Genomic DNA, 226608 nt, shown 5'->3' on the forward strand with positions numbered 1-226608 from the left:
TAATAAGTGGTCTACATAACAGGAAAAAGCTGAAAATAAGCTAGAACTTGAGAGCTCGTGGTAAGCCTCTATAGGACAACTGAGAGGAATGTACACAGGTGGATGGGAACATGCCCAGCTGGTAGGAGATGAGTCTGCTGTACAACGAGCATGTGTCACAAGTGCTGTTACATTCGTTGCTCTATGTAGATACAGTCAGTCAATCAATCAAAGTTTATTTATCAAATGCAGAACAATACACCGTGCAGCAGCAGTAGTTGCTGGCAATGAAATGTCTTTTCTACGAGTTCACGGGGGGGTGGGGGTTAAAAATCACAAAACTAAGGTTGCATAATAATAGATAATAATGCAATAGAAACTGAATAAAATTAACTCAGACAAAACTCAATATAAATAGAGCTGCTACAGTATGTGTCCAGGGTGTATGTAATATATTGTAACGCAACAGAGGCTCAGGCGGGCACCCTTGCCGCATTAGGTCGGCCCCCCACCGTCGGGGGCTCAAACCCGGGACTCCCGCGTCACTCAGCAGGGACCCAGCCCGGTGAGCCAAAGAGAGATCTCTCCACAGCCCAGTAGCTGTAGTCCTGCTATCACAGGGAAGGGCGGCGACGTCACCTGCTCTGGTAAGCCGGCTCTTACACAGTGCCTGTGGGCCATCAGCGTTACAATATTATGTCCAAGTAGTGCAGTGTGCAGAATACAGTGAAAACTGTGTGTCCATGTAGCCATTACAGGTGATCTGCTGAAGGAGCTGCAGGTTGGCTATTTAGCAGTCTTATTGCCTGGAGGTAGAAGCTGTTCCGTAATCTGTTGGTCTTTGACCGAATGCTTCGGTACCGTTTACCGGGTGGTAGGAAGGAAACCAGTTTGTGACTGGGATGACTGGGGTCCTTGAGAATGGACCTGGCCTTCTTAAGACATCTAGCGGAGTAGATCTCCTGGATGCTTGGTAGCTCACAGCCAGTAATGAGCTGCGCTGACCTTACCACCCTCTGCAGTACTTTGCGATCCCGAGCGGAGCAGCTCCTACACCAGGCAGCGATGCAACCAGTCAAGACAGTACTACACATGACAATATAGAGCCCTGCCTGGCCACCAGGTACAGAGCCCATAGCTTCTTGCTCTGTCATTGCCGAGAGCTGTGGTCAGGAACAGCTGCCATTATGCTGGAAGGTTTCTTAGACAGTAACTTTAAAAACTTCAATTACTGGGAAGAACAGAACTCGGCATCCTGAATTAGACCTCAGTCACTGCTGTATCAAGGCAATAGACTTTCTCTTACACCAGGATAGGACTTTGCAAAGAGTGTTTGCTGTATGAAAAAGGCCTAGAAAAAAAGGCAAAAGTGCTGTGCTCTATATACCGGAGCTCATAACGGTTTTCCCAGATTGAACTCCGGTGACTCTCTAGTTTGTGTTCTTGTCCGAAAATACAGTAACATCATTGGCTTTCCAGTTTTCATGACTGCCTCCTTAAATACAGACTGCATCCCAACAAGGTGAGATAAGCAACCCTCCCACAATGGCAGAATTGTCCATCTTCCCCCCTGTACCTACATGTCTGAGGTGTGAACAGCACCTTCGGTTACCAGCTAGGTCTGCCCCTGGTCTGTCTTGCGCTTGGTTGTGTGTCAGAGTCCCGTTTTAACCCCAAGCTGATTTTGATAGGCTTGCTCTCCCCGTCCTGGCTCTGAAGAGACACTTGTAGAGTTGGAGCCTTGTGTCTGGCTGACCAGGGAAGGGGCTGCTGGTTTTCTGATTGCCGCAGGTGGGCCTCGTGCCTGGTTTGCCTGCGCGCTGCTCTGTTCCCCTGACCGCACTGTTAGTGGTAGAGAATCACCTGCCTGACTGAACTGTCCTCCTGCCTAGTTCAGCACGTCTGGATTCACTGTCCCCTCCAGTGGCTTTTACGTCTTCTTGAAGGACTGTGTGTCATCCCACTCGCTGTGTTAGTTTCTGTTTCTCACTCATTTACTTGAATAAGAATGAAGCACCAAGCGCCTACTCAGTTCTTGGGTAGTACAGACGTGGTATTGAAACGAAGCACTTTGGGAACCTTGCTAATACCAGGCAGTATATAAAGTACTTGCCGGTAGCTCAATCACCCTGCAGCGCACTGCTGGCAGCCCGCTGGTGTGAGCCTGGCCAGTACCTGGATGCCACGCCATCTCGAGGGCTGGGCGGGGCCCAGGGCCCAGGGTGGGGGGGTTCTTGTGTGTAGTGGTGGCGGCAGGGAGCAGTGTTCAGGTGATGAAATAGCTCCCTAACTGGCCTGCGCAAACAGACGCACAGAACCGAACAGAACTGCCGATCACCGCTGTTGCTAATGCTATCGGTACCTTCAGGCGTCTCAATGCCACCACCCCCTGTCGTCGTCAAGATCTCGGCACCCGTGTCTGTTTCTTCTCTAACAACGAAACTTTCCTAAGACCCTTTAAGGGCCACATTGGTACCCCCCCTCTTCTGCTTCCTTTTTCTTTTCCCGCGCCTGCTGTAGTAGTTTGTAAATTAGTCCCTCTCTCTGCTTGTGCTCGGCATTTCCCCCAGCTGGTTTAGTTATGCCGCAATCACTTTTAGCTTGCAACTGATGCCCGATGATGTAGTGAGAGTGGGACAGGCCCCCACTTCTGAATAAAGCTCCTGCTCTCCCACTAACTTTAGATTTCATCCTGGGTAAAAATAAGAGTTTTGTGTGTCGCTTTATTAAAATGTTTAAACATGTATGTGTGAAGCAGGGCTGGGGAATGGGGGAGGGGCGGGGGTTTTTGGGCTGGCCTGCGCAGGCTCCCCCCCTTGAGACGGCCCTGCCTGGATGGGAGATCTGGGAAAAACGTAGGTTGCTGCTGGAAGAGATGTTAGTGGGCCAGTAGGGGGCGCTCACCCTGCGGTCTGTGTGGGTCCTAATGTCCCAGTATCATGATGGGGACACAAAACTGTAAAAAGACGCCGTCCTTCGGATGAGGCGTAAAACTGAGGTTCTGACTCTCTGTGGTCATTAAAAATCCCAGGGCTCTTCTCGAAAAGAGTAGGGGTGTGACCCCGGTGTCCTGGCCAAATTTCCCACTGGACTTTACCAATCATGGCCTCCTAATAATCCCCCTCTCTGAACTGGCTCCATCACTCTGCTCTCCTCCCACTGAGAGCTGGTGTGTGGGGGTACACACTGGTGGGGGTGGAGGGGATCCCCAATACCTGTAAAGTGGAGTGTCCAGAAAAGCGCTATATAAGTGTGAGGAATTATTATAATTATACTTTAGGTACTCTGCTTAAATGCATTAATTATACCCAGTTATTATACAAAGATCTTGCTAAGAGCAGATTTAAAATGCTTTCGTTTAGGATTCTCGTCCAACCAGGAAATTGTAAGAGACTGTCATTATAATTTGAGCTCACTAAAACGTGATGGTGTATCGCACTTTCGTGCCGCAGACAGCAGCAAGCTTTCCGTGCGGAGAGAGTGCAGGCACCGCTTGGCCGATCGACGCGTCGGCGGTGTCCTCATTGATCGGCCGTGTGCGCCTGCGTGAGATGTCAGCCCCCGCCGGCGGGGCTGGCTGCAGGTGCCAGGTGTCGCGTTGGCCCGCGTGAAAGCGAGAGGGGTAGCGAGGCAGAAGAGCAGAGCGCGCCGCACAATGGGGGCCGAGGCAGTGTTTGGATTGCCAGGATGACATCACCCATTAAAATTCCCTCGGCCATTGTGTGCGCAGCCCCGCCGCTGGGAAGACTGCTGGTTCTAGCAGTCCGCAAATTAGTTTTCTTTGCCGGCAACTAATTAGCCGCTAAACAGCCGCTGTCATGGAGAGTTAAAGGCTACACAAAATAAACAGCTGCCTCTTCTTGTAGCGTAATGGAAGCGTGCTGAAAGACAGACCCCTGGAAACGCGCTCCTGCCCAGAATGACATGTGTTACTCCCTCATGATAAGTTGGCATGGGTGCAGAAGCCCCATTTTCAGCAGGCCAGTCCATCAGGAGCAGAAATAGGGGGGAGGGGGGGTCTTTAAAATCAGATTTATAGTGATGGGCTCTAGGAAACGAATTGTACTATTGTGTTTTTCTTGGGAGCTTTTCCCACTTCACATAATAGCTTATGGTAAGGTGTTCTTAAATTTTCAAAACGCGAGCTTAGCTGTGAGACGAGGATCAACACACAGCAATCCTCCCCCCCCCCCCCCAACTCTGGAGGAAATGGAAAAGTCTAGGTTGTGCACAGGTCATATTCACCTAATCTTGGGAGGGCAGCGCAGTTGTGTTTTTCTGCTGTGAGGTTGTTAGTCAAAACACGCTGTTCTGCGGTCAATGTGATGATGGCATTTTGAGCAGGAATGTAAATTTGGACTTGTTTGTCTCCAAAGTGTAAATTTCATGGACTGATATTGCAATGCAGAGCAACATGTTTTGAAAATATTTTTTTTTATTATTATTATTACACAGAATCCTAACAAGATAAAGTGCACATGTGTGAAAACTCTTTGCTCCCCAGACAACGTTCAGTTGTCCAGGATTGGCACAGAAAGTCCAAACTCGAACTGCGATATAAGCCTCAGCACTGTGCAGGTGCCTTCTGAGTCAGGATCCTGCACCATACTCATAAGTGACCCGCTGTGTTTGTGTCTGCTCTGTTTTGTGCTTGGTCTTGTGTCGCATACAGATTATCTCCAGGCTCTTGTCAAGGATGGAAAATGTGCGTAATGGTGGCAGGGCTCAGCAGTGTGTAGGCCACTGGAGGCTTCATTCGTGACATCAGCCACTAACCAAAAAGATAGCGCAGTCCTTGTTACTGGACAAAGCATTGAGCACATCTCACCAGGTGCTGTTATTATAAACACTCAGAAAGTGTTTAGTTTTCTAAAAGTAGGAGGCACAAATGTTTGGACAAATCCACATCGCGATTTAAGACACTGTTCAGTTTCGTAGTTCATATGGATTATTTTTATACCGTTTCTTGCATTGTGAAGAAATGGTATAAATGTATAACCGGCTGCATTCAGAGAGCCTGAGCCAGGTATCAATCCATTGCTCAGCACCTCTCCTATTACTGTACACACATCCAGTTCCTCTGCTAGGTTACTGTATATACATATAGCAAGTGACAGCTGACCTCATAGGCTTGGAATGTCACATTACATCATAGCTTAACGAATATGCGCATGTGCTTCCTCCTGTAGTATCTTATCACCCTGCCTACAGCACTTCAGGAAGCTAACAATCCTCAATGGAGCGACAATGACCGTTTCTATGGCATTTTTGTTTCCTTGAAAGACACAGACTCTCCGGGGGAAAGTTGCGATTCTTGTGTCTCTCTTTTGTCATTGCACCAATCCGTCTGTTGCTCACTTTCGCTCATGGCTTTGCATTTGAAGTCACTGTACTTCAGCGCTGCTCCAGGGGTCAGCCGGGTCTGATTCTGCCCTCAGAGGTGTTTATGTGTGGAGTCTGCATGGTCTCCCCCTGGTTTGTAGGAGTTGTTGCAAGCGATTCTGGCTTTCTCCCACACCAACATGCTGGCCCAGTCTGGCTGACTGTAGTCATTTCTTCCTTTTTGCTGGTAATCCGGAGATGAACTGTCATCCTGTTCAGAGTGGCGGTTGGTCATGATCTCTCCGTTTCAGCTTCTGCATACCGCCACATCGCTCAGCAGGATAAGCAGCTTGATCAAATGGCTGGGCGAGAGCCACTAGCCACTGCCCAGCTAGCCACTGTGACCCCGGAACAGTTATTGAAGACTGAAGGGACCCAGCTGAGCCCGTGTTCTCTGTGCTGCCAAAACCCGTGAATGTGGAAACACCATTAGCAGAGACACTGTGCAGTGCAGGGTTAGAGCATCACTCAGCACAGAGTCCTTTGCAATCCTTTAACAGCGTGTATTACACAACAGGAAAACTGATTTTTGCAATTTGCGTTTCGGCTGCACGCGGAGTTCACACGTGATCTGTGTGCTGCTGTTTGAAATGACAATTGTATACAGAGGAGGTCCGTGGGTAAGACGTACCTTTAAATATATCCTCCGCACAAAAAGCTGAAAGCTAAAAAAAAAAAAACTCTCGTTTAATGTGCCTAACAACCGGGGCTTTGAAGAAGAGTTGAGTGATGTGGGTTGTGGCACTGTCTGCTTTGATGTGCTGACAGATAGCGCAGTGAAGGGGCTGATTTTTAAGCAGGCAATTACCTCATTAGTGCTCAGTGAACTGAGCGCTCTGGGACCTGCGGAGCAGTGAGGTCAGCGAGGGACAGACGGGGGCGATCGGCTGTTCCCATGGCTGGGCGGCACCTCTCACTGCAGCTCGAAGCCAGCTGAGGCTGAGGGGACTTGGGTGTTTTTGTTTGGGGGGGGGGGGGCATAGACAACCAAATCGTGTTGAGAGAGGACGCCTGTGTCTCTCTCTCCGGCAGCATTGAGCACGCTGCCTGACGTGTGCAGGTCTCAAACTGTGCTCCTGCCGTGAAGGCACTGCTGCTGATTCAGTGTCTTTCTCAGCCTGGGGGGGGAGGGGGGGGTGCCCATTCATTCCATCCTTCAGAGGAGCCACAAAACAAACAACCCCCTGGCCAGGGAGACCTGGAGCAGCACACGCTAAGCTGCTCAATGTTTAAGCCTGGGTTAAAGAGTATGAGAACTGACTGCGAGCACTCCAGAAATGTCTCTGTCAAAACATAAGAATGCATCTGTGACTCTATATTGTGATAGCAGGATTACCACCTTTTAGGCAGATCCTGCCTGTTGGTGCTGTGAGTGATATCGGTGGACCTGTAGGTGGCGCTCTTGGCTGTGGTCCAGAAATCCCACAGCACTGCTCGGATATGGCAACCAAGGACCACTGGGCTGTGAGCCGTGCCGTGTTTCACGAATACAAGCATGGGATCGCCCTAACTGTAAATAAACACTATTGACAGGAGACGGCTTTCTGGTTTATTTGAACTAAAAGCAGAAGTGACTTAGTATTACAGACATAACGAAATAACCGCTTCTAATACTGTATCTTATCTGTAAACTGAAACACAGTTCACATATGGAAGTGACAATTAACATTATCAGTTGCGCCGCTACATAAGATTACATTTACACACGTTCCTAGATAATAATATTAAGAAACTCGAACATCGCATATAATAAATATTATAGTGTAATAACCCTGAGGATTTTACAAAAATTAAATGTTATTTACAGCAAATAAGCTGTCACCAACCTGTAAATAAAAAATATTGGGAGGAGAGGGTGAGTTTTAGTGCTTTCGCTATCCTTGTTTATTGAAACTAAGAGTGCGCCCTGCTACCTGCTCCTCTCTCCACTTTCCTGACTGAAAGCTTTCAGTTTCCTGCCGCACTTGGGCAAATGAAAGAACTGGACACATTCGGCATTACCATACCATGAGTCAGACCTTAGCTATCTACCCCCTACACATGCTTCAGATATGATTAACTCAAGGTCCTGGCTCCTGGGTAATTAAAGATCCAATGGCATTGTTCCTGGGCGTAGGGGTGAAGTCATTCTTCTCCTCTCCTCTCGACTTGCAGAGTCCTATAATACCAAACTGATCACCCTCCCGCACGAGTCTCCCAATCAGTCATAGGAGACAGCACAATGGACTAGTTCAGAGTGAAAGGCAAAGCACACACCAGGGAGACACTACTTTACGCAAAGGGTTGTGAGAGTAGGGAGCAAGCTACCCAGCCATGCAATTGAGCCGATGACCTGGCTTCTTTATCAAAAGGGCAGGATGAGACCTTCGGGTCGATTAGCTGCTAACTACCAAGCAGACTGGATGGGCTGAATGGGCTCTTCTCTTCGGTGAACTTCAGGTACTCAGGCTCTCTGTGTTACGGTGGACATCCCTCCCCTAGGGGGCGCTCCATCTCACTCCCGTCAGTAGTCCCCTGTGATCGTTTGTCTGTGTTCCAGGTGAGCCTTGTTGTGTCTCCCCCTGTTTATTCTTAGCTCCTCCAGGGCTCAGGGCTCAGGGCTCAGCATTAGGGTCCGGAAGTCACGAGGCCCCCTAGCACCAGGATACCCTACGTCCGCCTCCTGAGGGCACAGGCCTCATCCCCGACTCCTCCTGTGTTCCCAGTCCGGGGTCTGGAGGATCTCCATGTTGCTTGTCTGTTCGTGTTTTCCCCTGTTCCCGGGGATTTAAGCGTCGTCACGTCTCGGGATGGATCTACGGTTAATGGACCCCTGGACTGTGCCCTGACCCCTCCTTCGGACCTGCTCGGATTTGGACGCCACTCCTGTTTCCTCCAGCGCTTCCCGCATCCCACAGGGTCGACTACAACACCCGACACTATGTGAGACGCAGGGTGAAGCTTAGCGCTCAAAGACACGCGGCCTGACCCCCTGTCATGAGACTGGGGCATCTCGGCTCTGGTCCCGCTCTCTGCTTCTCGTCTTCCAGTGCGCCAACGTGCTGTTCCTCCCCTTCGTCGTGTATTTCAAAACGGGCACTTCCGCCTGGCCTACAGAACTCTCCCCTGTCCAGGGTCGTGACGAGGACAGGGCGAGGGTGTTGGTGAGATACAAGGCGCTTTAGACAGGAGGGTACATGACTGGGGCAGCACAGCAGTTCACTGAAAGTAACCCGCTGCCCCCACTCCAGGCTTCTTGAAGGCAATCCTACTTATTGACAAGCTGCTAAATGAGTTTTGAAGAGAGAAGCCCCCTTCCCTACACTGTTGCTGGGCGGCCTTTTGATCAAGGCGGGATTCATGTTTGCCAACACCACACTGGCCGCAACAGAAGCCGCAGTTTTGCGCGTTAAACACTTCCTTTTCTCGTGGAAATAATGATACCGAGCTGCAGACAGGTTGCTCGATGGACAGTCGTGGCTTCCTCCCTCGTGGAAGAAGCCGATAGGGAATGCAGAGGTGAATATGTTCAACGTCGTGTTTTCATTACGATGCAAAACACTGAATAACGAGTACTGCTTCTTTTTCTTTTTTAAATACGGGGCTTCGACTGATAGCGGTTCAGATAGGTAAACGCGCGGTTTCGCCTTCAGGGGAAGAGTTTCTGCCGGTGAGGAGGGCGCGGCGCCCAGCTGGCGCCCGTTTGTCCCGGGTGGAAAGGGGCGAGAGCGGGCCCCGGAGAGAGGTTGTTGTTCTCTCTCGGAGCTCTTCTGCCCGGAAACAAGCCCCGCGTAGCGTGAGACGCCGGGGCTGGGGCTGGGGCTGGGCGGCCGAGCGATTGGTCGGGCCGCCGCTGATGACGGCGCCCAACTACAGGAGCCGGCGAGCGCGGCTGCTCGCAGCACGGAGGCGGGGGAAGTTGGTTTTGGCTCAGCGCGTTGACCTCAACCCTCATCGCCCACCACCTCCTGCACTGAGACCCTTGCGTTCGCGTGAATATCTCTCCCAGTTCCCCCCCCCTCCCCAATGCATCCTTAAACAGCGCGGGGCGTAGTGACAGCTTCGGTTTCTACAAGCAGTGCTGTGTTGTCACCATCGTCCAGTGAAATTATTCTGGAGATCTTGTATCTCCTGTTGTTTTATGCTGTATCCGTGGTGCTTAGACATCACCTGGGCGACGTTTGTAACTAACTTCCCCCTAAAGTTTTTTTTCATTTTTTCTTCATATTCTCTACTGATGGGGGGGGGGAGTCGATGAAGATATTTCAGACTGCGGTGGCTCTGTGTTCTGAGCGGAAAACCCCCTGCCGGCGTCATCGTTTGTTTTCACCGGTGACGCGACGGCGGTGGCAACGCGCAGCCGCAGTCGCGCCGCGCTCCTCATTCACGAGACGGGGGCTGTGAATTCAGGCTCGGCGCGCGAGACGCAGCCGTCTCCTGCGAACGGGCACGTTCGGACCGCGAGCTGTCTTGCCATTAAAGAGACGTTTTTATTCCGATGTGAATCGTTAACAGGGCACGTGTTTGATCAGACTGTCAACGCGTTGTCCCGGCGCAGCACGCTGGCGCGAAGACAAATATATCAGCTGACGCACAGTCGATACCAAACCACAAGCCGAACAGAGATGTACACATGCACGAACACACGACCGCAGTGTCGGACCTGGCAGCACTGTGAGATAGGAACAAGTAATAGGTTTATTCCCTGGTGAAAAGAGAAGAGAAAAAACACAACGTTTCGGCTGTGAAGCCTTCTTCAGGTGTGTAAAAAGGGCTCACACCTGAAGAAAGCTTTACAGTCGAAACGTTGTGTTTTCTCTCTTCTCTCTTCAGCAGGGAATAAACCTGTGACTTGTTCCTTTGCAGATTACGCGTGTTGACGCGGTTGTCCACCCGAAGCACTATGAGATAGCTGTTGACACGCCAGGAGTCACCCGGAGCACGGAAGCGGTGGCTCACACCTGAAGAAAGCTTTACAGTCGAAACGTTGTGTTTTCTCTCTTCTCTCTTCAGCAGGGAATAAACCTGTGACTTGTTCCTTTGCAGATTACGCGTGTTGACGCGGTTGTCCACCCGAAGCACTATGAGATAGCTGTTGACACGCCAGGAGTCACCCGGAGCACGGAAGCGGTAGAACGGTATTATAAACCCCAGCACCCCAGGTGCGGAATATAACTCCATCAGCTCCGAGTTGTGTTTGTGTTTCTGTACAGCCAAACCGGGTCCATGCGAGAACATTCGCTGTGAGACTGAAGGAAGAAGCTCCGGAAGAAACGCGTGCCATCGAACACTACACCGTGGAAATGCCGTGTAGTTGTGTAATATTAACCGTGGCAGCCCCTGATATCTCTGCGGGGTACACCTCCCGCACAACACGGATTCTTACAGACTTTCATAGAAAGCAGTTCTTACGGTTCAAGGGGTGGTGGCCTATACACACCTGTTGTGACTGGGTACGGTTACATGCGTGGCTTGTGTGTGCGGGGCGCGCTTTTCTAGCCTGGGTTTAAAGAGGACTCATTCCGAAAGCGTTGCTCGATTCACTAGTTCTCGGCTCGCACCGAGCCTCTCTGGGTGCGTGACGTGGAGTACTTCACATGATGTGTGTGATACAGGCTGGTGGCTCTCTATCGTCATGGGTTTGAACAGGCCATCTAATAAAACCTCTATCCGGGACAGCTTCATTCACCCAGTGGGTTAATGCAGTTGATATACGAACGCCGCCGCTGTCTCAGGTTATTTTCAGCCCTCGTTTCAGAAAGCGCATCGTGTGCTGTAGCTACGTGTTCGGTCTTTTTTTTTTTTTTGCTGTGTAAACTTTTCGGCTTTTCGGCTTTGCGTGGCGTTGCATCGACTGACCCGTGGACTACAGCGAGACTTTGCGGTTTGTGACGTCAACACCCGTGACAGTGACGCGAAGGATTTGTCCCCAAAAGAAGCTGGACCTAGCAATCACGATTTCTTTTTCTGTGATTAGATTTCACAGAACTTCACCAGATCGGTTTCCCTCCCCCTCTTTAAATTCGATTTGCTTAGAATAACTAAAAATTGCAGGTTCCTTTGAGTGCACTGAATGAAAGACATCAACCGCGCGAGTTTCGAAGCTGAGGTCATGGTAATAAAGAAAACAATGATGTCACCCGCAGTCTTAGTTTTTTGCATAACGAGGAATATTTAAAGCATCTCGAGTACGTTTGGAAAGTTTTTTTTCCTCCTAGGGCTTACGTCATTTCTGTCTAAAAATAGCTTTGAAGGGACGATGGTTACAGTTGCAACACGTTTACAGCCGGACGAGGGGGTTTCATAAGTGAACGTGAGACAATTCGTTAATGAGTGAAGACTCCGTCCGCCGGCGCGACAGCGTCTTCGGTCTGTGAGAGAGAGAGACCAAGACGAAACGGCACCGGTTCGGTTCCACGAGAAACTTCGCTGAGTTAGTGGCAGCGAGCGCGTGGGTCAGGTGCATTGTTTAATAATTGGAATCATCGTTTTTTTTTTAAAAAAAAAGATTTTAAGACCGACACACGCCGACTCACACCCGACGTTTCACGAGGGAAGATGAGTGCGCGGTGGTGAAGCAGTGTTCAAAATATCGGTGGGCTAACGCAAGGGCCAAAAAAAAAAAGTTCAGTCCCTTGTTTACAGAGAAGATAGGGTTATAAGTTAGTATAATATTAACATGGTAGAGGCGGGGGTGTTACAGGAACTATAAACTTTTTAAAATGACACATCTCCAGGGCCCGAAGGCGTTGTGCCTCCTGAACAGAGCTTTTCCTTGACCATCAATAAAACTCTTCCGAGCGTCACTCATGACGGGGGAGAATCACTAAGATAGCAGCCATCCATAAAACAGGATGTCAAAACCAAATGCGCATCTATAGACTAAAGACTCCTACTCCATATACATGCAAAGTTCGGAAAATGATAGCGAGACACTAAAATAGAGGATCACGTATATGGGAATAGGATTCTGGGAGATAGTAACTGTGGGTTTAGAGAAGGAGGATCTTGGAGCAATGACTGTCGCATACAGATTCAGATTTTCCGAAAGCTCTTGATGAAGTTCTCCCTAAAGGATGCATTATTCCATGACAGGCGTCAGAGATTCAGCGCAGCGCTCGTCTCTGGGTGAGATGCTGGTCAATGGACAGGAAACACAGAGAGCAGGTCAGAGGTGAATGCTGACGTGGAGGAAGGGGAATTCCATCGAGACGTCTGTGCTGGGACCCCTGCTCTTCCCATCAACGATCAAGAGTCCGGCTCAGTTAGTGAGCTGAGCTACATTCTCAGATTTTACCAGAGGTTATTTCAAAAGGAGGTTCAGAAAGCATTTAGACAGCATCCAAAATAGGGCAAACACCCGGGAGACGGCAGTATCTTCGATAAATGTAGCCAAAACATAAACACTCGATATAAAATGGCAAAACGGAGCTTAAAGAATCTACTTTGCTCCCCCAGTACTTAGCGTTGTCATCATCCTTAATGTTAATACTGTCGCTGTTGTTCTGGCACTGACTGGGTTTCAGCCGATGTCTTGATGACTTGGTCAGTAAAGATCCCCTGGTACTGTTTTGTAGGAGTTGTGGTGTCACACACGTGGTGCCCTGACTATGGGTCGTAATAATCTGACCTCCCTGAAGCTGCTCTTTAATTCAATCAGTGAAGTGATTCCTCTCTCCTCCCCCCGATCCTCTGTGCTGCGGGGCTGCGGGTGCAGAACAGCTGCCCTGTGTCACCCAGGTGGTGCTGCCCCCTGGTGGTGGGTGAAGTGGCTCCTCGTCAATGTGTGAAAGGTCTTTGGAACTCTTGGGATGGAAGACACTGTACAGATGTAAGGACTTGTTTGGAGTTTGGGCAGCAGCAGTATCACCCTGCAGGTCACGACTTATAACAACAGGTGTGAGCCTGGTCAGTACCTGGAGGGGAGACTCCTGGGAAAGCTAAGGTTGCTGCTGGAAGAAGTGTTAGTGGGGCCAGCAGGGGGCGCTCAGCCTGCAGTCTGTGGGGGTCCTAATGCCCCAGTATAGTGACGGGGACACTGTACTGTAAAAAGGTGCCGTCCTTTGGATGAGACATAAACTGAGGTCCTGACTCTCTGTGGTCAATAAAAATCCCAGGGCGTTTCTCGAAAAGAGTAGGGGTGTAACCCCGGTGTCCTGGCCAAATTTCCCCCTGGACTTCACCAGTCATGGCCTCCTAATAATCCCCATCTCTGAACTGGCTCCATCACTCTGCTCTCCTCCCACTGAGAGCTGGTGTGTGGGGAGAGGACTGGTGCCCTATAGCTGCTGTCGCATCACCCAGGTGGGGGTACTCACTGGCGGTGGTGGAAGGGAGTCCCTATTATCTGTAAAGCGCTTTGAGTGGAGTGTCCAGAAAAGCACCATATACAGTAAGTGTAAGGAATCATCATTATTAAGTTTGGTTAGAGCAGTGGCGACCTCTAGCGGTAGAAAAGTGAGGCACAGCTTCCAAGCCCCTTTCGAGCTGGCGGACCGGAGCGCTGATCTTCTAGTTATGTACAGTCAGGCCCTACGGGGAGGGGGGGCAGCAGGGCCACTTGGCTCGGGCCTCACTTCAGCCAAGGGTGCGTGGTCCCCCCACTTTAACCCTAAATATACAAAGTAGTCGAGCCAGAGCGCATTCTACTAATAAAAAAATACATGCTATTCTTTACATTAAAATATTTTTGACCCCTCTTCCCAAACAATGAAGGGGCCTAGCAGTGTGAAATGGCCCGGGCCTCACCTGAGCTCTCGAAGCTGCCGAACAGAACATGGGCCTCTTGAGGAGCTCGGATCTCGGAGGTATCTCGTTTACACTCGCGCAGGCCAAAATATTAGGAGCCCCCACCGCCTAGTGGAGAGGCCTTTAACAGGACGTCGTGTTTCGTTATGTTTCACGATAGTTCAGGAACATCTCTTCATTGGACTAACCGGATCGCCCTCAGTTGAGGTGGCGATGAGGGACAGGGGTCGCGGAATTGAACTCCGGGACTCCGGGTGATAGTCTGTCACAACTGAGCCTCACTCTCATAGCAGACGACTCGTCAAATGAAACGAGTGGGGTTTTTTTTTCTGCTAATTTGGATCTTCAGTTTTCCGTTTTTCTGATTGTATCAATCACAGCGATGGGGCTCATGATAGCTGCGGAAGAGTCACGGAGTCCTTTCGCGTGTGGTTGCTTCCTTACAATCCCAGTCTTTCCCGTTATTGCTAGTTTGCTTGTTTATCATACGAAGAAGAAAATTCACAATAGTTAATGACGTAAACATTGCAGAGACTGCAGTGTAACACCACAGCAACAATATCAATAACAAATGAATCCACTGAACAATCATCTATAAATATTATTAGGACTCACAACATAATTAATCACGTAAATTCGTTGATACGTCGTGGGTGGCAGGCGGTTCCCTCTAATGTTTAATGGTCTGTGTGCGCACAAATCTCAAGTTGTGCAACTTTTTCCCTCCCCGTGACAAAAACTTGTGCGCACTAAATCGAGTGTAAGCAATATTGTAAACCTGAAATGATTTTTTTTTGTTAATAAAGTCATTCTCACAGAAGCATAGAGATCCGAGAGACCGAGACAGCGATTCAGCGAGCCCAGCCCAGACCGAGTGCCGAGCGAGCATGAGCAGTGAGGTCCGAGACGGCGAGAGCACAGATATCGATGATCGAGTACCAGTAATAAAGCACACAGCCACAGTTGGGCCCTCTCGCAGCCAGTCTCGTGGTGAATTTAGCATTTTTCAATTGAAGACCGTGTTTGTTTTATTATCATCATCCTAGTTTGTTTTTTTGGGGGGGGGTATTTAATTTTTCGTGCGCAGTTCAATTTCCTATTTGCGCATATTTCATAACTTGTGTGCTTGGAGGGAACATCGCGGGCTATTTATTGCATCACGTCGTATTCGCTGACACTGTACGTTTGGTCAAAAGGCGAGTCTCTGGCTTTAAGGGCTCTCGGACCGCCTCTCGCCGCTGAGTGCGCCTCGCTATTTGGCAGGCGGCTCGAGCCGGGCGTGCAGGAAGCGCCTCTTTCCATCTCACTATTTGGCAGGAAGCTGGAGCCGGGTATGCAGGAAGCGGGGGATGAACACACGGATTAAGTGAAGGCTAGCACGGACACACTGTGCAGCGTACAGCTTCGAGGAACGTAAACAGGCCTCCGATCAAAGTCAAGGGACCGAAAACAACCTGCAGGTAACTGCAGGAACAGGTATGCAGTATATATACACCACACCGATAGCTCACGGGGTTTTATTATTATTTTTTAGTCTAATGTGAGCGTTTAATGACATGGTTCTTTTCTGTATAAATAACTGGACACATGTTGCTTTTGCAATTGGTGAATTTGGTGCCACAGCTTTTGCTGAACTTGGGCCGGTTATGCTTCTGTAAAAGACTCCTGGACAGAACACAGTTTAACACAGCTCGAGTCCGGTTGAATAAGAGCGGAGGTTTCCTTGTCTGAGGCAATTACGTCCGAACGCTGATGGTACCTACGCGGGTAACGCGATTTAACCTGTAAATACGATTAATAGGTGCTTGTAAAGGAGATTAGGTCGCGCGTAACCACAAAACTGGGCTCAACCTCACGCTGACGCCTTTTAGAATTCGTTTACCTTGAACGGAAAACTACGGACGTTTGAGTAGAGGGTTGTCGATTTAGTTTTTTTGCAAATCAAATTCCCTGTGTTGCACGTGGGGAATTTATATTCCTATCGCTGGGATAGTTTCGTTTCCTCGTATTTGTTTTCCTCGGAACCAAACATGCACCTTGCTTTCCCCACACGCCGCGTTTGCAGTTGTGTGCTTCAGGGCGACCCTGCCCCCGGGGGGGGTCCGTGGACGTGAATGTACCGTGGGCTGAATCCACAGCTGATACCGCCCCGTCCGCCCACAAGGCGTTAACATGTTTCAGTTCAGAACCGATTAATCGTGCACTGAGTGCCGAAACACTGGAAGGAAATCTTCTAACGGTACGTAGGCACAGTTTACAGAGTTGACAAACGGGAAATGGGCTTAACTGTGTCTTTCTGGATCAGTGCTGTACAAAGGAGAATAATGTGTAAGTGTGGCCAGAGAGGCTTGGTGCTTTCCTGGGTTTAACTTTTCAAATTATTAGAAATTAGTCAGAAATAACGACCGCGTATTGACCTGCGAGGCACGATCAGGCAACAGTCCTGGAATCTTTCACTTGACCTGAAACTGGCTAACCTAAACAAAAGGTCTCTCTTGTTTCTGGGTACTAAGCCTGTATTTCTATTTTATTTTAGGACAGTGTAACTACACTTGCTCTCCTCTTCCAGCAGCCTGAGGGCACAGAGTGACCGGCATTTCCTGTCCTCTCCCAGTGGGCCAGCGCAGGACGGGCAGTCATGGTGAGTCTCTTGAGTTCGGATCGAAATCAAAACCTGCCTGCTGCTCACAAAGGCCGGAATTCTTCTCCGACCCGGAGCTCGGTGTGACGGAGGGGTGTGTGTGAGTTTCTTTCTCGTCTTCTCCACTGTCATAACCTGACGCAAGCGTTCGGGTGTACAACCCTGCGTCTGCCACCTGGCGGTGTGGGTGGCAGGGTGGGCACAGAGCCGGAGAGCCGCAGACAGTTACAGCTCCTCACTGAGCCTGGAGTGGAGGGTGGGAGAAGAGGGACGGCCACATTATAAGATCAGATCACTTTATTGGGCATATACAATTTCCTGTATTAGGAATTTGTCCACCTTGCTCTCCATGAGACACACAGGGAGTGAAGCTGGGGGTCAGAGCGCAGGGTCGGCCATTTATAAGGCCCCCCTGGAGCAGCTGGGGTTAAGGGCCTCGCTCAGGGAGGAGGTAGGAGAGTAAGATTCCTCTGCCGGCTGCGGGATACGAACCGGCAACACTCCAGCCACAGGCGCAGATCCTCAGCCACAGAGCCACCGCACGGCCCCAGTGACATTTCAATGTGGCTGTTGTGGTAACTCCCACCTCCTGATGGCCGTCAGGGACTTTCACACTGGCTGGGGCGGAACCCAGTCGAACCTGATGATTCCTGGCTTTATTGAAGGATCCAACCCCAAAAACTGAGCAAAAGGTTTCTTTGACTGGCCGTGAGACAGACAGCCCTGCATGAAAATCTTTGTACTTGACCTGGTGTTAAACAGTACCTGGACGGAATGCAAACTACTGACAGACAGTAGTGGGCTTGTGTCTGCAGATGCATGTCGTTTCTAACAGCCCCTGTACCGTGTTGAACATAGCAGGCTGCTCTCCACTGACAAGAGCTCTAAGAGGAGTCCCTCCAGTGGTGAAGTTGCTTTAGTTAATTCCTAAAATCCAGGGATTCACTGGGCCACATTAAGCTGCTTTAGTTAGCCCTTAAAATCCAGGGGTCGCTGGCTAATCTTACTGGGACTCGGATTCTTCAAGCGGGGGCACCTGTTTTGCCCGGATGCCCCAGTGTCCGCTGAGCTCTCACGCCCCATGTCTGTCTGCGGCGGTGCCCCCAGGAGTTTGAGAGGCAGGTGGTCTGGGGCCCTCCTTTTCTGTCGGACACCTGCCTGTTGCCTCCATGTCTCCGTGGCGCCCGGCTGGAGGCGGCGGAGGAGCTCGAGACCCGGGGAGGAGGAGGAGGAGGGGGGCGGGGTGGATGTCGAGAAGGCAGGCGCCAGCCGGTTTTAAGGTGCTGAGGCGGTCTCTGGTTGCTCTTCCTCGCCCAAGTCTGCAGCGCTGGATCTGAAGACGAAGGAAGAGAAGGACGCGGAGCTGGACCGGCGCATCGAGGCCCTGCGGAAGAAGAATGAGGCCCTCGTCAGGCGGTACCAGGTAAGGCCCAGGCCAGCAGCCCCTTTTACTTTCAGGCTGGCGAACGTTGTGTCTTCCGTTTGCACTAGATGGGGGGGATTAACCAGCTCTTCGGCACCGAGTGGGTCATGATGCACCGCGTCTGCGTGGGTGATTGGTATCCCGGATTGCCAGGACTTTTCCCCGTGATCTTCCCCCTCGCCTCAGCCGGTCTCCTCCCCGCCCGCAGGAAATTGAGGAGGACAAGAAGAGGGCGGAGCAGGAAGGCATCGCTGTGACGACCTCCTTGCGCAAGCCCCGCCCCCCGGAGGCGGAGCCGGAGCACAGGCGGGCGGAGAAGGAGAGCCTCACCGTCACTGTGGACCTGTCCAAGGCGCCCGGGGTGAGCGAGCGCACTGACCTGCCGGCTCGCCTGAGCGCTCGAGCACAGTTGCAGACCGACCCCCTTAAACCAAACCTCCATAAACACTTATAAGAGTTGTACTGTGGCACAATGATGCATTGCCTGCCAGTAGCAGCAATAATGAATTCCTTACACTTATATAGCGCTTTTCTGGACCCTCCACTCAAAGCACTTCACAGGTAATGGGGATACCCTCCACCCCCACCAGTGTGTACCCACACCTGGATGATGTGACGGCAGCCTTAGTGCGCCAGTACTCTCACCACACACCAGCTCTCAGTGGGGAGGAGAGCAGAGTGATGAAGCCAGTTCAAGATGGGGATGATTAGGAGGCCATGACTGGTGAAGGCCAGGGGGAAATTTAGCCAGAACCTGCTCTTTTCAAGAAACACCCCAGGATTTTTAATGACCACAGAGTCAGGACCTCACTTTTATGTCTCATCTTAAGGACGGCGCCTTTTTACAGTATAGTGTCCCTGTCATGACACTGGGGCATTAGGACACACAGACTGCAGGGTGAGCGCCCTCTATTGGTCCCACAGACACCTCTTCCAGCAGCAGCCCCAGCTTTCCCAAGAGTCTCCCCTCCAGGTACTGGCCAGGCTCACACCTGCTGAGCTCCACAGGGCTGCCAGGCTGTAAATGCACTGTCGCAAATTGTACAAGCACGTCGGAACCCTTTGAGCACTGCAGCTACAGCACTAAACGCGCACGTGTAAGTGGCAGTGTGCTGGTGTGTCTGCGCTGGCTGAACGCTCCGTCTTCTCCCAGCAGGAGAAGCGCGTCATCAGCGACAGGAAGCCCGTGTCTCCCCGCGGCCGGGGACAGGACGGGGAGTTCGCCGCGGACCCCCCCCGCAGCCCCCCGGGGCAGAGCCCCCCCAGGAGGGCCGGGTCCGGCCGGCTGAGCCGCGGGCCCCGGGGTGGCAGCGGTGGCGGCGGCGGCGTCTACTACGAGCGGAGAGAGCCGCGGCGCGAGAAGGGGGAGCCCCGGCAGGACCGCGAGGCGGGGGAGGGCGCCGGGAGGCCGGAGCACACGCCCCGGGGGCGAAGGGGCCGAGGCGGCGGGCCGGTTGGCCCCGGCCCGGACAGGAAGACCAAGGTCAGTCAGTCCGTCGCGCCTTCCGGACCCCTGGGAAGCAGGTTTCGCTCCGCACGGCAGATTCCAGCCCGTCGGGACTCGTGACGGAACCCTGCTGTTGGCTTCAGCCACGTGTTGGTGCAGCTTGTTCCATGCTCCCACCACCCTCTGCGTAAAGACCTGCTTTTTCTTCTCTGTCATAAAGGCCCTTTCATGTCTTTTCCGCTTGTGTCCTTGGGTTTGTGCATCGCCGTTGGTTCTGGGATGCCTTTAAAAAGAGCCACAAGAGATTCGCGCTCTATTATAATACTCTGCGCACAAATCGTCTAGGCCTGGAAAATAGATCTTACAGTATGCTGACCATTTAAGAGTTCTTTTTTTTTTTTTCCTCACTTCAAAAAGTTAACGCCATGATCTGCCGAATCTCTCCAAGTCGCCAGTGTGACGGAGGTGGTAGGAGGCGAAGTGTCTGTGTGTCTGGGCTCACGCAGCCCCGGACAAACGTAAGAGAAGCTTCGCTGACGCTCGATCCCTTTGTCCCTTTGTGTGCCAGGAGTGGGAGGAGAAGAGGAGACAGAACATAGAGAAGATGAATGAGGAAATGGAGAAGATTGCCGAGTACGAAAGGGGTCAGAGGGTAAAGGCATTGCATCTTGTTTTGTTTCTTTCCTGAAAGTTGATGTTTTCGTGGTCTGGCTCGGTGCCAGCTGGCCCACAGCATCTTCACAAGCTGTAGAGCACAGGCTCCTGCCTGCCCCTCCGCTGTGGACGTGTGCACGGGTCCCACTGGAGCCGGGAGCGCCCTGGACGAGGTGTGTGTGTGTGTGTGTGTGTGTGTGTGTGTGGGGTGGGGGGGGGGGGAAGAGATTGGACAGGCCAAGGAAAAGGGTGGGGTGAGGAAAACGTGAGGATTGAAAGGTGAGCAAGGCAAGAATTGGAAGATGTCTGAGCCAAATGTGCGCTAGCTCCCAGAAAACTTGTTTAGTGCTCATTATAGGAGAAGAAATCTGGCTCTGGCCTGGGGTCATTATTCCTGTCCTGGCTGGAGTGGATTCCAACAGGCGCCGGTTGTTGTACATGACGTCTGAGGAATAGTCAGAAGTAGGAGCTACTTGGCAATGGTCACTCCAACTCCCACTCGTGGTCCTAACACAGGGTGACCAGAGCTCTACTCGGACTAGAAAACCCTCTGAAACACTGATGTCATTCTGGGCTCTGTGGGAAGTACACCCTGCGTGTGTCTCCTGCAGTGTCCTCTGGAACCGTCACTGTTAAATCATCCTGGACCTTGACGGCACGGCGTTTTAACTCCTTGCATCCCTACACAGGAGAAGATTTAAGGGCAACCCCTGACCTGAAGCGCTATGTGTTCCCTTTCTAAATATTTTTTATAACCTGTAACACGTCGAACGAACAGTGTTCAGAAGTCGGCAGTCGCCGATCTGGGCTGGCGATGGCCGGAGTGTTTAACAGAGCGCTCGGATGCCTTTCGTGTTTGGTTCGCTCGCAGATCGGCACCAATGGCTTGTCCGAAGTGTGTCGGAAGCACAGCTGCAGGAGAGCTGGGGGGCTCAGGATGACCCTCACCGTGCGCACCTCGTGTTTTCTGTCGCAGGGGGAAGGCCAGGGGGAGAAGAACCCCATCCGCAATTTCCTGGACGACCCCAGGCGCTGCGGGCCGGTCCCGGATGCGGACCGGGACCGGAAAGAAGGGAGCCGGCGCCACGTCCGAAACTGGGGGGGGCTGGACTTTGACAACGTCAGGACAAGCCCGGAGTGGGATAAGGAGTGGACGGTGAGCACCCGTGGGACAGGAATTTTGGACGGGTGCTGGGTTTGTAGGTTTTGGGTCCATTGCAGTGGCCAGTTCATTTGAGGGGGGGAGGCCTGCTGGTCTTTGTTCCAGCCGAGTTTCACAGTCAGACCCTTCACTGACTTCAAAATAATCAGATTAATTTAAACAGTTCTTTCCAGCTGTGAAACGGGGAGCTTAAACCGTGAAATAAAATCCCAAACGTTTGAGTAGAAACAAAATGCACATATTCCAGTGATGGCAGTTCTCGGATGAAGCGAGGCTCCTGGTCTCTGATGAAGACCAGCAGGTGTTGGGGTCACCGGGATTAAGATGGGGAACCGCTGCTTAAAAGCGACTGGGCTGGCCGGTCCTGGAGAGCCGGGGTCCTAAAGCCTGTGTCTCTCCATCTCCACCATGAATTGACAAAGACATCTGGCCCTTGCAGGTTATTTTCTGTCCGGTTTGGAAGTTTTGAGTTCCGTGAGGTTGGGAGCTTTTTGTGCCAAAAAAGAGCTCTTCCTCCTTTTTAAAATCCGATGGAGGGGTGACCTGTTCAGCCTTCTGCACTGTGACCCCACAGGACTCAGGATGGCCAGCCCGTTGAAGTGATTGTCGTCTCGGTCCAGTTGCAGTTGTGGGGTAGTTACTTACAGCGCTCTGAAAACACCGGCTTTCTACTGGGGCAACACTGGTTTTAGGCCTGAGGCACAGTTCTTCCAGGGTTTTGTCTTGCTGGGGGAAAAAGCCCCTGAAAGGCCCCTCTCTGTCCTCTCTCTCCCCCCCCAGAGCCGGCGCCCGGGCCCCAAGGGCTCGGTGGACATGACCCTGTCCATGACGGGCCGGGAGAGGGCCGAGTACCTGCGCTGGAAGAAGGAGCGCGAGCAGATCGACCAGGAGCGCCTGGCCCGGCACCGCAACGCCACGGGCCAGTGGAGGCGGGAGTGGGACGCGCAGAAGGCCGACGCCATGTGAGGGCACCCCGGCCACGCGCCACATTTGTCATTTCTGGGTGCATCATGCACTTGGTTTGTGTAGGGACCCGCGTAAATTAAACCAGAGCGGTCAGTCTGAGCCACGGCAGACCCAGAGCTCATCCCAGTTACCACAGCATTAAGCAGATTGAGAGCATGTGAGTCTTCCCCCCTCATCTCCGAATGGGACACTGGTCCATCGCAGGGATTGCTTCTTCTCTTCCCACTTATCCAGCTGGGTGGACTGGGGCTGCTGGGGTTAAGGACCTCAACAGTCCAACGGCAGTGTCTGCAGCAGGAACTCGAACCCAGGACCTGTCAGGCAGGAGTCTAATAGCTTACCCACTACTCTGCCCCCTACAGTCTCATTGTACACTGTTCTCAGCAGGAAGACCTTGCTCTTGGTTAGTGATGGCATGCACTTGTGTTTACTGGCACGGACTCTGCTCTGTCTAATGGAGTATAGGTGCTGTCCTAGTCGTGTAGGAAGAAATGTCATAAACCAGGTCAGATAGCTGGATCATACAGACTGGCTTAATAAAATGCAGTGGCTCTGTATATATGACTATCACACACTCAATCTGACAGTCTTAGGTAGGGATTCCTGTCGGTTGTCTAGGAACAGCTGGCTTTCAGCATTCTCTGCAGACCTCTCCGTGGGTCACGTGTAATAAGGAACCCCTCATTTCAGCACCACATTAAGTGCTGAAATCGATTATAACGAAGCATCCTGTGAGTTATGAGATAAAGCAGAGCTGACTGTCAGAGATTCTCCATCAGGGCTGTGCAGGAGTCCCATTCGCTCGCGAAGACAGTGTCTTTAGATGAGAGAACAGTGATGCAGTGGGATGTCAGCAGCACCGTGCTTGACGACAGGTCTGCTTGCAGGTTCAAAGAGGACGCAGCGGTGACCGGTGTGCCCACGGCCGATCAGGGCGGCAGGAAAGGTGAGGCTGTCCGTCTCTGCCTGGCCTTTTCAGACATGCTGATAATGACAAGCTCCAGTAACGTTGTCTCCCACTTGAGGAAATCTCGTGTGAAAGTTTCAGATTCCTTTTTTTTTTAAATTGGAGACTGCAACCAGATTTTTTGGAGCTAATAATTAGAAAATTAAATTTTAGAGGAGTCGTTTCACTCAGGAAAATTCGGTATGAGAAGTAAAAAAAAAAAAAAAAAAGGCCTGTGAGCTGTCTGCTCGGACAGTATGCGCGGTTCCCGGCCTGCTTTGTAGTTAAGCATTGTGACGCTTATTTTTTCCAGCAGCTGGGGGGCGCTGTTGCAGAGCTCAGGGATGGGCCAGGGCCTCAGGTCAGGGTCTTGGCATGGGAGTGTGCTTGTGGGTTGAATCCTCCTCTGCAGTGGTTGGTCTGTTAACTAGGGTTCTCCAGCTCCAGTCCACAAGGAGCGCAGTCCATTATAGTTTATGGTTCTCTCCTAAACCTCACCAGCGACAGTCCTGGGGAAAAGTTAAACTGGTCCAGTTAGTCACTGAGGCTAAGTAGGTAATTAAGAGCCTGGAAAGAATGTGACCTTGAAGATCCTGCAGCTCTTGAGGTCTGGTGGAGATCTCTGGCGAGTCTGGCTACAGGTTTTTGCACATTTCTCTCTTGCATTTGTTATGAGGAATGGAAGCTCAAACCTCTGTCTCTTGCTCTGTGATGCTGTTACTAGGCTTTGCGGTGTGCTGTTTTAACTCCCTTTCTCTGAAAACTAATTTATTCGCAACTTCTGATAATCTAGTTACAATACAATGCTTGCTACACTTATTTCAAAGAGCTAAAAACCTGCTTCTTCAGTGGTCTAACCTGCACATGCCTTTGTAGTTGGTGCTGAGGATCCTAGTGCATTTCGTAAAATACCTGCGTGCAAAATAAAAGGAATTTCCATCTTGTGGCCAGATCTCGGAAATGGCGAATAGGCTTTAGCTGGTGTGTATTTGAAGAACATACGAAAGGCAACAAATGGAAAAACGTCCATTAAAGAACATCTAATTTGTATTTAATTGATCCAAATATCTCGTCCAGTAGCTTTTTGAAAGAAACGAGGTCATCGGTTTTAACAACATAACTGGGCAGTTTCTACCACACTCCCTCAACCCTTTGGGAATCGAAGTGCCTCCTATTCTCAGTTTTAAATGCACTTCCACATAGTTTTTCAGTTTGTGTCCTTTGCTTTCGTTCTTTACTCTTTCTTCTTAAATCCACTGCATTGAGGATCCTGAATTCTTGTATCAGGACTAATAAAGGTTCAGCTCCTCCAGCCTGTCAGTGTTGGACCGTCCTTTAAGACTTGGATTGTATTGGTTGCTCTTCCCTGGACTGATTACAGGGCAGCAGCATATTTTCTCTAAATGTCAAGATGTAAGTAGTATCAATAAAAACTGGCTCCCAAAAATGCACCCACACTAAGCATAAAGCCTTGGGTTTGAAATAAGACCAAGTCTGAGCAGCCTCGGGGTTTGTGAACTGTAGCTTTTGAGCCAACACCAGCTTGCCTCCTTTAGAGTACAGGAACCTCCATCCTGCAAAACCTGAAGTGGATTGCAGTGCTATGCAGTCCCCTGCTTCAGCCATGAGATCTGTAGTGGGTCTGGCGAGTCTCTTGGCGCCAAGGACCTAGGGTCTGTTCAGTGCAGCTGCTGGGGGGCTTGTGCGCTGGGAGGGAGGTGATCACAGAGCCTGGCCACACACCCCGCAAGGGGAGGCCCCGTGCCCCCTGCGGTGCCCTGACCGCCTGCTGCGTTTCTCTGCCCCCCTAGACGACGCGAAGAGGCCGCCCAAGGCCCCCCTGTTAGGGGACTTCCTGAGCCAGGCCAGGTCGAAGGAGCCCGGAAGAAGCAGAGGCCGAGGCAAGGGCAGGGCGCAGGGCAAGAGCTACAGGTACGGAGGGGCATGGGTGAGCGCGAGAGACCGGTCCGGGACATGTCCATTAAAGGGACACGGCACTGCTATTTTCATATTTCGGGGTGAGAAAGAATCGGCGTTGAGGAGTGCATTTGAAACTGCAATAACAGTAACGTGCACAGTAACTTCTAAAGCCTCCAGTTGGCAGCACAAGATAGACTAAACTTCCAGGTATGCAGCATGCCATGTAGTGCGATTCAGAACGAGGCATCAAAACTTCCGGTGATGTGAAGTGGCCCTTTGACGTTGTAAAACAAGCAGGCTTTTGAATACATCTCTGTGAACCCAATAGAAATATTGCTTTCGATTTTGAGATAGTTTTGCCCACAGATACTGCTTGTTAACTCTGCCTGCAGATCACGATAGGACATTTCTGCAGTGAAATGTCTGCTGCACAACCTGTACTTATTCCTTCGTGCATCACATTACATTTATTGTGGTGACTAGTGAGCAGGAGGGGTCACGCAATTTGTATTTGTGGGAGCTCAAACTTGAGTTGAGGCGACATGGCGACCTGCAGCACTTTCACAAAGTTCATGGTTTGGTGCTGAATTCGAAGTTTGTCATTTTTGTTCCTTAACGTCAATGAATTTATTTGGTACCAAGGATAAATAACACGTCTGAGAAATTGGGGCTCTGCAGTTCCCCTTTAAGCAGTGCCTTGCCCCAGTCCTGTGCCGTTCTAGGGTGTGTGCGTGTGCCCGCGCGCGCTCCCTCACTAACTGATAACTGGGCCAACACCAAAAGTGTTTTCTGGCCAACAGTATGCATGACGATCGCTGGGAGGACGACAAACCTGAGAAAGAAGAGAAGAAAGAGGAAACTGCCCCCAAGAAAAAGGTAAGGCTTTCCCCCTCCTGTACTGGAGGGAGGGTTACTGAGGGGAGGGGGGGTTGCCTTTTACTTTTAAAGCATTGATTCAGAGAGCCTAGAGGCTCCAGTACCTGTTCCACCTGCACTGATGTTTTAGGACCTCTGGGTGTGACGTTTCAGCTTTGAAAGGCCAGAGGATGTGACCCTCATTAGCCTTGACCAGCGGAGACGAAGGATGCCTGGTGGGAGTATTTAATGTGCTGTACGGTTACTGACGTAGTCAGCTCGGGTTTGCATCTGGACAAGCAACTAGGGAGAGGCTGGATGAGATCCTAACTACTAGACAGGTGACATGGTCTCCTCTTGCCTGTAACTGTTTCTGCTGTCACAAGAGTTCTCTTCTCTTTCATTCTTCCCATGTGGGTCTTCCAGCCTGAGCCCAAGGATCCAAACGTCAGCACCAAGAGTGCACCAGAGGTCACAGGTCAGGAGGAGGATGAGGAAGGATGGGAGGACACCAGTGACGGGGCGGAAGAGATTGTGGGAGAGGTGTCCGAGGAAGAAGAGGAGGAGGAGGATGTAGAGGAGGTGGAGCAGGAAGAGAAGTCTTCTCCTGCAGCCTCAATCCCGGCCAAGCCCCTTGAGACCCCACACCTCTCCTCCCCATCGGGGAGCCCGAGGGGACGGCAGCACGCGCTCCTGCCCAAAGTGCACATCCCCGAGCCCCAGGATCCCCAGTCCTTCCAGTCCCCCGAAGCCAAGCCTCTGAGCCCCTTCTCCCCGCTGGAGGGCCACGAGCCCGTGCGGGACTGGGGCGAGGAGATGGAGATGCAGTCGCCGCGCAGCAGCCTGGGCGAGAGCCCCCTCAAGCCGGACGCCACCCCCGAGGGGAGCCCTGGCCCCCAGAACCCAGCGGGGCCTCCCGACGACACCCCTGTCCCAACCACAGCAGAGGCAGAGGACCCAGAACCCAGCGCCCAGACGGAGCAGGACAGCGGCAGGCCGGAGCCACAGGATGTCCCAGCAACCACAGGTGACTGACGGGACACGGTCCTTTCTTCTGTCGCCACGCAGGGCAACGCCAGGCCTGCTTGTACGTGCAGAGCTTGCAGGGGCCTGTCTAATGGGAGCAATACATGCTTACACAGAGCAGGTGTCAACAGCTGAAGCAGTTCAGGTCACACATTTGATCTTATTTTTAACTGTGTAATGATGAAGCTTCTTCATAACAGATCGTCGTGCAGCAGGAAGTGATGTGTTGCAGGTTCTCACCACCTCATAGTTGTGCCGTAGCTCCTGAAGTGGATGATTTCAGTCATTAGCGAAAGTAATGCAGTTTTTTTTAATAGCAGGAATCTTTTGTGCATCTCCTCCTAGACACTGTAATTGATGGACTGTTGATCAGAAAACTGGATGTTCCAGAATCTTGCACCGATACTCTAGGACTTTGCTGCTTTATCGAGTTGCTGCTTAATGGCAGAGACACATGACCCTTTAGGACCGGCGGGTCTTTATTACACAGATGAGCTGACTTAAATCAGTTTCACAGTGTCCTTGAGCCCTGCAGGACCTGCTGCCCCGTTGTGTCGCTCAAGAGGCGTGTGTGTGTGTGTGTGTGTGTGTGTGTGTGTGAGACGCGGCCGCCAGGTCCTCACTCTCCACTCTGCTCTGTCCCTCTGTAGACGGACAGACGAGGGTTCAGGAGTCTCCCGGCTCTCCGGGGGGCCAAGGGGAGCAGGGAGCAGAGCACCCCAAGACGACCAAGGAAGCAGGTGACCTCCCTGTGTCAGAGCCCCCCAGCTGTCCTCCAAGCTCCCAAGGTATGGGTGCACTTGGACCTGGGTGCTCATGGGGGGGATAAATGCAGATCAGTGATATTTTCAGTGTATGCAGTATATTTTTATGTCTGTTCAGTGGTTACATTTCCTTTTCATTTGTGGTAGGGATAGAATCATTCTTGCTGCCTTGCTGGTGCACACGATGGGGGAAAAGCTCTTTTCCCTAATGTTGTGTTGTTGACGTCCAGCGAATAGCAAAAGCTTTGGGATCAGCCAGCCCCAGATCCTAGCAGTGCCTCGCCATCAGAAGACTAAAATCAAGCACATCCCTCCTGAAATGAGATTTTTGGGTATTTCCACCTTATCTTGGGGAGACGTAGTGACCTAAGATTGTTTTTATTTTTTAATCAAGCCCAAACCCTCTATGAACAGGAGTCCTGTGACCTTCCTGTTGTTGACACCTCCTCTCCTCTCTCCCAGCTGACCCCGGCGCTGTGTTGCCGGACTCCGATCAGACCTCGGACCCGACCTCCAGCGCGGGTCCTGGTTCGGCAGAGGAGCCAGGGCAGCCAGCCTCAGGTGCGGTCCAAATCACCGGGTTCGAGAGCGTGGCTTTCCGTAAAAACTCGCTCACCGCGGCTGAGCTCTGACGGCGAAGGTTTCCCCTGCATGTCCGTGTGGCGCCGCGTTGACTCGGGGGGAGGACAGGGGCTCTCGCACGTTTTTACGACTCTGCTTGTGGATGAGCTGACCAAGCCTACCTGTTGACTCACAGACTTCTGTCCTCGTAACGCCTGCTCACGCTCTCTCTCTGTTTTGTCTGCAAACCCGTATTTCCTGGTGATCCAGACTGTTTGGAAAACCTGATTTCCCAACCGCGCTGCGGGCGGCCTCTGGGAGTGGAGAACCGAGAGCTTCCTCTCCCGAGCTCGGATTCTGCTTCGGACTTTGGATACGATACTAACCCCACCAGACCCGTTCCTGATTCTCAGTCCTGGTCGTTATAAATGCTTTTTGTTTTCTTGTTTAATTTTCTTAATCAACACACCATTATCCTGTTTCCCTCTTGGCACTTCATGTTTGCTTTCTGGTTTCTGCTAATGGATCTGCTTTTCCAGAGCTCTGTGTTGTGCTTTGGGCTGTGTCTTTTATGCGTCTTTTTCTGTTCCAACACCCGGCTTTCCTGGAAAGTGCTGAATAAGACAACCGCAGCTCGAGAAATGTTAACAAACATTAAGAGAAGAGGTGGAAAGTTGTTCACATCAAATTAGCCTCATCAGAGCTACACCGAGGGGCAAACACGGATCTTTGTATTTCAGGAGGCATAGGTCCAGTGAGTTTTCAGGTGCCTGCAGGCTGCCAGTCAGTAAGTTCTAGCTGACACTCAGATGTCAGTAAGGTGTGGTGCTCTTCCAGTTGTTCTGAGTGTCCCATCCACCCCCTTTGGGGTAATACTTAAAAGAAAGGCAGGTCTCTGGTAGAGGGGTGTGTCAGTGGAGCTTGTCTATAGATCCTTTATCATCCTGTGCGGGTACAGGAGTCACTACTGGAAGGCCAAGTAAAAAAAAGTTGTTTACAAGTTGGGTGGTTATATAGCGGATTAATGCAAATTTATTCCATCCATAGTCGGGGAAAGCCCTAATCTTGTCTGTTTTTGGTTTGCTTTTTTGGTTGCTGACAAAAGTAAGTTGAATAAGATATACATTTTCAGTGAGGGTGGCTGGTCCTTCAGGCCGAGGTTAAAGGTCACACTGAACAAGCTTGGAGGGCTGGGCTGCATTTCTTCTGAATGTTGATAGATCTTCTGTCGATCAGCTAAATGGCAAGTTGGGTTGAGGCTGTGGTGTGAAATAGTGTAGGAGTGCCCTTTAGAAAACATTATTGTTATTTTTAGGTTATTTTTCTTCCCTCGTTTCAGTTATTCCTGGTTCTCAGTCCTGGTCCGAATATGTCTAAGCACTCCGTTACTGCCCCTTCCCTCTTTTTGTGTGGGCTTTCCCATCTTTTGAGAGAAATTGTTCCAATAATACAATATTTTATGGAGAAGCTCTCGAGTGAAACAATGTATATCTAGTATCAGCATTGCGCCATCACGTTACACGAAGGTAGTTGATGCACTTGAAGAATCATAAAAGACTGATGGATGAGAACTCCTAAACGGCCATTCCCACTTTGCTGTGGTCATTTCGTACAAGAGCTTCCCTTAATTGTTATATCGATCGGGTTGAGTTAATTAAGGAACTGGCACCAGAATCCTGCAATGCAGTGTCCTTGAAAGACCGCAGAGTGAGCATCACTAATGGATCAGCCGGAAGAACTTCGTAGTGGAAAATACAGCACTAATTTGTTTTTTTTTTAATCCGGTACAGTTGTTTTGCAATCTCCAGCGATCTGATGGTGGTGTATGTGAAGCCGCCAGGGGCTCTCTGGTCTTTTTATCTGCTGCTTTATAGTACAGTCATCAGAGCCTGCAGTCTGGTCTGTTTTTTTTCCTAGAAGTCTGGAATCGGCCCTGATGCAGAGCTGCTTCTGCCGTTAGACTTCAAAACGCTTTTAACTACAGGGACTCCTGCTGTGAAGGCGCACTCATGCTCGATTGCCTTGAAATGACAAAATGCACTGTCGCAAAGAGATGGAATTATGATGGAGGATAAAACCATTCAGACTTGCCTTTGACTCTCTGCCTCTTTGTTTGTGTGACTTAGAAGAAAATGAAATGACAGCCCAGCAAGATGGACAGATCCCTGTAGTTTGTGACCTACTTTTGGACCTGTGTTCATGTTCCCAGCTAGGCTAATGCTCATCATTGGCTGTTAAACTCCATTATCGAATTAGAAGTGGCACTGAAATCGAGTATAAGAAGAGTTGTGGAATGCTGTATTGTGTGATTATTGCTGTAGTTAAGTTACTCCACAGTGACTTCTTCCCCCCCAGCAGATACAGTTAATCAGTGGTGGCTCGTTAGCTGAGGCACGCCCTAATTAAGGGGGTTTCTTTTAGTCTCCACTTTCGTTTGACCACTTCAGGTGATGACCTAATGTATTGTCCAGATGACATCCTTTTTGCTCCTTCGTTTTCAGTACAAGAAAGAGGTGTGACCTTTAGTTTTTAGTCTTTATTAGTTTGCGGACCCATTCAGAGTCTCGTTGCTGCCTGTCCCAGGCAGGGGGCTGCCGCACAGTGGTTTCCTGTTCTCGAGCTCGGGGACGGTCAGAAGAAATGACCAGTGGAAAGGGAAAAGGAGCCACCTTACGTGAGAGGCCTGCTTTCCAGACATAATGCCCTGCAGGTTCCCAGCACATCACAAGCGCTGCTGTTATTTGCAGTGCTGCCATACGTCCCATGATGCACATCAGCGTCTGCATCAGGCCCCACATGATGTATGTGGCTAATATGCATTGGCTAAAAGCTATTGGGTTTATAATAGTATGCAGGAATTGGCGTCAGAGTTATGTATTTTGCCTCCATTATGAAGAAACTTTGAAATTGCACTGTGGGTTCTGGCGTCCAGCACAGTCGTTCTCCTTTAAGTGCCCTGTATTTGTTGAGATGCTTTTATGCGTTGCTGTCCCATTAATTCCAATATCCGTGTAACTGAAGCCCTAATAAACAGCGGTTTCAGAGTACTGCTGCTTAATCATCCGATTGCTGCCATCTATTAATGTCTTCTTAATGCCCTACAAAGTAAGGCGGTCTGAAAACCTTCCAGTCAGCATGGTAGCACACCAGTCACGTTTGTTCACTTATTATTAAACTCCCGTTTTCTGTGTACAGTAGGCAAATGGGCTTTTTTTGTTTTACAGGAACCTTGTTTACCCCCCCCACTTACTGAAAGCAACAGGAGGCCTGTAAGAAGCTGAACGCTGTTGTGTGCATCAACACTGTTCATGTGCAAAATTGATGTTTTGGACACCTAGGCTGATGGCAGGAAAGCCCTGCAGGTCCAGGGTTTGGAGGTGCTCATTTCAGTGTGACTGGCTTTTTAGGGTTAATCTGTCATTCTTCAGTGTTGGCAACAAAGGTAGAGGTTATGGAAAGAAAGGAATTGTGGGGTCCCTGAAAAGTGAAAGCAAACAGGAGTTTGCAAACAAGTTAAGGCACTTCAGATTCTGTTGCTCATTTTCTCGCACGTGGTTTCATGTTTCTGGAATTCAGTTCAAACCCTTTCTTCAAGAATCCCCTGGAGGCAGATCCCACAGCCCCCCTCTTTGTAAAGATGCCTGTCCTGTGTTCTGTCCTGAATGCTTCCCCTTTGTGCTGTTGCTGATCTTGACAAATGTCCTCGCTTTGCTCAGGACCTTTCAGGATGTCAGTGCCCGAGTCAAGTTCGATTCTGTTTCGGGAGGAAAAAGATTCAGTTCCCTTAGTCTGTCTTGAGTGTGACACTGCCTTCAGGCCAGGGATGAGGCTGCTTTCTCTCCTTTGTTGTGCCTCAAGGGCTGCAGTAACTACTTTTCTCATCAAGTAGCACCCATTCCGACAGTAGTTCAGGTGGGGAGCTGCGTCAGCATGCGTGGGCTGCAAAGGATCAAGTAAGAGGTTTATTCCATGCTGAAAAGAGGAGAAGGAAAACGCAACGTTTCGGCTGTGGAGCAGCTTCTTCCTCACACCTGAAGAAGGATCCACGGCCGAAACATTGTGTTTTCTTTCTTCTCTTTTCAGCCTGGAATAAACAGTGCTGCCAGCGAGGTCTCGCTGTCTCTGCCGTGTTCCGTGTCGGTGCCCTGGCTTGCTCTGAACATGGAATTGTTTTTAAAAAAAAAACCCAGACAAAAATGTGTTCCAGCGTTTTGCCAGCCTTTCGACCTCCACGCCCCTGTGCGGAGGTGTTGAGCGGAGAGGTGATCGTGTGTTTTCTGTTCGCAGGCTGAGAGAGGCTCCCCTCGCCTCGCTGGAGCTCTCGGAAGGCGAGAGAGAGAGAGAGACGGAGCTTTGTCTGTGACGGATCGCCCGGGCTGCTCTGGCGGTCCTGGGCTGTGCATGCTGCAGCAGCTGGCTGGGCATCTGCATTTAAGTTTTCATTTAAAAAAAAGAAAAAGACCACCTAACGGGGCTCTTGAAAATCACTGAAGTGACCTGCCGAATTGTATTCGTGTTCCCACAAAAACCCGGCCCCTTCTCAGGCGGAGGATGGAGACCAGAAAGCATTTTTTTTTAAAATAGAAATAAAAAACTTATTTATGGTTTGCAGAACAAACGTGGTAGTTCCACTGTGATCAGAGAGATGTTTAAATGCTTACACACAATCATGGAGGATACACATGAGCCCATTGGTTCACTTTTGTGTACCTTTTGATTCCTGAATGTTTTATTTCCTAATTTGAGTTTGTTTGCATGACTTTTCTCTCTAAAAGCATTGCTGGTGTAAGCAGTACTATGTCATTTATTACAGAATTGCTGAGAGTCATTGTTTTGGCCTCCGTTTGTCACAGTTTTAATGGAGAAGTTGCTGCGTATTTTCTTTTGATGTTTTTTTTTCCAGGAAATGTGTTGCTATGCAGCTCCGTTTTAGAAAGATGAACACCCTGTCTCGATGCAGATGACACCATTAACATTTTTTTTTTTTTGGGAGGCAATATTAAAATTTCCAAAGCAAAGAAAAAAGCTTGAGGAATGTTCCATCATTGGCATAAAAAGAGTGCGTGGAGCAGTCTACATACATTCGAAATTGTCACCAATTTTATTCGCAATACTTCACCTTATCGATATGTAACACAAATACAGCCAAATGGTCATTGAACATTGTTATGGAGGGTTATAAAAACACTTTTATATACATGTGTCTAGACAAGAAAGATTAATATCTTTCTTTACTAGCTGTAGGTGATCACTGCGGGTGTGGGATGGATGTCACAGGTAAGCCTGGAGAGGCTTAAATCTCTTTCTATGCACGTCTGGTTTATACAGCGTTTGTAGGCTGCCTGGGGCGGGAGAAGGCAGTTCTTGTTCAACTCGTGCTTCTCCCTTGCCCAGAGAAGTGTGCTTGATATGTGCATGCTCCGTCACAAAGCCCTTCCTGGGCAGGAAGGTTTCATGTGCACGAGTTAAACTTGGGGATTGCAAGTAGCCTGCTAGATTTTCTTTTGCATGCCAAATACTTCTACAACACTTCCACTCTTTTTTTTGAAGAACAGGCCCCCAAACATGATTGCTTTAAGTATCAATGAATGATATAACTGCATATCACTTTGTAAATAAAAAAACATACACAGTTTGTGAGAGGAGGCATCCGTGCTGGTACAGTGCAAAGAGCTCTGCGTTATTCGAATGAGCAGTTCTGACATTGAGACCTTATAGTTGTATACAGCACTGAGCACAAAACTGCATCCACATGTAGAACTGTCTGATAGCTGTGCTCTACATTATGCATGGTCTGACATAAATGCTCCTACATCATACATAATGTTTGGGAAAACAGGGCAGCTCCTCTTTTTTTGTTTAAGCTTGTTTTAAGCGAGGGTCTCTAGTTGGAAACTATAACAAATTGGGATGCATCCTCTGCAGATGGCTAAAATATAAGCACACTTCTCAGAACCACTGTTCAGAAGTCTTATGATTTTTACCTGGGGGAGGTTTTCACTGGAGTTTTTAAGGCTTTTTTAAAAAATACATTTTTAGATTACATTCCAGTTTTAAAGTCTTGGAAACTGCTTCTTTCACAAATGGTGATCTAGATAGAGGGCTTTCTACTTGTGTTGTTTTTTAAATTTCTGAAAAGATCTGCACCAGCTCTGAGACTTTTACTTTGTAGAACAATTTTAAAATACCTTTGAGCTTCCAGGGCTTTCTAGGTTTCTAGTTGACTGGGTTCCAGTCACCAATATGAAACCAATTTTTAACACTTTCAGCTCTGAATTTTTGCACTTGTTGGGAATGTATACTTTTTTCCCCCAATTATTTTGAACCTTTCTAGACCAGTATCTGCAGTATTAGTCATCAATGTGATCCCCTCGGCACGACCGATTCATACTGAGTGTGACTGGAGGCCTGGGTAAGATCATCAGATTGGCAGGAGAAAAGATGGTGTGTTTATTTCTCTTTGTCACCAGCCTGTGCTTGGTTAAATGCACCACAGCAGGTGTGCGGCGCTTTTTTTTAAGCACTGAGTTTACGGTCAAGGTGTTGCTCGTGAGTAATGTCATCTATTCCTTGTTCAGCTGTTGAATTTTTAGCTCCTGTCAGAATTCTGCATGCTTTTTTCCGGCAGCCCCCCAGACAGAGGCAGTCCCAGTTCTGTAAGAAGGGGTGAAAGTGAAATCCATACGACTGATTAGTGAGACCTGATCCATGATGCCTTAGTCCATATGTGGCCACTGGTGAACACTTGTGACATTACATTTTCCAACACGTCTGTTTTCACCCTTTTAATGAAGCAGTGCCCCTTTAATGCAAGTATGTAGACAGACATACCAAGGATTTATACAGAATATGAATATATTCTATATGCTGGATGAATGAGATCCTGCTTCATTAAAGTATGTTTTTCATAGTTCTAAGCTCTAGGGCACAACATCAGCCACCATTTCTGTTCTGGGGGGAGCCGGATGCAGAATTTCGGTAGGAATCTTTCGAGATGTTCTCAGCCCAGCGAGGCCAGTGTCACCAACACGTGATTTCATTGTTTCCTGACGCCAGGCATGAGCTCAGAGTCATTTGCAGTTCCGAGTAGCTCGAGATGGAATTCAACGTCTGTTCTCCATGGGTGAGACCTGTTAATCACACTTCCACTGGTTCCTATCCTCTCAGCTCAGTCACACTCGCCTGTTCTTGATTTTCGCAGGCCCCCTCCTCAGTGGTGGAGAAGTGAGGGAGTCTGGCTGAGCTGACTGCAGATTATTCCTAGAGGTGTGACTGGCAGGTGTCACTTTCATCAATGGGGGGGTGGGGAATGTCATCTTATTTGAACAGTCGTAGCACATAATTATGATGTGACACTGGAGCAATAGCCAAATGTCACCAGCTTCTTGTTTGTACCTGTGTTGTGTATCAGTCTCATACACCGGTCGAACTGTTGTGCATTGTGAGTCTGATCTGTTTCCCCACTAGTGCTTGGCAATCATGTTAAAGTTCATTTCCTCCTTCCAAAAGCACCCTGTGTGAAAAATCTTAAATGCAGAATGACAGTCCTGCTGTGAATGATTTCTCCTGATGGGCACTGAAAACAGAATGATCTGGGTTTACAGAGTCATGTAAAATAAAATAAAAATGATTGGACTGATTTCTTTTTTTTTTCTTATTTATTTGAATGCCTCCTGTGTCTGCATACGTGTAGCATGCAAACCTCATTCTGTGTTTTAAATGTCCAATTTAAGGCTCAGGATCTTTCAGTGTGCAGTGTCTTGGTACAGGGGGAGCCTGCAACACTGTTCTGTGACCTGCATGTGATCTCCCCTGAATCGTTGAGCACTGAAAGGATACATGCCCTTAGGCAAAGACCTGAAAATCGGCCTCAATGAGCGGGCCGAGAAAGTGGAACTCGTGTAACGTAGCCCGTTAGGCATTTTTAAGATGCTGATCAGCCAGTGCTGCACGTCTCTGGAGTTTCTTGCTCCGCTGCGTATTTGGCAAAGAAAGCTGTTCGGCAGGGAGCCCTGTCGGCGTTGTGCCCAGCTGGATTCGGAGCAGCCAGTCGTTTCTTTCACAGTTCGGCTCGCCTACAGGGGCGAACGAGGAAGCGCAGGTGGACTCGGACCCTGCCCCCCTTCGAGCCACCCACCCACCCACTCCCTCTCGTTGCACGTAATGGGCATCGTGGAGATTTGGCGCCGTGTCGCTCGGGCCATGAGGGATGTGGTCCTGGCTCGAGCAACAGAAACCTAGACCTCACCCTGCACTCAGTGAGCCACTGTGGAGGCCCCTGGCTCTATATTTAATGCCAGGCCTTCATGGCTGTACACTGAGGCACACGGGCGCCTGTGGGGCAGAGTACTACTGTGAGTGCCACCTGCTGGAATTCTGTGTGCACTATAGCTGATGGGGGGTGTTGCCTGGGCAATCCTGGGCATTTTGGCAATCATGCATGCTGCATGTTGGCCTTTTGAGTGAGCTGTTAGTGTTTGATTCCTGGGCTTGGCCTGCCTGCCCCTAAACCACCCCGGGGGCAGCTCTGTTAGTATAGTAGCGGGTTACCCTGTGTGCAGCCTCAAAAAATTAAAAACGAGCAGTAAGTGGATTTACTGATGGCTCCCTGATTCAGGTCCGGCCAATTCCCCCGTCTCTTCGTTTTATTCCACCCGGGCAGCTTTTAATTAAAGAGCACAAACTGAAGGGGTAATTCACTTATGCTATTTTTAATTAACGGCTCCAAAACTGAAAACATTTTACCCAAGCAGTGACTTGAAGAATTCATATCTTGGGAAGTGGAACAGTGGCAGAGCTAATGATTCATCTAGTAATTATTTCGGTTGAGGGTCCGATGGGGCCACTGACGTTGCAGGGCCAGTGGCTCTACTGGCCAGGCGTGTGCAGCCCTGGGGGAAGTTAAATGTAAGATAAAGTGTTGAACCTGGGAGACCCTGTAGCTCTTGAGCAAATAGTTCAAACCCCGCCGTGGTATCACAGGGGTCTGACCCGTTAGAAGCTGCCAATGAGAGGAACAGTATCTGCTGGCGGCAGGCGATGTACAGCGCACAGACGAGCACCTTGGCCTGGGCCGGCCTCCTGGTGTTCGCGAGTGTGAGCGCTTCTTGCGGTGGAGCGCACAGCGGGACAAATTCAAGGCGGGGAGCGGCCCGACGGGTTTGGAGCGGAAGCCGTGCCCGGAGTGGGTGCAGCCAGTCATTTGCGCTGGAGCCTGGAATTCAAAACCGGAAACTGGCAGCAGTGTCCTCAGCAGTGGGGGGGGGGGGAATTTAGACTAGGGGGGGAAACTAGGATTTAGACTTCTAGTGCCGCTGATATTGGCGCAAATCGTGCTGGTGAATGTGCAGGAGTGTATTGGATCCGGTTGTTACGCGTTATTAAACAAAAGGATCTCTTTTTCCTGGTTAAACTCCAGCGGGACAGCGCTGAATCGCTCGTTCGTCTGCCTTGCCGCAGTGACGAGGAGGGAGGGCAGCTGGTGGCTCCTGGTCCCTGGTCGTCTCTCGGCTCGGGCGGGTACCCGAGAGGACCTAGCACACGCACACGGGGGGTTGAGTGCATCGCCGCCTGCTCGGCCAACCCAAGAAGACGGCGGTGGTCTGAGGGCAACAAAAATATTTTGTTTCCCTTCATTTCATTCTCTCTGGAGTTGGAACAGGCCCGAGGCCGGGTGCAGGTTTGTTCCCAGGCCAGACCAGTCCCAGTAGCAGGAGAAGGAAAGGGAGGGAGTCGCTGTTCTTCAGGGTGGGCCAGGAAGAGACTAAACACTCTCCTGTTTTTTAATTTTGTCCCATGACTCAGTTATTGAAACTTCGTTTGAGATATGTCATGCCTTTCCCCTGGGAATAGTTTCCTGTTTTTTTCAGGAAAACAGGAAACTTTTGTGGAGGACCCAAAAGCTGCCAAAAATCACAAATCTCGGAATTGCCCTGATGCCAAAACTCTGTTTAAGACCAACTTAGGTCATACTTAAGGCGGACCTTACGGGGGAGACTCACGCACTACCCCTGGTCCCGTGACTGGGTACGACTATTGACAGGAGAGAAAAATAGGCACATTTGGGTTCAGTATTTTGTTTTTTAACATCTTCCAATGTATGAGGTATGTATAAAATAGTTAAAGGCAAAGGAAACGTCATCACAAAACTGTACCTGCTCCGGACAGTTTTGTGACCAATATTGTTAGTCTGACCCTCAATTCAGTATTTTCACTCGGTACATTCGACCTATGCGACGTTTCTAGAAGCACCACTGCTTAATAGAACAAGACAGCTTGACCTGAGTGCTAAAACGTTTAATACAGCCACACTCTTTCTTCAGACACGGAACCAATTACATCGCAATTGAGCTCTTGCTTTGTGTAAATGGGAAAGGAGGGGGGTGGGAGTGCCGTGAATTCAATGTTTTCCTTTTATAATATTATGAAATCATATTTGGAAAATGCTCCATGGCTCTTTAATCGACTGTACTAAGAAATTATTCTCATTCTGAAAAAAACAGAGGTACTTATTTCTACATATAATCTAAAAAAAAAAAAACACAGTTTTTAAGACACCCCTCAACCGAAATGGACTGTTCCTGGTCGCTAACGCTCGCGCTCAAGTCGTTTTCACACTCGACGAGGAAAAACGTTTTTTTTTCCCCCATCAACTGATATAACTAAACCGTGAAATACTTTTAAAAGGCATAAAAAAGCCTTTTCTTTTACATGGAACAAAAAAATGGGGCTACGGGGTGGAAAGTGACCAGCGGTGTCTTCGACGACAGAGGGAGCTCCCCTCTGTGAGCTCTCTGAGGGTGTGTGGGGCGAGGATGACAAGTTTAAGGTTTTGTGTCCAATTTTGTAACTTTAACTGTTAATCTGGGCTAAATGTTTCGCATTTCGACGACGTCCGGAGAACAATAATCCTATCTTCGACGAGTCTCTCCCCGTTTTAAACCTCGGGGTGAGGCCGCGCCATTTCTGTACGGGTGTGCACTGTGGACGATTTAGCTGTCCAAGAAACCGAACGAATACATTTGTAAGATAGGTAACAGAAATACTATCCATTGTGTTTAACCTGTGGTAAACTGGTGAAATCCCCAGCCCGACATGATGCTGTGCACAGGTGCTAATCGGAGAAGGAATCGCTTTACGGATACAGTATCTTGGTAGCTTTCTTAGTCTTAACGGAAACACACCAATGATGGAGCAGTTTAAAATCGTGAGTGTTTTGGGGGTGTTTTTTTTTCAGAAAAAGTGTTTAAAGACACTTTATACGGGGTGATTTGTTAGGTTTTCCAAATGCAACTTGCACCTGGTTGACACGAAGCCTCGATGAATAGTCTTAAGAAGATGCGGATCCTAAAAACCTATTTTATTCAGAAAAGTCTGTTTGAGAGCGTTTTTATCTTGTGTATTCGTTTTGTTGCCGTGGTCTTGGCGCGATATAACGTACATTTAATTACGTCATGCACGAAAAGCAGGACGTCTGGGTGACGGGTTAATCGAAATCTTTCTGGAGCTTTTCCTTATAGTTCCGTTCTGCCTGTACACGTAACTACACTGATTCATAAGGAGAAGAAAACGCTGCATTGAAGGATTTGTAATTAACGGCCTGTGTGGGACTGCGGAAGGCATTGCCTCAACCTTTACAGAGCGGTGTGGTAGCTGCCATATCGAACATATATTAGATGTTGTACTAAATGCAACTATCAATGCCTCCATCAGTCTTCTAACTGTTTCATCCAGTTGAGCTGCAGCCTTTCTTCGGCAGGCAAGGGGCGCCAGGCGGGATACAGCCTGGTCAGGACACCAGTCCATCACAGGGCACAAGCACACACGCAGACACACCGAGGGGCAAATCTCCCACAAGCCAATCGACCTGCCGGCACGTCTTTTGACTGTGGGGAATAAACCCACGTAAACATGAGGAAAACATACAAACTCCACACAGACAGCACCCCACACAGGTTGGGAATTGAGCCCAGGGCCCCATCGCTGTGAGGCAACAATGCCGACCTCTGCTCCACCATGCTGCTCAATCTATTTTCACGTTTATGCGACACTCTGTGCTGTGCATTCCAGGCTGAGTGCCAGATGTCACTGAGTAAATGTTTGTCAGTGTCATTTTAGACGAATTGATCTTTCCTACCATGACGGTGGTACATGCCAGCACCTTTGCTGCACAGGCACCTCACTAGTTAGTGGATAAGGGGAGATGAAGTGATTTAGCATGTCCTATGCCAGACCTTTCGAAACTCAGAAATAAAACTAGAAAGGCACCAATATGTTGAGCACCTTCTTTTTTTAGAATTTCCTAGCAATTGTATTTGGCTCAAAAAGGCTGAATAAACTTCCAGATCTGTTGCTCTCCCCTTAGTCACAGTTTAGGGCCAGACCTGATTTAATCCAGCAGCTGTGTGAGATGAGCAGAATGATCAGTTGATGGGGAGATACTCGTGTGATGACCTGGCCAAGAGTGGCTGCAGTAACGTCACTGGTAATGATTGACAGTAGACTGACTGCGCAGCACACTGATCTGGTGCTGGGACCTCGTCTCTGAAGGGCTCATCCTGACATAACAGGATAACGCACGTCCTCTTTATGCTGGAGAAACGAGTTAAATGTGACTTTTATGCTTTGGATGCCCTACTCCTATTTTGCCTTGGAAGGCCTTTGTGAATTTCTTTCAGTTGTAAGTGATACATTTGTCCAGATGCGCAGTCCTGAGGTTTCCCGGTCGGCATTCTGTTACAACCTTCCGGCGGTTGAAGAGGAGTTAATGTGGGTGAGTGACAGCTGGGGCCCTGTGGAGGGGGCGGTGCTCCGTTCACCAGTAGCCAATCCCCGCTGGCCGGGGGCGTGGCTCGGCAGCCAGCAGGAGCTCTTTATAAACAAGAGCATGTTTCCGATCAGACCCCGTGTCCTCCAGCCTTGTCCTAACCTGAGTTCTTGCGGCGGAATGTCAGCAGCAGCAGCAGGGACATCACAGGCTACCCGTGCAGAAAATGATCCAAGGGCAGAGGCGGACCGAGCCAAAATGCACGGATGTACGCGTGACCAAGATCGCTGGATTTATAAAATAGTTGCCGCGGTTCAGCAGTAGAGCTACAATAAAATCAAACTGTACCATCACCATAACTCTCAAGAACACGAGCAGGTCGACCATGAGGGGTGCAAGTAACGACAGAAAGGAGCACGTCGGCGCGGAGAAGAGGCCGAGCTATCCCGGGGACCAGCGGGTGAAGGTGGCCAATACGGCCACTAAGAAATGGGTGAAGGTGGCCATGGCGATTACCTATTTCCTCAGCGTGTCGCTGGCGTCCTTCGTCCTGGTCATTTACTACGGGGTGTTCTGGAGCCCGAAGGCAGGAAACTCCGCCAGCAACAGCACCACCAACAGCACAGGACCCAACACCACGACGACATGCTCGCCAAGGTTATGAGGAGGGTGCGCGGAGGGGGGTCTACAAGGACAACAGGCTAGCGACTCATTCACTCGGGAACTGATTTAAAGAACCTCCCGCTGCTGGGACCATCTCGTCCCGAAGTCTCCTCCATAGTTATTCTCTCTCTCTTTTTTTTTAGCGAAGCTGTGCATGACCCAGTGCTTGAAACGCGATTGAAATCGAATCTCCTTCAACTGTGTGAGATGTTGTTTTCCCCCCCAAATGCAAAACGCGTGAACGCGACCCGCGCGGGCCCGTGACGCGGGCAGGACGTGTCTCGTGCCGCAGGGGGACCTACGCGCGAGTTTCCGACTGGAAAGGGATCCGACTGAAGGAGACTCGGAGGAAAACGGATCCTCCATCCGAACAGGCGATCACAACATTTCCCAGCGTTGGCAGCGGCACGAATTTTGACTTCTAGTGCCGCTGATATTGGCGCAAATCGTGCTGGTGAATGTGCAGGAGTGTATTGGATCCGGTTGTTACGCGTTATTAAACACTGTTAGGGCGGGCTGCACGCTTGGCAGTTGCTTTGACGACAGTCATTTTGATCATTTGGCCCTAACAATTGTCCAAAACGCTTGTGTTAACATTTTCGATATACTGTAGCAGGGTGGGCTACAGTGATCTTCCATCCGCTGCGCGCTGCCTGTTGTGTTAATAACGTCCCCATCTTTTTCATCCTAATTGAGTCTGTAAAGGAGGTCTTGGGGAAAAAACCCATCTGCGCATCTCTTGTCGCAGCTCCCGAGATGCGCCACCTTGTAGGATTTCAGCAGCAGCCAGGGTGGGAGGTTGAGGTGGAACACAACTGTCGGCTCGGTATTAGAAGGATGCAGGGTTAGGAATAGTTACTGCAAACTTTAAAAAAAATATACTGTTTCCCCGTTGGCCTTCAATGACATGTCAATCGTGTCCCAGATCAAAGACAAAGTCCTCGCCCAGGGGAAAGGAGTGTCCTCCGGAGCTCCGTGTGGAATAGATGACTTAAGACGGTCCGTTTTAAAATCATTGAAAAATGCCATGACCTGCTAATGCCGATGTTTAAATTGAATTACTGCATAATTCTATTTGGATCTTTACATAATGTCTTAATGCTGACTTATTAGTCCCACTTATTGGTTTTCAAAAAGTCATACACGTTGTTGTAACATAGCCAGCGGAAGAACCAGTCTACAGGCGCGCCTGTGTATGTAATGATGATTAGCACTGTGAGTTATTCTGTCTTGGATTAAATTACCCAATTGTCCATTCGGGCACTGGCAGAAAGTACTTTTTTTTTGCCTTTGGAAGTCACTGTAAGTCAGGCCTGTGTCACATGCACGTTTCTCTTAAGACTTCTGTGTCCTGTGCCTTCACGGTGAAACTCGTCAGCTTCTAAATTAATGCCGGTGACCGCAAATCTAAAAATAACTCGTGGAAAACCATGAAGACTTATTTCATGTGAGAAAGAGGGGATAATAGATAGATAAAGGGATTCTTTAGGCACGTATGTTGGACTATTATTATTTTTTTAGAAGTAGTAGTATTTCTGTGTGGCAGATTTCTGTATCTCTATTAATAGCAGCAGCGAGTGTCACCTGACGCAGCTGGTGACAGCCCGATCTTAATAGCTAAGGGCACTGAAGGTGAAAGTCATTCCGCAGTAACAGCTCCATCCATCTCTAGATGATTCTCAGGCTGGCGGCTCGCTCTCCTGGCTGAGCACCGTTAATGACATCACATGGCGCTAACGAAGGGCTTGAACTGAGAGCCACGCTGCTCGGTAATAGATCACCGCCTGCAGGGCTGATGCTGTGTTTGAGGGCTCCAGCCAAAAGGGCCCGTTTATCTTCAGGGCAAGGTCTCTGGACAGTGTAATTCGTGTATAGACTTGAGCGAAGTGGACAGGATCAGGGAAAGCCTGTGTCTGTCTTTCCTCGATGCCTAGATGCCAGTAGCAGTCTGCAGTGCAGTATTTTGGATGTAGCCCATGTGGCGATTTCATCTTCCCATATAGTTTGTAACCTTAAGGGTTAAGTCAGCCTATGGCTCAACAAACGATTTGAATATCATTCTGCTGGGCTGAAGCAGAAATCAGTTCTAAATACTGGGGCATGGTATAAGTATATTATACCATGGTATTATCTGTTGTAATATATAACATTTTATAAATGGTATTTTCTGTTCATCCTGTTAACAGAGTGATGGGGTTCTGTATATAGCATTTTACTTGTTTTAAATAGCAGGGTGAATGCCAATATTTAAAGCAATTCTAATATAACTAGTTTCCAGATGTTAATATCTTTTTAAATTTGGCTGAAAAAAATGATCCCAATAATATAATAATAATTAAACTTTATTGTATATAGCGCCTTTAAAAAAGGCTTGTCAAAGCACCTTACAGAATGACAACAACAATAAATAAGAAGAATACACAAGATAAAACACAATTACAGTACACAGAGGAGACTGTGGATGGTGGTACTAAGTATAGTAGGAGCAGAGGGGTGAAGAATGGAACCAGTTCAGTAAAGGCTCTTCTGAAGAAGAGGGTTTTGAGTCTGGATTTGAAGGAGTTTAGAGAAGGTGACTCTCTGATGTCCTTGGGGAGAGAGTTACTGAGCTTGGGGGCATAACAGGAGAAGGCCCTGTCACTCATAGAATGTAGATGGGTTTGGGGGACAGAAAAGAGGGCAGAATTAGAAGAGCGAAGGTTGCGAGATGGGGAGTAGGGCGATGATAGCTCAGACAGGTACTGAGGTGCCAAGCCATGCAGAGCCTTATAGGTGAGCATGAGGATTTTAAAATCCACATGGAATTTGACAGGAAGCCAGTGCAAGGACTCCAGGATAGGAGTATTGTGAACACTTGCACTAGACCTGGTCAGTATTCTGGCTGCCGAATTTTGGACGTACTGCAGTTTGTTCAATGTAGATTTGGATACCCCAGCGAGTAGAGCATTACAGTAGTCAATTCAAGAGAACACAAATGTGTTCATCAAGTTTTCAGCAACAGTTGGTGATAACATAGGGCGTAGTCTAGCGATATTTCTGAGGTGAAAAAAATATGTTTTGACACTATGTAGCACATAGTGGGTCGAATCTTAAGCCAGAATCTAATATCACTCCAAGGTTTTTCAATTGAGACTGAAGCTCAATAATATATATATATACACGGCTCACTAACTGAGTTATCCCAGCTGCCCCCGAGTAATCCTGGTCAGTGCCAGTGACTGCTGTATGTCTGCAGACCTCATAGGTGCCTTCACATTGGGATGAATCAGTGATCAATGTCTGAAAGACATTGCTGGTAAAAAAAAAAGAGGACACTTCCATAAATACTATTCATGTCCCTAAAAGAATCTAGTGACTAACAGCGTGTCACAGGAAGGGTGCCAGTCTGTGAAATCGTGTGAAGCTCAAGAGGCTGTCTCCTCTAATAGAATTGTTCTAATTCCATTTGTCTCTGCCTGTGCACTCTGTACCGATGTTAAGTAGGGGAAGCTGAACTGTCTCTTTCTCCCGTATGTGCTTTCAATCATGTAGTCTTACTACTGTGTGTGTTCTTCCACCACATTTTAGTGTTATTGTAGATTTACTTGACTAATGTGTATATACTTTATTTAGTTGCTTTAAATATATATAAATAGGAAGCTAAAGCCATAAATTGTAATCCAAAGTTCTACATAGGGATGTAAAATACTAATGTTGCCAATTAGGAAATTATATGTACAAGAGCCACTTGATTTGCTTAGACCTTTATGTGATGTCTCAATATTACATTATTAAAATATCAAAATATACTCGGATATAAAGTAATAGTTGTTCATATTTCCTATGGTTAAATATATGCTCATGTCCCTGATTTGCAAGTAACAGGACTCTTTCTGTTCACTGAAGGGAATTGTGTTTGAGGTGTTCGGCCAGCGCTTGAATTGGTAGAGATTCCATCTTTTGTGACAGTTCAGAAGCAAAGCTTTTGTGACAGTCTGAGTGGAAACAGTAATGACTGCTTGTCAGATCCTGTCCGGTCTTTATTTCCCACGGGGTTGAAGAATGGACAGGAGAGAAGTTGCCGTTCACTCGTGCAGCAGAGCAGACTGAACTTTAGCAAGCGTGTGTCTTGCTGGCCCACAGCCTATCGCAGGATTAATTGTGCACAAGTAGGTGCAGCGCAAGGTGCACCAAAGACAATCACTGGGGAGGCTTGTGTGCCGTGCAATGTGCCGCTGTAGAATAAGAGCACCTCTTGTGCAGGTTAGTCTTCTTTTATTGCCGTGTAACCCATTCACTTATCACTTATCTGTCAATAAATTACTCTCCTCAAATTGTTTTCTGTTTCTTTGTTTCCTTTGTGTATGCTGTTGTGATTTTAAATCTGCTGTACTGAAAGCTCCTTTGAAGTAACGTCGTTCTGTGACCACTAGAGGTCGGTGTTGTTTTATTAAATGAGCTATACTGCCATGTTGGGGATTGATGCTAAATGTGCGCTAATAATGCTCTTATACGATAAGATCACTTTATTGGCCATATACAATCTCTTGCATTAGGAATTTGTCTTTTCGCAGACCCCATCTTGCTCTCCATGAGACACCCAGACAGGGAGAGAAGCTGGGGGTCTGAGCGCAGGGTTCAGAGCCATTGAGAGCAGTGTGCTGAAGGTAATAGACCATTTTATTCATACACATCTACTGTGTCCAGACTTTTTTTCTTATGGAAGGGGGGTGGGTAAGAATTTCTCACTTTTCTAGCTGAATGACCCCTTTTAAAGCAATTGCCTTCATTATATGAACCCCTTACAAAATATATGTTTACAGTTCTTCCAAAATGCAGGGATTGATTATAAAGCATTAAGAACCGAACTCCAGATGCAATGTATCTCTGCCAGATTTATAACTGGGCTTAGGATTGAGCATAAATATTTCTCTCTGTTTCTGGGTACCCATTTTAGTAGTCCCCACTCCCCACTCCCTTGATTATGAACCATAGTTACGTATGCAGCCCTTAAATCCCCCAAAACTACACAATTCATCATTGGGAATCCCTAATACCCTACGGGACTATTCTGCTCAGTCCCTGACACTTGATCCCTTAAGAATCAGAATTTGTTTCTCTTGAGCATCATTGGAATAACTTCTTTTCTGAATCTGACAAGATCTTAATTTCCTGCAGTACTATACTGTGACTCGAACACCAGGGCTGGGCATCCTTGAGCCCACTTTTATACAGGCAGTTATAAATGGATATACAGTGGTAAATACCACAGAAAAAACCCCGTGTGACCTCTGCAGAAATAGCCCGCCAGCAAAAATACAAAAGTTGTTATTTCACTTCCTTCCACAAGGGGGTGATCTGTTCCCACCAAATGCCAAATCCTTGTCAAAATCTCAAATATCAGAAACTTTGTGTAAAATGTCTCTGCTCAGAGACCATCCAGTATTGTGTTGTATTTACTTTCACAGACTACGTATTTGTATCCACGATGTAATTCATTACATTAAGAGTAGTGAAACATTTTAAGTACAGGTCTCTCGTTTCACTATAATAACTATTCAGAATTGACCTCTTTTCCTAGAATAACATATTCAGGACACGCTGGAAGAAAATGGAATTCACACCTTTTGTCTTAGATTTGTCTACTTGCTAAGATGGGAGACCTGCTAGCAAAGACCACTGCCAGCAAGCAGGTCTAATTTTGTTTAACAAGCAACACATCTTACACCACATAAATGAGTAAATAACAGGCTGAAGAGAGAGGATGCCAAGTTCGTTTGTGTATTTTAAAAAAAATATGTCACACATACCGAAAGCTAGATCATTTATAGTTCTGTGTGTTTGCGCTGTACATGTGTTTATACATTTCAGGAGACTGTAAAACGATTGGTAATTATTATAAAAGACTCCACAACAGGGAACATACACAACATATCTCCCACATCCTGAACCCTCCCTCCAAGCCACGCACCATATATACCCAAGTAGCCGCGGGTTTGCTGCCAAACAGCTCCGGAGATGAAATCGCACTGAACTGGTAGCAGTACAGTTCAATAAAAACCTGGACTGGTCAGCGCCGGCACTGGGATTCTGGGCAACTGGAGGGTCTATATAAGTAATAGAGGAAAATGCCAGCATCCAGGAATGCCAGGGAAGGGCATCTGAAAGTTTTCTAATGAAGCAAAAAGGATCTTTTTCTGCTGCTCTGAAAGAGCAGGACTGGAGCCATTCGGCAGGATTCAAATCAGTTAAATGACCGAGTGAAAACCCGAGTAAAATGTTGCATAACAGACTCATATATATATATAACATTTAATTGATTGTGCAGAAGGCAAGGAGATTGTGTGGAAAATCGAAATGTAATATCCACTCAGTACACTGGGGAGTTCTACTCTCCTACAGCTGGGGCTTGTCACTGCTAGCGCACACTCAGGCAGGAGAGAGAACCAGTTCTAGCATCACAAAATGAACCGGCATCATGATGGCCATCACTCTGGCTGCCATCGCATCACCCAGCTGGGGCTGCACACTGGAGGGGGTGGAGGGGATCCCCATTACCTGTGAAGCGCTTTGAGTGGAGTGTCCAGAAAAGCGCTATATAGGTGTAAGGAATTATTACCATTATTTCCTTTACCCGGGACAGCCAAGGGCTACATACTGGAGTTTATTTGTTGTTACAAATGTCCCCAGTTTTTCAGCAGGGTAAACAAGGTGAATTAGAAACTTCTCTCTACAATTATTTTTTCCAGCCACTGAATACTGTCTGTTTGTTCTGATTTTGGATCCCCCAAAAAAGCAGGTGAGACAGGGACTTGTGACAGGAGAACAGAGAGAGGTGAGAGACTAGGAGGTGCTGTGGAGCTGTTTTCCTCAATGTTTTACTCTGCGCTCTCCCTGAGCCCTCAAGACACTCACTGGTCTTAGGGCAGCAGCGTTCCAGGTCTTTTGTAGATCTGTCTATGTCCTCTTCAAGACATTGTGAGGAAGCAATTCAAACAGAACAAACAGAAAGCTTGGAGATGTAACAGAAAGTGACAAGTTTTACAACACCTCATTGAGAATATTGTATTCAGTTTTGGTCACTGCATCACAAAAGGCTTACAGCCTAAGAATTCAAAGAGGAGTCACAAGGATAATTCATAGTGTCAGATTAAAGGAACTAAATCTCTTCAGTCTAGACCAAAGTAGATTGAAATCAGATTTTAACCACGTGTAGAAACTCCTAAAGGGTTATAGACTGAGCAGCAAAGCAAAGACACAGGGTAACAATTGAAGACTAGAACCTTAATTTAGAATGGAGACTAAGAAAACATTTTTTTACACACAGCGTTGCGGGTTGCGAGTTGACTGAATTGTAGGTTAATTAAGCAACTAAACTAGCAAATGAACAAGATGGGTTAAAAGTTCTCTTCTCGTTTGCATCCGTCCTTAGGTCTTATACTGGTACGGAAAGTCAGTCATTGCTGACTGGTACTGGTACTGGTCCAGAAAGTCAGCATGGAAGCTGCCACAAGCAGTTTTATCTCAAGTCCTGCGCTCCTCACTGGTGATCTTGCACGACTGCTCCATCTGTTGCAGAGCCCATGTGTTTCGAATCAATGCCTGATAAAGCAGAGGCATCTCATCTCTCCCTGTGGGGTCCTTGAGACTAAATTCCCGTTAAATTCTGTCACATTTGAAGTGTTGAGCTGCTCTGTTAGAGCCTGGCCCATGAGATTGTCGAAGAAAAGTCTTCACTCAGGTTAGGTGTGGTCAAGCAGAGTCCCTTTATACATGCGCATGGGGAAGATATAATCATGCAGATCTGAGAGCAGTCTCTCATACAGATCTGTGAGTAACCTCTCCACCGAGATGATAAATGCAATGAGTTTTATACAGCAAATTCACACAGGGAAGCTCATTCTAAGTTTCCATATTAGGAGTTGTTTTTCTCTCTACAAACATTTCTTTGTAATTGACCACATTCTTCTTAAGAAGCAGTTCTACCTTGCATATAGACAAAAGGAGGTATAAAAATAAAAGGTGTGAAATGAGCTAGACATTCTGGAGTTTGTAATAGCAGTCAAAAGGTTAAATAATATGCTTGAATTATCCTTTTATACTGTTGCTAAGCAAAAGGCATATGAGCGAATAAAAATAGTCACTATTTTATATACTTAATAAAAAAGGCAAATGCTAAAATTCTTCCTCAAGATGAACAACCTTGAGAGCAAATCTCCAAGAGCCTGTACTCAGAGGAGGTGTCGTGGAGTCCTGTAGAACAGTCCAGTCCAGGCACAGCTACAGTGTGGAAAGCAATATCAGATTTCTTTTTTTTGTTCTTCTGCTGCATTATTAAAAGGTTTTTTAAAACTCCCGTTCATGCTCCACCATTTGTTTAATTGCTTGTATTAAACAGTTAAAACAAAAGTACACATGTGACGAAATTACAGATCCAGTACTGGTTTGCCGCAGTGTAATTATATATGCACAAGTAGGGTCAGAGGTGCTGCGTATTGTGCTGAATTTACTGTTTGACCACCAGCAGTTTCACTCGCCAGTGCTGCTCACAAGAATGTGAACTCGATTAACACTTCAAATTGTTCAGAACCTTCCATTCTCTAGAACTACGTTTTGCTAAGTGCATGAAATTTGCACAGTTGTGTTCTGCTATTATATATCTTTCTTATTTTTGTGGGAGGTTTTCACTGAGTCATTAACTCCTGTTTAATCTTAATTCACTCACTTCATTGTACCTGTTGTGTGAAATTAATGTTAAAATAAGAAAGCTGTTTGCCGAGAACTGCTGCCTCACAGGTCTGTCTTTGTCAACCTCTCTGCTTTGTCCCTGTAATCTCTCAACAGCCTTTTTCTTAAAACCAGAGGACATTTAACTTCTGTGTTATATTTCTGTCCAAACTGCACTCTCCTAGTTCTTTTGTGGTAATCTAACATTTCTCATCCCCATCGTTTCACAGAACCTGAAAAATGTTACTTCCTTGCACAACTATAAATGTCAATTTGTGCCGCATTGTGTGCCCATACAGTGTGTTGTTTCAGTGTTACAATGTATTGTTACAGTATTACAGTGTATTATTACAGTGTTACAGTGTATTGTTACAATGTATTGTTAGTGTATTGTTACAGTGTGTTGTTTCAATCTAACAATGTATTGTTACAGTGTTACGGTGTATTGTTACAGTGTATGCATAAGAACTCCCCTTCACTCTGATTCTTCAAACTTGATTCTCTTTACTTAGGAATTTGTCTTACTGATAAAGCTCTGATTTCTAATGGAGCCACATATTTATCTTGTTTGGCCTCATAAAGTCAGGAGATTCACAAGAGAAAATATGGTAGAATAAAAAAAAACACAATGAACTACCAAGTATCTTGGAATGGAAAAAAAAAAGCGTCTCTCCACCCCAAACCCCTGTTTAACCAGAGCTGACAAGTTTGCAAATCATGTTCAATTTGCGTCTCTTTTCCACGCATCCAGTTTCTCTCAGACGTTTTTCCTCTTTAAATGCTCACAGTTGTTTTCTGAGACACAGGAGCAAATCGGGAGCCTGAAGCTGCGAAAAGCTGCCTGCTTATCTGGTGCTTTGACTGGGAAGAGCCCCGTCGGAGGCAGAGAAGGACACGTTGTCGGCTGTGTGCAATCCAGACTCAGATGAACACTTACATCCCCAGAACTCTTTTTTTTTCTCCTGGCACACTTTACTCTCGTGTTTTGGAAAATTCCGCCTGCCCTCTCCCGCAGCCCGGCCCCCCGACCGTCTCAGGGGCTGTGCGTGTATCCAACCCCCGGCTGAGAGCCTCCGGCTACGAGTTACCTAGAGGTAGAGCCGTCTGTGTCAGGCCTTGGGCTGGGAGTGGCGCAGGGAGATCACTTCCGCCTCCTGGTGGCCGTGCGTCTGTCTGCCGATCGGCCCTCTGGCCTCAGGGGAGGGGTGGCGGCGGCGCACTCCGAGGGGCCTGGGGCTCCCCGACACCCCTCCACCCTGCCTCTTCACGTGGGAAGCTTGGGCAGAGCTCTGGACGCCCCCAACCTCCAAGCACCCCTGCCTCTCCGTGAGGTCACAGACTGAGCCCCTCTCCTGGAACCACTTGTTTCTGAGCACTGTGTCGGGGGTCTCCGAGGGGGACGTCGATTCTCTTCCCGGAGAGGCAGAGGGGTCGGCGGAGGTTGACGGGGGCAGCCCGGGATCCTGGGGTGGGCTTCTCGGGAGAGGCCTTGGGGGTTCACTGTGTCCGCAGTCGGCCGCTGGGTTGAGGTACAGCCCCGGGGTCTCAGGCTGATCCCGGAGGCTGCTGAGGGTTCTGCTGGGCTGCTCCTCGTCCTGGGTGGGCCCTCCGCAGCTCGTCATGCTCCTGGTCACTGTCCACCTCCTCCAGGCGCTCGGGGGCTTCGGAAATGAGCCATGCGGAGGCCTGCCAGCCGGATCAGAGGGAGGAGGCTGTGAATGCACCCTCGTTAGCCAGCTGGGGAGAAAACTGGGCCTGGGCGGTTCTGCAGGGCTCTGCTGGCTCTGGACTTTCTGGCTGGGCCTGTCCAGGCTGGGTCCCGGCCAAGTGCGGGCTTCCCGTCTGCGTCCGGGTGTGGCGGTGGCGAACACGGGGTTCCGGATGACCGGGCTGGCCAGGGGTGGAAGGCGGAAGTGGCGATGAGCAGACCATCCGGGGGGGGAGCTCTCATCGTCCTGCTGGGGCCCCCTTACCGCGGGGCAGGCCCCCCTCTCCCTCTCTTCCTCTCTGGTGTAGGGGTTCCGGATGATGAGCTCCGCCAGCGTCCCAGCGCCCTCCCGGCGCAGCAGTCTCCTCCAGCCCCCGGGGGGACCAGACCCCTCACGCTGAGCCTGCTGGGAGTCCTGGGGGCCTCCATGTCCACTTCTGCCCTCCTGCTCCTCGTGGATCAGCTCTGGCGGCCCGGCGCATTCCTCCGGTCTCTGCGGCCGCAGGCGGCCCTCTCCTCTCTTCCCACGGCTGTGGTCCTCGCGGGGATCCCGCGGGCCTCCGCCCGACCCCCCAGTGTGGTCCTGACACAGACGCCCCTTCTGCTCCGGCCCCTCTGACTCCTTGAGCAGAAACCGGACCACTGCCTTGTGCCCCTCGCGAACGCCGTAGGCCAGTGCCGTCCGCCCCTGCTCGTCCGAGATCCCTGGGTCAGCCCCGTGGCGGAGCAGGAGTTTCACCACGTCCAGGTACCCCCGCTCGCTGGCGAGGCTCAGCGCGGTGCGCCCGCCCTGGTCCCGCAGGTTCACATCGGCGCCCTTTGCCAGCGCGAGCCTGAGGAACAGGGTCCTGTCCGCTGGCCTGGGCAGCAGGGCGGCGCACATCAGCACTGTCCGGCCCGCGGCCCCCCCGGCCCCCCCAGCCCGCGTGTTCACAATGCTCTCTCCCCGGGCAGCGAGGATGAACCTGGCCAGCTGGACTTTCCCATCCGACATGGCCTGGAGGAGGGTCCCCGTCGCCGCGCTGTCCTCGCGGCGCGCGGCCTGGCCTGCAGCCGTGAACATGCCCCGGCGGCCGGGCTGCAGGGAAAGGACGCTGGGAAGGTGTCCGCGCAGGGTCACAGGACAGGAGTGCCGCTCGGCCGCCTGTCTGCAGCGCTTCGCGGGATCAGCGCGGATGAACGCGAGTCCCCCCTTCCATCTGCATGGCTGTTCCCTGGATCAGGAATCGATCTGAGCGCTGCAGCCTGGAAGGCACATCGCTCTCTGCTCTCTCTCGCCACGTGCCGGCTGGCTCCTTCTCCCCCCCCTGCCCTGGCTCTCTCCAGCTGCTGCTCCTCCCTTTGTGGTTCACGACACGACAAACAACAACAACGGCAGAAGGAACGATCCCTCTCCCTTTGTCCCCTTCTCCTCCTCCTCTCTCCTCGATCTCAGGCGGCTGCGGAGAGGTTGCTTCGCTGGGGTTGCCATGGCGACGCGTGCCGCCAGGCAGGGCGGGCTTGCAGGGGAGCCCCGGCGGACGAGGGCTTTAGCGCCGTGCCCGCCCTGGCGCGGCTGAGCCCCAGCAGCCGACACCAGGAGCCCACAGCGGTCCCAGCAGGGCCACCAGTTGTGCTCAGTTAACCCATGCAGGATCTGATTGTTTAAGGAGTTTTTTTTTTAATTGCAGATGAGCCTTTTCTTTTATTGCGTGCCCTGGGTCGCACAGTGGCATAGCAGGCAGTAAGCACTGCAGCCTCACCGCTGTTGGACTCTGGGGCTGGTCCTGGGTTGCTGTGGCGTCTGTGTGGAGTGTGCATGTTCCACTAGTGCTCACATGGTCTTCTTCTGGGTGTTTGGGTGTCTTCTCACCTCCAGGGAGATATGGATTTTTCTAAATTTGCCCTGTGCTTCCAGGATAGTCTTTGGCTTCCTATGACCCATCAAGGCAAGCAGCTCTCTGTGTGACTAGGTCGATTATACATCCTGGCAGTTTGGCACTGTCAGTTGCATTGAGACTCTGCCTTCTTTCTATGATTTCATTCGTGTGCCCGTGTGTTCGTTTTTCAGATATGCTTCTCTGACACACATTCACCGTTTGGCACGCTGTGAGCTCCACAGTGCCAGCAGGAGAGCTAGTCCAGGCCTGAGAAGAGGTGCCTCTCTCAGGGAGACGCCCTGCAGTTCACAGAGTCGACTGGACCGTGGCTGAGCCACACCCACCCTAACCTGCCACCCTTTGGGGAAACCCTGAGCTGGCTTCCGCAGTGACCCGGCTCACACATGAAATGTCAGGGCCTTGGTCCTCAGTTTGCACTCTGTCACAGCCTTTACTGATGGAGCCTCTTAGGAGCCCACGTCATCTTTGTCTACCGCTTTTTTTGACAATGGCTAGGGAAGTAGCAGTGCATGCATGATCATAATCTCCGATCGATGCTGACATTTACCCACTGAGTGTAGTTCCTGTTGTGCAAGCAGTGTGCATCTCTAGGGGTGCATGTCTTTTTCCTCCCTGCTTCTCTACAGTCGTACCTCTGCTCTTACTGTCATGTCTTTCACAGAAGATGACGTCTCTGCTTTCTGCCCCACAGAGTGCTGCACTGGCATCGACTGCACCTGGAATACAGTGGGATAAACTGGTCCCTTTTCAAATTGTGTTGAATTCACCATTTAAAACACTTCTCGTTTGGTGTACATCATAAATGACAATAGCTGTTTCAAACCAATGTTTTCCCAAATGTATTCTACAGTTGGTGTATCTCTGCTAAGCTCTGAAGACCTTAAAGAGATGCGAAGAAAGCAAGCCAGGGTTTGGGCTTTAGCACCACTGTTGGATAACTTGCTCCATACCTCCACAACTGTTTGCGTAAAGAAGTGCCTCCTGTTTTCTGTTTTAAATTCACTTACATATAGGTTTCCCTTGTGTCCTCAGGTTCCCTCTACAGAAATCCCCTGGGTTAACCTTACTGGTGACTTTGAGGATTTTAAACACTTAAATCAGGTTCCCTCACAGTCTTCGCTTTTCAAGACTAAAGAAATTCAGTTCTTGTTGTTCCTAAGTCTTCAGGGAAGGGAGTCTGATGGTTTTCAGTCTCTTGATAGGTGGCTGTTGAGTGTTGGGCTCTTCCACATTAAGGGCGTGATGATGGTGGTTCAGTATCAGGTGGGATGTTACTGTTTGTCAGCGATCTTCATCATGGAGAGTTGCAGTGCTCCTCTGAAGACAGGAGATCAAACGGAGACAAGAAACATTGACTTTGTTTAACCTAAACACAAAAATGCATTCAGTACACAGACTGCTGTACTTGCATGCATACAGATCTGGCATGCATATGTTGGGTACTATAAATAAGATAGAATTTTATTTCGTTTTTAAGTTATCCAGCAAGGATATTTTCCAAGAAACAAAGAAAATACTTTTTTAAAAACAGGTATATGAGCATGTTTTAATATGTTTGTAGTGTTGGGGGTTAAATAAACTGAAAAAAACATTTTATTTATTGAGCTGAGCTGTAATTTCACAGATGACAGCCTCAGACTGCCATAGTTAGGCAGTCACGCTGGCTGCCCTGGGGGTTGTGTTCTGAATGCATCTGTATTGATTTCCTCATGTACAGCAGGCAGTAGCCTTTCTCTTGCCTTTGCCCAGTTATTTTCCCTTTTGTATATCCCATTACCCCTTCAGCTATTTGAAACAGCTGAAAATTAACAGTATAGCCGAGGACCCTGCCTTCAATATTCTCATTTCACCAGCATCTCTCGATCCAAATGAGTGTTGTTGGTTTTTTTTTACATTCCAAGCAAATTTGACACAACCCAGAGGAGACACAATGCAATGACATAGACGTGCAACAGGAGGCTCTTCTTTATACAAAGGGTTGTGGGAGTATGAAACAAGATACCTAGCTATACTGTTGAGGCTGATACCCCCTGGCTTCTTTCAAGCAATGACTGGATGAGATCCCTGGATCAATTAGCTACTAACTCCCAAACAGGCCAGATGGGCCACTTAGCCTCCTCTTACTTCCTTATGTGAAAACTGAATTTGAAAGTGTGTTCTAATCTGTTTATGGACAATGTCCTGTCATTGAGTATGTCCTTCCCCAGCCTAATCTGGGTGGGTGACACTAAACGTTCGGTATTTGATTGCGTTTTCACCTGGATTTGTTGTCATTTTCAAGACAGCGGAGCTTCTGCTACCATTAATAACGATTTTTGACATCCGTCTCCTTCAGTATCGTACTACTGTTGTTCCCATCTCCTGTTACCTGATATATTGAAAACCTGCAGTTGTGTTGCTTGTCATTTTCAGCAGATGCAGTCAGAGCAAATGTCTTTTTCACTTTCACTGCATTATTGAACTTTGTCTTGCCATTTTCTAGCTGAGAACTCCTACAGAAGTGACAAACTCTCTGCAGAATACATATCCTTAGCAACACACATCCTCACATAAAATAGGTTGAAGTTGGAAGCATATTAGTTTCCAAGCTATTCACATTCCAGACGATGCTAGATCCTGTTGCATATTAAATACATTCATCGAATATTCATTCAAAGATCATTTGCATTTATTTTATCCCCCTGGCAAGGGAAAACATCACACCACCCACTCAATGAAAAACTAGCTTTTTTACCAAATGAAAAACCCTTTTTAACCCTTTTAGGGGTTAGGGTTAGGGTTGTGTGTTCTACCTGTGTTTGCATGGGTTTCTGCTGGGTTCTCTGGTTCAGTGCACAGTCCAAAGACATTATGGTAAGATCTTAACCCCAGTTTAATTAAGTAGGTTTACTGGCTTCTGGTAAAATTGGCCCTGGTGCAAGTGTGGGTTGTCTGTGTGTGTGTGTCTGCCCTCCGATGGACTGGCATCCTGCCCAGGGTGTGCCCGGCCTTGTGCCCATTGACCGCAGGGATTGTCTCTGACTCCCCTGGCACCCTGTATTGGATAAAGCAGTTAGATGTAGGATGTGTGGATATCATCTTCAAGAAAACATGTTTTAGGCTCAGAACACAAAAGCCCATTCATGTAATTCACTGAATTGTGCGATGACCTTAGCAGTCAGAAGCACATAGATATTTAAAATGAGCTCCACCCCTGTGAATGTCTGGAGCTGTCGATTTGGCCTCGATTTGATTCTCAGATCAATGTTTTCAGCACGATTGTGCAGCAGGTTTCAGACATGAAGTAATTTTAGAGCCATCCTCTTTTAAATGAATCCTGAACAGACCCCTACACACACACACAGCCAGACTCTGAGGTATGGTCTGCTTTTCCTCCAACGTGACCTTTTCTCGTCTACCGATGTCACATGATGAATATTATGTCCATGTTAGGCTCATTCGTTGCTTACTGGTGGCGTGCTTTCTAACGAAGACTTGTTAGTTTTATCACCCACGGCTCTCAAGATTTAGTTTCCTTAGGCAGGTACCCTTAACAACAGCAAAGCTGATTGATTTAATTCAGACACACACAATCTTGCGGTAAATATTTTTTTCCTGGAATCCTGCAGTTGTTTTTTTTGCCCGCAGCATAAACTGCACACATTAGACTCCAACATAATACGATAAAGATCCGATCGACTTGGCAGGCAATTAACATATTGTCAATTAACTATCTCATCATCTTAGGGCGAATCCCTTTCGGCGACATAATTACATTTTACATCTTCGGAAAACAGCTTCTGGTGGAGAGTATGTTATATTTAGACTATAACAAGGAGCGAAACCGAATGCGGCAGAGGCGATTTTAAGGGTCCGTTACTGAGACAAAACTGAAGTCCGGAGACTCTGGCTCCTGTACTGTCCAGCAGTCAGTCCGCGGTTGCTAGGGGCTCAGTTCCTACGCTGGTTGCTATGGAGCTGGAGTGACTCCAATGTCCCGGATATTGCGATCCCTGTCCCAACATGGCGACGAGAAAGTGAGGTCGCGGCTGGGGATCTACGGAATAGGATATAATCAATAACAGCAGAGAGAGAAACTCGCTGGGGGTTTTCGGAGTTGCTTTAGAACGGGAGACACCAAGGAAACACCCAGGTAGGAAACGATAGGAACTTCATGCATTGTTTGGGTTTATATTTTATTATTTTTTGTATCTTTTGTGAAAGGGTCAGTGGAGTTCAGTCGTGGCTATCTACAGTTTCTACTTTGTCATTTGTGAAAACTTGCGGTGTGGCTCATGAGCCAGGTCGTGTCCAAGTATCGGAGGTTGTTTTGTTTTTAAATTTTAGTGGATTATTCGCCCTTCTTTCGGCGAAAACCGAAACCGTTGACCTATTTAGGAATGTATCTGAAAATCTGTGCAAGTCCGGTCGTGGTTTGTTTTTTTCCCAATCGTTTTCAAAACAAACAAAAATCAAACCGGAGCACACCGCAAGACTTGGCTGTCGTGGTCACTCGTCCAGGTCAGGCTGCGTTTGGATCGATGTGTTGGGCAGTTCTCTGAAGTGGACCTACAGCATGGCACACTCCGCGAGTCCAAACACGATTATTATCAGCGTGACTTATCATTATGAGCTGCAGTATATGGGGAAGAAATGCAGTTTGCTCCACTTTCCGGCAGCGGATTCATGTTGGATCAGTTCAACATACCGTCCTGTGTTTCGAGTCCTTTTGCAGCCATTATTGGACCATATCGAGACATCTGCTGTACTTGGGAAATGTTCATGTGATATCTCCTGGGCGAGTGCTGATCTCCACGTACACCACAGCGCGCATTTAGTGTCCGTCTTACAGCAGAAACGACTGCTGTGTGTGTATATATATGTGTGTAAATCGTATGTAATAAATACTGTCGTGCGGCGCAGTAGCCGCTGCTGATACAGAGTAATCGTGCCACGGGGCGCCGACACCCCGTCCACTCCGGCTGGATGGTCGTGTGCGGCGTCCCTTGTGAAAGTTGGGAGAACATGAGGGTGTGAGGCGGAGAGGGGAAACCGAGGCACAGCAAATCATGTGACTGCACAGACTGCAAATGTGCGATATATTGGTAACGTGCAGGACTTGACACCCCGCTGTGAAGAAACCTGCCCCCCCCCACAGAAATGCCTTTCCTTATTTCTTAGAAATGAAATCGCAGGCTCTTGGCGCATTGGTGATGGACCACCTGTTGACTCTTACATTCGGGTTTATCTTTTTAATTTCTGTGCTTCCAATTACACTGCTGCTTTTTTTTTTTAATAAGTGATTGGGATCGTAATTCTACCGCCGGTATTTTAATAAAGTGTCGCTGTTGTTGTTTGTAATTTAACGGTATCGATCGGTGCGGTCTGCATCGTGCTGGTTCCCAATAACGATTTACAATTCACTGATAAGACTCTTTGGGAGAAAGCTGCCAGCGGAAACAGATATGGGTGTGTGAGGTTGTTTTGAGATCAGGGTTGTTTAAGGTTTGTCTGTCAAGCCGCTCCGTGAAGCTAAGTGCTGACCTTCAAAGGTTTCATTTGATCACTTCATGTAAAAGCGAGAAAACCGCATCACTGATGAACAAGGGAGCAGCGCAGAAATTGACAGAGGGTTCAGCAATCCCAATGAGCACATTTGCCATTATTTATCCTCTTCCTCGCCTGACATTTCCCTTCCCTGAAACACCTGTCCTTCACGTCTAAATTGCTTCTACCCCAAAATTTCTTCTAAATAATCATCTGTTGTCCCAGACACAGGTAAATATTATTACCTTCTTTGTCCTTTTTCTGAAGGGCACTTTCCTGATCAGATACTCAACAGGACAGCGTGGTGGCGCCGTGGTTTGCATTGCTGGTGTGCCGGCTTTACTTCCGGACCAGGGGTGCTGCCTGTGTGGAGATGGCGTGTTCTCCTCATGCTGGCGTGTTCTCCTCATGCTGGGCGCTCCGGTTTCCTCCCACAATCCCAAAACATTCTGGTAGGCTAATTGGCTTCTAGCGAGGGAAAAAAAAACCCCTGCGTTTGGCCTGAGATCGACTGGTGTCCCATCCAGGGGGTACCCCGCCTTTGCACCCGTTGTTTGGCCGGATAGGCACGGCTCTCCCGCGGCCGTGAATCGGAAGAAGCAGTTGGAAAATGGACGGATGGCGATATTTAACATTTGTTTTCTGAATAAAAAAAATAAAGGCTAAAGGGATATTTCGCTCTGGAACAAGACACTCTGTTATTCTCTAGTTATTCGTGTGACTGTTCCCCACATAAAAGGCAGTTAACACATGGATAGCAATGTCAGTAGTGCAACACGCTGCACTCTCAGGTTAGTGGAGGAGGTTAGTGCACTAATAAATAGTGGTCAAATAAAAGTGACCAGTACGCGAGTCACATGTGCTTTAATAATCTTCAGTAGCAATTCCTTCAGCTTCCTTTTTCTCTCAAAGTGGAAGGTCTGGCTCTGAATTGGTTTTGCATCTGGGTTTCGGATGGCACATGCCTGCTGGTTGAGAGTGGCTGAGTTAGACATGACTGCCATTCCTCTTTGGATCCATTCCTTCCCTTCCTGGAACACGGCCGGCCTCATGTCGAGAGGTCAAAGGTTATAACATTAAGATACCTAGGGCAGCTCCAGGAGGGGAGAGAGGGCATCAGGCCTTGAATGCCTGTGGTGTACTGTTCAAAACAGTACAGTACAGTGTAATATAGGATTATATACTGTAGCACCCTTAGTTCTTCACATGGTCAACTTTAAGGCACTTTGCACAAAGCAGTAAAGGAAAAGAAGCTCAAGGAGCTGCCATTCCCCTTTGGATCCATTCCTTCCCTTCCTGGAACATGACCGGCCTCATGTCGAGAGGTCAAAGGTTATAACATTAAGATACCTAGGGTACAGTACAGTGTAATATAGGATTATATACTGTAGCACCCTTAGTTCTTCACATGGTCAACTTCAAGGCACTTTGCACAAAGCAGTAAAGGAAAAGAAGCTCAACGTGATGAGCCTTCAGTTTGGCCTTTTTTGAAAAAAAGAAAGCAGGATGCAGCTGTACACTCTGATTTCAATCCGGAGGGAGTGCCGTAGATAGGGAGCTTGATAACTACTTTATGGGCTGCCCACTGTTTACTGCTGCACTCTGAAAATCCACTGAAAGCAGATCTGCCTAGACAGGGAGGTTGCCAAAAATTCTACAACGTCACAGTGTGCCCAAACCATTCAAGAAGTGCAAAGTGGAATTTTTTAGCACTATTTAAAAAGAGGACCATAATTTTGAGACCCGTTCTCAGCCTAAACTGAAATTAAAACGAGTGCATGCTAACCAAGTACACGTATACAGGTAAGACACTGTACAAAAATAAATAAAAGGGCACAATTCCTGTTGCACAATGTCCACCGCAGGAATATTCACGGTGGCATCCACGGGGCCGTGCGTACACGAGCCTGGCGTTCAAACGGCAGTTCAATTTGTTCCCCCTCTACACGCAGCACATAGCCGAGGAGTCATTAAGTTGTTCTGCTGGTCGCCTGCTGTGCTAGCGAGGAGAAATTCAATTAAAATTGCTGGTTGCTGTGACGCACTCTGCTGATTGTGAAATTGGGGAAAGAACATGACTTTTTTGTCTCGTTGGTTTTGGAGACTGGTTGGGTTCAGGAGAGCTCAAGTGTATTATTATTATTATTATTATTATTATTATTATTATTTTGTTTGAATGACGCTGTAATCTTGTGTTGGTGTGCAGTTTTTCTGGAGCAATCTGATTGTAGTATGTTGCTCAAGAGAACATCAGCTGTACTGCACCTGGGATTTGAACCCTCAGCCACACAGTGAGAGGTCCAGTGCTCTATGTCCCGCCTTCTGTTCACTGCTGTGTGTAAGTGTTCGCCCTGGAGTTTTTACACCCCAGATTCAGTTCTGCTGAGCAGAGGCCATAGAGATAGATTAAACTGTGCAGACGGGTATTTTGTCTTGCCTACATTGGGTGATATTTCTTTTTCTGTGAAATTTTGGAAGGGCTTGGAGATCTCTAGTTATAACAGGCTTGGGCCTGCCACATTTAGAAATGTTCTCCTATATGAAAATTTGGTCATTAGATAATGGTCATTTATTGCCCAGCTTGTGACAGCACACAAGAAACATCAGTAACTGAACCTGAAAGGAAAGGCCACTTTGCTGGAAAGTTTGTTTTTGCAGAGTGAGGTGAAACACTTTGCTCCATATTCCCAGTGTTGTAAGCATGTGGTCTTCTCGCTGTCCCAGCTCTTCCTGGTGCCTGAAAGAGCCACCAGAGTTTATTTTTTTCCCCAACAGAGAAGGAGGTGAGGTGTAATGTGTTTATCTTCGCTTGCTTTCAAACTGACAACTGCAGGAGACAGCTCTCCCTGGTGTACTGTGATGTACTGTTTTTTAATAGACTATAGCTGGGTGTCGTGACAGCACAGGATAGGAAGCATGATTCCTTAGCACAGCTGCAGTGTGTGTTTCCCTTCAGTAAGAATGCACAGTAATGCACTGGTCTCCTCTTTTCAGTGGTTAAGGATGGTTTCATTCATATGCCCAGATAAACTTAAAGCATAGCTGCAGAAACTGTAAATCTACAGTAATATAGAATTGTAAATGTAGTTCAGGTGGGTAGCTGCATCAGCATGCGTAGGCTGCAAAGGAGCAAGTAAAGGTTTATTCCAGGCTGAAAAGAGAAGAAAGAAAACACAACATTTCGGCCATGGAGCCTTCTCACACTTGAAGAAGGCTCCACGGCCAGAACGTTCTCTTCTTTCTTCTCTTTTCAGCCTGGAATAAACCTATTGTAGAATTGTAAATACTACCAAAACCACATAAAAGTGGGCTATACACTTTCAAACAAAACCATTGCACAGTGCTTGTGCAGAATTGGTCCCAGATTTGTGCTGCAGAGGAAACAAGGTGGGGTGATGCAGTTTGTTTCAAATAAGCACCCCAGGGGCTCAGATACAGTCTTTGGGCCTGTTACCACCTGCTGCTGTGCGCAGGAACAAAGCCGCGCAGGGTTCTTCCTGTTCGTTTACGGGAGCCCTAGAGCCGTGTAAACTGCTTTGCAGCAAAACGTGAGCAGGCTCGAGCGAACCTGGTGGGAAGGTGACGCCTCCGCACCATTCCCATTCCCCTTCAAAGTCATCTCTGCTTGAGACTAAAAGGTTTCAGGTCTTTTACCCTGTTAGCGTGGGGTATCCCAGAATGCATCCTGTTGCTCTTTTCTGGACTGTGCCGGAGCAGTACACGTTTGCGACATGGTGAGCAGAAGTATAGAGTATTCTTAATGAGGTCTAGCTCGTACATTGTACAATAATAACGCCCATTGATATGATTGCCATGATTATACTGAACACGTCATACTCCTTGCGTCTGTCAGTTTGATCTCAATCTTTCTTTAATTTCATTTTCTGCTTCTGTAGTGTTTGCTAAACATCCTCACGTCTTCAGACTTGACTAATGTGTTAACTATATTAGAATCCCAATCCCGGATAGACGAGTAATTCAGAAATAGCAGTGGTTCTGGTACAAATGCCTGTGATATTCCACTAATCACTGGTCTGTACTCTGTTTTCTGTTAACCAATTCTCAGTGCAAATGCACACATTTTCCTGTTCACCATCGTGAATGTGTGGGGAACCTTATCAAAAAGCTTCTGAAAATCTACATCCCTGAGCTCATCATGTCATGAGCTCTGGGTGCATCCACTAGTGTTGTTGTTTCTTCAGAGATCTTTTAACCAGTTGTTAAGCCAGGACTTGCCTTCTCTGACACTACCCTAAGATCTAGGTGATCCCCTAATTCTCATAATTGTTTCCATAACCTTACATGTAATTGCGGTCACAAAGTTAATACTATGGAGAGATATTTAAATCTGTGCATTTGCTTGCCAGTTGTTTGCGAGTGAGTGTGGAGAGACTAAGGGGCGGCAGGCAGGCCTGGGTGTCTGACACCTGCACTTGTTCGACAGGGTGTGAGCTCCACTGTGCCTCACAGGAGAGTGAGCTCCAATCAGAAGACGCGAGTTGTGCTCACTGGCGCCAAGCCTGTAATCGTCCCGCAAGTCACACGAGTGACCTTTGGGGAGAAAGAAAGCCAAGAGGGTCCTGCTCTGCTGGGGGACTCCTGGTCAAACCACTGCTGTCCGTGTCAACCTTGCGCTCAAGATTCAAGGGGCGATTTGGATTTTAAGAATGACGTTGATGTCAGCATCGGAAATGCAAGAGCAGATATGGCAGTCAAAACCTCTTACAGAAATCCGCAGTGGTTTTGATTTGAGGGAAGCAATCGGACACGAGTCCAGTGACCTTTTCAGTCTGGCAGGTGGCCGCCATGTGGACAGCGGTGATGGCACAGTAAGAATGGCAGCGTGCCAGGCAGCACTGGGTGTGTTCAGTTCCCTCGCAGCTGGAATTGGATACCAGGCACTATCACATTTCCAGGCTTACCATGGATTTTCTCCGCAAGAAATTGTCGTCAAGGATGAGGCAGTGATCACTGTCAGTCAGTTTTGGTCAGTTAAGGGGAAAATTCCTCTCGCATGCAAACACCCACAGAACACTTTTAAACACATGCATATAAATGCACTCATACCAGTTGTCACTGAGAATCTGTGCTCTGAAGATTTTCGAGACTGTGCAGCTCTGGTGCAAGGATTTAAAACCAGGAGAATTCTAAGCACAGAGCTATCGCCTGTCTTCAAGACTGAATGACTTGGTGTACATTTTTAACTGTGCACTTGAATTGTTGTGTGGTGACCCACAGCTCGACGTGTGTTTCTGGGCTTTTTTTGTGTCGTAAAGTGGATGTGTTGGCGCTCAGGAAGATCTTAAGGGATTTCCTCAGCCTTCATTAATGCTACTACCCATTCCGGTTGTTCTTGATGCTATTGTGCAATCCCCTTGCACTGCTAAATGGGTGGATCCTTCATATGCATGAGACCACAAGTGAAACGTTTGAACTGGCCAATCCCTAGATAGGTTATAAACAAGGATGATCCCCTGCTTAATTTCTGAGCACCCTTTGAAATCAAACAATCAATCAAGAATCTGGTTAATCTTTGTGAGTGGGACTATGATCGGCTTCTAGGTTGTCTATTTTCACTAAACAGTTTTTTTTTTAAAAACCATTTGATTATGTGTTTTTTTAAAGTCAAAATAATTTCTACAGGCTGTAGGCACTTGACCAATCGGATCAGAAGACTACTTTTCCCAGAAGACCCTTTGATGCCATGTAATACTGTTTGACTAGCGTTTAAGAATTAAGTACTTTTTTACAGCATCGCATTTTGAGTGCAAGGAAAATCACATTGTAGTGTCTTCCTGTATGTGTCTTTGCTGGCACGCTACACTGGATCATGATAATCTGTGCGTCTTCTCAGTGCTCTAGAAGTGTTGTTCCAGTGGACAGGAGGACCCCCTCTTTCTCTCACATGTACACACTTACCGGCTGATGCCTATTTCAGCTCGGTGCAGTGGGGGCCTGCGAGCAGGGAGATCGCTCTGTGCCGGGCACTCGAGACATTCCTGACATGCCTGAGTGCTCCTGCCTGCCCCTCACACTGAGCACTCTCGCCCTCCCAGCAGCGGCAGCCAAGCGGAGGGGGCAAGGCCCTCTGTCTCGCAGCTGTGAGGCATGAGCAGGAGACTTTAATTGCTCAGCCATCCTGTTTTCATCTCCTAAACTGAAGGAGCTGCCCCCCCCTACTGTACTCTTTAAATGGGCTGGCACAGGTAGGGATTCCTTGCATCTACTTCAAAGTGGATCTCGACGGGGAGGGGACAGAGTGACCCACTACATTACTGTACATGCGTGTGACCAGACAAACTGCAGTGCCTCGGACTCGGTATACTTTTTGCATCGACTGACATGTTTTTTTTTTCCACTACTACATATTTATTGTTTCCCACAACATATTTATTGTTCTTGTTTTATGTGTTATGTGTGTAATACACTCTCTACATTGTGTGGTGCTGTCTGCTGTACTGTGCACGCATGTCCCGAGAGATCAGCACGCATAATAGTTCCAATGGACCTATGCCAATAAACTCCTCTAATTTGCATTCATAATTGGTTGTGCACTAATAATAAAGTCGATTTTTAACTTACTGTGAAGAGCTATGCATTTCTGCTTTGTTTCTAATTTCATTTTGCATCGCTTTATTATCATAAATTTTACATATTTGACTGGGGTTAAATTTGATGTGTTAAATACGAAAATAGCTGTTGACACTCTCCACATGTGGGTGCACAGCCCTGCCATATTATAATGAACGCCACTGTGTTTATTGCACATTATTAAAATAAAGGTCTGCCTTGCATTCGAGCATCAACAACTGAAGAAAATATTTTTTCATGTCTTTGTAGTATTGCAGTTGATGTTATGTTATATGTTCCACACAGTACGTGTAATCTTGGGCAAAGCTCTTCAGCTTGGCTGCTGCAGTTTGCTCAGTATTTTTATTTTAAGGTCCTGTTGGTTTTTTAATGCCAGTCCTGTTGTCTCCTGTCTCCTCCATGTCTCTCTTCCTCCCACTCTCTGGCCCCTCAAGACAGACAGGCCTGCTTTTAATTTGGAAGGTATAAAAACAGCTACTGCAGTGTTTGCACATTGTGGCTCACCAGTGCCCATTAAAATACTTGGAGCTCAGCTTGCCCCATGGAAATGTCGCACTGTGCATTTTCTGTGTTTTTTTTCTCTTCATTTCCGTCCTGAAACAATGTGCGGCTTGTAACCCTTGTGTTGCAACAACAATTTTGAAACGTCAACTTTAACCTGGTCAAGTCCGGCGCCCCGGTGCGACAAGATGGACAGCACTGTTGTGGAGACAAAAAAGCAAGCAGAATCCAGAGGACATCTGTGTAGCAAAGCCTGTTGGGCTGTTAACATGGAAGGATAGTGTCTAAATTCAAATTGACAAATTTGTGTTTTGGTAAGGTACTCTGCACAAAGGACGCCAGTGAGTATACTTTTTTTTTCAAAAATGTAAAGCAAAGTAAGTCACCTCGCGGGATAAACCATCCCGATTTTCCCAGGACAGTCCCCGTCTTGGGCACCATGTTCAGGGATCCCAAAGTCTTCCTGAATTTTTTTTTTTGTGGTTATGGAGCGGTACTGCCCTGAGCACAGTTTTGCCCTTAACAATACTAGTAGTGTTACACTTTGCCCCCACTGGCCGAAAACAGTTCCGTTTTTTTAGTCTGTGGGCTTTCCTGACCTATTTTGGACAGATCACCAGATACTTTATTACAAGTTCTGGCTTGCATTTCAGGAATAAAAGGCTTTTTGACGAGCTTATAGGAAGTGTTCACTTCATTTACACCTCTAGTGTAAAGAGAGTGATTTGAGACTTTTAGAGCACTGTAAATCTGCTTCAGGAACAACAGCTTAAAGCACAGGGAAAACTTACAGAGAAGTGCAGCACATGATGTGTTTTAGTCAGTACACGCTGTATTCTATTTTAGTGTGTCCTAGGCTGGGGGATCCTGAGCTGCCTACCTCGTTAGTGGGTGTATGTAGCTTTGTCTCTGACAACAACAGGGCGTAATCGGAGCACACACTGGTTTGCTGTCAAGCAAAGACTTGCAGCCTGTTTTGAGTGCAGGTGACTTGCCTTCCAGTCAAGATGGGGTTTTTCTACTGTAACCACAGTTTTCCTGCCTGAGGTTTTTAAAGAGCACTTGGTGTGTGTGCTATGAGGATGTGTTAAACTGCAGGTGACAGGAAAATTCACGTGCTTTTGTTTTGTTACAGTGTTACAGCACCTGATAGCTTTCTGTGGAGCCTTTTCAGTCACAAGCAAATGGTAGTCTGTATTCTGCAATCACTGAGTTTGGCCAAGTGACTTGCAAAGGTATTTTGCTCGACGTAATATGCTGTGACACCTGCTCCTCTGAAACAAGAGGAACCATTATGTTGCATAAACCTGTGCAGGAGTTTACAGAACCATGCAGCCCATGACTAGGGTATCAGTAGGGTGTCAAATAAAGTGCCAAAAAGGCATTGATGCCTCAAAACACTGTGGAAAATTGCTGCTGTGGAAATTAACCTTATAAGCATTAAAAATGAGACAGGGCATCTGCAAAATGCATCAGGGTGCACCAGTAAACGTGAGAAAAATATACAAACGAGAGCATGGAGCTTGTGTTATTACAGTCCGCGCCGCAGCAGCCAGAATTAGGCGAGAAAGAGCATAAGCTCCTTCTTCTGGATGTGGGATTCCTCCACTTATTAACTAGGTGGAAGAGGAAATTGGGAAGTGTCAATTCATTAATATCGAACTGTCAAAGGGAACTGTGTGTCACTTGGAAGGTTTGCATCCTTTGCAACTCAAGGGAAGTTTCTTGTTTTGCTGCCGATGCATCAGGGGTAGTGGTTCCAACCTGTCCCTCCTATCAGTATTCATATCCCTGCGCTCGTGCTGGGAAAACAACACATAGAGCTGAGGGGACAGGGGACTTGTATTCACTAGAACACCACAAGACCTTTGGCTCACTGATTGAATTGAGTAAAAAAGGTCTGACAGTGACCCCCTTCCTTCTCTCTTGTTTCCACATCTCTGTCTCTCCACCACGGTGGCGCTGCGATCCAAGTGAGGCAGGAGCCACACAGGGTGCAAACCGCTGTGGTGTTGGAAATTTGCAGGGCAGAGCTTAATTACATGGAGAATGAAGAATTAAATGTTCCTGTTCATGCCTTGAACAGTTACTAAACCTATTGCTGCCTTGCGTTATTAATTTCTATGCGCATTTTGGTTTATATTTAATTCACGAGGCACTGTCTAAGGTTTTGCAATTTCATAATTCGAGAAATACTTGAGATTGTGAGGTGTGTAGGATATTTGTAAAGATTATCAAACCTTTTCATTTGGATATTCTAGGTGTGAAGAGGTGTGATTATTTGCAGCAAAATATCTCATTTTTCTGGGGACTTTTTTTACTCTGGTGAAATAATGAAGATACTGGATATAGTCCTTGCAATTAGAAGAGACACACACATAGGGTGAGACCAAAGTGTTTTCTTAAAAGGCTGCCAGACCAACCAAAGGTTAAAGGAAGTGAATGTATTTGGTCGTGAATGGAGGAGATGAAGAAAGTTTATGACTCGAGTAACCAGAATCCTTGATGGTATCAGCAGAGTCAACCAGTGCAGGAGCTTAAGGGTCAGCAGTGGAGGAGAATATGGGGTCACTAGAGGAAACTGAGACCGCGTTTAGCGCTGAGAAACTGGAGGTGCACATAACGAGAATGTCTGGAACAGGCAACCCAGGCAGATTGCAGCAGCTGGCGTTTTGGCATCCTTCAGAAAACATCTAGGTTTTTAGCTTTCTACAGTCGTATTAACCTCTGTCATCGATTGAGTCTTTCTTTCATTTGGAACCATTCCCACGTTCTTTTGAAAACTGGGACACCCACTCCTTCCACACCGACAGCAGGGAAGGAGGCAGATAAGGGGATCACCTGCCCGCTGGCACAGTTCCGCATTGCTGCATTCTTCCCCCAGCACCGGAGACATGCAGGTCCCAGCAGCTGAGCTTGTTTTTCCAGTTAACAGTGGTGTTAAACAATGGGTTTGTGAAGATGTTGCTTTTTAAGAAGGCAGAGAAGGAGACTCTGCAAGTCTATTTTTTGTTTTTTTGGTCTACTTGCTAAAGCCACAGGCTAGCTTCAACCACTGGTTCAGGAGTGTTTTTGATTGTGCATGAGGGGAATTGCTTGTAGGATCTGATTGTCTAGACATTAACTGGCAAACAGCTGAACTTGTGGTAGGATCAGCCTCATCTGACTGGTGAACTGAAGTTGAACTCCTGCTGCATAATCCAGTTGCTCAGCTCTTTCTTTTTTCATGATGCTGCTTTGAAAGTGAAAGGCAAGGATAATACGAACATATATTTTTTCAGAGGGTTCAAAAGAACCGAGACAATGATTGTTTTTTTTTTTCAAGCTCAAAGCAGCCTTTGAGGTGCTGGTTTCCTTCCGGCTCCCAGTGTTTGTCTCGTTTCCTGTTTGCAAGGGAGAGTCAGCCCCCTAGGGAATGCTGGGAGACCCTGGAATACAGTAACTGCCAAGACAGTGCTTTTGGAATGTGCATACATATATATCAATATATATCAGGGAAGGGGGGAACTGCAGAGCTCAAATTCCTACAGGCTTTATAGGTATATTTTAATTAGCAACTGATTAATACCTAAAACAGGCAATTAGACTTTTATTCGAGTCATCACGTCCATTAATTAAGATCAGAAGTAAAAGAAAAGCAGAAGACTCTCTAGAGCTCTCTACGCATCACTAATGTGTGTATTGATACATACACAGGATTAATCCATTCTGCTTTCAGATGCTCCTTGCATGAGTAGATGCATGCTTAGGTTAAACTAAATTTAGGCTAATCTGTTGTTGCCTATTATTTACTCAGTTTCTTTATCCTGTGCAGCTTATAGGATTTATTTGGAACCCAATGCATTGTGTTAAATCAATTATATTGGCACAGTATTGGCATCAAGAGCAGTGCTGTTAGTTGTGCCTGGATGCTGACAAGTGCTCAATGTGGACTTGGAGAACGCTTGGAGCCGGGCCAGCGAGTAGGGACAGCAGTGCTTGGGGATGATGGATGGAGAATGACACATCCAGCCAGCAGGGATGTGCTGAATTTGCACTGCTAGGCTGGGTGATTATCTTCCCAAGGTCCAGGGTTTAGCCATCAATGTCGCAACCCAAACCTCCTCCTCCCCTCCCTCCCTCCCCCTACGCCAATTCTGTTCAGCACATCATGCTGCAAGGGACACTTCATCTCCCTGACACAGAGGGCAATGGTGTGGTGCCCGTGAGCATGAGGGGAGAGGGAGAGTCTGGCACAGCAGTCAGCAGGTCAGGGAAAGAGAGCCACAGGTGCAGTACGAACAGCTGGTTATCGATGGTCCGTGTCCCTTAAACATGACAGCGTGAAGTGTCAGTGGTGTACCTCTGTGAACTGAAGTAACACAGTCTGAAGACCACAGCCCTTTCCCATGAACAGGTCATCTGATCGTTTGTCCAGTTCCATGGTAATGCAGTGTTTGGTAATAATGGGGATGTACTTTGCCTGTTCCTCTCTTCCTTTCCTTTCTGCTAATGGTGGCAGTTGGTAGCCCCTCAGTGCGCATGTCCATTTTATAATCGCTGTTTGCTTGTTTTCTGGAAGATTTCCAGGAAACATGAAGTGTTGGATGAGGCTTCAAAAAACGAGCAGGTTCGTTAGTACATTGGCACAGTACAGCAGGGTAAAATATACTTTTTTAAAAACTTGGACGTGAGGGGATTCAAATTATTCTCTCAGGGTTGTTTCAGATGGCCGGTGGCTTAATTATAAAAGGGTCTTAAAACCAGTTAAGCATAAAAAACCCAAAAGCAGCAATGTAATTGGATCTTGCTTTTATGCTTCAGGCATTTTAAGAATATAAGTTTGTTGCCGAAGCGAGGGGTTGTTGTAGCGTGTTTTTCCTTGAGCATTATTGAGACCCCAGGGAATCGGCCGGCTCAGGCAGCGTGAGCATTGGCCTCCGCACAGCCCTCGCTGTGAAGACAGAAGCTGCTGCTTCTAGCTTCCTGAACCCTCTGCTTGCACTTGGTTTCCATCTGCACATGTCCTTAAGTCCTGTGCTGAGAGGGCTGTGGTTGATGTCATGTCTGTTTCAGGTGGCCTTCAATGTCTATCAAACATTCTATCTGCTAAATCTTCTTCATTGTACTCCTGCGTTTTATGTGTAAAATATGAAGATGTTAACAGGTGTCTAAACTGGGGTGACTGACATTTTATGTGTTCCCTACAGCTTCCTTTTCTAATCTTTTATTGTGTGCGAGTTTGTGCCTTGAGTAATAGGGGGTGAAAACAACAGAGGACTTGTGAGCGGAACTCGGTCGCCGCATGTTGCTTTATTGACAGCGCTGTGCTGTGCAGGAGTGGGGTTTCTTGGTGCTGGTGTTTGTTGCGAAGGCTCCAGCACTCGGGCTAACAGGATGACCTCTGCAGCCCCGCGACTCTGCTCTGATTGGATAAGGGCTTGGCTGCTTTGTTCGAACATTCGCTCTCCATTGGTTGGGCTCTCAAGGAGTGTGTGCGTGTGTCTGGAGCTCAAGAACACGTTTTATCTGCCCATGACTTTGGAGGTGGCAGAGGAAAGTAAGTGTCAGTAACCATTCTGCTTTTAATAATTGAATTAGCGAAACCTGGAACTGACTTTAACATTCTGACAACCAAGACTATTCAGCTGCTATACAAGATGAGTTTTGTACATATTTTGTACATGTGATTTTTTTTTACTTTAATTACCACTTAGGTAAGAGACAGTACTTTATGATATGAGATTCCCAGAGGGGTACATGTATTTTAAAGAATGCGTCCGACATGAAATATTTTTCACAGTATCCACCTTGTGGAATGAGTCTTTCATGTGCTGCTGGAGATCTGGCATTTGTAAGTCTCTGGCTATGAGCACTTCAAATTCATTGTTACCTTCATGCTCCGACTGAGCCGTATGAAAGTGGATGCCTCCAGCCAAGCAGCAGCACTGTGATTTTCCCCAAACGTTTGTGCACCTGTGGTCTTCTGCATCAACCTCGTAAGAGAGGGTTTTGTGCCTGGTGTTGTGTTACAGGCACACTATCGCGGTCAAGGCTGCCCGCTGTAGTTTGACCTGTCCGGACCGTGTGTCCTCTTAACAAACCCATCCAGGACCATCCCAGCTCTCACAGTGACATGCATGGTCTGTGAGTAAGCTGTTCCAATGTGTAGCAGCTCGCACAGTGTTTGCACCTCATAGGAAAATGCACTCAATTCACACTGCTGCTGCTGGTGACAAAAGACAAAATCGGTCAATTCCATTTCTTTGCCAGTGGTGAAGAGACCTGCTGTGCAACCTGAGCCCTGTTGAATGACAGGGACCCGTAGATCATGGGGTGCCTTAACAATGCAGCTTGAGGTTCCCTGTGCTCAAGGGAACCTGTGATAACCGAGAAGCGTGCTTATCTGAGACACGCATCGGCAAAGCCAGGCTTCTTGGATGTGCTGGCCTGTGTATTGATGGCTAAATATTCTCCCAGTCCTGGTCAGTGGGCTTCCACTGTCAGCTCTGATCTTTTCTTTTTTTAATTTCAACCCCTTATTACATCTGGAGAATGAGAACCGTAGACAGACAGTGTAAGAACGTGACTGTTTGTCCAGGTGATGGGAGAGCAGTGGAGACTTTCAGAATATTGGCAGGTGCTACATTACTATCCCTTTGTTTAGGAGCAGTTTTTAGCTGAGGGATCGGCTTACTTTCACTCAAAAGCAGTGCAACAGCACAGGCACGGTAGTTGGAAGATGACGCTGTGAAGTAACCTGCTGCTTGAATCCAGTGCCTGGGAGCCTGGGCGAGGGGGTGTCACAGCCCCATGGCACCGGGACTGGCAATCCCTGAAACTCGCACACTCTCATCCTCCTTGTACTTGTAACTCCAAATTCCCTTCAAATTAAACTCCACACGCGGCGAAAATAGGGGGTATCCTCTTTTTTAAAAGTGCCGAAAGACGAACCTCCCGCGCGATGTACCTTATGTATTTTTCGAATCGCTGCTTAAGGCGTTGTGCTTCAGTGTGTTGTTTAATTATAACCAGGAACTGACACCCACGCTTTACAGTAGGTTAAAAAAAATGAGAGGCGTTGAGTACACCTAGGATCGAGTCGCAACACATCATGGTCCTGGGAAACAATAACGTGTTACCTCATCTCCTGGGAAAAACATAAATTCACAGCTTCAGATTCCGCCCCGCGGTGCTGTGATGTGGGGCTTGTAGCTTTAACTGGGAGCCGGGGAGTCGCCGGGGGGGCGTGGCTTCCGCTCCCCGTGCCCGGTTTCCCGGTGACGTCACGATACTGGGCCGTATGGGTGAAACTGCAGGAATGCGCGAGGTCTGTTTCCCATTCTCCAGGCTGGCGCACGTTTCCCCCTCCTCCGAGAGGAAACGGACTGGGGAGTTGATCGCTTTTTTTTTTTAATTGCGATTAGCCGTTTTGATGACACTTGACAGAGGGTAGCGGTAGGGGAATACACCGGGTCGCTGGGATAAACGACTTCCTACTTTGTTTTTGTGGACTTTTATTTTGGTTCCCATTGGATGCACGAGGTTCGGGGATGGTGCGGGTGTTTCGGGGGGATCCCGAAAGGAGATCGAGTGGATCGTGAGCACTGAGGTGGCAGCAGAACCCGTCAGCGAGACCGTGTCGGGATTCCTGCTGGCCCCGGTCGCTCGGCGCGATGGCCGTGCAGCGTCTCTGAGCTCTGCGCTGGAGTTACTCTTGGATCAGCTGTTGCTGGACCTGGAGCGCAAGCAGGAGAGGAGCTGCTCCTCAGGCTGTCCCCAGATGAGCGGGCGCTGTGCTCGGTGTACGTGATTTTTTCCGGATCGCTTTTCCCCACCCTCGAAGTTCGCAGTCCAAAACTTTAACATCTGGATGGCTTTTTTTCCTCTTCTTTTATGAGAGCCAGCAGCCTACTCCCTGTTTTATTTTTTTTTTGGGGGGGTGGCGGCTCTGCTTCTTCCCCGAGCTGGTGTTTGTGACTGTGGTTTTTCGGAGAGCTGTAATTTCCCCGTCGCCAGCGCAGGAGCGCGCTGCCAGCTGTGAGAGCCGGTCGAGCCCTCGCCGGACAGTCAACAACACGCTGGGCGGACGCTCTTCTGGAAGCCGTGAGTTGTCAGCCCCCCCGATGGGTGGGTGTGTGTGTGTGTTCAGTGTTTCACTCGGAGCTGGGGCAGGCGGTTGCCGTCTAGATGCCAGAGTAGCTTGAACGCCTCCTGATGGTAGTTGGCTTTTATGAACTGTAGCGCGCAGTGGGTTTCTCGGGCCTGCAGTGTTGGATCGGATCGTCGCTTCACGCGTTCCGCCTGTGACAGCGAGACAGGTGACAAGCTCTCGGATTTTCAAGCGTCTTTTGTCGTGCGCTCCTGCTCCGCGGTGCTTCCAGGTTTAGGGTGGAGGTGGGCGTGCGGTTTCACTCAGCGTTACATTCTACTCCGCAGGTGAAGTCAGTCGTCTTGACGTTCTGCGTTCTCGTTTTTATTTTTTCTTCACTTTTCTCGACTATTTCTTGTGAATGCGGGGGCTTTATGTCGCCGCCCCAGTCTGGGGATGACCCAGTAACATCAGTAGCTTACCCAGTGGCTGTCGGCAGGGCCGTTTCAGTAGGTTCCCAGCTGTAATGTTATCAGTGAGTGGATTGGAGCTGTGGGCTCTAACCTCTCAGGGACAGTTGGTTTGGTCTCTGTCTGCGCTGCACTTTGCTGGCCAGAAAGCATTGATTGTGTGTACTTGAGCGCTAAACCTTGCTTGTGCTTCATTAGGCTCAGACAGATCTGTAAATTAGAGCACAGCCAGAAAAAGACAGTCTCGGGGACGCTGGGCTGTTTCTAAACTAGCTTTCTGGGGGTCACAGAATCCAGCTGGTTTTTTGTTGAACCCAGGTTTTAAACATTCTTCTACAAATTAATCCAATTAAGGTTTATCCCTCCTCCTCAGGCTCGGTCCCCAGGTGTTTCCTGATTCTTGCAGTCAGTACAGCTTCAGCAGAGCAGCCCTCGGACCCCGTTCTCACCTGCTCCGCTGGGTCTTTGTCAACCACTGTGAATTCACCCATAACAGCTGCTGACCCGTGCCTCGGCCTTCTCCCTGCTGTCAAGCTGATGGTTCCTGACCTTTCATTTCTAATGGCGGAGCAAGTGGGCTGGTGGTTTTTAGTGAGCTGGCAAGTGCATGTGTAGTGAACTGATGGGTTAGCAATACGGAGGGGAGAATATAATAGATTTCAGCAGCAAGGAAATTAATAAAAAAGCTACAAGGTAGCACAGCTGTTTTCAATTAAGGCAAATAGTTTAAAATGCTTCCATGGCATTTAACAGTGTAACGTGGGCGCCTGGTAATCTCTGTGTGCATGAAATGCCTTGATTATCTGAAGCAAGGCTCACCCAGAAATAACACCTCTTCAGCTTTCCCAGGCCAGGCTGCTGTCTTCTGCCCGACTTGATTTTAGCATGTCCAGCTGCTGTTGCAGTCACTGCATCATAACATGTCTGCTGCCACGGATACGATCCACTGGCTGCCGTTCTGTGTGATGTTTCTGCCCCCTGCGTGTTGCGCTGCTGCAGCACTGGGCTTGGGAGAACAACTGAAACAATGACGCGACCAGTTTAGAGTGGCAGAATTCTTAAACTGCCTTCAAATCTTGTTTGGTCGAGGTCGGCGTGCCAAACAGACCAGATGAAGAAGTAAACATCGCAGGTTAAAGTTTTTTTTATGTCAAGTAGAACATTTATTGGGTCACAAGTCTCTCTTCTGTGACTGCTTTTTTCCAGCTACAGGGTGTAGTGTGTTCTCTCAAAGCCTCTGGGATTGCGTTCAGGGACGACACCATGAGGACCTCTGAACACTGGCTTTCAGCCCCTTAGGGACTGGTCCAGTTCCAGTTCTTTTGAGCTCTCCTGGGTGGTTAATAGCAAGATGGCTGTGGCCTTTCACACTGTCTGCTTCTTTCGCTCTGCGGAAGAAGGTCTTTAAACTTGGGAAGACACTTCCAAGCAGGGGGATTGCCGGCTGGGTAACCATGTCCTGTACCCGCTAGCCCCCTTTCTGCTCTCCCAGCTCCTGACGGGACGGGGGCTTTCTTCGTAACTGGGAGCGCAGGGAGTTTTGTGCCTCCTGCTTTCCCCCCAGAGCTCTGCGGCCAGCTCGTGTGTCCTCTTCCTTCCCCGGCAGCGCAGTCGATACAGTAATGCCTTTCTTACTGTTCAGCAGTGCATAATAGTATGCTAATGATGTGTCTCACAGAACAAGGAAATATCAGTCATGCCGTGGTCGGGCACAGTGCGTGGGGTGTCATTCATTTTATTTAGAGTGTTCCGTAATCCACCCTCTGAGGTAAGAATGCTTTTTTTTTTTAAAAAAAGAGAATGGTGTCACTGGGAAGGAGTTACACTCGATGACTACTTGTGAGAGGATAAAGAAGCTATTCAGAAAGCAGATGTTAATTGCTTTTTACTATGCAATGCAATTAAAGACCAGCACATTAGAGTGTGCCCTCTTCTGATTTGAATGGGAGGTACACGAAGAGCCTTTGTCTGATGTTTGTAGTAGAGGCCGATAGTTTCAGCTACTTTGAATGAGATTGAACACAGACACATTCCAGATTGCTTTTATATTTGCTGAGCTTAGCTTTTTTTAAAAAATAATCACTCCTCCCACACGCACAAAACAAACAAAAAAAACCCTGAGTTTTTCACTTTTCCCGAATTGCTTTTACACCAACAGTATCAAGACCTGTGGCCTGACAGGCCTGATATCTGCATCAGAGTTCAGAATTCCATCCTTCCTGTTGAGGATGTTTGCACCTCCCCGTTGTGCTTGGTGTTGGGGGTTCTGTCTCTGTTTGAAGGATGCTGTCATTTCAATATGGCAGGACTGTGTTGGGATGAAGATCTCAGACAAGGGGATGTGGCTGTGTGATGATCAGCCAGCTGACGGGCAGCAGGCAGCTGAGTGTTTTTGTTAGTGAAAAGCTGTAATCAGGCACCTGCCATACACTCTCACCTGTAGCTCCCAGCCCTCCTGACAAATGACTGTAATCTTCTTCTGGCCCCAGGGCTGCAGAGAACCTGCCCCGACCGCCGAGCTGTCAGCCTGGAGACCCAGAGGGCTGTGCACCTGTTCACACCTGTGAGCGCACAGGTGTCCTTCTCTGCCTGATGCTCTGCAGATACCTTGAACACCTGAACACTACTAAATCGTTCCTGTGGTGTTTGGTGGGCATCCTTGCCTGGAGAGAGCTACAAGGGCACCAGTTGCATAATTTCATCCATTCCTCCTTTTTACTGTTAATTCCCTCAAAGTTTCTGTTAAACTCTTACCTTTTGGTATTTGCCGTCCTCTTTAAACTGATGGCTGATGATTGTGAGGCTGTTGAGCTGTGGGCAGCTTGAAAGCAGCAACTTCACATACTTTAATTTGATGTTTTGGGGATTATTTTTTTCCTAGGCTTTCCAAGGGCTTGGATCCATGCAATTAAAGTGGGGGAGAACCACTCGTAAAGAAAGTGATTATCAGATGGAATCTGATGGAACGCCTGTATTTTGGGATTGTATTTGCTTTGCATGAGAAAAGATCCATCGTAAAGGAGGCAGTTTGTTTTCTACAGGTGGAATACTCCATTACTTATGAACACTTAACCACATATCCAGCAGGCTTTTATTTGCTATAGCGCTGTTTGCAACAAAACCTTTTTTGAAGTGTACTGCAGTTGACAGTATTGTGCAGAAATGGCTGATAGTGTGGACACAGAGAAGAGGAAAGCAAAAGTTCCCAGGGGTGGAAACAATCCTCTGGGCTCCCCCAGGTTCTGTGGTTGTCTTTCCTCCAGGCAGTGGATTCATGGAGCAATAATTACAATAACTCCCGGACAGTCCAGGATCTGTTCCCTGCTTCCCTGAGCCTGTCGTCATGGTTATCCGAGTGCAGTAGTTGAAGTTTCCTGGGTTTGCCCTCTTGGGTCCAGCGTTCCAGCTTCGGGTGTCATGCACTGCCCAGGTCCCAGCACACGGATCCTGAAACGGACGTAACTGATCGGAAGGCCACAGTTTCAGGCGTGTCCTTTTCTGTTTGTGTTCGGCAGAAACACGTCTGCTAAAAACCCCAGTCATTTGTCACAGTTACATTATCGGAGGAGTTTCGGATTGGCTGAAACAATACAGAAAATTCAGCATGTTCCAGTTGGGAGTATTGTTCACCCACTGTGTTATTTCTTCAGCATGTACTGCATGATGACAGGGAACAGATTCCTGCCAGGACGGATCCTGTGTGTTTTTTCCCCCACAGTATTAGAAGTGACTTTGTAGGGTCTGTTGTTGTCAGGAAGCGTTGCTCCCTCAGTGACCCAGATCGTGTTTGCTTTTACATTAGAGTGCCAGTAAGATTAGAAAGACTGAGCAAGCATGGTGTGTGTTTGCCTGTGTTTTAATGAAATTGGTTCGAGGAAGTGTAACAAAAAAAGCATCGAAGAGTTTGCGTCCTTAAGGGACTGAAGCCCAGGAACGGGCGATGTCTTTCTTTTAAAACATCCAAACCACAACTTGTCTGTAGTTAGGCCCACATTTCCTTTCAAGAGGAGTAAAATTAATCGGTGGCTCTAATTTTGTGAAGTCAGCATTTTTCCCATTTCATCCCTATGAGTGGTTTTCAGCGTTTTGTTTGTCATCTCTGACCGCGACGTGCTGATGTGTCACGGCTCAGTTCTGGTGAGCCTGCAGACCGGGCCTCAGAGGCCACAATCTCACGATTGCCAGTGACGTGGCGTGGGGTTTGGTAGCGCACACACTGCCCCCATCCTGGCTCCGGCTCTGCGCGGGGATTTTGTGTTGCGGAGGAGGGAAACAGCAGAGCTTTACTCATTGTCATTCCCGGTGAGGATCCTGAGGACGAGCTGCTCCTTTGCGTTCGTTCGAAGTACCAGATGATTTTTGATTTTGTCCAGAGCCGTGCTTGTGTCGAGCCGTTTTAAAACGCTAAGGGGGTTGAGCCCCAGGGCCAGTTGTCACGGCTTCACTCTGAAACTGACTTTTGTTCCACCCAAATCGTCACCAGCCCAGTCGTTCCGATGGAAATGCCTGGATCATAATGAGAATTAATGTTCTGGCTGAAAGCCCGAAAGAAATTTAGCGCTTGAGGTGAAGACCATCTTTTATTCAATCACCTTTCGCAGGCCTTGATCCTGAGAGTAAGTAACACCTGAGGGGTGTTTTGAATTGTGGTGTTGATCCAAGATTTAGGTTATTTGGTTATTTGCTGTGAATTCTCCACTTCTCCACTGAGGCTGTGCTGTGGGGGGTGAAGGTTGGGACTGTGACTTTATGGGTCTCAGATGATAAGATCACTTTATTGGCCATATACAATTTCTTGCATTAGGAATTTGCCTTTTCATGTACCCCAGCTTGCTCTCCATGAGACACACAGTGCCACTGCTCCGCCCGTTACATCTGCCTATAGAATTAGCAAAGATGTTACATCACCCCCTTGGCTAATTCTATAGGCAGGTCAAACCAGCAGTGCTGCAATGTACTGGTGGTGCAGTAGATCTTATTATTAATGGAACACATAGTAGTTCGAGTAGGGAGCTGTGTCAGCATGCATAGGCTGCAAAGGAAAAAGTAAATGTTTATTCCTGCTGAAAAGAGAAGAAAAACACGTTTCGGCTGTGGAGCTTCTTCACACCCGACAAAGGCTCCAATTGAACATGTTCAATTGGAGCCCTCCAAATCAGAATCGGCTGGTTTTCCACATCTTTGAACAGACTGGTGATATCTGTGGTGAGGAATTCACAAGGGCACAGTCGGCAGTGTGTATCTGAGGGCTGTGTTTGGGTTAAGGGAGTGTCCTGCCTGATACCCGCATGGCAAAAACAAAAAGGAAAATCAACATTAACTGCTTCCATTCTGAAAGTGCTTTGGAAGCAGAAAGGCTGTTGTTTCTAAACCTCTAACATTAGTAAAACCCATGGTGCTAAAATGAAACACTGACTTAATAGTAGGATTAAACTTATCCCATCCAGCCAGTGTTTGCTGATATCCTTCTGTACAGTTTCCAGCTGGCTGAAGTTTCTGTAATATCCTGAAATACAATGTGGTGTTCAGCAAAAACATACCACAATGTGGGTTACTATTAAGTAAGATTATTTGTTTGCTGGTAAATACATTTCCTTCTTTTTTTTCCTCCATCTTTCGGATTATCGTGGATTTGCTGAATACAAATAGTTCTTGTCCCTCCAGCAGCCCGAGATCCAGAGTGCTCTTTCTCTTGAGAAGACCGAGTTCTCCGAAGAAAGAAAAAGGGGCTCCATTATGCAGTCCTTCCCACAGGTTCACAGTGTCATTCCGGGCTCCTGGAACGTATACAAGCTGGCACCTGGAGCAGGCTTTGTCGGGCTTGTACTTACTGTCTTCTATTAATGTATGTCAGCCTGCACAGACATGGAGCAAAATCGTTTGATGAACCTTTCTTTTTTTGGGGGGTTTATCCGGGGCAGTTTTCACTGGTGTACTCGGCACACAGGGAGCTGTCTGCACCGTGCCCATGCCCTCCCCACACCAGGATGTCAGTGACTGACGGGCGGAAGCTGTTGAGCTGTCAGTGTCAGGCACTTCTGAGAGCGCTTCAGGCCCGGTTGAGAAACAGGAAGTCATTAGGGCTGGAAATTGCTGCTTATTGCCTCTTGCCGGCCAATTGGACAGACTTACTGGCAAAAAGATTATTTCTTAATGATTCAAAAGGGCTGCTCTGTTACACTGTGTATTAATACACAGATCCATTTTGACACTAGGTGCAAACTTTTTAACTCAGAAATGTCATCTTAGAACCAACTCTTATTTATTTACTGTGACGACCTGCAGGCTCACTTATACAGCAGGCTGTCTACTGGAACAGTTAAGAAAGAAGTACCTTGCTCAAGGATAAACCTGCTGTGTCCCATCTAGGATATGAACCTGCAACCCTCCAGCTGGGAGTTGAAACTGAATTCTGATAGGGCGACCGACTTTGTGCTGAACAGAAAGCAGAAAGCAGGAGACTCTTTTTTACGTCGGGGTTGTGAAATTCCAGAACTGACTCCCTTCTCGTGGGATCCTCCGTGAAACCGACAGATGGGATTTTCTGCACCATTTAGCTACTAGCAGTGAAACAAGCAAGCCCAGCCAAGCGGCCTCCTCTTCTCTGTCCTTTTCTGCTTGAGTGGTGCAGTCTCTATGCGTGGTGCTGAAAGCTCACAGGTGATAAATGCTGAAATGGACCAAACTGTTACACAAGAGGAAGGGATTTGTCAGGCTATCCCAACAAACAGGGTTAATGAGTCATTTATCAAATAATTATTCCCTCCCCCTCCTCCTTGAGCTGGCCTTAGGGAACAGATTTCAGCGCAAACATAGATTAGGTCCTTTTGTAGATTTTTTTTCTCACCGTAATACTGATTTCTCAGCCACAATAATCCGATTTGCATGTCTGCAGAAAGTATTGCAAAAAAAAGCTTTGCAAATTCAAGACCATCACTGGAAGCTTTTTTTTGTTTGTTTGAATCTGTTTTTATTTAGTCTCCTATGTTTGGGCTATAGTCTTCTGGTGTGCCTTTGCTTCCTAAAAAAGATATGTCATGACGTGGATGTGGTTTGGAGTAATCGGGCTATGAAGAGAAAATTAAAACGCCTAAATGACTACTGTTCGGCTCTACTTGCTTTTTCCAGTTTTGCCTTCTGCTGCATTTGCACTAAAGTCTGTTATGTAACAACACAGTGTTCGTGGATAGAAGTGGAGAAACAGGAGAAAAGTACATGTTTCCACGTGTACATATTGTGACAGTCAAATCAAACTAATCAAGCATATATATAAGTGCCTGTATGTGATACAACCCCTGCATTTATTTTCAAAAACTTTTCTAAATGTTTTTTTTTATTTGTTTTTCTTCAGGTGCCGCAGTTACTCAGATCTAAATCAATGATTGTAATTTTCCAGTACATTGACTGAACAATCCAAGCTCTTCTGATGCAGGGAGGGCGACTGGTGTGATCGATCAATTGTTTTCTCTGAGGAAGTTGGGGGCAGGGGGATTGATATTCTTAAATATGAATTCAACAAAGTCAAAATGCAGTCCTATGACTATTGCGGTCAAGGTCTTTTGAACCAACCTTTCGTTTTGTCACGACCACCATTTCCGGCACCCAGAAACATCAGCTACTAATGTACATTAGAATTAACCTTTTTCTTGCTGCCTTAAGGTTCTGGGCCTGCCTGTTCTCTGACAAAGACCTTTCAATTTGCTTGGTGTTTCTCAGAGTGCCATCTGTGACTCTTCGGAGCCGGTGTCAGTGGTCGTTTCCAAATCTGAGCGTATGATATCGTTTGGGACACTGGAGGAATTCTGGGTAAAGAACGTTGGTCAAGAGTGCAGCAAGCAGTATGCTGATATTGGAAATGAGCTCAAAATCCTCTGGTTTGGAGTCCTCAGCCTAGACAGCTATACCATGAGTACACGTAAAGCTGCAGTATTTCAAATGATCAGTGGTGCGCAAAATTGTATCTTTTATTTCCTCTTTCCACATAAAACCCGGCTAAAATCCCAAAACATTGTTTGACTTTGGCTGGGCTCTTCGCCGTCTCATTCTTAAGAATGCAACAAGGTTTCCAAATAGGAGGGGGGTATTTGCCCCATCAAGCTTGTTTGGTTTCCAGTTAGCTTCTGTCTGGTTTCTTCAAGAAAGCCAACTGATTGTTTCCGACCCCCACAGACCTTTGTAAGACGTGTAAAGACGTGCCTTCTGTTCTTCCCTTTGCTTTGCAGTTACATCTTTGGGTGTGTGCTTTACTGGCACGAAATGACTTAGGCCATTCACTTTTAGGCAGGAGGGTGCAGGTTTTCCAGTGCAGCAGTGACGCTGAAATGGTGCCCTGCTGTGCTGCATGTGGCCCGTTGCGTCCATGGCCCTGGGCCGTGAGAGCTGGAGGAGCGGTGCCTCAGTGCGTCTGCTTGTGTGCTTGCAGGTCTCATGCCCGCCCGCAGCCATGTTCAGTAAGAAGAAGAAGCAGCGCATCCAGATCTCGGCGCCCTCCAACTTCGAGCACCGCGTGCACACGGACTTCGACGAGCAGGAGCAGAGGTTTGTGGGCCTGCCGCGGCAATGGCAGAGCCTGATCGAGGAGTCTGCCCGCAGGCCCAAGCCCTTCATCGATGCCTCGGTCATCACCACCGTCGAGCCGCGCAAGGTGAGGGACCCTCGCCCCTGGCCGGGCCAGTGCTGCTGGTCAGCTGAGGCTCCGAAGTGGCTGAAAAGCAGCGCTCAAGGGAGCAGAGACTTGAGCTGTTGGATACTTCTGTCCAACCTGGGGTCAATATTGTTACGTTTGATTTTTTTTTTCACGACATTCGTGATCCAGATACAGCGTTGGGAAGATATTCCAATCTAGTTTTTTTTTTACAAATACGTGTTATTGGAAAGTCTGTCAGGAAGCTGGCCCACCAGATGGGACTGCCCTTGTTTTCGATGTTAAAATCTTTGGGTTTTTCCATGTAGTTCTAACAGGACTGCATATTGCTGTCTGTTTTTTGTGAGTGTGGTAGAAAATTGGTTATTAAAATATACAGCTTTTCAATTTAGATCAAATATGATAGGTCTAATTGAATATATTCAAATTCGAGCAGAAACTGTGACATATATTTGATATGTTAACAGCAGCGAATAGAACTGTTTACTGATAAAATCCTTAGACCATAGGTTAACAAGCTCTGAATTCAAGAGAATAACTTAATATTAATATTATTAATATTTCAAGTATATATGGCCTGGAAGAAAAAGTCTAAATAGCCCTGTTAAATGGAAAAGGTAGGTTGCATTAGTGTTTCTGAATGCTGCTGTTTTATTAAGTTGATAGTAATGTATTATTAGAAATAAGTGCTGCAGTATATGTTGAATATTATCATGTCGATACAAAAGGATGCAAAGTCAATTTGTAAATCCTCCTTACAACTGTAATAACACTCTGTGATGCCTGACAGTGTAATTCATAAAGTGATTAGCCAGTGCCTTGCTTATGATGCCTTTTAATAAAACCCTGAACTAAATAATCCTCTGACAGAGACTGAAGTATTTCAGATTCATGTCGGGGAAAGGGAGTTGTGTAGGATGAGAAGCTGAGTTGACTCAGGGGTGTGAGTCTGGTTAAGCTTTTCTGTGGAAACAACTGGGCTGTTGCCATTTAACTAATGCAACACGTTTAGAAGCGAGGCTGTGTTTCACTGGGGTTTTATCAGTCGATAAAAAAAAGTGCTTTTCTTCAGGCTGCAGTCGTGAGAGAGCTTGGTGTGAAGGGAGGGTGATATATTTAACCAACTTGTCTTGCAGCTCTTTGAAGAAGGGTTGTGTGTCCCTTTACCTTTTTTTAACCATTCTGGTGGTCTGTCTTTACTTTGTGATGTAGTCCAGGGTCTAATCCAGTAAAAATCAATGCTGCTCGCCTGTCAATACCCACGTCCCAGTTACAACCAGAACCTCCCAGACATTGAGAAGCTCCCCAGTGGCTGTGCTGGGAAACCTCATTCTAAAAGCAATCCAGTTTATTTATAAATCCTTTAACAGAATTTATCTAGAGGTCTGGCTTTCAGAAAGGCAGATATATTTCAGTGATGCCTGGAACGGACTGTGGAAGCCAGGAAGACAAATTACAGGGAGAGTGATATTTCTTTATACAGATGGCCTAAATTGTAGGGGGATACCAGCATGGAGTGCTTCAAGCCTCCTTGTGCATTTTCACATGTCAAGTGGGAAACAAAATTGCAGGTTACACACCCTACTGCCTTCGTATTATCCTTACATTTTTTCAATCCAAAGTATTTTTGGTTTTGCTTTAGAGGCAAATTTGTTCCTTTTAAATCAAGGTTTGAGTGAGTATAAGTCTTAGAAGGTCTTCTGTTTATTTCCTGGTCTTCCTGAATGATGGATTTGTCAGTCTGCTGTAAAAAACATGTATTTTTATTGTCCTTCTGCTGCTGTGGCAAGCTGTTTAAGTACTTTTTCATGTCCGTATTTTATGATCTCTTTGATATCATGGGTATCGCACACAGAATTGGTGAGATCATGGGTATCGCACACAGAATTGGTGAGATCATGGGTATCGCACACAGAATCGGTGAGATCATGGGTATCGCACACAGAATCGGTGAGATCATGGGTATCGCACACAGAATCGGTGAGATCATGGGTATCGCACACAGAATCGGTGAGATCCGTGAGCAGTGGGCTCAGTCTCTCCCCGCTTGGTGCCTTGCAGACCATTGTGCGAGGCAGTAAGATCGGAGCGGACGGCTCGCTCACCTGGCTCCTGGACGAGTTCGAGATGATGTCAGTGACGCGCTCCAACTCCCTGCGCCGGGGCAGCCCCCCCACGCAGCCGCGCCGCGACTCCGCCTCCTCGGGGGGCGGGCAGGAGAACGGGGAGCCCCGGCCCAGACCCCCAGCGGACAGGCACGGAGAGGACCGGGAGAAGTACTGCGCGCCAGCTGAGATCCACCTGTCTCCCAAGTAAGCGAGCAAACGAGCCCTGCAGTGAAACCTGCCCCAGTGTCTCCGTTACAGCCCCCGTTACATGAAAATGTCCAGACATCGTGCAGTCTCCCTCTGACTGCCACACAGCACTTCCTGTCGGGCTCCGAGTCGCGCTACCAGACAGGGATGCGCGTCTTCCTGCTCTGTTTTCCTAACGCACGCAGATCCCCGGATGTTTATAGGCAACCACTGGACAAGTAAAACGCTAGTCCTGTAGATACTTATTTCTTTTGTTTGCAGGGTGGCATTCACAATTGTTTTTTGCTCTAGAATTTGTATTATGGATTTTTAAGCAGAAATGTCGTTTACTTTAAAGCGTAATTGTGGGATTTAAAGATGCGAATCGGAATGATCAGGTCCGGTGTTTTGTTTGTGGATATCCCACTCCTGGGTAAATGACTACCACCAGCGCAGGAAAGTCATGTTTGCGAAAAGGGAATGGAGTTAGTGCTTCGTTGAACGCGCTACGTAGTTTTGAGACAATTCTGTCCCGGAGGAGGTGAAAACATTGTCCTGTTTGTAAGAAAGTTTCTTCTTTGTCCCGAAGAGAGCGGCCCAGGCAGGAGCAGCCAGGGACGGGCGATTCTGGGCGGGACAGGCAGCACGGGGGACAGTCCCAGCGGCCCCCCCGCTCCCACCGCGAGGACGGCCGGCCCCAGCAGCAGCCCCGAGGGCAGGAGCCCAGCCGACCTCCGAGCTACGACCGCACGGGTCCGCCCCCTCCCCCCCCCCACCGGGACAGGGAGCCCCGAAACCACCAGGACCAGGTGGTGCGGAGGGAGGGCGCTGGGGACAAGAGGCCCAAATCCAGCTACACGGGCCGGGACACTAGCCCCCAGTCCCCCAGGGACAAGCGGCCCCTCTCGGGCCCCAACATCCGCACCCCCAACCTCCCCGTGACCGATGGGGTGGCAAAGACTGTGCAGCAGACCAGCCGGCCCTTCAACACCTACCCCCGCACGGAGAGCGACTCCGGCCGGGGCACCAGCAGCCAGGTACGGGGAGGTGGAGGGGGCAGATGGGGAGAGAGAGGAAGGTGTACGTAGTGAATAAGAAGTGATTGAGGCAGAGGCACTCCACGGGTGTGCTTCCAGGGGCAGGGCCAAAGGGATTAGTGCAAAGATGGAGCACGTGGATCCACTGAGAACAGTCGATTGATCAGATCGGGTGTGAGAGCTGCTGAATCTGTATGAGCCGCCTCGTGTGAAATTAACATGTTTGACGCCCGCCCCCGCAGGAGCTGAAGCCCGGCCGCCCGCACGAGGCTCCCCCGCACAACGGCCCCACCGGCGGGGGCGGCAAACCGGGGTCCGGCGGGGGCGTCGGCAGCAAGGTGGCGCAGGGGCAGCCGCGAGGAGACTCCCACCACCCCCCCCACCATCACTCCTCCCACCCGGGCCTGGGTCCCGACCCCCACCCCCCCCCTCCCCCGGCCCGCTACCCGCCGGCCCAGCCGCCCGCCCCCGGGCCGCCCCAGGCGCGCTCGCCGCAGAGGGAGCCCCAGCGCGTCTCCCACGAGCAGTTCCGCGCCGCGCTGCAGATGGTCGTGGACCCCGGGGACCCCCGCACCTACCTGGATCACTACATCAAGATCGGGGAGGGCTCCACCGGCATCGTCTGCATCGCCACCGTCAAGAGCACGGGCAAGCTGGTGGCCGTGAAGAAGATGGACCTGCGGAAGCAGCAGCGCCGGGAGCTGCTCTTCAACGAGGTAGGAGGACCACCCCCGGTCACACGCTCTCCGCAGGTCACGGCGAAGCCACGCAGGCGGCGGACCGCTGGTTCACTCCTTTTCTTTCTTTCTTCTTCCAGGTGGTGATCATGAGGGACTATCACCACGACAACGTGGTGGAGATGTACAACAGCTACCTGGTGGGGGACGAGCTGTGGGTGGTCATGGAGTTCCTGGAGGGCGGGGCCCTGACGGACATCGTCACCCACACCAGGTCCGCGTTCGCACGGCAGGCGCAGAACGGGCACGAGTCGCACGCACTAGGACCCATCCTAACATCGATCTAGACACCCGCGCACACGGACTTGGTTCAACGGCAGGATTTGCAATAGCCGGTGAAGGCGGTGCTATCGTGTCATGCGTCCCTCTCGTGCACACAAAATAGAATGAGCCCTGAACGCATCTAAATTCAGCAGAGAACCAACACAAGTAGCAGTGCAGACTGTGCCCTGCATGAGCAAGTCAAAACCTGAACATTGTTTCTCCTAAGGCTATTTTTTAAAAGCCGAGGATAAGCTGCGCAGCAGAAGCTGTTGTGGAGAATCTCACAGTCATTCAGCTGGTCATTCAGGAAGTGCAAATGGGTGTGAGACGCTTACAGTGTCACTGTGCCTCTCCTGGACTGAGAGACATGCATATAGCCTGTGCGCTGTCTGTCCTGCCAGTGAAAGACCTTGCTGTTGAGCAGGGGTTCTGCATCCCATGACCTAGAGAGCTGAGGAAGTTTGGAGGAGTGGCCTCCAGCGACCGGGTTGATTCACAGACTAGAAATGCGCGGCTGATTGATACTGTGGTCTTCCTGGAGAGCTAAAAATAGACACCAGGCAAATCTAACTTCGTTGCCTGTTCTCACTGCTCCTCCAAAAATAACTGCAGCAACAAGCCTGTCATCTGTAACCTGCTTTTCCTGTAGCCAGGCTAATCCTGAAGGCATTCGCAACTAGTTCCTCTCCGCTCGCTGCGTGGCTGCGACCTCAAACTGTCACCGGTGAAAACGCTGGCAAGGTCCATAATTATCAAGAACTGGCTTCCAGAACGGGTGTAGAGTTCTGTACCAGGATGGGCACCTAAGATTACCCATGGGAGTCACTCAAAACGGAAATGTCTTTTGCGGTTTAGGTGTAAATCAAACATGTTTGCTTTTTGAAGGGGGGGGGTGGATTCACATCGGGTTGGGATGTGAATCCCACCTTCTCGTTCCCTTCGGTTACCGAACAAGATAACACATTTCTTTCCCCTCGTGATGGTGAGTCAGGTAGGTCCATTTAAGGAGGAGATGGGGAGAGAATCTGTCTCGCTCAGATTGTTCAGTCATTCACCCCTACACTTCTTCTCCTTCGATACTAAGCATCTTTCATGACCACTTCGATATCATAGTCAAATGAAAAACAGACCATGTTCTGGGTTCCTTTAAAGCAGATCTTAAAAATTAAAACATTTCAGTTTTTCTCATATAAAAAAATCTTTTTATATTGTAATTTCCCTATGAAAGGGCAGACTTTTCCTCAAAGTAATTCCACTTCGTGCCACCAGGTGGTGGTATTTTGAGTCCGCTCTGCTTATTTTTCTTCAGGACAGTCTTGTTTCATTAACACCAAGTGCCGCATATAGTAGTTTTAACAGCACAGAGATCAAAGTATGTTTATATATAAATATAATGTTAGTTTTAGATTTGGGGCCAAGGTTAGTTCCGGATGCGCTGTAAATTGATGCTGCTGAAAGATCATTCATGGAGCCGAAACACGAATGCCTGTTTGCAATAATATATCTGTATGAATGTGGGGTAGGTTTCTAATGTACAGTTTTCATTCCATGGTTCCCAATGGATTTTAACCCCCCGAGGGAGAAACCCTAGTGAGATTTCATTTCGGGTGTTTCCCATTTCAGGATGAACGAGGAACAGATCGCCACCGTGTGCCTGTCTGTCCTGAAGGCGCTGTCTGTCCTGCACGCCCAGGGTGTCATCCACAGGGACATCAAGAGCGACTCCATCCTCCTGACCCACGACGGCAGGGTAGGAGCCTCCTTTCAGTCCAGCTCACTGGACACTCGTGCAGCTTGTTGGCCTGGGAGGCATGAGCAGGGCCGTCCTCGAGCGGTCACTGACACCCGTCCTGCTGCTTTGGGGGTTAAGACGCTAACTGGCCAAGGACCCCATCCCAGACCTTGTTTGAAGTTGCCCAAAGAGCTCACCATCCTGGACATCACAAATCATCTGTAGTTTACAAAAAGCTCACAAGGCTGTACATAGTGATGGTTTACTGCGGGGGTAAACGGCTCTGATCGTGGAGGCCAGTGTGTCGAGCTGGAAAGGGTTGTTGGGATGGTCCCATTAAGCCATTAATGAGCCAATTAGGTTATGGAGAGCCAGAATGAATACTTGCAGAGACTCTGGACCTCCAGAACCAGGATTGCCTGGATTATGGTGACCAATGCAACTGGGTTTCTTGTGTAGCACATAAGAACTGACAAAGCAGACTCTGATGCACTTACTGTAAAAGGGGACAATTTCCTGTCACTGTGATATTGTAAGTGCACTGTCACACACTTATATTATCTATGAAACTTTTTACATAGGCGTATCTAATATTAGTCTCTATTATATCTCCTCCGAACTGCCTTTGATCTTGGTTCAAGGGTTTCACTTTCCTCATCCTGTTTATTTCAAGTGGTTTCTCTGTTTTGCACATTCAGTTTATTTCAGCTTGAATACAGTGCAGTTTCGGTATTGAAGAGAAAATGAAGATGTTCCCTCGTCTTCCCTCTCAAAAAGTTTTCAGCTTCTCTTTGTGATGGTAGTTCCATCTGGAGGTGGAGTTTTTGAAGACGCATAAACCGGGAAAATTCCTATTCCACTGCATTTCATTCCTTTCCAGGATTTCCAGCGCCAGTACATTAATGCAGCAAAGTTCTACATTGAATATTCAAAGCTTTGTCTGTCTCATGAGAGTCGATTTAAAATAAAGTAAAAACCTTGAAATGTTCAACATCCGGTGTTGCCATTTATAATATGCAGCTCAAATGTAAGTTGTTGTGCAGTAGAAGTCTCATCTGCTCTCATAAGGCAGGACAAAGAGTCCTTAAAATTGTCATCACAGGCTTTGCAGGAGCCCGGTTGCTGAGTGCTGTGTATGTCTGCTTTTTCGCAGGTGAAGCTGTCCGATTTCGGGTTCTGTGCCCAGGTTTCTAAAGAAGTCCAGCGGCGCAAGTCCCTGGTGGGCACACCCTACTGGATGGCTCCCGAGCTGATCTCCAGACTGCCCTATGGCCAGGAGGTAAACTGCCCTGCCATCCAGCTTCCGCCTTTCTCACTGCGGCAGGAAACCCTAGATCACACTCCTCTGCTGGCTTTCAGCAGGGGATGGTGTTCATCCACATTCTATAGAGCATGCATGACTGGCAGTGTTCCTTCCCTCAGAAATCACTTTTTAACCACATGTTAATATCGAGATGTGTAGTAAGAACCTTCAAATAAACCCATACTGCTGATTTCTAAACCTCATGAACAGTTTACTGTACCCATGTCGTTCCTTACAAAGCTTAGTCGTATTCTAATAGAATGGACACAAACACAGCGGGCACAGACATGTTACCTTGTGTGCCATGCAAGGCCTTACACAGGCGCTCAAGCAGGCACATGCTGTATTTTGGCAGAACTGGACAGTTTTGCCCATTGGATGGACTTTGTTTTAGAAGGTCATGCTTCCATGTGCTGGCTTTTTATGTTTAAATACTTCATAGTGGTCACTTGTCACATAGAAATTCACGTCAGTAGCTGCATCAGTATGCGTAGACTGCAGGTGTCATATAGGTTGAGTGCCAAGCCAGCAGTCATTCAGTGTTCGTTCTCTTTTCACTCTTCTCCCCTGCAGGTGGATATCTGGTCCTTGGGGGTGATGGTCATTGAGATGGTGGACGGGGAGCCCCCTTACTTCAACGAGCCCCCCCTCAAAGCCATGAAGATGATCCGGGACAACATGCCCCCCAAACTCAAAAACATCCACAAGGCAAGTCACCCTCGACATTGGAAACCTAGCAAGAAGAGACCGTGTTTGCACTGCTGTTTGATCCACTTCTTGTTCAGAGAGGCATAGAGCCCCCGATGAATCTGATAGACAGAAATCTGTCCTGAAGTGTTATTTTATTTCCAAATGCCCATCTTATTTTTTGCTGAGTAAATTTTCCAAACTCGGACATCATTCATCTGGTGTTGGCATGCACACAGCATTGTGGGTAAGAAGTGGCTACTCTGAGATGGAAGTAGATTTCCCATCCCTGATTTTCTCTTTGTATCCTAATGGTCATTTGTGTGGAGACCTCCGACATTCATGCTTGGAGTGTTTTAAACCACGTTACACTTTTAATAATTCCCCTAATTTCCATAACATTATTAGCCCAAAGGACCCCATTGCACTGTACACATAGGTATCCACTCTACCACACGTGGTCTCTGTAACAGCAGCCCCACTGAACAGCTAATTAAGGGCAAAAGAGCAATGGACTTCAGAGTCTTCACTCAAGCCCACAGTGGAATTGAGTGAAAACCACAAGGCTCACTAGTCTTTTGAATCTGTAATGACCAAGTAGTCAGGAACTCAGTGCAACGTCTCACCCAAAGGATTTCATCCACAACACAGTCTCCCCATCGGTGTGCTGCTTTGGACATCCTGGTCTCTAGTCCACCAACACTGTTTAAAGCAGCAAACTGGTTTTCTAAAGACAAAGCCCCAAAATTGGTTTAATCTACCCAGACAGTACTTTGTTCCAGACTCCACAGAGTTTGTGTAGAAAAAAAATGTTTAGGCTCCTATTCTAATTCAGAGACATTACAAATTGGCAAAGCCATCTCCTCTTAAAAGGTTTGAGATGATATTAGTCTACAGGGCATTTGTACTCCGTCTGTGTGTTTAAAAGGAAACTGGTGAGGTTGGGTCCGCTTGACCACAGGGCTGGGATCCAGCGTTTCACCCCTTCATTTTGTTACACCCATATTTGTATTTTGTTATGTTGTCCTCGTTAGCTGCTCAACTGTCTTTTCAGATCATGCCACACCTTTCCTGCTTACAGCTCTATGTATCCTGCACATAGTTAACGGTGGTTGTGGTAGAAGACCCCACCTCAGCTCAGCTGAAGTCAGCTTGTGGTTGTGTTATTGGCGTCTTGTCTTCCTGTCGGTCTGTGATTTTTGTGGGTCTTCCTTCGTTAGAAAGACCGAACGCGGTGGCCTTACTGTGGCTCTTCGCACTTGGCTTGCAGGTCTCCCCGGCCCTCAAGGGCTTCCTGGACCGCATGTTGGTGCGGGACCCCGCCCAGAGGGCCGCCGCCAGCGAGCTGCTGAAGCACCCGTTCCTGAGCAAGGCCGGTCCGCCCTCCTGCATCGTGCCCCTCATGCGGCAGAACCGGATGAGATGAGGGCACCGCGCACGGACACGCCTGCCTGCTTGTCCCGTCAGAGTGTCCCCCCCTGCCAGGGGGAGACGCCCCAAGTCTCGACACTGACACTACAGACAGGCCGCCGCCCTGCTGCACGCCCTCAGGACTGGGCGTCCCTCCTCCCGGCTCCCCCCTTCACTACCGAGGAACCACGCAAGCCGCCAAGTGCAGAGGAGACAAGGATGGGAGCAGCCTTGACCCCCTGAAGTATCTCTGACTTTCTCACTGATTTTGTAGGGCCGGGTTAGATGTGTTTTTTAAATTCTCCGCTGGCAGCAGCGGTCTGCCTCACACTACTACGGAGCTATTTATGACGGACCTTTGCGGCACACGGAGACCTGAGTCCGTGCTGCCGCTTCTCTGAGCTTGGACAATTGCAACACGAAAATGTTTTTTTCTTCTTCTTCTTCTGCTAAAAACAAAAATCACATCGCATTGCGTTTTGTGCTGGCCTTCCACCACAAGAAAGGGCAACTGGAAACTTATTAGATTTTTTTCCCCCCCATTTGCCTGGTGAGAACTTATTGGTGGTGAAGCAGGATTTCGAGTCATTCCCGACTGGGAGGGCACAGCAAATCCAGGTCCTTTTCCCACCCCACTCTTCTTCCGGAAAACTGGATACTTCCTCATTTTTAAAAGAAATTCTTTGCAACACTACTGTTCACTCAGAGGGAAAAACCACCATCGATACACAACAAGATACTACTGAAGAAGGACCGCGATTTGATATATATATAAACTTTTAGAAATAGTGTTTGTGTTAAGGACACTAAAGCAAAGATCAACACTGGAATTGTTTTGTTTTTTTATATGAATATTATAAATATATTAAATTCTATATCGTTTTTGACTACAACGATGGGCTGTTTTAAGCACTGTAGAGAGGCTACAGTTTTTTTAAGAGTGTCGCACTCAGAGTAGACAGTCTAGAATATTTTTAATGACATGACAGAAAACGTTTCCTTTCGAATTGATGCATGTAGATTTGTTTTGTGGTTTTCTTTCTAAGACTGGGGGGGGGTGGGCATTGAGAGGCTGGGATTTAGCTCTTTCTCATTGTTTTTTTTTATCATTGTAATGTGTTGCTTTGGATTTTCAACTATTTCTTTATTTCATTGGGTTCTGAACGACTGGACTGCTGGGGTACATTGAAACACACAATGCTGGAGAAAGCAGAAGCCAGGGAAAGGGGGAGGGGGACTGTTTGAATGTAAATCTGAGCCGACTATCACTGTTTCCTAAGAGTTACCATTACTGAATGCAGATGCGAATGTGTGTTGTTAACTTCTCACGTATAACCACTCCGGGGGCCTGAATTGCTTAGCTGAGTTGTGGGTCTCAGTCTGGCAGCCCAGCAATGAAATTTGATTTCTGTCGTAGCATTCAAAACTGGCAGGAGTTCACACTTTTTTTTCCTCTTTCTTTACTCGTAAAATTCACGGTGGGTGCTTTAGAGCAAGATAACCTTGACTCCGTGCAGACAGCTTCAATACAGAGAGCGCACTCATGCACTCCTGTCTGCCAGTGCTGCTTCTGACCACAGGCGTGACCACGACGAGCTCGGCGCTTCCCGAAAAGCGCTCATGCTTTGGTAAATTAGTTTGCTTTGGTGCAGAGGTGTGAATTCATGTTGTGTGGAGACGTATTCCACTCCTACGCCGACGCAGCCACAGACAATCTCAGGCCAGGCTCTCACGCGCTGATCTCAAATAAAGGCCAAAACTTCACACCAGGGCGCCCAACAAACAACTGGCACTACCACCTGTGCACCCGTGCTCCGTCGATGGCTTGTGCACAGACACGCTCGCCAACGAGAGAGGGGGCGCGTGTTCCTGCACCGGCAGGCATGGGTGCAGACCCACACGGACGTGCCCTGGTGGAGATGCACACTGTGCACGCTCCCATAGCTCTCTGGTCTCTCTTTGCGTGGAGTCCCAGGCAATAAGCAAAGGCTCCACTAAGAAGAGGAGAACAGGGAAATGACGCAAACCAGTCCAGCCTGAAATGGATCAGACTGCTGTGCACTGGGAGACTGATCACCAGCTCGGCGCTCTTCACGAACACTACTTTCGACACGCACTAGAACACGCCAGCTGCTTTGTGCGTTAAGGGTCAGGGTGGCCCTTTCTGGCAACACTACAGACACTCGCTGTATTCCTGACGTGCCACTGCTTCACTGAAGAGAGGAAGGATCATTGTTCTCAAGTTTTTCCTTTCCAGTAACTGTCAGTCACCCTGAGAGGCTATGACACTCAAACACTATCGAAACTGCCTTTTAAAAGAAAAGAATTTTTTGAAGAAAGTATTTTTTTTTCTAAATGTATGCTTGGGGAAAAATGCCTTTTTTTTTTTTTTACTGTGCCAACTTTACTCTGATTTGTTGCCTCAAGGTTCAATTAGAATTTTATCTTCAAATGCATCTGTGGGGCTTAGGAATTTTATTACAGTATTAGTAATTTCAGACTTTGTTTTTTGGGGGCAATGGGTAAAAGAATTTCTAAATGTGGACCCGTGGACTCCCAAGACCTTGTTTTTGTTATACAGTTGTTACGCTTTTTCAGTCGAGCCGTTTATTCCAGTAACCCCTGGGAAGGAAACCCCTGGAAACTACGTTGTTCATGATCCAAAATTCAGACCTTCATGAAAATTGAGCAGTATTTCAATCAAACCTACGGGTGAATGAGTCTCTGCTGCAGCACAATGAAAACATTCAGCACATTCTATTGTAACGCTTTCTCAGCTGGATGAACATGGACCTATAAAACTACATTCCCTCTGGTTGCTCAATCAAGGGACCAATTAGCCGTGCATCACTGTCCTGGTTTGTCTAGTTGGTGAGTGTTGGCACATCTCATCTTATAGTTCTCAGCTCAACGCCTTGAGGTAAAAACTGTGATTGGATTGCCAAGAAGTGCTCCTTTTTTAAAAAGATTTTTGTTGGAGGTGGGGTGGTAAACCTCTTTATTGGGAAGTGACCTTTAAATTGTCTTAGTGGCAGACATTGAAGGGTGTATTCTGAATTAACGGAAATGGGTTTTGGAGTCGGGGTTTGTTTATGTCCGACTCCTGACTGTTCTTGGGGAAAGAGAGACACTCAAAGAGCTGACATTCTCCATAGGCCAGTACTTCATAGGCAGTCTTACCATTGAGGCACACGTGCTTTCTGCTGTGTCACCAGTAGAACTTTATGGAGCTGACACTAACACTGCTGCTAGTGGCTGTAGCCCAGGCGGAAGCATGGGGTGATGCCACTGCGTTTGCAGCTGTGCCTGTTTTAATGGAGCAGGTGGCTGTATTTCATAGTCATAGTGGCAACTTGACAAAGTCCACTCATTAGAAACACTTGCTCTGGATTGGCAGTGGCCCTATAGATTCGCTAAGATTAGCAGGGCTACCTTACTTGTGCACACAGATCCAACAAATTGGTGACTGCACAGCGAAGGATAACTAGTTAGTCGAATATTTAATTTAAAGGACAGAAATGCTGAGCAATGCCTTTTGACGTATCTTGAAAAGAACTTTTCAGCAGCACTGGGAGCATAGCCGTTGGTAGGAATGCTTTTTAAAACTCTTTTTTCAAGCGAAGCATGCAGTGTCACAAATGCACGTGGTTAAAAATCTGTCTTGTGTAGCTTTACTGTTGTTCCCTCCCCCCCAATCCCCCAGTTTGCATTTTGCTGTCACTCTTGTCTGATTTACAAAACTGCAGATTGGATACAAGAAACTGCAGAGGTCTGTGGGGCAATATCCAGGAACAGTGTGAGTGACAATAACAACACCTTTTCATGCCCACACAGATAACTCCAGCCTTCCCCTTTGTCATTGTTGGAGACGTGCCCAACAATATGATACATGATGACATTTAATTCATTGCCTGCCGTAGTTGAGTGACATGCCTGAGGAACGATAACAGAATGATTTGCATAAGCCAAGAGCCTTGGTATTGGGGATTATATGTGTACCCGTCTTAAAGATGCTCGTTTCATCCGCGTTTTAGTTCTGGAACAAAACCTCACGTTGAGCCGTCTTCATTTTCCATCACACCTCAGGGCTGCAGGGGTCGACAATCACAGCTCTCACACGCAGACAGTGACAACTACTGGGACATGTTTATGTCAAATGGAACGTGGTGCATTTGGAACTCTTTTGCATTGTCTTCTTTCCCGGGCTCTAGTGCAGCAGTATTGTGGATTTTCAGACTGTGTGCGTGCTCGAGAGTGTGGGGTGTGTGCGTGTGAAGAGGGGTGGGGGGACATGTTTTATTTGACCTTAATGGTTCTTTCCTGAATGAATTTCCTCTGTTATAGATAAAAGGAAAAAAATGAAGAAAAACCCTTTGCATAATGCAGATTTTAAATAGTTTTGCAAATACATTTTTTAAAAAATATGTAGTTTCTGTGTGAAATTAATGTTTGGACTTTTTTCTGTATTGTCTTCATGTGTGCACACATGTGCATAAGAACACAGCCCTAAGGCTTCCATTGCGTAGCGGTGCGATTGAGGTTTTACCAACTGTAGGCTCTTGTGTGTAAGTCAACAGCAGACATGGAGGATTTCATGTCTTCTCCTTTTTTCTGAATTTGTTAAGGACGGATGTGGTTTTTTCAGCCCTGCTGCCCTCCTAGCAGTTAACTGGGGATGCTATTGAACTCTGCACTGGAAGAGGGCAAGTCTGAGCAGGAATAGGTGTCCTCCGATGTCCCTGTTTGCCCTCTCTCCCTTAGTTCTTTGTTGACGAAGGGAGGCAGAGCTCTGGGCCTAGAAGGCCATTGTAGATTTTTTTTTCCCGAGCTCTTGAGGGAAGGCTTTTTGTCCAGTCATTTCTTCAAGCATCCCAAGAAATTGCCTACAGCCAACAGGCACAAGTGTTGGAGCTCATGGCTTCCTGATTGCTGCCCTGAGTGCCCAGACCTTAGTTTACACACCCGTCCTGGTGTCATGAGTTTCACCGCTCGTCCTCCGGACTGGCCAGGGCACAAACGAAGCTTTCAGGGACGGGACGCCCTGCCCGTCTAGTTTGGGACCACCAACGTGACGAGGCCTGGACCCACTCTGGGAGCACAGGGACAGTGGGGGACAGTGGGGAAGTGGGGAAGGGATCCCCAGACCCTCTGGCAGCTCTGCAGCTCAGTGCAGGAGCTGTGGCTCATCTCTTAGGGCCTAGACACTGGTGCACAGACATACAGCGGGTTTCAGGTGAAAGAGCCTGGTTTGAGAAAGCTGGTTACAGATGACGAGCAGTGACCAGGGGATCTGCCTTCATCAGAAGTCTTTTCAGCTTTCTATTACTTTCATTTTCTTTCCAGCTCTGGTGTCACGACCAGAGGTTCGGATTGAAAATAGATGGAGAGGAATCTGAGCTTAACCAGCTGCCGAATGTAGTTTAGGGTGTTAAATACGTAGAAGACTTAACCGCCTTTCTGTACTGTATATGTGTGCTGAGGACCAACTCCTTGGACAAAATGTGATGGGCTTATCCCAAGTCGGTGAAGTCACAACTGGACTTGTACCAGTATCCCCAGTCGCCACCTCGCAGGGCTTCAGCTTGAGGTGTTGAAAAATGACACAGCACTGAAGCCACGACATCCTCTCCTGTCTTTAACTTCCTTGACACAACAGACTTTAAAACCGCCAAAAGTTTTTAAGTATGCCTCTTAAAAACGTTTTGAAGTAACTCTTTAAATACAGCTGAAGTTGAACAGTATAAAAAAAGTACGATTTAAGTTCAGCTGTTTTTAACAAGTTATACACTTCGTTACTCTGGAATTGGATATAACACCTTCCGTATTTCCCATTCTTGATAATCATCGACGTTGATGAAATGTGATATCTCAGCTGTTAAAATGTATGGGGCGTTGAAAAGTGAATAAGACTGCCTTGTCCTCTCGTCTCTCCTTGTCTTATTGTGGTCGCTATAGTGATCATCCGTGATCCTACCAGTTTATGACAAGACAGGCGTGGAGAAGCAAACTGGAATATTCCAGCTGTGCGCCGAGATGAATCGAGACCCACACGCCCGCAGCTCTGGTGAAATAAGGAAATGACTCCGAAAGCAGAAGTCGTGGCTCGACAGCAGTCGGGAACCGAAAGTTGGCTACTGGGCGATTGAGTTGAGAAAGATCCCTCCCGGAGTGTTCATCCGGCGCGTCTCATCCGAACTCGGATTATCGCGAGTAAAACAAACTCACGGCCTCTGATCACCGCGGCGTCTGTGCGCTTGTTTTAAACTGCCCGAGTCGCAATTCCAGCTTCACGGACGATCTAACATGAATTCCTTATAACCTGCTACCTTTCCGCCGGGGGTTCAACACAGCTCAGGGGGTAAAGACACTTGCGGAGACCGGACAGTGCGCCGCTCCGGACTGAGTTTTACACCCGTGCCCATCAGACAAAAATAAATCACGAAATAATGCTTGTGTAGTTTTTTTTTTTGTGTAAGAGAACTCAAGAATATAGGTCAAAGTGTGGGGGGTGTAGGTTATTAGTCTTCCGAGGAACCTCTCGATTTCACACAACTGACGCAGCGTGGGACTGACACCTTTCGTATACATATTGCGCTCTCGGGTTAGAAAATTTTCTAACCTTAGAAAGTTTTGCTAAACGTTTCTCGTCTGAGTCATTCGCTGTTGAAGTCTCGGCTCAAAACGGAGCTATTACAGAAACGCACCTTTTTCCACCGCAGAAAATGAACACAGACCCGGTGTTTTATTTTATTTTTTTGCGTGCATGGTAAAAACCCCCAACCCCAATTCGCAAGAAGCGCACTCGGACGCTTTTAAACAGCGGGAACGGCCCACGATACGAGCCAGGCACGACCGCATCAGCTGGAGCAAAAACGTACTCGAGTCTCGGCTGCCACGTAGGGAGGAAGCGGGCAAAGGAGACCGCCGCTGCCATCAGGGCAGAAGCGGGGGCGCCGACGTATTTATCTATCAAAGCTGTTCTGCAAAGCGACCAGACTTCCCGAACGCCACGGCCCCACCGCGGGGCGGGGACTGTGACGTCAGAGGTGTGCGGGAGCCCGGAGCTCGAGGCACAGTTAAAAGTCCCGGCCCGCAGCAGCTCGCGCCTGGGACCGGCAGACGGCTTCATCTCCGGACGGCGTGTGAACGTCTCCCGCACCTCAAGATTTTGTTGGAAAAATAACAAATATTCTGGCACTTATCCTATACCGAAAGGAGTGTGTGTGTGTGGTGGTCCTCGTTTCTGTATAGCAGCTTTTTTTTTTAATAACGAACCTTCTTGTAGAAGCTATAGGTGAGTATTGTACCGTTTTGTTTTAGATTAATTAAAAAATATATCCAGGCTTTGTATTATGGTTGTTAAATATCTCCCGATGTTGGTCGCTTTGATGTAAAGTAACTGACCGAGGTGCGTTTCCCTGTTAAAGGGTTAGAAAGTTTGTGGGTTTTTGTTTAATGACGACAGTAAGCCTCACTCAAGACAGATGTAGCTATCAAAGCGACAGGCATGTCTGTCCACATGTAATAACTCTATTACAGCCTAAAACCGGTACACTTCGGTGAATGGGAAGGTAAACCTTAAAAATGCATTTGGTGTAAAACGGAGTAGCGTCAATGGATTAGTTAATCCCGCGGGTCCGTGGAAGACGTGTTGAAACGTTTTTCCATCAATCTCTATCGCATGAGGTCAGGTTCCGGGTGTCACCCAGCTTTCCTGGAAAAGGAGGAACAGTGGTCACTTGCCGAAATTCGCAGGTCCAGTGTTGAGCAAGCCCCTTCTGTCACTGTGTTAAGATGTCAAGGGACTGTGCCCGTTTCCTCGAAACGGAGATACTTGCGAGTCGCGTTGGCCTTGCTCGGCTCGGCTGTTTGAGAGAGATGGGGTCAGTAAGTCAGCGGGGAAGGAGAGCAGATCGCACCTTGAGCTGACACGCATAGTTCTGCTGCTGCCGGGTTTTGCTCAGCTATCAGCCCAGCTACGCCGTCTCGCCTAGATGGACTCTAGCGCTGTGTGCATTATTGACCGCTTGTTTTTAAAGCTCCCCTCCTTTGGAGGGGGTGGAAATAAAAAGTTTCAGCTACACAATCTGCAATGGCAAATAAATAATTTCTTGATGGCCAGGCAGTTTCAGTTTGACTGCCTGAGCTTAGCAGCTGTTGCAGGCATCACATAACAAACCTTCATAAGGCTGGCAATAGGGGATGTGTCTGAGTCATGTCTATTAAAAGCAATGTAACTGTGCATTGGCGCAGTTGATAGCAATATCTAGAGAATCAGTCAGTGAAAGTGCATGTGCTGGAAATATTATAATGGCCATGGCTGTGTACAGTACATACAGTCCAGGGGGTTCCCCATCGCAATTGCTGCAGGGTCGGGGTGAAATGGGACGGGACGTGGTCCCCTATAGTTTTCGGGGGTGCTGAAGGAGACCCAGCTCAGTCCAGGGTTCGGAGAAAGCTTCTGACTCCTCTCGCCGTGAGGCAGGACTGGGAGGCACTTTCTTTTCCAAAGAAAACTCCCAGTGGCTTTCGCCAGCGGCGAACCAGCGCTGCTTCCGAGCAGGGTGGCTCCCAGCCGGAGCTCCGGCTCACAGTTCCCACACTTTTCCCTGAAGTGCTCTGGCTTTGCACACAAGACCCTGCCTGGTGTGCTCTGTGCTGTGCTGCACAGCTGTGCTGTGTTACTCCACTCCCCCCTGCGGTTTCCCCATGCTTGGCTGCACGGCGCTCAGCTGCAGTTTCCAGGGTGTGCCCCCATTTCTAGGCGCCCTGGCTTGTGGCAGTCGGGCAGCTTGCTTGTTGCTCTTCGCAAACCAGGAAAGCCCCTGCCTTTAGGTGTGGTGTTTGGGCAAAGACCCTTGAAAAACGCCAACACCAGAAAATGGTTCCCTCCAGTGCGTCAGTGGGAGGAGTTTAAAACGGGACTCGAGAAAGCAGCAGTGCAATGCAGTTGATTTGTCTGATTGACCTGGGACGTGTTTGCTGTGGTGAATTCATGCGACACAGACCTGTGAGAAAACAGTGCAGATCCAAACAGCTCAGGGGAAACCAGAGGAAGAGCTGACGGTGCATACTGGGGCCTCTGCAGTCAGCTCCCCAAGGTGTCACTCTGTTCTCACACCCACTGGCTTCCAGCCTCCTGTCATGTGGTTCACAGCTGAGAAGGTGGGGACCGGCCCAGCCGCTCCAGCTCTGAGTGATGCAGCCACCAGCTAGACAGAGCTGCCTTTGAAAGAGGCACAGATGTGGATATACTGTAACTTGTTTTCAAGGCTTCTGCTACAAGACAAAACACTCCTGGTTGAGTTTTAAAGGGATGTAAAGTCTACAGGTACAAAAGACAGAAACCAACTTAATCATAGGCACACAGACAAGCTCAGTGGGGGGGGGGGGGGGAATTTTTGCTTTTGTACAATTTTGCAGAACAGCCTGCAGCTTGTGAAACTAGGAGTGCATGGAAGCTCAGTGCCGCAGGAGCGTTACTGTGGAGGCTGGCAGTACCAGTCGGTCTGGACTCCTCCAGCTGTGTTTGCGCGTGTCCCCGCACGCGGCCCAGGCGGCCTGGGCTGGGCTGGACTCCGCTCTGCGCCGAGTAGAACGTGACGCGCCAGGTGCCCCCTCCCCCAGCAGGTCCTGACGGGTCCCCTGTGTCTGTCTCTGCAGGGGAGTGTTGATGTCCTACCCGGCGGTGTCCTCATGGCGGCATGTGCGCTTCGCCCTGTGCAGCGCGGCCCTGGTGCTTGCCTGGCTACCGGATTCCACAGAAGGTACCGCCACAAATCCGCATTCTGACATCCCTGCTTCCTTTAGTAGAAGAAGTACAATAGAGTCCTGCTATATCCTGACAAGCGGAGAGAGGCAATACTACTGCCACAAAACGGAGCCGGCACAAACACCCCCGTGCGTGTGGCACATCTTGCCTCGTGCGTTGTGCAGGGTCCGATCTCAGGTGTTCTTGCAGAAGATGGGTAGTCACGCTGACAATGGAGAACTGCTGTCATCAGCTGCTCATTTTAATAAGGCAGGTCAATGCAGGGCTGCAAATTGTGGCGTCGAAGAAAACTCAGTCTTCACTCAGGTTAGGAGATTGTCAAATGGAGGTCTTTAATTCAACCAGCTGAAGGGGAGCAGATCCCAGAGAAAGGGTTTGCTCTAGCACTCAGTAAGACACGGTCGCTTTAAGTTACACTTTCCTTTTTAGACACTAAAATCAGGCGAGACTTTAACATATCAAAGGAACATGCAGGGTTGGGGACAGTGTCAGAAGTCTTTCAAACCTAAACAAAACAGGACAGGAAGATGCCATTTGGCATCCTGCAGTCTGTTTTATTTCACTCTGGTTGAATACACAGGTGTGAAGAATCACAGGCTTTAGTTGCAGAAAGGCAGTGGTCTTAGGTGCAAACAGAAAACCTTTCCCACGCATAGTCACTGTGTCGACCCTTCTCACTCGGTCTTCCACAGTGGTTTGAGCATATGTGAGAATGAAGACCTGTCTGACAACCAGAGCAGACAACCAGAGCAGAGTCTGTGAGCTGTGCAATGCAGTGTGATGCTCTTATTGTTGAATGTGCATAATATGGACATAGAGAAGCCTCCTGCTGGAGCAACATGACTACATGACTGCTTACTCCAAGATTTGTCATTTCGTGTCCAGGAGAGCTGCTGTATCTGCAGGTTTCTACTTCTCTTTAAAGCATAAAGAGTTGGGGAAATGCTGGCAAATTGGTCCACTTGAGCCAGTAACAAAGGGATCGGGGTCATGCAGAGTTCAATTGAACTGGCTTATGCAGTGTGCATCTTCAATCTGTAAAGAACAGGATCCTGCAGGCAGTACATGGTCTTTTCTTATTGCTACATTAATAGTACATTTTATCTTTTGTGGCGCCTTAAGAAGTGGTTTCTCAAAGCTCTTTACAGTAAGAAAAAAAAGTAGACAATGAGAGGAGACACTACTACTGTAAGGATATGGAGTACAGTAGGAAAGCAAAGGGCCAGACCCAGAAGCAGTCAAATAAAGGCCCTTCTAAAGAAGAAGGTTTTTAGTCTTGATTTGAAAGAGCTCTGGGAAGGTGACTCTTTGATATCCTTAGGGATAGAATTCCAGAGCTTTGGGGCGCAGGAGGAGAAGGCCCCTCACCCACAGTATGTAGACGGACGTGGGGTACCCCAAGTGAATACTTGCACAAGACTTGGTCAGGATTCTGGCTGCCGAATTCTGGACACACTGAAGTTTGTTCAATGTGGATTTAGGCACTACAGAGAGTAGGACATGCATTGCACCAGCTTAGCTCTGCTGAAAAGCTGACAACATCCACACTGGAGGAATGAGAGGAACGGAGGAGCCCAGGGGGACGGGGTCTGGAGACCACTGTGTAAAATCGCTACAGTGCTCCACAGTCTCACTTTCACCATCTGGGTCATACTTGCACAGTCAGATCGCAACTTATTATTATGTGCTTCTAAAAACAGCAACCACATGTCAGACTTTTCAGCTAAGATATTATCAAGCGCAAGTTACTGTACATTCTGCGCTCTGCAGCACTCGGCTCACAGAGGAAACTGCTGAGTGGGGAACTGTTTGACTGAGGAAGTGTTGCTCTGGATGTCTGTCCTTTCATGGTGCTATGACACTCAGTGTTAACAGAGGGTTTTCATCCGTTGGGCCAGGCAGCGAGTTTTCATGTAGCACCCTGTGAAATTTATTCCTGTTTCTCATAAGAGGGAAGCAACCGTGAAGCTGTAAAGGTGTTCTGAAAACCTCAGCCACACCGTGCTTGCCTATTTGGTTTGTATCACTAGACGTGCGCTGTTCCTTCTCCAGGGCCTGCTGGGAAATGCGTGCACACTGTGAAGATGCTGTTATATCTTCAGGCAGCTGGGAGGATATCCTCTGGGGAAAATCATCCCGGAATTTCTTAAGTGAGAAATCGGGGTAGACAGAAGTCATTTGTTTGCTTTAAATTCTGCCCACGTTTGTAGAATTGACGAGTTTTACTTGGCAGGGTACTTGACTCCAGGTGAAGTATCTTTCTCAAGGGTACAAGAGCAGTGTCTCAGCTGGGACTCGAACCCCCAGCCCCAGAATCCCGACCGCCGCTCCGAAGCGTGGATCCTCTGCCTCGGTCCAACAGGAGTCCCCCGCGGGCCTTCTGAGCCGTGGCCGCAGCCCAGACGCGGTCCTGTTCCCGAGAGTTTAACCCTCTCCCTCTCCCTCTCCCTCTCCAGGGCGGAACTGCAGCCACCCGCTGGTGCCGGAACACGGGGGCTTCCGCTGCCAGCCCTCCCCCTGCCGCGGGTTCCCCCACAACCGGATCATCCTCTACTTCTGCGAGCCCGGCTACTCCCTCCCGCAGGACAGCCCGGGCAGCGCCAGGTGTCGCCACGGCCGGTGGACCTCCGCGGTGCCCGGCTGCGTCTCCGTCCCGGGTGAGGAGAGCGCGTGGGAGGCCCCCCCAGCTGCGCCGTTTGAAATCTCGGGGTGAGGGAAAGACCCCCACCACCACCACCACAGACGCACACACCTCCCACTACGGCTGCATTTTCCAGCTCGGGCCGGCCGGCCGGCCGCTGAGCAGAGAAGACGTCGCAGTCGCGTCTGAAAGGGGTCTGCGCTCTTGAGCTGCTCTGTCTGGCGAACCGTTAAAAAAAAAAAAAAAAAAACAGGGGTCCACCTCCCCCTTTTTGCAGGCGGCAGACAAGTAGAAGTTTGCGTGAACTCAGCCGTAGCTTTGCGATCGATCGCAGGCTTGACCGTGCCGGGAGACGGAAAACCTTGCAGGAGTTTTCCCCTGCCGGGCCATTTGCATGCTGTTCTAGTTTTCACTTTTTACCACACATGACAGAGGAGATTTCCCCTGATCTGCCGTAAGGGCAGGCTCACCGCTCTCACTTCTCCCCCCTGGGATCCGCCGTGCCGTGGGACTGCGGGTGCGGAACAGCTGCCCTGGGTCGCCCGGGGGGGTGCTGCCCTCCGGTGGTGGGCGGAGTCCCCTGCTGTACTCTGGGATCCTTTGCAATGAAAACCTTTTGCAAATGCGAGCTACCATTGTGTTATTAAATAAATGGGAAAGCACAGTGTAAGAGAGAAATAAACGACGTATAATCCGCCAGCATAAAAACAAAGGTGTCAAGCAACAGAATTGGCACCAATAAATAAACAAAAGCCCGCTGGTTGCCAGTTGAGTCACTGCTGTGTTATCTGCCACTTCCTCTTTCAGAGATAGGACAGGAAGCCTACATTAGGAACAGGAAGTCACCCCAGTCTCTTCTCCTCCCCCGTAAAAACAGACACTGTGTCACAGAAAAGTGTGGTGACTCTGTCCCACTTCAAACCACTTCCTGTGTCAGGTGTGGGGGGAACCACAGCCTACTCTTCACCGCCTCCCCACCCAGGAGGAAGTGAGGAAGTGAGATGCATGCAAAAAATCTACCTGAGCTTCAGAGTCTGGTGCCATCTAACGAGTGGATATGTTCTGCAGCAATGTCCAGTTATGAGAAATTCCAACTCAGCTGGGCATGGGTGCTGGAATCGAAGATCTGACGTGTCCAAGACCAGACTTTCCAAGGTTAAATAATCATTACTGATTAGTAGGCAGCACACTGTCTCTGTGTGTGGACAGGCACTGCTGTTTTGCCAGTCAGTCCTTCGTCTCTAGAGGCTCTTGGTGTTAGACTGCATAATAACTTTGTGTGTAGGAGTGAGGGTATGTTTTCTGGAGGTGTCTTGATCAAAACCCTGCTCCTCTTATCCTTGTAGTAACTCGCTGTTGGTCACTACTGAGCAAGTTATGATTTTGGATGTCTTCTAAAACCTGGAAGAGTAGATCCTGCCGGGATCGGGAGTGGCTCTCCTTTCTGCACCAGTTTGTCTCTCTCTTTCTCTTCCTCCGTCCTTGTTCTATCCGCTTGACCTTCCTGCTTGTGTCCGCAGGCTGGAGCCCTGAACCGGAAGACCAGAATACCAACACCAACACTCTTCCCGGCGTTGCCATGACTGCCGTGAGCGTGTCCATCTTCCTGGTGACCACCACAGCCTGCGTGGTGATCAAGTCACGCCTCCAGCCGTGTCACTCGGACAGGTAGCCCCACCCCTTGCCCTTCGGCCTCCAGCCAATCACGGCTGGCGCCCTGGCCTAGCTCAGCCAATCAGCACAACTCTCTCAAGAACATGGCTGCTCAAGCAGTCTCTACATTGTCTGTGTTATTTGTCCTTTTTTTCTGCAGCTTCATGTTATAAAAAAATTACTTTCCTAAAACCACTGCTTTTTTCCCCAGTTGTGTAATAAAAAAAACCCGCAATATTACCTTCCTGGCCAACTTCATCTTATCCAATCACAGGATTTTGTCAGTTAACAGTTTCAACCAATTTGTTTGTTTATGCACAGAATTAGATTCTCATGCCAATCAAGCTTGCTGACCAGTAGGGCCTGCTGTATGGAGTTTACACCCTCTTGATATTTTTATTTGTTAAATTGTCTCCATAAAATATAAACATTCAGATCTTTAACTCCCACTGTTTTTGCTTTTACACTAGGCGGTCTTCTGACCAGCTGGACCTGATGATTGACGGCGGGCCCGTTCCCCTTCCCTCCTACGAGGAGGCTGTGTATGGGAGCCGGGGAGAGCGGATCCCGCCCTCTCAGGGTCCTACTCAGCTCCTATTGGCTCGGGAGCCCCCCGGACTCCACCCTTCACACGCTGGCCCGGGCAGTCAACCAGAGACGACCTGCCTCTGCCCATTGGCCAATCAGACCACAACCCTTGCCCCGCCCCCTTACGAAGAGGTCCAATCAGAGAGTAGAGGAGGTGTCGGAAGGGAGCTCAGGCAGGAGCTGACAATTGCAGTTGCTTCTCACAAAGAAAACTCGGCTGACACCTGCTGCCCGCGGGGGACTGATAATTACAGCATGGTCTGAGAACCGAAAAGGCATACCTCCACATGTGTAGCGACATAACTAGCCTGGGCCGGTGCTCTGAATGTAGGTGCAGGCTCACCAGCGCTCAGGCGCCAAAAAGTGAATGTAATTCGTGTTCTGCATCTGGCAAAGCCCAGGAGCCTGAGCTCTGCAGCGGTGTGTGATCGCCTCACATCGATTGGTGTATTACCCCTGTGTTCTGTTTCCGCTCTCAGCCCAGTGGGAACCCAGCCAGCGGGAACTGGGCTGGTACTGTCTCCTGTCCGTGACAGGGCGCGTGTGTTTGTAAATTACAAGACGACTTGAAGGAGCTTGGCCGCAGCTCCCACGTTTTAATTTGATTTCGTCAAGAAATGATTTTTGCACCTAATTCCCAGTTTGCACTTTGTTTTGTTTTTTTTTGGGGGGGGGGAGTTTTTGCAGTTTTATTTTATTCCTGCTTGTGCGTTTTATGTCAAGGACTGTGCTCGTCCTCCACAGGACACTACCTCATGAGCAGCACCGGGTGCGGTCAGCCCCGGGGTCAAAATACCGATGGCCTGTTCGCTTGTGAAGGACCTAGACAGAGCACAAACCCAGGAGAGTCCAGTTCGGTCTGCCCCCTGACCCAGCTACAACCCGCCTCTCGCTGCTGTTGCTCTCTTGAGTGTCTCCGAGTCCAGGCCATCAATACCATTCGACTGAACTGCTCCGGCGTCCAGCGCTGAGGAATATCCACCCCATTCCACCGAGGAATGTGACCCGTGGCCCGATATTAAAATAGGAAAGGCTGTTTCTTTTGCATTACGACATGACGACGCGTCTGCTTGTCCGGTAGTGCTGAAAAGGCTGGAGGACCGCTCTGTCCGTGCTGTGGAGCGGACTCGCCGTGCAGCTCCGAGAGCCCGGCGGCCTCTGACCGGTGGCCTGCTTCTGCTCGCTGCTCTCAACCCTCAGCTGGCCAAGGGAGATCCAGACCACGTTCGTGCACAAAAAGAAAAAAAAAAGAATGTTATTCTATAAGAACAGATGGGGAAAAATCTAATATATTTTATGTAAAATTTTAGAGAATATAATTTCTATGGTGTACTGCATGTACGGAAATAATAAAGGATAAATATTTTCTTTACTGAGTTCTCTTTTTTTTTGTTGCTGCGAGACCACAAATGTTAGTTCTTTTTCTTGTGTTTTTCCCCTGTTGGTATGCAGGTTAATAATACTGTGCAAGCTTGAGATATTCAGCTGCCCATCTGCGATCACTCAAACCACAAGCAGCCATGAAACTAGATCAAAGTTCATTCTTGATGTCTTAATTGTAATTTTTTTTTCCCCAGAAGACCTGGAACTCAGGTCTTTATATATATGTACTGCTTTTTTAATAGTTATTTCTTTACCATCTGGTAGTTATGCCTTGTTGTTCTTCTGCTCAGCGACAGGTTAAATTTATTCACCAGATTAAGAGATTTCTGAAACATAAACGAGGGGGCACAAGGGGCAACGATGTGGAAGAGAATTTCAGACTCCAACCAGTACTTTACCCAAAGGGTGGTGGGAGTGTGGAACAAGCTACCCAGTCATGTAGTTGAAGATACCTTGATTTTTTTATTATGTTTTTCATTATGTTTGTTTTAAAGATATAGTTCAAGCAGGTAGCTGCGCCAGCATGCGCAGGCTGCAAAGGAACAAGAAAAGGTTTACTTCTGTGCTGAAAAGAGAAGAAAGGAAACGCAATGTTTCAGCTGTGGAGTCTTCTTTGGGGTGTCAAGAAGGCTCCACAGCTGAAACATTTCTTTTCTTCTCTTTTTAAAGATATGATCATTTTAAGTACAAGTATTTTAAGTAAGCAAGAACTCTCTCACTTTCACTTTTTAAGCTCTTGTTAAATTGAGGGTGATTAGTATGTAAAAGAATTTTGCATTTTATATAAAAAAAGAGGTCGTCATGCTTGTGCGCAATAATGCTTCAGTGCATTTACTGTCATGAAACACGGGATCTTTTTTGCACCACTGAGCTCTCCTTTCAGAAGGGCAGCAGCTGGTGTCGACAGGGAGAGAGCGGGTGCCACCGTACATTAATGGCCTAGGAAACTATATTAAAATTTTCATCATAATTAATTGCATTCAAATAACTCTTTTCATCCCAAAGAACCTAAAGGAAAGAGCTCTAGATGCAGGAGGAGGCCTGTGTTATCTGAGCACTGCAGGGCCCTGCAGTCCCCGCTGCTCTGCTTCTTTCGAATGTTGTCTTTGCAATCTTCTTCCTGTCTGGTGAAATTCTATCGCTGATTCCCCTCTTCCTCCCCTTGGTTAGGAGGATATGGATCACACAGGGGCAGAGTGGACACAGTGCCACAGGCACAGTGACCGGCTGGCCCCTGTCCGCTGGGGACAAGCCTAGCCCCGTGTCGAGTCAGATAGGCCAATAGACAATTGAGTGTAATTTCACTACCTGTGCGTGCACACTGTACTGTCGGAGAGTTGCAGAGTGCCCCTAGGTGGGGTTAGCTCACCTCGTCCAGTGGCATCTGTAACTGCAGCACCCTGAGGTCCTGCTCTCAGTCCATCACTCGCTCATGGTATCAGTGTTTTCAAACTGGCCTCCCGATCTGTTCCACTGGAGGCCTGTCTCCTTGCCAGCTGCCTGGAGCCTCACAGGTGCTCAGGATAATGGATGGCTAATGAAGTCCCTTATAAGAGGGATAGGATCCGATACTGATGCTGAGAGCACAATTCAGGGTCTGTGCACACTTTAAGCTAATATACTCCAAAATGGATTTGGGGATTTAAATGTGGAAAATTTAACTTAAAGGGAAAGGATATCCCGACAGGGGTATTCATCTTTAAGACACTTTCAGACAATCCACCACCTTCAAAGCTTCAGTCCTATAATTGGCACTTAACTGGCTCAACAAACCAAGAGAATCAATGTGTTTAAAATACTTTGCAAGTCATACTCACTGCAAAAATATTCACATAAGACTGTTGAGACCTTAAAAATAAAAGCACACTTACATATCACAAGGATTCTACATTTTTATTAGTAGTACTGTAGTGACATTTTGAATTAGTGATACTACTGTGAATACTATTATTTTGGGATTGCGAATTTATAATCGCCGCCTTATTTTTAAGTATAAGCCACCACAGCTGCCTTTTGCATTCAAAACAGAGCAAAGGTGTTTGTTCTTCCTTAAATGTGCAGGTATCGGATCTGACTAATGCTCATTAATAGACTTTTAGGGTGGCCTAGAGCGCCCCCTGGAGGGCAAAATACGGACAGTGGTTTCACTGAGCCTCAACTCTTGCCCTGTGAACAGGCGTCTGATGTTGTTAGATTACATAGATGCAAAAGAAAAACTGAATATATTATAGTAAGTCTACTGCGTAGTTTGAATGGAACAAAATGACTAAGACGTGTGTTTCTCACACTCTAACACAACTCTAACTTTTAAGAACATTTAAAAAAAACACCCCCCCGCAGTAAAAATAAACACAACAATCGCAGGGTTAACGTGAACACCCCTGAAAACAGTGGACGTGTCCAGCTTCGCTCTTCAGATATTAGCACACCCCTCAAACGCATTTCATCCTCTCTGCATGACATCGCGGCCAGCCCTGCAGGACACTGTAGACTACAATCCAGCAGAGACTGCCGTGTTTGGGTCTGCTCCGTTTTGTGCACTGCATTTTCCTGTTTGTGTACAGATCTGTCCGAGTGTAGCTACCTATCGTCTACCTATTCATTTTTTTTTACTTTTAATGTTGATCTCAGAAGCATGAATCGTTTTATACCGCGCTCGTCGTATGAGCAGATGTTTAAACAGCCCCGAACGGGAGCTCTGTCTTTGGCTGGAAGCGGACGTCCTTGATAATGATTGTGAAGCAATCCTGTGGTCCAACGAGCCATCGTGAGATTGGGACACGTTTGTCGTTTGGGCCTTGCCAAATCGTGTCACCGCGGGTATGTTTCTGTTAAATTACACAACAACCGGCCTCTGTTTTTCGTGGGTGGTTGGCCGGGGCTCTACGCAAGATATCGGAGCTCATCAAGTGGCATTTTTATATCGTATCGTATTTTGAACGCACTTTGAATGGGGATAGATGCGACACAAAGGCCCGTGGTTGTACGCCAAAGAACCTGCTGCACTGGTGCTGTGATGTGCGTCAGACAGCGATGTCTAGGGCAGCCGAGGTCTAGGGTTAAGACTTCCCGCGCCACACTGACATGGGACTGCTCGGGCTCTGTGAGAAGCAAGAGTCACAACACACAACACCCCCGAAAGAAGCTAAATTCTCAGAGAGTTTGAGTCCCAAGTTGGGCTCCATGTACTTCATCGCGTCTTTAACGAGCTCTTTAGCTTTCAGACTTATTTTGACATGAACAGAATTAAGTTGAATTCGGTCCATCAAATCTGACAGGAATCTAATACCATGTCTCTACATTACGCATTAGGACCGAAGGGCGCACCCGGAAAAGTGTTTTGCTGAAATGTTTTCTCTTTTCTTGTCCACGAAAAACAAAACGCAGCGCCTCTGTGGCACCATCGCCTCACCAACAGCGCTCCGCGTTCATTTTCAAATCACTCAACACCGTCTGGCCTGCCTTTCCCAACACTCAAACTCGCTTCTCCCTGAATATCACAGCTGTAGACGCGTGTCTGGTGTAAGATGTCCATTGTACGTAAGGAAAAAAATATATATTGACAGCAAGTTACCTACTGTATATCGCTACATGCGGACTAACAGTTTTAAGCAGTGGAACTGATTGCACGTATATTCATTACGGAGCCGTCATTGCTTTAATCTCTAAATCCCACAGAACTGGTGCTCATAATGGTTCTGTTCATATTTGCTAGAAATTGCAAGATTTCACTGTGACTAAAACCACAGACGAATTCTGCAGCGCCGGACATGGACGCGATCAAAACAAAACCGACAGTGCCAGCCAAGGTCAAGGCAGCTTCTAGATGCGTTCAGTGTTCAATTTAACAGGTTGTACATGCACTGCAGTAATCACTGCTATCTCATAATTACGAGATAAGGGGGTAGCAATGCGCTCCCTTAGTCATGAGCTATAAATCCGCTAATTGCACCTGCAGGGTCGTTGTGCAATCGGCGAATCTCGTGAGCTGAAGGGCCGTGAGGAGGGCTTGAGCAATGAGAGAGAGAGGGAACCGGAGGAGGGTGTGGCGAGGGGTTGCTCCTGTGTTTATATCCGGACCTCCGGTCCCAGGCGTGAGTCAGCCGGGCTTGGCTGGGTGTGTCTGTCTGCTGCCGCACCGGCGCCGCTGAGCGAGGGGACATGTCGGACTGGAGGGGCAAATGCAAGAGCGAGTGGAAGCTGAGGGAGAGGAAAGTCCCGGCTCCCGACACGGTGGACTGGAAGGCGGTGTACGAGAAGAAGCCGTTTGGACGGAACCTGCTGAAGAACCCGGCGCCGGGAGGTATGGCGCCAGGCCGCGGCTGGACCGGGCAGTGATCGGCTAAAACTGAAACAATGTAGTGCTGCCGTCGGCTCGCAGGACTTATAACGCCGCTAAATGCTATGAACGGCGCAGGTAGTCGCTGCTCGCATTCTTGAACAATCGTTTAAGACGGTTAGGCGGTGATTCAGGAGGGTCGTTGGTTTCTTGAAAGCTAAAATGAAATCTCCTCTTGTAGGAGAGTGAGGCATTAGATTATTCCTGTTTTATTGATCCGGGAGTCACATTCCAGGACCCGTGGGCTGTAACAGCCAGTCTCTTTGACTCCATGCCTCCCCCACTCTTGCCGCAAAGCTAGTGCTGCTCGCAAAGAAAAGTGGGTTTTGAGCTTGGTTGTGAAAATCCGTCGCTTAGAATTACAACACCTTTGTTGTCCCACGCTGGTGTCGGAGCAAGAATGGAGGTGGGTCGCTGTGTTTGAGATGTCCTGTTGGTAAAAAGAGGGCGAAGCAGTTGTAGGTTTTGGGGGGTTAAGCCAAGCTCTGCTGTTCTAACCTGAGGGGGGGCAGGCCTGTAGCTTATTGCCCTGCAGTCTGATGTTGGGGGTGCCGAGCTGGGCTGAGGCAGGCTGTGGTGCCGACAGAGGGCTTTCTGCAGCCTCTCCTCCTGAAGCCAGCCCTGCAGCCGCTGGTTAGAGGCCAGGCTGTGCTGCTGTGGGACTGAGACTGGTCAAAGCTGGGGAAGGCCCAGGCACTGCTCTGGACTAAGGGCACGAAATACCAACGATTCTTTCTCTTTAAAAAAAAAAATACATTAAGGAAATGGAAGGCATTTATTGTATCTAGGACATTATACAAAAGTCAGTGCATATGCTGTGTTAAAAAAACAAAATGACAATAATAATAATTGCTTACACTTATATAGCGCTTTTCTGGACACTCCACTCAAAGCGCTTTACAGGTAATGGGGATCCCCTCCACCCACACCAGTGTGTACCCCCACCTGGATGATGTGACGGCAGCCATAGAGCACCAGAACGCTCATCACACGTCAGCTCTCAGTGGGGAGGAGAGCAGAGAAATGAAGCCAGTTCAGAGAGGGGGATTATTAGGAGGCCATGATTGGTAAAGGCCAGTGGGAAATTTGGCCAGGACACCGGGGTAACACCCCTACTCTTTTCGAGAAACGCCCTGGGATTTTTAATGACCACAGAGAGTCAGGACCTCAGTTTTGTCTCATCCAAAGGACAGCGCCTGTTCACAGTATAGTGTCCCCATCACTATACTGGGGCATTAGGACCCACATGGACCGCAGGGTGAGCGCCCCCTGCTGGCCCCACTAACACCTCTTCCAGTCTCCTGCCTGCCTGACTAAGTGCAGAAGTGGCTGTTTGTGAACTGAAGGAACGAGAACAGGCCTGTGTGTGAGCACAGCGGTCGGGTGGCAGCAGAGCCCGTCTCGCCCGGGACACCGCCCTGAAAGGGAGCTCAGTGTGGTCTCTGGCTGGCGCGCTGGCGGTAGCTTAGCTTGTGAAGAGCCGCTGGCCACTCTCGGGGCAGTGCCTCCTGGGTCCACAGCGAGCACCTGCCGTTCTGATGGAGCAGTGCTGATATCTTCTCCCCCCTCCTTGTTCCCACCAGGCCTGTCTCACACCACCCCCCCTCCGGAGCACGAGCTGCCTGGCATGTTCGGCGCCGAGCCGCCCCGTTCTGCCCCAGAAGGTGGGTGAGGGAGGAAGGAAGGAGCCTGGGAGCCTTTGCTTTCAGTCGAGCCTGCACGGTGGAGCTCGGCACGGGTGGCCTCTGCCTGGCCTGCTGGGTGGGGATTCATACAGGTTTGGGAAGCAGGACCTGGCTTCTTGGTCCATTCGAGGTTCTGCAAGCTGCGGCCTTTCTCTCCAACTGCAGGCAGGGCAGCGTATCAGTCGGTGCAGGCTGACGCCCACAGCATAAGAGCTGTGAAATAAATCGGGGGATTGCTCCCAGTGCAGGAGAAGAGCAGTGAAGCAGGCTGTGGCAGTGTGGAGTAGAGGTTGGAGAGTTATTGAGCTTGAATCCTAGGTAGTTTACCTTACCCAGCATGTGCAGGGAAAATCAGTTGAATGACTGTGAAGCAAGCTTGGTGTGTAACAAAAAAAAAAAATAATAGTAAATCTGACTGATAATTTTGTTTATAGTGAATGATAACATCTTTACATCCTATGTAATGTTTAATGCCAAGATGCATCACGGTGGTGTCTTAAGGAGTCTGGTATGGATTCATTCCTACTTTGGTAGGATAATGCAATTGCAGTTTGTTCAGATCAATGAGCAGAAGCATCATCAGCCGTGGGGCTCAAAGTCTCATTGCTGGTTGGCCTCCAGAGATGTCGTACATGTCTGTGGCTGCTCCCGCCTTTATTCCATCTTCCAGGAGACTTTGCCTGGAGCTGAATGCTCCTCTCCTCTCGAGCCGGGGTTAGCCTCGGCCTCCCGCACGCGATTGGCCAATCGTTCTCCCTCTTGCTGGTCAGGTGACTTCACCGGCTGGACCACCAGCACGGAGGTGCTGCCCTACGACACCAGCGGGATCCCGGAGGGCGCGGCCGTCTGCGCGCTACCCCAGTACAGGTGAGGGGGGGGGGGTTCGGGGAGCATCTGTCCTGAGCTGCAGACTCCCTCACGCCTGCTGGCGCTCCTGGTGAGCTGAGCTCTTCGCTCGAATCCATCTTCAAGTAAACCAACACATCAGGTTGTTGCCTACAGAAAGGTTGGAGATTAAAGTGCTTTAAACAAAGTTGATCAACAGCCTCCTATGCGTTTTAAAACATTTAAAATTAAACTTTTTGTTGGGTCCATTAAGTGGATTGTTTCAGTTTTTTTTTTTTTTTAACTGAAGGCTCAGGTGGGACAGACCCCAGCAGGTGTGGGGGTCCCCAGGACAAGGATGAGGGGACCCCAGCTGTGAAGGGACTCATCACCCCCCTCCCCAGAGGGAGGCTGAATCGGAAAGATCTGATCCTTAATAGAAGGAGAAAGCGTCCCAGTCACCAGCAGGTCTACTATGTTGTGCTGCATGAGTGCCGCTGCTCTGCAGTGCTCTCGACAGCCCCTTGCCAGTGTCAGCTGAGCCCTGTCCCCCTGCGCTGCTGACCTCCTGAGCCCTTTCTGCCCTCACTGTCCTTCCAGCCTGAGGCTCCTTCAGGTCTGACCCCTGGCAGCTTTCGGAGCTGTCTGAACCCCTCTCAGTCACTGCCAGCACACAACTTCAGCAGGAGGGTGAAATGGGCTCGGTAAAGGGGACCTGCTTGACCCGTCTGAGTGGGTTTGAAGCTGTTGGACCCTGGCTTGAAATCTGCCAGGGCCTGGAAACCAGTTGTGATTTGGGGCTCCTCCTGTTGATGAAACTGCAGTCCCTGCGAGCAGCACTAGGGGGCGCTGACTAACCCTGTGTGTGTGTGTGCACAGCTGGTTCTCTCTGGAGCAGCATGTGGACCTGAAGCAGGAGGGGCTGTGGGACGAGGTGCTGGATGTCTACCAGCCTGACATCTGCATCAAGGACTGGTAGGTCTTCAGCCGAGCTGCCTGGCACCTGCTGCTTGCAAACAGCCCCACAAGCGCACCTGTCTGACTGCTGTTCACCTTCACCTGTCCGTTTTCCGTTAACCTTCAGTAACGAGTTTCTCTCGCGCCTGGTGGCCCCAGGGCATGCTGGTGTGATCTGTGCACAGAGGGGTCTGACCGAGCTGTGAGCAGCAGGGCTCTGTGCAGTCGACAAGCAGGAATGAGTTAAAAGGGTTAATGTCAGGGTTTAAAATTGCCAATAAGAGGAGTCCTGTACTCCTGTTTCAGCGCAGCATAGTGACCGGTCAGCCACAAAGCACAGGTACGAGCAGAGCCAAACCAAACTGTAGGCAAGAGGTTACAAGTACAGTAAATCTGTCGTGATTCCGTAAATCACTGTTCTGCGCCTGGATTTCTCCATTTCCTTTTCTCATCTCCTTCTCAAAGTTTATTATTGCAACAACAAAAGGGATGTGTGTATGATTATGCAAAGTAACTAGTCGAGGTTTAGTTCCATGCTGAAAAGAAACGCAACGTTTCGGGTGTGGAGCCTTCTTCGGCCTGAAGAAGGCTCCACAGCCTAAACGTTTCTTCTCTTTTCAACAGGAATAAACTTGGATTTGTTCCTTGGCAGCCTATGCATGCTGATGCAGCTCCCTACTCGAACTATATACTATGTATCTGCACAAGAGTGTATATAACATCATCGGGGGGGGGGTACACAATACAGTTGCTTCTTACCAGAAGATTAAATGAGGTGAAGGAAGGTGAAGTACGCATCGAAGCTGTAGGTTTTATCCGCAGCCCCCTGTGACTTTGTCGCCAGCTCCACAGCTGTGCCGCTGGCGCCCCCTGGTGGCCGGGGGTGCGGCCTGCTGGCCTCCCCTTGGCTCCGCGCCGCTGACGCGCGCTGCTGCCGCCGCTCTCGCCCTGCGCAGGTACGAGGAGAGCCGGGTTCACGAGTTCATCTACCAGCTGCGGGTGCGGCTGCTGGGGGCGGACGGGCGCACAGTCCTGCAGGAGCACGCCTTCGCCCCCAAAGAGGACATGCGGCGCGACTCCCGCGACTGGAAGAAGGTACTTTACACGCGTGCGTCCAGCGCGCTGCGGCGGCTCTCGCACAACACCGAGCCCACAACGGAGCAGCCTCAAACCACACGTGCATCGGGCAAGGACTGAGCTAGGCAGTAGATATTGAAGCCAGTGCTGAATAGGTGCTGTAACAAGTTTTTAACTTCTGTCTTGCCGTTTATTTCACGCAGGTTGTCTTAAGGTATTTTTTCCTCTCGGCCTGAGTGACTACAGCCCTCACTGTGTGTTTTTCGGCGCAGGTGTCCCACGTGTTCAGGAGCTACGGGCGGGGCGTGCGGCACGTCCACTTCCTGCACAGGCTGAAGAACATGAACATGGTGGCGTTCAGGGCCACCCGGGCCACCGACAGCGCCGTGGTGGTGAAGCTCAGAGGATGAAGCAGGAAAACGAGACCCGCGGCGTGGGCCGTCTCTGTGCTCGCTAACGCGCCCGTGTGCCGACTGCCGCGGCGCTCCGGCATCGCAGAGACCACGCCGTCGGTCATGCTGTAATTCTACCGTTGTTTAAGCTTTGAACTGTAAGTATCAAGGCCCAAAATGTCAGAACTTTCAATAAAAAAAAAAATGATTTTAAAAAATCACCCTCGACGTCCGCAACCTAGAAAGCAGCCGCCAGCAAGAAATTAAGGAACTCCCTCTGGAAAGGGGCGCGGGTCGTTTTTTTTTTTTAAGAAGGGGATTGTAAAGAACGCTTTTCTGGAAACTCCAATCAGTGTTTTACAGGTAATGGGGGGGGTCCCCTCCACCAGCACCAGTACTCTTCCCACACACCAGCTCTCAGTGGGGAGGAGAGCAGAGTGATGAAGCCAGTTCAGAGAGGGGGATTATTAGGAGGCCATGATTGGTAAAGTCCAGGGGGAAATCTGGCCAGGACACCGGGGTAACACCCCTACTCTTTTCGAGAAACGCCCGGCCATTTAATGACCTCCGAGTGTCAGGACCTCGGTTTTACATCTCATCCAAAGGGCGGCGCCTTTTTACAGTCCAGTGTCCCCGTCATTATACTGGGCCATTGGGAGCCACACAGACTGCAGGTTGAGCGCCCCCTACTGGCCCCACTAACACCTCTTCCAGCAGCAACGGTAGAGCGGTTGTCCGGCAGGTAACGGGCTTACCTTGAGCGAGTAAATTACGTTTTCAAGGGCCAGAAATGTAGCCCGTACTTTTCAATTAAAAACGGAAACCTGCCTCTGGACAGTCCTGGTGGGTGTGGGTATGTGTATGAAGATTGAAATTTGATTTTTTTTTCCTATCATCTTTGATTACATTCCGAGGCCATTTAGTGGTTAAAAGCGTGATGAGTTACAGCGCATGAGCCCTTTGGTGGATGCACAGAATATTATAAATGGCTGTTAGCGCTCGGTGTTTATATAAAATTATAAGAAGGGCAGGGACATAGAAAACGTATTTTTTAATGTGAGCACCGTATTAATTTAATTCAAGTCAGAACTGGATAGGTGTGTGTGTTAAATACAATAATAGTTCACTCGGTGTTAAGACGAAAACCTTCGTTTGAGTTTAAGATGATTTTGAGGGACGAGGCCGTCCGTGTGATACTACCGGAGTGACTCCGGTCTCCTCAGGCGGGGGCGCGTGTCTCCACAGTCTTCACCTGCGAGAGAGGAAATTAATATAAATATTCGGCAACGTCTGGTGTACGTGGAGGTAAGATATTGCGTATAATAGTCGGTATCTGTTGTTCAAGCACCTCTTGTGGAAAGCGGTTAGTTTAAAGGGCGGGTATGATGGTATTTGGTTCAAAAGAGTAATTTATTTAAACGCTGTTTTTTCAGTACAGTACGTCGCTTTTTTCTTTTCCCAGTACGTTTTTTTTATAGTTGTTTTTCCTGTCATAAGCAAACAGGCTTTCTGTGATAAACAGTCAGCTGTATCGTTTTTGCGTGACAGTCCTAAACGTTGATATTCCTTTAAATTTGTCCATGTCGCTGTAATTTTGAACTAAAGAGCACTGCTCTCACAACGTTAATCTAAACTGGGCCTGTGCATGCTGGCTGTAGTAGTTCAGGTGGGGAGCTGCGTAGGCTGCAAAGGAACAAGTAAGAGGTTTATTCCATGCTGAAAAAAAGACGAGAACAACCTGAAGAAGGCTCCACGGCCGATGTTCTCTTTCTTCTTTTTTTCCCAGCATGGAATAAACCTATTACTTGTTCCCGTGCATGTTGGTACCACTGTCCCGTGTAAAGCCACCCCAGAGTTTGTGGTTTTTCCACACTCTGCCGGTAGATGGCACTCTTGTATTTTGATTTTTTTTAAAGCAGTTACAAACGTGCTCGTCAGCCTGACGGTAATTACTATCGGATAGGATCTCCTCCAGCCGTTACTAGAAAGAGGCGATGCCATTGCCTTTGACAACGTGCTTCTATAGCTTCTTGCAAACGTCCAGCATGTTTGTGCGTAAAGAAGCGCCTCTTGTTCTTCTTTCTAAAATCTCGTTCCCGACGTTTCCGCCCGAGTCTCCTGGCTCGTGTTCCGATGGGTTGACCGGGTTCCCTGTGCGTTTTGAAGAATTTGAACGCTTGTATCGGGGAGCCTTGTCATCATTTTCTCTACTTCCTCTTAAAGGTATTCAGTTCATTTAGCCTACGAGCGTACGACAGGGCTTTGCGCTTGTGAATCTGCGAATTGCTCTCGGAACAGCAGTATATACTGTATATTTTTTTGTAAGGTGGTGTCCATGCACAGTCATTTTAACTGAGGTCTTGTGTTGTACAGTAGTGATAAATGTATCTTATTATTTAAATGTTAACGATTTAAACATTTTAAGTTTGCCTTTTTTTTTACTGCTTCTCCGCATTATCTGGTAGATGAAAACATCTGTATACAGTACTTAAGTCCTTCATCTGCAGATTTTTCAAAAAGTTCCCCAATTCTGTTTATACTTCTATTTATATATTGCTGCTACCAGTGCAATCATAAAGAGCTTTAACATCTAGGAGGAGACACACCTGTCCATCACTGCACAACTGCCCCACCTGGGTGACACAGGGCAGCTGTCCTGCACCTGCAGGTCAGGTGGAGGAGAGAGGGATCACCTCACCAGCTGGATTCAGGGGGACTGTAAGAGAGGCCAGTATCCCAGAGTGGAATTCAGCCAGGGCACCTGGATTCACACCCCTACCCAAACAGAATCAGGGGCTGTTTAATGACCCGCCCTCACAGTCCTGAGAGCTGTCAATCCTTTAACTGAAACTTGCACCCGACATGATTATTAAAAAAACAACAACACATTGAGGCAACAGCTGCAAAAAAAAGTTTTTATTCCTAGCTGGTAAAGAACACAAGTTTTTAACAACATGACATCATTTATAAGGAATGAAATCACATTTTAAAGGATACAACAGTCATCAGAAAATCATCTGCTTAAATGAGAGAGAGATTTAAAAAACGCAGTCCCTCTCTGTAGTGTGCGTTCTGGGTGGGTGAGTTTTGTTCTTCCGAGGGGTGATCGCTGCCCCTCCCAATAGCTTTGGGAGCATTTATTGGTATTAAAAGATGATTCAACCTTGCATTGTAAAAGAGTACAATTTGTAAAAGCGATCTGGAGGAGCAAAGAAGTTTTGAATTCACATCAACAAGAAAATCAGTCAATATTCTCCAATGTGTGGCTCCGAGGTAAGGCCACTGCATCGTGGAAGGAAAACATTCCTCTAACGGACTTGGACAGAACAAGTTAAGGAAAAAACAACAACATTCTTTTACCATAGCCATGTTTAAAATACTACATTTTTCATCAGAACTGGACTAATAAAAATCAACAAGAAGAATTAAAATACCAGAAAGCTGTGTTTTGCAGCCAGCATCCCTCTTCTAGAGTTCATAATGGAATGCTCTTTTGTAAAGGGCCACATGAGCGAGATTCATGGTTAACTCAACAGCACTGGTCGCAAGCCAGAAAAGCTTTTGGAAGGCCTTGTACTTGTGTTTGTTCTGGCTAGCAGTTTGGCATTTTAAATTTGAAGAGTGTTTTTGTTTTTCTCGGCTGTGTACCCTTTTATGCGACGTGGTCACCAGACCAGCACCCTAAGGAGCTGGGCTTGGGGGTGGGAGCACGTTTCTGAGAGGGCACGCCCGCCCCCCCCCCCCCACTGCACGCGATCCCCAGTGCGGCGGGCGTGGGCGAGACTGGGCCGAGCCTTTAACTCCAATCGCACACCGAAGGATCCCTCCCCTCTCCGTGCAACAACGGAACCTGCCTACAGCTGCTCACGATCTCCTCACTAGATTTCCCCCTTAAACGAGCTCGATGACCGCGGTCATCTAGGTACCTGAAGCAGTATCAATAGGAGAGCCGCTGCGGTCGCTGGCGGAAGCAGCCGCGATCCACGCTTGACCAGAAAGACGTGTCCGAGGCGTGAGAAGCAGGAGCCCGACTGCCTTTGTCCACCCTCCTTTCCCACTGTGTTACCCCCTCCCCCCTCCCACACTGCCTGGGAGAACAGTGAGAAATCTTCACACCCGCATGGAGGATGTTGTGCTATTCATGCATTTTCCCTAGGCTGACCTTGAAGACCTGACCTCTTCTCCTTGGAAGACATAAGCTGTGTGACAAACCTACTACTGAACTGTGAGCCAGATAAGTCAGGCTCACCAAGATGTAATTAAGACTGCAATATACTCTAACCCTGTCGGGCCAGGTCTACTCCCAGCTTTCACTCAGTTTGCACATGGGACCTAGAGAACTTTGGGGCACATGGCTTCCTCTGCCACATGGCAAAGCTCAAGCATGTTACTGCCCCTCCTGCAGTAACAAAGGGCGTGGTGATGCTCTTCCTGTTTTCATGCCAAAGCGTGGATCATTCAGCTTTGCGCTGCAGTTTTCAGCTCGCCTTCAAATGAACGATCTGGGGAGCCTTTCCCCTGTTGAGTTGAGAGGTAATGTGACCCCACTCGTGGAAACAACCCCCAAATTTCAAAAGCTTAATGCATAAGGTTTTTTTTTTCTTATTCACAATCACAAAGCTTCACATAACCCTCCATGGTACAATGTACATCTCTTCCTGTGGAATCTAGGTGTAATGTGTTATCTCTTGCAACTGGTTTCTTTGAATACAAAAATCTGAAAAATAAACTGTAGCTTAGACTGGTGTTGCACTCCTGTTATGCCACACACACACTGTCGCTTTTAATATGCACTTGTCAATATACATGGAACCACAGAGTATACATTTTCACAAGTAGAACAAAAAATATCAAGTAAAAAGTATCTAAAAAAACATTATAAAAACAGATGCCACTGATATTGTTTTTCTTTGCGAGGGTTTTCCTTAAAACGGTTCATGCTTTTGGCAAACCTCGATTAAAATACAACTTGTTTGTGTGCGTTAAGTAACCAGGACAGCCCATCTTAAAACGCAGGGAGGAGTATCGGCTTGCATTTATCTGTTTCTCTGCTCCAACGCCCGAGTCTTCATCATGTTTTTCATCGTGGCTGTATTGCGTGAAACCCTGGCTCTTTTTCAGATGCTAGCTCTAAATAAAGTTAACAGGTCTCAGGTTTTCAAAACCACTGGATACCTGGTTTTTGTTCTCTGCCTCTGCAGTAATGTCTGCGTACTCAGGCTCAAGAACAGTGAGAGCAGATCTCTCATTGCAGCAATGCTGGTCACTGAGGGATCTGGAGCACTGAGGTCGGGAAGCAGAGCACCCGGAGTCACCTCCTTCCCCGGTCTTAAGTACATTTATTTGTCACTAACAAGGCTGCTCAATGTGACAGCGCTAAAAGAAACATTCAGGATGATCATACAGTACCTAGTCCCTCTCTGACTACCTGCCCCACTGTGACGTTCTCAACGCCAAAACGCTACAGCATTCACAAAAGGTCTTCCGACACCAAGCATGTTGCCTAGAAAGTGTAAAATGCATTTGTTCCAGATTTCTCTCGTGCGCTGAAATCATTTTGTGGCTGCTGCGTCATATTAATAGGAGTCTGATTATTGTATGAGCAGCTTTGTTAGTGACATATATGCGTCTGTATGCTACATATACACACACATATATAAACATGCATTCAGAACGGAGAGGTATGTCTCCAGGTGCTGGCTTTTGTACTTGACGACCACATGATTCCTGACTGGTTTTCGCGCAATGTTCACATGCATGCTGGTTTGCAGAGAAATTGTATGGCTTAGGTGATGTAAGCCACACTGGACTGAGGTCAATTCAGTTAGCACCAGCATAAAAGTAGCACCAGCATAAAAGTAGGAATACATTCGATTTTGGACAGCATTTTAAAATACAGGACTGAAGTGCCTGTACAGTATCGCCTGTTTTGTTTAGCGGTGCACCTCGACAAATATCCTGAGACGAAGGGGCGCCGTGCTCTGGATTCTCCCCTTTCAGCTCTAGCGTGGGCTCTGGCAGGTGGATGTCCTGTCTTAGCGTGACATCACTGAGGGTAAACCATCTGCTGGGGACACAACTGGACAACACGGGGCTGCTGGGCAGAAACTGAACGCTGATGCCGACGGCCGGCCGGTGGGTTAGCGCTTTGTCGAGCTGTCTGAGGTGTCGGGGCGGGGCGGGTTGGGTGGGATGGGCTGCCCAGGCGACATCCAATCTCTTGGCTGGACTGTCGTGTGGAGGGAGGGGGGGGGCGGCGTGGCCAGTTCAGGTCAGAGGTGAAATGGGCCCCGCCTCCAGTTCGTGAGTCAAAGGGTCTGGCGGGCGGGACAGTAAGTCGCTCATCAGGGCTGTGAAGAGCCGTGGGAAAACAGAGAGGATGAGCGAATAAGACTTCGAACCCCAGCATATTAAAACAGGCAGTGCCACATCTATCACAGAGCCAACAGGAGAGGATACTGTGTCTTGCATATTAGCTGTGCATGCGCCCCTTTGAGGCAGATGTTGGTGTGCTCGTATTCTCTCCATGATAAAGGCTGGTTACTTTGATGTGACAGGGCTCTGTAACTAATCTTAAAGTTCTGGTGTAACATTAATATGTCAGAATACCACCCTGGTTCTTGTAGTACAATTTCACTCTTCAGTGAGATGTTCTTAACAAAAAAGACTTTCAGTGCCTTTTGTAGAGGATAAAAAGGATGAACTGCATCCCTTCCATTGAAATCACTCCCACCCCCCACATATCCTCTACATGAGACATACTGGGAACCGTTCTGATGGCGATATCGGCAAGGCTACTGTATGTTATCTGTTGGCGTTATTTGGCACAAAGATGTAAGATTCAGTTAAATGAGGCCGATGACAAAGTTCTTGCCAAGACAGATTATGCGCTTGACTAGCTGCTGCATCATCTCATTTCTGTCTCAAGCGCCGGCGCTCCCAACAAGCTCCGAGAGCACCCAGCCCTCTCGGTGAACACGGCTCTGCCGTACCTGCCGAGTTGCACAGCCCCCTCTCCCCTCCTACTAGCGGGTCATCGGTATTCAGGAGGCTCTTGGCGAGCCTGAGCTGCTCCAGCTCGTCAGTGCTGTCTCCGTCCACAAGAGAGCCCTGGAATGCCAACACGCACCTGTCAGGCTACTCTACCGTCTTCGTCCAAATGACAGCAGACACTTTCCCATCCTTTATGTTTTGCCTTGCAGTAAAAATGCGTTGATATATTTTTATCATGTTCATTTCCTACCTAACCGGCCTACACATAGCTTCTGCAGTATAAAACAGGAATAAAAAACAATAGTCAACTTATTACAAGGATATACGAAAAATCGTTAGTTCATTCACGTCCCTGGGGGGCCCCCCGACTAACTGGTCTGAATCTGCCCCACATGCAGTGCCCCTTCTCACCAGCAGGACGTCATGCAGGAGCACCTCTTCCTGTCTCTTCCTTTTGTCTGGGGACGACTCCTTCAAAGGCAAGTCTTCATCCATCTTCAAGGTTCTGCGGGGGCACACCCGCACGAAAGATATGAGAAAGAGAGATACTCCGCTTACTCTGTGGGAATCGCAGGTGTGGTCAGGCTGGATGCCCAGCAGATATACGCTGTATGTGGCCAGGCTGGTGAAGGATCTACTGGATTGTGATCTGCTGTACTGTAAAACGACGACTGTGAGCATGGGAACCAAGTCCCAGGCTGTGTACTTTTGCAGCTCAGTAACAAAATTTGGCTAGGACTGGACAGCGATATTCTGAACAGCATGTGGAACCTCACAAAATACCGTAGTTAACTCATTTTGTCCTCGGCATTGCCCTGGGTGATGCACGGGCACAAAAACACGTTTGTGTCTGTTCGGCTTTTTGGGGCATCTCCAAACTAGGAAGCAGACAGGCCCCAGTCATTAAAAGGCAGCTCCTTGGGGAAGTCAACGAAGAGCCACACGTGCGAGTTGCAGCATTTCAAGATGAGGTGATATACATGTACCCTGAGGAGTGCGGCCGCGGCCCTGCTGGAGCAGCTGTGTGCAGGGAGGCCAGTGGGGGGGGGGCGGGTTGTGTGCGGTTTCAAGAGAGTGAAAAACTACCGTTTCCTGGCACCAGGGGCAGCTGGCTCCAGGGTGGGGGGCTCAGACTCTGGGAGCTGGGCCAGGAAGGTCAGCTGGAAGTCGTCATCCATGGAGATGTAAGGGGCCAGCATGTCCAGATCGAGGGCCTCATACCCCTGTGAAAACACAATATTAGTGTGCTGGGAATGAACAAAACAAACACACTATTAGGTACTAGAAATCTCATCTTCTCTCTGCCAGGCTGATCCTAAAGATCAGAATTGGATTTGGCCCTGGCAGTTCTTTCTTCTTTTAACTCATCCAAACCTTCAAGGCCACATTGGCAGGAGTGTTGCAAGACAAATACAAGTTCGTTCCTCTTCGCGTCTCAATTTTGCAGCATTTCTGCAAGGTTAAGAACTGAAAATGAAGAGCATGACTTCAGGGGGAAGAGAGGCGTGTGATATTGCAAAGCCACTCATCACATCCCAGGTCATCACTGTGCTGAAACACACACACCACTGGGCTCATAAGACACTAACACGCTCCCTGCAAGTTTTAGGACGTGGGCTTTTCACCCAGCTTTTTTTAAAAGTTACAACCCACTGCCCCCCAAAAAATACCCTGCATCAACCTTCGGATGTCGGCTTTGCACACATACCTCTTTGGCAGCGGTGGGTTTGGCGTCATCGTCCTTACGGACAGCAAAAAACTTCTCCACCGAGTCCGTGTCCATCGGCGACTCATCTCCAGAACTCTGAAACACAAAGGGGGTTGAGCAGGAGCTGAGCCACTGATCTCTCTTTAATTATTCAACGGAAAGAAAAAGCAATATATATACACATCACTGCATCAGTAAACGGCTTCGGAAAGTCATTTGCCATTTCGGGGGAATCCTTTGCAGAGCTTCCCGTCGGGATCGCCTGACAGAATCGGAAGCGAACCCCTGCTTCCTGCAGAACTCCGCCTCCGAACCGAACACCGTTTCCTTCTGCGAACGAGAGCGGACCCCCGGCAAGCCCGCCGTTCGGGGCAGGGAAGCGTCCCGACTCACCGAGGAGGGGGAGGAGCAGGTCTCCCGGGAGGGGGGCCCGTCGAAGATGGGAGACAGCAGCTGCCGCAGCTCCGGGGTGCAGAGGTCCCGGGGGGACTCGGGGACGCCGTGCGGGCTGGGGGGCCGGCAGAACGACAGGTCCTTCAGCTCCCCCGGCTCTGTACGGGGGAGAGGCGCCACAGTCCGTGAGAGCAGCCACGCCGTGCACGGGGCACGCAGGTCTGGGCGACGTCTGAGCCGTAGCTGCGTTCCCCGTTTGTGTGTTATTGGTCAAGTAGCCAGCAGCTCTGTCACCCTGCAGCTCACTGCTGGAGCCCACTGGAGCTCAGCAGGTGTGAGCCTGCCCAGTACCTGGATGGGAGACTCCTGGGAAAGCTGAGGCTGCTGCTGGAAGAGGTGTTAGTGGGGCCAGCAGGGGGCGCTCACCCTGGGGTCTGTGTGGGTCCTAATGCCCCAGTATAGCGACGAGGACACTATACTGTAAAAAGGCGCCGTCCTTCGGATGAGACGTAAAACCGAGGTCCTGACTCTCTGTGGTCATTAAAAACCCCAGGGCGTTTCTCGAAAAGAGTAGGGGTGTTACCCCGGTGTCCTGGACAAATTTCCCACTGGACTTTACCAATCATGGCCTCCTAATAATCCCCCTCTCTGAACTGGCTTCATCACTCTGCTCTCCTCCCACTGAGAGCTGGTGTGTGGTGAGTGTACTGGTGCACTATGGCTGCTGTCACATCATCCAGGTGGGGGTACACACTGGTGTGGGTGGAGGGGATCCCCATTACCTGTAAAGCGCTTTGGGTGGAGTGTCCAGAAAAGCGCTATATAAGTGTAAGCAATTATTATTAATTATTATAATTAAGTAGGCAGCCTTTTTCGAATCAAACCGCTGCAGGAACTGCTTGGGAATAAACCTGCTTTGGGATCTATTATTTGGAAAGAAGCGACCCAAGAGCAGCCGTGCCGGGCGCCCGTGTGCGAGGGGGCCCCACCTGACAGGGGGACGACAGCGCCCCCAGAGGCGGGGGCCAGCTGGGTCAGCTCCTCCGGGCTCTCCTTCAGCTTCAGGAAGAGGCAGGCGCTGGTGTCCGCGGCCACCCCCTCGTCCTCCGGCTCGGGCTTGGGTTGCAGGAGGCGCTCCGTCTGCTCCACGGAGAACACCACGTCGGGCTGCTCCACCCCACTGGGGGAGAGAAGAGGGGGGGCGCCAGCGTGAGAACACGGCGTCTCCCTGCACGCGGAGTGGAGATGCGAGACCCCGATCGCTGTGTAACTGACACATGCACGCAGACAGATTGATCAGCGGGGCCACAGCTTCATGCAGACAGACGGCTCTCTTGATAACTGTGCCTCTCGTTGGACGGCAGATCTTTCGCTTACTCCAGATGAAATCTGACTAGGGTGCAGTCAAGCTTAATGCTAATCAGCCCTTTAGAGCCCTACATAAAAAATGACTTTAGTTTAAGATTTTAAACAGACTTTACTGTACCTCGGAGAAATTAGAGAGGATTAAAATTCAGGTCCGTGTCTCAAATGCAGTATTGCTTAAGGATCATTAATTCACCTCGTCCGAGAATGCCAGCATATAAAGTCCTTCTGGACGGCTATAGTGCAGAAAACACTCAAACATCTGGATATATCAATCTCTTTAACGGCTATTACTTGTATTCTGGGGGATCCAACTTTAAAATTGCAGGTGGGTGTAAGAATATATCTTTGACTCTTTGTATTGTTGCTAAAGGAGCTGTCATGCATGGATAATACAGGGCTATCCCAAATGACATGGGTCAGCGAAGCTGCTGTACAAATTCAACATGGAAAGATTGCTAGGTAGAGTAAATCAATTTAAACAGATATGAGGCTCGTTTGAGATTTATCTCAATGGCACCAGAGACAGAACGCTGTAAAGGCTGAGTTGTGTAAGACAAATGGAGTGGAAGGAAATTAAAACGTGCAGTAAGTAAACAAAGGAAAAGAGAGGTATAAAGGACGACGACGGGGAAACGTTGTTTTATAAAATTAAGACGTCCGCCAAAGTCGAGGGGGTGGCGGAGGGGGGAAATGAAGAAAAACAGATGGGGCTGGGACGACCGTACCTGAGGATGAAGTTGAGGCATACCACTCCCTCCGGCTGGGAGGTCTTGCCGTTGTAGATGACGGTGGCCTGGGTCTCGGCCCACACAAAGCCCCCGTTCTTGGCAAGGAAGCGGTAGTGACTGGTGGTCACCTGGCCCTTTGATAGCACTGCAGGCAGACAGTGTTTGGACGCTGTTACTTCAGTGGTGGAGAGGAAAGCATGGCCAACCTCTACAGTATATCCCCCACAGATCATGAGACTAAACTGATAAACAACAGCAGTCTGACAACTAACACCCCACACCCCAAGAAAAGATCGATCACTATAATAATCGTATAATGGATGCATTTGTAACTTTGTTCCTGACTTCCGCTAAAATACAGCTAGAAAAACAAGTCACAGCCATAAGAACAGAAAAGGCGCAGTCTCTTTTCCTGGAAAGAATCGGTTTTGAACACTAGCTTCCCCGCACATAGCTTCCCTGTGCAGTGTTACTTGCTGTTACTCTTGACTCTCCACACGGTGGAGTTTTATCTGTACTGTACCGGTAACGTTCCACGTCGTGCTTATAGAGCCCCCTTCTCCTGAAAGCACTATAAGGCCTGTGTGAATGCTGATCACTGCAACAAGCCAGAACACAACTGAACCTCAGAGAGATTCAGCCCCCCTCCCGACCGGCCTCCTCCGACACTCACAGGTGTGAAGGCTCTTGGTCAGGTGATCTGAGTCCAGGGCGTGGTGATACTCGTAGGCAGAGCGACCGATCAGATCCTCAGGCTTGTAGCCCACAAGCTCAGTCACCCTGCAGGCAAGGAAAAGTGGGAATAAGCCAGAGGGAAGGGTCAGTGAGTCCGGGGATCACAGCTGTAGAGATGACGTGGCAAGTTTCGCTTTCAGTGGATACCGAGGTATTTGACCCTGTCTAAGGAAAATAAGGTAAACAATAGCTGATAATGAGTTCTAGATCAACCCAACTACTAAATACGGTCCCAATACTTGGGAGACTACATTCTCGCAAGGCCAGGGCACCTAAATGTGCCCCCCTTCCAGTCTTTAATGCAACCAGTGTCAAAATTATGCTGGTTTGCTATTTGCCCTTTAAAATGGTTAGGGATCCTGCACAATGTGATAGTACTGCACACCGAGGAGCTAAACCACAGGGAGCAGGTAAAAACGCCAAGGGGTTTCTTAATTTGAAATACAAGAGAGGGGTGTAACCTGAAAGTCTCACATTACAGGCCTGTCACACTGCTCTGCAGGACAGTAGACATTAACAATCCCCACCACGGGGAGAAAATATAAATATACATTATTATGATATAAGAAAAATCTGGCAGAGACATCTCAGCCAAACTGACTTTTATTTCTTTAAGGGAACAAAGTCAAGTAAAATATAGTAGTCGGTCTGAAATCAGATCACAACACCAAAGGACAGTGGTAAGCAACTGGGCCTAGGAGGGCTTTAGAAATGAGAACGTGTAATCTAATTACAATGAATTTTCATTTCTCTCAACGCGGACGTTTATTCAATTTTTTAGTTTAGTAGCTAATTGGAAAGGTGAAAAGACCAGCAGGAAGGTTACGTGAAGCACAAAGCAGGGCAAATCCAGGCACAACAGTACCAAGCAGTATAATTCTCTGTCATGGTGCAGGGTCTGACGCAGACAATCACTTATATCTATAATACAGAGTCATTTCACTTTGGTCTTCTGGGGGATGGGGTTGTTAGTCAATGTTTACTATAACAGGACCTACTGAAAAAAAAAAAGACACTGAAAAATGATAACAGAAATGTTCTCTGCTATTGAGAAGTTTTTTTCAGGACTTATTATGTAACAGCCAGCCTTCTCAAGTTAAGCACACGCTTGTTGATTCTATAAAAACACGTCACGCCCAGGACTGCTGCCTGAGGTGCCCGCCCGTACAGTGTCAGCTAATCTCATTGGAGTACAACTCATTCTTTCTGTACGGCGAGAACACATTGTGACTCGGCACTCACAATAAGCATTGCTCATTGCTCCTCCCCTCCCCTCCCCGGAGACCTGGCCCGTCTGTACAGAATGTTCACTGCCCTGTGTTTATCACTCAGCTGGCTGGGACCATGTGCTAGGCAGCCTGCCAGAGCTGAAACCACACGTCACACTTCGGTGGTCAAGTCTGCTCCTATTGCAGCAGGCCAAAGAACCGAAGAGTGCTCCTTTAACATCACAGATTTCTGCTGTTTTGGAGTGTCGAGCTCCAGACTCGTGCTCCAAGTGATGAGTGCAAAGGGGAAACAGACTTCCTGCAGCCTGGGGGTACAGGGGGAAACACTCTGTACTTTTTACATGCTCTTAGTTTGTGATGGGGACAAATTCAGAAGGGTAGATGGAAGGAACATTCTTAGCCACAGTAGTTATGCCTTTTTTCATCATTATTTTATAACATTTAAATCAATCACGCTTTCTTATGAAACAATCCGGATATTTTCACGGTGGAGTTTAATTTATACTGTACAGATAACAGTACAAACAGCAGGGCAAAGAAGGGATGATCTGTCAACCATGTGGTGTGCTAGCTTCGAGTACATCCCCGAGACAGTGTTAGATGCTGTGTTTAGTACACATTCACAATTGTTACTGACTTGCGATCTCAAAGTAATCCAAACGCTAGGAAGAGCGGACTGAGGTTAAAATGTTTTACTGTTGCCTTTGTTAAGAAATGTCTATTTACGCCTGTGGCTTTGTTCTCTTCAGATCCACAGCTTTTCAACTACAGACACAAAGTACCGATCCAGAACAAATATGATACTTACTAGCAGTGTGAAGCTGTGACTTTATTTTTTAAAGTTCTCTGTGCTACAAATGAGATAAACACCCAGCTCCCGTGTTACAGGAGTTCTGTTCCACAGGCGTATCTGCACCCTGTTACAGGTCGCTGGATTCGCAAGGCCCAGCTGACAGGACGCTAAGAGTGACCGACCTGCCGTCGCAGTGGGTGAACTTGAGGTCCAGGCTGTGCCGGCTGAGGAAAGTGCTGCTGTCCAGAGGGAACTCCACGTTGGAGGGGTGTGGGATGGGCTCACACAGCAGTGTGAGGAAGGTGAGGGGCTGGGGGGGCAGCGCAGGGCAGTCGGCGGGGGGCTCCTGCGCCCCGGAGCTCTTGTAGGTGTGAATGTGGCCGGTGCAGTGCAGCACCTGGGAGCACAGGGCGGAGAGAGGATGGAGAGGCGCCGTGTGAGCATAAAACATACTCTTGCACCCTGAACACCCCCCGATTTCATGCCACCAGACGTCAGACACACTAGTAAGACCTCACTGAGAGTCCTGTGCACACTATTGTGTCCACCATAGGTTAACATCTTAAGAAAAAGACATTGCTGCTCTGGAATATATCTAGAAAAAAAGCACACCAATACACTGCAAAGCACTGCAAAGAAGACAAAAAAGGAGGAAACAGTGACTGAGTGCTTACGAATATCTGATGCTGAAAGTCATTTTGAACAGAGAAGATTGCAAGAACAACAGGAACTACTAAAGATAATATAGCAAAAACAGCAAATCCCACAGTGTTCTAGCAGATGTTCCAAGAGCCAAACTATGCTGCATGAAGCAATGTCACACCACAAACCAGTAAACACTGAAGGGCCATTTGCCAGTACCTTTATCTGGAATTTAACTTTGCAACTACTAAAGGCTGCTGATGTTGGACTTGTGCCTTTTATATAAAATACATGCTCAGCTTTGCACACTGTCCCAGTTCTCAGGCCAGGGTAGTGGAGCAGCAGTGCCTGTGAGCGCTGTTGGAGAAATTAAAAAAAACCACTCTAACCTGTCGTGTGCAGCAGGCCCCTAATGCGGGAGGAAATAGTGTCTGATTGCTTACAAATATCTGACGCTGAAAGTAATGTGGTTTAAAATTCACAGGATATGATTACAGTACTGTGCAGGCTGTGAGCAATTTAACCTGCACTGGTAATTTTCTCTGATCAACTCTCCAATGGGCTTCACTGAATTTGACTACAATGAACGTCACACGAACAGTAGAGACTTTCTACTGTGACACTGAGGGCCTCTCATCCCCTAATAAGGGTGATAAGCTTCCAGGACAATTTAAGTTGTGTCTCAAGGTCACGCGTTACCTTATAAGAGGCCGATTTGATGTTGACGGTCCGGCCCCTGCTTGTCAGTGTGCTCTTCATCCTAATGAAGAAGCTCCTCTCTGTCGGCACATCTTGATTCTGCTTCTTGGAGAAACCTGAACACAAGCACAGGCGTGCAATGCACAGCCAGGCAGAGAGGCACAGACCCACATAAGAGGGAGATATCCACACACGTATCTTTGTAAACACATATACAGGGGGTTCCATAGCTTTTTAAGGCATAATAACCATTCCTCTGTAAGGCCCTTGGAATTGTATATATTCTGGATTGGGAGAAAATGTGCAAGTAAAAGCTCCGGTTTCCACACACTATATCTCAGTACAGCTGTGCTGTTCAGTCTTCAGACCACCACTCCAAGTGCTATACTGATATTGACCTGCTGCATGGGAGTCTACACGAGTCTCCCGCGTTCAGACACCCTCCTCTCACCTGCTCTGGGCGTTAGGGCATCCCGCAGTTCCTCCTGGTCGCAGGGATGGACAAAGTCAAACACGCTCTGCCCCAGCAAGTCCAGCTGAAACACCAGCGGCAATACGTGAGGCTCACAGACACAGTATCGCCAACACGTACAGCTCGAGCTTTCTAGGTACGCGGGGTTTTTCCCGCGGACTGCAAGCGCTGCATGGCGGCACAGACGGATGTTTCCCTTGGTCCGCAGCATGACCTCGGGCACCGTTCCCACTCACTCACAACAAGCGATCCCGGAGCCCAGAGCCGGCCGGGCAGCCTGCGTACCTGTGTGATCCCGATGTGCTTGCTGACGCTCTCCGACAGGTAGACCATGTCTCCCTCGGGGGCCAGCACCATGACGAACCCCCCAAGTGCTCGCGTTAGGTATCCATCCATCTCCTCCTCCTCCTCCTCCTCCTCCTCCCCCTGGTCTGTCTTCAACCCGCCTGCATTGTCCAGGAGAGAGGCGCCCATTAACCCCACACCGCACGAGCAGAGGCTAAAATCATTCAATGAAACGAATACGAATTCAGCATCCTGGTCTGGAGACTGTGAAAAGGGCCCTTTTCTAAACACATACAGGTGCATAAAACTGTGGCTTACTGCCGAGCCAGATCTCTTACGTTGTTTTGCTCTTTCAGACCTAAACGACTGCTGTTGTGACGGATTTAGGAAGCGAGTGGTCTATACGTGCACGCTTGTAGCTCACCTAAATAAGAATAAGCAACAGACCAGATTAAAAAGAAGTAGCTCGAGTAGGGAGCTGCGTCAGCATGCGTAGGCTGCAAAGGAACAAGTAATAGGTTTATTCCTTAGCTGAAAAGAGAAGAAAAGAAACACAACGTTTCGGAGTCACACCCAAAAAAAGGCTCCACAGCCGAAACTTTTCTTTTCTTTTCAGCACAGGAATAAACCTTTACTTGTTCCTTTGCAAATTAAAAAGAGCTGCTCAAGAACAAAGGAATGGTTTATTTTTCCCCCCAAACTCACTCCTGTGATACCAATATCAGCCTTCTGTGTAGGACTCTGGGTCAGGCCCTGCTAAGCTCACATGGTCCAGCTTCTGCATAGAGCTCTGCCTGGCGCCCGGCGCCGTGCTACACAGAAGGCTGCTCATTCTCTCCTCGGCAGGGCCCGGCGCGTCCGCGCGCCCTCATCCGCCTGTGCGCGCCCACCTCCGAGCGCCGGCCCCCTACCTGCTTGGAAGAGCCGGCTCATGCGCATGTAGCTGAGGGTGATCCTCATGATGGCCGCCTTGTCCAGGTGCGAGGTGACGCGGCGGGGCAGGGGCAGGGTGTGCGCCAGCTGGTAGAACACCTCCGTCTCCTGGCTGCGCCGCGAACGGGCCGCGTCCCGCGAGCGCACCTTCCGGAGCTCCGAGCTCGGCCTGCGGGGGGGAGGGGGGGAGCCACAGGGTAACGGGGTACACAGGGTACTGCTAATGGTTCAGGCGGTGAGCTGCAGCAGCAGGCGCAGGCTGCTGAGGAGCAAGTCAGAGGTTTATTCCTGTGCTGAGCAGAGAAGAAAGAAAACGCAACGTTTCGGCCGTGGAGCCTTCTCGGGTGCGAGGAAGAAGCTTCTTCAGCTGCTCACGCCTGAAGAAGGCTCCACGGCCACAACGTCGCGTTTTCTTTCTTCTCTTTCCTTCACGGAATAAACCTCTGACTTGTCCCTGTACTACTCATACACAGGCGTGCTCTTTCTTTTCACCCCAGGCAGGAGGTGGAAGTGGAGCAGGCGCTCTGCGGCACACAGCTGACAACTCTGCCCTTCAGGAGCAGGGCAGAGAAGGAGGCCGGCAAGTTGGGTTTCCTTGTCAAGCGAAGGCTTTAAAACCACAGCGATATTCCAAGGTTGCAGCCTCAGGCTCCGCACTCCAGACTCTAGAAGCCGGTACAGATGCAAACAAGAGCAGCAGCGACAGGTTTTTAATTCCAGTCCTCGAACAGGACTTGTCGTCACGGTCGGGAGCAAACCCGGAGCCCTTCACAGTAAAACATCCCAGCTGAACCAACATCCCTATTTCTGGATTTTTTTTTATGATGAAGCATAAAAATGTTTTTGGTCACAAAGGTCTTTTTTTTTTTTCGCCTTCCAAGTTAGGGGCAAAACGCTTAACGCTTCTGTCAGATGCACTGTTTTGCAACACCCCCCAAAAGGGGTGGTTTGAAGTTCAGAGAGGCAACACGTGTCCAGGCGAAACAGCTAGGCGTCTCTGTGAGGTGTCCCCACGCTAGACCGTGGAGAAAACCCACTGACGTGCACTTCTTTTAACGCTACATTAGGAATCATTCTGATAACCGTGCCACAACACAAAATCAACTGTGGAAAATGGCAAAGTGTCAGCGTGCATATCATCAAAAGTGTTAAATATGGACACTATTTTTACTTGCACACACCAGGGCAACTAGTGTATCTGTACATCAGATTTACACTGGGCACGTCAATGAACAATCTTGTACAACAGGGTGAACTGGCAGTGCGATGCAAGTGCTGCTCTGGACAAAAATGAAGGATTGCATTTCTCCCTTAAAACTAAAAAAACACTTTTATAATACCAGAAATAACAGGGAACAGCTTCACCACAGTTTAACAAAGAACCGCAATTATCATTTAACGACCTCAACATATTTCTGTAGAGACCACAGATGCATTTCAAATTTACTTCTGTTCACAACAAGTTAAAATTACACTCACATTCTCACCACAGTGTTTAGATACAGAAAGATCGCACGTCCGATATACCTGTAATCGCCTGCTTTTTGACATGCCAACCTTATAAATAAAAGACAACTTCTATTTTCAAACACAAAGACAAAAGAAACTGCACTCTCCCCTTCTCCATACCGACTCCTGCTCTTTGATAAACTACTCCAGAAAGTTTGGCTTCAGAGATAAAGCCCCAGTTGTTTGTCCCCTATCCTGTTCAAGCTCTCTCTCTCTCCCTTCCCCCACATTAAGCTTAAGCAGAGAGGAAAAAACACCTCCAGATTCACGTTTTGCACTCCAGTATTACACATTTCCACAACCACACAGCTGAACTTTAACACAGCAGTACCCTGAACACCCAGATATTGCCCACTTGTATTTCTTACATGGTTCAGCTTCCCAGTTTCAAAAGTGCTAAAAGGTCTGAAGTCCCAGTCTTCCTTCCTCCCTGATCCTCTCCTGGTTCGGTGTGAGTGCACACAAACTTTATTGCCCCCGAGCCCTGCTCCTCCTCTCCCTCCCTCCCCAGCTGGTCTAGGCAGCGGAGACAGAGGAGGGGTCTGTTGTGCAGCCGAGGACATCTGACCCTCCTCCTTCTTCATTCCTCTCTTTGACTTTAAAACACTCGCAGCTCCCCACGGTGAGCTGAGCTTTGAAAACAGGCCTCCCGCTACCCCCTGCAGGCGGCGCTGCCAGCTTTGCGAATTTGTAGCTCCGCACAGAGTCCCGAAGGGCAATTTGGCAGCGATTCCATGTTAAAAGCAACTTGTCATTTAGACACCTGATCATTTTCATGGCAGTGAGCCCAGAATTTTTAGATGCACAAGCCCCCAAATCGCTTGGTATGGTCCCATTTAATACCCAATACTGTAAGGGAATGTCCAGCCTCTTTCCTTTTCTCCCATCAAGCCCTTTTGCCTTCAAGACACTGAACACAACAGGCAATTATCCCATATACCGACTGCAGGATCATGGAAAAGTAGGGCTGGACAGTACAACGGTGAAGAGATAGAACTGCCGCATTCAGTTAAGGCAATTCTCTCCTTGCCACACATGTGTAAAGGACAAACACTGTTTAAGCCGCATTTTTCTGTTTTATTTGTTTTCCTGCAATTTGCTAACCTGTTTGGAAAAACAACATTTTGAGGCTGACTTGGCAACTTTCAGATCCCAAACTCTGGGAGTTCAAGTGGTTGAGGAGGGAAGGGTCATCTGGAGAAACCCATAGCAAACAGGCTGCATGCCTTTTTCTCCAAAGCCCGCTTGCCCCGCAACAACACATTTGCATCCCATTTCCTTAAAAGCAAATGCAACCGTTTCGAGGTGTGGACCTTGGAAAGGGGACAGAGGCAGTTGTGCTACAGAGAAGTAGGAGGACTGGGCAGCCGTGACGAGTAGGGGTTTGGGTCTGGGGTTCAGACCCCCAGCTAGGGGCGATACCGTTGTACCCTCGAGCAAAGATATTTCATTTACGTTTACTCCTGGAAGATACCCCGCTGTAACCGAGTGTTCTCCAGGGGTTCGTCATAAAGGAGAGCTGTTCCCCACTCATTTATCTAGAAAGATAAAGGATTAAATGGATTTTTCTTTAAACATCTGTGTTGATCGGAAAGAAAAACAAAAAAATGTGCTCTTGACCATTGACTTCAGATGTTCTCCTTCTAGACAGGACTCATTCCAGCAGTACTACAGTGACTATGTGTAGTGGCAAACTGACCTAATTCACTGCCTCAGCCATCCTTATCAGCTCCATATATGCCTGTTATCCCTTCCAGCAGGACATAAGAGCAGGCCAGCTTCCTGCTGCACTGCTTTCTTCGACTGTGGGGTGTCCAAGGGATATGATTGTCCAGAAATGCTGTGTCTGAAGGTATACATTGACTTAAGCAGCCCTGCACATCATCTCAACCGGTGCATAAAGAACCAGCCCCCGACAGACTGGGGATGGCAGCATTCTTCTGTTTTCAAACACAGCAAAAATTGTTTTATCCCCCCCCACCCCCACAAACAATCTCTGTGCTTGTGGTATAAACATCAGCCTGGTGCACAAGGCCAGCTACCCAGGTGTTACTGTGTTTGTGCTTGGCGGCTTGTCACAGTTGTTCATTTTAAGTAAGGGTCTGTACAAGTAGGCACACAGGGGAATTATAAAATGGGGATGGGGGGGACGGGACATAAGGGAGTCCAGATTTCTGGGAGCCTCCCAACAACATGGGTATAGGAATTTGGGAAGACTAATCTTTCATTTAAATGCAGCCCACTGAAGAAGCAGTGGCCTGGGGCACTGTGAGGGGTGTCCCAGATGAAAGGTGCCCTTTCTACAAAGGGAAACAAACTCCCCCCTCTCCTCTTGAGCAGTGCTGGGTAAGGCCTCATTGTTCTATGTCCTACCAAAACAACCTCGAGTCTGTGACGTCAATGAGGGGCAGGGGGAAAGGGGGAGGGGTAGCCGCATGCTTAGAGCCTATGACCCTTAACCCAAGGGCTACGCCTGCACATTTTCCAGAACAACCTGAAATGCAATAGCTGTGCTGAGCCATTCCAGAGTAGCGCAAGAGCTAACTGGGCTGGCCTACGACTCCTTACAAGTCACGAGTGGCAGAAAGCAGTGATTCAATGTGCTTTTGCAAAAAATAGAAAGGAAAAGCCAGCACAGGAGCAACAACAAAAACAAACTGAACTCCTTAATAACACAATGAGACATGTAGGATGGAAATACCTCTTGCGCAACCACATGGAGAAGGAAAGAAGAAAAACAATAAATGTCCCTTTTTTATATTTGAACAGCGTGACCGAAAATTGTGTTGCAATAAGGTTACCAAATTATAGTCTGTTGGTCTGGCTATTTTTTTCATAGCCAATTAAATAGGACTTTTTATACACGTAACACGCTGACGGGCCCAGGAAAGCAGTCTCTGAAAGAATCACGCCCCTGTGGTGGCTGGATCTCAAGTGCTCGTACTGTGAGCTCGTCTGCTCGGAGGCCCAAAAAACAACAACTTCATCTTCAAACGTAATGAGATAAGGTAAAGCTAAAAGATGGCAAATTTTCCTTTGAACATTTCCTGTGGGGGGGTTGTATTTCAAGAGCAAGGCCCATGATAGGAGGATAAGCATAAAAGGAGATGAACGACCGGGAAAACATCAATGGGGTGTTTGGCCCTCATAATGAATAAAACTCTCCCTGGTTTGGTTTAAGGCAATAGCCCAGAGCTCTCCAAACCAACTGCCCCCCAGCTCCGGCTGAAAAAGGCATGTCAATTGTGTTGCAACATTCAAGTATATCCTTCGATCAGACAAACCAAAGACAAAAACCGCAGGCCTATCCCTGACTCTTACACAAGACACAAACACATAACATGGCAAGAACGTGGCATTTTAAAAGACACCAAAAAATCCAAATCGCCCATTACGAGCAATTTTGTTCTTGAGGGGTCTTTCTCCTGTGTTCGCTCCTCAGTCTGTTGTTCCATCCCTCGGGTCTTGGGCTTTCACCAGACTGTGCTGCTCTTTCCCAGTGAGCTGGCGTTAATTCACCAGAGATACGATTCCTCAGCAGTTTGAGGTTTTTGTTTGAGCCTCACGGTTTCGGTGCGTTTTTGCCCACAAGTACAGGGCGTTATGGTCTGTGATGAACAAGAGAGCGTAGCAACTCTAGAAATGAAAGAAAGGTGCTACTGCATGTCTGAACGTGACCTGAGAGCCCCTGGCCCACGAGACCTCTCCCTGATTGGTATGCCCCTCCTTGAAACAGAAGGTTTGCTACTTTAGGATAGCATCTTTAAACTAGAATAGGACACAGGAGATGCAGTACAACATGAATGCAAGACCAAGGCTTTTGGAGTCTATTTATCCTATTTTTAGTGCATTCCTTGTGGGAATGCTGTTAAACCGGGAGCAGTCCGGAGCCTGGCCCTCCCCTTCTCTCTGACCCCGACACGCAAGAGTCCATCCTGTCTTAGTGCTGGAAAGCTTTATTTATTTATTCAATAGAGCCACACGGAAAAGAAAGGCCCGGCCACCAGAGATCCAGTTTTAGTGACAGAGAGAGAGAGAGTGGGAGTGGGAGTGGGGTCGAACGTGACTGTGAGCGTGGAGAGAGAGGAGAGGAGAGGAGGGGAACAGCCTGGGTTCACCGAGTTCGTCTTCCCTTCACACACAGTGCTAAGATACGGGCTCTTCTCTCTCGCACGTTACTGCCATCCCACTGGCCACAGCCCAGAGAGCAGAATGACTTAACTGGCCGGACTGTTACAAGGGAAATCTCTTGCTTTCCTCTCTCCTTTTAATGTCTCTGTTTGAGGCACGGAGCCAAGGCACTCCAGCGGGACAGAGAAAGTGAGTTAGGAGACGGGAAGTCTTTTTTGTGGTTTTCCCTCACACATAATACAGGCTCAAAGACACAAAAGTCTAAGCTTCCATCCTTACACAAGAACACAAAAAAGCCAAATTATATGCATAATCCAAATTGTCCGGCATGTCAGCAATTAAAGTAATAGAGAGTAACAATAATATATTATATATAATATGTAAGTAATATATATCAACGTGTCCTGATGCTTTACATTTTCAAAGGCATGAATGCAACCTCCAATCCATCCAAATCTGCATATGGCTTTTAACATGATTTTAAAGACCTACAAAATATTTTAAAAAGTGGCACTGTGCTCAGGCATTTTCAGAGGACCAGGGAATTCCTGAAGGTTGAAAATAACTGTTGCAGCAGAAACATGTAAAGCTCCTGGGATCAGATTTCGGTTGAATGCTTACTTCTTAAACCAGCTCAAGCGATCCTGTCCAGGTTCAAGCGAACTTGTTCTTTTCCCATCTGTCGTGAGTGCAAACTGATTTGACACATTTTTGTCAATTTTTCCCCAATTTAATTGAGAAGCTCTAAATGAGAGCTTTAAAGGGCCCCCAAACGACATTTTTATCTGTCTCACGTGCGCAGATATGGCCTTTTTAAAGTCAGCATACCGACAAGGACAGAATGCGCTTTAACCAAAGTTGTAACCTTGAGAATTAAGCCCAAAGCGTCTGGTTTTGGAAAAGCAGCAGCCCTGTAGGCTGAATACATACGCGCCCGAGGACCGCCTTCCCAGACAGACTGCAGGGCCACTGCAGCCCAGAGAACAGAACAGAATGTTCTCAAGTAGCTGCAGCAACAACTGCCGAGACAGACTCCAGAACAGGGCGAGCACGCGCGCTCACTCTCGCGCAAGTACAGTAGCGTCCCTGCCTCCAGGAGTCCCGGTCACAAGCCGGCAACCAGCTACGTGTGCAGCTCCACAGACATTTCATTCATTAAAGCCGTGAGGCACGCAGACCCCAGGCTGGCTGCATTCCAGATTGAGAAAAATAAAGAGTCAAAGGGTTCCAACTGTTTATTTTTTTTACCCCTCTCCTATTTCATTTAATAAGGAAGGCTATATTATATTAAAAAGGCAGGCTAAGTCTGGCTTTTCTCCCTTACCTAACCAAACAGACGTTTTCATACAATATCGTTGCTGTGTCAGGATCTGGTTCACCCTTAAACAAGCTGACAGGACTCGATTACTAAGTTCCTGAATGCGGGTTAAGACGGGACTCAACTCGGGCAGCCTCTGCCTGGCTTGGACCTGCGGGGATGGGAGGCGCAAGGTGCTGCAAGTCAGCCAGCTGAGTTCCCTCTTCCTGACGCAGAGGTCAAGGTGTTTTTGTCCCCTCCTTGTTTGCCCTTGAAACCTGTAATCTTGTCATGACAGTTATCGCTCCAGACAGCTGGACATGGGTCAGAGGATAGACCGAGAGCTAAGAATATCCAGAGTGGGCATTTTAGCCCCGGCACTACACGTTAAAGACACACACACACAAAACAACCTCCTCTGGGATTACACTTCTCCATTCTTATCTTCCAAGTCCAAACCTTGCTGTCCCTTAAACTGGCAGAGCTAATACTAGCCAAAAGGCCAGTTCCCGGTGCAATCGGGAGAGAGCTACCGACCCACAGTGCTTTGGGACAGCACTTGGACTTCCTCAGCACTCCAGACCTGCCAACTGTTGGCAGCCATCAGATCCAGGAGGGGGGAGTTAACTCAGGAATGATTTACTTCGGTACAACGTGTACCGCTCACAGCAGGGGCAAGAGTTCACTACAGCCACTCCAGTGGGTGTTGCTGAATTGTACATTTTATGCGGTTCTTTATTTAATTGCGATAAACGTTCTGTTTTCCTCTGCCGAGCAGTTACACTGCAGAAATGGCCTTATACTCTCTTCCATCTGCCCCTTTACTGTTGTGGACACACGTATGACTAGCATTGCAGACTCTGTGATTTGGTGTCAGGGAGCTTTCTGGAGAAAAACAGTCCTGGATTTTCGTTACTACCGACTTTCAGCGCCACAAACAAGATGGTCTTCTACTCATGGAGAACTTCTCCGTCACCTTTCACCCAGCTTTTACCTGTCCTTGGGCATGTGAATGACAGTGCGGCAGAGACTGCAGAGCACAACAGACTGCAGATGTGACCGCCAGACTCTGCAGGCACCTTGTACCCATGCATTTCATTCAATCTTCATCTACGTCGGTCTCAAATTTATAATAAACCAACTGGCACCTAAATTCTCCAGGAACTTCAGTCACACGCTGATCAGCTTTTTGCTGGCACTTCTCTAAGCCTTTGTCTTCAGATCAGCCGATGTACGTTTCAATAAAAAGTCTGATGTCCCCCAAAGAGGGCCCTACCTCCCGGAGTCCAAACTCAGAGACATCTGTTATTAATCGCATGCCGACTCTCTCTCCTGGCACACCAGTTAGGCAGTTCCCGTAGCCTGGGCCTTCAGCGAGGTTACTGTTTCTCTGTACTGTAATTTGATGTTCGGATGACGAAGGGAAATGGCGCGGTTGAAATGTTTTGCCCAAAGGTCAAATCCAGAGGTCATCCTGCAAAGTAACTCTAACACAGGGTCTCTCAAAAGCCACCATCTACTTGAGATGTTTCCCCCCCCCATCTCTTCCCTCAGCTTCTCTTTACCTGAACTGCAGCTGCTTAAAACGCAGGTCTGTGGAATTCCAGTACTGCATGATGTGCGTTAAACTCTTTCACGGTCACGGATGTTGACTTTTCATCTGCTTAACAAGGCGCGCAGACTCAACGCCACGAGCTCGCTAATCATTTCCACCGAGTTTTCAGTCTGTAACCACTGGCCAAGCACAGCACAGAGGGACGAAGAGGAACAGGCAGCCTCGCCTAACGCTTCAGTCTTTAACTTGGGATCTCGGATGTTTTCGAGGTTGGATTTTGCCCGTCTTCAGGCCCATTTCTCGCTCGGCGCTGGCTATGAGGGCTTATAAGCTTTTGATTCCGATTCCTGTGACATCAAATGGCCTTTGGTCTGATTTTAGGGTACATGCACGGCGGAGGGGAGCGGGGGCTCTGTGCCTCAGGATCTGCGCCTGTGGCTGGAAGGTTGCTGGTTCAAATCCTGCAGCCGGCAGAGGAATCCTACTCTGTTGGGCCCCTGAGCGAGGCCCTTCACCCCAGTTGCTCCGGGGGCGCCGTATAAATGGCCGACCCTGGGCTCTGACCCCCAGCTTCTCTCCCTGTCTGTGTGTCTCATGGAGAGCAAGCTGGGGTCTGTGAAAAGACAAATTCCCAATACAAGAAATTGTATATGGCCAATAAAGTGATGTTCTTATTATTATGGGGGATGGTGGAACACATGGAGAACTGGACTGTGAAAATCTGTGCTGGCTGTGTAATCTGTGTAACTCCTGGCTAGAACTCAGCCCCACAAATCTGGTTTATAGCCGAACTGCCACCTAACCAGCTGTTACAACAGGCTGCAGTCCCTGTGTGAAACACAACAGTGCATGCTGGAGACTTTATAGACTGTAGCTCTCATGCTAACCCCATTGATTAAAAGGAGAAGCGCACTGCATACAATTAAAACGAGCTCTGTCCGTCTCTTCTCAGGCCCAGTTTGTTTCCGACTGCAAAGTCTCTCCATTCCAGCCTTGCAGCTTTTGGCTGCTTCAGGAAAGTACACCTCCTTATGACCCTGCTCTTCTACTTCAAACGGTTTTTTAACCTAATTACTAATGATCCATCCATTAGAAGGAATCAGTTTATTATAGTAACAAAGAAACGAAATTAAAACCAAACCAATTTTCAAAATTGCTCTGCCTCGATGTTATTTATTGCTGATTGCAATGCGCTGTATCTCGGACCCCTCTCCCCAGGGCACGTCCACTAAGCACAGAGAGTCCCTGCGAGAGGCTTAAGGCACCAGCACGCACGCACACGGCCCAACGCTGACCATCCAGCAGCGCGTCCTCGCGGTCCAGCCGCTGACACGGCGCCTGCGCGCTCCCGGCCACGTCGGAAACCCAGTGACCCAGTGTTTCCGCCGGACTACCACGCTCTCTCTCATGTCGGAAAGCACTCCACACCAAGACTGCGTTCTCCGTGAATTAGGAAAAAATCGATCTAGCTGATACCTAAAGCAGACCCGCCTGTTCCCCCCTGTAAAGTGGACACAGCTCTTCAGCGCCTTTAATGATCATTCATTAGGAGTGACTCTCTGGTCTTTTCATGTATCACAATTTACGCATTTGTGTAGGTTGCCCCACATACTCTAACATCTCATGAACGAGAGAGAGGTCCACAGCAGATTGAAATTCATGCGAGCCTCACTACGGCACGGCACAGCGCAGCGCTGGGCCTACACTTGACATTTACAATGAGGAACACATCGCGGTCCGACGCTCTTTTCTTAAACTCCCAGTCTGACATCTGCAAAACATATATTTAAAAAAAAAATTCCAACAAAACCCTTGTATCCCCTGCACGGAGTTCCGAAAATTGGAGTTGATTCCCATTCAACGATCTGCTGCAGCTGGCTGAACTGCATATAAAAATGACATATTTACAGGCACGTTTCAAGAAAACAGACCCTTGCAGCCGTGCAATTAAACTGATTTTCGGCAAGGCAATCCAAAACAAAGTCTCATGCATCAAAACAGAATAAACCTTACCTCGTGCCTTCCGATTCCGTCTCCATCGCCAGTGGAACGTGCAGTAGTACACTTTGTTCTTTTCTGCGATCCGGTTATTATTGTTTACAAGCTTGCGCCTGCGCACTAAGCACAGATGCGCTCCACCCTGCAGGCGAACGTCACCGCCCTGATTTGCATAACCACGCCCCCGATTCTCCCCGACGCCCCGGGGCTCGAGTTTCAAGTGTGCTCTCTGATGCTCCCTAGCGGAATCGATGGAAAACAGCGGCTTCAGCAGCAGACAGAATGTACTGTATGTGAGCTGTTTTGTTTCTTATAGTTGTAACTACAGGTTTTACATTTTTGGGGGCTTGTAAAGTGAAATATAACTAAAGCACGACTTAACTAGAGTTTAAGTCACACAACTGGCTTCATATAGTCGACATTTGTGTTTGTATTCACAAGCAGGCATCACAAATACATATCATTTTCATAGATGTATTTGCCGTGACACCGAATATCAAATGTACACGTTTGTGTGCCAAGAAAACACGCTCTTAATGCAAGTCCTCCGCACTACTGCCTTTCTAATGAAGAGCCCGCATCCCCCTCCACCCCTGCAGCTGCCCCTCGGTCACTCCTCACTCCTCACTCCTCACTCTGCGGGAGGGTCTGAGGTGGTCAGCCCTCAGCCAAGCGGGACAAGCCAGGTTTTCACTAAACACTCCATAAGTCTTTCAGGACACTTTCTTCTCGGGTGAGGTTATTCCTAGTGAAAGCTCGTTATGCACAAAGTCTGTCAAACAGCTGAACAAGTGCTTATGCTAGTTTCAATAGCTAAGGAAAAAATATGTCTCTTTCTTTATAAGATGAAATGGTCCCTTATAAGGGTCCCCAAAGTGAAAGCTTTTGATTTCAGAATGTCCACTGTTCTTTTATCCCCACTTTGCTTATAATGCACTGAGATCTTAACGTTCAAGGAGCTGGATGTGCACATTCTTCCACTTCATAAGATGAGTCATCATTTTTATTTGGGTCTTAATCTGACTTCACTTCAAGTTTTAGGAGCATGGCCCTCAAAGGTGCAATTGTACTGAGTCACCAACTCCACACCTTACAGTTTCCCCACGTCTTGAAGCTTGCCATCCAAGGTCTGCCCACAGGTGTTCTAGGAGCATGGAATCGCATGGGGATGAATTCCTTCACACTACACTGACCGTTGTGCAGTTGGAGTCCACTGAGATGCAGGTGGTCACCCTTCAGCTCAGCTGTATATTACTAGTCAAGAGTGAAACCAGATCTCCTGTGGTGTGTGTAGTTTTGGACAGAGTGTGTGTGTGCATACATGCACACGTCCCAGTGTTAGAGCTTAGTGTATAGAGTGTGTTTGTATAGATCTGGTGTGATAGACTAGGTGTGTGTACAACAGGGCAAGAGTGTTTCAGCTCTTCAGTATTCAAGTGGATATTTGGTACATTTACTAGTCATTTACTGCTCAATTATATACCGCCTAACGAACATGAAAACCAAAACATATGCTCAGATACTGTTTTTTATATCCAGAAATTGGTTCCCATTGTCTCCCTGGTGAGTTTTGCCTGGGTGCTCTGGTTTCCTCACATGTGCCAGATGCATGCTGGGTGTATCACTTGGTCACTATGGCCCTCTAGCCATCACTAGGTGCATGTGCAGTCCCTCCATGTGCCCTGCGGTTTCTGTGCAGGTTCTAATCTACATTGGCACCTCTGGAACCAGGAATAGCAGCTTCCTCCTAGTGGATGGATAAATTAGTGATACAAAAAAAAACCCCATGACTCTAAATGATCGGTTTGACATGCTTTCGAATTTTAATCTGTTATGCTCTCTTGAGTCCTGTGCACCCAAGAGTCCCCGCTGCTGCCCGTGATGCTCAGTAGACATGTGGGATGAGCTTGTGTGGCACCCTGCGGCAGTACTCTTCCCAGGCCCCCCCATACTTCAGGTGGCACTCCTCCTCGATCTCCGCTGCCCTCCTCCGCAGCAGGCTGAAGCAGTGCAGCGCGGGCAGATAGGGCACCAGGCTGCTGAATCCTGCAACAGCAACAACATCGTTCAGCGGCTGCTCATTCGTGGAACGGACTCCCGATTCCTCTAGGCACTGTTGCAGTTTCTCCGTTCGCTTCAGGTCTTCGTGCGAGTGTGTGTGCTGCCCCACATGGAGCAGTCGCGAGCACAGAAGGGTCCGCTGGCCTGGCCATGTCGATCGTGCAGGGCCTGACCCTGACGTTCGTGGAGCAGGCTGCAGGGGCATTGTGGGAAAACTGATAAGTTCTGCTCTGCTTTGATTGATTTCACCCTAGTCTGGCAGGGTCTGCAACACATATAGACAGTATATACATACTGTATATAAGAAATGGACTATGGAAAAATAGGTGTTATTATTTGCATTTCCTCTTGATTATATACATGCAATGTTTTGTCTGCCAAACGAAACATGGCTGTAATCCGTAAACTGGCGTGTTTGTCTGGAAAACAAAAAACACTAAAAAAACAGGGCCCACCCATATCTTTCACCTTAAGATGAAAAAACTTTTCCTAACACAACAGTGTTTGTGTTTACCAATACAAATCAATCTCAACGTTCAGTTCGGTTTACGAATAGCTCTGCTCCAGTGGTGGGCGTTCCTGCTCCCGGATCCTGAAGGTTTTGCAGGGTCTCTTGAAGTCCCTGACAGTGAAATGCCAAGGGAGACTTGTCCTGCTCGTTTTGGAAAAACCTTTGCCTTCGTGTCGAAATGAACAGCTGGGATTGAAAGAAAACTGTTTGTCCCTGTGGCCACTGACGACCAGGGTGGCAGCACTGGTCTACGCCTTATGAAAGAAGGACCCCCTACCGCAGGGTAGACACCAGGCCAGCGTTAGGACAATGTCGCCCAGGTAGTTGGGGTGTCGGACCCAGCCGAACCATCCTGATGCCAGCAGCTTCTGCCCCGTGTGGGTGGGGATGGTCTCCAGATCTGTGTTGGGGGTGATGACGGAGACATTACCCAACCCCAGCCAGAGTGACACCGTGCAGAAACACCCCTCTATCCCCATTGTCTACTACTGAGTCCTGGGCATTTTTAACTTATTAAACAGCTGGCTATAGCTGAGGTAGTGATTCTCACTCCCGGTTGCTGTAGAGCCACAGGATCTTCTGGTTTTCCTTCTGCCTCAGCTTGTAATTACTTTATTGAATCAATTACTGGCTTAATTGAGTGAAATAGCCATTTTTTCCATGCCTTCAATCACTGCATTTGAGCTCCCTATAAGATCTCAGAGCCACATGGCTGCAGCTCTGCAGGACCGAGAGTGAGGATCAGTAATTTAAGGTGGCTCACAGTACATTCAAACAAATACAGGATTTTAACATACGCACCATATTCCAAAAGTCCAGAAGTATAGAGAAGTGAGGTTAAGGGGACGACAGTACACAATACATAACGTCGTGAGCAAACAAAATTAAAGTACAAAACGTTGTATATAATTTCATAACAAACACGAGCATATAATGGAAGGGTTTTTTATATCGTGCAAAGCACCTCGGATTGTAAAATAGAGAATTAGGTTCTAGCTGGCTAACATAAACTAGGCTGGTTTTGGCCTAGACGGGTGCTTAATCGCAGGCTTACGTGCATATGCGTGGTCGTCTGGGTTCCTCCTGAAGCCATCCTTCTGATCGTTAGACAGGTAGTACACCAGGAACCCGAAACCTGGCAGGGACCGAGAGTGAGCAGGAGACAGAGGCACCCCGCCATTTCATTTCAGGTTTGTTCACGCGCAGTTGAACTGCAAGGCATTCAGCTAGGGCATAGAAGGCAGACGATTAAGACATACTGAGTTATTCTTTTTTTTCCCCGTTTTTTTACCACCTTTTTATAGATCTCAGTAAGGTTATCGGCAACTCTTGTGTGATCCACATGGCCGCCCTGGATCTCTTCTATTTTCTAGGGTAAATCCCCATTCAGGCATCTTGAGAAATTTGAGTTTTAACATAAGAAAGAATCGTTTTCTAAAACATGGAAATCTAAAGAGTAGCTCTAAAGTACCTGTCACCTTGCTCTGAGTATACCTGCGCCTGCTAACACCCACCCTACCCAGACGCCGCTCAGACAGTTGCACGCTGTCACCTGGGGAAGCTCTGTCACAGGCTCAAGTTGGGAATGACTGTGCTTTAGAACCCCGCTCCTGGGTGTTCAGGCTGCGGAGTCCTTCTTACCGAACAGCAGGCAGGTGGGGACGGCCGCGTGGAGGCTGAGGGAGGAGGGCTGGTTCAGCAGGTAGTACGCCGGGAGGCTGTTGAAGAAGGGGATCCACATGTACTCCCCATGGATCATGATGAAGCCGATCCCGTCCTCGGTGTACTCCTTCGTGGGCAACACCGACACCTGCAGGACACCGACAGACACACCTAGCGACGGGTTTTCCCCAGCTTTGTTTTCTGCTCTTAAAGCAAAGATTTTTGTCTCAGATGTCCTGAAAGCAAAACATGGATGAATCTTGACTGTCAAAATGTAATGCATCATGCCTTCACTGTTAACGTCATTACCATTTGTATGAGAGCACCCAGCTCCTAACCCCCCAGGTGGATCAAGTTATGTGGGTGTCTGATATCTGTCCCTGTTTTTTTTTTTTTGGCCTGGCCCAGTACCTCATCGATGAGAAAGTCCAGGATGTAAATGAGCTGGAAGGTCACCACCAGCAGCAGAGAGAGGGATGGCGTTTCCTTTCTCTCGATATCTGCCAGCAGATAGGAGAGGTCCACAACCGCCTAGGGTGACAGGGCACCTGTCAGAATACTTTATAATAACTGCATTATTATAAGTAGCTACTGCATTGCAATTAGGACTAGCAGCATCAGCAGAAGTAGTATTCTTAATACAGTACACCATATTCAATATAGTAGTGTTCTTCAGTAGTATTCTTTATACATTCATTTAACTGACACATTTATTAAAAATTAAATGCAGCCTAATTCAGTTTTATTAACTTCATATCATTTTCTTAAGCTGCAGAATAATCACTGATGCTTTTTAAGATTTCTTAAACCAGTTCCCTCTTCCGACTTTTCCCCATTGTGTTGTGTTTCCACAGGCAGTGTGCAGCCATGTGTGGGTCGAGACTCTGGGAGCCCTGTACTAGAGAGCTCAAGTCCCCCAGTTGAGATGCAAGATACTGCAGGCCAGGGTGGTCCAGTCCTAATCTTGGAAGGCCACTGTATCTACAGGATTTCATTCCAGCTCGGCTTTTTGACATGGAAAGCAGCTCAGTTACTAACTTAATTGGACTAATTTACCACTTTCTCCCAGTACATCAGGTCCTGCTGCTTTAAAGAGACGTAGAGAGCATATCAATTCTCCAAGACCAGAGTTGGACCATCCTGCTTTAAGCAGTTCAGCAAAGTGCAGTAAAAAAGTGTTTGTGGGACTCTATCCTGCTGTGGACAACTGTTCGATCGATGGGGAGTCCTGTGCTGTCAGTGCCTAAAGCAGCCATACTCTGGGCCTGTGAGCCGCTTAACCCCTATGAAGGCCTCCAGGGCTGATCGCACAGTGAGCGCTGCTTCGGTGATCAAGCTATAGATGCGTTTCCACAACCGTGAAGACTATATGGCACAGAGCATCGTAACCGACAGCACACGTTCGACAAAGTACTGTAGAAAATCTGGTGACTCACCCATCCGATGAACCCAATGCGCACCATTGCGAATTGTTTCAAATCTATTTGACCCAGACGAGGGTTAGCCTCCCGGCCCAGAGCAAACTCCTGTAGAAAATTGCCTAGCAGCCAGAGATGAATAAAAAAAAAAAAGAACAGTAAAAAGATTCCTTTGACATTTACCATCTCATCACCTTTGAGCCCATAAAACACTACAGGTTAGTCTTTCAAACAATGCAATGCTATGAGCGTCACGATATTTGTATTAAAATCCTTACAGCTTTAAACTGCACTTCTTCTGGGATTTATTTTTTCCCCTTAAGCTTTTGGTCAGTTTATCCAAAAGAAACTTCCTTCTAAACCAAGACCAGCAGGCACCTCCTGACCCAGGAGGCTGTGTGAGTCTGAGCGAGTTCTCCAGCCATGAGCGATCAAGGTGCTAGCCTGGCTTCCTTCAGGACAAGATCCTCAGATCAACCAGCTGCTCTCGGTGGTTAACCTTTCTCCTGCGCCTGCGTTCTTCTCAAACAAGTGTGAACACGTACTCTTGTCCCCGTAGTCCACCAGCTCCTCCGGAGGGATGCAGAGGGATCTGAGGTGCAGGCCCACGCTGATCACCAGAGAGAGGGCGGTACAGGCGTTGACAATCTGAAGGATCCTGCTGCTGACCAGGGAACCCTAATGAGGCAGCAGGCAAACCTTTCGTTTATACAGTGCCTGAAGCGGCATACAGTTCCACAGAGAGATTACCAACACAAGAGGCCAGTGTCTACAGTGGCAGTGAGCTGAAATTGAATGGGAAAAATTCTTCAGTCCTCAGAAGCTCGTGTATCGCCATGGAGGTACCCCCAAGGCACTGTACAGGAAAAATAACAGGAAACACTGCCAAACATTCAGGGTATACAGTACAAAATAGTGTTCAAAGACAGACGTGTCAATAACAAGTTGTATTTCATTAGCCATTGATTAGCTTGAATGGGAAAGATCTGCAGTACAAATGTACTAAGTTTTTTTTTTACAATTATTCCAAACAGTGGAGATGGGGAGTGAGAGCTACACTGTCTTCCTGTCACCACTGAAATCCAGTCTTGCGGTCCGTCTCTTCTGATGTATTTTCAGCCCAGTGTTACTGCACAATTGTGGGAATTGCATGCACAGTAGCTACAGTAGCATGCTTTTGGAAGTGGCTGTGCCATTGAGCGCTGGATTGCTCCTGCTGAGTGATGTTTCACTATCAGTCACTATCAGTATCTGGACGTGATGTCTTTGCTTGTGTCAGTTTAATTGCGGCCGAAATTTATTTTTTCACAAGGCTGGGAAGAGACCGAGACACTTTTAAATTGTAGTTGATTGCTTTCATTTGCAGAAATTATAGCTTGAGAAAGCTAGATATAGCTAGATTAGATTTCACAAATGCAAAAATGTGGTAAGATGTTTTTTTATTGTCGGGGCTTGATAAATGTATCCAATTTCATGGCCACTTCTCCATTTGTTCTTTGTCTTTCTCTTGTTAAAGAACCGTGAATGGGATTGTCAAAGGTTTCTCTAAGAAACAAACAGAAAATGCACTTTCACCTGTATGACACCAGCACACCACAGCCCACCAAGGATCACAAGAGTCACCACAAAGGCATGCAGACCTGCACAACAGATACAGCATCTCAGTCTACAAAATACTTGCCATGATAAACCTTCACCGCTGATCTACAGACTTCGCGAAACGTTTATGACTTCAAAACGCTGTTTACTGCCATTCACATTAATTTTAATACCATGAAAAATGTACATGAAATGTCATAGACATAAAAGCACATACTGTGTCTTCCTACTGTTCATACTGTTCAATTTAATTGTTTAAGGTTTGAAAGCAGAGGGCCATGTTGCTTGAAATGTCATTAATATTATGGATTTTTTTGTTGTTGCCAACAGATCATTATTTTTGAGATAGATAACAGTTGTAATACTCGGTATTAAAACACGCGAGGAACTAGATTCTGACCATATAGAAAGACAAAACCAGTTTCTTTACCGTTAATATTATACTGAAGAGGTTTCCCATTGTGAACAGCTTTGCCTTCGACCACCTAAATGCAGGAACAAATCAGTTATTTCAAACTGTATAAGTGGAAAACAGGTCTTAAATCACATATAATCGTAGCAGGTGTTAGGGGGTTGATTCTAACCCAGGGAAGTCAAACAAGGCACAGTCGACATCTCCATTTGAACTTTCTGCTAGAGAGTCCAGCTTGTATGATGTCAGGCTACACAAGTCCACCGAGCGAGCATTACTCTGTTTTGGGCTTGGTGTTGTGTCTCAGTTGAACTCTTCCAGCGTTTTCCCTCTCAGTGGAGACCAAGAGTGAGAGCCCTAAAAACTGGGCCTAGCTGACAGGCGCCATAGCCCCTTCCCCCAGGCTATAACTCTCATCAACAAGGACACGTCTCACATTCCTTCCCTGTGACTAGTTGCACCTTTTTATTCAATGGCACGTGCCACTGATACTTTTTGTAAATATATGCAGTACTCATTGTACTTTTTATTATTCAACTGTATAGACTTTTAAATGGTGCATATGACTGAGATTTGTTTTCATCTGTAGGTTTTTCTTTTCTTTCATTGGAATTTATGTTGACACCTGCCCCAAGAGAAATTCCTTGTATATTTTGTACTTGGCAATTAATAAGTTTCTAACTTCTAACTCCTAACCAAGCTTTTAATTGTCAAACGGCAGGGAGGCCTTGTTAACGCTAACGGAACGCTTCTCCTTCTGGAGGTCTGGGACTCACCTTGCCGAAGGGGATGTGATAGAGTGCCCCCTGCAGGGCGGTGAAAGCCACTACAAGCCCCAGCGCTCCCCAGTCCCAGAGTCCCTCTGCTTCAGAGCCAAACAGCCTCCAGGGCTCCGAGGGCGGAAGGCACTTGTCCAGCAGCCACATCACGAACCCAGACAGCAGGAGGCAGACCAGCGCAACATCTGTACGCAGACACAGGGAGCAAGAGAGGAGTCAGACACAGGGAGATCAGGCAGGCCTAACGCTTTTCTGCACTACCATGATTTTATTCAAAACAAAGTCGCAGAACACCAACCAGCAAGGTAATAAAAGATGGCAGGACTTAAAAAGAAATAAAACAGAATATTCATTCTTTATAGGGAAGCTTACGGATGTTGCTCCAGACACAGTGTACTTTGCGATCCGAACTGGTATTCCCATTTCCTACTTCTTTGGGAGAATCGTCCTTCCTCTTACGGTGCACCACCGTTTCATTCATCTGAAAAAAGCAAAACCCACACAAAAATTTGAACCTGAACACATTATTCACTGGGTGGTCCTTTGTGGTCAAGGATATTGTATTCCATGCGCCCACAGATGACCGACGAGGCCAGTATGAAGCCCAATCCGTCGTTCAGGATCCCCACCACCCCGGCCACAAACTGCTCTCTCCCCTGAGCTCCGGCAAGCGGTATGGCACTGTTAAAGCACCGACCTCTAGGCTGTAGAACAGCTTCTATCCCACTGCAGGACCCATCCTCAACAGCTACAGCAACTGCAGGGCCTCACACTCAACACACATCTGCACTCTGCACTGTTGCATGGACTGCCCTGGTTTTTTTCTCACAACCGCATATTTATTGTCCCACAACATATTGATTTTTTCCTGTTGTTATCATTTATTATGTTTGTACTGTCCACATCGTGTGGTGCTGCCTGTTGCTCTGTGCGTGTCCCGAGAGATCACCGCGCAGATGAATTCCAGTGTACGTGTCCACATGGCAAGAAAACTCCTCTACTTCTCGTTCTGTAGACAGTCCACACAGTCCGTCAGGTTGGACAGGTGTTGTCTTGGATGGTGTCTGTGGATATTTCTTCCTGAGTGTTTTCTCTGCTGTTTTAGCTTGACAATTTTTAACTGCATCCTTTTCGTTTGTTTCCATTTTTTGGTGCAAAGTTTAGTTGTCTCCTTGGGGCTTGATTGTGAATAAATGTATTCCAATATTTACTGCAGATATTCTCATGTTTCTATGAAGAACGTCAGTGGCATGTTATTGGAGGTGCTGGCAATGTCTGACAGCAGTCCTCTCTCCCGTTCTCACCTGGCTTGAATTGAGCTGTTGTTCCATTACGGCCAAGTGTTAAAATATTCTGGATCCTGTCTTACAAGAAAGAAAAACAAATGTGATTTAGAAAGTGTTTTGTTTCCCCTTTACACTGAAAAAATCCCTCTTAAAGCTGAACATTTTGCTCGAATGTTTTTTGTCCTAATTTGATGTGTGCTGTGTATATTTTCAGAAGTACATAGGTAGGAATGACCGATACTGAGCATGAAACAAATTATTTACATTCAATAATATGACACCCTAGTATCTGGCTGTTGTTGCGAATCTCACAGTACATTATACCCGGAGTATTTTGCTTCTACAGTAGAATAATTAATTCCATTCTGGTGGGCCTAAACAGACCCCTACAATTTAATTGATTGACTGCAAGAAATAGCCTACTGTGAGGGTTGGAGGAGGAATGCCTTTCCAACTTGTTTAATGGAGGAAAAACTCATTCTCTTTGTGGCACATAGACATTGGTGCACTGGTTGAGTGAAGGACAATCATATATTGTTTACATCCTAATCCTGTCATACTGATGAAGCACTAGGATCACATAATGGAACAAGTAATAGGTTGATTCCATGCTGAAAAAAAAGAAGAAAGAAAACACAACATTTCGTCCGTGGGGCCTTCTTCATGCTGACGCAGCTACCCACCTGAACTAGGATCACATTGCTACTGTGCATCTATTGACTGCTTAGTTTTACCTATGCTTATGGCATGTTGGGTTGAAGCCCAGCTTAAATCCAATTGTTTTACTCAAATTTTTACATCCTTTTTGAAACAGCAGACATACCATACTTTCGTAGTGGAAAACAAAAGAATAACAGCTGTCATTCCAGAGGGTGACCGTACAAGCCTGTGAATGAATGACAATGCTTAAGTGAAAAGACCACTTTAGCAGATAGATTCAGGGAGCATGGTTACTTTTATTTTACATAGTATTTTGCTTACTGAATAATGGGATATGGATAATTATTTAGACGATTGCCCATATATAGTGGTTTGTCTCCCAAATGATCTGGAAGTACTTCACATATAGGAGGGAACCCAGGACTTCACCCACCACTGCAGTGCAGTCCAACCTGGGTGACACAGGGCATCTGCAGGCTCTCTGCCCCGCAGTCCAGCACGTTAGGGTACAGAGTAGGGAATTGCTTCACCACCTGAATTAAGGGGAACTTCAGGGAGGCCATATTGAGCAAACCTTAGTGGAATTTAGGAAAGGCAATTGGGTAACACAACTGTTCTCACAAGTGTGTCAACACCTCCTATAGCTCACATACTGAAAGGTTACATACATTGACAATTCGATCCACAATGAAAAGCATCACCTACTACAACACTTATTGACTTTTCCTGAGGTCTCCTATCCTGGTACTGACCAGACCAAGCAAAGCTTAGTGTCTAAAATCTGAGATCAGGCCACAAGGTGGTAAGTCTACAAGGTTTCTGGTTGTGAATTGTGATTGAATCTTTTTTAATTTTCTTGCGAGCTCCTGCACTGTTTTCCCAGCTGTGATAATCCAGACAACAGTGTAGCTCATTGAGAGAAATTAACACGAGTGGTGGTCCCTGTTTTTCTTAATTCGCATCAAAGTTCAGAATTCTGGTAGGTATGAAAAGATAAATAAATTGGTTTCACTTACAACCCCGTTTTACCATCTTTTGTAAATTTGAGATAAGTATCACTTCATTCTTGTTCATTTGTGAAAGTGTTGTTTCTGTGCTTGTCAAGGCCTCACAAAGATTAAAAGTATTATCAATTTGTATCATAAAGAAACAAAAAGGAAAATTGCGGATTCCTTTGTTAACGATTCAAAGTGAAATGGCAGGAATTCACCACTGTCCTTAGGGAGAGTTGACAGTGAGCCTCCGTGCCTACTGTAGTCGCACAAACAGGGAAGAAAAGGCTGGGACTGTAGAAGCCCTTAGCAAAATCTAAAACCTTTACACCCGTTCAAATTAAAAAAGTAGCACTAAACAAAGTCACTAAGGGGATGTGGTTAGGTATACAATGAATAACCCAGCTCTGTGTGGACACGTGGAGAAATAAGTTATCACACAGTGTTGCACAAATGGTGAAATGCACTTCTGTATCCTGTGGCTCACGAATCACTGATAACATCTAGAACAGCAAAAAAGCATTTGAAATAGTCCTAGTGCATGTAAAATCCAATCCAATATTCAGCCCCGTCTGTCTCCATCAGAAAGATCTGTGATACTAAACCAGGGCTGCTGCTGTTCTATAGCACAATAACACATTTATACTGTAGTGATGACAGGGGACTGAAGGACTGATTTCTGAACTGTCTGTTTACAGACTTAGGCATGTGTGTGTTATATGTTGAGAGACCATACTGGGGCATTTCTGGCAGTAGTCATGGTTGTGAGGAATTACTGTTCATTTTCGGCCCACAGGGACATGTCTGTTTTAGTTATGACAGTTATTCTTAAATTGCAAGAAGCAGCTTATGTAACTACAAATGAACTGATGCAACAAACAGTGGTGAGAACCCTGCACCCAGGACTTTACAATTTGCAGTTTTCCTTGCTGACCTTTTGGACAGGATTTCCTTTTGTGCAGATTGTTAAGGAGTATTGTTATGACCGTGGACTGGATTCCACATTTCTCTTAGAATCATTGTCTCGATTGCTTTAAAGTTCTCGCAGTGCTCTGACCTGCCACTTACCCGTTTACAAATGCAGTCAGTCTGTCGGTCGGAGTTTGAAGTGCTGGTTGTGGCTTGACACCTTAACACTGTGGGGCTGTGCCTCATATGACCGAGAGACTTAAAAAGAGATACACCATTTGCCTGGTAAATGGAAACATTTTAACAATGTAAAACAATTACATGATGGGTCACAATTGCACAGTAAATGTTTAATAAAAAAAACACTAAATACATACTGCACAAAGAATCTTTAGGTACTTGTGTATTATTTTCTTTGGCGTTTAACACATTTCCAGCATCAGTTAAAATAATCCAAATTTCATGTACTGTACAATAATATTTTAATTAAGCAAGCCTTTCAGGTAAATTATATTGAGGATTACATTTACATGCTATGAAATTCAGAACGGCTACATTTGCTTGTAAGCTTATCCTAAAATTCTTAAGATCTTTAATTCTTTTGCCACATTCGAACACATCTATGGGTTTTACATTCTGCATTTGCAGGTCAGGGAAATTCCTGTGTTCCTAGGTTTAGCTCTTATATCTATGTCCTTTACGAAGAAAAAACAATAAATTGTAAATACAATTCCGCAGGATTCTTGCATTTCTTGGCGTAAATAAAAAAATGACAATTCCAGTTGCTTGTGATACTTTTGCAAATAATCCTCTCGCGTCAGAGGACAACAAAAACTAAACACAACTCTGACACCTCTCTAGCCCTCAAGGACCAGAGTTGAACACATGATGTAGTGCTGCTGAACTAATCAGTGACTGACAAGCCTCTCCAGTCTTCAGCAACAAGTCAGTTTGCTGACGAAGGCAAACACTGCAGGAAAGGACCCGGTTTTAAGAAGTGGCTCAATTACAGACGGGCTGCTTTTCTTCACACCATACCCGGCGGTAGACCCCCTATTACCCTGGACGAAAAGGTCAGCTTTTAAATAAAAACCACCTACCTGGAAGGAAGCAGTCTGCCGGAGTGATTCTGAGAATGCTGCTGTTCTGGATCAGAGACGAATGCGACTGTGCAGGACAGCACGAGGAAAGAGAAGTGACAGATAAGACTCCGCTGCCCTTTCACAACCTCAGCTTTCCTCACCAGAACAGCTCCTGAATGTGAGACAGACCGGCTGCCCAGTCCAGCAGCTCACTTCACGTCACCCCTTTCCTACAAACCCAACTTGTTTCAGCTCTTCATAAACTAATGTTACAAATGTTATCGACCCCACTCATTACTATTTGCTTAGCAAATACACTTGTGCCGGCTATACCAGCTCTTGCATTATCAAAGCTGTTTTTTCCCCAACTTTCAAGTTTAATTCATCAAAGGCAACTGAATTCTTTGGGAGAAGAATGTTTCAAGTTGCTATGTTTAAAAATAATAATGGAGAGCTGCACGTACACGCACACACTTTTATTTCTTTTTCTGCGACTTGGGATATTTCATCTTGGCCCCTGTTGCATGCACTCTCCAAAAAGACATATCCCTTCATGCCATAGCCGATGAACGGTTTTTAATAGCGGAAGTTCATCCTGCCACCTGACAGAAACACAACACGCAGCACACATCCGTTTTAGTGTCTCAGAAATATTCATAACGCACTGGCATCTTTGGTCTAGAGTAGGAAGTCTGCAACCCCCGTACCTGGAGATCCTGAAGGGCTTTCTGGTTTTCAAAGTTTTCGCTCACAAAACCATTTCATGTTTAAAAGGTATCTACCGACACCGCCCCACAAACAACACTCCATGACCTGCTCGCCGGAGATCTAGAGCAGTGGTTCCCAGCGTTGGTTCACGAGGAAGACAATGTCTGCTGGTTTTTCCATCCAGCCACGTTCTTTGTGACCCTACTAATTGTTCTTCTAATCTGTTTTCATTCTGGGGCACATTTAGAAATTTGCCGTCAGCTCTTGAATGGTTGAGTGGGATCTGCAGCAGGAAATCAAGCCTGTAATTCAGAAGTGCTTTCATTCGGTTGGGTGTCTTGCCTAGAATGTGGCCGACCGGCTGTCTGCAGAAGGGAAAACGCTCTTTGTGGGAGGGACAATTAGTAAGATCTGTTTACAACGACAGGGAAGTTGAGGATAGAGTCCGCCACGTTCTGCACACTGCTGTTTTTGGACACGCGGTCCTTGAAATAAGGCATTTTTGACACTCAGGATGGACTGAAGACACAAGTAGAATAGTATAAACAGCCCAGCTGATCAATGAGGTCATCAGTTAGCACTGGTGATTTGAAGCTCAGCTGGAATGAAACTGGCAAGGACAGTGTTCCTCCTGGACCAGGCTTGGTACTCACTGGTATTGAGCTCTTTAAAGGAGACTGAACAAACCCTGCCAGTTGCATTTTTCAGTTTTTCTACTTTGTTTGGTTTAAAGCAACAGAGCTCAGTTCTTACAAGGCAACTTGTTCTGATGCAGCAGTTACAGGACATAGACCTAAAACTGAATGTACCAGTGGCAAAAGATGCAAGAGGGGAGGTTTTGTACTGAGCCCGGCCATATGAAATTGATAAGCTTCCGTTAAACCACACTGGATGATTTCCAGTTCCCAGTTGTTCTCCCACTGTTGTACACGTTGGTGTTCAATCTGAGCAGGTCTCTGCACGCTGTTGTCTGAATCACCCGCAGATGTGTGTGCCTGCTCCATTATGTGCTTGGTGTTGTGGTTTGTTCCAATATGGCAGGGCTGAGAATGTGTACACTGGCTAAGGTATTCAGGCTGGAAGATGAGCAGCTGGGAAACAGGGGTGCAGCATGCTGCTTGACAAATACGCCAGTTCTGTGTCAACAGGTAAGCATTTTAAAACAGATAAACCCCCCTCACCACCCTGAGTTAGAAAAACAACTTCCCCTTCCACTAAAAACTCAGAACACGTGCATCTGACGAGCCTCATCATATACATCTGTTTTAATTGACATGACGTCACTTCGGGAGTTCTAACACACTATCACTACAGCTGCAGCTTTCTAGTCTCGGACGCTCAGCTTTAACTGTGTAACTATGTACAATATATATTTTTAATATATTAAATCTTTTTTTTCCCCCTTTAGATATTTAATACATCTAATCCTTTGCATATGTACAATATAAATTACTAGAGTCTGTATGTTAAAATAAATAAGATACAACAGTCGTGGCTTCGAAGTGTTTCACAAAAGGGAGTCCCCCCCCTTGCCCAGCCCTGGTGTCCACAGAAGAACGGTGTCACACGCGTCCCTTCCCCTGGGAGAGAGGGAGGGGGGAGAGAGGGAGAAGCAACACTCTGGCGAACTGGCAAGTCTGTAGTCCTTCAGTTAATGGGCGAGAGTCCGTCACAGGCTCTATGGCAAACCGAGAGACGAAGGTGTCCACCAGAGCTATACCACCGTCCCACTGGGCGAGCTGCCGTTCTGTGCCGTCAAGCTCTGCGGATGGAGGGGAAAAAAAACCAAGATGAGTACAGTTAACAGGCTGCAGGATCCGGTTCATCATAAATATAGCCGAAAGGCACCAGGCTGCAGTTTAACTGCAATACAGCCGAAAGGCACCAATTTGAATGTGGGTTTTGTCTTTGCATGCATGCTATAAAGATTCCCACACATTAAGTTCCCTTAAAGTGAAAAAAGTTACTTGATGGTCTTCCGAATTCATTTTCCAAATACAATGTTGTTCTTTTTCCAACTGGTAGACTCTCTTCACCAAATAATGCAGTGCAATCCAGTGTAAGTAAGAGACAATGCTTTAGCGTACTCATTCGGCCTGCCACTGTGACGTCTGTATGTGTGCGTTTACTCCTGTCTTACGGCTTTCTGAAGGGAGCTGCCGCCTGAATGGTAAATGAGCAGGGAGACGGAAAGCATCCGAACGCCCTCTGATTCAAACGCTGAGTCATTCAGGGCTCAGCTGCAAGGACAAGCAGGACACACTGTGGCTCTGTGGCACGATCAGGGTCACAGACACCTGCAGCACTCGCTTGGAGGGCGAACCCGAGGTCGTTCCTCGACTTTACTCCCGTTTTGTGAGCTGGGCAAGGCACAGGCACGCCTATTCCGTCGCTGCTTTTGTGCACGAAGCACACGGGCCTCTGCCGAGGGATTCTGTTTTCAAGCAGGGCCCAGCCCAACCCAACCAGCGACCTGGCCGGGCAGTACTCACAGCTTTCCCGGGCCGCGCCCAGGTGCATATCAGCCCCTCCTGGCAGGCGGTGATGATGCAGTCGTCCATGAACATGAGCACGGTCAGGCGCTCGTGGGCGATCTTCTTGCACACCAGCGGCTCGAGCAGGGGCACCTCGTTCATGCGCGGGCACAGCGTGGTGCCCAGCACCTTGGCGGCGTCCAGGCGCTGGCTCCGCGGCACCACGTTGATCTTGTCGTTGCTCTTGCTGATGTTGCCCAGGCTGTGGTAGCGCTTGTGCTCTTTCTCGCCGCCGCCGGAGGAGGAGGAGGAGGAGCCCCCTGACCCGCCGCCGGATTTGTCCGACTTCCTCTCCTGCAGGGAGAGCGTGGCGAAGCGGCCGATGCTGAAGGGGGCCCCCCCTGCCCCCCCTGCCCCCCCGCCGCCGCCGCCCCCCACGTCCGAGGAGGCCGGACTTTTCGAGGCGTTGGTCACAGCCGGGTGGGGGAGGGAGTTCGAGCGGGAGAGGGAGCGGGGCAGGTGGTGATGTCCATGCCCGGCGGGGGCATCGCTGTTGCCCCCGCCCCCTAGGTTGCTGCCCCCGCTGGCGGAGGGTGGAATGACGGAGTTGAAGGTGTTGGTCAGGGTGCGGGCGCGGGAGAGAGGGAGACGGGGGTACAGCACGTCCTCCGTCAGGTCCCACAGGCAAAACTGGGTGTCCTGCCCTACGGACCCGAAGCGGTACGTGACCGAGGGGCCCCCGCCTTTGGAGCTGTGCCTGGAGAGCCGGGACAGCGTGCTGCTGGTGCGCACCCTCCCGAAGTGCGCGGCCTCCTGCACGTCCTCCTCGCTCCCGCTGAGCTCCCCGCGCTCCCCCTCCTCCAGGCTGGTGGTGAAGGGGTCGAAGGCCACCACGTTCACCCAGGACTTGTGCCCGTGGCCCCTGGCGATCACGCGGCCCTCGGCGAAGGACCACACGGTCACCAGGTCGTCCTCCCCCCCCGTGGCCAGGTACTTCCCATCGGGGCTCCAGGAGACGCACAGCAGCCCCCCGAAGTAGCTCTTCATCACGCCCTGCAGCTCCATGGAGTCGAAGTGGAAGACCCGCAGGCAGCCGTCCTGCCCCACGCAGGCCAGGTGGCCGCCGTCTGGCGAGAAGGCGAACTCGTTCAGCCCCCCCTCGCCCACCGTCCAGCGCAGCAGCGGGTTGCGGGGGGCCTTCGCCTTGCAGGCGTAGACGGCGAAGCCGTCGCCCTGCCGCAGCAGGGAGTACTGGGGGGCCGCGGTGCCGCAGGGGTGCTCCACGTTGTAGAGGTAGAGGTGCCCGCTGGCGTGCGAGGCCAGGAAGAGGTTCTCCGACTTGGGCAGCCACTTCAGGCACGTCACCTTGGACTTGTCGATCAGCCTCTGGGGGAGGAGGGGGGGGAAAAGAGGGGTCAGACGTCAACGCGGGGAAGGGCAAAGACTCCCATGAGTCAACCAAGAAAGCCTGCTGTCCCCCAGGGGAAAGCAGAGCCAGACAAACTTCTCCCCCCGCCCCTACTGAGATGGTGGTCTCTGCAGACTTCAAGGCGCCCGCCGGCTGAGCAAGCGTCGGGTCTCTCGCCGACGTCACTCAACTCACGGGGGCAGGAGTCCCCGTGCGGATCGGGGGGCCCAGGCAGCCCAGGCGGCCCTACCAGCTGTGCGCCGCGGGCCGTGACGCAACTTGCCGAGCGTTCCCGGATGCCGGCTGCCGGAGCAGCGAAAGCAACGGACTGGCAGCAGCCGAGAGGAACAGAAAAGTGCCGAGAAGTCAGCGGACCACACCTCCTCGTTGAAGAGCTTGCTGGTCTCCTTCTTGATGGGGTCCAGGTACTGCACCTGCCCGGCAGAGAAGCCCACGATGAGCGACACGCTGTCCGCCGTGGCCGAGTACTGGTTGAAATCGTGACACGTGGGCTGGGTGCCCTTGTAGATGCGCTTGTCGATGGGCTTGCTGAGGTCCACCGCCTGGAAGACAGGAGTGACGGGGGGGGGATACCACACGAGCTGTAATCAGACGGCAACAACGCAGCACCCCGAAATCTACAGTAACTTTACAGCCTATCGGAGTCCGCACTCTGAGTGACAACAATGGTCACAACATAATCTCTAATGGATTTAGACATCAAAGCCAGCCAGAGTCATGCCAATGATGTCACACGGAGGGGATCACTCAGGCAATAGCTGCTCTTGTTGAAAGCCATTAGGCTATTAAGTCAGACATGTTCCAAAACTGCAGGTCCTCAAACCTGCTTACTGGTGTTTTGGGCGATTTAAAAAAACATGTCTGAAATAGGACTTTCGGTTCTAAAATGCCCAGTGCTTGAATGGATTTTTCGACTTCTGAGAGATGGGGCAAGGACAAAATACCGCGGTAAAGGATCGGTGCGAGTTCGGTTTATTTGATTTTCAAATCAGGATAAGCAACGATCAGGGAAAAAAAAAAACAAATACCAGGCTTTGCAAGATTTTACCTTGTTTTATACCTTGTTCCACTAGAGGGTGCTCAATGCAGATACATAGTTCTGTATAATCAGACCACTGCAGTTGGGTACTTATGACGGGTTGAACGCATTCTTCTTTTCTCACTTAGCAGCACAACTTTACAAGGCAAGGTCTGGCTGAGACAAAATACAGAAGGGAGCAAACAAGTCTCATCTAACCCACTTTATGGGGGGCGGAGTGGTGGCTCTGTGGCTGAGGATCTGCGCCTGTGGCTGGTAGGTTGCTGGTTCGAATCCCGTGGCCGGCAGAGGAATCCTACTCCGTTGGGCCCCTGAGCGAGGCCCTTAACCCCAGCTGCTCCAGGGGCGCCGTATAAATGGCTGACCCTGCACTCTGACCCCCAGCTTCTCTCCCTGTCTGTGTGTCTCATGGGGAGCAGGCTGGGGTATGCAAAAAGATAATTCCTAATGCAAGAAATTGTAAAGGGTTAATAAAGTGATGTTGTTGTTGTTGTTATTATTATTATTATTATTATTATTATTATTCATGTCAACTGTCACACAGGTTAAAGAAATAAGCAGCTGGCATTAAAAGGGGCAACAGGAACAGAATCAGAAACAATGATGTCACAGAATTGGGTTCTAGACCGCATTTTCTGCAAGACATTTTTAACCAACCTTACCAGTACAAGAGTTCAAGTAATAAGTTTATTCCATTGATTCCAGTACAAGAGTTGCTTTCTAATGGGTTAAGTAAAAGAGAGCAGCGTTTTTTTAAAGACGCTGATTCTTGTAAAGGGCTGATTAGGTCACTTAACGAGCACCTCCTGCTTGATTATCGATTTTCTGAGAGCACCTCTGATTACAGACCATGCCTTTCAGAGCTTCACTGACCCCAGGTTTTAGGGCAAGCCCGATCAGAGCACCAGGCTCAGCACTTTCCCAGTCACTGCAGCCTGGGTCTCTCCCAGCTTCCCCAGAAACAGGCTCCTTCTAACAGCTCTTCAGATATGAAAAGCAGTTCTCTTGCAGGCTAGCAGGCCCATATGCACGTCACCAGTCTTGTACAAACTGGACTAATGTTGAACAAAAGCGAATGTTCCAGTTTGATTTTAGCTCCATGTGTCTGTGCCTGCAAACCAAAGGCAACAAGCATGAAGCATTCAGAACGCGTTGCCTGTACCCCCAAAAGAAATGCCCCCCGCGTTCAAAACGCAAAGCAACAGGCACTCAATGACAATACCCTCGCAGGTATCAACAAACACCGTGCTGTTCATGTGTCGTCCGCAGCTCTGAACTCACAATTGCTGTTTATCCACTTTCAAGGAGGAGATGGGTACGGGCTCTGTGTCCACACACGCACGTACTCAGTTGAGCTAAGTATGAAAATGCAATGCAGTATGCCAGTTAATCCAGGAATAACAAACTGAACACATTCCTGTTCTCAACGCACCCAAGAGCGCCCTCTAGCGGCACCCTGTTTGCAAGAGAGCTACGTTCCCACCAATGAGAAACACCCAAATACGAACCAGTATGTGGAGGCACTGTCAAAGTATAAAGTATACGTTATTCCTGCCTTAATAATAAATCCTTTCGCCTGCAATGCAATTGTCTATTGTTGCGACTCTTCCCAAATATGACAATTCTTAAACATCCTTCAACTTAAAAATAGCTTACCGATACTACAGGGCCCCGAACAGGATGCGAATTTTGCAATACGGAGCTTGAACGCGTGAGAGAATCCGACTGGGGGAATTGCTGGCTCTGCAGGCGTGAACGCCAATCGGTATTTTGGTACTGCACTGCCGGTGTACTGAAGTAATGAAAGCAAACTTCTGAACACACAGTGCGTGTTACACTGGAAAGGCTCCCTCGCAGTTAAAATGAACACCGTCTGTGGGGAGAAGAGGGCACTGCTCTCTCTGGCACGGTCCCCGATACAGAGAATGAATCGGGCGACAGCTGCTGCAGATGTGACCGCCAGCGGCTGTTGGACCTCACCAGACAGAAACACCTTGAAACAGCAACACGATTTACCGAAAACCCCCCAACACTTGCTTTTCTTCATATAAACATGCACGGGGGAAAAAATCGTTCTTGTCCAATGGAAGCAGTCCGTGGGACATAGCGCTTAACCTGCAGAAACTGGGCGAAAACGCCCCCTAACCCAAAGCATTGTAAATTATACTCATCAGACCAGGAGTTTCAAAAGCATTTTCCGTCACGTTCAATCCGTAACGCTGCCTGAATTCCTTTGCCTCCTTTTTAGCGTGTTTTGTCTCAAACAATATTATGATATTACCTTCTTGATGTTAGTGTAGGTGTAGAAATAAAGTTCCCTGCCAATATTGAAGCACACTCGTTCGGACTCCTCGCTCGGGTCTTCCGGCTGCAGCTTCACCATGGAGACCCGGACCGGAGGCAGGAAGCCGGCCGCCGAGGTGGAGGAGGCTGAGGCGGCGGCGGCGGACGAGCCTGCCCCGGGCCCGGGGACCGGAGCCCCTCCGCCCCCACCGGGGATCGCGCCCGGCCCGGCCCCGGGACCTGCTGCCGACCCGGCGGAAGGTCCCCGGGGTAGCCCGCCCCGCTGCTGGGAATCCGAGAGGGTGAGCAGTTTGTAAAAACCCTCCCTTGTCCGGAACTGGGATTTAATCTCATTGATATCCTTTAGAGCACCTCCATCACCGGCCATCTTTAATACAAACACACCGCACAGGAAGCGTAGCCCGTGACCTGGAAATAATACCGCAGCGCCAGCCCTAAAAGAGGCATCGATGGCCGTAGTTTGCGCTTGTGAGGGTGTGTTGTAGTGTCTAGTTATTTACAGCGCCCTCAACGAGAACAACGTCTGTATGTCTTTACCAGTGCATTCCAGATTATTTCCCGATCAGGAATACTCCTGTTTTATCAGCCTTGCGCTTTTTCTGTCGATACAGTAACCATTCGTGTCTCGGCGAGGTATTGATGCTCACCAATCGGAGTTTACAAAGCTGACGAGCGGTTCTGAAGGGATCACAAAGCAACGGCGCCAGCTAACGCTATTTCTAGGTGACTTGCTTGCATGTGCGTTACAGGAGAAAAAACAAAAGGTTGCGCTAGGTTCTCCAGCTCCGAATGATACAGTGGGACATGTGTTCCGTTTGCTGTCTGCACACAGGCCACACACAGGCACATCTGGGCGGTCATCCCCCCCTTGCTCCAGATGTTTTCCCAGCTGTTGTTCAGTTAAACGAACACACACCTCTGCACACCTGGCTTGGGGGGAGTCTGAGGGCGCTGTCCGGCAGAATTTAGTATTTGACCAGTTGCTCAGGCAAGGACAAAACGAACCTGCATAATTAAGAGGTTTCAGGAATCCTTTATTTTCTCACAAAATCGGTCCCTCAGGATAATCTCTGTGAGGTGTGTGTAGCAATTACAGGTTGCAGTATATTCCTGGGATTAATATTGCAGGAATGGTCCAGATTATTAGTGGTTTCTTTTTGGGATGGTGGTATCTGTAGAGATAATTCCATACCAGGGTGAGAACGACAGAACATAGGAAACATTACTGTAGTTCGTTTCAAGAAAAACTTTTCACCCCCACACCCAACCTTGTGCAACACCGGGACGCTCTGTTGAAGGGAATTTCCACTTCTGATCTCTCAGCGGGACAGTGGTTCACAATGCTTCTCTTTCCGCACTGGGGTCCTGGGTTCAGCTCCAGACCAGGGTGCTGTCTGTATGGAGTCTGCATGTTCTCCCCGTGTTCTTGTGAGTTTCCTCCAGGTGCTCCGTTTTCCTCCACAGTGCAAAGACGTACTGGTAGGTAAATGGGCTCCTGGTCAAACTGGCCTTTGGTGTGAGTGTATGTGAGTGCGTGTGTGTCCTGTGATGGACTGGTGTCCCATCCAGGGCGTACCCACCCTTGAGCTCATTGCTTCCTGGGTCAGAATCTGGCTCCCCCGTGACCCTGATTGGGATAAAGCAGCTTGAAAATGTTTAGAATATAGAATGATAGGAATAGGAATGATAGAATCCTATAATTGTCAGTACCTTTACTTATACTCATTACATGTTTATTCTGAGATCCGGGCTCTTACTGACCTCTTGAAAAGGGGATCTGCAAACAAGAACGTGTTAAGACCTGCTGATCAAAAACGGAGGGCAGTCCTGCCAACAAAGGATTTTTTTCACCGTCCACATTCCGGTATCTGGTATTATATGTGCCTCAGGCTCGTGTTTTCCTCCCATTAAATCACCAAGTTAAAATTATTTAATTCTAAAAATAAAACCCAGACCAAGTTCTGAAATATTAATTGTCCTGAAAGTCCTGATCCAGTAGGTTTTTAGGGGTCACCCTGGACCCTCGTGTGAGCTGTTTCAGGATGAGGCTCTGCACTTCGGGAAGGAGCATGTTCAGTTTAGTCAGGAGTGGGGGCTGAGGTGTTTGTTGCAAAGGACTCCCAGGTGCCTTTACATCATGGGAAAGGTGACTTCAGGGTGACCAAGAGAACGTGCTGCTCCGGGGCCGTGCCTGGCAGGGAGCTGGACTGTTGGGGATGTCCTAACTCAGGGGAAAAAACTGTGGGCTATGGCTATATTTAGTCATGCTGTATTGGTAATGCTCTGTGTGCAGGTTTATGTGGTACTGTACCACTGTACCACCTGTTATTAATAGTTAGTATCCTGTGGCCAGCTCCTGGTTCAGATAGAAATATTATTATATTGCTTCACATTCAAGCCTTTTTATTTCTTCTCACTGTCTGGGGGTAGTGACAGGTCGCTGTGAACAGATCAGGTACAGATCCCAACGGTTTTTGTTTTTTTTCTTCCATCCTACGATATTTGATCGAGCAAAGAGGAGGGAGGAGGATATGTTCTGTGTCAACCTGTGCTGTAAAGAGACAACCGCATGGAATGACAAAACCGTATTTGTAAGGCAGACGCGTTTCTGATCTAATGACAAAAAAGACGTGATACTGCTAAACCACTTCAGGCAAAGTCTCAGCCCTGTGTAACCTGTGTGAGTAGGCAAGAAAAGGCAGGCCGCAAATCACTCTAGAACACATTTCATAAATTATTTACTTTCTAAAAAAGCACTTCTTAACGTGAACATTTACAGATTCCACTGTAAAAAGCCTCACAGGATTGAAATGTACAGTAGAACTACATTCACACTTCATCCAAGCGTCAGCAGAGTCCAGGGGCTGTCACATGACTTTCACATTGCTCCTGTTGCCCGCCGGCGTCTGGTCAGGTGACCTCCCCTCGTGCCTCGGGAGAGTGTGTGCGTGACTGTGAGTGCAGCAGTGGCTGAATGGGTGCGTGTGCCTGTCGATGACTTGTCCCGCAGTGTTTTAGTTAAGGATGCCTGTGTTTGAATGGAAGCAGTTGTGCATACCGGCCTGACTAATCCCCGGGTTCACATTGCCAGCGGTCTAAACAAACGTCCGACAACACCAACTGTCAGACACAATGGTTACGTTTTGTCTTACGGAGATAGAATTTACATTTTGTGAAATTGAATACCAGCCTGCTAGTACAACATGCTGTCCCTCACTAAGGAGCGTGTGATAAACCCTAGTAATACAATACAAGGATGGTATGCAATCAAGAGAACTGATTGGACTGATTCAGTTGTTGAACAGTGAAAAAATTGTTTGCAGGTAGGGATGTTTAATATTATTGTTGTTTTATAAGACTTTACCAGTTACTCTTATGGTTCTGGATGGAGTTCTGATTGAGCAATGGTGTTAAATGTTGTTCTGTATCATGGTGTTGTACTGCTGTTGTGTTGTATTATTGTCTTATATGTTCTGTGTTTATGAGCTCTTGATGTGCTAGACAAATCCCCTCGGGGGCAAGAGAAAGGTTAATTCAATACCATTTGACATACAGACCATGTGAATGACCAGACAGTTTCAGCCAAGGCCACTGTGCGAACGCGTGTCTCACAGTGTCAGCTGGGCTTGACTGAAACAGAGCTGTTATTCGCATGGTCCTTCTGCCATCTTACCTCAGGTCTTTGGGTGAATGGTTATCTTCATGCTCTATGATAGTGACAGTGAAGAGGTGCATTTGGGACATTAGTTGGTTTTTTTTCCTGCCTGTCTGTTTCCATCTGTCATTACCTGGTTGTTTGCATACTGTTGTGCACCACCAATTTAATTTTTTTTGCAAGTTTTGGAAGACTACCTGTGCACGCTCCAGCTAGTGACTAAACATGAACACCATTTCACCAATGCGTCCATCCATCTTCTCTGTGCACGTGTGTGTATGTGTGTGTGTGCATATGAGCGCTCACGATACGGGCACAATGCTCTCCGCAATCTCCACGATATAGAGGTTACTGTTTGCGGATGAGTCCTCCGACGTTCGGGTTTCCAAAACCACCATCCTGCAGAGACAAGCACAGCTCAGGTCATAGTACTGAATGTGTTGAGCCACAAAAGCACTTTCTCTGAACACAGCACTTGGTACAGGAGCTTCATCTCTGCAGTTAATAGACAGTAAAATACAGAGATACTACATGCACAGTACAAAACAAAATGGACCAGTAACATGCACCTCACAGTGCCTGAAGAAGATCACTTCATCTGGATCATTCCAGTGTGTTTGGGAGATGTTGGTCTACGTGGTATGGTAAGGATTTCTGTGATGTGTTCAATACACAGAAGTGTATTCATAACACACCAAGCCTATGTCACACCTTGTCAGAGCTATTCACAATATGACATGCTGAGAACTTCACAGCACCTAACAGGAAAGTCAGCATTGAGCACCCACTGACATCACTTTAACCCAGCAAGTCCTGGCCAAATTTCTCATTGGCCCTTACCAATCATGGCCTCCTAATAATCCCCCTCTATGAATTGGCTTCGTTACTCTGCTCTCCTCCCCACTGAGAGCTGATGTTCTGGCGCACTATGGCTGCCGTCGCATCATCCAGGTGGGGGTACACACTGGTGGGGGTGGAGGGGAGTCCCCATTACCTGTAAAGCACTGTGAGTGGAGTGTCCAGAAAAGCGCTATATAAGTGTGAGGAATTATTATTATTATTAAGTCACGGGAGTCCCTGGTTGCAGGAAAACCAAGAAAGCCATGGCTGATGAATTTCAGCCCTTCCCTCCACTTGGGAAATTCCTGTACCGTGACCCAGGTTCCCCACAATGTAGGACCATAGACCCAGAGGCCCTTTCCGCCTGTTAGACAGGAGAGGCATGAAATGATGCTAGAAAGTCCTGTCTCCTGTTACCACAGAAAACTCTTGATTCTATAACTGTCACGCCCTTTGTAGCCAGAGGGCGCTCCTTCTCTGTCCTGTCCCTAGTTTCCGGTCTGCTGTCCTTCCTGTCTCTCTCTTTCCCTTGGGCTATATATTTCCGGGTCTTGCACTCTGTCCTTGCTCAGCATTGACGTTCAGATGTCCTGAGACCCGCCTAGCACCAGGGCGCCCCACGTCCGCTCCCTGAGGGCATAGGTTTCTATACGGCATTCCTGAACTCTTTGCACTAATGAGCCCGGGCCTTTTTCCCGTCTCGCCGCTACGCATATGGGTCTTTTTCCGCTCTCCTGCTCCCCACGGTTAGTCCCTTTGGACGTCCGTGACAATAACAGAGCTGCTGTGTGCGCTTGGCTCCTTGCCTATATAAACTAAAGATCAAAGAGCGAGGCGAGGGTGTGAGCAGCAGGTACCTGTCTGAGCCCACCAGTCTGTAGGTCTTCTTCAGATCTGTGTACTCCTGCAGGACCTCCAGCAGACTGGTGCTCCTCCTCTGCCAGCCATGCTTCCACAGCGCCAGGATACTGTCTTCGAAATACACTGTGGGGACACGCACACACACACGCGGCTTCACACGCCTGCCTGGAGCAAGCCCTCCCAGGACCCTCAGAGGACCTGCAGAGCTGGAAGCTTGGCGGGCCACCTCCCATGTCAAGCAAAGCAGATCTTAATCTGCCCTGGTTTCTCCACTCCTCAGCCGAGGGGCACCCACAGAGGCAGCAGCCCAGCGAGCTCTCTTAAACGGATCTTTTTAGCATTGTTTTTTTGTTGTTGTTCTTTTCTTATTGTTTTGCACATGGCCTGTTGTTGTTTTGCACATGGCCTGTTGTCTCTGTCTTTCTCTTATACAATTGTATTGTTGTTGGGTTTTTTTTTCTGCTTACCGTCTGAGAGCTAGCTAAATAGCATTTCGGTATACCATATGCCTGTGTATGAGTATAATGACAATGAACTTGAACTTGTTCCTGTGGATCTTTAGAGTGTTGGCACCCGTTGAATCAGTTTTAAAAGGCAGGTTCCTTGCAAACCACAGGCCTTTAGGCCATAGGACATTGGGAGAAAACCCCTTTGTGCTTCAGGGGCCTGAGCACTGGGAGAAAGTTTGAACATTCCTTTTTGTAGATTGGTCTACTCAGGTTTCCACACTGATTTTTACCATTTTGCATGTTTTTTTTATAATAAATGCAAAACGTGGAAGCAGCAATCTGGTTGGGACTTATTCCTAAAGGGATCGGCTGTTCTGTTCTTCAGTCGTATTTGCTTCTGCTGCTGTGACCAAGACAGGACCGTTTGCTCGTTTGTAAATGATCTCGGAAAGCAAGCAGAGGGTTCCCCAACAGGGAGAATAATCACTACATACTGTAGATCAGTGCTTTAAAGAAAGTTTGTTTTTTAACGATGTATATTCGTTTGCCATGCTCTTTCCTTTGTCTTTATATTTCACAAGTATTTGGTATCTTCAATTTGAATAGATAAGAATGAATATATGTTGTTATGTGTCTCTTTCTCCACAGGATTGTCTGGTCCAATCCCAAGATTTGCAAAAAACAATATCTACTGACTGCCTCGCAAATCCTTCATTCTACCATTATTCAAGTCCTGGGCAGTCATTACCAGGTTTGACGATTACAACCTCTGTTCTTAAATGTAGCTAAGTGTGAAGCCTACTTTAAAACAGTCTCTTGTTTAGCCTAAGCACTGTATATTCTTTGCTTTGATGTATTTTTATCACTGAGCTTTATAACATGAATCCATCAGTTTTTATCACTGTACAAGTCTGTGTGATATTACTCTGAACACAGTTCACCCTAAATCACATTGGTCATTGTATCAGAGTACTTCCTGTTAAGTCCCAGTTTTAACCAAAAAGAAATGAAAAATGTATGACAAAACAGCGTCTTGTTTGGCTTCTTCATTCATGGTCGACTGATGGTGAGGCAACTTGACTCCGCCTTTCTCAGGAGGTTTTCAATCCTCCTCAAACTTTGAATTAAAGCCTTTATCTTTTTATTCAAGTGTCGCGTCAGTCAGTGTTTATGTAAGTGAGTCTCCCGCTGAAGTAATTAAGGAGCCACAGAGCCAGGCGCTGTGGAGCGACTGTGCCTCCTCTTCTCCGGGCCCCCACTTACCGACAGACTCGACCGCGAAGGAGAAGGGGACCTCAGGCTGCTTCTTCTTGCTCTTCAGCACCCCCTCCAGGCTGACCATGTGCACACTCTCTGCATGGGAAAGACATGTGACACACGTATCAGAGAGCTGGGCACAACCCACAGCTTCACAGGTAAGGCTTTACATCTTACTGAGACTGTACTCCCAGCAAAGTTATCAGTTCTAAGTAAATGTGTGTATTGAAGAGCGTTTGGCCACCTCATAACGGTCTTTTAATTGTAATATAATTTATTATATTCATTTCTCAATTATGCAGTACTAGTGGAGGTGTAAGTTAACCATTACAGGATACAGGGGGACCATACTTATGTCTGAAGGTATAGACTGTAAGAAGTATTTATATACACAGCAACACATCCTCAGGATAATCTCCTGCAGGAGAATGTGTGTGGCGCATGGCGCAAGAGTGGAACACGGTGCTGCAGAGTGATTTTCCTGCACCCCACTGAGACACTTACTCTGATTGAGCACCAGCAGCGTGTTGCAGTCCAGCTGGGACACCTGCACTGGGTCCATGCTGGCGGGACCTGGGGGACAGACACAGACACAACAGGATGGGTCAGACAGAGCACAAGCTAATAACATCTGCCGGGCTTGTTTGCCTCCGAGCGAAAGCTGCTCCAGGTCCTTTGGAAGTAATCGAATCGAAGACGAAGAACCATACAGCATGTGTGCATTCCGCAAAATCTTGACAAACAGCAACGTGTCTTCCAATTGAATTCGATTATGCAATTTTACAGGTGTCTCTATTTAAATAACACTTAATGTCAATGACCACGTCATGAATGCTGAGAGTTATAATATAGTTTTCCCAGGTTGTGTAATATAACTTATACACACTGGGAAAACAGTCAAGTAACTTAACACATAAAAAAGATGGAGCACATTGCTTCTTCTTTGGAATACATGTCTTTGTTTCAAGGCTGTAACCTTACAATTTTAATAAGAACATGAAGAACTTGACAAATGAGAGGAGGCCAGTTGACAAACCTTGCCAATTTGGTTCTTAGTAGCTAATTGATCCTATAAGCAGTCCTGCTTTTTATTTGTAAAATTGCCTGGATTGTATTATGGAGAGAGATAAAGTAGAGCAAATTTTGCACCAGAGGCAAAACAAAAGGCATTTACATTGTCCCGATTATTGTCTACGATTATACGATTTGACAAGGTCTTTCAGTGCTCAGTTTCCCTGCTGCCTCTCACTGTAATGGGCAGGATCCAAGGGACACGCTCGGTAACAGAAGAGATTTTTCTCACCATAAAAAGTATACGTACCCTAACACCCTGCAGAAGAAGCTTTTAAAAACTGATTATCTCATGTCATATTTGAATTACACAATATGCTTTGTTCCTTGCTTCACAGAGGTGTGCATATTCACTTATTTTAGTTTTTTAAATACTGTAATAACAAACACACAATTGCGTGGTTTTGAATTCAAAGCTTTGTGTGGTTTGTAACTTCTGAAGGCAGTGTCTCCTGCAGTGTTGGTGCCTGTATCAGTGTTACCTGTCCCAGTGCTGGTGAACCAGGATGTGCAAGAGTTCAGGTTGATGTTTTCCAGCTGGATAGGCTGCAAGGCACTGGGGCCCTTGGTGACCCCGATACACACCAAGGGGTACTCCTGGTCAGGCACCACCAGCATCACAAACACGCGCAGGGGGCTGGGAAGGGGGAAGTCAAAGTGCTGCAGTAAAAGCATGAAAAAACAGACGCAGAAATCATTTTTTTGTTTTTACGATCATCTTCCCAAACTGTGCCGAGTCAGCAATCTGTGGAACAACAGTTTAGTCCAGTCTGTTCTTCTGCCTGGAAGAATTTTATTCCAAACGCAGTTCAAAATGTCTTAATCTAAGCTTTCACCTTTGAATTCACTCCATGCAAGATAATTTCACGATAATCCATGCATTATTTTGCAAACATGCATATTTGTGAGGGACGAATATTTTATTACAAGCCTTCGCTTTCTGATGCATTTGAGCAGCTGCTGTAAAACGCAGAAAGGAACACGATTTTCGGACTAGCTTCCTGAAGTATGACCCGAGGGGAAAAACACTGTGCCAGAGGAGGAGACCGTAAAGGCTTGGGAAGGAAATGGTTCTGACACAGTCCGGGCTGCCGTGCGACTGGGCTGGGAAGGGAGCACTGACCTTGATAAGCATGAATTTGTGCATGGGCTCGTACCACTGCAGGAGGACAACGCTGGACTCCAGAGCCCCACACAGGAAGATGCAGCCGCGCTGAACGTTGTGCGCTGTAGAGATGCAGACAGGCACGTGACCGCCGGGGAGAGATACAGAGCGTTTAAGACCGTTCTCTTCTTGTGCATACACAATACACAGCAGTGTGGCTCATAAGAACACAGTGGTAGTAACATGGGGGTTAAAAACAAGAGAATATTTCGCCCATGATGCTCATTTGGGTGGTCACGTCTTGAATGATGGCAGGAATTCTGTGGCAACAACACAGCTGGGGAGTTTGTTCCAGACCCCCCCTCCCTGCCCACTTCACAGACAAGCTTTTGAAGCCCTTTTGAAATGGGCTTTAGTATTTCTTTCACTAGCCACCTGCAAGAGCCCGAAACCGAAGACCCCGAGTTGTGGAAAGGAGAGCAGGTTCATGCAGGACTCACCCACGGAGCAGGCCCTGCAGCCCTTGGTGTCCGGGATCTTACTGGTCACCGCAAACTTTCTGAAAGGAAGGAGCGGGCTCTTTCAGTGTTGGGCTATAGAAACCACTGGAATGTCCAGGAGCACATACAGCAGCACAGTACATTTAAAATAACAGAAAGATGGGGCTTTTCTTTGCTCAAATGTTTAACTAAAACTTGTTCTTTTAAAGCAATGATTCCTCATTTGGGGACTGTATAGTGGGTGAGTAGTGGTCGTTATTAAGGACTGTTGTTCTTTACAAATAGGTGCCCATATTTCAATCTTGCAGTGAAGAGAGAGGGCCGAGGGCCGCGATAACCACTGAAACAGTTGTGCATAGAGAAGTGGAATAGAGAATCTAAAGTGCCTACAGCTTCTTAAGTGTAACACACACTGACCTTTTTTTACCTAAGACTTCTGTCTTTATTTCACGTTAGTTGTCATGCCCGGACCGGACTGGCCCGACTCACGAGCTCTCGGCCTGCCACTCAGATTGGGACGCCTTTCAGCGAAGCCAACACGTTTTCAATCAGGCTCCCGATCGAGCTCCTGATCTCGCGAGTTACATGCCTTTTTCAGTCACCTCGAACCGCAGTGCTGTTGCTGCAGCTTTAGAGCCTCAGTGCTCATGTGAGCAGCTCCTCTCTTTGCTAGAAACGTTTCTGCGTTCAGTTTGTTTCCCTGTGCATGGAAACAGACGTTTCCCTATCTCATCCTTAGTTTTTCTTTTTTTCTCTTCCTATTTTTCCCTTTGTGATTTTTTTCCTGTTTTTAATCATTTTTACAGCGCTGGCTGGCCAGCCAGCCTCTCCCCTTTTATTTTTCAAGCTAGGAGCCTCGCTTATTTTGGTTTTTCCTCAGACAGCCCTTTACAGACTGTCTTTTATTCCTGCCTGCGTCAGATCTCCCTTATATTTATAGATCCCAGCCTGCTTTTCCTATAACATCTTTAACAGCGCCTTGAAACCTGCGCCTGGGCTTCGACCAATCATCACGCTGCAGTCATACAAAACTTTCATCTCAAATGAATCTGTCCGTAACTGCAGAGTTGTCCCTTGGCAGCCATGTACCTGTGCGTGTGTGTTTGCAAGGGCTGTTACCTGGGCAGCAGTCTGTGTGTAGGCAGCCTATACTCTTTGTGGGCCTGGTCGTAGAGTTCCTTCAAAGAGTGGGAGTGGAGCTGAGATGCCTTGCCTGGGAGAATGACATCGCAAGCAGAGTTATAGGTGTTGTCCTGTCATATCGGCGCGCATAGTAGCAATCAATTATCATACATACAGTGTCAAATTTTAATAATTTTGTAAAGCGCCTGTAATCTGGAAGGATCCGATCCCAAAGTGCTCGATATGTGGATGGGGACCCACTTCATCTAACACCTTGGTGCAGCACCCCCTGGGTGACACCGGACAGCCGGTCTGCACCAGCAGCTCCACAGCACAGCAGATCAGGGGGAGGAGAGAGGGAGCACTTCACCAGCCGGATTAAGGGAGGACTTTTTGGAGGGTCACGTGTGCACACATCCATAGTTTGATTTACTCAGGACACTGGGGACCAGGATACTTAACACCCCTACTATTTTGGAAAACATGCTCGGAGTTGAACATGTACACACAGAACCTCAGTTTAAAAGCTCATCTGAAGAATGCCACCTCCTACTGTGTCCATGGATCCCCCATGCTGGATTGTGAAAATGCCTGTGCAGGGGGGAGAGCATCACCCACTGATGCAACAGCAGCAATCTGGCATCACCCACTGATTCAAAAGCACCACTTGCAGCAGCAATCTGGTGTTCCTCAGAGGTCTCCCATCCCAGTTCCCAGCTTAGCTTCTGAGATCTGACCAGAAATCAGACTACGATGGGCTATTGCTGCCACCAGACGCAACATGCAGACCTCTGCAACACGAGTCTATAAAATGACTGTTTGACTGGTTCAAGCACTGGGAGAGGCTAGCACCAGGAAAGGGAGACCATGAATTTAGGAACCTCAGCAATACTGCCAAAGGGATGCCATTCAAACTTATATCTGTTTTCTGGTAGACTTGTATGTGTGGTCTGACAGAGAATGAAAGACAGCCCTACCTGATATTGACATGAGGACATTGCTGATAGTATAGACCCACGTGCACTTTCCTGGGTAAAGCTGCAGGAGAGGGAGACAGACACTGAACTGAGAGCTCTAGGGAAACAGGCGGCTTCATGTCATAATATCGTAGATGACTGCCTCTGTACAGGGGCCTGAATCTTAATCAGACTGATAAACTGATCCATCCAAATGCACGTCACAATAAGTAATTCATTGTTTGTTCAATTCACGCGATTCCTTTATTCAAAACAACTTCCACTCTTCACAACTACTGAACTGTAAAAAACTAGCAAAGCATAGAGACTTTACATTAGAATTACAGAACATAACCCTCTACTTTATGCAATAAGTTCCTCCAGACAATACAATGCAAATGCAAGTATGTATCTGGAGTCTACAGGTACAGTAAGGATGGAGATAGTGGACACATTGTGTAAAATGAAAGAGTTGTTTCTCAGAAAGGCTCTTACCAGTTCCAGCGTGGCCTCTGGCTCATTAAGATTTAATGTAAATATGCCCTCCTCTGCTCCGAAGATTAAGTGACTATCTGAAATAAAAAAACAATGCAGTGGTATAACCCAGCATTGAAAATTCTCTATGGCCCACGTTGAATTACAGCAATGTTCCACAGATGGGTGCATCACTCCTCTGTTTCTGGAGGAGGTGTTACTGGACCTCTTGAATGAGCAGCACTATGAGCAGCTTGATGTGGACAGTATACTGCAGAGTAGAAACAAGCATTACTTATCCGCTATGATGTAGGGCCTGATGCAGACAGTCACCCAGCCAGAAGACTGATGAATTTACAGAATTGTTGGGAAACTGGATTATTTCACTTATTTGTTATTGCTCATTTTAATTTTGCAAGAATCTTCCCTCTCTGCTTCACATCTCAAACAAATATGGAATATCTCTTTGAAATGAATACTTCATAAATAAATAAATCATTTTAACCTTGGCTTAAACATCACTGCCAAGGGAGCCACATTCATACTGGTCATGGTACTGAGGAACTGTGAGATTTCAATGCAAAAACTATCCAACTATCCAACCTTTTGTGCTGGGGTGGGTCCAGGCTGTCGAACAGTGAATTTTCAGAGGGCAGCCGATGAATACCTTCTTCAAAAACACCTGGGAGAAGGTAAGGGTGATACCATTCTTTAGCAAACAGAATACAGAAATAAAAAACGAATGACAGAAAAACGAAAAACGAAATATAGTCCACATTTCAGCAAATTATTCTTGAAATTTAAAATAATACAAGTACTTAAATTATTTAAATCATCCAAAGCTATCAAAATAGGTTAATATAGCTTAAAGATGCTCAATAGCGCGAGAAGCCAGTGCTGACTTATCCTGCAGTGGCTGCTGTTTGCATGCATGTCGGTGTAGGATTCACTATGGGAAACTCCTAGAGACTGTTAGCCAGGCAAAACCCAGGGGTCCAAAAGGATACGCCACTTTGTTACTGAGGTCACGCAAGAGCAGACTTACTGGAGACTTTGCTAACAGCTGACTGGGACACTCTGAGGGAGTCTGCAGGGAGAGAAATACAGGAGAGGTTCAAGCTGATAGGACTCAGTTGCAGTGATGCAGAGACTACACAAAGACATCAGAGGACACCCTCTGATCTTGTGTCTTTCAGGCTACCCTTCCAGATAAGTGTTTGTACTGGCTTGCTGAGGCTTTGACTGAAATGTGAAAAAAGAAAAGAAAAGAATGACTGCTGTGTTGAAATGCTTGTCACCTGCTGTTATGAAACTTAGGGAAGTTAACAGGGTATTTAAGCTTTCCCATGGCTTTGCTGTCACAGTTTATATTTGTGCTGCTTTGCAGTTGTTTCACACAGTTTTTCATCATGCTTCCCCTCACCTTTCTGCTTTACACCTACCATGACCAGAAAGGTCACAGATCAGAGGAAATCCTTTAGCTTATTGCACATGCTCTTGCTCCATTATCAGATGGCCAATACAGAGCAAGGGAGGGAAAATTGTATGGTAGCTAATCAGCCCTAACCTGCATCTCATGTAAACATGGGAAGAGCATGTAAGCTCCATGTGGGCAGGCTGTCCAGTCCAAAATCTAACCCAGGACGCTCGGACTATGGGATAGTATCGCTCATCATCATACCACTGTGTCGTCTATAATAACATCAGAAAGGTTACGAACACGAGAACGCCATTCTATTCATCTACAGTAACTTGTTGGGTGGCCAGTAGCTGGATCTCATCCATCTTCCAGACACCAACCCATTGTGTGAAGGTGTGTCTCTTGTTCTCACTCTTAAATACACTTCCTCCTTAGTTTTTCACTTCAGTCCTCCCGTTTAGTGTGCTTTCGTCATGCTATCCCAGAGCAGCCTTCTGTGAAGCTGACTTTACCTGTCGCTGTTGCTGGGGCTTCCTGTCCTTTTTGGGGGGCAGGAGGGGGGGCTGGCAATCCAGGGGGCTGTCGACTGGAGTCGCGCGGTGGGTGGGGTCTGCACAGGAAGAGGAGCAGCAGACAGGTTGGCCATTGGCACCTGCTTTATCAAATAGCACAACATGGGACACACACCTCCAACCGAATCACGTCAGGGGTCTGTCGTCAAAGTCAGACTGTACTGCGCGCGTGCTCTATTCTCACTCTGAGGCTGTGCGTGTTTTGCAGATCTAAAGTGTTTTGTTGCCCTCAGTCTGGACCGGTTGGCTGTGGTATGAATTTGGGACATTTCACTACAATGAACAGCAGTATGCAAATGTTCAGTCCCATCATTTTAGTCCTCTAGATGTTGCATGCATTCATATGTACCATTAGCTGCTCTGAAGCTGCTGCTTGATGTTGGAAATATTGACTACTGCAGTGATGGCGTCTGCCCTATTTTAAACTTGCTACATCTGCGTTGTGGTGTCTTTAACACACCAGGGGTGTGTCAGCAAAGTGCCGTTGACAGACATGCGGTCCTCACCTGAGCTGACGTTGCGGACCGAGCGCGGTCTCGGCACCGGGCGGTTCCTAGGGCTACTGGAGCAACGCACGAGGGGGGAGGGGCTGTACAGCGAATTTCCTGTCCGGCAGCGGTCCTCTTCTCCCGCCATGCTTTCTTCAGAGCTGGTGCGGGCCTTGGGCTGAAGCAGCACATTGAGGTCGTCACTCCACTGCCATGAGGCAGATTCTAAAAAGGGGGGCTTCGGGGCACCCCCTTGTGCACGTTAGCTTCAGTACGTTTACTTCTGAATTTGGCATTTTTCCACTCATTTACTTGGCTTTCACCGTGAGCTCCTATGGGTTCGGATTCACCCTCGCTTGTCGGGTGTCTAGCACAGCGGCCGATTAGACACACATACAGAGAGACTGGCGACACTGAACACATCTGCCATCACTCACTTTGGGTGGCAAAGGGGGCGGGACCTCATCAGCCTGCAGTGTCCTGCTGCAACACAAAGGAGACAGGAGAGCCGTTGGTCAGCAGGCAGGCACAGAGCTCACTGGTCACTCAGGAGAGCTCAGCTTTTTTAAGACAATCACAGAACACAACTGTGCATAATCATGGAGACGTTACTCAGGAATGCTGGAGAGCTCAGGTCTTTTTGAGATGATCCGTGATCACAGAACACAACTGTGCATAATCACGGAGACGTTACTCAGGAATGCCGAGGAGCTCAGGTCTTTTTGAGATGATCCGTGATCACAGAACACAACTGTGCATAATCATGGAGACGTTACTCAGGAATGCCAGAGAGCTCAGCTCTTTTTGAGATGATCACTGATCACAGAACACAACTGTCCATAATCATGGAGACATTATTATGTGGTGTGCATTTTAAACTGGGTGACTTGCTTCCCTCAGCTCCAGTGGGGACATACAGATGATGAAAATAGTCGTCTTACCTGTCGTGGTCATAATTGCTGGGACTGCGTAGAGAGAGAAAAGGAGAAGTGTTAGTTCTTTGATACCTTCATTCAGCTGTACATTGTGCAGCAATTCTTGATCAAAGTCTTGCTGAATGGTAACTGAATTATTTGATTTATAATTGATAAGGCCACAGATCTTTCTTTTTATTTTTCTTTCCATTAGCAGATTATTTGTCAGCACATCTCCACCATAAATACAGTAGTTTTTAATTTGATGGGCATAACTGTACCTGCTCGGATAGAGGCTGTGCTGTGAAGGAAGTATTTCCATATGTAACATCATTAATAAAATATGTTATCTCCATTTCACGTAATAATTGCTATCGGTATCTGCCTGCAGCTGTGTGAGGAATGCTAGGAAATGCATTGCTGAAATGATCCATTCACAAAATTCAGGATTCATTTCAGTTAAGTTTCATTGTAAATTTTGAATATGAAATTTTATAGAGATGACCTACTCTCCATGCCTATGAAAATAATTGAGCTTAAAAGTTATCTTACATGTCAACGTCGTCATAATCATCATCATCATCAGAGTCCATGCTTTCATCTCTGAGAGAGGAGGAGAAGGAGGCAAAGGGAATTTTATTAGAATTTCAAGAGGAAAAAGTTTCGCAGTTCATCTTTCAGCTTATATTTCAGCTTTTCACTCCATCAGCGCTTAGCCCAGATGGAATGTGCACTAGCCTGCTGCTCAGTCAGTGTCTGTTCAGTGTGTTGTCTAGCTTGTCAGTGTGCCACTCAGTTGGTGTATCACACATTTGCTGGGGTGATCACTGTATGGCACTGGGACAGTCATCTGCACAGTACTGCTCACTCTCAAGCTGTGTCAGTTGAGAGCCTGTTGTTCTATAAAGCCTCTTTCATGGTGATAGTCCCAAAGCTCTTGGTGAGGAATTATATTGCAGTCAAGCCCAGAAAAAGTAAAGAAGGCAGGTTACATGTTGTACTGAAAGTACAGGGTGGCCACAAAGTCCTGCTACCCCCCGTTGTGTGGACAGTTTGTTAGTCTCTCCATCTGTGTGCAAGACGATGTCAAGCTGTCTGAACATGCAGAAGGGGCAGATCCTTCTGTGTCCCGAGAAAAATGACTCCCAGTGGCGATGAATCTTCTGGATGTTCTAATCACAGTGATCACCACCGTTAGAACATTAACAGTCTCAAATGCTGTCCTGTCCCAGCTCTCCAGGTGTATCGGGCCCCGTACCTGGTTGAGAACCTGCTGTCTGTGGTGTTCCCACCCCTCTCCTCCTGTCTCTTCTGTAACTGGAACACAGGCAGGGCAGGGAAGAGGACTCAGTAAGAAGCAATGACAGGGATTGGCAAACCCCTGCTGTTTCAGAATGAGCAGCTGTACTATGAGGAGCATAAAGATGCATAGCTGACGTCCACATCTCCTGAGGTTTGGCCATGAGCATCACGCAGGGCCTGATGCAGACTGTCACGTAAAAAGCTTACAATAAAATAGGACAAATACACAATGTTTGGATATACAGAGAGTTGTAAAATATTTAGGTGACATAAAAAGATGTTAGTTATTCCTGTTTTACTGAATGTTTTTAGTGATTTTCGATGTCCAATGTCCAAGTGGTTTTGCAGGTGAGAGGAAGCTTATTATTCTTACAGAGCAGTGTTTTGGTTTTAAAAACTATCGATCTTGTGATACAAGGTGGAACAATGTTGTAGAATAACATGTCTTGTACCGTTCCCACTGGTGTGTTGGGCTCTGATTTCATTGGCTTCTTGGTGTAGATCTGTTGCACTGAAACACAAGAGCAGCAGAGATATCGCACTGGTTACGAGAATGCAGTATTAAAGTTATTCTGAGCAAATGCCTAAGACTGAAACTGGTAATTATTAGAGATGATTAAAGAAGGATTACTTCATACAGCAAGCATAAACACCTATTCCTAAAACAGACACACAAATACAGACAAGCACAGCTGCAGCAGGAGGCTGTGTAGAACAGTGGTTAGACTAATGTCTGGTAGGTCGTGGGTTCGAGTGTTTGCTGTAGCTGCTGCTTCTGTACCATTGAGAAAAGCACCTTTCCAAGACTTCTCTAGTCCAACCAGTGCAATCCTGTGATGGACTATTGTCCCATTAGTCACATACTCTTGGTCTGCTCAACTATGCAGAGGCTGGGATGAGATCCAGAATGATGCCCAATCAATGCTTTATTGTTTTAAGTGGCAGACACAACTGGACTACTGCAGTTCAGCTTTGAGGAGCCCCACCCAATGGCTCAACAAGGAAAGGGGCTTGCCTAAACACAGGCTGAGCACTGCGATCACAAGTTCGAGTCATGTCACTAGCTGACTGTGACCAGGATTTCCCATGTACAACTGCACAACTGCAGTGCACAACTGACAGAACACTGCCCAGGCTATGATGGGATTAGTCAGCCAGCAATCCCTGTGGCCTCCTGGGCAATGGCAGGCAGGCGGTTCTATGGCGGTTCTATGGCGCTGAACCCCTGCTATGGGGCTGTGCTGTCTGTGATGTGTTAAAATGGGAATGACCTGAAGTTCAGAGGGGCAGAGGAGCTCATTCTCTCCCCGTGTGCGATTTGCGCGGTTCGCCGCGGAAAGTCGAGTTGCGAAAAGCACAGGGGAGTACGATTCAAAACCAGATGGGCAGAACAAAAACACAAAAACCGTTTACCCAGTTCAGGGTCGCAGTAGCCCAAGAAGCACTGGGCGCAAGGTGGGGTGCACCCTGGACAGGACGCCAGTCCATCGCAGGGCACATGCAGACAACAGACACACACTCACACCACCCAATTCATCTACCAGTATGTCTTTGGGAGGAGTCTGACACGACGATGGGAAGAACCCATAAAACCCACACAGATAGCAGCCAGCGCTGTGAGACACTAGTGCTAACTATTGCGCCACAGGGCCGCCTCAAGATGTAAAGAAAAGTAGAAGACACTTCAATGTTTAGGGACTGAAGCTGTGCCCCACTGGCACAGACTGACGGTGATCTACACACAGTTACGCACACTCACAGCTGATGTCGGAGTTTGTGCGCTCCGCCTGGTTGTGTCTGTTGGTGGAACGGATCCTCCTCAGGATTCCAGGGAGCACCTGTGGAAGAGGAGGACAGGAAGAGAATCAGAGACAGGGAGCGGAGTGGGGACAGACAGACAGAGGGGGAGTGCATGAGAGGGTGATTGGGGTTCACAGAGGAATGATCAGTACAGTAAAAAAGAATTGCGGACAGAGTGGAAAGGTCTAATAAGATAAGATAAGAGATCAGATCACTTTATTGGCCCTATACAATCTCTTGCAATAGGAATTTGTCTTTTCATGCTCTCCATGAGACACACAGACAGGGAGGGAAGCTGGGGGTCAGAGCACAGGGTCAGCTATTGTACAGCACCCCTGGAGCAGTTTGGCTTAAGGGCCTTGCTCAGGGGCCCAATGGAGTAGGATTCCTCTGCCAGCCACGGGATTTGAACCGGCAACCTTCCAGCCAAGAGCGCAGATCCTCAGCCACAGCAAAGTTATTTGCACTAAGCCTCTAATAGAATAGCTGTATCTCTCATTTGTCTCCAATTCCTCGTAAGTCAGTTAGAATGAAGAACAGAGACTGAAGCAGTATTGTTTTAGGATTTCCCACTTCTGCTCTTAGAGGGTCATCATATTCTCTCCCTGGTGAAAACAATCTCTCATTTAGGTTTGATGCTCTTTCCCTCCTTCTCACTGGACTCCTCTCCCATTTCTTAACTCTATTGCTCTGTCTGAAATCCCTGCTTTCTCTTTTCCTCCACATCAATCCCCCTGTCTCCCTCTGTACCTCCATCTCCTCCTCCTCGAGTTGGACGCAGTCTTTCAGCTTCTCCGGGTGCCTCATCTGCTCCAGCAGCTCCAGCGTGAGGGTTCGATTCAGGCTGGACTGAGTGACAAACACGTGCTGTGAGAGGAACAGGGGAGAGGGAAAGAGAGAGGGAGTGTGGGGTTGAGAGAAACAACAGAGGGAGTGAGGAAGCAGGGAGCAAATATTAGGATCTTGAATGATACCGGTTTGTGGGGGTGAGAGAAGAGGAAAGGTTTATTTTGTAACAAATCATTATTACTCACACCGAAGTAAGATCTTACAGCTGTGTAAATGCCAGTTCACGTTTACTTAAAATAATACATTTTTAAATACATTTCAAACACACTCTGTGACATGGTAACAAAACGCCTGGGTCATACTAGCTTGAATGAACCTAATCAGACATTGAGAATGAAAAACTCACAGTGAGCATCTTGGTGGCATTGGGTCTCTTCTTAGGATTCCTGATCAGCATCATCTTTATGAAGTTGTGAAACACAGAAGACCTGGGAGACAGAGAGGCCCGTTAGTTCAGTTCCCTGCCTTTGCTGCCTTCAATACAGCACCACTCATAAACACTGAAATGGACAGAGGCTGTGTACCCCAGCTACTCGTATATTGCCTTTTGATCCTTCAATGTGGGCTCTTCCCATCTCGGTGAAGCAGAATTCCCCAGCTGAGGTTGTGAAGTTGGATTGTTGACCCAGTAACAGGAAAGTGAGCTGGGTTTAGGCGGGTTAGTTTTGGCCTGCAGGTGATGTGCTGCTGCAGCAGGGATCCCACTCAGTATGCAGGCTCAGACATTTGGTATATGTGCTTGGCTGAGGCGGTGCTACCATCAGCAGAGTTAAGTCAGAATTAAAGCTCGTTCTTGGGCCACTCACCATTTGGCTTTGTCCTTTAGCTTGGGAGGCTGGTATCCGCTTTTGGACATGAGGAAAAGCACCCTATGGAGAACAGATGATACGACTTGCACATTACAATTCCACTGTGAAACTCCAAACCTGTGTGGATGTGAGAGAATAAACACTTTCCCACACCCTCACGGCGTCTTGCTAGACCGAGACCTGGACCGATACAGCTGCCTTTAAATAAAGCTAGGAGTGACGGTTGCTCTGACTTGAAAAGGCTTTGACTGTGACGTTGACTTTGCAAAGTTTGATCATGCAATAATCATGATGATTTGCAGACACCTAGATGTTTGCTGTAGAGCAGCAAGGCGACTAACTCTGATTACATAACCTCGGCTATATCTGACGTTCGGCGCACAAAGAGATGCAGTAACAGAGAGTGACACACAGGGATAGAAGCAGGGTCCTTAATCACGGGGCTGCAGCTCAGTTCTTCACTTCTTTCTGGCCTCACATGGCCGAGGAGGATTCTCTGCTCTAAGCGCTCGTATGGCTCGGGTGCTGCCCTACCTGAGTGGGTGCACATCAAACATGGGTGGCTGCAGCTCTGCCAGCTCAATGGCGGTGATGCCCACAGACCAGATGTCGCACAGCTCGTTGTAGCCGCCCTTGATCTCCACCGCTGCCACCTCTGGCGCCATCCTGTGGAGAGTAAGTCTGGTTACTGCGTCAGTTTCGACACGCCCACGGATCGCAATTGAGCCCACCCAGTGTTTTCAAAGAGCAGAACAAAACCATTGGGAAAGAGGTAGGGTGAAGTTTTGAAGCAGGCTGGGCCTGTGTCTACTGTTTTTTTTTTTGGTTTATAATGCATCACAGGAGGACACTGACGTAGAAAAAGAATCTGTCGAGAAGAGATGTTTAAATCTCCGCTCGTGATAGAGATGCCAAAAAATGGAAACAGCAGTTGCTGTAGATTCGTTTCTTTCCGAAAGGACCCCAGAGAGGACCTATAGGTTGTGGTAGAAGTGTCCTAATTATGTAGTAATCTCCATTTGCTTTATAATTGGAACATTTCCATGGAAGCATTTAGGCTGTTCTTGAAGGGGTTACAGTGGTCAGAGAGGCCCCCTCCATTAGGACAGCCTGAATGCGCTGTGCCTCACCAGTATGGCGTTCCTATGAAAGACATGCGCCGCGCAAACGTGGCTGTGATCTGCGCAGAAATCCCAAAATCAGCTGGGGGAAAAAAACGATGCAGAATTAGGGTCATTGAAAGGAAACATTTGTATCTCAGACGTTTGTCTTTTGATTTTCCCAAATGCATGCGCCTATTTTCAGAGAAACAGGATGGGCAGGATGAAAAGGTAGCTTTGTTTCTTTGGGAAAAATGAGACAGTCATTCTTTTACAAATTTACCTCTAGGGGGAGACATGTTTGCACTACAGCACTCAAGGGTTTTGTAAATTCAAAGTTTGTAAGAATAGCACAATTTAAATTATAAATAATTAGTACACTCCTTAGATCTTTGTCATGAACAGGAAATATATAAATCTAGATGCGCATCGCTGTTCTGCATTGCATACTTTTAGCACTATGTAGTGACATAGTGTTGTGCTGTGTTACATTGTGTACACAGTCTTCTATTTGTTTTGCATTACACTTGTAAATCCAGTGTAATCTACAGCTGGATTTTGCTTCTGGTCTCTGCAGCTGTTAAGATGGATATTGCCATGTTTCTTGTGGTGTGGAAGACAGTAGTGGCAGGGGCCAGTTTGTGAATCTCCACCAGAGAAATTTCCAAAGTTACCAGAGAGGTGTGGCGTCAGTATCAGTATCTGAGCACCAGAGACACTGGTGGTACTTTTGGCTTACAGATCTCTGCCATTCCATGTTGGGCACCAAGGGCAGGTAATGGGGATAACATTCAAATAACACAACATCCAGCAAAGACAGAGGAGACAAACCCCTCTTCATCTGGGATAGCTCAACCTTATCATGCTGAGCCCGACAGATCCTGAGACAGAAAGCTCACATCTATGCCACTGGTGCATTAATGCAGGAGGAGAAAAACCTGGGACAACTCCTTCATCATTTAGGAAGCTTTTTTTCAATGCCACGGTACCTGTACTGTGACAGCAGACTACTGTAGATTATGCCAACTCTAATACTACAAGGGACCCAACAACAAGGCAAGAAATGCAGAACAAGTTGTGGATGCTTACCCAGCTTGACCTCTCCCTGGTCATTGAGAAGTATATTCGCCCCCTGTAGAAGGAAATGATGATGGTGCCGTGAGTGCCAGAGATTATCAACATGCACAATGTGACTGCAGGAAATCTACAGGTTGTGCTAAAGTGATACTGCAAAACAACATAGAAACAACTGTAGTCAATTTGTACCTTAGCTTTGTCATGCTTGCCCTGCTGCAGCTCTGTGGGGGCGGGTTATCTGTGTCGTAGAAGCTGATAAAGTCACCATCTACCTGTCTCCCTTGGCCAGCTGCCACAGCCAGCTGGAGACTTGGACCACCTGGAGTCGGTTTACGACCACAGCTGCTCCAGGTGCCCTTCAGAATAAATACTCAGACCTGAGAGAGCATGCGGCTCTGTCGTTGAGTTTGAGCACCGAGCCCCTTGAGCTTCGTTTCTGCGTTGGTTCCCGTGTTTAGCTACTGCGTGGTTGTTCTATGACCCCTGCCTTCTCTCCTGGCTGAGCCTTGTCTCTCGGCTTCAACCTCGACCTTTGAGCTTTGACCACGACCTATCTCCCAGACAGCCCCTTGTGCGCTCCCCGGTTATGGCCCTTGCTTGTTTTGGATTTCGACCCTGGACTGTGTTTGTCCGCAGCTCGCTGTGGTTCACCAGCTAGCCAGAGCACCACGTCTGCCTGCACGCGCGGCGACTCGGTCTGGCAGTCCGCAGGCACCCTGCTCCTCGTCCTCAGAGTGTGTGTTGCCTGCTCCCTCCGGTCTCAGTATCACACAACTCGGGGCTATCCCCTGCGTGCTGGTTGCAGGCTCCCCATCTCAGCAGCCTTTGCATTCAGCACGTGGGCTCTCCAGCCCGCCTTGATCGTACTGCAGGTCCCAGCTTGGCAGCGTGACATTCCAAGCTCTTAGCCAACTGCTCGTGCCTTCGCACTTGTGAGCATCCACGCTCACTAGATCTCTGTGGTGATAATCGGGGATGTCATTCTAAGAGGAGCAGTGGAAAGTCATTTTCAACAGAAACAACAGTAAATAATTTGGGTGTTGTGCAGAGCAGTAATCACTGAAATGATCAATTGAATTGATTACAACCATACATAATTGCAGCATGCTGTGGTAGGTAAGAAACTACAGTGAAACTGAGTATAAAGAGCACTGGAACCAAGTCACATAATAAAAAGAAGGAAAAATATCATGAATGGTGCTATATCGAATGTTTCTACAGAACATTTTTTGCCAATGTACAATTTCAAGTTAAGATAAATTCAGATGTTGATGAAGTAGTTGAGTTATTCTAATGTCGACGGTCTCAGATGAGTTTATCTTGAGTGCTTGTCACTAAGTCGCCGTCAGAGGAGAGAAGGGCAGGGGACTCAGCTCTCCACTGTCATGGAGAACTGTAGCATGTAGTTCACAACATTTCAACCACAGCTCGTCTATCACTGAGCTCAAATGTCAGCAGCGCTTTTTTTTACCTACTCTGTCCCATGACACAATCTATGCAACCATTAACCTTTTAACAGCACTCACGATGATAAATGTGCTCTTCATTTTTTTATTGCAAGACAGACTGCAAAAACGGATTTCCTTCTTTTCTATCTAGATGCTCCCTTTCCTTTTCTGGCTCCATCATGCTGACAGGATCCCTGTGAGTTGTACATCCTTCGCCTTTACCTTGGGATCAAGGGATGCAGAACTCTTTGTGGTTCCCTGAATCCAGGCCAAAACAGGATGCGCAGGGACCTTCAGTTGCTATGCACCCACTGTAGGCTCTGGAGCTCCACCCTGATCTGAATTAGAACTGCTGGTGTGAGTAGCTCTTCTACACCCAATGTTAAAGAGCTTATAGTTCATTCTTGAGCTGGATGAGCTGGTGAACCCATGACTTGTGTTGTTGTGTTGTTCTAGTGTAATGTATCCTGGGATGCTTTACACAAAGAGGGAACGAGACTGTGTTAAGATGCCATTAAAAGTGCCTCCAAATGACAATGACGTTCACATGGTGCATTACTCAGTTCTCCATTGCCTAAATGAAGGTATTCTGGATTTGCAGCTCATAGGAAACCTGTAACTGTTTGTGCCGGTCTTTAGAAATGAAACCCATTTCACAGAAAAGTGACTTGAAACACCCGTTTTTTCTGTTTTTCTGCAGTTATTATGTGAGATCAAGGGTTTATTTCTTTTTTATGTCGCCTCCCGAGATGCAGCGACGATTCATTCGAGTTTCGTGCAGGAATTCAGAAAGCGGTGCACCTTCAAGGCAAGTTGAGCCTAACGCGGCCGATTTCAGGAGCTGCCGGTGTGCTGTGAATGGCTCCTGCGAGCGGCAGGAAGACGAGCGTGTGCTCTGATCATATCTGGGCAAGGCTTATCAGCACCTGATCTCCACCTGCAGCCTGCAGGCCTTCTGCTGGGTGCTGCCTGCAGCTGGGTGCTGCCTGGATGGCGTGAGGGTGCACAAGTGTAGACTTGCCTACAGGACGGTGCGCCTCTCAGTGTGGAAACTCATGCACGCTGCTGCACGTTTTTCGCTGTGAGTGGGTGTATCTGTGCATGTACCATTATATGTGTAACACAGTGAATGTGTGTCATTCAGTGTGTGTGTGTGCATTCCCATTTTTTTACAAATTGCACAGGTTCTGAAAATCTCAGTGATAGCGAGAGTGTGTTAGTACTGTAGCTGACCTGGGTCCTTTTTTAAAACCACTTCATTTGTTCTTTGTCTGATATGTGCATTTTTAAAGCTACCATTGTTCTGCCCTTCTGTGTAGTTTGCAGACGTGTTGCATTCCCTCCCAGCACACGTCTGTGAATTTCAGCTTTGCAGTGATAAAAATCAAGACTGAGCTGACTTCTGGGGGAAATCGTCAGCCACACTGACACGATGCGTAGAAATTCTTTGAAGGAGCAAAAGGCGCTTAGTAAACCGAGAGCTCACCCGATGAGGTACAGACGGTACTGGATCTGACAGTGCTGGGACATTTTTAACTTTTATGTTTCGGTTTTAGCGAATGTTACTGTACAAACAGGCGCATCTTTTCTGTGGCTGACAAGTAAAAATGCATTTTACTGCGGTTTTACTTCACCAAGATAACTTAGACGTTTGTACAAATCCAATTTGTAGATTGAGAAGTTTGTACTTAATACTATGTCACTACCGTCTCATAGTAAACCCTTCACTTTTCTCTTGAATGAGCTGTACATGCAGTTTATAGATAACATGTGTGGGGGAGGTGGCCTTAGTTCCTCCATCTCTGGTCTTTGTTCAGTCTGAATTGAAGAATCCTTGATAAATGAATTGAAACAATTAAGGGTCAATTAATGAATCAAAGTCCTGTAATAGCTTGGAACTGGAAGAGCCATGGTTGGCTACCTCTGATCTACTTGTGATCTATCCCCTCCATTGCAACCAGAATGGTCCTTCTCTGTTACAGTGCAGAAGTTAATTTCAGCCCCCCGCCCTGGGAGGGCCATATTCATTTAAGGCCATGTGCTAACATGTGATCATCAACCTTCATTTAAGGCCATGTGCTAACATGTGATCATCAACCTTCATTTAAGGCCATGTGCTAACATGTGATCATCAACCTTCATTTAAGGCCATGTGCTCACATGTGATCATCAACCTTAACACCCTTTAGAGTTCTCTCACCTTGATATCTCTGTGAATCTTCTTCTGGCTGTGCAGGTACTCCAGTCCCTGTGACAAACACAAACATGTGCTTATAGTGGCAGCATACGTCACCCTAGTTGTTCCAGTCTTCCCCATTGTAGAAATGGATACCGAGATTGCTAAAATAAATCCGAGTTCCATCTAGAGAAGAGTCACCAATGCACACAATCTACTATCTGTGTGCTGATTGAGCCGGATGAGCCATCAGGGTCAGGCACGGCCGGTTATTAAAAACAGACAGTTAAGAGTGCACTTCAGCTTACAGACAGATGTGGAACACCACTACAATAATAATAATAACAACATCACTTTATTAACCCTTTACAATTTCTTGCATTAGGAATTTCCTTTTCGCATACCTCAGCTTGCTCTCCATGAGACACACAGACAGGGAGAGAGCCTGGGGTCAGAGCACAGAGTCTGCCATTGTGCAGCACCCCTGGAGCAGTTGGGGTGAAGGGCCTTGCTTAGGAGCCCAACAGAGTAGGATTCCTCTGCCAGCTGCGGGATTTGAACTGGCAACCTTCCAGCCACAGGTGCAGAGCCTTAACCACAGAGCCACTGCTCCACCCCAGTATCAGTGATTCCTCATCAGTGATTCCTCAATAACTGATGCCACCTGTTTTTTTCGACCTATTTGAGACCTATTTTTCCAAAGCTGATCTCAGCGTGTGAGCTGTGAGATCTTATGCTCGTGTATTACACACAGAGACGTGCCATGTTGAAATGCGACTGTCCAAGTGCAGGCAGGGCAAGTGTCTGGTTTCCCTTAGCACTTCTGCTCCCAAAATGATCCCTGTGTCTGACTCTCTTGCCCCAGGTGACAGGGCCGGACTTACAGACTAGAATATCATTTCTCAGTGCAGGATGTTGAGAAAGTCCTCCAGCTCAGTTCTGCAGGCTCTGTCTGAGCACACTTCTTTTCCTGGGCCCAGTGTCCTGGTTCTCTTTGCTTCTGACAAAAAACTTAAGAAATCTGGCAGAGCGGAAGAAGCCATTCAGTCTAGAGTCACGTAAAATTTTGTTCAGCTTTTACCTGAAGGAGAACACAAATCCGGGACTCACCCACTTGACCGGAAAGCCTGCTGCAGGCATCCCAAACTTCTCTTTGTGTAAAGACGTGTTTCCTGTTCTCTGTCACAGCTGAATAAGCTTCCGTTAGTGATTCCCAGCTCTGTTTCACTACTGACTCTGGAGTAGTCTCCTAGGTTGACCCAAATCTTTACCCCCTTGGGGTGTGTAAAACCAAAGTAGTGCTGGTGCCTTCTTTTTTTTTGGTGCTGAGTACGTTATCTCTGTGACTGCTCGTTTTAATATGGCAGGGGGCTGTGCACAGGTTCAGATAGCAGAGATCAGGATTCGTGAAAACTGGAGGATGTGCCTGCTATCTGGGCGGAGCGGTGGCGCTGTGGCTAGGGATCTGCGCCTGTGGCTGGAAGGTTGCTGGTTCGTATCCTGTGGTTGGCAGAGGAAGCCTACTCCACTGGGCCCCTGAGTGAGGCCCTTGACCCCAACTACTCCAGGGGTGCTGTACAATGGCTGACCCTGTGCTCTGACCCCAAGCTTCTGTGTGTCTCATGGAGAGCAAGCTGGGGTCTGAGAAAAGACAAATTCCTAATGCAAGAAATTGTATAGGGTTAATAAAGTGATCTAATCTTATCAGTGCATTGATACATGCATCTGTGATGTGCTGTTGTCTCAGGTCGGCAGCGAGTGTTACTGATCTTACCTTCAGCATCTCCCTGCACACGTATGCAATCTGCTGCTCTGACAGGGGCCCTGTCACTGAAGGAGAGAAGGAGAGAGTCCTTTAAAAAACACCCCCTCCATGCGCAAAGGCACAACATCAGAGGTCACTCATTCATCATGCTCCACGTAAAACAGTGGCTTATCTCTCAATCAGAAAAGGAATGTGATTTCATCTTTTGTATGTTAAGCATACAGCTTGATCCAAGGTCTCACCATGGACTGGATGAGTAAAAAGCAGCCAGTGTCACTAAGGAGACTAGCCTACACAACTACACAGATTGTACAGGGTATCGAATTCGTACTGTTAGGAGATTTTATTAGTTCATTTTAAAAATGTAAAAACAACAGTTCTGAGATAATCCAGTTCTCCCTCCGCATTGTGAAGCTGAAAAAGCTAACACAGTCACGATCAGAAAACACGTCAGGGGGAACTGTGATGTCAGACACAGTGGAGGTTGAACTGTTCGGCACTGTCCCACTCCAGAAGCCTAAAGCAGCACATTGGTAATTTTGTTCCTCTTTTCTGACACATTTTCCATTGCAGTACTATTGTATAGGACATTGTCAGGATTTACCATGGAAATCCTTTTCCTGCTTTGGAACAGATTACAGAATTGGAATTAATGATAGAATATTTTTACATTTTCCATTTGGAATCACTTTAATCAGCTCAGCTCTCGCTCACACAGGAAGAACGCACTCATCTGACACGTGTACTTTTCTGAGCCGTTCAGCATTTACCACGCCACATGGTCCCCCAGGCCTTCACAGGAGAACATGTGCTGGTTGGAAGAGTGGTGCATCTTTTACTGCAAGCTCACCGGCGCCACCTAGGGCCTGGCAGTCACTGCTGCTCCCCAGGGAAATCCCTGACAAAGCTGCTGCTTGGACAGTCCTGGTCACTAAGGGCATGGACTGCGCTCCAGGCTCAACCTGGTGATGCCTGCTGCAACCCGCAGGGCACACCTTGCACTGTAAAACCGGGCCACCCCGCCCTCACTCCCCCCCGCTTACCGTGGTACACATCCTGCAAGGATCCCCCTCCGCAGTACTCCATGCAGATCCACAGCTTGTTCGCGCTGCAGGACACACACACACACAAGGCTGTTAAAAGCAGCGACCACCGTGCTCACAGAGTGACTCTGGCGGTTCCTCAGACTCCTGTAAAATGCCTGTGCTTTTCTGTTTTTCCCGGGGTTTTTTTAGCGCGGATTTTATTGAAATCAACCCACCCCCTACCACCAGCAGCAACAGAACAGAACCGCCCAGTTTCCCCCCAACACCTGTGCACATCTCTGGTATCAATGCCAGCGTTCTGCATGGGCGTCTGTGTCAGGCCCTGCCTCACGCAGGCCAAGCTACAGCAGATCCTGCTCCGTGTTGTGCTAGGTATTGTTTCATGTACAGTATATACTGTATGACTATAACTCAGTGTCAGAGCTGCTCATCTTAATATGGAAGGCTCTGTGTGCATCTTCACACCTGAATAGTTCCCATCCTCTCCCTGGTGGTGGGACACCAGTGTGTGATGAGCTGTTCATCCATGTATGTGCCCTTGTGACAGTGTGCTCTTTGAGTGTGCACAGCGAAGGTGTTTCTGTGTCTGTCAGTGGGTATTACTGCCAATATAAAGACGCAAAGTTAGAAAAGCTCCCCACAAAGATTGAAGCTACTGACAAACAAAATACGGGGATGTCCCTGTTGATGACAGTGACCTTTCTATTAGCTGAAAGGCATCTGATTTTAAAGCTACAAATGCTAAAAACATTTGCTGTTGCTCTATGTGGACTGTCTTTTGAACAGAGTTTGGAGTACCTAATAAATATAGGAGTCACGAGGGGAGCTTCGCCACAAATAAGGGATGAAACAGCAAAAAGGGAAACTTTACTCAGCTGGTAGGGATGTCTTCTGTGATTCTCTGGAACTTCAAAACACATCAGCATTTTGATTTTGTTTTTTGCCAACTGATAATTTTTTGAGAACAGGGGAAAGCACTAAAAGATTTAGTTTGGTCTATTTCTTCCTCCTCACTCAGAACACTAATCAAACCCGCAGGACCTCCAGTTCTTCCCTAAGGCAGGATAACCTTTGACCCCAGCCACAGAGAAGAAAAGACCCCATCAAGAGCCAGCTCACCGTATGTAGCTGCCGAAGTACGCCACTATGTTACTGTGCGTGCAGCTCTTGACCATCACAATCTCCTGCTGGATCACGGAGAAGTCATCCTCTGGAAAGACAAGCAGGACAACAATAATCGTCAGAATTATTCGGACTTTTTGCTTTGAGTAAGTCAGTGAATGTTAGACTGTCAAAGAAGAAATAAATTGTATGATTAGGAAATGAAATACCGTAGTGCAGTGTTGCACAACAGGATAAAAATACACCCTGATGTTTTTTTGAAACGGTAAAGGTAATGGTTTTGTATGAAAAAAGAAACCAGCTCGGAAACAGAGACCACAAAATACTCAAATATCCTGAACAGTGTGTGTCATGTTCCTACGTGTGTAGAGCACTTTTTTAGAAAGCTGCACAGCGTTAAGTCATTTTATGTCTATGAAAAATTGTAATCAAAAATACAAATAACCATAGGGCAACACCTGTACATTTTTCAGTATGCAGTGTGGTTTCTAAATACAGCATTAGATCAACAGGCACTTTCAGACTTTGTTGTCTCCCAGGAAAAGCTTTCTAAGTTAACGTGAACATCAGCTCTAACATGGAGAACAGAGAAACAAGTCGGTATACTGTAATACTGTATATACACTGGAAGGGTAGAAAAATGATCAATACTGAACTTCTAACAGAACTTACCACTTTGCCTTTATATGAATAGTTGTAAGGATTTTGGATAGTGATTAGAGGTTTTTGTTGGTGTTTTGATTAATCGTTCAGCGCTGGAGACTTGGTTGTGCGAGGGCTGAATCACCTCGTTAGTGAAAGCACAAGTGACAAGGGGATTTAACATGTTGATTGCCAAGTCTGACAAAAATGAAGCTAAAAAAAACACCTGGAAGAACCATCAAGTTCTGCTTAACAAGACAACAATGCCGTTGTACTATTGGTATTTTGCAGGCTGGACTAAGTCAGGTCGAGGTGGAGTTGTACTTTATGTTTTAGGTCTTAAGGTTTAGGGAGTGGAGAGTACCCTGATGGGCATTAGAGAGTATGGGCCCAGATGTCCAGGGCAGCGCGATGTGTTGACATGCACAGACCAGCCAATGGGGAGGTCCAGGTGTGACGCTCTGGGCAGGAGTGTCTAGTTTCTCCAGAGTGTTTGAGAGCAACTTGACCGCGTGGTGCTACATTGATTGGTACCTATTGAGGAGACTGAATTATTTATTTTCATTTTATAATCATTTATACTGAAATCACCATTCATGATTACAGGTATTAGTTTAACTTTTGAGTCTCAGATGATCAATGCTGATTACTTTATTATTACTAATATGATACTAATATATATGTAACTATGTTGTAGTATTAGAATCATTTTTAATCATCCCAGCTTGTACATCTGGTTAAAACTATATGAAAAGCCATATATATTCATGTATACTGACACTGCTGAACCAGCCGCCTAGTACTCCACAGAATATCCTGGGAATATCTTTACTGGACTGTCAAGGCACTTAACACAACCCTGATGGAGATACAGCGACATCCCGATATTGGGCTAGTTCCCCGCATCATCCCAGTCACCCTGCCTGCTGCCATTCCAGAGGGCTCTCCCAGAGGTGACAACATTCTGGCAGCCCACCATCCCAAAGGCCTCTGGCAAGATCGGGAAGTGACCGTTGCGCTGGTGATGCACTGCCGATTAGACTCGATTCCTGTCGAGTATTTGTGGAATGAGCTGGCATGACGTGCAGCATCTAGGGCTCGGGGAGCAGTGAGCAGCCACATGCTTGTCTAGGCTGTAGAGCAGGAATGGGAAACACACCCACCCACCTGGCAGCATCTGCAGGCTGGTGAAAAGCATGTGACACAGATGTACATCTTGTGTTGAATCCCACAGAGGCCACAGACACTACTACCCTGTGAGCCGCACAGGAGATCCCCTGTTGATCAGCCTGAATGATGCCATAATGTTCGTATCTGCATAATGTTTCATAACATAATGTTTCATTAAGCATTTCTACAAAAAAAAGCTGTTTAATACAGTATGTGTTATTTGATTTTTTTTCAATGTATAGGGACTTCCTGATGATGACATGACAAATCTAAATCAGCATACTGAGTTTACCCATCTCTACCATACTGCGGTAAACATCCTCCACAGCTAACAGCAATGCCTCATACTCAAGAGGCCATGATGTATCAGTGTCCAGTGGAACAGGTATGGGGGTAACAGAATGCATTACGTTTTTCCTAACGTACACACACGTGTCGTGCGTCATGACACACATTATTGTACTAGATACTTCGTGGTGACAGTCAGGTTGGTGGTCAGAGCTTTGGAAACTATGACAGCCAATGCTCACCGCTAGGTCAGAAAGTCACCATTTGTCATCTGCAAAAAGAATGTTTTCTTTGACTGTTGTGTTGAATTACACAGCTCTTTGTCAGGTATAATAGTTGAGCTGCTGGGAGTGTCAGTGGACTCGATCAAGTTATTATATCACATAGTGAGGCTGCACCAAAAGAATTCTTACACGTTGTGGATAGTTTATGTTACATAAATGGTTGATATCTCGTTAATTTTTCGGCCTAAAGAAGGCAAAACTTTAGAACAGTGCCGAATAAACTACTGCAGCCTCTGCGCAACAGTGAATTTGTCCGATGTTTTGGGACCTTTGGTGCCGGAGTATTTTAAAACGGCAAGAAACGCGGACGCATTTTGTCATGGAAGTAAACCGCTTCAATTTTAACGTTTGTCATTTGAAGAAAGAAAGACGTTTCAGAAAAGGTGAAAACCTTTTTCAGAAACCCTTTTTTTTCAGAAAAGCTTTGCCAGTTTCTAAATGAATGGCGCTTGCTTTTGAGAAGAAGAGAAAACCGTCTTTTCACTGGGCACGCAGTGCCTGTGTAGGGGTAGGATATGCCGTTATCGGTGTGTTCTGCTCACTGTTGGAGGAGATTTGCAGAGTGCTTCACTCTTTCTCTGAGCAGTGGTGTGATGCTGTTTCTCTCCCTTTTCCCCAAAGCACTCACCCACCCTCCACACCTCTCTCTCTGTCCTCTGTCCTCCTCTCCTTCCCTGCCCAGTGCATGCACTCTTTCTCTCCCTTCATTTCTCCCCTCGCCTCTCCACCCTCCTCTCATTCTGCCTCTCTGCCCCGGCCCCCTCTCTCAGCCTCTCTGCTTGCAGCTCTGCATTGCTCTTGCTCTCTTTCTCTCAGGTGTCTGTGGTCTCTGGCTGGTCTCTCACAGGAAGCACGAAACGCACAGCTCAAAGGCTCCCTCCCTCGCTTTCTGTCACCCTCTCACTCTCCCTCACTCCTTATGACTCACTCCCCTGTATCCTTCCTCTCTGACTGAATGGCGTCGAGGGGAGCAGTGAGAGGGAGGACCTGTTGGTAGTTAAACCCGGTTGTGAATCCCCCTTTTCTCTCTCTGAGGGTAGACACAAACTTCCTTTGCAGTTTTGTACGCCGGAAAAAAAAATAATTCCGAGTTACTTAATGCTCTGGTGTAAGAATGGAGTCCCACACACCCATTCTTTTTCATTCACCAATTAAAATCGGTTCGGGGGGTCACAATACACAGGTATATTATTTCATCGCTCATTTCCATGGCTGTGCTGCCTCTGAGTTGAGGGTGGGGCTTTTTGAGTTTTTACTCAACTTTCATAAAACATTTAAATTGGGCAAAGAAAACCATCTGAAAATCTGCCTGGGATTTTTTAAAGATTTAAAGTAATTATGGGAAAACATGCTTGCAGGCAAAACTTCATGCATTTGCAGCAGATGGCAACCACGAAACACAATAAGAGTTCCTTGGTGTGAGCAGTACTGAAAATATTTGTTTCTCTTCCTTTTTTGCTTTTTTGTCTGTTCTTCTGGTGAAGATTGCAATGCCTTGTAATGCTGAAACAGAATTGAATTCCCAGGCTAAAAGCATCAAGAGTTGTTGTTGACCCTGAACACCTGGTCTCAGAGAGTCACAAACACATTGCCTTTCTTTTGAGGTTTATAAACTCCCACACAGCAGAGCTCGTTTGAGATCAAACCTAGTTTAGACTGAAGCCTGGTGAGTCGACAGGTTTTCATTCCAACACAGCTGTTAATGACCTCAATAAGTTCATTGCCATCTTAATTGGACCTATCTGACAAGTTCACCTGGCTCTTCAACTATTGCCACTTTGAAGGACATAGTTGCCCTACAGGACTGGATCCAGACATCCCTGACTTACCTAATGGTATTTTTAAAGTTAATTGTCCAGAACAGAAAATGTTGGTTTTATCAAAAACAAAGTCCTGTGATCTCGCAGCTCCTATTTTGGTAAGGTCTTGTTTCTTGTGGATCACAGCATTAAATTCCGTATGTTGTTAGTCACATACTGCATGATGGTCACTATAGTGGGCCAGCAACCGTCTCATTCCTTTCTTTACATTGACCAAGAAGTACTGTGTAGCTAAGCCCCGAGACTGGAACAGTTTCCAAGGTCAACCTTCAACTCGGAGGCAGTGGCGTTGAGGAAGAGGCGGTATGCTCTTATATGTAGAGGTATATTAGTGAAGAGCTTATTGCATACTTTGCATTTATATTATTTATAAATTATAAAGATTTTGCACTTTTGAGATTTCTGTTATGAAAGATACTGCATCAAATAAAAGCCATCTCCTGGGTCTTACTGTGCTGCTGCCACAAGACATAATAATAGTTGTGAACAAGAAAAGGCTCTTTAGTCCACCCAGCCCATCTGGAAGTTGATAGTAGCTGATTGATCCAAGTATCTCGAGCAGCCAGTTCTTGAAATACACCAGGGCATCAGCTTCAGACAACATGGCTGGGTAGCTTGTTCCACACTCCCACTTATGGGGTAAATAAGTACATTTTAAATGCACTTCCAAATACTTCACCACTTATGTCCTCTGGTTGGTGTTCCACTGCTGATTGTGAAGTGTGCATGGCTTGGCACCTCAGTACCTGTCTGAACTATTATCACCCTACTCCCCACTTAGCAACCTTTGCTCTTCAAATTCTGCCCTCTTTATTGTCCCCCAAGCCTGTCTACATTGTATGGGTGACAGTGCCTTCTCCTGTTACACCCCCAAGCTCAGTAACTCTCTCCCCAAGGATATCAGAGAGTCACCTTCTCTAAACTCCTTCAAATCCAGACTCAAAACCCTCTTCTTTAGAAGAGCCTTTACTGAACTGGTTCCATTCTTCACCCCTCTGCTCTTCTTAGTACCACCATCCATGGTCTCCTCTGTATATTGTAATTGTGTCTTATCTTGTGTATTCTTTTTATTTATTGTTGTATTCTTTTTATTTATTGTTGTATTCTTCTTATTAATTGTTTTTGTCATCCTGTAAAGCGCTTTGAGAGGCCACCTTTAAAGGCTCTATATAAAATATTTTTTTATTATTATTATAAGTCTGCTAGGTTGACTTTGTCATTGCCTTTTGAGATTTTGAATACCTCTATCAGGTTCCCTCGTTTTCTTCGCTGTTCAAAACTGGAAAGGTTCTGTCCCGAAAGTCGGTCAGTGTAACTGCTCTATTGCAGAGGCGGCTACAAAACTGCAATATAGAATTTCTGAATCCAGGTTGATAGGCATCACTTTTGGGCTCTTCATCTGTGATTAAATGACTTTGTAGTGAGGTTGGTTTCGCAGCGTCTGTGGGGACTTTCTGTGTGGTGAGTGGGGGGATATGTACTGTGATCTGAACACCTGGGGTCAGGGGAAGACGAGAGCTAACCCTTTCTGTCAGGTGAAAAACCTGAGGCAGTGTTTCAGTACTCATTCATCCTTCGTGCTGGGGGTGTTTTCTGGCAGCTAACAACAGTACAGTCCACAGGATGAGCAGGCCTCAGGTTGGTGCTGTCTGAGTGTCTGAAATGAATTGAGTTATGTTTATTTCCTGAGTAGATGTGCAGATTGTATAGCATCTCCTCTTTTGGGAGGAAAAGGGAAGTTGCAGAAATGTTGATGTGAAGCTTCTGATCAACCCACCTAATCTTTTCACTCCAGGTAGGTTTCATAGGCTTTAGTTTTGAGCTGATAACAAGGACAATTTCTAAAGTTTTTGTGCTGTAGAATCTTCGGACATGCTTAAGGTGTAACCCTTTACAAGAGACAATTAAAATATACAGGAGAGTTTAAGTCAACATACATAAACCTTCAAAAGTTTGGGAACACTGCAAGAGGCTGGGTTTTGAAGAATTCATGAATATCTTTGTGACCCTTTATAGATACCCATCTCCTCTTATCTCTTACACTGCAGACCCTGATGTCTCAGCATGACGACAGCATCCTTTGTACTAGAAAAACTGCAACTGTGGAGAGTGTTTGTGTCGCCTGCTTATGCTGTTAATTATACCGTTATTACAGCTACCTTTTTCTACCAACTGTAAAGAGTTCAAAGTGCAAATTAAAGTTGTGGTTCAAATATGTACCCTAAAGATGATCAGGCAACACATACACCCTCTCCAGTTGTACATTGTTCACATAAGGAACTCAATCACATTTTAGAGAAAACATCCTCACCGGTATCTGCAAAAGCTGAACTTTTATAGAAGTGCCAGTTAATTGTTCACAGGTGGGAAGAAGAGATGATATTAATCCTGGACTCAGAGTGAAGAAACGCCTGGACAGCAAACTCATTTTCTCTTCCTCCAAGGTTGTGGTAAATTGTTTCACTTATGTGCTTTTAATAGGAGTTTGAAAAAAAGTGGAACAAATTTTGCTCGCAGTTCTGCCGTTGCCCCACCCTTATTTACCCCTCGGCTGTCACCAGGAGCTGCAGTTACCAGTTCTCCAAAGACATGCAACCCCTGGATGAAACTCGGCCACAGGAAATTTTCTCATAGCCGAACCATGCTCATACCATTCAGTACATCACCTTTGTAGGTATCATGCTTTACTACAGCATATACAGTATCTCTGGCTGTTCTGAGCATTAATACAGGTGTGTTGATCTAGAGTCTAGTTTACGGCAGCAGTGAGGAAAGGTAGTTAGGGCTGAGGGCTGAGAGCTCTTAACTGAAAGGTTGTGGGTTCGAATACTAGCTAGAGCACTGTTGTGCTTTGAGCAAGTTACCTTACTCAGTTTGCTACGTGAAAGTCTTTGCTGTATAAATAGGTTGCAGTGCAAATGGCTCTGGATAAAACTGGTACCCATAAAAATAAAAAACACTTTCCGTGCCACCTCCCTTCGGTTTTCTGCTGAAAAGGCCAGAACTGCTGATCAGCCCGACTCACCTGGTTCCGTCTTGATGATTTTGATGGCTGCCAGCTCTCCGCTCTGCTTGTTTCGTGCCTGAAAGTGAAAGCAGAAGAACTCAATCAGATAATGACACACGCTTTAGTTTTGCGCTACGTGTGGATTCCCTAAATTCCCCTACACTAACGTTTGCAGACAAATGTTAGCTGATCAGCTTCGGAGTGAGTACGGGGGATGCCAGAGTTTAGATGGGCCAGCATCTGGTGCACAGTCCATTCGTCCTGTTGCTGGTGGCAGTGGACTGTCCGGTGCAAGTGTACGGTCAGCTCATGTTGGAGAACTTGCATCTGTGAGAGTAAAACCCAACTTTACCCACTGTGGGATGAGAATTTCACTGGACCCACGTCCATCCTAACCACAATTTGTATAATGGCTTCAAAACTATAGTTGGGAGGCTCATGAGTGACACAGTAAAGGAGCTTCTAGCGAGGACAGGTTGAGCCTTATTGTCGAGACTCCGTCATTAGTCATTAGTCATCCAGGTGGATGCTGCACATTGGTGGTAGTGGAGGGGAGTCCCCATTACCTGTAAAGCGCTTTGAGTGGAGTGTCCAGAAAAAGCGCTATATAAGTATAAGCAATTATTATTATTATTATTATTATTATTATTATTATTATTATTAGTCGACTGCAGTCAGGGGCTCATGACTGGCCAGCTGGCTCCAGGGCTGGGTGCTCCTTGGGCTTCCAGGTGTGTCATGCACAGCAGTCACTTGGCTTCCTTGCCCAGTGCCTGGGATTCTGCTTTGGTGTGTGTGAGAGATGCGCTGTATGGAGGGTGCCGACAGGATTGAGCAGCTTCATGTTAATTGTTAGTTGACTGGCATTAAAATGGCCATGGCAGGCCTAGTTCTCATTGGCTGGGCCATCAGCCAGTTAACTCCTCGGGTGGCAGCTTCTAGCTCAGAAAAGATGCTAAGCAGGCAGCCGAGCTCAACGTCAGTTTTTGAGTTTTTCAAAAAGCTGGAGTTTCTTCTTCCTTTTTGAGCTGAATGCGTTGCATTTTGTTCTGTGTTAAACAAAGCACTATGTCTTGAAAAAATTCCTCCAACCTCTGGTCTTCTCTCAATGCCCATACAAGAGCTAGGATGTGACAAATGACATCATACTCTACTGAAATACAGCAAATTTCATCCCCTCTATGACAGGCTTGTTGAAATTAAGAGCACGTTCAGCAATAGACTGATTCATCCACGGTGCGACAGGGAGCGCTACAGGAGGTCATTCTTGCCTTCTGCCATAAGACTGTACGACGCACCCACCTTGCGTCTGGGCAGAGGCAACACTGACAGTGACCTGTTTCTGGACTGAACGGTAAACTGATACATCTGTTCTTTTTCTTTTCCCGCTTACAACCATTTTTTGTGCAATATATGCCAGGGACCCATGTAATACATTTATATTTATATCTATATTTACATCTATATTTATATTCATATGTGCGATACGATTTTACTGCGTACTGTTCTGTTCTAGTTTGTTCTTTGTGTGTCCGGACTGTGAGTAACTCTTTTAGTGCACCCCTCACTGAACTGATTGTATTGTATGTATTGTATTATTATTATTGTATCATTCGTTACACTGTGGCTGAGTTGTCTGTGTTAAGCTGCTTTTGTACTGCAATTTCCCTCACGGGATCAATAAAGTATCTATCTATCAAACCCTTGGTTTAACAGACATTGGATTTTAGTGGACATAGTCTTTATCTTTATCTTTTGGAAATTTCCCCCCGGCCTTTACCAGTCATGGCCTCCTAATAATCCCCCTCTCTGAAATGGCTTTATCACTCTGTTCTCCTCCCACTGAGAGCTGGTGTGTGGGGAGAGGACTAAAAGGCCAAAAAGGGATGAATGTTAATGATGCCATATAGGGCTGGAGCAGTTTATAGAGGTATTGTCTGTGTTTTGTATGCTTTAGCAATTAAAACTAAAAAAAACTAAAATGTTAATAATATGTTTAAAAAAACTCTAAATAGGTTAAAAACTCAGGAATATCAATAGTGCCCTATAGGGATAAGTCACTTGTTAAAGATGGGTGTTATTTGTGTTTTGTATGCTTTAGCCAATTTTGTACAGTATACTAAAGACAAATTAAGTTAAGAGCTTGAGTATATATATAATAATATATAATATAATAAACACATTTTCACTGTGTTGATTGCAATTGTGAGAAAATGAGTCAAAAGATCCAATAAGCATAAATAGTATGTACTGTATAGATGTTCTGGGGCCGATAAAATCTAATTTGAGATTGAATAGACATTTGGCCATAACAGACATCCCTTCTCCCCTGTTAGTCTGTTGAACTGAGTGTTTACTGTTATTTAAGGTGACCGCATAGTGTCACGGAAAGGAAACACTGTAAAATACAAATGGCACACTTGGCAATTATGATGCAGAATCCGTGCAGAGCTGCTGTGCAGGTTTTCTGCAAGCTTCATTCATGTTTTGCTAAGGTGACCCCGCAAGGGTGGGCTGGCCGGGACCCCTCTCCTCCCCCCTGATGGAACCTTTTCACTAATGGAACATTCTATGATGATGACATCACCACCATGTGCAGTGCTTTCCACCCACAGAGAAACTACACTGGTAAACAACACAGACGCAGGCCGGCCACTGGCCCCCACAAGAGCCTCTTATACAACACAGATACAGGCCAGACACTGGCCCCAACAGGAGTCTCTTGTACAACACAGACACAGGCCAGACACTGGCCCCCACAGGAGCCTCTTGTACAACACAGACACAGGCCGGCCACTGGCCCCCACAAGAGCCTCTTATACAACACAGACACAGGCCAGACACTGGCCCCAACAGGAGTCTCTTATACAACACAGACACAGGCCAGACACTGGCCCCAACAGGAGCCTCTTGTACAACACAGACACAGGCCAGACACTGTCCCCACAAGAGCCTCTCATACAACACAGACAAGAACAATTACACTCCTGTGTACTCCACAGGAGATCTCTGCTCAATACCTTTACCTGCAGGACCGTAGCTGTCTTGGGACCAGAGCTGAAAGCCCCTGATCTAAATAATAACCTCTGCAGTGTTCTATAACACTTGGAACATTGATTTCACTCAGGTGTCCAGTGCCAAGATATTAACACACTATAAAATTGTATTGTAACACCAATACTATGATATGAACATATTGATGTTCATGCTTGTTTATCCAACATATTCCCGTGCTGGGGGGTGAAGACCCAAATACAGTTATTTTCTCACACTCATCGTTTGCTAGACAGATGTAAAAAAAACCGCTCAAGACCTTTTCGATTTTCGCTCTGTATTGGCTGACAGGACCTATATTTAGATGCCTGCCTAACGCTCAAAGGTTGAAAATAGCAGTCTCCCCCCGCCCCTCCTCCAGCCACCCCCCATCGCTGAGCAGTGGAAAAAGGCAGAGAGCCCATGATCTTCTCGACAGGTTGATGGGGCTGGCAAGCAAAGAGTTCAGAGAAGGCAAAACAACAGGAAGACCATCGGCCGCGCCGCGCGCGTTTCCGCTGAAACACCACCCCGCTTCGGAAAGTTCGGGCGGACTGACGTGGACGAGAAGGACAGCTGAGCCCAGCCGGCCGACAGGGGCTCGAGACCGCAAACACAACGACCACCAAGCCCCCCGTCTTTCAACACAGCCCGGCTGTCGAACATCTCCCTCTCCTGCGGTGTTTGCAGAAGGGCTTGCATCACCAGCCCCCAGCAAACGCCGGCTCATTGGCAAAAAAAAAGACCCACAACACAGTTGTTCATTACTAATCCCCTCACACAGACCTCAGGTGCCTGTAGCCGTTTTCTGGAAATACAGGCAGAATCTCCAAGTCGTTAAGAAGACGGGCGGTAGGCTGAAGAGGAGAGTATCGGTCGACAGTAATTATCCGTTACTTCAGGTGGGATACTTGATTCATCCCGCGGGTTTTTCTCCTAGAGTCCTGCAGCCTCCCTGGACACCCTTCCTCAACCCCAGTCCATTAGAACAGAACGTCTCTCACACGCAGGCCACCTCCTGTGAAGGCAAGCGCATGCGCGCAGAAGTCTGGGGCCGCTTCTGAGGTTTTTTTTTAATCTGGGATAGCAGCTACACAAGGCTGTCCCAGATTCCTAGATTGCATTGCTCTACTCTTCTCACTCACTCAAGGGTGGAGCGCTGGTTCTGTGGCTCAGGATCTGCATCTGTGGCTTGAAGGTTGCTGTTTCAAATCCCGCAGCTATCAGAGGAATCCTACTCCATTGGGCCCCTGAGCAAGGCCCTTTACCCCAACTGCTCCAGGGGTGCTGTATAAATGGCTGACCCTGTGCTCTGACCCCAAGCTTCTCTCCCTGTCTGTGTGTCTCATGGAGAGCAATAACCCTATACATGCAAAAAATTGTATAAGGTTAATAAAGTGATATTATTATTATCTTATTTCTGTAGAGAGACTTTAGGAAATGATAGGCATTTTGTTTGAAACTGACCATTAATCCTGCCAGATGTGTGTTTTGTAGGACGCAAAGTAGCCTTTCAGCTCAGTGGCTGTGTAGAGAGGAGCACCTGCTGTTGAGCACAGAGAGTCAGCGAGAGTGGAGGGTGAACAGAACGGAGGGGATACAACATTTCAGACTGGCTGCACATTTACCTTTTACTTGGATTTGTTTTTATCAGCGTTAGCTGTTAGAACAGTAAAAAGTGGGCAGGAAATATAAAAAGTAGGCTTTGAATAGATGGCTGGTGCTCATGACATACACACAGTCCATTGCAATTCCTGTTAGAGCGTAACATGTCTAAGACTTCAGCATCAGCAGCGTCTGTTTCTACCCTCCCAATTTGCAGTCGCCAGCTGAGCTCACCGCTATGGCAAGGAGTTACCAGTGGTGCCTTTCTCAGTGGCAGAATCGTCACAATCCCAGAGCGCCACGCGGAGTCCCGTCCCAGGGAGCCAAGCTGAGCCATGTGCTTTGGGTTAGGGAATCCCGCTGACAGCCAGGTCACAATCCCACGGGCTGGAGGGTTCATCCCCGCTGTGCTCCGGGGCAAGCGGTAATGCTCGACATTCAAAATCAAGGGGCCTGGCTCTGATGCACATGATAACGTAACAAACGCATTCTGAGGCCCGGAGAAGAGCCTGAAAATGAGTTTTCTCCAGGCTTTAAGGAGACCATCCACAAGCAGTGTGATTGGCGAACACAGTTAGCCCTGCCCCTCGGCCCACACCTACACCCTCTACCTCATTATGATTTCTTATTGCACATCTCCAGTCATTGTTTACACGTCTGCATTGTTTACATTCAAGCTGTTTACTTGTTTACTTGTACACTGTCTACTGTTTGTTGTCTTGATGCACTGTCTGCACTTTGTGTTTTTACACTTGTTTTAACAATTGAGAGACTTTCTGCAAGTAAGAATTCCATTGTACCAGTACGTGTACGGGTTACATATGGCAATAAAGTTCAAGTTCAGCCAGGTTAAGAGAGACTCCAGACAACAGCGTTGGATCCACAGTGGCTGAGAGTAAGAATGAATTCCATTACCGTGGCTTCAGAGCCTCGGAAGAGATCTCGACTTCTACATATAAGATGCTTTGCAGTCTCACCTTGACTGCCTAGGACCTGGGTGGACAGGTGGAGACATTCTAGGGGAGGCAGACCTCTCCTTGTATGGTAAGTGGGGGCGATGCAGGTTATCTGAGCTGCCCTTTCAGTGTCCCTTCACAACATCCATGATCACAATCAGCAGCTACTTCTGACTGTGTTCAACAAACCGCTTAATCCTTTGCGGATCCGAATTTATTTCAAACCCCAGTGGTGAAATTCGGAAACAGAGATGTTTCTATATGCACACCCACACTTCAAACACGCACTAAGTTTTTTTAAAAGAAACGAACACAACGGCGCTGGATGGATTACTGCATGCAGCTCCTGGACAGCTGTACAACACCGCAGTTTCACTTGGGAATGGTGGCACCTCCATCCAGCCGAACTGTCCAAGAAAGCAATGAAGGAATGCGCTTGAATCCTTCGACGCGGTCCTCTCAACATCTGGGACGATCTGGCACGTTAGGGGTACGAAAGAGGAGATTGTGTTTTCCTTCATTCCGAACATCAATCAGAACTGAGGAGAATTCATGTCTAAAACACATCAGGTTCCGCACCTATCTTGTGGGGTTGGGTGCAGTGCCGTTTCTACTGATTTCCAAGCCTGCAAGTATCTTTCCAAAGGTGATTATTGAAACTAAAGTGCAAATATTAAAATAAGTGACGCTCAACCACGCTCCCTCTGCTCTTGAGCTCGTTTGAGTTCCTCATTCGTGCGTCTATTTTGGTACGCACTAATGCGTCTATTATTTGTTTCACATATAATTACTTAAAAATAAAAAGAAGAAGCTAGGTGGAAAGACAGAGCAAAACCTGTGTAAACCACAGCGTCAGATCGGGACAGCGTTTGCCATTAGCTCTATATAGTGATTGCCATTTGACTATAATTACCTGACATACCAATCCAAAATAGAGGAACTGTCTACTTTTTTTCTACATTACTCTACATTACTTCTACATGACGCCCTCCACCCACCAGCCTGGCAGGGTACATTAGCCTCTTCCCGAGGGTTTGCATAAAGGCCCACAAGCTCACGAGTTCACGTTACGCTAGACAATGAGGTGTTTGAGCGTGCTCCGCCCCGTGCTTGGCGTTGTGCCAGCGTAATGCATCTGTTTCACAGCAGCTACTTTTAATGCAGCAAGCAACGTGCCTATCGAACTATGATAGTGGGTTGAAGTTATCAGCTTTCCACTGTGTTTGGATAGTGTCACGCAAGAACTGTCTTGCTGTGAAAGTAGATAGGAGAAAATGTAGGCAGTGCTTTGTGTTGATAAGTTGAAGATGTCTCTATGTAGTGGATGGAAAGGACGATTTCAGGGCAGACTTTGCTCTGAGTGTATCTGGCCCAAGGATGTCAATGGCCAATTATTTAAAAATATTTCAGAAATGTTCAGGTGGTTATAGTTTCCAGCCAACACGCTCTGCTTTCAGGTGGTGCAGTGCAAGCTCTGCAGATACCCATGTAGTAGTCTCTGTACTGTATGTCCTGCAGCTGCAGAAATTCTGCAGAAGCTGCCTCCTGAGATTTCAATCATCACTGAATCAGGAACCAAGGGACAGTGATAAAAAAGAGATCTTAACCCGTCACATACCTATTGTAATTATTCTGTTGGCCCTTTTGCCCAAAGAGGTCTACAGATGTTACAATGAGCTCTCAAGTCAATGCAGCTTGGTTTGCTCACGCCAGTGTGGTGCCATACCAAACTCAAGGATACAACAAAAATGTCAAAAGATGTAAATAGAATGTTTTTGGGCTGAAAAAAATCTAATCTGAGATTTAATGGACATTACAACCCCCATGTAGCGGGGATCTGAGAATTCTAGGCCTATTATGGTTTATATTATTTTATAAAGTAAACTTTTTTTTTATTTTACTAAGTAACTTTATTTCTGTATTCACACCCATCAATGCTGACGCATTGCCAGTAGTTCTAAGGAAGTGCAATTCTAAACTTCAGAAGGATGACAGAAGAAAACAAAAAAATTTCTGTGTACATTTTTTGTGCAAACTCTTTCATCTATAACTAGAGCCAAAAATACTAGAAAACAATAAATGGCTAAGGGTGGCACAGGAGTTAGCATTGCTGCCTTGCACTGCCAGGGCCCTGGGTTCAATTCCAGACCTGTGGTGCTGTCTGTGTGGAGTTTGTATGGTCTCCCCATGTTTCAGTGGGTTTACACTGGGTGCCCCATTTTCTTCCCACAGTCCAAAAACATACTGGTAGGTTAATTACTGTAGGTCCTTTGTGTAAGTGTGTGCATCTGTGTGATGGACTGGTGTACCCTGCATTGTGCCCGTTGCTTGCTGGGGTAGACTCTGACTCTCCCTCAACACATTGGGAGTGGTTGGAGTGGTTTGAGTGGAGTGGTTGCACTGTGGCTCAGGATCTGCGCCCGTGGCTGGAAGGTTGCTGGTTCAAATCCCACAGCCGGCAGAGGAATCCTACTCCATTGGGCCCCTGAGCGAGGCCCTTAACCCCAACTGCTCCAGGGGCGCTGTACAATGGCTGACCCTGCACTCTGACCCCAAACTTCTCTCCCTGTCTGTGTGTCTCATGGAGAGCAAGCTAGGGTCTGCAAAAAGACAAATTCCTAATGCAAGAAATTGTATATGGCCAATAAAGTGATCTGATCTGAACACTTTTACGGGGGATTAATAAGTTCATGTGGTTATTTCTTCTTCAGAACTCCTGAGCTTTTGACAGGAAATACGTAAGTCTGACACACAAAGCTAGCCCGAGCTGTGGGAAAGGGTGAGCGAACTCGTGCGTATGGTGTTTATTTTGAGAATGCAGGAGCCCAGCGGAGTGGAAGGAGTGGACAGAAAGAACCAGAGGAGGGGGAGGGGTCGGGGAGACAGGGAGGTGAGCGCCAGACCTCCCGTGTTCCTGTTTCTGATTTAGGACACATCAAGAAAAAAAAAAGGCTGCGCGTCACTTCCTCTCTCTACCTGGCAGCGCAGCTGCGAGTTCTGACTGCTCTCTGCCTGGAAACTCCAGCGACCGCTGAGACGCTACCGCAGGAAGGGCAGGGTGACGGTACAGTACACCTCGGCTGCACTACTGTAAGCCCCCCCCACAGCACGAGAGAGGCCTGCCAGGGGTGCTCGGGTCTGACTCCGCGCAGCAGTCTGCTGTCGCTCCGTTAAAGCCCAGCGCTCTTCAATCGCGCCGTGGAAACCATCTCTGTTCTTGTGCACAGCAGAAGCTGTGCAATCCTTGTTTGTGTTAATACAGAAGGTTCAATTTAACTCCCAGATCAACCCCAAAGTATGATTAAACATAAAGAGCTATCCACGTGGTACTGCTGTAGATCACATTTTCTACTTCTAACCGAGGATAAATGAATGCAGCCGACAGTGAAATCAGCATGATGAATGTAATCTGAATAAGTCTATTATCAATCAGGATAAAAGAACAATTCATAGTAGTTCTAAAAACTTTACCGCCATTGTAATATGGAGCCCTGTATCTGCGGTGAAAACTGAGTTTTATAGCATAGTATAAGAACTGAAGAATTAAACCCGTTTGTTAGTGGGAGGGAAAGACTGAAAAGGAGAAGAAGATTTTCAGTGCATTTTCCCCCCAGCAAAACTTGCAGATGATTATTTTCAGAAACTTGAACCTGAGGTGCCAATACAGGCGGTTGCTCAAAAAATCAAATCGGTCAATGTTTTCACATGAGCAGTTTGCAAACAGGAACACACTTTCTCTCACGGCTGTGAGGGTCATGAATGGCATGGTCGGTCTTTCCCTCACTCGTGGGCTACAGTATGTAGGGTTTACACCCTCTGGTCGCCTGTAGAGCTCACTTTCCTCTGATAGCTGTCCTGCAGAAAAGCACGGGAGATTCTGCAGGGAAACTTCTGAGAATTCAGCTGAGGGACACGGGTGTGCGCGCGTGTGGGTGTTTGTGTGAATTGGCGTCTCTGATAGACAGAGAGATCGAGGTCCCATCACACCTCCCTACACACTGACACGCCTGCAGCGAGCTGCACTGTGGACATCAGTCACTCAACGCACTGCAAGGCTGCAAAACATTCATTTGTACGTCTGGCAGCCAACGCTACAAATTCCTAGCAATGTGCAATCACCGCAGTGGGCAAACTTCACAAGTGAACTTGTCGCCTGAGTGAATAACTGTCATCTTGGCAAAACAGTGAAGAACGACTGAAAATGCAGACCTGCTCTGTGCAAACTGCTGAGGCTAAGCTTGGGAGAGATTGACATCAATGGGAACTGACTGATAAAAAGGTGGCTTGCACTGTAGGAGCTAAAGGCTCTGAAGATCGAAATGAAAAAAAAAACATATACTGCCTTATAACAGATACAGAAATCTACTACCCAGAATAAAATAAAGTACATATTGGCTCTGTGTTGGAGCATTTGATTAAAAAAAACTGCAATTCCTGCGTAGCTGTTCTGGAAATTGGAAAAAAAGACGAAGTGATTCGTTGAAATGAATCAAAGCTATCGGGGTCTCAGGTCACCCTGTGACTCTTAGGGACCACAGGTGACCACCACTGTTGCAGACAGCCCAACTCAACACCTTAAAAGCCAGAGAAAGAAGAGAGAGAAGAGTTAGAGTTTGGTACCTTAACCAACAACAACTACCCTCTGTGAAAGCTTACCATGGTAAGTCATTGTAGTTATATCTGACATTTTACTCTGCTTCTATGATGTATCTGCTTTGCTTTGCTGTGGTTTCTTTGTGGTTGAATAATGCTTTATCACACATCTCTGTGCTTCTTCCATGTTTTCACTATGCATCAGTGCTCTTCACTGTCCTTGTGCCAGGGTGTGGCCTGGTGCCCTGTCCCATACTGCCTGGTGCACTGGAGGCTGTCCAATCCCTGCATGTTCATCACCCTGCCGGTCTGCCCCCTCTCTGGCTGCGGGGAGCCTGTGCACAGATGAATATCACGGCCTTTCTCACTTCTGCTTTCTGGTTCTGCTGCTTCTAAAACTGGCACCTGGCTCTTGTGCTGCGAGAGTGCACACGACCTGTGCAGTCCTGTGCTGACGGGGGGCGGGTGTCTCACTGATCAATGGGGCTGAGTAACAGGATGAGCTTCAGAACAGGGGCATGCAAATATACTGCAGCTCAAGCGCCACACGTCTTTATTGGGCTTCACGCACACACACACTTCATTCATTATTGAATTCCAAAACTCTTTTTTTTTTCATTTACAGGCTCTTACATGAAACCTGTTCAAAGCTAAAAGCCGAGTTCTCTCTGCAAGTGTCTTTCATCTGTGTATTCAGTGAGACCAGAGTTTGACATCTTTTGGCTTTCTGTCTGTGTAAAGTGCCTGTTTTTTTTGTGCGGGGGGGGATTTTTGTAGATAGTGGTTTATGTTTGACTGTATAATCAAAACTACAGTAGCAAGGGGGTGTCCCATGGAATTTGAGCTTACTAAGGAAGCAGCCTTATATCCAGACCCTGTCTGATTTGCTCATATCAACGGATTCCACAAGGATTATCTAAGATTTTCTGCAGTTCTGCACTTTAAGATTCTAGGCACACTAGACTGAAGATCCGTTGTTCCACGTGCTCCAGGATGGACTCCGAGTTCTTTCCAGGAATCAGCGGCTCTCTGACGAATAAATGGGATAACTAGGAGATCTGAGGGTACTGATGCTACTCTTCCCCACCTTCAAACTACTATTCCTTTTGTAAAAAAAAAAAAAAAATATCATGCAAATCAATAAAAATTCAAATTTTTTTTGTCTTCCAGCCAGCCAACATCTCTCTGTCTCTCTTCACCCTAGCCCCTAAACATGACAGTGTGGTTTGACAGCAAGGTTAGCGAAGAAGGCAGACACTCGGTGAGCCCCGTGAGTCTGTTTCTGCTCTCCTTCAGTCACATTATGTGTAGGGCCAAAGAGAGCTAAACAGCCAGAAAACACAAAACAAGATCAAAACTGTCTTTTTCCACAGTATTCCTGAAAGGCAACGTGGTCCGAGAGTTACTTTCGAATTCGTTTTACTGCGATTGTCCCACAGAATTCACAATCCTGTTTGAGGATTGAGTTATGGTCCAACGTGCAGACTGGGTTTTTACCCTGAACGTACAGCATCTGAAATCCCTAGTGAAGACTGCTATACGTGCTTCAGTAGCTAGTTCACTTGTGCCGACAGACTGAGGGATGGACTTTTTAAACCCGCAGCTACAGTATGTACGGTGCCGTTTGTGCATCGTGTGCTGAAAAGACTACAGTTGCAGCAGAAAAGACGGCGGTCACATTTTCTGTGCCGTTTTTCTCCCTAGCTGCGAAGCACCTCACGGAGCAGGCACGAACACAGCTGTTCTGCTGCGGCTGGGCTGCAGACTCTCATGCAACAGGGCTCGTTTTTTACACCACATTTGCAGAGGCGTCACAGGCTGGTGGGACAGCTCTTCTGCTTTGGTACCAATAGAGGCTTGGCAGGGCTCTGCACATGGCTTTGTGAAAGAAGCAGATGCAATAAAAAAAACACCTCCAGCAGCTTTTTCCACGGATAATCAGTATTCCCTCCCTTCTCTCATTACCCTAGCAGGACACCTCAACCACATGTTCTCTCAGGGCTAAGCTCTACATTCAGTCTTTTAGCCATCTTGCTAGTCCCCGGTCTCTCATGTCACTGGCTGTATTTCCAGCGTCTGCTGGAAGACTCCTGCCTCATTGCAGCTGGCAGCCTGGCCCATGGATCACCGGGATGAAGAAGTGTGGAGCCTTGGCTGTCTGCATCTGCTAGGCCTGTTGAGAATGCTGTTGACAATGCTCAGGCCAATGGCTGACATGTTTGCCTATGATGCCCAAGGGATTTCATTTGATTCAGCTGGGCTCTCTTCAGGGACCAGGTTGTCCCTGTTGGCACAGATCCCGTGCCTGGCAATCAACACAAAGGCTGCCTAATGCCATGTCACATCGTGACATCTGACCGATCCATGTTTATTCCAGAGTAAAAATAATCTATCATACAAATGGCAGTAGTATTAGAAAGGGTAAATGATCAAATCAAATCCAAATAGTCCCATCTTCTAAATTAAAAAAATCAGGAAACTATAAAGATGTTTGCCCAAATGCACGCCGATCCCCATGTTCCAGGTGTTGCGGGTTCAAGTCCAGGCCATGCCAGTGGCCAGCTGTGATTCCGCAAGCACTAGAGCACAGTTTGCTCAGCAATGCCGAGGGATGGGCTGGGATTAGTTCTCTAAAACTCTCTCAGTTCCTAGCAATACAACCACCTCTGTGCCTGTGGCCTAACGTTACTGTCCGTGAGCGACACGCCTCTCCTGCAATTGGCACTGAGCCTCCTGCACCAGGCTGTGATGCCCATGATATGTCCGTAGGCTCAAAAAGTCAAAACTCAAAAAGTTATGTGTTTCATGGCTAGGAACCCTCATCTGCACATGTGGGAGAATGAGGAACCGTAGGCAGAATGAGTCTGCCTACAGTTCCTCATTCTCCCACATGTGCAGATGAGGGTTCCTAGCCATGAAACACATAACTTTTTGGAAAAATGTTTTTGTTTGTAAAAATGTGCATACAAACCAAAATAAACAGACCTTACAAAAAAGAGGCATGAAACTCTTCACCTGGTTGCACAGTTTAGGTTAAGGAATCTCAGTCTTTCCAGTCTAGGACAAAGACGATGTGGTCCAAGTACATGTCTACTTCACACTAATTGCCAATACAAGGACACAGGTTAACAAATAGAAAATGAAGTTGATATCCTTTAGAATGGAAAACAGGAAGCATTTCTTTATACAAAGGACTGTGTGTGTATCTGGGGCTCACTAGCCAGGCACTAGAGACTAAACTACCTAACAAGCAAGGCAGGCTACATGGCCTCAGCCTTTCTTATGCTCTTAAGTACGAAATACTGATACTCTTATCCTTATATAGACTTCTTCACCCACCCCGTCCACTGCTATGTAGTTAATTGATATACTATAATTCTGTAAAGTGCTCTGTGGCAAACCGTTGAGAAAGGATCTACAGCAAATGAAAGACTGAATGTAATGCCTTAAGATTATATGTGCAACACTGTTAAACCCAAGGAGCACTTGAAGGGAGAAGTAAGGAGGAAATTTCAGTGAAGACCATTTATACCAGGAGCCACTGGGTTGTAGCAGAAACCCTGAATGCAGAGCTGATCGAGCTGTCATGTGGACACAGGAGAGTGGTAAGAGGGAGAAGATGTGCTGATTGGGTTGATCTTTGCAGAACATAGTCACAGACGCGAGCAATTAAAAAAATATACAAGCAGGAAACAAAAAACTGGAGCAAACCGAGTTCCCCAGACCTGAAAATCATACACAGGACAAAAAACCTTGAGAGTCCAAGAGAGATACGTGATAGCTATCTGCAGGTCTGCGTCCAGACTGATGATGATGTGCTTGGTAATTAGCTCTTCGCTTTATAGATTTCTCTGCTTTCACACACTTGTTAGTAGGTCTAACAAGTTGCACTTTTCTCATGACTTGACGGTTTGATGGTGTACAGATAGCTGCTGGATTAAAACACCTTTATATGCGACACAGGGCCTGCTGCAAATGATCAGGCAAAGGGCTGATGTTTGGAGGATGGTCAGTGAAATGCAAAAGCTTAAGAATTGCAAATGGTTCCGGTGCAACAGGACAGGTTTTAACATGGCACCTTTCAGCAACAAGGATACCCTGGGGGAAACAGTGATGCTCAGCATACTTTGAGAAAACACAAGGGCATCCCCCTTTGAAGAACAGACAGGAGTGCTGTCAGGCACCGGAACCATGACGTGAAAGCACTGAATCTGATGCGAACAGCCGCTGTTGAAGGTCTGATTGCTGACGGAGGTTGCAGTTGACTGTCAGCCAACCAGACTGGAGCAAAAGCTGATTAGTCAGCTTCCAGTCTCCATTTTTAAAAACAGAAAAGACCTATTTAGCAGTTTTTTGCCATGGAGGGTCACTGATGAAAAGTCCCCAAATCGTGTGAGGCGTGGTTGCTTCCAGGTAGATGCAGAAACGCAGAGGCGCTGCCTTCTCCTCTTGGTATCCAGCTGTCATCGCTAACCCTGCCTGCAGCCGGCCTTCGATGTGGAAACCTCACGACACACGCTGCGCGTTGGCTGAAGAAACTAGAGCACGTTGCAGCACTGCAATGCAGCAAGCATGCCTAGCCCACTTAAATGTCAGGACTGCCTGTGGCGCAATCTGGGTTAACACGTTCTGGACACACAGCAGTGGCAGTCCGGCTGAAGGTTCCTGCAGTTCCCACTCCGTAGGCGTGACAACGATCAAGGCACTGATCTCTGAACACTAGCTTAAACGGCCTCCATGCTGTGTTCCCTGTTGCGCTGGGGTAACAGTCTAGCCATCTTTACTACAGAGTGACCTCCATGCCAGTTTCATCTCCGTAGTTTCGGGGTTGGTATTCCTTTAGGATGATCAGATTAGGTTGATGCAACATCTTTTTTTTGGGACTTGGTACCATTATACGCGAGTGTCTCTTTCCTCCGTCTAAAAACCGAGACAAGACCCAGAGTGGCAGGATCTGCATTGCGAGGGACACACCTCTGTCCCTCCAGCCGAAAGCTGCTGAGCATGATCACTGCAGGGGTTTTCAGCTACAGAAAACGAAGCTCGGGCTTTCCGGAGGTTCTGGGGAGATTTCTGGTGCTTGACAGACCTCAAAAGTAACAGACAAAAGACGTTTCTCGCGTTTCGACCACCAGCCACTGACTCATCAGCAGCAAATCCCTTCTATTGTTTTCCTGTGCAGTCGAGGTTTATTTCTACAGGGCTCCTTCAGTTGCTGACTATAACTCATTACTGTGTGTAAAGCGTTAGTTTGCTTAGTAAGTAATTACATTTACATGCACGTTAATGAATAATACAGTAGATACCTTCTCAGTATGGGTCTCTTTTATGGAATCATGAGCTTCTCTGCCCTAAATATAGCGCTGGGTTAAGTGAAACCTTTGACCCCAATCAAACCTTTGACCCCAACCTCCCCTTTGCATGATCCAGACCTAGAACTTCAGGGTGCATTTCCCCTCTCCATTCAGAAAGAGGTTTAGTCATTTTCCTTAGGAATGTGAATTTAATCCATGGCCCAAATTATGACATTGTTATGTGGAGAAAAAAAATGGAAACTAATATTTGCATTCGAGCGAAAAGCTTTGCAGGTTTGTCTCGTTGGAAAATCTTTCAACGCATTCTTTAAAATCTTTTATCTATTATCTCCAGACTGCAATAATCACTTCACATGTTGTTCCTCTCCATGTTCTCCTGTTCCAGTGCACATTTTCTCAACTGGTTGTGGAATCAGTCTCCAGGTACAGTATATCCCCACCCTCTGTTCCCTGATTCTGTGCTTGAAACAGCTCCAGCGATTAATCTGAATGATTTCCCTTGGAAAACCTCAACCCCGTCATCTTTCTCCCAAGACTGAAGAGATCATGTCCCTTCAGCCATCCCCACTGGCTGGAGTGGCCTAGTTCTCGTGTTTAAGACTAACTGGATTGCCAGTTGCCGCTGTATTGATTTGCTCCCAGCAGAACGTGAAAGCAGCTTTCTGTTTCTGCCTCCCACTTCCCCATTCCAGCACGGTTTGCTTCTCTCTGTGACGGTCCCAGGAAGCCTCATACAGATAGAAAAGCGCAATTTATAAAGAGTCTTGCAGTGTGCTTCGTCCAGGAGGAAGTGTGTACTTGCTTGTGCAGAATATTTCCCTAATTTGCATCAGAACCGTTTCTGCGCTCAGAATAATCAAGGATTGAACTGGGGGGGGGGGTTATCTTACAGTACGACTGTACTTTCTCCTTCAGTACTTGATCGCAGAGTTGTTTTGTACAAACTGCCTTTGGCTGTTTTGTTAGGGACGAATAACACACTGAAATCTAAAGTGTCCCTTTTTGTGTGTTTCAATCCTAATATGTAGTAGTACGTAACGGATATTGCTGTTTCAACAGCTGTCATTCTCTTGCTGGGCCACCCCAGAAACCAAAGTTGAATCAGTCTATTTTGTTTTCCATTGTTTAAATAAACACATATAAATTGAACCATCCGCAGTGAAACCTTATTCTTTGCTGGAACAATCAAACTCCCTTTCTTGTAAAAAAAGTTCATCAAGCCCACCTGTAAAATGTAAAATGGACTCATGAAAAGACTCATCTCACACTTTGCAGCTTGGCCAGTGCCGTTTCTGTAACAGGAGAGAGCAGAATCAAAAACTGGTTGGGCAGGGTGGCTGTGCCTACGGAGGTAATCCCACATTTACCCTGGGAAACTGCAAGGCTTCTCTCCTGTTGGAATACAGGGCCATCCCGAGCCTGCGGATCCTGTGAGCTCATTGCACAGTGCCCAGTCCAGGGAGTTGCTGGAGGTGCAGTGGGGGTGGGTTAGTATATTTGTCATGCTGTTCTATGTCTAGAATTTGTGTGAAGTCACATGCTTCTTGAGCCAGTGGCTTTCAAAACCTTGGCGGGATGTGTCTTCATGTCCAAAGCATCCTTTCGCAAAAATGCCAAAGGAACCATCATGAAGACTGAGCCACATGGTCGGCATATCAGCCTTCCGCGCGAGCTTCTGCATCAGGCCCTGCAGGTGTGTCTATGTCAGCTCCATTTTGTATTGCTGCTGTACGGCCTGCAGCTGTATGCTCTCTCAAGCCAAGGCTTCTGCTCAGAATGAGGCAGGGCTGAGGGCCGATTACACCGGGCCTAGTATCCTTTAGATTGTACCGTCCAGTCTCCTTCACCGTTTTGGATTACAAAACTGCCACTTTCCGAGGCCAGAAAATGGAAACAAATATGTTGTGCTTCCTTGTTTAAGAGCAAAAGACAGGAGTAAAAGTGAAAAAATAAAGGGAAGGAGAGATGATCGAGCGGGGGTTGATTTCCCCCAGAAAAGTGAAAGAGAAATAGGCAGAGCAAAGAGGTCGATGTCACAACAAGCCTTTTTTGAAGTTGCAGCAAAGGTAAAACTCTGCAGTAGACACGCTGCCTTCACAAGGCAAACTTTAGTCAGTCAACTTGACGAGGTGATAAGAAATGAGACTAAAACTGGGGCGTGCTATGTGCCATCGTATATTTCAGCATCCCGCGTGATTCAAGATAGAAAGAGATCGACATTTTTTTCGAAGGAAATAAGAATTGATTACCCTTGGCATTACAAACGAGACGCCGGTTGTTTTGTACTCTTTTCAGTCCTGGCTCCTTATTTTACACCCCCCTCAACAGCACAGAACGTGCGCTCTGGAATCGGAGTGTGCAGTGAAGCCGCCAGGTTACTGCAGGTGCAGAGAGACAGAAGGTGCGAGAAAGGGGGAGACGTCGGAGACGCAGACGGGCGAAGAGACAGAGGACAAGCGGGGTCTGACCTTGTAAACCTCTCCATACGTCCCTCCCCCGACCCTGTGCAGGATCTCGAAGTCATCCTGGGGGTTCCGGGTGGAGATATCCAGGGCAGCCCGGTTCTGAGGGTCCATCACTGCTGTGTCATGGCACTGGCCCGGCGCGATCTGGCTGTCAGTGTGGCCCGCAACTCCGCACAATCGAGCTACAGCTCTCTCCGGCTCTCGAACTCCCTCCCTCTCTCTCTCTGTGGTTCATTTACATCGCCCTTGCCTTATTTCCTGCTGTGTGTGTGTGTGCTGTGTCGTTGTGCGCGTTTGTCTCTTCTTGCTGCTCCCTGTTGTTTCAGACATCAGGTATACTGGTGCATCTCCAGGTGTCTGGATGTCACAACCTTGTGTGCATGTCCTTAAACCTGTGTGCAGCTGTCGGCATTGCTTTCTGCCCACCAATATTGTTGTTTGTGTGTGTGTGTGTTTGTATTCCACACCCACTGCAAACCTGTCCTAGTTAGAGACAGTTTTCTCAATTCTGACTGGTTTCCTGTAAGGTTACTTATTACAAGTAATTATTAAACTAAGCAAATGTTGCTAACATCCTTATAAAACAACTATTTAACCTGGACTTACTGTAAATACAACAGAAGAGTCTCATGACTTCAAAGTTAGAAGCTACCATATACATCATTCCTGAAAACTACAGGTTATTTAATAAACTTTTTTCACCTTATCTACCTTGTTTTCTGTCTGATCTATTTTGTATGAATCTCGCAGATTACGTCTTGCTCTGTGCAGGTCCCGGGCACAAGCCCTCACCATTTTGTTGTTTGTCTAATGCTAAAACTCGTGGGTGTTTCTACAACACAATGAGCTGTTGTTTTCAGGGTAGCAAGAGCTTTTTTTTTTGGTCAGGTAAACTTGCACAGTCAATTTAGAAAACAGAGAGCATCAATAAGAGGTCTGTAATTCACTGTCATAAATGCTTCCATTTTCTGAAAGATTTCGTTTGTTTGGCAGAAACCCTGGAGAGCTGCCACCAGCTCTAGGCGGAAGAAGGAAATGATTTGCACCCCTTTGCAGAAAAGGGGGGCATGTTGGAGCAATTCTCCTAATGTCTCCTGGGTGACGGTAGGTTTTCTGGGGCTCTTGAAATCGCCAGGAACTTGAGATCTTTCAAAAGAAATATGAATTGGGGAATAAATGAAGCTGCCTTGAAGGGAAGGCTCTGACCCACAGGTACTGGTGAGATATGCTCTCTCAGAGCGTCCACGCTCATCAGAGTGGAGAAGGAACAAGAACAGGCCCTCGGCCCCTCCTGCGCGTGTTGCTGTGTCCCCCTGCAGTCCAGGCCCAGGAACTGGATGCGCTGGACATGAGCTCTCCCCACGGATGAGAGCGCCTCGAGCCCAAGACCCCGGAACCTAACCTGCGCGGCTCTGCGAGGGGTCAAGAGCACCCAGGTGAGCGAGGCAAGACCATGCAGGCTCCACCCAGACAGTCGCCGTGTGGCACCAGTGCTAACCAGCCTGCAGCACTCTGCCCTATGTTGCCGCCAACGTCTCCCCATGCAGATGAAAGCCACTTGATGCTGACTGATTTTGACGGATTTTTTTTGCTCTTCTTTTCTGTCATCAGACAAAAGGCAGCTCTTTTCCCAGAGCTGAGCCTGCCTTGAGCCCTGGGAGGAGGAGAGGGCGAATTGTGCTCTGTTGAGTCGCCTGCACTTGTTTGCTGTATGTGCAGTTGTGCAGAACACACACAGTGCAGCCGGGGAGGGGGGTGGGAAGATTCGCAGCAGTGGGGGCATGTCAAAGAAAACCAGTTATATTTAGAAACGGGTGAAGAAGAGGCAGGGACGTTTGGTGCGATGTGCAGCTGTTAACGACTAATAACCTTTTTTTTTTTGCTTTTGTTGGTTATAAAACCTGTCTTATGAGGGAGGGTCTGTTGTTTTTTTTTGTGTCTGTTTAGTCAATCAGAGACAAGCCCACAGTCTCTGTAAAATAACGGCTAACCTAGACTCTGATGCCCTCCCACACAGACCATCCACAGTTTTCAGTGCTGTACGATAGAACATAATAGATTACTCCAATAGCCCCTTACACACTGAAGACATTGCCCTTACACACAGCGTTTACTGTGTCCACTGCTCTTTGTCATCGGAGTTGTGCTCTAAAAATTGGGTTGAGCTCCAAAAATTGAGAACATTAAAAGTTAATTAAATACAGTTATTGAGAATAAGAGATATTTCCTGCTGTAAACCAAAAAGAATATAACAGAATAAAACTAGAACTAACTAGCACATAATCTCTGAACTCATTTTAATATATTTGGGGGGACTCCAGTTTTATTTGATAATATTTGCATGTGGTTATTTTATTGAGGAAAACAGGAGAACGGTTTTGCAATACAGTCGACAGCTCTAAAGGTCATCCTGTTTTTCTGGTAGGAAGTCTTCTTCAACCAGACAACTGCCAAAACAGCGTTGCCATGCTAAATTCAGTCAATGCTAGTGTACGCTGTACAGGAAGTATGTGCAACATGCAATAGATGCATTTTGAATTTCTCGCCTATTTAAAGCAGTTCTAAAATTGCTGCCATGTCTTACATTAATAATACAAGGCTTTACTTTTTCAGAGAACAGTTGCCAGATTACTGATTAATGTAAGCTTCTCTCTCCTTATCACTCCTGTGCTAATGCCACTACACTGGTTACCAATGAGCTTCTGAACATGTGATCATTGTTCTATAATAGTCTATGCTATGCTGCATCAAGTAGGATCTGCTTAACCTGAAAGGCAACTGTGCTTGTTTCCAATCCAATTTTCTTTCCAGGTGGGGACAGACTCTTCGCTTACTGTTCTCTGCCTGCCTGGAATTCTTCTTTTCCCAGGTTGGCGTGGGAAATCTGAAACTTCACATTAATAGCAAAACTAGAAAGTGCAGCATATATTGAGTTGGTCACAAGAATGTGCCACACCCACAAGCATAATGTTTTGTCTTAGTGGACATTTCTGACCTATGGAACAAGTGAATCTCTTTGGCTTACAATAGAGGTTGTTTGTCACAGTGAGCACCCCTTTTCAAAGCGCTTTACACAGTCCTGACACAAGAGGACAATAGTGTACAGTGAACGGATTAGCCCCCGTGGCTTCTCACAGTTGGCTGGGAACTGGCTGGGTCACATGGGCTCAAGTGAGGACCAGGCTGTCCTCACTATGGTTTGCAACATGGTGACTCCTGTAGACTTCATTCATTGGAATATCTGTTCCTCATGGGGTATGTTTCTAATTCATTACTGTTAGGTGACACAAGAATTCTGTTATGGCAGTCTTGCATATCCTAAAGAAAGTATTTTTCTACCTCAAAGTTTGGCAAAGCTTAATAGTTAATAATAATTTGGGATGGAGTGTGTCCTGCTTTTTTAATAGTCAGCTTCTGTGGGCAGACACCTCATTCACCCTTTATTTTTTAATTCTGGATGCCTGTAACTGACCAAGGCACCTGCAAACCTGCAAACTTGTGGTAATCTGCACAGATGCACGGAAAGGACTACACGGCAAGTTCAGCAGGACTACAATATTTCCAGGAGCAAACCTTTTCAACTAAACCACCACTGCATATTAGTAAAGACCCACAAATGGAACCCTCTCAGAATCTAACACGGGTGCATATCCTGTGCATACTGCCATCAGTCGCGCTTCTGAGTACTCACATCAAAATAGCTC

The 226608-nt window shown here is 47.6% G+C and overlaps 10 protein-coding genes and 2 long non-coding RNA genes across 31 annotated transcripts; 6 read left to right on the plus strand and 6 right to left on the minus strand.

Moving 5' to 3' along the window:
• Nucleotides 1-15314: 15314 nt before the first annotated feature.
• On the plus strand, nt 15315-36092 carry ccdc9 (coiled-coil domain containing 9). Of its 10 annotated transcripts, none has more exons than XM_088627729.1 (16): nt 15315-15564; nt 16658-16729; nt 18048-18152; nt 18361-18513; nt 19306-19635; nt 20168-20251; nt 21230-21409; nt 22196-22377; nt 23269-23327; nt 23641-23688; nt 25139-25259; nt 26048-26123; nt 26529-27129; nt 27779-27868; nt 28355-28453; nt 31678-32734. In XM_088627729.1, the coding sequence occupies exons 2-16, from the start codon at nt 16727-16729 to the stop codon at nt 31704-31706; spliced, it is 2160 nt and encodes a 719-aa protein (XP_088483855.1). In that variant the 5' UTR covers nt 15315-15564; nt 16658-16726; the 3' UTR covers nt 31707-32734. The 10 variants fall into 10 exon arrangements, with proteins under 10 accessions (XP_088483855.1, XP_088483852.1, XP_088483857.1 ...); XM_088627726.1 differs by having other exon boundaries at nt 15317-15564; nt 19309-19635; nt 27779-27916; XM_088627731.1 differs by having other exon boundaries at nt 15317-15564; nt 19309-19635; nt 23644-23688; nt 27779-27916.
• A 4964-nt stretch (nt 36093-41056) lies between these two features.
• On the plus strand, nt 41057-46199 carry LOC148672213 (putative transmembrane protein INAFM2). The gene has a single exon (XM_088627739.1). The coding sequence runs from the start codon at nt 41605-41607 to the stop codon at nt 41881-41883; it is 279 nt and encodes a 92-aa protein (XP_088483865.1). The 5' UTR covers nt 41057-41604; the 3' UTR covers nt 41884-46199.
• Nucleotides 46200-47742: 1543 nt separating this feature from the next.
• LOC148672214 (uncharacterized) lies at nt 47743-58028 on the minus strand. Its single transcript, XM_088627736.1, has 3 exons — nt 57931-58028; nt 55184-55493; nt 47743-54892 (listed from the first exon to the last, which is right to left on the minus strand). The coding sequence occupies exon 3, from the start codon at nt 53357-53359 to the stop codon at nt 51698-51700; it is 1662 nt and encodes a 553-aa protein (XP_088483862.1). The 5' UTR covers nt 53360-54892; nt 55184-55493; nt 57931-58028; the 3' UTR covers nt 47743-51697.
• A 121-nt stretch (nt 58029-58149) lies between these two features.
• pak4 (p21 protein (Cdc42/Rac)-activated kinase 4) lies at nt 58150-97867 on the plus strand. Of its 3 annotated transcripts, none has more exons than XM_088627732.1 (10): nt 58150-58308; nt 83758-83979; nt 86041-86291; nt 86863-87310; nt 87553-88026; nt 88128-88261; nt 89935-90061; nt 91197-91322; nt 91920-92054; nt 93304-97867. In XM_088627732.1, the coding sequence occupies exons 2-10, from the start codon at nt 83779-83781 to the stop codon at nt 93457-93459; spliced, it is 2052 nt and encodes a 683-aa protein (XP_088483858.1). In that variant the 5' UTR covers nt 58150-58308; nt 83758-83778; the 3' UTR covers nt 93460-97867. The 3 variants fall into 3 exon arrangements, with proteins under 3 accessions (XP_088483858.1, XP_088483860.1, XP_088483861.1); XM_088627734.1 differs by lacking the exon at nt 58150-58308 and adding an exon at nt 74056-74879; XM_088627735.1 differs by lacking the exon at nt 58150-58308 and adding an exon at nt 74937-75094.
• Nucleotides 97868-99464: 1597 nt separating this feature from the next.
• Nucleotides 99465-109469, plus strand: LOC148672216 (sushi domain-containing protein 6). 2 transcript variants are annotated; one of them, XM_088627737.1, is made up of 5 exons: nt 99465-100737; nt 103107-103210; nt 105672-105924; nt 107377-107524; nt 107980-109469. In XM_088627737.1, exons 2-5 carry the CDS (start codon nt 103148-103150, stop codon nt 108359-108361), a joined length of 846 nt encoding a protein of 281 aa, XP_088483863.1. In that variant the 5' UTR covers nt 99465-100737; nt 103107-103147; the 3' UTR covers nt 108362-109469. The 2 variants fall into 2 exon arrangements, with proteins under 2 accessions (XP_088483863.1, XP_088483864.1); XM_088627738.1 differs by having other exon boundaries at nt 100317-100737; nt 105672-105872.
• A 4069-nt stretch (nt 109470-113538) lies between these two features.
• nccrp1 (P1, F-box associated domain containing) lies at nt 113539-118976 on the plus strand. Its single transcript, XM_088627744.1, has 6 exons — nt 113539-113783; nt 115403-115483; nt 116275-116371; nt 117209-117304; nt 118243-118381; nt 118636-118976. The coding sequence occupies exons 1-6, from the start codon at nt 113642-113644 to the stop codon at nt 118771-118773; spliced, it is 693 nt and encodes a 230-aa protein (XP_088483870.1). The 5' UTR covers nt 113539-113641; the 3' UTR covers nt 118774-118976.
• On the minus strand, nt 116150-118243 carry LOC148672218 (uncharacterized). The gene is made up of 3 exons (XR_015935703.1): nt 118046-118243; nt 117364-117503; nt 116150-116500 (listed from the first exon to the last, which is right to left on the minus strand). It is a non-coding gene; the product is annotated as an uncharacterized LOC148672218 (long non-coding RNA).
• A 2680-nt stretch (nt 118977-121656) lies between the features above and the next one.
• On the minus strand, nt 121657-146385 carry hif1al (hypoxia inducible factor 1 subunit alpha, like). 3 transcript variants are annotated; one of them, XM_088627743.1, is made up of 16 exons: nt 146239-146385; nt 135712-135902; nt 134801-134961; nt 134495-134579; nt 134044-134159; nt 133042-133099; nt 132885-133008; nt 130619-130725; nt 129943-130090; nt 128839-129029; nt 127850-128007; nt 127457-127552; nt 126835-126971; nt 126160-126253; nt 125748-125865; nt 121657-125105 (listed from the first exon to the last, which is right to left on the minus strand). In XM_088627743.1, the coding sequence occupies exons 1-16, from the start codon at nt 146262-146264 to the stop codon at nt 125023-125025; spliced, it is 1893 nt and encodes a 630-aa protein (XP_088483869.1). In that variant the 5' UTR covers nt 146265-146385; the 3' UTR covers nt 121657-125022. The 3 variants fall into 3 exon arrangements, with proteins under 3 accessions (XP_088483869.1, XP_088483866.1, XP_088483867.1); XM_088627740.1 differs by having other exon boundaries at nt 132885-133099; XM_088627741.1 differs by lacking the exon at nt 146239-146385 and adding an exon at nt 137611-138107 and having other exon boundaries at nt 132885-133099.
• Nucleotides 146386-148023: 1638 nt separating this feature from the next.
• LOC148672220 (delta(14)-sterol reductase TM7SF2) lies at nt 148024-159906 on the minus strand. 2 transcript variants are annotated; one of them, XM_088627752.1, is made up of 14 exons: nt 159613-159906; nt 158672-158794; nt 155970-156025; nt 155038-155146; nt 154663-154850; nt 153905-153959; nt 153451-153515; nt 152421-152553; nt 151894-151997; nt 150869-150988; nt 150437-150605; nt 149850-149930; nt 149073-149195; nt 148024-148269 (listed from the first exon to the last, which is right to left on the minus strand). In XM_088627752.1, exons 3-14 carry the CDS (start codon nt 155994-155996, stop codon nt 148109-148111), a joined length of 1335 nt encoding a protein of 444 aa, XP_088483878.1. In that variant the 5' UTR covers nt 155997-156025; nt 158672-158794; nt 159613-159906; the 3' UTR covers nt 148024-148108. The 2 variants fall into 2 exon arrangements, with proteins under 2 accessions (XP_088483878.1, XP_088483877.1); XM_088627751.1 differs by having other exon boundaries at nt 155970-156029.
• Nucleotides 159907-161540: 1634 nt separating this feature from the next.
• Nucleotides 161541-168315, minus strand: LOC148672221 (WD repeat-containing protein 20). Its single transcript, XM_088627750.1, has 4 exons — nt 167526-168315; nt 164565-164747; nt 162795-164162; nt 161541-162064 (listed from the first exon to the last, which is right to left on the minus strand). Exons 1-4 carry the CDS (start codon nt 167913-167915, stop codon nt 162017-162019), a joined length of 1989 nt encoding a protein of 662 aa, XP_088483876.1. The 5' UTR covers nt 167916-168315; the 3' UTR covers nt 161541-162016.
• A 1954-nt stretch (nt 168316-170269) lies between these two features.
• map4k1 (mitogen-activated protein kinase kinase kinase kinase 1) lies at nt 170270-223233 on the minus strand. 5 transcript variants are annotated; one of them, XM_088627747.1, is made up of 32 exons: nt 222908-223233; nt 204956-205013; nt 197724-197814; nt 196602-196666; nt 195568-195623; nt 193818-193865; nt 190182-190224; nt 189123-189195; nt 188527-188658; nt 187990-188052; nt 187530-187611; nt 187085-187201; nt 186294-186372; nt 184987-185045; nt 184491-184549; nt 183785-183835; nt 183260-183283; nt 182756-182798; nt 182337-182496; nt 181771-181913; nt 180884-180925; nt 180442-180520; nt 179860-179936; nt 179386-179446; nt 178406-178499; nt 177287-177345; nt 176805-176908; nt 176164-176341; nt 175115-175183; nt 174617-174706; nt 172901-173027; nt 170270-171602 (listed from the first exon to the last, which is right to left on the minus strand). In XM_088627747.1, the coding sequence occupies exons 1-32, from the start codon at nt 223013-223015 to the stop codon at nt 171506-171508; spliced, it is 2631 nt and encodes an 876-aa protein (XP_088483873.1). In that variant the 5' UTR covers nt 223016-223233; the 3' UTR covers nt 170270-171505. The 5 variants fall into 5 exon arrangements, with proteins under 5 accessions (XP_088483873.1, XP_088483874.1, XP_088483871.1 ...); XM_088627748.1 differs by having other exon boundaries at nt 182756-182801; nt 184491-184543; nt 222908-223231; XM_088627745.1 differs by having other exon boundaries at nt 182756-182801; nt 222908-223229.
• LOC148672223 (uncharacterized) lies at nt 213296-216293 on the plus strand. The gene is made up of 2 exons (XR_015935704.1): nt 213296-215191; nt 215750-216293. It is a non-coding gene; the product is annotated as an uncharacterized LOC148672223 (long non-coding RNA).
• Nucleotides 223234-226608: the final 3375 nt, after the last annotated feature.

Source organism: Lepisosteus platostomus, chromosome 4, assembly GCF_059453375.1.
Source record: "Lepisosteus platostomus isolate fLepPlt1 chromosome 4, fLepPlt1.hap1, whole genome shotgun sequence".
In the NCBI taxonomy this organism is placed as follows: Eukaryota; Metazoa; Chordata; class Actinopteri; order Semionotiformes; family Lepisosteidae; genus Lepisosteus; species Lepisosteus platostomus.

Excerpts from the sequence above, each read along its gene's own strand:
- LOC148672221 (XM_088627750.1), bottom strand. The coding sequence starts at position 167,915 with ATGGCCGGTGATGGAGGTGCTCTAAAGGATATCAATGAGATTAAATCC. Across the intron at positions 164,163-164,564 it reads GCAAGCTCTTCAACGAGGAG|AGGCTGATCGACAAGTCCAA; the intron begins GTGTGGTCCGCT and ends CTCCTCCCCCAG. Across the intron at positions 162,065-162,794 it reads GGGCGCGGCCCGGGAAAGCT|AGCTTGACGGCACAGAACGG; the intron begins GTGAGTACTGCC and ends CTCCATCCGCAG.
- ccdc9 (XM_088627723.1), top strand. Across the intron at positions 27,130-27,778 it reads GGATGTCCCAGCAACCACAG|ACGGACAGACGAGGGTTCAG; the intron begins GTGACTGACGGG and ends GTCCCTCTGTAG. Across the intron at positions 28,454-31,677 it reads GCCAGGGCAGCCAGCCTCAG|GAACCTTGTTTACCCCCCCC; the intron begins GTGCGGTCCAAA and ends TTTGTTTTACAG.
- LOC148672214 (XM_088627736.1), bottom strand. The coding sequence starts at position 53,359 with ATGTTCACGGCTGCAGGCCAGGCCGCGCGCCGCGAGGACAGCGCGGCG.
- hif1al (XM_088627740.1), bottom strand. The coding sequence starts at position 146,264 with ATGGAGACGGAATCGGAAGGCACGAG. Across the intron at positions 134,160-134,494 it reads TGCCCTAACGCCCAGAGCAG|GTTTCTCCAAGAAGCAGAAT; the intron begins GTGAGAGGAGGG and ends GCTTGTGTTCAG. Across the intron at positions 126,254-126,834 it reads GCCCCTGGTGCCAGGAAACG|AACCTTGAAGATGGATGAAG; the intron begins GTAGTTTTTCAC and ends GTGCCCCCGCAG.
- pak4 (XM_088627732.1), top strand. The coding sequence starts at position 83,779 with ATGTTCAGTAAGAAGAAGAAGCAGCGCATCCAGATCTCGGCGCCCTCC. Across the intron at positions 86,292-86,862 it reads GAGATCCACCTGTCTCCCAA|AGAGCGGCCCAGGCAGGAGC; the intron begins GTAAGCGAGCAA and ends TTTGTCCCGAAG. Across the intron at positions 92,055-93,303 it reads AACTCAAAAACATCCACAAG|GTCTCCCCGGCCCTCAAGGG; the intron begins GCAAGTCACCCT and ends CTTGGCTTGCAG.
- LOC148672220 (XM_088627752.1), bottom strand. The coding sequence starts at position 155,996 with ATGGAACAACAGCTCAATTCAAGCCAG. Across the intron at positions 150,606-150,868 it reads TGGACTTTCTCATCGATGAG|GTGTCGGTGTTGCCCACGAA; the intron begins GTACTGGGCCAG and ends GGTGTCCTGCAG. Across the intron at positions 149,196-149,849 it reads AGACGACCACGCATATGCAC|ATCTGGAGACCATCCCCACC; the intron begins GTAAGCCTGCGA and ends CCCCCAACACAG.
- LOC148672216 (XM_088627737.1), top strand. The coding sequence starts at position 103,148 with ATGTGCGCTTCGCCCTGTGCAGCGCGGCCCTGGTGCTTGCCTGGCTAC. Across the intron at positions 103,211-105,671 it reads GCTACCGGATTCCACAGAAG|GGCGGAACTGCAGCCACCCG; the intron begins GTACCGCCACAA and ends CTCCCTCTCCAG. Across the intron at positions 107,525-107,979 it reads CAGCCGTGTCACTCGGACAG|GCGGTCTTCTGACCAGCTGG; the intron begins GTAGCCCCACCC and ends CTTTTACACTAG.
- map4k1 (XM_088627745.1), bottom strand. The coding sequence starts at position 223,015 with ATGGACCCTCAGAACCGGGCTGCCCTGGATATCTCCACCCGGAACCCC. Across the intron at positions 184,550-184,986 it reads CCAACACACCAGTGGGAACG|TTACAGAAGAGACAGGAGGA; the intron begins GTACAAGACATG and ends CCTGTGTTCCAG. Across the intron at positions 182,802-183,259 it reads AGCAATTATGACCACGACAG|CAGGACACTGCAGGCTGATG; the intron begins GTAAGACGACTA and ends TTTGTGTTGCAG.
- LOC148672213 (XM_088627739.1), top strand. The coding sequence starts at position 41,605 with ATGAGGGGTGCAAGTAACGACAGAAAGGAGCACGTCGGCGCGGAGAAG.
- nccrp1 (XM_088627744.1), top strand. The coding sequence starts at position 113,642 with ATGTCGGACTGGAGGGGCAAATGCAAGAGCGAGTGGAAGCTGAGGGAG. Across the intron at positions 116,372-117,208 it reads TGCGCGCTACCCCAGTACAG|CTGGTTCTCTCTGGAGCAGC; the intron begins GTGAGGGGGGGG and ends GTGTGTGCACAG. Across the intron at positions 118,382-118,635 it reads ACTCCCGCGACTGGAAGAAG|GTGTCCCACGTGTTCAGGAG; the intron begins GTACTTTACACG and ends TTTTCGGCGCAG.